Raw genomic sequence first — 270,974 nt, 5'->3', positions numbered from 1 at the left:
CAATGACCTCAAGTAACCCCGATCATGACCTCAAATGACCCCAATGACCTCAAGTAACCCCGATCATGACCTCAAATGACCCCAATGACCTCAAGTAACCCCGGTCAGGGCCTCAAATGACCTAAAGTAACCCCGAGCAGGGTCTCAAATGACCTAAAGTAACCCCTGGAAAATCAAAAAATTCTCAAATGACCTAAAGTAACCCCTGTGACCTCAAATGACCCCTATGACCTAAAGTAACCCCGATCATGACCTCGATTGACCCCTATGACCTAAAGTAACCCCGATCGGGACCTCAAATGACCTCAGACGACCCCAATGACCTCAAGTAACCCCGAGCAGAGCCTCAAATGACCTCAGGTAACCTCATCTCTCAATTTCACCCCATTTGCCCTCATTTCAGCCCTCGATGGCCTCTGTGAGAGGTTTTTCCCCAGTTCAGTTGTGCCCCATGTCCCCAATCTCCCTCCCTGACCTGTCTGGGTTCCCACGTGAGCCCTGGTCCTGAGTGTCCCCCTTTGTCCCCAGCTGCTCTCCCCTGGACCAGTGTGTCCCTGTTTGTTCCATTTCTGGGCCCCTCCTGGCTCTGGGATGTTGGAGTGTGGCAGAACCTGGATTTATTATATCTACTTTATATGTAAAATATTCATCTATTGATAGATATGAATAGATATCAATGAGTATTCAATTAATGGATTCAAATATATATAATTATTTTCCTATCTTTATTAATAATATTCTAATAACTCTATTCTAGAATTGTAATTCATATACATGTAATCTAGAATTGTGTGAGATAATTATTTATTTCTATAATTTCCATGCAATAACTTTAGAAGTCTGCAGAATATTCCCTTGGATTCTCTTCCTGGGTGGTAACTTGGATTCTCTTCCTGGGTGGTAACTTCATGTTCTTCTTGGTCCTGATGGATTGGAGCCTTTATTCATTGATTCTCTCAGAATATCTTTAATTCCTATAATCTTTATATAAATCTTTCCTGGCTTCTATCAGTGTCCAGAATATAAATTTGAATTTAACAGATAATTATAAAATAACTCCAAAGTCAGTCTGCAAAGGATCCAGGAGACTGAAATCCTAAAATTTTCTTTTTCCATCATTTACAGAAGCACCACAACACACACACCATCTGCTACAACAAAGGAAATTTTATTTAAAAATAAAACTTTGTTTTGTTTTCTTTCTTACTGACACAGGTGAATGAAATCCCAAACAAAGAAGCTCTTAGTGGGCAGCATACAAGGATGGAAACAATTAATAAATAACATTAGTATAACCTCTAAACATTAACAATGCATCTGCAAACAAAATGAGGACTTTAAACCAAGTGAACCTTAAAGCTCAGCTACTCTCTGTAAGAATATTTACCTTCTGTTTTTCCTTATTCTTTACAGATCTGAAAGGATTAAATACTGCTATTATAATTTTATATTAATGACACTATTATACTTTTTTTTTTAAAATATCTCGTGAAAATCTCAACATTTTTTAACACTGATATTTTACAAATTGGTATTTGTCATCTGTGAGAAAGAACAACAGTAACAGCAGTTCTTCCTCCACTGGGAATTTCAAACAAAAAAGATTTCTAGGAGGAACTTTAAAACTAAATGTCCTTATTCCCCACTAATCTTTAAAGTGGCGCCTCTGAGAAGGTGCCCTGGGAGTTGCATTTTTTCTTGCTCAACTGAAAAAAAAAAAATAAAACAAACAAAAACCCAACAAACCAACCAATCAAACCACATTTACAGTAAGGAGCCTGCCTCAGGATGAGCTACAGAAATGTCACCAGTCCGGTACAGGAGGCCCCGGGGAGGGCTGGGGCAAGGACATGCACAAAAAAAGGGGAAAAATTGGGATTTCTGCTCAGCTCTGGACACAGGAAATCACCTGGATCCTGCTCAAGGGGGCACCTCCTGCTTCCCACAGCTCCTGCTCCTGCTGGGAGTGTTCCCCCTCCTGCTGGGAGAGTTCCCCACTCCTTTGGGAGTGTTCCCCGCTCCTTTGGGAGTGTTTCCTGCTCCTTTTGGGGACAGCTGCAGGACAACCCCAGCATTTTTTACCCCATCCCACGATCCTGACTCGGCCCCGAGCTCGGCACAGCACCAGTCCAGACACAGAAGCTCCAAGGCTGAAATGCTACAAAACACAGTGTCAGAGTCCAAGTGAGCACTGCCCATCTCTCCTGCTCCTCCTTTTCACCCTTCCCAAAGCAGTTTGGTGCTGCTTGCCCAGCTCTGCTCATTTCCCCAGAGGGGTGGATTCTCACATCCAGCCTGGCCATGCAGCATCCCCTTAAGAAAGGCACTAGACATCTGGGTTGTTTTTCCTTTTTAAAGTAGCATCAGAAAGGTAATTTTCTTAAGAATAAAGAAGAGGGAGGTGAAGGGAAAGAAGAGCAATCAATCTTGGGCTTAGAAAGAACAAGAAAAATCCACTGGGCAGTGCCTGGATTGAGCTGGCAGAACACAGCCACAAGACATGGCCAGGACTCTGCTGCTCTCAGTGGAATCAGCAAATTCTTAACGTGTCTAAGGAAGAAAAGGCAAGACTTAAGTTTCTTAAATCAGTTTGAGACATAAACAAGTGCACAGAAAGGACACATGCAGAGAAATCAGCGATACATGCCACAAAGATTGCTCTCTCTAATCTCTAATACCCAGAACAACACCCACAGGACATCTCTTGGCACATAGACCCCAAAGACAGGCCTGGAACAGCTCTGCCAAGCAGGATTTCATGGAAATTACAGCCAGCCTGCCCTGAGAGGCTTGGAGGGGACAGGGAATCACTGGTGCCACACACGCTGGGCAGGACAAGAGTTAAGGCTTTGGAGCTGGCTGGGTCAGCCTGGCTCGGCCATGGCAGGAGTCTCACTGAGCTCACACAGCAGGACAGACACCAAACGGCTCCAAACCAACACAGAGCCCAGTGGGAGCGTGGAAAAGTGGGAAACAGACCCCTCACTAAAGGGTTTGCACCTGGATCTCCAGGACAAGGGACTGTTTGGCTGCTCAGGCTGCCCAGTGTGATACAACAGCCAGAGCTGTCCCCTGCTCCTGCCTCAGCAGCACCAGCGCTGGCCTTGCTCCTGCAGAGCTCCCACACATCCCACAGGGAGCAGGGCTGGCACCCCTGGCAGCTGCACTGGGGGCACAGGAGGAAGAGAAGCTCCTCCTCCCCTCCTTCCTCCCCCAGGCACTGAGGCCACCTTCCCCAGGGCTGTGCCCGAGCCCTGTGCCCTGCAGAGCCCCCTGCCCACTCCCTGACCTGGCAAGTGCCAGCCCTGAGCCCAGACCAGCCAAGGGAGGGGTCAGGAAGAGGGGCAGGAGATCTCCCCAAGCTGTCTGAGAGTTTTCTCCTCTACAGAGAGGAGAGGAGTAAAGAGAGACACTTCAGTCTGCCTGGAAGCCACTGCAGCAATTCAGAAAGCTGTAGGTCTGGAGAGAATCCTCAGCTTGAATTAAAACCCCACTTTCTGCTCTGCTAACACTCACAAAGGCCTCTCTGCCACTGCAGCCATCTGGCCCAGCCCCTGGATTCCTCAAAAGGCCAGACTCACCCGAGTGCCAGAATCACTCCAGCAATATTCCAAGCTGCAGCCCTTAGCCCAGTGACCTCTGCTGGCCTCAGGGAGATGCAAATAATGCTGGACATGCTCCAAAGGCCAAGAGCCTCTCAGGTTGACAGGCTGTGATCAGTCTGTGCCTCCTGGATCTAAATCCTCTCCAAAGGAACCATCCACTCCTCTAATATGAAGAGAGTTAAGTAGCTGAGTAGGCAAGTCAGGTTTTTCCAATGCAACAGCTGAGTTCTGACCTTTAAAGCCATGTGATCACTTCACAAATACAGAATTTTTTCCCCAGGTCTGTTTTAACACCAGACCTGGCAATACCTTAGAGAAATGGAAATGGAAAGGAGAGCCCCCATGTTGTTTGGACAGCCATGCAGAGAACTGCTGCACTTCTGGGACTGTAAAGCAGGTGAAATTCCAACAAACACATCAGCTGCATCTACCAATTCCACAAAACACCCTGGCACGAGGATGGCTCCTGCAAAAGCTCTCTGGAGGAATGTGTGTGAAGGCCACTAGTCTGCAACAGCCACCATGCAATGAAGATAAATAAAACATCCTATTTACCAGGTGCAACATTCCTAGGGAAGAGTAATGGGAGTGTCCAGTGATGGCTGCTCCAGCCCAGCAGGGCCACAAATCAAATTTGAGCACTGAAGCACAAAATGCTCAAGGCTAAGAGAGGAGAAGCAGCAGCCCCAGTTCTTTGCTCTTGCTCAGATTCTTTGCCCCCTCTCCCACCCCTCAAAAACACGCCAAGCTCCTCCAGCTGCTGGAATCTGGTGCTGCCAGTGCAAGAGCACACACACACATGAGAGAGAAATCCAACTGCCAGGATCAAAATCCCTGACAGAAGCTCATCCTGCTATCTCCAGGCAGCAAGGGAGGACTGGAGTCAGAAGCAATAACTGCTATTATTACAGGCAAGAGGGACACACCACGGCCAGCAGGAAGCAATCAAAGGATTCTTCCAAGGTCTCCTATAAATTCCCAGCAGAAATGACCTCCCAGCTTCTCTAAAAAGCCTGAGCCAGACACACAGCAGCAAACAGATCCAAACCTAGTACCATGAACCACAGGACACACCACACCGACCTCGAGACTTTGTTTCTCTGAGCATCCACTTAAAATTCACAGCACAAAACAACTCCCCCCCAGCCTCCAGGGCATCGGCTCGGGGATCCCTTGTCACAATACCTTTCTCTACCAACACCCTGGAAATAAATCTGTTCTCTCAGACAAGAGGTAGGGGTAAAGGACTCCAAGACATACACTGTATAAAACACCGCTCCGCTCCATCCCACTGCTTTGAAATCTGGAACCACGAAAACCTGATAACTGATTCTCTTAAAGAGGCAGGACTGACCTCAGCACGAAGTCTCTAAAGGAACCCCCTTCCCCTTTGGTGCACAGCTGGGCAGCAGCTGCCCAGGCAGTTGGTCCACAGCAGCTCAGGTGTGGAGGTGCCCGTGTGCTATGTGGCCACGTGCGCCGGGGAGGAGATGGACACGAACTCCCGCAGAATATTCTTGGCCATCTCAATATTGTTATGTGCAATGACCAGAGCTTTCTGAATGTCCTGATATGAGTAGCCTTGGCTCATGAGGTTCTCGATCTCGCTGGAGAGGTGCAGGGAGGAGCTGGCCCCGCTGCTGGCTCCTCCTGCTTGGCAGCTCCCGGCTTTCCGCTCGGAGTTTATCCGCCGGGGCAGCGGCTTTGGCGGCCGCTCGGGGACCTGGGAACCGTCTGAAAAACCTGTGAGGAGAAACAAGTGCATCACTTCAGCAGAAAGATGTGGAAATTTTGTTTGGAACGGAGCTGAGATGACAGTAGGGAGATAAATGGCACTTCAAAAAGCTGTCACTAAGCTCTGCTGCTTTCTCCAGCCCTTTTATCCTCCTTCCCAAGCTGCTCAGCTTCCCCACCTGTGTGCAAAAACAGCTGGGAAGGTTTTTCTTCATTAGCAAGGCTCATCAGGCTCATTTAGTAAGATAAAACCACATAAAAAATGGCATAGGATCTATGTGTGTAAGCAGAGCTCAGATATCAGCCTTAGAATCAGAAAAAATGACACAGTGAATATTCAATGCACCAGACATCCCATTTCCTTCCAGAATCAGACAGAACCCCCAGTTTAACTGTCCAGAGGCTGCTCCCTCATCTCTGTGTGCACAAACTCAGTCCCAACTCAGCCACCACAATTGCTTCAGCAACTGAATTATGCTCTCTGAAGGGTCAGCAACTGAATTATGTTCTCCTCTTCCTCTGCTGAAGCTCTCCCTGCCTAATGGCAGATCAATAAAGCTCAGCCTGTTCTGCTTTTCCCTGAGTCATTCTGATGTGACACTGCCCTGCAGCCACATCATGCACTGCTGGGAAGAGGAAATAGCAGCCAGTAAACCAAACAAGTCACCAAACTCTCCAAGGAAAAAACACATTGTTTAATGTGCTCACCCAGCATCTGATCATTTCTGAGTTTTAGCCTCCTGTATCATTGCAGAAAGCATTTTCTGCCGATCATAGGAAACTTTTCTACACGGATGTTTGACATCACCTTAAAGAAAGATTTATTTGTCTCCCGGAAAAAGTCCTCAGGGCACTCCACAGAGTTTTCTGGCAGCAGAACTGGAGTACAACAGACAAATCACGTCCACACAATCCCTGTCTAAGAGTGAGCACTGCAGCTTGCTCAGAGAAGCAGCATTGTGGGGCCTTTCTGAAAAACTTGCCCCAAAAGCCCTGAGACAGAGAAGGCTCTTCAGGAACCAGATTCCCTCAAGCTTCCTCACCGACCACAGCTCAGTCCAGCTCCCTCATCTTCAGAATTCAAGTTTCTCACACTTAAAAAGCTTTTTGTACATGTGAGAAGAAGGTCTGCCCCCTCCTCTGCCCCAGACTCCCTTCTGGAATAGCTGTTTCAGCTCGAGCTGGATCAAGTTTCAGAGACCATGGGTCAGTCTGAAAGGACAACTGCTAAGACAGTTATTTTGGTAAATCATTAATTAAAACTGCAGGGTCCAGCTCCTGAGAGCATAAATCTGCCAAGATGAATCCCACAGCAGTCAGGCTTGCCTGCACCAGTGCCTTGCTTCCCACAGCAGTAACAATCAGCATTTTCCACATTTTCCATTTTCCTACCCCTAAAGCAGGACAACAGCAGTGTTATTTCAGGGCTGTAGAAACAGAGTGTCAATGATTAAACTCAGTACTTCATCTGGGAGGGGGGGTGGGACTTGCTCTGTTTCTTTTTTATCCCTTTCAGCCAAATTCTACAGACACAAGGACAGATTTAAAAAGTGAAAAAGGGAGCTGGGGCAAAAATAATTAACTTTTCTGCACTAGGAAACTCTTCCCTGTGCTAAAGAAAGCCAGGGAAGTGGAATGGTGAAGCAGGAAAAGAGAAGACTCACTGGGGGAAGGGGCTCTGAGTACAGGAGGTTCTGCTTCCAGAAGGAACAAGAAACTCATTCCTCCTCCTTGGCAAATCACCAGCACATTCAGACTGAAAACCCCCAACAGGAAGAGTTTTAGAGCTTCCTTAAGAGCTGCTGAGCAGGGAGTAAGTCAATCATTATTCAGAAAGGCTCTTGGAGGCTTTAGTTTTTCCCTCAGAGAATGTGCCTTGCAGCCAGAAGGACACCATGTCCTCTATTCCCCAGGGACAAAAAGCTGACCTTGCTGAGCCACTGGTCCCTGCTCAGAGGAGCTCAGAGCATCAGGAGCTGTGTGCAGAACTCTTGTGCCATCTGCAGGCACTGGCAGTGCCACAAACCCTGCCAGGCCAGCCCTGCATCTTCCACTTGGCACAGGGACACAACCCCTGAATGGTCTGGGTTGGAAGGGACCTCAGAGATCCTTCCACCCCCTGCCATGGGCAGGGCCATCTTCCACTATCTCAGGGTGCTTCAGCCCCAAATCCAACCTGGCTTGGGGCACTTCCAGGGACGGGAAATCCTGTTTCACACCCCAGTACACCACGGTACAAAAACAGTCTATGCTCTGTAGGAAACAGTGGTTTAAGGAATATACTTTAAGCTGAAAAAAGCTTGTCCTAACTGAGATTCCAGTGTGATTTGCAAGTTAGGGGATAAAATGACCAAGGCATCACATTCCAAGCTACAAATCAAACAAAAGCTACAATAAATCAAACAAAATACCTAAGAACCAATTCTGCCTGATAAACCTGATTTTACACCATACATCCAAAATCTTCAGTGAGTGACATGAGTTTCAAAGGTGCAGAGCCAGGCAGCAGCACCAAGCAGAGGGAGGAGAGCTGTCTGACCTGTGCCAGGGTCGTTTTCCAAGGACATTCGGCTGAAGGCAGGAGTGGCATTGGAGATATCGGACAGCGTGCGGCGAGCGATGGCCACGGGCAGCGGGGCCTTGGGCACATCGTAGCCATCCTCTTCATTCTCTGACTCCTCAGGGCCATTGCTGGCAGTGGCTGCTGCCAGGTTCCCTTCATCTGCAAGAGGAGGCACGTTCTGAGCTCTGGGGCTGAGCTGTCTCTCAAGGCAGACTCCACCCCCCCATTTTCCAAACACTGACAGGACACAGAACTAAAGTTTTGCTGTCAGAACCTCACAATTAATAGCAGCTCTTTCCAGAAGGGAAAATTAAAGTACTGGAATGCTCTTCCCAGGGAGGTGGTAGAATCACCATCTCTGGATGTGTTTAAAAGAAGACTGGACATGGCACTTGGTGCCACAGTTTAGTTGAGTAGTTAGGGCATAGGTTGGACTTGATGATCTTGGAGGTCTCTTCCAACCTCATCATTCTGTGATTCTGTGATTAGGTTAAAAATACTTGATAGATTCAGTGTGCATGCACAGACTCGTATTTCCACATACATCCCAGCTATTTTAACAACAAACCCAAATGTAATTCCTTTAATTCAGCCTAAAATGCTGTTCCACTGGGAGCAATTCATTGTAGCCCAGTTCCTCAGCTGTTCTTTAGCACACCCACTCACCAGAAGTGCTGACAGCCTCGAAAGCAGAGGATGCTGCTTGGGAGTGAATGTTGTACATTGCTTCATACATGGAGCCCTCAGGCTGCTGGTCACAGTCCAAAACTCTGAGGGAGAGAAGACATTCCCCATCACACAGGTGACAGTGGCCACCACCTCCAGCCTGTCTCTGTGACAGAGTTAGTGCACAGCTTCTTGTTTCAAGGTGAAATCACCACTGCTCTGTGAAATATTTGTTCTAGAAAATGCTCTACTAATGTTTATTGCAGTACAGCAGCTCAGCTTAAAAGAGTTAAAATGATACCACCAAAACTGATACCACTGAAAATTACATTTTAGTAAGAGTTTTGAATTTCAGTTGTTTCTGCTCTCAAAAGGCTCTTGGCAGAGAGAGTGGGAAGGAAGGGGATATCTGAGTCCTTTAATACTGTACAAGGACTCTGCAAAGAGCAGTGGTCACATTTCCTTTATTGCTATTTTAGTCAAGATCTGGTGAATATCACTGGGGGAATTCAGAAATCTGAGCAAGCAAAATTCCCACCCTGATGTCCCAAATGTGCTGCCCCAGAGCTGGGAGGAGGAAGTGCAAAACCAGCCAGAATCTCACCGTAAACTCTGAGTCATTTCCAAAGGCATTTTGAGCTCTGGTTTTTGCACAGCAGGACCTGGAGGCACCACAGGCAGAGAGGATGGTGACATGTATTCAGTGTCCTCATCGCTCTCAGACTGCTCCCCAGGAGGCAGTTTTGGTACAGGCAGTGGTCTGGAGGCAAGAGAAACAAGATATAAAACATTTACACCAAATCTAATTAATACCAAGGTGCCCTTTAAAATCCACAGTCACCTCACAGTAAGTCTGTCTAAAGAAATAAATTGGTTTTCAGTTTGCAGCCCACGAGGTCACACCAGCACAAGGTCATGATGCAAAAGGAAGCGACAATATCATGCACATTTATATCACACAAAGTGAATTTATTGAAGAGCTGATGGCAACTGGAGCCTGATTCCTACTGCCACAGCCCAGGGGAATTCCCACCACTCCCCACAGCTCTTTGATTTCAGCTGCTTTCTCTAAATTGTGCTTTGAATCTCTCGGAGTTTAAAACTAAGACTGGAAGAGTTGTGCCAGTTCTGTTCCTGGCACCAGCACCCTGCAATTCCCACCCTGCAAGGTATAAAACATTCCAACAGACCTGACAGCTAAGGAGTAGATGGCATTGGCAGATGAGGAGGGCTTGATTTTGGGGTGTTCACACTCTGAGGTTGCTGCTGGACCACTGTTGGAGCTCTGGAAGACAAAATTCCAAACCAGAAATCAGAAACAACAAATGGCCCAAGGTAGCTGCAAAGCCATTCCTTCAACAGCCTCTGTGGGAATGAAGTATGCTCATTTCTTCCACAGAATTTACTGACACCTCAGAAATCTAGGAATTCTCTGACAGCCTTTCCTCAGTGGGGACACTGCAGGAAGAACTTCACGTTTTGAGGTTCCAATGGCCTTGGCAAATTCAGCTGAAACAGGCCAAAATGGGAGCCAAGAGGAAAAGGATGCAGACAAGCACACACAACTGGAGACAGGATGAAAACTGTGCACGTGCCATTTTCTTAGAAAATCTGGCTAAAAATGCACTTGTTTCAATTTCAGAAAGCTGGAAGCATTAGAAGGAAAAATTAAGGAAATGGAATCGAGGAAAGCAAAGCTGTCTGCAATTTCTTTTAGAGAACAAAATGTCGGACTAATCAGTGTCCTGCAGGTGAACAGACCCAAATTGAATTCAGATTTTATCCAGTCATACTCCTCACAGCTGATGTGATAGTTTTCTCAGGGCTGAAAAGCCAGCAGAGTAAATCAGAATTTTTCAGAGAACAACAGAAAACATTCTCAGCTTTTCAGCGCTGAAAGGTGAACAATGCTCAGGCAATTGGGATTTCAACTTTGTTCCCAAAAGGAATGAAAGCACCTCCCTTGCCTGGAATACACCAGTTGCTTTCCATCTCTCCCATGACAAAATCCCACTCCTCAGTGTGAGAAGAAGGTGCCTTTTCTCCCAGATCACCTCTCCCAGCTTTGTCGCCCTGATTTTTTAAGATTTTCTAAGCCTCCTGATGTTGACATTTTTGTAATGAACTTTCTCACACACTTTCTGTAAATAACTCACTGTTTTGCATTCTTTTATGGAGGAGGAGAAATTTGGTTTGTCCAGTGTCATTGGAGGGGTGGCAGTACCACCCTCCAATCCACTGTCACTTTTGGAAATCTCTAAATGTTGGAGTCAGAAAATGAAATACCCTTTTCACCTTGAGAACAGCGGTGTCCTAGAGTGACACAGGTTACCTCCAGAGCTACTCACCGCGGTGCTGTCCAGGCTGAGCGTGCTGCCGAGCCGCAGGCTCTCAGCCCTGGACTCCAGCTGCGAGGGCAGCGAGAAGGGCAGCGAGTGCCGGTTGGACAGCTCCCTGCCGGCCCAGGGCTCCGCCGGCGCTTTGGGCATGGGCCTGCCCGGCCACGGCTCGCCCTGGCGGCTGGAGGGCAGCGGGGGGGGCTTGTCCCTGCCGGGACAGTCGCCCGGGGTGCAGGGCAGGGGCCGGCGCTGCGGGCGGCTCTCGGGGCCCAGGGCGTGCGGGCGGTCCGGGGGCGGCGGCGGGGGCAGGTCCCGGAGCGTGGGGGGGATCGGCAGAGGTTTGTCCTTGTGCAGAGCACCTGGAGCGGCCTGCGGGGAGGAGGGAGCAAAATAGTGCTTAGCACAGGCAGCCCAGGCAGAGGAGACAAACGGGAGGGAGAGTTTTGGGGTGGTTTTATTTGTTTTTACAAGGAATTATCTCCGAGAATGTGGAGATATCTCCGCACCTTCTGCACAGGCTTGAGGAGATAACACAGCAACTATGTGCACTCCAGCCAGGCTCTGAACACCCCAGATTCCTCTTCTTGAGGGAAAACATGAGCTTACAGCAGCCTCAGACTGGAATCCAAACAGAGCCTCCCCATTATTTTAAAAAATGATTCAATTGTGGGTCATTTATATGAGTTAACATTCATCGGTCAGTGATGAGTATCCACAGAAATAGGTATTTTCTTCTGCCTGATCTTTCCTAATTTCATTATTTCATCCGAACCAGATGAAGAACTCCTGCTGCATCTCAAGAACCATTAACTTAATGCCACCAAGATCATCCTCCTGCCTTCTGCTGATCAATCAGAAAGCCAGTTCACTTCTCCCTGTCACACACATGGAGTGCCTTCCTTCATTTTCTATGTAAAAAATCCTTGATGTAAAAATGAGTGCAGAAAAGTTGGGGGAGAGAAATATGATACCTTCTGTATCAGCTAGAACAAAATATGAGAAAAATCCAAATGGTGCAGGGAGCAGGGATTGAGGCTGAAAACAGAGAATGTGATTGCAGTAATCATAATTTGGCAGTTCAGGATGCCAGACAGAAAAAGAAGAAAGTACTTGGGGGTGTCAGAGAGAACATGTTGGGGTCCCCAGATTGTTCTGCCCCACTCAAATCTCACTGAAGGGGAAAGGAAGAGGTGTGTCTGACCTTGGAAGTGGTGCTAGGGCTGGAGGCCCCGGGGGGGTTGGCCACTCGCTGCTGCAGCAGGTCCAGGCGGGGCGGCACAGGGGGCAGGGCGGCCTGAGGAGCCACTGAGAAGGGCGAGGGAGGGCGTTCCACCTGAGAGAGGAGAATGGGACATCAGCTCAGGCTCAGCCCACGGCATTCCTGTCCTCTGGAGAGCCTCTCCAGCTACAAACAGCTCTGTGAGCAACAACTGTCCTGCAGGAATGGAGGCAGTGCCCAGCACTGCAGCGCTTGGAGCAATCCAAGCTCAGCTGGGAGACACCACTGAAAGGCACGCTCAGAAACACAACCCGAGGTGGCCTGATGGAGCAACAAAAATGCAACTTAGAAACACAACCAGAGGTGTCCTGATAGAGCAACAAAAATGCAATAGAAACACAACCCGAGGTGGCCTGATAGAGCAACAAAAATGCAACTTAGAAACACAACCCAAGGTGTGCTGATGGAGTAACAAAAATGCAATTTAGAAACATGAAACAAGTTGTCCTGACAGAGGAACAAAATGCAATTTAGAAACACAAACCGAGCTGCACTCATGGAGTAACAAAGCTGCCTCAGTGGGCCCTGAGCAGGGACAAGCTGCTTTTCAACACCAGAGGGCACGATCTGCTGCAAAGCCTCCTGTCCTGTGCAAACTGCTTTCACTACACAGCACTGGTGTGCACCAAACCCTCCATTTTTGTCTCTGGAAAGCTGGTTTTCCACTTAACAAAGCAGCACAGAGCCTGTTATTCTCTTTATTTTCTCTTTTTTTTACAATCAAAGTTAGTGCTGTTGAATTTTGAAAAGCTTCATGTATGTTTGAGCTCACTGAAGCCAACAAAATTCCAACATTGACAGGATCTCAAACCAAGAAAATTGCTCTGCTTCCCCAAAATATGCAAAAAAAGCCCTCCAGGAATAGTGTTTACAGATTAGTACATTATTTCACAGGATGAAAGATAAAGGGAAAAAAGACTCCAGGTAAACCAGAGGTGAAGATTTTTTCTGACTAGGAAATGCAGCTTATTTCAGTTGATTCAGCTATTAAAAATTGGCCACATTCAAACCCAGTTCCCTATGCAGTTAAGAAAAATGCAAGAGCAACAATCAGATTTTGAAATGAGAAATGAAAATGAAATGAAAAAGCCATGCAGGGCTCCACAAAAAATGCCTGTACACAGCTCCTGGAGGGAAGCAGAGTTATCACACCTTTATCTGACAGATTTATCAGCCACCATATAAAAAGATGACAGCCAAATTGAGTTCCTCAGCAGAACAGCCTGCCCTCTACCCTGTTATTTATCAGGACCTTGGGAAGGCTGTATCCATCACTGGGGAAAAATGGATGAATTTCTGCTGATCTGGGTGAATTCTGGCTAGGAAATCAAAATCTAACACACAGAGGAGTGTTCCAAACCCAGACCTTCCATCCCAACAGGTCAGGCCAGCTTTTTCACCCCTCTGGGGATTCCTCCAAGACAACACACAAAAGATCAAAGGCTTCAAAGTGTGATCCCAAAGTGGCAGTGTGAAATGAGCTCACAAAACTGGACCTAAACCTCTGTTTTCCATAGGGAGCAGGATGTTTACTGTTACACAGTCTGACAAACCTCACAGACACAGGAGAAAACTGCTGCAGAAAAGGCACTGCCACATTTATCATTTATCATTTATGACCTTACTTTGGTACCAGCGAGTTCTTTCATCATGAAGAGGGAGTCATCAGCTTTGTCATCATCATCATCATCATAATTGGGAGAGGGGGTTCCTTCTGCCCCTTGCCTGGACAATCCTCCTCCTCCCCTGGGATCAAATGGATCCACCACGATTGGCTCCGTGCCTTTGATCTCACAGCGGCAGAAGGGACAGCCTTGGCCTTCAGATTCCTGCAGGGGACAGAAGAGATCTGTCACAGCAGCCTTGGGGGGGCACAATTATCACCTGCTCCATAAACAATCAGCTTTTAACCTGCCTTTTGGCAGGGAGCTTTTAAATGAGAGGAACACAAGGGCAAACTGGGCTAGAAATGCGGAATATTTTCTACTTGAAGTAGAAAAACAGCACTTTAGGAAGTAGTCAAAGTTTTTCCTTATTCCATATTAAGAGATCAGGTATCTAAACAGCTTCTGATGCTGTGACATAATGAGACAATGTTTCTGCTATATTCTCTCCACACCTGAACAGCTCCACCTCTAAGAAGAGAATATCTGCAAAATACATTCTGTATAAGAGTCTGTAAGATATCTGTAAAAGAAGACAATAGCTGTAAAAGATCAAGCAGCTGCCCTCAGAGGGATAAAGAAGAGGCCAAGGCTCACCTGCCAGGCTGTGAGACAGGAGGTGCACATCAGGTGCCCACAAGGTTCAATCTTCACATCCTTGTCGTTCTCAGCACAGATTTTACACAGCTGGAACGTGGAGCCCATCTCACAGTACAGCTCGTATTGCTCCTGAGGAAAAGACAGCACAAATCACAGCCTAAATGCAAAGATTTCACCATCATTTTACATGCTAGATGCATCTGTCAAGCTCTGAAAAAAGTGGAATTCAAATTATCCAATAATTTTCATTTAAGCATCCCAAGAAAAGCAAGGTTCAAGACATGTTGATGTTGAATGGCACAAAAGCATTGATGTTGGCAGAACATTCTAGAAATAAACCCTTAAAATCTGTCATGGCAATCTCATCTGCCCATCCCTATCACACACAGATTTCTGAATTCCTGTGAAACACTGCAGCACTAAAAACAAGTCTTGGGAATACCAAGTGTGACAGAACTGGGTGAATCACTAAGGAGGGTAGAAATCAGGGAGAAAGGCAGAGAGTTGGATGGAGTGGAATATTTTACTCACCTGTGTAACTTTAATGTGGTCCTGAGGTGTGGGCTCACACAAGCCAGTCAAGTCAGGATTCTGATTCCGGCCATCAGGAAATAAATAACTGGAAGAAGTTGGGAGAAAAAAAATCTCTCTGTATGTGCCTGTGCACACTTGTGCACACACACAGATCTAAGGTTTCCTTTGGAGGTGGGAGGGAAGAAACAATGAAGGTGAGAAGTCAAGGTTTTCTGAATTCTAAAGATTTGGAGGAATTTTATGATTGGACCAAAATTAAACAGGTTATTCCTAAAAGTATTGGTTCAAATTAAGGGTTTAACAAAAAAACTTTAAAAAAAGATTTATAAGAAGGGAAACACTGGTGCACATTTATCATCTGCTCCTGCACAGCTGTGCAGTGCAAAGACAGCTGTCAGTAATTCCTGAGTGCCAAAATAGTTCAGCAATGACTTATTCCACTGACAGCAATGGGGCTATTCAGATCTTAACTGCTTTGCTGTCCTAATTTTTATAAAGTTACTTACAAGCCTTCCCTGAAGCCATCAATCAGTGCTTGGAAAAGAGGTTTGTTGTGGGGAATTGTCTGGAGAATGTTCCCATCTGCAGTGACATAGCCAATGGCCCACTGACCCAGGCGGGTGCAGCTCAGTCGGAAAATGTAACTAAAAACACACAAAGGAAAAGAAACCTCAGCTTGGAACAGACAGAAAAGATTCAATGACAAGTAGGCAGCCTTTGTCTGGCCAGTTCAAGACAGCAAATAAAATTAGTAGGAATAACTTGATGATTTGTAGCAGCTTTCCTCAATTGAGGCCCAGGCAGTTCAAAGGGGGAACTTTGCAATACGATACAAAAAGAGAAAAGAATCCAACTGGCCTCCAGGTGAAATTAAACCCAGAATCCAGAGCAAGAGAAGTTAACATCCTTAAAACCATTTGTTTCAAATCAACTTTGAAAAAGCCAGCAAACAAACAGACTACAGGAGGTTTGCATGTTTAAAAGCAGCCCAGAAGTAAAGGAACACAGATAATCTGTCAGCCCTGCTGCAATCAGTGGGGGCAGCCAGAGCCTCCCTGCTGGCTGAGCTCTCTCTCACCTGCCAGGTTTGTGAATGAATTTCTGCAGTCTGGCCTTCACCTCGTCATAGGTGAGGAATGCCATATACCCAGGGTGAGTCACTGCCAGGCTGTTCCAGTTCCTCAGCAAAGATGACCAGGGCTGGGGAAGCACCAGAGAAACAAATGAACCACACACTTCTGGAAAGGGTTAATATTCCTGAATCAAAGGGTTCTGCAGTTAGAGAAACATGTTTCTGTTCCACCACAAATCCAGTAGAGAAACCAAAATATTCATTCCCATGCAGCATTGGCATTTGAGTTTTTCGCTTGTTGGGGATAAAATTATCACCTAAGACAGACCTTAATCAAAACTCCTTTAATAAATACAAAAGGAGAAGTCACTGAGGTCACACCTTAAGAATAGCCATCAATTGTGCTGCTTCTGCAGAGAGAATGACTCACTCCCCAGACAGGGATAAAGGCAGGAGTTTAATGAGATTATGCAGAGCCCAGGAACCATGACTGCTCTGCTCTCCAACACCGACTTCCTGCATGGCCTGGGGACAGTGACCTCCCCTCTGTGTCTCAGTTTCACTGTCTGTAACTTGTGACTGTTCCTCACCAACCCAACCTCACCGGGTGTGGCAAGGACTGTGGCTAGTCTCAGATCTGAATGAAGAAACCAGCACACACATCTCAAATATTGCTTAAAATGATGCCCCAAAAGTCGTAACAACCATTTGAAATCTCTCAGTCCTGAGAAGGGCTTGGGTGTGTAGATCTCACCTGATTTTTCCAAGTTTTTTAATCATCTACAGGAAGGTATCAACACTCCCTAAGAACTCTGCAACCCCTGGAATTTGCAGCAGTTCTTGACTTGTTCTTTATGTACAACACTTGGAAAAAGTGCTGAATGAGATCAGCTACATTGCAACACCAAACATGGGAATTTTTCATCTAGACATATCTTAATTACAACCCACCCCATCACATGGGAAAAGGCAAGTCAGAGCCAAAGAAGTAAGTGATTGTTCTTGTAAATACCCAATTGTACAATCAGAAGCTGTGTTTTTGAATTTAGCACTATTAAAGACTGTGGGGAAGAATTTTACCTACTGTTAATATCCCTTCAGCGATACAGAGATTTCTCACACACACAGACATGATCACAACATCCTGGCTGGGGCAGTTCAAAAGATAGGAAGCCCAAATTTCCATGCTTGAACTCCATCCTGAACAACCCCCCTCCATGGAAAATAAATCTGACAATAAAGAAAGGGATGAGGGAAGACAGAGTGATGAACTAAGCTTCACATTTCCTGGCTTGCAGAAGCTGTGTCAGAGCTTCAGTCTCAAAGTGACCTTTGAAAGAGAAAACCTGATTCATGGCAGGATGCTGGATGTGCCTGGGAGTTGCAGTGTATATTTAGGGATTCTTTTTATTCTACAGCCAGAAATATCACCACTTTTACTGCAATATGGGGTCTTAAGTATTACTCTTTAAGGGATGGAGGGCAAGACAAACAAATCCCATACAGTACAAATAACGAGTGTAAAATATTGGCCTGGATAAAGAAGAGTAAAACACTGAGACACTTCAAGTGACTCCCATTGCTCAGTTCTCACCTGGAAGAGTCGAGTGAAGATGTCAAACTCAAACACTGAGATGTAGTCATTGCAGGTGAGGTCGATGGTTGACTTGAGGGCCATGGCCTCCAGCCCAGAGCTGATGGGATGCACCTCGTGCAGGGCCTGGCGAAAACTCTTCCAAGGAACAATGGTCCTGGGGAAAGCAGGGAATGGCAAATGGCTGAGCACCACCAGCACCATGCTCACAGCCACACCTTATCTTTGTCAGCATCCCCGTTGAGATAATAGACAGAGGAAAATCAAAACAAGCCACACGAGATTTATCCATGTTACACAAAAAAACAGATTTCTTGGTACTGCAGGAAATCAGCAGCCAAATGAAATTATGGCAATTTTCTCTCCACACGCAAAATTTTGGAATTAGAAGCCCCCCTCTGGTTTCACTTTTCCCTCTCTCTGCAGTCCTACCACAGCATCACTTGATAATAATTTCACAGTGTTGCAGCTGGCAGAGAAGAAGTTAAGTCTAGATGGTTTAAAAAAAACCTGCAACCAACTCTCTAAAGAAGGATTAACTGGAGAAGGAAGATAATCAGAAGCCAAAACACAGGCTCCTGTTTAAAGGAATATTTTCCTTTTTTTAATAAATCAAGTGGCATAGAAACACAGAAAGAAAATGCCTCACTTCAGACAACTGTGCTGTTAATGAGTAAATACATTATGGCCTTTTGTTCTGACAGCTACTAATTAAACTCTTTAGGTGAAGTACCTCAGTTCCCTCAGTTTGAAAGCAGCACCCAATCCATTAACTTTAATCCCCAAACACTGCTGTGAACACCTCCATGGTTCATTTAGTCAGTGTTTCATTAGATACAGAAATTAAACCTGACATTTCAGCAGTCTGCACACAAAGACTGTTGCATTTCCCTTTCCCCTTCACTCTTAGCAAAGCCATTTTGCAAACAGAAATTCAGAGAAGAAGAGAGGTGAGTAAATGATTGGAAAGACTAATTGGAGGGAAGATGAAAAGAATATAATCTTATGGCTTAGCTAAAGAACAACCCATGTTGGGGGCATGGTAACCTTTGGAAGAAGAAAGGATTATTTTGCATAGCTTGTAGAGCTTAAAAGTTAAAGAATTAAATCAAGGAGAGGAAAATTTAAGCTGAATAACCAAGGAAAACACAGTGACAATACAGGAGTCTCCTGGGGAAACTGGGGAAAGATTCATCAGTTGATACATTCAAAACCAGACAGGACAAAAACTGGGAAATTTAATGTAGGAATAATTCTTTACCTCAGCCCAGAGATGGACCAAATCACCAGCAGGTCTCTCCCATCATTTATTTTAAGCTGGCAAAGCCCTTCTTGAAGGGCCAAACAGAATTCTTAAAATCACTGGGTGCAATTTGCTCCCACACCTGTTTTTAAGCACACTTAGAAACTTACTTTTCACCAAAAGCCTTTCTCCAAAACTCTGCAGCATCTGCCTTGGTGATCCGGAACGTGTCCCCCTGGAAGAGGCCACTGGGGAAAATCCCTTTGAGTTCTGCCAGCATGTGGCTGAATATCAGGGACAGTTTGGTCAGGTTCCTCCTGCAAAGGACCACAAAAATCGTTTCTTTTAGGAGAAAAAGGAGTTGAGCATTCCAAGCAAAGCAAAGCCAGCATTTATTGCAATTCAAGAATGATTCCAGCATGCAAAACTCTGATTTGGGGCTCTCTTTCAAGTATTTCCACAGCATTTAGAACATCCAAAACATGAGAACTACCAGCAAGGTCTGTGTTTGTCAAGACATTTTCCACAATGACAAACTCTGTCTAATCTGTTTAAAGTGGGCAGGCAAAAATCCTCCCATATTAAAACACATTCACAGAAAATGTGCAAAACCAATACTCAGACCTCACCTACTGAGTAGTGAAGACAAAAACTCATCAGGTTTCGGTCTGAAAATTCCTTTAGAGAGCACATAAAACTACTCCTGCCCCAGACAATGGGAGCTGAATGTCTTTGCAGGTCTCCAGAGGCTTCCAACACAATAGATTTGCTCAGGGAATCTCTAGCTGATCCTAACAGACCCAAGTTCCCAAGGGAATGCAAAAACACCTGCAGGTTTTTCCTAAAATGGTCACAACTTACACACAAAAGCTCTCAAACACTGTGTTTAATTATCCAATTTGAATTACAGCTGGGACCTCAAGTCCCTTCTCTGCCTGGTGCCACTGAGACATCAGGAGTGCTCTATCCCACAGGAAATGCCCTTTTTTAAACTGGAGAAGAGAATAGATATTTTCTGTTATTCTATTCACCAGAGACACCTCTCTCTCACTCCTTTATCCAAACATTCTCCTCCACTCCATTGCTAGGAAAAGTTCCTGAAAAGAGACAGGGATATTTCTAGGCCAGGAGGGGTTTTTATTCACCCCCACATCATGTGCTTGAAGGTAAAAGAAGGAACTGGCATCGTGTGGGGAAGAACAACTTGTGAGCTGTGCCCAACACACCAGAGCTGCCCAGAAACCTGCATCAACCACCCAGGCATGGCACAGACTCACTTGTGGCACTGATTATTTCAATATTGAACCACAGAGGGAGGGAACATCCCCAGCCACATTGGATTTTTTTTCTTTTCCCATCTCTCTCCCTGAGTTTGCTGCTGTTACAGAAGACTCTTGTGTTTGGCAGCAAACTCCACTGCCCCAGGCTCCAGCCTTTCACCAATTTCTGATGTTCTGGTTGGATTGGTTCCTGTTCACCTTATCTTGGATGTTTTTCAGATACCACTTGCTCCAAACATGATATTGCCACTGGAAGGACTTATCCTGTTAATGGGTCTGATTGCAGAACTGACCTCCAGCCTTCTCACAAAAATTCCCTGGACATTTGGGACATTTCCCACATTTTCACAGGGTCTAGACTCAACTGGAAGTGACCATATTGCTTGACATATATTCTAGTATTTCCTCAGCCCCTCATGAGCCCTTTCTCCATACTCTGACAGTCTGGGTAGATTAGAAGGGCCCAAAACTCTCCATTTTCTCTGACAGCAGTTCTTTCTCACCCTTCTTCATTCAGCTACATTTTCATTTGTGTGCAGCACTGAAATCTGCTCAAAGTGTTTATGGAAAACACCAGCTACACAAAGAATTCTGGTTTTTGTCATTTCAAACGTGTCCAACAACAGCAGGTGCTTGGGATTAACACAAGGAAAAGCCCCCAGCTGGTCCTCCCTGAGCTGTCCCATTCCCCAGCTGTCTCTGGATGTGTCACACACTCAAACTGGGTATTTTGAAACAGTTCTACAGTCTGGGTTTGGCATGTTAAGTAATTCAAAGCTGTGTGTTTCTCTTTGCATTTCCAAGGGGAGGGCTCAGATTCTGAGCTCGTGGTACAGGGAAAATGATTTAACTGTAAATTCCCACACCAGATCCCTCCCATGGAAATTCCCACCACGTCCCTGCAATGCCTTTTTCTGATAAACATTAGAAAAATTGCAAATCAGAGGTGTGGAATTCTGAAAGCACTCACTCTCATAAAAAGGAATAAAAAAAAGAGGAGAGTTTGTTTTAGTGCAAGGAGAAAAAGTCAACACCAGGCTGTTATCAATCATTTAATCTACAACCCAAGCAAAAAATTATGGGCTTTTTATAACTGAATTTATAAAAATAGAGGCTTTAATAAACCTGCTAATGATTTTGTACTCTCCTATTGCTGCCCAGAACAATGTGGGGAAATTTGTGTATGACAGAAAAGCATTTTGATGCATTTCTGACCCTGAACAAGTGCATGGTTTAAACAAAACACTGCAAGAAGCCAGGGAATATTCCTGTGCCCATTGTTTATCTCTTCTGCCTCAGCTGAGCTCCAGGAAGTGCTTGCACTCAGCTGAGCACATCAGTAAATAAGAGAAATAAGAACTTCCTCAGGCTTAAGGATGGATAAACAAATGGTTTTACACACACACGTTGAAGGACTTGGTTTCCAAAACCAGCTGAACATTTTAAATTCTCAAGGCTATCATATTTTTTTATAAATATCCAGCTATATTGTGAGTAAATAACAGGAAAAAACACAGGAAATGAACATAAAGAGCAGCAAATTGCAAAATAGTTTGTGTTACTGGCTTTTACATACAGCAAACAGTTACCAATCCTAAGCTAAAAGGACAAATATTTCTTTTATTTTAACAATTTACATATTTGTAAATTTACACAGACCAAATAAACACTTGCAATTCTAAAGAAGATTTTTATTGGCATGTGAAAGCTTACTGATGATTGTGCTTTATTTTTAGTATCAGAACTGTCCTTATTGCTATTGCTGCAACTAAGCAGATGTGAATGTACTCTCAGAAAAAGGGGCAAATATTCAAACAACATTTATGGCTCTTAGACTGGAGATTCCCAAACAGTTTTGGGACTGTTCCATTTTTCAAAATTTTACCTAAACACAGTACTGCACACAAAACTGCCACCAAGGGCTCCACCAGAGACAAGTTACAAGCTAAAGAACTGAATCTTACAAGTTAAAATTAAATCTTACAAGTTACAATTAAATCTTACAAGAATTAATTAAAATTAAATCCTACAAGTTTAAGAATGAAATGCCAAGCCCAGTTTGGGAAGAGCTGACTGCAGCACCTAAATCCTGCTGCTGGGAGATTTAAACACCTGCCACCCAAGCAGTGCTGAAAACGTTACCCAGGGACCTCAGGCCACATCAGAGCTGTCCCCAGAGTGTGCAGGCAGCTGCAGGAACACCTGGGCCAGCTTCAAAGAGTTCTGTTCTGTGCTCAGAGCCCCAGCTGAGGTGGGATTTCACAGCCCCGAGTGCTTTCACACGTACGTGCAAAGCTTTCAGTTTATTATGGTTGGAAATAACGAATCAACATGTGAAAACGTCAAAAGATAAATATTTTTTCCACTGTGTACAGTAGCCAAGTGTTTCACACATGGTAAGGGACACCTGCAGCTGGAGCATGGAGGGATCAGTGCTTGTGCACAGGGAGTGAGCTGGAATTGGTTCTGGAACCAGCCAGCCCCAGCTCCAGAGCCTGCCCAGCTCAGCCCCTCTGCCAAACCCAGCACCCGCCGGGCTCTGACCTTGGGGAAACCAAAACCAGCATGAAGCAAGAGTGTTCTTCAGTTACCCCATACCCACGGACAGGTTCCCCCTCCTTCCTGCTCTGAGCCCCCTCTGCTGTGGTTCTGCTCTTCCTTCCTGCCCCAGGATGGGTTTGGGTTTGTTCCACGCATTTCTGCGGCGTTCAGGAGGCTGAGCAGAAACTTCCAGGTGCAGCCCCCACTGCCGGCCCCAGCTGGGGGTTCTGGTGGTGTTGTCTCCCTCCACCAGACCCTCAGCAGATTTTTCTTCCCCACTTTCCTGGACAGAAGTTCTTCCACTGCATGGGCTCCATCTTGGAAAGCCATTAAAGGTTTGGTTTAATCAGGGATGTGTCTCTCAGCCACGTTGGCACAATTAGTTAAATTAATGTGCTTTGTCACTAAATGCCTTTTCCCCTCAAGGCAACGTTAATGTGGCACAACCATTTCTGCCACTGCCAGCTAGGATTTTTTTCATTTTCTTCCAGTATTTCTCACCTCCCTCAGAGCCACCCAGCTGACACAATATAATTTAGTTCCTCACACGTAGCAAGGATCAGCTCCACAGGCTGATTTAGTCACAATATTGTGCTCACATGCCAACATTTGACGTGCACACGCTGTCGTGTCTGTAAAGCTCATTCTGCTGAAGGCATGTTACAAACACAGAGGAATTATGAGCTGTAGCACAAGAAACCAACTTCAAAATGCTTCACTTCTCTGTAATTACTGCCCTTATTTCTTATTCTTACACTCTTACCATGAGCTTCTGTTTAGGTGACACAGTTAGCATCCACTGGATAAAAGTGCAAGCTCCACTACTTATGAAAACATCAACCACAAACCCACAGGTTTTTTCCTGTAACTACATCTTAAAATTTTATACTTGAAGAGCTAAAAAAAAAAAAATTTAAAAAAAAACCAAACCCCAACCAGTCTTTTAACGACTCCAACAAGTAAAATGCACCTTTCAGAAACCACAAGGATGTGAGGTTCTCATGTCACAGGGGTTTTCAGATGCACCAGGCATGAGCAGTTTGATTTCAGCAGAGAGTTTGATATGCCTGGCTTCAAAAAGAAGAATTGTCTGATGCTGTTCTCCCACCCCAGCCAGAGTTTTCTGTGTGCTGGTGTTCACAGAAGCAGTGAGTGGAAATGCTCGAGGTGATCCCAAGCTGTCTTTTGTAACCCTGAGGCAGCTCAGGCTCCTCTGATCAGGTTAAAAATAGAAACAGCGGAACTACTTTCAACAAAACTTGCAACACAGGAAGTGAATGAAATTCCACTTAACTATTGCTGGCTCAACAGAAGGCACCTTACAGAGCCAGGCTCTGTAACATTCACAGCATTTCCTCAGAGTAACTAAAAGAATGGATTAACATTACATTTATTGCTTGTTCTATAGAATTTTCCACCATCAGCACCTCCTTTTTCAGTGCTTTAGGTATTACAGGGCAGTTTCCTTATGCTCTGCTGGACCCTGGCACTCTTCAGGTCACATAAATATATTTTAACGCCTTGAGTCCTGTGAGCAGAGCCTGCCCATCACTTCAAAAGGTAACACAAAACACAGAAACCACCCCAAACCATTATATATTCCTATCAGCATGCAAATGGCTGTGACTGATGGGAAGCAGAAAGGATGCCAGGCTACTGTGCTGACCACAAGGACCAAAGCAACTGACCTTTAAAGGCTCTGGAATGATTATTTTTGGCACAAGGGTTGGTGTTACATTATTTTTTCACTGTTAAGAAGCTAAATATCCACTTCTAAAATTTAAATTTTAGAGATTATGCTTTAAAGAGAGGAATACATTTGGTATTATTAATGGCTTTTAAAGAGCTCAACACATATTCAGAGGACTGACAAGGTAAAGGATAAAACTCTACTTAGGTAACAGATCCATTTATTTTACCAGATTCAGGAGATTACACAACAAATACTGCTCAGGACACTTCTCATTATACCTAATTTTGTGCTCTGTGCACTGGAATAAAAATTTGTATTTCAGGAGCTATTTGCAGTAGTTAAAGAGAAAAACAGAGCACAAAAGCCCTGACTCCAAATCAAGGAATATCCCATATTTCATGATTCATCTTCACCATCTCAAAACTGGATACCAAGTGGGATTGACAAGGAGCTGGAGCAGATCCAGAGTAAATATTAAAAAAAAAATTATTCTAAGTAAAAATATTCTCGATTTTAGGGTGGGCAGGCCCTGGCACAGCTGCTATCCCTGGGAGTGCCCAAAGAACAACCTGGGACAGTGGGAGGTGTCCCCACCCATGGCAGGGGGTGGGATGGGCTAAAATCCAACCCCAGAAATCCCAAATGTGGCATCCCAGCCCTGAACACCCCAGCCAAGCACCCAAGAGACACGATACAGTTGCCAAGTAGCAGCAGCAGCAGATTTTTGCCAGCATGGAGAAATCCATCACATTTCCAATGATAATTACTACAAATGAACCAACGTGCTTGTAATTCCACCCACAACAGTGAGTCCACAGCCTCCCATAAAACTCTGCAGTTTTATAGGCTCTGAGAGGAAAGAAGAATGAAAATCTTCCTTCCTTATTATGCAATCATCTGAAATCTTGCATTTGTCCACAAATTGATTTTCAAGACAGTGGTCCAATTTTAGACAGAAAGAAAACGATAATGAATGCAAGCTTAAGCCAATTATGCTAAGTGTTACTTAAGTTCCAAAACTATCACCTAAACTGCAATTTAAAACCAAATTAGAAAGAAATAATTCACATTCCTCCCCTCCAACAACATTTACATGATAATGAATTTCTTCTTGGGTAATAAGCAGTTAGTTAGTGTTCATATGCTGGAGCCTGGCAAGGAAACCTTTCTTGTGGGCAGCTTTGGAGCCTGTTCTTTTCTTTAAGATGTTCTAATTTAAATGCAGATGTAGACTTCACACTAGTGGGTTTTGTTTAAAAAAAAAAAAAAAAGTGCTGCTGTATTAGAAGGAAGTGACAGAAAGAGGACTCACACACACCATTTTGAGTTCCGCATTTTGCACTATCTCGTTTTCCCTGGGCAGGAATGTGTGCAAGAGGTCTCAAAGATGAGATTAGAGCACCAGCCCCCCTCCTCCCAGAGGGTTTTCTGGTTCAGGGTTTAACACAAGTGTTTTCCAACTTTTTCCTCTTTAAATTCCAACATTTTTCTCTTTTTTTTTTTTCCCTCCCAAGTCATTCTTCATGCACTTCCTTCCCTTCAGAGATAGGCATGGTCATTTCCAGGAGACATTAAACACTGGTACCTTTTTCCTGTGTAAATTAGCGAGTCTTAACATTGGAGCTGGAGAAGAATATGAAATCCTGCTGAGCCAGCATCCCCATAGATGTTAGAAGAACAATTAAACATGGACCAGCTTCCCAAAGCTTTTTTTCACCTCCATGCTCTATGGAAAAAGTTTACTTTACTCCCTGCTTAACCCCATTTTCTCTACAGACATCTTTATTTTTTAACTGGCTTTGTTAACAGTTTGTTTCCCACAGCGGAACTAGAAAAATATCTTGTGCCACTCCTTAAACATCCAGTCCACATCCTGAAAAATTATTTTTCCTCACTCACCCTGCAGCTTCCATAACTGTGCTCTAATGTGGAAACATTTGCAGTACTCTGATTTTATTTAGAAAATAACCTCTCTGAATTTTCCCTCCTTATAGACTGGTTTAACATCATTAGTAAATTTGATTCTTTGGTGAAAAATGGACTCTTCAGCCTAATTAATCCTTTCCCAAGGAACAGACAATTCCTCTACCTGTCTCCTGACCAACAAGCTATTTTTCACTTCTGCCATGTCAAGTATAATCTATTTACACAACTGCAAAACCACTGCTGCAAGAAGTAATTTATGTAGTGTGGAAAGCTGACAAATTGCAGCTCTTCTATGCAAGCAAGAGGGCTGAGAAGTAAAAGCTTCCTGCAATGGAAACAGAAAAAAAAAAAATAGTCCAGCAAAACCACTGAGGTTCTAAATGAAACTGAAATTGAGACCTGAGGCAGGTTCAGCGTGTTCAGAGTAAGAATAGCACTGTCAAGCAATGCAACCATCACATTGCAGGGGAAAATACGTTTATTTAGCCTTTTTGTTGTTAAAAAGGAAACTCAAGAAGTTCCCAATAGAGAAGTCACATGTTTACCCCTGGATCTATACAGAAAAGGAAGCAGCACCTCTGGAAATGTGCTCAGCCTCAGGAATTCCTAATTACTGCACACAGCCAACAAATCATTGGATCATTTGCCTTTACCTTGTTACAAGCATACAACAAAATATCCAAAATTATTAACTAGAAACACTACTTGTTTCCAAGGCCACAGAAGTTACTTTTAGCTATCAAAACTCAGAGGAGCAACACAGTATCTCTAATAAAAACCCCCCAAATTACCAAGTTGCATTTGACCTGCTCCCCAAAATTCAGTTTTAAACAGTACCCAGAAGTTACTGCTCCTACCTATCAGTCAGGAAATGCACACAGAGCTTTAAAAGCACCCTCAGCAGCATGAATTTTTAAACAGACATGGAAGTGAGCTAAAGCAGAATTTAAATAGCATCTTGAAAGCTCTCCTAACAAAACAAGTGAGCTCTCCTCACAAAAATCACAGCGTGAGTTTAAGGCAGGAGAGGTACAACCATGGTTAATTTATATATTTATAGTCTGAAGCACTGTACACCAAAACCACAGAGCCACAGAGACCTCCCAAATGTCTGAGAGGAAACACACAAAGAGCAAGTTGGAAATAACAGGGATAGAAGGGTGGTGCTCAAGTGATCAGTTCTGATCCCACTTCAGTCATTTTTCATGACTGGGCTGGAGGAGCACACTACACCTTTCACAGTGCTCATAAAATTGTCAAAATTGTGCCTTTTGCTCTGCAGCAGGAGCCATTTGGGGGAGAAAATAAGGTCATACACAACAGGAAGCAAAATGAATGCAAAGTCTGGGAGAGAGGAGGAGAAAAGCTTCAAGAACAACAGGGACAAAAAGTCAGAAAAATCAAAACAACACATCTATTAAACTTTTGAAGTCCTGTTTTCAAAACACTGTAGACTAATGGCCACAAACCTGCATGAGATCAAGAGCAAACTAGATTATATTTATATTTATATTATATATTTATATTGTATATTTATATTGTATATTTATATTGTATATTGTATATTGTATATTGTATATTTATATTTATATTTATACACACATATACCCACTGCCATGAGTACTTTCCCAGTGAAAACCAGATTCAGGTTCTATTTGTTTGCTTTACAGACTGCTGACCACCTTCCCAAAAGCTTCTCCCACACTTGGAGCACTTGAATTTATTAATGTATTATTATTAATTATTAATAATATATTAATAATAAGTCTAAGGGTTAGGGTTATATTATTAATTATTATTCATAATTTTGAATTTATTAATTCTTACTAAAATATTAGTATTTTTCTTCAGCTTCTAGCAAGGTGAGAAAATTTCGGTTTTTCATCTTAGATTAGAATACATAGTTTATACCTATAGGTGCATTTATAGCAGAAATTAATTTAATTTAATTAACAAATAGCACTGAAGTATTGGGTTCCAAGAGCTCCCATGCAATCTGGCACTGGCAGTGCAGCATTTAACAGAATCCCCAAAACCAAACCCCTCATTCTTTCTGTAGGTATCTCTTGAACTGGTACACAAATCACAAGCACTGGCTGCTCTACCTTGTCCTTTTTTGTGACAAATTAAAGAATTGAGAATGTTCCCAAGCTCAGCACCAGCACGAGGAAAAGGCTCTCTGGGGTTACCCCTTAGGACCAAACAGCCACTGCTGCTTCCTGGGCTGTGCAGGAGCAGAGGAAGATGCCAGGAGAGTGGCCAGGATGTGATGCTGTTTTAATGCTCGTGTTTAACACAAGTCTCCCCACAGTTCCTTCCCTGCTAGAGCTGTTTATTCATAAATGGGACAATTAGCAATTCCCCCAGGACTCCCATGCCTGCTGTGAGAACAGCAGCCTCTGCTGCAGTCCTGACATTCCCATCTATCAATCTGGATTTCCCCTGCTCCCTCTAGTCAATTAGTTGGATTACAAACCAACTAGGATGATTAACCCCCTGCAATTACTTCTCTTTGCTCCTCTCTGAAAAACCAAGGCACTGGAGGTGGGATTTTGGATTCATGACTGACACAGCCACCATTTACTCAGCAGATGTTCCAGATTTATGACAGATCACAATACACACACAGTTAACAGCACTCCAGAAAGAAACTTCCATTTCTTAATCCATTCTTCAACATAGGCAGTAGCAATCCAAGGAGCACCAGCAATGCCTTCTGGAGCCACTGTCACAGCCTTTGGTTGGAGCTCAACAGCATAGAATATGCTACACAGAGCTCAGTATTAAACCAGAAACATGTGCCAACACTTTTTCCCCCTCCAGTAATTCCAAGCTGTTGCCAGGCCGTTAACCACATTCTCCCCAGGGCAATTATGTTCAGCCACTGGGTGGTTTTCACATTTTTTCCACCTTTTTTTTTTTTAAAAATTCAACATCTACTCCAAAAACCTGAAATGAGTTTAGTGTTACAAATGTATATCTCTGCCTACTAGGCCTTGCACAAATGTGTAAGATTCATCTTTCCCAGAGCTTTATTCTACTCTTAATTCACTTTGTCTTTCCTTTTCTTAAAGCTGGGTGAGAAAACACCTTCTCAGGTACACTAAATTCATACCATTTTGCTCAAGAGAGCCTTATATTCAGCAAGTGCAATTTCTACCTCCACCTACCCCTTTTTTAAGTGCTGTTCGCCATGAAGATGCCCCTTGACCTCAGCTATGCCTTTGTACAAAATGAAAGATGAGCTGACAACAGATCTACCTCAAACACAAACCTTCCAACGCATTTAATTCCTCCAATAAACACCTGAAACCGTTTCTCTCCGTTACCTAGGCTGGGAGTTCTCCTCGTACATCCTTTCCTTCCCCTCCTTGAAGAGGCTGATGGTCTGCTTGGTTTTTTTCATCAGGTTCTCCATGAAGACCCGGAAATACTCGTTCTCGCCCAGGGTCTCCATCTTGCCCTCGTAGCGGGACAGGATGGTGCGCAGGTGCTGGTAGGTGTCAGGCAGCAGGTCCAGGATGTAGGGAGGGCTGTTCTTCAGGGCCAGCTTGGGGTTTTGGCACAGACGTACCACCTGTGGGAATGGAGAAAGCAGCCCTGTGAAAACTCCAGGAGAGGAGCACCATCAGGGGTTAAACACAGCTCACTGTCGCAAACACGTTTGCTGCAATAAATCCCACTTGTGGGGCAAGTCCAGATGGAATCCCAGAATCCCTGAGGCTGGAAAAGACCTCTGAGATGGAGTCCAACCTGGTCCCCACCTCACCAATCCAACCAGAGCACCCACATCCAGGCACTCCTTGGATACCACCTCCTTGGGCAGCCCCTTCCAAAGCCTGACCATCCTTTCCATGGAGAAATTCCTCCTGATGCCCCACCTGAACCTTCCCTGGTGCAGCTTGAGGTCCTTTCTTCTTGTCCTGTCACTGCTTGCCTGGGAGCAGAGCCCAACCCCCAGCTCACTATAACTTTCAGGGAGTTTTAGAGTGATCAGGTCTCCCCTGAGCATCCTTTTCTCCAGCTACTGAGCCCAGCCACCATAAAAGAATGCAATTTCTGGGCTGAAGTGCATGTGGACTGATGAAACTCCTGATAATAAATTTATGTGACAGGGGAGGGGAAAGGAAGCCACTTCACCATCCGCCATAGCCAAATGTTTCCCTTATCTAAACTCAGAGAATTAAAGGGAGAGTTGATGGCAAAGCAGCCATTTGAAAAAATTAAGTAGTGAACTTTCAGTTCTAGAAAGAGCTGGAATTAGAGTTGTGAGGTCAGTTTTGTATCAAGTTTACAAGGTAAGAAGCAGCAGTCTAACGCTTCTATATTCTGTGATTTCCAGCAAACCTGAGCACAAAAAGTAGAGACACTTTCCTAAAGTTCTTCCCTATAATGAATATTATCTGGCTGCTTAACACCCAGCATGTAAATGAGGTCTAAACTCATGACACTGAGGGAATTACAGATATCAAACAGTGCAGAATGCAAAACTTAAATAAAGTGGATAAGAAAAAGCAAAAGAACAGTTTAACAGCCTTTTGCAGCACTTCATTTCCACAAAACCTTGTGAAACCTTCAAGAGGAATTGAGCAGTTCCCTACAGTGCAGGCTTAAATACCTACTTCCTTTAAATATAGATGGTAAACAGAGTCATTCCTTCTGAAACACTGCTTCAGCATTTCACTTTACCATTTAGGGTATGTGCAAAAAGCAACCTTGTGAAGTGACACCTCCAATTTTATCTGACTTACAGCAGTGCCTGTACCAAGAGCTGACCTGAGAAAAGTTCAATTTCAGCCAAGAGAAAGGCACACAGTGTATCAGAACTCCAACCAGATAAATCAGACTGCTGGTAAAAAAAATAAACACCTAAAAAAGCCTCTGCAAGAACACATGGGAAAAACAAACTACCAAAACTTTCCCTCCATTTTGAGGAGGCTGCCAAGGCCTTAAGATAAAGAGATGGATGGCCAGACAGCTGATTTAGTCAATTGATGCTGATGCCTCAACTGCTGCTTCCTTGGAGCCTGTGCACATTGTACACTGAACCATATCAACAAATTGAGTCAACACATTTGTCCCCTGAAAAAAAAATAGTTTCACTATGAGCATGAATAGGTTCTAAATATGCTCCCCAGACCCAGCTGAGCTGTGCTCTGGGCAGCAAAACCCTTTCAGCAGAAATTGTTTATTATGCAGTGGGTTTAAAACCCTAACAAACACAGTCAGCTCTGAGGAGGAAGCCACATGAAGCAAGCAGAGCCTGCACTTCCCTCAGCCTGCTGGAAATAGGGAACAATTTGGCTGTTACACTTTGAAAATACCCAGCTATGGGAGCAGCAGACCTGCTGCATTTCAGACTTTGATATCAATTAAAACAATTCCCCCACAGCAGCAGAGAGTTCTGCAAACTCCTCATTCTCAGAGCTCCTGTAAAATGTTTCCCAAGAAGTAGATACCTCAAACAGTTAACAGAAAGGTCAAAACTGCTGGTATTTTATTATCAAATCAGCTTCTTTATTTAACAAGCAGACCAAAATTAGCTAAGATGAGCAGTTAAACAAAACTGCATAACTAAGAACTGCTGTCTCCTGAGCAAACTTGGGGCTTTTATAACACAGCAGCAACAAAAGCAGTGGCATTTTCCTTGTTTCTCTACGTGTGCACTTGCAGCATCATGACAACATCCAAAGGAATGTTCCCAGCCCTGGGAACAGCTGCCCCTCAGCAGCCTTCCACAGGGACCAGCAACGTGGAAGGAAATTGAGCAAAAAGCAGAAAAATATTTTTCTTCTTTAGGTGTGACGGCAACGAACAGAAGAAATCCACGGTTTTAAATTATCATCCAAAAGTTTGCCTGGCTTGTGTTATCTTTTCTGAGGAACAAACCATTTAGGGAGATATTTTTGGGTTTTCAGACACACCAGTAAAGTTCAGCATGAAGAGAGGTGGGCCTGTGAAGAACCTGAAAATTTACTTCACCCATTTCCATTTTCCAAATGCAAGTCAAAATCCAGTTTCTCCAACTGAGTTTTGAGGAAAGAATCTGTTATGTACTCATTCTAGGAAAAATAATCTCATCTACATCTTTGAGGCCTGGAATTAAATCTTGCCCTCAACAATCTGCAGCTTGCCTAATTCTGGGTTTAAGAGTCCCAGACCTGACAAGCATCCAGGGGCTACTCCCAGGTAAGATTTTCTCTCCCAGGGCAGTTCTGAAAACTCAGTTTTTCCTTCCTTTAGCAGCTGAACAGCTAGCTGCACTGAGATCACACCTCATTCCAGTGCAAGCCAACAGCAAAACAAAACCTACTCAAACATCTCTTATCTCTTGCTGGATTTGTGCTTGGCCTTTCTTCTCACAATGAAGGTGACCTGCAGTGGCACTTCTCTCTATCAGTTCTAGGAACTGAATGGTTCAGGAAACCCTTTAGAGAAGCTTTATCTCAAAGCTCCTCTTCCTCCTCCGTGCCTTCCCACATTTATTCCACTCTGCTCCATCCCAAGCAGCTCATGACTAACCCACCTATTCCTCAAATACCACCCACAGCAGTGAACTCCAGGGGGCTGCATTTAATCTCTGTTCTGCAGAGAAATGCATAAATATCACCTCGTTCAGCTGCAGGGGAACATCCAACAGGGATGGAAAGGGCTATTTTATGTCCATGCTCCGTGTGACCACGTGTAGCTGTGGGAGGAATGGTACTGACAAAAAATTAGGGCTTCAAATGAAAGAATCTGAAAGACATAAATATGTCAGGCAGCTTATGGAGAGCATTACAGGGAAAATATTTGGACAAGAATCAACTTGCATAGGAAATTCATCAGTCACATCCCAAAGCAGAGATGCACGAATGCTTTGACAACACCAGCTAATTATGCAGACTAACAAATGAGGTCGTGAGTGTAGTGTACCCACACAGACACAGCACGCAGCTCTGAGAGGCAAAAACATCATCTATTAAACATGCACACAAGCAGGTTTTTTATCTGCACCTGGAATTTCATGTTCTTGGCCCAGAAATCTAATCCATTCTCAACACCTTCCATTCATTTAGCACTTCTCACCATGAGCTTCTCTGGGTTTTTGCTACACCACTAAAAAGAATTTAATTCAGATGTGTTCTCTTGAGTGTGCATAAGTACAGATGAAATCTAACTGAAATCTGAAAGGCTTTTCAGAGACAGATCTCTCCTTTTGTACAAATCAGAGTGAACAAGACTTCAAGCCTGAGAGTTTCTGGATGCTGTCTATGAGTAAACCTGGAGTCAAAAGAGGTTGATGTAACTTGTGACAAATACAGCAGCAGCCCTGGCTTTTCTGTCAGTGGAGAGAGAATACATCCAACCTGCTACAAAGACCTAAAGCTAAATTTCCCCCCAAAAAACATCCTGCCATGACAATCAGGTTTTTTTCAGGCTAGTCTTTTCCTTCGAGCAGAGCAGGTTATGAGCTCAAACACAAGTTGCCATCTATATCTATATATTCTAGAGATGAAAATGTGCATTCTTACAGGTTACACTTATTTAGGGTCCTGTTTCCATGCCCAAGCTGCCTTTCCTACATCAGCACTTGTGCTTGGCCCTCCTCAGAGTCTGTAACAGAGCCAATGGCACCTCTCAAAAGGGTTTTTTCCTCTGCCCCAGTCTCTGTAGGTGATCAAAGCTCATCACAGGCACAGCAAGGCACAACTACAAACCCTGCCTTCTGTTGAGCCAGCCAACACAGAGTGACTTCTTGGCAGGAACAGAATTTAATACACCTTTAAAGAAGTCATTTGCTGTGCCTGCTTTTAGCACTTACTGCAGGAGGTTCAGACACTGCATGGATAAACAATGCAGGGGGAAGAGAAGGAAAATGCATAAGCCTGAGGGGCAATTGGATGAGGGATGCCCAAAATCCCTGCCTGCTCTGCTCCCAGAGGGGAAGGAGGTGGCCAGGTGACAGTCCCCAAGGCCTGGGGGCAACTTGGGTGATGCTCTTACTCTTGCAGGGCCATGAACTCAGTGTCACAAAATGCACTGCACATTTCAGACTGCAACATGCCAAGCCTAGCCTTGATTTCGGGGCTGAGTAGTAATTATCAATGAAAATTCCACAAAAATATTCAATTTTTATTTTGTGCCTATTTCTGTGTGCCTGCTTTCACTCACTTGATCATTCCCTGACAACCCCCCAGGATTTCTGAAAACCCTGGACTGACCAGCACACCTAGCCAGGCCAGTAAATCAAATATCCCATCACACCAACAGGCCAAAAGGTCTGGTGTCCTGCCCCCGGCAAGAGCCATTTCCTGGCATTTGAAAAGGAGGAGGAGGAGGAGTGGAGAGTCTTAATGACCCCAGAGAGCCCCTCCTAAAGGTGTGGGGCTGGAAGAAGGCCTTTCCAGCTCCCACGCCACAAGTTTTTCTTGTTAAACATCACTTTATCTTTCTCTAACTACATGTACTTATTGCAAAAGGGTTTACTCAGGCTTTTACAGTTTTTCCTCAGTTTTAAGAAAAAGGTTTTGTCCTGAATGCAGCAACACATTCCTGTTCATTCCAAAAGGAATAACCTGGCCTGCCACAAAGCTTCACCATCCACTACCCTCACACCAGGCTCTATTTGCTTCCAAGGAGCAAATCCTAGATTTCTCCCTTGTCCTGCTGCTGTCACCACCTGCAGCTCCCCACATCCCCTACCCTCCCCAGCACCAACAGGACTGGCATTTTCTATCCATGTACATGATTAACACAGATATCACAGAATATCCTGGCTTGGAAGGGACCCACGAGGATCATCCAGTGCAACTCCTGGCCTTGCACAACAATCCCACCCTGTGCCCAGTGCTGAGCTCTGGCAGCCTTGGGGCCTGACAACTGCCCTGGGGAAGCATCCCAGATCCTCTCAGGCAGTTCCAAATCCTCCATTCCAAGCTGTCCCCTCTTCCTCCACCTTGTTCTCTGCAGAGCTGCTGATCTCCCTTCACACCTTCCCACCCTGGCATCCCATTCCCATGCTGCCTCTGGCCTCTCCTCCATGGCTCACCTCTCCACCAGGTTCCACATGGAATCACAGGATGGTTGGGGTTGGAAGGACCTCAAAGCCCATCTTGTCCCAGTCCCTGGCAGGGACCCCTTCCACTGTCCCCAGTTGCTCCAAGCCCCGTCCAGCCTGGCCTTGGGCACATCCAAGGTGCTCTGGGCACCCTGTGCCAGGGCCTGCCCACCCTGCCAGGGCACAATTCCTAATTGCCAATATCCCACCTAAGCCTGCCTTCCATCAGCACGAAGCCATCCCCCTTGTCCTGTCACCCCACGCTCACCACATCCTTCCCCCAAAGCTCTGCACCCCATTCTGTGCCCACACAGCTCCGAGCCCCCCGGATATCCCCCCTGGAGCCCCAGAGCCCTCTCCCAGCCCAGCCAGCCCCAGAGCTCCAGGCTCATCCCAGATCCCCCCGATCCCAGAGCCCCCCGGGCCAGCCCTCTGCCACAGCCACCCCGCCCCACCTCAGCCCCCCGCGGCCGCTCCCACCCCAGCCCCTCCCCACCTTATCCATGAGCTTCCAGCACTTCTCCACCATCTTCTTGTCCACGGCGCCGGGCTGGTGCGGCCCGAGGTGGTGGTGGTGCGGCTGGAACGCGTCCTTCATCAGCCCGATGAGCCCGCCGGGGCCCTTCTTCAGCGGCGCCGACATGGGGGCGCCCACACCCGGCCCGTGGGGCCCGTCCGGCACCGGGGCCGCGGCCCTGGAGGGGACCGGGCTGAGGGCGCTCCGGGCCGGGCCGGGCCGGGCAGGGCGGCGGCGGCGGCCGTGGGCGGTGGCGGCGGCGGCGGCGGCGCCCGGTTCCAGCGAGGCCCCGCCCTCCTCGCCGGCGATGATTGGCCGCCCGCCCCCCCGCGCGCCCGGCCACGCCCCCTTCCCCGGGGTGGAGCTCGCGCTGATTGGTTGGAAAGTGACGCGCATGCGCAGTGCGGGGCGTGAGGGCGGAGCGGCGGCCATGCTTGGTGCGGGCGGGGCGGGGCGGGGCGCGGTCGCCATGGGAACGCGGGGGCCGCGCTCGCCCCACCGCCCCCGGGAGGGACCCGCGGCCTTCGCGGCCCTTCCCGCGCCCCGCGCCCGGCTTGCGAAACGGGATCGCTTCCCCTTTCCTGGAGACGCGTTCCCTTTTCTAAGAACGGCCCCGACGCGGGGAAGCGGCGCTGCACGCCCCCTCTCCCGCAGAGGGATGTGCCCGAGGCAGGAGCGGCACCGACATCCCCACGGCAGGGAGGGGATGGGAACGGGAGAGCGTCCGGTGCACCTGGCAGGTACCTGAGACCTCTCCCCGCAAAGGCAGGGGGAGGCAGAGCCCGTGGGGACTGGGTCCCCGTTCCCGGCATCCCGGCTCCAACGGGAGAAGGAGCAGGAGCCGGGCAGTGAGAGCAACAGGGAGAGAAAAGAGGGCCCGGGAGAGGAAAGGGGATGGGCCAGTGAAAAGGAGACCAGGGAGAGAAAAGAGGACTGGGCAGTGAAAAGGGGGCCAGAGAATGAAAAAAGGAACCAAGGAGAGAAAAAGAGATCGGGGAGAGAAGAGAACCAGGGGGTCAAAAGGAGACAAGGGAGAGAAAAGGGAACCAGGGAGTGGAAAGGGACTGGGGAGAGAAGAGGGGAGCAGGGAACCTAAAGAGAACCAAGCAGTGAGTTTGCCAGAGCTGACACCACCAAACTTTTTAAAAAATTACAACATGGGCTTGAAAGTCAGTTGAGTTCTGTTCCTTTGCTGCCTTCAGATCCTCTTTTCATCTCCTCTCCAGGCAGGAGGGACACATCCTTTTGCTAAACCAGCTGTGGCTGGTACCGCAGCAGCTGCGACAGGAAACCAGACAAAGGCAAACTGGGTTTACCCACATGAGTTTGGGGAACATGAGCACCCCAAACTCGGGCCTGGAGGTTGGACAGCACAGCCTCAGCCTCTGGATCCAGCCTCTTCCAGGGAGCTCTGCTTCCCCTGTGGCACCCGCTTGCTGAGGAGCCAAATGGACAGCACAGCAGGAAGCAGCACTTAACACAACAAGGGAGCCCAGCATGGATTGGTTATAAAACTCTCTGCCTTCATTTTATTGCCTTTGGTAAAGCTTGGTAAATATTTCTGGGACAGGCAACTCCTTGTCTGGCTTTAATTACCTGGGCAAATTTTCCTAAGGATTATATTGACCTCAAATATGTCAACGTTTATTGAGGCCGTGTTCCTGAGGCTTTTCCCATTAGGTGCTAATGGATTCTGGCTAATAGTCAAGCTGGATTGACCACCAGCAGGTGCCCTGGCCAGCTCCACACTACCACAAGTACCTGGGGAGAGAACTGGGGAGGGCAACACTGCCTTTGTGAGAGCCAAGTACAAAAATCACCATGGCTCTGATCCAAAGAGATCAGGGAACACGCTTGAGTAATTGCATTCCTGACTATCTGCTTCTCTGGGCATGATTCACCCCAAGCTGGGGCTGTGAGACTTCAAGCAAAGGGTGATTTTGCTTGGGACTGTTGTGACTGTCTCATCTGGGACTCCAGGGAGGGTTTCACTTGGGACTGTTGGGGCAGATGCAGGGACCCCACACCTTGGTGCTGCTTGGGGGCTCCCAGCCAAGCTTTTCCCACCTCTCCCTTGACTGTTCCCCTCCAAACCAGCCTGCAGCTGGTCCCTGCCGAGCTGTCAGCTCCCAAAGTTTCTGGACAAGGACTTCTTGCACCCCAGCTGCCTGCACTGAGCTCAGAGGACACAGAGGCAGGGACTCTGGTGTGGCGTTTCCGTTCACTCTCGAGAAGGGGCCGAGGTAAAACCTCAGCCAGAGGTTTGTGGTTCTTGGCCACATGCAAAACTCTGTGCTCATTTTCACTCTCCCACGCTCGGCAGAGAGGTGAAACTTCCCCACTGGGATCCCCCCCGTCCCCTCCCCCAGCATTGTCACTGCCCTGGCAGGGCAGGAACGGATGTGTCACCTGCAAGGGGAACCCTCAGGATGCTCCTGATGTGTCACCTGCAAGGGGGCACCCTCTGGATGCTCCTGATGTGTCACCTGCAAGGGGAACCCTCTGGATGCTCCTGATGTGTCACCTGCCAGGGGAACCCTCAGGAACAACCCTTGCTGTGGACCACAAGGGATGCCTGCAGGAGTTTGCTCTCAGATTCCTGCAGGTGCAGTGCCCAGGGGCTCTCAGGATGGCTCTCAGCCCCCACCCTCCCAGCAGCACACCTGGAGAGCTTCCTACATCCACTTCCCAACTCCAGGCTTGGGAAGAGAGGATGGATCTGGCCCTGGGATATGCTGCCAAGTTGCAGTGCTGTCCATAACATCGCCCACACAAACAGCAGTGTGGATTTGTCCTTTAATCACCCCAAAAAGGTGGTGCAGGAACAGGGTGGTGCTGGCTGGTGGACACTCACCGCCCACAGGTTCAGGGGGAGGAGGAGAGGAGAAGCACGGGAGAGATGTCCATGCACGTGCAGATCTGAGCCAACCCTCAAGTCCCCTGGGTCATGGTGCAGAGGGCAGCACCTCAGCTCTCCTGGGACCTCCCAGGGCCTGGAGCTGGGCAAGGGCTTGAGTGCAATGTCCTGAGGAATCCCTGGAGGTAGCTGGGCAGGCAAAGACACAGGTCTGCGGTCAGGTTAGGAGGAGCTGCCACTGTGGTTGATAGAAGCTCTGAGCCAGCCTGGGTGAGCAGAGACGAGTCCCTGGGAGTGTCATGCTGTGAGCCAGGCATGGAGACACAGGAGCTGCGTGTGCAGGGTCCATGCTGAGCAGTGCTGAGGCCCGACGGGCTGGACGTGGCCTGGGTGGAGGTGCTGTGTGGGAGAGCCTGTCCAGAGGCTCCTGGGCTGTTAGAATGCCTGGCACAGCTTTGTGTGCTCCTCCTGGCGCTGGCTCTGTGGGGATACAGGTTGGAGGGGTCTTTCTGCCTGGCTCCTGCGGCCAGGGGACCACAAAGCCTCCTCCTGGCAGCACCACAGGTGCCAGGAAATGTTAGGATGGGCAGAATAGGAAGGTGGCAGCACTCAGAGCACTGCCAGGCTGTGAGCACTGCCCTGAGGAGTTACCTGTATGATCTCTATACTGTTGGCAGCAGCCATCAGCCAGGACACAGGTCCCTTGGGTGCCACCTCAACGTCACAGAGTACAGGGGAGCCACTTCGAGAGGGCAGGGAGGGCGTGCAGGAGCCTGAGGCAGGGTCACCATCCTCAAAGAACAGCAGGGGGGACAGCCCAATCTGGAAGAGCAGAAGAGGGATGGACACACAGCCCCTGTGCAGAACACCCATTCCACTGTGCAGCCTCACAGCACCCCAGGGCTCCCCAGCTAGAGCAGGAGCGTGCCCCCAGCACCTACCGAGTGGTAGAACTCGTCCCCAGCGGGGTCGATGACCAGCAGCGTCACCTGATCCTCCCGGGCGCGGATCCTGCGCACGGTCTGCTCGTGGTCCAGCCCCTCGATGCTCTCCCCGTTCACGGCCAGCACACGGTCCCCTTCCCTCATCCCTGCCTGCTCGGCTGGCAGCCCCACATCCACATCCCACAGGAACTGGCCTGCCACAGCACAGGGAGGGGGCAGAGGCTCGCAGAGGGGAACTGGCTCTGCTGACCCCCGTGGGCAGGTGGGGACAGGGTCCCGTTGTAGGCACAGAGCTGTCAGCTCTTACCAACCCTCAGAAATGCCTTGATCAGGTACAAACTGCCCCTCTCAGCCCTCTCACCAACTCCTCCCGAGCTGCAGTCGTCCTCCTTGAGCAGGAACCCATAGCCAGCAGGACCCTTCACCAGGTGCAGCTCCCGGACCTTGAAGGGGAGCCTGGAGGTGTCTGCCAAGGCAGCCGTGACCCGCAGGCCCCGCAGGCGATAGAACTCCTCCACAGCGCTGGATGCCACCAGCAATGTCACCTTGTTGCCGCTCTGCTTAAGCTGGATGGGAAGCACAGGTGCTCAGTGACATTCTCAGCCCCATCTCTCACCCCCCATGCCAGGAGCAGGCACCTTTCTGGTGAGCTGTGTGTGGGAGTAGTTCTTGACGCTCTCTCCGTTCAGCTCCAGCAGCCAGCAGCCTGGTGGCACCCCTGCTCTGTCCGCTGGCCCGTCCTGCAGCACTGACAGCTGGAAGGTGCCCTTAGTGCCTGCAGGAGGAGCAGAAGGGGCACTTTGGGGTGAGTGAGGTGCTGCAACGGGGAGGCTCATGGTGGCAGCATCCTGCTTTACCTTCTGGACACGACACGCTGAAGCCAAAGCCGCTTTTGTCCTTGGTGATGTGGCAGAGGCGCGGGCGGATGTCATCCGGCAGCATCTGGGACAGGTCCCTGCCCAGGGATTTGGCTGCTTCGTAGGAGTCACCATCCAGCACCGCCAGCAGGACCTGGTTCCCACTGGCCTTGATCTTCTGCACCACCTGGAAGGACCCAGGCTGTGAACCCTGGGCAGGCACCCTCTGATGGGGTGGGATCAGGGTCCCTGGGGCCAGCAGGGCTCATGCACCCTCTGTGCCCCTGGCTGGGCAGGATCAGGAATGAGGAATCCCAGGAACCCAGGCATTCCCATGGGATGCTCCCAGCTTACCCTGAGGTGGTCCATGTGGTCCACGAAGTGGCCATTGACCTGGAGCAGGCGGTCCCCGTCCTGCAGCCCCCTGCGCTGGGCCACCCCCCCCAGCTCAATCTGCCGGATGACGTGGCCCTGGCAGCCCAGCTCCTCGTGCAGGCAGAAGCCGAAGGTCTCTGTGCTGTCCTTGGTCAGGAGGTAGAAGCGGGGCTCCCCCAAGCCCTCACCATCTGTGTGGGGGCACAGCCCATGAGCAGAGCTCTGCAGGGATCCTCACAAGTTCTGCACCCCATCCTGGGCTGGGGATCTGCTCATCCCTTCTGTGTGCACCTCCCACAGGTCCCCAGTGTGACAGAGAGCTCAGAACCCCAGTAGTGCCCAGGTGCCACAGCCCCCTGCAGACACAGGGACACCCAGGTGCCACAGCCCTGTGCAGACACACGGACACCCAGGTGCCACAGCCCCCTGCAGACACAGGGACACCCAGGTGCCACAGCCCCCTGCAGACACAAGGACACCCAGGTGCCACAGCTCTGTGCAGACACACAGACACCCAGGTGCCACAGCCCCCTGCAGACACAGGGACACCCAGGTGCCACAGCCCCCTGCAGACACAAGGACACCCTGGGAGATAAGGGTGTGTATTTACCCGTGTCCTCAGTCAGTGTCAAGGCTGGGTTGTCGATCCCAACTTTGGGGTTAAATTCAAATTTTCTGAAATGATAAAGGGCAGGAGAGGCCATGTTAGTGCAGGATGGCCTTGCCCCTGCCTCCCCCAGCCTTGGGGAGCTTGTTCCTCCCAGAAAGGGCCAACTGAGGCCTGTGCCTCCTTTTCCTTGGGAAAAGCCAGAGGGGATTTTCCTCTTGTACCATTCCCCACGTCTCCTGAGCCCCAGAAAGCCCCTGGCCAAGGGGAGATCAGCACTTACATGATGGACATCTTGTCTCCCTCGAGCCCTGCAGAGGGAGAGGAGAGGTCAGCACAGGAGGGGGTGGGCTGGGAGCAGACCCCACACTCTTGAGCACAGGGCTTGTCCACTCTCAGGCTGAGCCTGCCATCTGGGTGAGGGGGTTTGCCAAGCCCACACAGCCCCCAAGCCCCTCTGTCTCTCAGCACAGGTTGTTCCTTGGCCCTGTCACCACTGTCCTCCTGCATCCCAAGAGCAGGACCTGCTGCTCAGGTCCCATGGGCACTCACTGTGGGGGCAAAGCAGAGCCAAGCAGATGGGCTCAGTCCTGGAGGTTTACAGGGCTCTTCAGGGAGGGCTGAGAAGGATCACCAGGATCCCAGAGAGCTGCTGGAGCCAGGAGAACGAAACAGAGACCTTCCCTGGCACACACCCCCCCATAAAACCCCTCCACACCTCTTTGGGCACAAGGAACCCCAAACCCAGGGAGAGGGGATGCATCCCCAGCATCCCCACCAGGAAACATTTTCCTGCTTGCCTCTGGCTCCTTTCACAGGCTGCCTGGGCTCTGACATTGCCTTGCTCCACCTGGCAGCAGGGCCTGTGTGTGTGGGGAAGGGTCTCCAGAGGATTCCCCGGCACATACCTTTTGTTTGCTTCATGGCTGCAGGGATTGCCAGAGGGAGCAAGGTACAGGGTGAAGTGGCAGGGAAGTGTCCCCGCCTCTCCCAAGACGCCCCAGGTTTAATGGTTAAACAGCCCCAAGTCTTGCCTGCCCTCCCAGCCCCTGGCACTGCCAGCCAGAGCTGAGAGCAGGGACCAGCACTCTGGGACACCCAGCTTGGGGACAGCTCCTGGTGGCTTCCAGGGGGACACACAGTGGGGAGAGAATGACTGGTTCAGCACTGGAGCAGAGGTGGGCTGCTCCCTGCCAGTGCTGGGAGATGGGGAAAGGGAGAACCCTCCACTCCAGCTGCTCCACATTCCTCCCCAGGAAGGGCCCGAAGAGGAGATCAAGTCTTGGTACTAGTGTGCTTCAGTGGAAATAGAGAGGTGCACTTTAATGCTCCCAAAGGATTCACAGACAAGCCCCAGTCCTGCTCCCTGCCAGCACTCTGGCTGGGGTGCAGGGGTTGGCTTTCCACAAGCCCAGAAGAACAAGTCCCATTTGCTCCTGGCCTTGTTTCTGTCCCATTCCCACATCTCAGCCTCACCTGCAGATGAGGCTGAGCCCCACACACCCAGCACCTTTGACAGCACCATCCACCCAGCATCTCCAAGTGGGTAAGGGCACAGGGAATGTGCTGCTGGGCACACTCCACTGCCCCACCCTGGCTGGTGGATGGGCAGCAGGTTAGAGGCTCCCATCCTGCAGTTTCCCCAGCATTTTCTTGACCTCGCTCTCGACTCGCAGGAATTTGGCTTTCCTCCAGGGATTGGCAGTCTGGCTGCGGCTGCTCTCCAGGTCCTGCAGGAGGAGGGCGAGGTGCTGCCGGACCCGCTCGCGGTCCCAGAAGGGCAGGTTCCTCTGCACCACGTTCAGGATGTGGGACCAGTAATCGGAGACGTCGGTGCCCGCCGTGAGGAAAACCAGAGCCCTGACGCCGTCGTGGTCCATGCGCAGGCTGTCAAGAGCCCTCTTGCCATCCTCGCTGATGTCGTTGAAGTAGAGACTGGGAAGGCAGCAGGAGACACTGGTGAGGGCTGAGGGGAAGGACAGAGGCACGCGGGGCAGGGATCCCGCGCGGGCAGAAGGGCGGGGGCGCGGCAGAGCGGACTCACTGCACTTTGTCCAGCGTCTCGTGCCTCTTGGCCACCTCCACCACATGCAGGGCCGCCGTGTCCGTCAGGGAGTTGTAGCCCAGGTTGAGCTCCTGCAGGTGCTGGTTCTGGGCCAGGTGCTGGGCGAGGGCCTCGGCGCCGGGGTCCCCCAGCGCGGTGTGCAGCAGGGACAGCCGCTGCAGCGAGCGGTTGCTGGCCAGCGCCTCGGCCAGGTAGCGAGCGCCCTGCTCGCCCACGGGGTTATTGGCCAGCCTGTGGGACACGGGAGCTCAGGGAGTGCCCAGGCACGTGGGGGACAGCAGTGGCAGTGTCATGCAGGGCGGGGGCTGTACTCACCGGAGGCTGCTCACCACACACTTGTCATGCAGGAGCAGGTCACGAATTTCCTTGCAGGCGTCCGAGCCCAGGCTGTTGAGCTGCAGACTGGCGCAGAGCAAGACACGGGGGTGATAGGAACAAAATGGCTGTTACCTGTGAGCCTGGCAGCCCTGCCCGCTCCATTTTGCCCATCACCATCCTCCCTGGGCTCCCCAAACTAGGCCACTCCAGGTTTCCTCTCCCAAAGGGAGCACAGTGACACCGCACCCCAGCATGAGCCAGCAGAGCCAGTGCCAGCAGGAGCAGGGCAAGGGGAAGGGGATGGCGGAGTCTTCAGGAGGTGGGTGAAGGTCAGAGGAGGGATCAGGGCTCCATCAAGCCCTCCTGAGCATCTGGAGGAAGGAAGTGCGGCACAGCCCAGCTGCACAGCCCGATCCATCTGTGCTGAGCACGTCTCGCCACCACCTGGGCAGCAGGAAGACCTGCAGCTCCACAAATGTTCTGGAACGTTTGTGGGAACATCTGCACAGCCCAGACTCCCACCTCTGGGACTGCAAACTCCTCACAGAGCTAACGACACGGGGATGCCGGGTAACTTCCCGTAGGGACTCGGGTCTGCCAGGACAGCTGGCAGCCTGCCCAGCCTGTACCAGCTGCAGGGAAGTTCCCAAAAATTGCGGCGGGAGGGTGAGCTGGGACTGCAAATCCCAGCATGCAGTGCCCTAGAAAGGCTGCTCAAGGAGTGTTGCATGTTGGAAGCTGTAGTTCCCTAGGAATGCACTGAGGATAAACATGCCCTTTCCTAAGTCTTCCATACCTGGGCTCCTAAAGCATCCCTTGATGGGCAGAGGTGAGAAAAAACCCAATTTTTGAGCAGTGCCCAAGGGCAGGAGGAGTTGGTACTCACTGGAGAGCTTTGCATCGCAGCAGGACAGGGAAGAGGGTCCTCAAGCTGCTGCTGTCCAGGTTGCAGGAGGTCAGGTTCAGCTCCTCCACCTCGTGACACGTGGTGCTCATGACAGACGCCAGCACAGAGCACTTGAGAGGGGTCATCTTGACGGAGGAGAGGTTGACAGTGCGGAGGGAGAGGATGGCCTCGGCCGTGAAGCGCTCGTTCTGGAACTCGTGCAGGAAGAACAGGTAGTCCATGAGCTCCGAGGGGGGCAGGCCCCTGCGGCCCTTCCTGATCACCGTCTTCTTCATGGCCTTGGCGATCTCGAAGGCTGCCAGGTTCTTGATGGAGCAGCCCAGCTGCTCCAGGATGGCGCGGTTGCGGCGGGACAGGATGCCGCCCATGAAAATGGGGAAGAGCTCGAAGACCTCATCATCCGGGGCCTCATCGGGGTGGCGCATGGGGCCCTCCACGCCCAGGATGCTGGAGTTGATCTGGTCCAAGACATCGTCGTTGTAGTAGTCCTCCTCTTTGAACAGCTCCTCTGCCATGGTGTGGGCAATGGTGTCCCTGTCCTTGCCACCCACCCGGGAAAAGTAGCGAGGGAAGATCTTGAGCAGGTTGAAGAGCACGGGGAGGAAGCGCAGGGGCAGCACCTTGGAGATGATATTCACAACCACAGCCACGTCTTCGCTCACCTTCCCGAGGACCTCTGATAGCTCCTTCCCCACTCTCTGCACCAGGGTCTTCTTCTCGCCCAGCACCACGTACAGGGCTGCCAGGTACTCTTGCATGGCGGGGATGGTGAAGACAAAGGTGTGCTCCTTGCCCGGCTGCACACATGGGCTGAGGAAGAAGCGGAAGACGTCACTGCGGAAAACCTCCAGGAGGTTGAGCTCGCTTTCAGTCTTCATCTCCACCTCGAAGCACTGCCGCAGGTCTTCCTCTGAGAAGCAGGTCTTGCGGGACATCACCCCCTCGTAGGCCAGCTTGCCCACTGTCTTGGCCACGTACTTCATCATGGAGATGTGGGTGGGGTCGGTGCTGTCCAGCACCTCCCCGCTGAAGTTGAGCCTCAGGAAGCTGGTGTAGATCCCAGTGAGGGTCTGGCTGGGAGGAACCGTCCTGGTGAAGTAGAGGAAGTGCAGGGTGGTGCACACCAGCCAGCAGTAGGACGGCAAGAAGCAGGCAGCCGTTATTTGGTTGTGGCGCTCCAAGTTCCTCGACAGCATCTCCACCAGGTTCTCCTGCTCCGCTGAGCGGCGGTCCTGGCTTTCCTCTCCGGAGCAGCCAGGCTGGCTGAGGCGCATCTGGAAGTAGAGCTTCTGCAGGTTGGTGTCGGAGAAGCCGCAGATCTCGGCGTAGCGCCCCACGTACTTGCCGGGGATGCGGCGCACGGCCGACGGGCGCGTGGTGACGATGATGCTGGCCTGGGGACACGGGGCTGGATGAGTCTGGGGCTGCTAGCAGGGTGTAACCCACCGAGAGGTGCACGAGGATCACCCTGTCCACAGGGTGGGGTTCATAAAGGCACTGGATCAAACCTGGCCCAGGCAGAGGGGACAGAAGGACTTTCCCCATTCCCTCCTAGACATTAAGTCTGGAAGATGACAGCCTTCATTACCTTACCAGACCTCCAAGACATAAATAAAATCTGGAAGATCACAGCCTTCATTACCTTACCCCACAAAGATCCCACCAGGCACATGAGGCCACCTTAGCAAGTCCCTCCAGGAACAGAGGCTGCCTGCTTGCTCCCAGCGAAATAATGATCCCAACGGCCCTGTCACACCCCAGGGCTCACCCCCAACCTTCCCCCAGCACAAAGCAGGGCAACACCGACCTCAGGCAGGAGGTATTTCCGCAGCAGGTTGACCACGATGGCAGAGGGAGACACGGGCTCATTGGGGTCACAGCACAGCTCCGTGCCAGCCAGGCGGAAGTCCAGGCTGAGGCGCTCCAGGCCGTTGAGGATGAAGAGCACGCTGAGGTTGGAAGCTTCCAGCACCGGCACCACGTCCCGGAGGTGCTGGTACTTCTTGGTGATGAGGCGCCGCAGGGACACGTGGGCATGGCTGTGGGACAGGTCCTCGCAGGAGAAGGGGATGACCAGCTGGAAGCGGGGCAGGCGGTCGTGGCACCAGTCCACCACCATCTTCTTGATGAGGGTGCTCTTGCCCGTGCCCACGGTGCCATAGAGCACCACGTTCTTCACCTGCCGCCCGCAGGCGTCCACGTCGAAGAGGTTGTGGAGGCTGATCACCTTTCTAGAGGGCTGCTGGAGCTGATTCTGGATGGTTAAATCAGGGGAGGGCTTCAGAACCTCCTCCAGGGAGCTCTCCCGGATCACTGGGTCCACGTGGACGGCATCCAGAGAGAAGGAAGGGCCGAACTGCCTCTCCTCATTGGGCTGGTGGCTGAACCATGCAGACAGGCTCTTCTGGTGCTTCTTGATGGCACCTGCAAGGAGAAAGGTGCTGGACATGGCAAGGGCTGCTCACTGGCAGGGCACTGGGGAAGTTGCCTGCCCCAAGCCACTGCAGAGAGGGGACAGCACCCAGTTATGGGGAACCCTCACACTGCCTAGGACAGCAGCTGCCCCCACCCTGCTGTGGGGGCAGCTCCCTCCAGACCAGAGCTGCAAACTCACCAGAAAAGGCCACGTTCCTCAACTGAGACTGACCATGGCGAGAGGAGCTGGGCTGGGCAGAGTTCTCCTGGGAGTCTCCCTGGTAGCGAACACAGCCCCTGCAGGAGGAGAGAGAGTGTCACAGGGAGCAGCTCCAAACCCCACCTGGGGCAGGGTGGGCAGATCACCAGCAAAGCTCTGGGAAGTGCTGAGAGGAGCCAGCTCACCCCTTCCTTCCCCCACACCACGGGAGAGTGCAGGGCCAGGGTAGGGGCACGGCTGGGAGGTGAAGGCAGGTCAGCAAGCCATGGGCTGTGCATTCCCAGAAAACCCGTGCAGAGGCAGAGGAGGTGGGCTGGAGTCGGAGCAGGCAGGGAGATGGGTCTGGGCGTTTGTCTAGGTGAAAGTAAAGCAGTATCCCTGGTGCCAAGGCAGACAGCTCTGCCACCTGGGTGCTGTGACAAAGAGCCCCAGCCTTGTGACACTGACTGTACCTGGGGAGGGAGATGCTGCTCGTGCGAAGGATCCTCCTGAGGAAACGCCTGCCTGCACCACCTGGTGGGGAGGAGGAATGCACATGGTCAGGGACGGCCCTCTCCAGCCCAGCAGGGTAACCCCAGCCAGCTTCACACCTCGCCAGGGTGCCCCACACCCCTGCACAGCTGGGGAGGGATGTCCAGGAGGGACAGGCGCTGGGGACAGGGCTGAGTGCCACAGGCACAGAGCCCAGCTCACCTGGCACGGCAGCAGGACACACGGACACGCCGCGGGTCCCCCTTGTCCCTGCCAGGGACCACGGCAGCCGAGCCCAGCTGCCCCAGGGCAGGCAGCTCTGGCACTGCATGGCTCGGGACATCCTCCACCTGAAACACAGGGGTGTGTGAGGCGGGTGAGTGGCTCTGGGGGCTCAGCAGAGCACGGGGGCTGTGGGATGTGGTGCTGCAGAGCCCTGCCCAGCCTTACCTGCCCCAGTGTGGTCCAGCCCGGCAGAACCGGCTGTGCTGGTGCTGACTCAGGCTCACGCCCCAGCAGGGCTCAGCAGGGTGATCCTCCAGGAGCCCGGGCGATGCTCACAGCCCCCAACATCCTGGGAAACTGAGGCACAGGGGAGAAAGACATAAGCAAACCCCAGCCGAGAGGAAGGGACAAGCAGGGTGGCAGAGTGGCAGGGTGGCAGAGTGGCAGGGTGACTGACTGACTGACTGACTGACTGACTGACTGACTGACTGACTACTCACTCACACCTCGTACAACCCACGCTGTTTACAGTCCCTTTTTATGTGATTCAGGTGGAAAAACTGAGGCACAGGGGCGGGGGCAGAGGAGCTGACCTTGAGCACAGGTGTCCCGACCTCGGTGCCTCTGCAGGAAAAAAACCCCACGCTGTCCCATGCCCCGTTCCCAGCCCCTCTGCTGAGCCGAGGGCCCTGAGCTGCCGTCCTGCTGCTGAGCCCTTCCAGGGACCCCCCTCGGGACCCCCGTGTCCTGCTGGCAGACGTGCCCTCGCCCCTGTGCCCTCCCGGCTCCCCGCTCCATGGCGAGGCCGTGGCGGTGCAGGGACCGGAGCCCGGGGCAGGCACCGAGCGAGGCGGCAGCGGCGCCGGGGTTACCTCGTCCTGCAGGATTCCAGCCGGGAACTGCCCGTGCTCGATCTGCCGGGCTCACGGAGCGCAGCCCGGAGCTGCCCATCCGCCTCTGCCGAGCCTGTCCCGGGTACGGCTCCGCTGCGGAGGCGGCTGCTTCGCAGGCAGAACTTCCTGCAACGCCATCCTGCCCCGTCCCGCCCCGCTCCGGCGCTGCCAGCTCCCCGAGCGCGATTGGAGAGCGGCTGGAGCCTGGCAGGAACACCCGCGCCCGGCGCTGCCAGCTCCCCGAGCAGGACGGGAGAGTGGCCGGCAGGAACACCCGCACCCGGCGCTGCCAGCTCCCCGAGCAGGACGGGAGAGCGGCCGGCAGGAACACCCGCAGCCCCCACGGGCTCCCAAACACGCCGAGGACTGCCGGAGCCGCGCTCTTACCAGATGTGCTGCGAGGCGGGGATGTCCTCCGGACACATCTGGCGGGTCTGCGCTCCCAGCTGCTGCCCGGCTGGGCAACCGGAGCCTGCAAGGACGCGTTCTGCCGCGGAGAGGATCCCTCCCCAGCGGGGGAAGGAGCTGGGGGCTGGCTGTGCCCGTTTAACGCACACAAACACGCACACCTGTGCCTGCCCTCTCGCTGCCGGCAGAGCCGCTCTGGCCACCCAGCAAGCGGCAGCTGTGTCGCTGGGGCCACACGCAGTCCCTGGGTGCTGTCCCGGGAAGCGCCAGCCCACCCAGGGGTGCTGGGACCGAGGGGTCACATCTGCATATTTGCACCCCAAATTCAACGCCCCACATCACACGTGTGCCCTCGAGGCTCTCAGGAAAGGGAGACATGCAGGCAGTACACTATAAATATAAGTTTTATTGATGTGTGAAATCCAACAAGTACAGCTGGCATCTCGTAAACACCGACACAAACCAAAGCATCTCCTCCTGCCCAACGGCTCCCGGGACCCTCTGGGCACTGGTGAGCAGCAAGCTGGCACCTGGCACCCCGTCCCTGCGGGGCACTTACCTGCGTGTGCAGCCCAGCCTGGAGAGCCCAGGGCCTCCCCTCCGCCCTGCCTGGTTCCTGCCAGGCTGCAGCTGTGGGCAGCAGCGCCCTGCTCCTGCTTCACAGCCTCCTCCCAGCAAGCAGAAAGACCTGGGCAAATACCCCCGGAGCAGCTGCCACAACAGAGCTGTGCCAGCAGACTCCCTTGGCCTCTGAGCTGGTACCTGCACCTTATTTTGGCAAGCTGTCCCAGGGAGGAAGCAGCTCACACCCGTGGTCGTGTGGAAATGTGAGTTTCAGCACCTGCACTCCTCTGTGTGGTGCCCCCCTGGATCACACGTGCCCCACACTGTCCAGCCTGGTGTCCTGACACTTAAAGGCTGGGAAGGCACAGGGTCCAGCGTGGCAGGGACACACACAGAGAGCCCAGGCAGCCACAGGCAGAGGGACAGGACAAATGGTGTCCACACACAGCGAGAAGGAAACACTGTTTTATTGCCTGATTTGGGAGAGGGGTGAAACCCTGGGAGAAGCCCCATCCCCTCCCTGTTCTAGCCCAGTCTCCCCTCCAGCAAACCCCAGCCAGGTGATGAAGCATTTGCTCTTCTTGTGCGTGTGACAAAGGTGGCCTGGACATGCATGGAGGTGAGTGGCCATGCCCCTGCCTGCCTGCCATCAGAGCAGCCGTGAGAGGCAGAACCTGACACAGCCATGGGCCAAAGGGGCTGAAGCAGTTTTTGGTGGGTTCAGGCTCAGCTGGTGTTCCCAGGGAGCCAGAGCCACAGCTTGAACCCCACCCTCATCCACTCAAAGTGCATCACAAGGGAAGGCAGGGGCAGGAGAGGAGAGGAGGTGTGGGGGAAGAAGCCTGCTCTCCTCCATCACACTCCTCGTGATTATCCAGACGCGTTCCCTTGTGGCATTCCTGCAGCCAGGAGCACCCACAGCTCCGCTTCCCTGCTCTGATAAAGTGCATCCTTGCTGCTTCCCTAAGGGCCCCCTGGAGCAGGATGGCTGCACTCCATCCTTCTGCCATGCCTGGGCAGAGAAAACCCCCCCTTTCCTGCTCCTGCAGGGCAGAGATCACCCAAGCAATAAACCCCAGGGTGCTCAGCCCAGCCCCGCCAGCCTGGGGGCTCAGTGCAAACGTGCTCCTCCTCCTCCTCGCCTTTCCCTGCACCTTCCACCACCTCTGGGGCTGTCCTTGAAGACAGGGAAAGGACAGTGGCACCTTGGCCCAGCTCCTCAGGCAGCACCGAGCGTGCCTTTGCCCTGTGCCGCATCCGTCACTCACCAGCCCCCTTCACACCACACATTCACTTGTGTCCTGCTGCCCCGGGGCCTGCCCCATCACCCCCACTCCCCAGAGCCCTTGCCCAGCTTGGGGACAGCCATCCTGCAGCTCCAGGCTTTGTCCTGGCCCTCTGCCCCGCAGTGGCCACACACCTGCTGAGCTGGGACACTGCAGCTCACAGGCACAGGAGGCACAGGCTGTGCTGAGCCCTCCTGGGCATCCCAGGGTGCTGCCAGCTGCCCCATCCCAGGCAGGCTGGGACCAGCAGTGGGAGCCACCTGCCCTGGCAGTGCTGCCCTGAGCTGCCTGTGCCATGGGGATTCTCTGCAAGCAGCAGAGCCTGGTCAACAAAGCCTTCCCTGTGCACGGGGGACACGGCCAGTGGCAGTCATTGGTGCCTGCTGGCAGCCCCTTTGCTCCACACACTAGTCCATCTTGTCCTGGTCCTCCTGGGAGCAGTGGTGGCCCTGGCTGTGATGGCACAGGGCTGTCCAGGTGTGCTGGGGACAGCAACACCCCCAGGGTGCAGAAGACAGGACCCACCACGAGAGCCCCAAACGCCAGGGGGGAAGCAGGAGCTGTGCAAAGCTGCCCCTCCTGCATCTTGGGATCCATCCAGGGAAAAGCCTCAGCCCAGCAGAGCACGGACTAGTCCCAGCCCAAGAGCAGGACAGGAGCAGGGCATCCCATCAGCTCCAAGGACAAGGAGATGGACAAGGGTGACAGCCCCACATCCCCCAGCTCCCTGCTCATCCGTGCACCTCGAGACAGAGCAGGCACAGGGACTGTGCCCCACTCTTCTGTGCCCCTGTGGCTGGGGTTAGCAGCACTGCAGCCCTCCAGCTGGCACAGCTCCACTGCAGAGCACAGCTCCACTGCAGAGCACAGCACTGCAGGAAGATCCAGGAGCAGAGTGGAATTTTGTGAGGGACGGTGAAAAGTCAGAAACAGCCCCTGGGGAAAACCCCAAGCTCAGTGTGGAAAGGGCAGCAGGGTGGGTCCTGCTTCCAGACCCTCTATGCAGGAGAGCCCCATGGCCAAACATTCCTCGATGCCCTCCAGGCAGGGGAAACTCAGCTTTGCTGAGTGCCAGCATCAGCGTCAGGCCAGCCAGACTCTGCTGTGCAGCCCCAGCCCAAGCCAGCAAAACCGAAGATCAGTCTCCAGGATTCTGCTGGAGTCTGGCATTTGCCCTGCAATCCCCGGCTGCTCAGAGTGCCAGGAGCAGGATCCCCAGGCTGACCTGAACCAGGGCCAGCCTGCCAGGGTGGGGCAGGGCTGCCTCCCCCACGTCCATGCTTGCCAAAACCCTGCAGGTTCCCATGGCTGTGGGTGCCACGTGCAGCCCGGTGCCAGCAGTGCCAGCACACCCACGGAGCCTGTGCTGTGCAGGTGAGCAGGGTGCTGTGTTCCCAGCACAGCAGCATGTGCAGATGCCCCACCAGCTCTGGGCTCAGCTCAGTTCCTCCGGAGAGCCAGCAAGGTGCTGAATTGCCTTCCCTCTGCAAGGTGTGCGAGTTTGGAGCAGCCACCAGAGACACCAAAAGGACCTTCTGGTACCAGTCACTAAGTGCAAAGGCCTTTCCAGTGTCCGTGTCACCCACTGCAAACAAACCAGCTGGGATCTCACCTGGTTTCCAGTTCAGGCACTGCTGGGACCCCCTTCTGCACAGTGTCACCCTGGGGGTTGGCACTGTGACAGCCGGGTGTCCTTGGTGTCCCCTCCCTGCACAGTCGGTGCTGAGCGAGGCTCGTCCGCCCTGTCCTGCTGAGACAGCCCCAGTGGAGCTGGGGGAGAGAGGTTGCAGGGGAAGGGCTCAGGGCCAGCTCTCCTCCTGCAGCAGAGCTTCCAGTGATGACACAGCTGAGCCCAGCCCTGTTTTTCAGCCTCCTGGCATGGGCAGGGTGTGGGAACCCAAATCCTCCTTGCTCCATGCAAGGAACCAGTCACTTCTCTCCGTGTTGAATTGGTTCAGACCCTCCTGTCTCAGACCCCAGGGACAACAGGGACTGAATGTGAGACTCCCTAAGGTCTGAGAACACTGTCCTGCTCCCACAGACCCTGGTTTGAAGATCCCATCTCTGATAATGATGTCCCAGCAGGAGTCTGAGACAGAGCCTCAAGTCCTTCTCTGCCTGTTTGCTCCCTTTGCTGAAGACTGGGATGCAGTGGGGCTTGTGGGGAAAAAAATAAAGAAAAGGAAAAAAAAAGAAGGAGGGTTTGCACAGAAAGGAAAGGGGAATGCAGCAATCTCTGTGGCTACAGCGACAGGAAGCTCTAAAGCCTTGTGCAACTCCACCTATGGCATCTTTGGGCTCTTCTCAGCACTGACTCACTCGCTGCTGGCCAGGACTAGGAACGGGGCCACGGCTGCACTTCCAACTCTGCCGCTCTCTCCTCCCAGCCCAGCCCCAGCAGCTGCTCCCCCTGCACAGAGCAGGCTCTTCCCAGCCGTGCTGGGCACAAACCACCTGGGCTGGGCTGTCCCTGCTGTCCCCAGGGCAGCGCCAGGCAGGGACAACAAGAGGGGACCCAAACTCTGCGGGGCTCATCAGTCCTGGGGGGAGAGTGGCACATGCCAGGGCTGTACAAAACATTTTGCAATGAAGAGTGTGTGGAAAGGTTAAAACAGTTCCGAGATGTCTCAAAACCCTTCTCGACTGAGCCAGGCCTGGCTGGCACCTCCCAGTGCCTCCGCCACGGTCCGGGACCTGCAGGAGCACCGTGTCCATCTGCAGAACATCTCTCACAGCAGGCCAGGCCCGGGAACGGCACCGGGGCCCCACGGCCCCTTTATCTCTCAGATTTCACCTTGTACCTGAGCACCAGGTAAGCCAGGAGCCGCAGGATGACGAAGAAGATGCCCAGGATGAGGAAGTCCAGGTAGAGCTTGGCTTCCTCCACATCCAGCTCCTGCAGGATCTTGATGGGCTTTTGGAAAGGGCAGAAGTCCTCGAGGCACTCCAGGTCCTCGCGCTCCATGGCGTAGATGGTGAGGATGACCCCCTCGAAGCCATACCTAGGGCAGAGCACACCCGAGGGTCACCAGGGGCCGCAGGGGAGCCCAGGACAGGGAGCTCTGGCCAGAGCTGGGGCCCCACCTGACGTAGGAGACGTAGGAGCTCCACTGCAGGTAGGTGGGGATGGTCTTGAAGCTGACGAAGAAGCCCGAGAAGAGCAGCACGGGGATGGCAGTGACGGGTCCCACAAAGGTGGCCACCTGGGGAGCAGAGGCCACCAGGGGTCACGGCCCTGCCCCCCCGTGGGCAGCACTTCACCCCAAACTGTCACAGAGCCCCTTGCAACTCTCCAGGGAAGAGGCAAAGCCCCTGCAGACCTGCAGGGAGGTGGAAGCAGCTCCGATGAGAAGCCCGAGGGACTGGGCAACCAGGGCGGTGGCGGTGGCCAGGGCGGAGAAGAGCAGGAAGCGCGTGGCCTCGGGGGGCTGGCCCGTCATCCAGTACACGATGCTGCAGTAGGCGATGGGGCAGATCACCTGCACGGGGACAGACACAGCCCTGCTGGGCCCCACGGCCATCCCCGCCCCACTGGGCACGGGGTGTGGGACTGGCTGTGCCAGGGGTGGCACGTCAGCGTCGGGGTGGTGGCCAAATGCATGGAGAGCTCACCTGGAAGGGCACGTCTGCCATGGTCTTTGCCAGGTAATAGGCTTTGAGGCTGTACCAGTAGTTCAGGTGCTCCCTCAGGAATACGGTCATCTCCTGGGGGACTGCAGGGAAACAGGGAGTGAGCAGCCAGCAATTCCCTGCTCTGGGGTGCTCCAGCCCCTCTCACACCCACTCTGTAGGTGGGATGCACCAGGTAACCCCCCACCTGCATCGTGAGAGTGTGCTCAAACCTTCATTTGGGGGAAAAAAAATCAGTGGCTGATACAGGGAATTTCCACGTGGAAAAGTCAGCTTGGGTGGGGCTTTTTACAGATTTACACACCTTTTCTCAGATTAAAAAAATACAGCATTAAAACTCCAGCATTCTGCTTTGAGCAAACAAGGGTCAAATAGCCAGATTATAGCCAAATAAAGAGCAAAACTGCAATACAGGCAAACAGAAGGCTTTCCACCATTTAAATTTTTTTCTCTCCTCTCTTATTTTCCCCCTTTTGCCCGACCCCTCTGACTCCCCACACCCTGCCCAGCACACCCACGCTGTCACGCAGCTGGAGCACCCCAGCAGCTGGGAGCAGCGAGGGGATTTGGGGGCAGGGAGCTCCTTACAGGTGAGGATGGTGGGCATGAGGGCAGCGAACATGAGGAAGAGCATGGAGAAGAAGAGGAAGCCGGTGTTGTTGAAGACCTTGCCCGCGTCGTTGCCGATGTGCAGGTAGAGCAGCCCGATGAGCACCCCGATGCAGATGTGGGACATGAAGCGCAGGTGGGTCAGCACCTGCGGGCACAGGGGGGCTCAGCAAGGCAGGGCTGCACCCCAAAAACCTCCCAAGGGAGCAGAAGACAGCCCATAGAGCTCCTTGTCGCTGCCAGCCCCCAAAGAGCCCAACCCCGAGCCCTGGCCCGGCCTCACCGTGTCCCTCAGGATGCAGATGAAGGTTCTTTTGAAGAGGATGCAGAACTGAGTCGAGGTGCTGGTGGCAAATGTGTGGCTCTCAATGTGATCCACATCCTGCAAGAGCACAGGGACGTGGGTCAGCTTCACACCAAGGGGCCCCTGCTGGCCCAGGAGGCTCCTCTGAGCCCCACTCACCGTCCCACACGTTGGGCACGATGAGTCTGCCTTGTCAGGGCTGCTCTTCTTCTCAGCCATGGTGCACATCCCATTCTGGACAGCGCGGAACAGGACGGGGTTGAGGTCCCCGTACTCCCCTGAGGCCACCTCGATGACTGTGGAGGAGGACAGGACCCCTGAGAGGTGCTGAGCCAACCAGCCCCTGGCAGGAAGGGCACAGGCAGCCCCCAGGGCTTGGGCACTGGGTCTGGGGCTCGCCACCCTCTGCCGGGGTGGGGGCACTCACTGAAGTCAGCGGGGTTGTGGTATGTGGGGCAGTGGAGGCCAAGGCCCTTCAGGTAGGGGATGAGGTTGGTCACGACGCCCTTGAAGATGCACTGGCCCTGGCTCAGGATGTAGAGCTGCAAGAGGAATCCAGGGTGTGGCAGGTGCAGGGCAGCCAGGGCACTGTCACCCGCTCTGCCCACCTCCCCGGCCCAGGGTGACACAGACCCCAGCCACACAAGCCCCAGGACAAATGCCTGCAGCCCACCCCTCCCATGGCCTCTCTCCTGGCTCTTGGGGCCAGAGGGACCCCGTCCCAGGCCAAACCTTGTCGAACATCTCGAAGAGCTTGGCGCTGGGCTGGTGGATGGTGCAGATGATGGTGCGCCCACCCTGAGCCAGGGAGCGCATCAGGGACACCACCTGGAAGCAGGAGGCACTGTCCAGCCCGCTGTGGCCACGCAGGAGGGGGTGGAGGAGAGAGAGACAGCAGAGAGAGAAGGGGAGAGTTGAGAGGGGGACAAGAACATCCTAAAGGTGCCTCTCCTTGTGGGCACCCTCCCCTCAGATCCACGCAGAAGAGCATCAGCGCCAGGGGCATGGTCCCACCCCACGCTCAGGTGGGCACCAGAGGGCACTGGCCATGCCAGCAGGGGCAGCCCAGCTGGGCAGGCAGGGCTGGGAGCCCCTCTGGGCTCACCTGGTGGGCTCATCGAAGAACATGACGGGCGGGTTGTTGACCAGCTCCAGGGCGATGGCCAGGCGCTTGCGCTGCCCCCCCGACAGGGAGCTGGTGCGTGTGTAGGAGCACTCCAGCAGCCCCAGGGCCGTCAGGATCTCGTTCACCTGTCACACAGCCAAGGGTTTCCACGGACTTTCATCCCATTCTTTTCACCCTTGCCATCCCCTGCTCCCCTTGTCCCCATCTTGGGGAGAGCTGAGGGGGTCTGGGCCCACCCTCCCCAGCTCTTACCAGCTCCTTCTTCACCTCCTGCTTCTCGCTCAGCTTCAGGTTAGCAGAGACCTGCAGGGAGAGGATGGCCATGGAGACAGGACTGGCAGATGTAGGGAACAGAACTGTCTGCACCACAGCTCCAGCCCTGTCTGCTCAGCATAAAGGGAGCACACGAACAGCAGGATTCTGTCCCCACATCCCAGAGCCCTTGGAAATGCCTGATGCCAGCGTGGGCTCAGTGCCCACAAGGAGACAGCCCAGGGGATGCCCCCAGAGCTCACCATCATGGCCTCGAGCACGGTGAGGTGTGGCAGCAGCATGTCATCCTGCATGATGTAGCAGGACATCTTGCGGAAGGTGCGCAGGTCCCGCGGCCGCCCGTTCACCAGGATCTGCCCCTTCATGCCAGTCTCCCTGCAGGAAGGAGGGGTGGGGGATGCAGCACAGCCCTGCACCCCCAGCCCCTCTGGCTCCCCCCAGGCTCACCTGTAGCCAGCCAGGATGTTCATGAGTGTGGATTTCCCAGCTCCCGAGGGGCCCATGATGCCAATGAGCTCCCGCTGGCAGAACTTCCCTGACAGGCATTTGAGGAGAGTCTTGTACCCTGCAGGGGGAGAGCAGCAGGGGTTTGGCTTCCCAGGGCAGGGGTGCTGCAGGCACTGCCACGCCACCCCAGCTCCTGGGGCACCTCAGGACCTCCGTGTGCCATGCCAAGGGCTAGGTGTGCTCCATCAGCACCCCCAGGGCTATGGCCACAGCAGCTGCCACCTCCAGCACGATCCCTGCCCCTGGTCCTTGGCTGATCCCACTGATTCCCAGCGCTGAAGAAGCTCCTGACCTGGATCACAGCAAAGAGCAGGGAAATCCCCGGGTCAGGTCACAGAGCTGCTAAGGGAGATTACCAGGCTGTGACACCGCTCCTGGGCATGTCTTGAGATGCTGATCCCTAAGGCCAGCGGGGAGGGCCAGCGCGGAGCAGGGCAGCAGGGGGCAGGCAGAATTCCCGATCCGGCCGTTGCCTTCATTGGCATTCACGCTGTGGCACCCGGCAGCAGCCGCTGCTAATCAGACCTGGAATTATCTCTGCTTTAAACGCGGCTGATTAGCATTTTCTGGCAGAAGGAACATGATGTGTCGGGAGTAAGGAACAAGCACAGCCTCAGGCTCTCAGGAGCTGCCCTGAAATGGAGCCCTGGCTGGACAGGAATTGGTTTTGGGGGTGATAACCCCATGGACCGAGCCTGAGCATCCCTCTGATGGAACTGCGTCCCCTCTGTGCCCCACGGGGACCGCCGCTGTGGGGCAAGGGCAACAAACCCAAGCTGGGGCAAGCCCAGGGACAGAGCGCTGACAGTCCCACCTCCCTGGGGAGCCCTGTGGCTTGTCCATCCCCAGGGAAGGTGATCCAGCCTCCCGTTCCTCCTCCGCGCCCCTCGGGGTCAGGACCCCGCAGCAGGAGGGGGTCCCGCGGGCAGAGGGGCGGCCAGGGGAGGGCGGGGGGCTGCGCAGGGTGGCCAGGGGCGAGCAGGGCCAGCAGCCCCCCCCGGCAGCGCGCACGGCTCCGCACCGCGCATGCTGCTCACGTCGGCGCCACTGCAGCTTGCGCAGCGGTTACTCACGTTCATTGACTGCCAGTAACCTCCTGCTCAGCACGGCGGGCCAGCCGGGGCTGGGGGCTGTGGCCAAAGCCACCGCGACCCCCGCCAGCCCTGCCTGAACGGGGGGAGAAAAGCCCCCCTCGCACCGCCATCCCAGGCACCCCGCGACCCCTGGGCTTGCTCGCACCTGGCCCAGCTGCCCCAGCCTTCCCCCCTCCCTCCCTTCCTGCAGGGCACTGGCCCGCTGGCAAGCAGCCGGTTCCCTCCTGGGTGCTACAGCACAATCTGCCCTGGCGAGCCCGCGGCTGTGCCATGGATCCTTCTGGGATGCTTCCTCAGCATCCCGGGTAAACAGGGAGACATCATCCCGGCAGATGTCAGGGCTGCTCCCAGGGTGTTTCAGCGCCTCGGTTTCCCGGGGTGCACAGCCTGGGGACTGGGCAGAGCCCCATCGGGCACTCCTGCCTGGCAGAGCCCCTCACCGAGCCCTGTGACCCCGGTCCCCGCTCGTCCCCGCCTGCCTTCAGCTTCTACAGATCCAGCTCACCCTCCATCTTATCGGGCTGCCTGATTGGCATCCCATTAACTGAGAGCGCTAATTAAAGCAGACTACCACCCACCAGCCGCCATCTGCCTCCCCTCTCCCCTCCCTGAGCTCTCGGCCAGAGTCACACACGGGGAAGGGAGCCACGGCCTGAGCTGCACAGGGAGAGGAAATCCCCCACACACCACACCTTCTCCTTGCCAGGCTCGGAGCTGAGCCACCCCTGCGTGTCCTGCTGCATCCCACACAGCCATCACACCCCAAAAAGCAGTGCTGGGGTAACTCATCCCATCCATCATACCCCGAACAGCAGCGCTGGGGTAACCCACCCCATCCCACCCCATTCCATCCCATCCCACCCCTCCCGGCTGGCCCAGGGTGTTTGCCCAGGCCAGAGGTTTCCCTGGAATGTGCTCTGCCTTCCCCTGGCATTGCCCAGCACAGGCAGGCAGCAGCTGCTGCGGGACACGAGCCTTGCCTCCTCCTCCTCCTCCCACGGGCACCCAGAGCAAACAGCCGGGCACAAAGAGCCCCTGGCACTCGGACAGAGCAGGGTGAGGTCATGGCATGCAGAACGGGAACGGGGTGGGAGAGCCCTCCCCTCCCTGCCCTTCCCCACCCGCCAGCTCCTACCTCTCTTCCTCCACCAGGATCCCTCCCGCACGGAGTAGGACAGGTCGATGAACTCGATGTTGACAGCCGAGCGCTTCGGGAGGTGGGAAAACCTCTGGGCCTCTGTGATGTGGTTCTCCACCTTCTTCAAGTGGGTGGTGAGCAGCGGGGCGTCGGGAGGGCCGGCGTGGCACACCGTGTCCTCCAGGGCGATGGAGACGCAGGCGGGATCCATGCCCTTCTCCGCCATCCTGCCGCTCTGTGGGGAGCGCACGGGGACGGGCTCGCAGCGGGCTCCCTCTCCCAGGCACTGCAGGGACCAGCCCACAGCGAGTCCTGTCCCTGCTGCTCCTGCTGGCTCCGGGCCTGGCTGTCCCCTCCGCCCAGCTGGGGCCAGCACCCACATCTGGCTGCGAGGATGGAGCCGGCCGAGCCTGCGCCGAGGGGCTCAGGGCGAGGAGCAGCAGGATTTTGTTCAGCTCCACGGTCAATAATTCATGCACCTCCTGCAGCTCGGTCCGGCTCTGCTGCTGGAGCTGCTCAGCTCCCCCAGCCCCGGGGGGCCCTGCCCCGGTCCCATCTGTCCCGGTGGGTGCAGGATGGGAGGTGCGAGAGCTGATGTCCTGCCCTGTGCCTGGATGTCCCCAAGGACTCACCAGGAACCAGCCTTGCCCTGGCCTTGGGGAACACAGGTATGAAATCCTGAACAAGCAGATGATTCCAGCTGGTTTCCTGGACAAAGCACGCCGTGCTCCTGGGGCAGAGCAGTCCCGGGTGCATCAGACCCTCAGACAGTGCCTGGGGTCCCCCTGGGCTTGCTGGGGGAGCCTTAACAGAACAGGGAGGGGGCCCTGCTGGTGCCATTCCATCTCTGCCTTGCTCGGCTCGTCATTTCACCTTCCGGGCTCTTCCAGCACAGCCTCAGAGGCCAGGCCAGCACCGAGCTGGGGCCGTGACGCTGGTACACCTGCCCCAGCCCTCCCCGGCCCGCAGTGCTCCACAGCCGGCTGCAGCACGGCCGAGCCCCGCGGCTCTCCGCTCGGCTCGGGGGCTCTGCGGTGCTGGGGGATGCTGAGCGAGCGGGGTGGGGAGCGCGGCTCTCCGAGGCTGCCAGGGGGTCGGGGATCCCCCCGGCAGCCGGAAAAGGAGCTCGGGCTGTGCCGGAGCGGGCTGTGCCCTGCACCCATCTCGCCTCCCAGCCCGGGGTCCCACCGCCTCGCTAACCTACATTCAGCGGGGCTGCGGGCAGCGGCTCGCTGCGGCTGCAGCGCACACGCGCGGCCCCTGCGAGGGGCGCCGGCAGCTGCGGGAGATCCCCCCAGCCCAGCCCAGCCCAGCCCTGCTGCAGGCAGACCCCGCTCAGGGCTGGAAGGAATCCAGCCCAGCCCCGGGGAAGGAGGGGTGGGGGTTCCCAGCCCGCGGGTCCCCTCCCAACATCCGCAGGGTGCAGGAACGGGGGGTTCGGGGGTGCTGGTGGGGGGCAGCGGGCTCGAAGCGCCCTCGGGCTCACCTTGACTCCTCCGGCTGGGCGTTCGCGGAGCTCTAAATCCCGCAAGCGGCTCTCCGCGGCTTAGCCCAGCCCCGAGGCGCGGGGTGGGGACGGGAAGGCTTTGCCCGAGGATGCTCTTCCTTCATCCCCGCTCCCCGCCGGCCCCCTCCATCCCCAGCTCCCCCCACCGCCGGCCTCGGGGAGGCTCCCGGCTCTCCCGCAGGCTCACCTGGCAGGGTGCGGGGCGGCGGCTCCGCTCCCGCAGCGCCCCCGCCTCGCCTCCTCCGCAGACAAAGGGGCGATGCCCGGGGGGCCCGGCCGGGCGGGGGGCGGCTCGGTTCGGCTCGATTCGGCGCGGCTGCGGTGCTCAGCGGCGGGAGCCGGGCTGGGCGCTGCCCCCGCGGGTGCCCGGCCCGGGTCTCCTCCCCATCCCCCGGCGGGGCTGGGTGGGCAGGGCGGGCGGGGGGCGCTCCGGCCCCGGCCCCGCAGTGGCTAGCAGAAGCCCCGCAGTGGCTAGCGGTAGCTCCGCAGTGGCCAGCAGCCCCCCCGGGCCGGGCTGCTCGGGGGCGCCCCTCTCCGTCAGTGCTGCCGGGCGGGGAGCAGGATGGGCGGCAGGATGGATGGATGGGCTGCCCGGGCGGGCAGCGCTGCCAGGCAGCGAAAAATCCTCTTAAAGGGACCGGCCCTATTTCCTCTCGCCGCCTGCCAGCAGGCCCTGAGCATCCCTGAGCACACGCCCGGGGTTTGCCAGCCCCCCTCCGCACCCCCCTGCACCTCAGGGCCGGCTCCCGCCCCCATCTTGGGCACAGCCCCCGCACTGCCCCCTCAGCCCAAACCCCCCTGAGGGAGCCCAACACACCCTAAAGCTGCTCCTGCCCTGCTCAGCCCTGCACAGACCCCTGGGCAGACCCCCCAGCACGGGCACGGTGGGCAGCCAGGGCTGCCATGGCTTGGGACAGCCAGCGGGGTGGCAGCTGGTCACAGAGGGTGGTGGCAGGGGGGTGTCCCTCCAGCGTTTTACCCCCAGCACACCCTCCCTGGTGCAGCTCATCCTGCAGGATCCCCCTGCACCTCCCCAGCACCACGCCTGGCTCCCTCCTCGCTGTTACTCACACCTCTCACCCACCACAGCACTTAAACACCAGAGACATATGGAAATGAGTGGCACCAGCAAGAGTATTAATTAAAAAACCATCTGTTGAGCCAAGGAGAGCTTTCCCCACCCCCTGCCAGCTTAGGGCTGGGACAGAGCTCAGGGCAGGATCCAGGCAGAGGAGACCAGGGGAGGGCACGGGGAGTTATCCATGGAGCCAAGTTCCTATGGAGGTCTTAAGTCATCTTGTCCTGGAGCAAAAGGCATGTGGGACTCGCCCAGTTCTCTCTGCCTCCCAGCCCTGGAGCACTCCCTGTGTGCAGGTGCCAGGCCAGGCCTGCTCTGGGCAGTGCCACAGCCTTTCCTCCCTGCAGGGAATGGCCTGGGAACGAAACCCCTAAACCCCTAAACCCCTAACCCCCTTTCTGCTCAGCTGGGCCCAAGCTGGCGGCCATGAAGCACCCAGCAGCTGCTGGGAGTCATTTCAAGGTGGGAGGAAATGGGGATGGAGCCCATGGGGACATTCACATCCCTCTAATCCCCAGCTGGGACCTTCCTAAAGTGGCCTTGTCCCTAGCTGTGTCCCCACTCAGGGCATGGCAGAGGGAGCCTGTCCTGGTTCTGTCATCTGTGTTCAGGGCTGCAGGGACAGAGCAGGCAGCAGAACCTCTTTGCATGACAGGAAAACCTGTGGGATTCCCTGCAAATATATTTTTAATGACCCGTGGCTGATCCTCCAGCACCCTCAGTAGTGCCATCACTTGGTCTCCAGAACATCCCCTCCTGCCCTGGGGGAATAAAACTGCTGCCATGGCTGCTTCCTAAGGAGCCAGAGATGTCCTCAAGGGGCACGAAGCTGTCCCTGGCTGGAGCCACATCTCCCCCTTTGTAGCCCCAAGCTGCTGGGAGGAGAAGCCCCGGCAGGAAGGGACTCCCAGGGCAGGACCACAGAGCCCTGGAAGGAGCAGGACCAGCAGCCAGCGCATGGAGCAGCCTGTAGGAAAGATTTTCCAGCTGGCAGATGAGACCTTTGCCCACTCTGCTCTCCCAGGAAGGCTGCAGGGCAGTTTGATTCCTCAGCAGGGGGTGCTGCAGCCCTGGCCAGGCTGCTCTGTCCCTGCCATGGGGACAGGAGGCAGATGCCACACTCCTGCTGGCCCCAGCGAGCTCAGGGGGCAGCTCAACCTCCCAGCTCAGGGCCTGGAGTTCCCTGACAGGGAGAAACAACCTGCAGCACTGAAGGACAGGTATTTTGCACCAGGCACAGGCACAGGTGCTGCCTCCCCCCTAACAGGGGCTCTGAGCCTCCTCTGGGAAGCAGCCAGGGGAATGGATGATGACACCCCTGTCCCCAGGAAACACTCCCAGATCCCAGCACCTGCTGCTCCCAGAGCATCCCCTGGCCCTGGAGAGTCTGGGGTGAGCCACCCTGCAAGTGCAGAACATCTCAGATGGCAGCCTCGGGACAGACAGAGCTTTTGGAAGGAGCACAGCCATGGAGACACGGGTGAAGGGAAGCAGGAGCCAGGGCGGAAGCCTCGCTCAGCACGGGGCCAGCGGCCACAGCCCCGAGTGGCCCAGCCCTACCTGGAGGAACCTGCGGAGAGCAGACAGAGGATTTTTACCTGTTTGCAGCTCCCATCTCGCCGTGCCAGCCTTCCCCTCAGGGCAGTGCCCCGCAGTGCCACCCCAGGCTCACCGCAGGGCACGTGGCAGTCGCACTCGCAGATGTCGCAGCGCTGGAACCAGCGGGGCCAGCCCGACAGCTTGGTGACACAGCCCGAGATCTTGATGCAGCCGCGGCTGGGGGAGGCTCCCAGGTGCGCCGGGCTGCCGCAGGACGAGGAGCACCTGCCCGTGAGGTCCCGCTCGCTGATCTCGATGCGGCCCCGCAGGCAGATCCCTGCGGGGGCAGAGCCCATCACGGGGGGCTCACCTGGAGCCCTCCGCGGCAATGAGGGCTTGGGGACGTGTCTGCACCGCCCGGGCTACTCACGGAGGCAGGAGGGCTTGGGGCTCCATCGGCCGTCGGACTGGCAGGCGCTGGCGGGGTCCCCCAGCAGCACGAAGCCGGGCCGGCAGCTGTAGCGCACCACGGAGCCCACCCACCAATCGTTCCCGTGCACCACCGAGTTAAAATCCGCCTCGGGCCGCCCGCAGTTCACTGCGGACAGGGATGCAGCCGGGGCTGGCAGGCTGCTGGCCGCGGGGACAGCCCCAGGGGTCACCAGACAGGGCAGCGCGTGCCCAGGCTGTGTCCCCGCGCGGCCCGGGCTGCGGGAGGCGCTCACGCTTTGTGCGGCACAAAGCCCTGCAGCGTCCCCGGGGATCCCCCGGCCTTCCCCCGCGTTTACCTCTGCAGAAGGACTTGTAGCCCAGCCAGCAGCAGCTGCCGTTCCCACACTGGCTCCTCTTCAGCTCCTTGTGCCTCCCCTTGCAGCCCCCCAGGCAGATGGGAGCCGTGCCAGACCAGTACGTGTCCAGGTCTCCTGGGGTCACCGGGGGCAAGGACACCATTGCCAGCCCTTGTGCAGCCCCAGAGCCCCACAGGGAGGTGCTGGAGCCCACAAAAGCCCATCCCAGCCCTCCCCAGCCCAACCCCTGCTGTGGGGAGGAGCGCAGCCGCTCAGACTCGGCTCCCACATCCCCTGTGCCGAGCCCTGGTCTTGCTCCTTACTGGGCAGGACTGGTGCCAGCACTGGGGCACCCCATAAACCCCTCATCCATCCCCCAAGCCCCCCGTTACCTTCTGGGTCCTGGCAGGAGGCGAGCGTGGCCAGCACGGTGAGGAAGAGGAGGCCCAGCGCCATCATCTGCCTCCTCCCCTCGCCCCTCCAAACCCAGAGCCCTCTCTGCTCGCCCAGGAGAAAGTGAACTTGGTTTGCACACCCCCCCAGGCCCGGGGATACCGCAGGACAGGGGGGAAGGGAGGAGACATTGCCTTTAATGCCAATCCTCTCCCCAGCAGATAATCCCTGGCAGATGACCCTGCCCGAGGCAGTGTTTAAAGGGACACTCCAGCACCCAGCCCCAAACCCAGTAGCAGCAGCAGAGCTCTGCCTGTGGAGCTGCGAACAGGGCCAGGCTGGAAGTGCTGCGAATGCAAACCTGGCACGGGGCCCTGCTCTCGAGGGCAGCTCAGCCCAGCCCTGCCAGGCTGGGCAAGGCAAGAGCCCAGGGCAGGGATGTTCTGCCTGGAGCATCCCCCAGCAGTGTGTGCTCTCAGGGACAGCTCCTGCCTCTCCCCAGAGGGGCTGGCATCAAGGGGCTTCCCCCAACACCCCGGAATTCCAGCAGCTTTTGCTCAGCTGCTTGAGAAAGGAGCAATGGGGAAAAGTCAGTGCCCAGCCAAGAGCAGCACTGTGTCCCCCATGGCACATCACCTCCACACACTGGGCAGGGAGGGCACTCCAAGGACCCCAAATTCACAGTCCTAGTCCAGTCACTCAACAAAGGATGAGCTGGCTCTGCTCACAAGCCCAGGCTACTCCCTGCATTCAAACAAGGCCTGAGTAGGCAGCAGACAGTCCTGGGGGAGGCAGCAAAACTCAGCCCCACCGCAGGAACACAAGCACCAGAGCTAAACCCGGCCTTGCAGTGCCACCTCTGGGGAGCAGCACACTCCAGTGCCAGCTGCACAGCGCCAGGAGAGCCTGGCAGCTCCTCAGCACCCACCTCCCACCCTGCAGGCTGCACCATCCCCCAGCAAAGCACGGCTGGCAGGGGTAGGGCTGAGCAAAAAACACCAGACACTGCTGGGCCTGGCAGCCTGATGTTTATTTGTCTTGCCAAAGTACACTCTGCCCAACCAGGAGCCCAAACCCCAACGTGGGGAGGACACCCAGGGGATGCCAAAAGCAGCAAGAAGCTCCCGATGTCCCAGTGCTGCACTGACCTGCAAGGGACAGCAGCTCCAGCCCTGTCCTGCTAGAGAGCAGCGCTGGTTATGGGGTCAGGGAGGCAAACACCACCAGCAGCAGCAGGTGAGACAGGAAATGTGTGCAGGAGTGCTGATGAAGGCATGATACCCCATGGAGAAGGCATGGATGGGGCAGGACAGGCCTGCCAAGGGCCACACAAGTTCCCAGAGAAGAGGCTTTGGCACCAGAGTGTGCCCCTCACACCATCCTGCCTGGGCAACGGGCTCAGGAGGGCACAGCTGGTGACCACTCCACCCTGCCAGGCCTATGCCAAACCTCCCAGTAGGGTGGGAGAAGTTTGACAGACCCCAGCCCCCAAAAGGAGGAGGCAGGCAGCTCCTTCCAGCTCAGATCACTTGATTCACACCTGGGGGATCTGTCCCTCCCCTCTCCCAATGCTGACCAGAACCAGCTAAAGACAAGCCCAGCCTCTCCCCAAGCACTCCTCCAGCAGCAATCCCCAGGGGGCTGAAGCCCTGCTGCAGAGGGGCAGCCCCTCACAGGATCTGGATGCCCAGCAGCCCCTCACAGGATGTGGATGCCCCGCAGCCCCTCACAGGATCTGGATGCCCAGCAGCCCCTCACAGGATCTGGATGCCCCGCAGCCCCTCACAGGATCTGGATGCCCAGCTCCTCAGCTGTTTTCTGCAGCCTGTCCATGACGTTCTCCTCCAGCTCCAGGGCTGGGGCTGCTGTGCCCTGCTGCTCTGAGGCTGAGCTGGCCAGCACGTAATAGACAGTCTCACTCTGGCCCTGCTCGTTGGTCCTGCTCACCACACGGATGATGGGGCTGCTGCTGCTGCTGGCTCCTTGCTCTGAGGAGGAGGAGGAGGCAGCTCCTGGGAAGAGACCGCGCTGTGCTGGCTCAGGGCTGGGAGCAGAGCACAGGGCTGGGGGCACGGCCAGCTCTGATGTGCTGTTCTCTGCTGGGGCAGGGTCTGCTGGAGGCTCCAGAAGGATGCCCTGCAGGCTGCCCTCGCCCTCAGGCAGCACCACACACTTGCTGGAGCCATCCAGAGCCTCCCCACGCTTCTCCCTGTCCTTGAGCAGCTGCTCTGTGAGCTCCACGCTCTCGAAGCGCACCAGCTGCAGCCTCATGTAGCCGTCCTCGTGCTCCCTGTACCTGGGCACAGACAGGAGGGGTCAGCCAAGCACACTCCCCTTCCCAGGAGATGGGCAATAGCCAGGGAAGGGGCACAACAGCCAAGGTTCAATCCCCGTGCTGCACAGATGGTGTTTCAGCCTCTACCCCCAAAGGCACACCCATGTGGCAGCTTCTGAGCTCTGGGCCAGGCTCAATCCCCTCCCCAGCCCATCTCCTTCCACCACTCTGTTTCACTGGCACCATTTCAAGTCCATCCTCTTCCCCTCCCAGCTTTCAGGCTCTGAAAACCCTCTGGAGTTTCCTCCAAAGAAAGCAGAAGCATCTGTCCCAAGACTGATCTCTCTAGAGAGGGACACCTGGACCTGGCCCAGAAGTGTCTCACCAGAGGCTGCAGTGATGGCACCACTGCCTCGGAGCTGCCAGCCAGCACTGCTCAGATCCCACTGAACATTTACTGCCCAGCGCCTCCCAGCCACTGGGAAAAGGATCTTGAACACATTTACAGACATCAGAGCCCAGGCACTGCCAGCACAACGCAGGATGCACTGGAGAGGAGGCACTGAGGAGCTGAAGGTCAGCAGTACCTGAAGCGAGGATGCCCCGAGGGCCATTTGAAATGGTGCTTCTTCCTGAGGTGGACAGTGAGGTTGTTCCCCCGTGTGAAGCACTTGTCACACACGTGGCACTTGTACCGGGGCTCGAAGTCACCCTAAGGGACACAGAGAGAGACATCAGCACCTCAGCAGGCTGCAGGGAAGGAGACAGAAAGCTCTCTGAGAAGACTGACATGGGGCATTACGAGCAATGCAAGCTCTGCAGCCTTCCCACCTCATGGACCTTCCTGTAGTGCAGTTTGATGGAGCAGAGGGAGCGTGCAGAGAAGGTGCAGGCCTCGAACTCGCAGCGATACGCCGGCTCCTCGCTGTGCGTCTCCAGGTGCTTCTGCAGGTCAATGAGATTCTTGCAGCTGGAAGCACAAGGTGAGGGAACAGAGCTGCAGCACACACATACACACACAGAGGCCTGGGGAGGTCTGGGGAGGGGGCCAGCCCCGGCCCTCACCTGTAGTCACAGTAGTCACACTTGAAGGGGCGCTCCTCGCTGTGCCGGAAGCGGATGTGGTTGCGCAGCGAGGAGGGCAGCGGGCAGGTCATGTCACACAGGGGGCACTTGTAGTGGTTCACTGGGCCAAAAATGGGGGGAAATGTCACCCCAGAGCAGGGCAGAGCACACAGCCCATGGGGCTGAGCTGGGAGCAGGGCCCTTCACTCACTCACTCACTCACTCACTCACTCACTCACTCACTCACTCACTCACTCACTCACTCACTCACTCACTCACCATGGTTCCTCATGTGGTCGCGGAGCAGCCTCTGGGTGGCGAACCTCTTGGAGCAGTGGGAGCACTGAAACCTCTGCTCTGCACCAGGGGGCAGGGAGGGCACAGGGGAGATCAGAACGGCACAGGGAGCAGTGAGGAGAGGTGTTCCAGGAGCTGCAAACCCTGGTGTGCAGCCCTGGGTCCCCACAGGAGGAACAGCCTCCATCCTGCCTCTGCCAGGAGACACTTCCCAGGGGACACGGCCTCGAGCTGGGCCAGGGGAGGTTCAGGGGGGACTTCAGGAGGAATTTCTTCATGGGAAGGGTGAATAGATGCTGGAAGGGGCTGCCCAGGGAGGTGGGAGAGTCCCTACCCCTGGTCAGGACGTGGCTGGCTGACAAAGTGAGGCTCAATCCCAGGCTGGACTCAATCTCAGAGGTCTTTTCCCATCTAAATAATCCCGGGATTCTGTGGCTGCCATCACTCAGCAGCCAAGCCAGGCTGCTCCAAGCACCCCCTGCCCTTGGCTCACAGGGTACAGGCACCTCCAGCCACCCCAGCACCCCAGCCCAGCCCTCCCCAGCCCTCCCCAGCCCCAGGGCTTACGCTCCAGGGCGGTCTGGCGGCGGATGTGGTCGAAGAACTTGGTGTTGTTGGCAAACATCCCCCCGCAGGTGGGACAGGCCACCACCTTCTCCTGCGTGTGGCTGCGCAGGTGCTCCCGCAGCTTGCAGCGGCCCTTGAAGCTGCAGTTGCAGTCTGGGGAGGGACAGCACAGCTGAGAGTCCTCCCAAGGGACACAGCCTCACTGAACTGCAGCTTCCTCGTCCTGTTTTGGCCAGCAAGGCTCCAAAACCCCCACAGAGCAGGGTGAGATCACCAGTGTGGTACTGGTTCTAGTACCACCAGTATGGCCCCCCCAAGCAGTTAAGGCAATTGCACAAACACAGGAGAAATTAATGAAAAATATAAAAATAAAAATAAATCAGCTGCAGCCTTTTCTCCAAGGTACTGACTACACATAAAGAGAAGTTCTGTACTGAGCACTCAGCTGAGGGAACTTCTGCAGGAATATTTCACGGTCAAAACCATGAAATTTGAAAACCTATATTTGAAGGCCAAGGGTTTCTCTGAAATCTGTTCCCATGTTTGGCACCCAGCCCAAAGCTCTCAGGAGAGGCCCTGCAGGCTCCTACAAACCTTTCCAGCCACAGAGCAGCACGTGGTTCTCCTTCCCTGCTGCCTTGTACTCAGAGCAGAAGCTGTGATTCTCCACGTGCCGGTAGAACCACTCGGGGTTGTCAAACGACCTCTGAGGGGACAAGGACACACAGGGCAGGGTGAGAGAGACCAGAAAAAGCCCAGATGCTCCCACAGGGCTCCAGACAGAGCCAGCAGCTGTGCAGCACAGCAGTAGAGATGATATTTTTGCCCCGATGAGGGGAGAGAATGATGCATCTGACTCCACCTTATCAGAAGGCTAATAAATTATTTTATTATACTGTATTATATTACATTATATTACATTACATCTAAACTGAATCTGCCAAGCACTCAACTCTGCACACACTGGACAGAATCTCATGACTGTCCTGACAGTCCTGACACATACACACACACACACACACCAGGCCCTGACAGGGCAGGGAAACAAAACACCATCACTGTGGGTAAACAATCTCCACATTGCATTCCACTGTGGCACAAACACAGGCACAGCAAATGAGATAAGAGCTGTTTTGATCATTCTCTGAACCTCAGGAATATTCTCTGAAAGAATTGTGCCTTGCTTTTCTCTGGGAAGAGAAATGTGGTAACATGCCACAGTCACATTTTCTGAAAAATCCCTTAGCCAGGATTTCGTCTCCTGGGAAGCTGAGAAGCCTCAGAGAAAAAGGAAAACAATAATTATCTGATTGCTTCTGCTGTGTTTGCTGCTTTGGAATGTGGTTGGGACATTGTTTACCAACTGGCCATTGTTTGAGTGGTTTCATGTGAATTGTTTTAACTTAATGGCCAATCACCATCAGCTGTGCTGGACTCTGAGGAGTCCAAATTTTTATTATTCATTCTTGTTAAGCCTTCTGTCTGTATCCTTCTCTTTCTTTGGTATAGTTTTAGTATAGCATTCTAGAATAGAATAGAATAGAATAGAATAGAATAGAATAGAATAGAATAGAATAGAATAGAATAGAATAGAATAGAATAGAATAGAATAATAAATCAGCCTTCTGAGAACTTGGAGTCAGACTCACTCATCTCACAAACCCAACAGTAACCCAGCAGCAGCTCCCCTTCCCGGGGAGCTCTCACCTCGCAGTACTCCCAGAGGCACAGGAAGCTCTCCTGGATCTCAGGGATGATGTTGTGGCTCTGCAAGTGCAGCTGGCAGGGGCTGAGCTCTGCCTGGCTCTGCAGGGCCCTCAGCCCCCACTGCTTCAGCTTGGTGTGGTAGCAGTGGAAGTAGACGTGGCGCACCAGCTCGGCCGGGCTCGCCGGGGAGCAGAAACCACAGTCCTGCCACAGGCACGAGTACTCCTCTGCAACAGACAGACAGACAGCTGCTCTGGGACAGACAGACAGACAGCTGCTCCAGAATAGGACAGACAGCTGCTCTGAACACACACAATTCCGCTGGAACAAAGAGACAGCTGCCCTGGAACACACACAATTCCTCTGGAACACAGACAGTCAGCTGCTCTGGAACAGACAGACAGCTGCTCCAGAACAGGACAGACAGCTGCTCTGGAACACTCACAATTCCTCTGGAACACTCACAATTCCTCTGGAACACAGACAGACAGACAGACAGACAGCTCCCCTGGAACACAGACAGCTGCTCTGCAACACAGACAGACAAGACAGCTCCTCTGCAACTCAAACTGCTGCTCTGGAACACAGACAGACAACTCCTCTGCAACACAGAAAGACAGCTCCCCTGGAACATAGACAATTCCTCTGCAACACAGACAGACAGACAGCTCCTTTGGAGCACAGACAGACTGCTCCTCTGGAAGACAGACTGACAATCGCTCTGGAACAAACCAAACAAACCAACTGCTCCTCTGCAACAAAGGAGAACTGCTCTGGAACAGGGACAGCTCCTCTGCAACTCAGACCTCTCCTCTGCCCCACAGAGCACAGCTCGAAGGTCTCTCCAAGTCCCTTCACTCCCACAGTGCAGCTCAGCTGGTGCAGCTGCACAAACACCACTCGTGTTCTCCTGACACCCAGCCCTGCTCTGCTCAGGGAGAGAAGAACAAAGGCCAGAAGCTTTCTCTGGTCAGAGAATCCTAGAGATGTTTAGGCTGGAGAATCCCTCCCAGCCCCTGGAGTCCCAGCTGTGCCCGATGCCCACCCTGTCCCCAGCCCAGAGCCCTCAGTGCCACCTCCAGCCCTTCCTGGGACACCTCCAGGGATGGGCACTCCAAACCTCCCTGGGCAGCCCCTGCAAGGCCTGACCCCCCTTTCCATGCACAAATTCCCCCTCGTGTCCATCCCCGGGCACGACTCGAGGACGTTTTCCTCGTCCTGTTGTTCCCTGCGAGCACAGCGCGACCCCCGCTCCTGTCGGGGCTTGTGCAGAGCCACAAGGGCCCCCCTGAGCCTCCATTTCCCCCGTGCCTCACCCAGAGGGTCCATCTCGGCGCGCTGCTCGCCAGAGCCAGGCAGGTGCTGCTGCAGGTGCTGCTGCAGGTGCTGCGCCACATGCCCGCAGAACTCCTCCATGCCCGAGGCCACGAAGGAGCACTGCTGCCACTCGCACTGCAGCACCACGGCCGCCTTACCGCCCGCACGGCCGGGCGGCATGGCCGGGCTGCTGCAGGGCCGCCCGGGAGCGGCGCCGAGCCCGGCGGGACCCGCGGGCTCCGGGGAGAGCGGCGCCGCCACCTCCGGCCCGCCGCCCGCCTCGGCCCCGCGGGGGGCCCGGTAACGCGACGCACCGCGAGCCCGCCCGCCAATCACAGCGGCCGCCGCCCGCACGTCCGCCAATCAGCGCGCAGGAATCCCCTGACTGCGCGCGGCGGCCGAAATGCCCCGCCGGGAAGCAGCGCTGTGACACGAAGGTTCCGAGGCTGTTTGGGGCCGGGGGTAATGGCAGCGCGAGAAACGCAAATCTCTTGTTTTGGAAATTCTAAAAGTTTAACGGTAATAAACTGGTTATAAACATAGCAATACAATTAGAGTGATGATAATTTGGACAATTAGGATTAGGACAATAGAAACAAAGAGTTAGGGACAGTCTGGGTGCCTTTTCTGGGTAAAATAAGCCCAAAAAAGGACCCCCGGTTAACAGAGGATGAACCCTTAAAAGCAGCAGCCTGTTGCACATTCACACAGCTCACACATGATGCATCAATTCCATTCACACACAGGATTCTGGCTGGGCAGTGCCAGCTTCTTCCTCTGAGTCCTGACGGAGTCATCCTGCCCGAGCGAGGCAGGAAGAAGTTAATTTCTTCTGATAAGGGAGCAATAAATTCTCTCTCTCCAAAAGATTCAGGTGTTCTGTGGCTGCTAGCTCAGTGTGAGTCCTTTCTTTAAAAAATAAAGTATCTTACATAGCACAGTTTCTATTTTAACATTATGTTATAACCTAAAACTACATTTAACACACTACTCAAGAGAATTAACACAGCATCCCTTTCTAACACAACACATATAATATTCGTTTGAATATTTGCGAAAAGCCAATCATAAATACCCATTTTTTTATTGTTTACATTTAGTTTCTGAGGTTTCCCAGCTTCTCAGGAGAAAAGATCCTAGCAAAAGGATTTTTCATGAAATCTGTCCGTGACCCCCGGAGTGTGTTGTGCCAACACACAGCAGCTCCTGCAATTCCCACCACAGCCCCAGCTCTGCCCTGATGGGGATGGCAAACACGTGCCCAACTCCACCAAACCACCCAGAACCTGTGGGTGGGATGATTTTTGAATAGGAAACACCAGGTAAGAGGTTTTTCATCTCAAAGAAGCCTGGCTGAGCTTTTGTTCTCCCTGTGCTTCCAATGGAATTGAGCTGCAGCCAGCACAGAAAACACCTGCACTGAGCAGCCCCAGGATGGGGGTTTACATTGTGAAAAATGCCAATCACTTGTTTTTAAAGTTTTAAAAAAGTTTAATAGTAATAAAGTGGTTGTAAAAATTTCCTTTCTCCTTTCCTTTCCCCTTCTCCTTTCCTTTCCCCTTCTCCTTTCCTTTCCCCTTCTCCTTTCCTTTCCCCTTCTCCTTTCCTTTCCCCTTCTCCTTTCCTTTCCCCTTCTCCTTTCCTTTCCCCTTCTCCTTTCCTTTCCCCTTCTCCTTTCCTTTCCCCTTCTCCTTTCCTTTCCCCTTCTCCTTTCCTTTCCCCTTCTCCTTTCCTTTCCCCTTCTCCTTTCCTTTCCTTTCCTTTCCTTTCCTTTCCTTTCCTTTCCTTTCCTTTCCTTTCCTTTCCTTTCCTTTCCTTTCCTTTCCTTTCCTTTCCTTTCCTTTCCTTTCCTTTCCTTTCCCTTTTCCTTCTCCTTTCCCCTTCTCCTTTCCCCTTCTCCTTTCCCCTTCTCCTTTCCCCTTCTCCTTTCCCCTTCTCCTTTCCCCTTCTCCTTTCCCCTTCTCCTTTCCCCTTCTCCTTTCCCCTTCTCCTTTCCCCTTCTCCTTTCCCCTTCTCCTTTCCCCTTCTCCTTTCCCCTTCTCCTTTCCCCTTCTCCTTTCCCCTTCTCCTTTCCCCTTCTCCTTTCCCCTTCTCCTTTCCCCTTCTCCTTTCCCCTTCTCCTTTCCATGAAATGCCAGCTCAGGCAGGAAGGAGCTCCTGGGGAAGGACCCTCACTGACCATGCAAAGCAGAGTGAAACACAGATCCAGGGATTTGCATTTAAGCAAATCCCATCAGGGCATGGTGCTGGAGACATCCCTAAATTCTAAAACCCCATTTCCGCCAGGCTCAGCTGGAACCTTCCCAGGGAATTATGAGCACAGGCTTCACTCTGCTCTGGGAAGCTGATGAGGGACAGATCTGCCCAAATTCCTGCAGGATCTGGGAGCTGGGACTCGTCAGCAGCACCAGCCATGGAAACAGGTGAGTTCCAGCAGCTCAGATCTGCCCAGGCTGAGCAATATCAGGGAAGGAACAAACTCTGCTGTCCTTGGGAAAAAAAAAACCCACAAAAATTTGTCTAGAATAGACATGTGACATCTTAAATGTCCCAAGAATTTAACAGAATCAATTAATACTCTGCCTTCTCCAGACTGCATTTATATTCCTTCACAGTGCAATGCTTTATTTTTTATTTTTTTTTCAAAAGGCAGTTAGATCAAAGGGATGTGAAATTGGATTCAATTTGCTTGGAAATGATTTAAACTCGGGCCTGAATTAGCATTTTCTTCCCCAGTGCTGCCTGTGGCAGAGTTATCCGAAGTTTTGACAGCTCAGCATCAGATGCCTCTGGAAAATCCAGGTCCAGTTGTGTGACAACCTCAGCCCAGGGTTAGAGGGCTGGGTGATGCTGAATTAAAACAATTTGGGCAGAGGAATAAGTGAGGATGTGAGAGAAGTGACCTCAACAGCCCAGAACAGCAGAGGGCTGTGGAAGTGATTTTCTAACGCCTCCAGAGCACAGCAAAGCTGCCAGGAAACCTGCAGAGCACCAGGCCTGCTGGAATTCCTCCCCCTGGGAGAGCTGATGTCCATTTCTGGCCACTTTTGTTGCTTTTTATTTTTTTGTACTCTCACCTTCACCTCATTTTTGGCAATCTGTCCCCTGCTCTGTGTTTGCTTCGTGCCTGGCCTTGCCTGAAGCTCTCTGGTCAGCACTCAAACACCAACACAAAATCCCCCTTGCCCAAATTTGCAGCTGCTATGACCCCAAAAATAAATAAATAAAACCCAAACCCATCTGGGGCGAGGCCAAGGCAGCAGAGTGTTGTTCAAACCCTCTGACCTGCCCTGGGGGGTGTGTGTGTGTGCACCTGGGGCCACAGTGCCACCAGAAACGGAGCCAAGGGACACATCCTGAGGGGCAGAAGAGCCAGATGATAAATCCTGGAGATCAAACGCATCAGCTGTGCCCTGGCAGTTTGCTCTCCCTCTGGAGAACGTGCCTGTGTGTTTTCCAAGGGATTAGCTTCAAAGGCAGGGAGGTTTTTTCCGGGATAATTCAAGAGAAGCCCCCAAGGAAGCTCCTCCCTGGCCCCGCAGGTGCCAGCTGGGTTCAGGCAGGATAAAAGAGCTGTCCCTGCATTGTCCCTCGGCTCTCACCTGTGCCACCAGCTCTGTGCAAAGCCCAAAATCCACCCCAGGCTCAGGGGGAGGGCAGATGCCTCGTGCCAAAGGCACCCAGAGCTGCTTTAGGCTGTGCTGAGCTCCAGGATGGAAAACAGGGCCAGACCCTGCAGGTGCCACAGCAGGGACCCTTTGTGCCTTCCCAACATAATATTCTATTAATATCAGCACACTATATTTTATTAATATTAATATTATATATATATTTCTATATTAATACCTAAATATATTTTCTCTATATATATATTTCTATATATGTGAATATATATGATATATATATAAATAATAGAATATAATAATAATAACAGATAATTTATGTACCTAGAAAAAGATCTATTCCTAGATTACAAATACCTCTCTATTTGAAGACCTAAGCATTGCAGGTTTGTGTTTTTCCCTCCCAACCCGATGCACAGAGAGGGTGAATTTGCTCCTCCCGGCTGCTCTGTGCTCTCCCTTGAACTCTGCATTCGCTCAGTCCCTGCAGATTTTGGCAAACGCGTGTACCAAGGGGTGCGAGTGAAGCACACGGTCAAGGATCTCCTGGCTGAAAAGCGATCCCGGCAGAGCAGCGGCTCCCGCTTCAGCGTGAGTCCCGTCCCGTCCCACTCCCCCTTTTTTAACCCCATAAACTCCCTCATCCCACCCTCTGCTTCGAAGAGAGTTTGGGGCACTGCCAATATTAATAGAATTAATAGAATTAATATAACACGTGCCCCAAAACATCGCTGATAGCTCCTTGATTTTCATATCTCTCCACCTTAAATGCCTCAAAGCCCTTTCCCCCCGCTTTTTCAAACATGGCAGCGATGTTAAATTCCCTTTTTTCCTTTCACATCCTACGTGTGACACCTTCCCGAGTCAACTTCCTTTCCCACCAGCTCCACTTGGACAAGTCAGTGCCCTGAAAATATAAAAATATCTGTTCCTCCCCGACTGCTGAGCTCCTTCCAGCTCCTCTCAGGGTGCCAGGGGAGCTGCAGGGATGTGATGGGCTGGAAAGAGGCCAAGCATCAGCTTGGAAGAGATGATTTCCTCTTAAAGTGCTTCTATGGCAACAGGAAAGCCAAGTCCTGCTGCTCTGCGTTGGGTTTCATTTCACAATTGCCAGCCAGAAAGGGAGGCTGTCCCCAGAAGGGGACACAGGGCTGTGATGGCAGGATTGTGATGGCATCCAGGGGCATGAGGAGCCTTTCCCTGGGTGCTCCTGGGACTCACCTGTGCCTGGCTGCAGCTCCTCACCTCCAGCTGGGGCACTGGCAGAGGAGGGGGAGCAGGAGCTGTGTCCTGCAAGGAGGGAGAGGGAGCAGAACCTGGGATCACTGACAGCAGGACACAGAAATTGGGAGTGCTGATGCCTTTTTCCCCAAAAACCATTCACCTCTGGCTTTTCTTTTATGCTGAAGAGGCCTCACAGGGACACACTTGTTGTGACTTTCAGGCCCATTAACTCTGCAACAAAACAGGCAGGGAAAAAATAAAACAAAACAGGATTGGGAATCACCAAACACAGCAAAATCCAGGCCCACATCCACCCCCACGGGCTTCAGCTGCTGCAGGGAGGCAGGAGCCCCCTGAGCCATGGAGAGCCACTGGGCAGGGCACACACCCAGCAGGAAGATGTTTAGGAAGATTTCTTAGGAAGCAGCTGAGAAAACAGCCCCTGTTGGTGCTATCACCAGTGACCCGCTCCAACAGCCGCGGGGAAACGCCCTGGGACTGTAAAATCCTCCTTGCTTTATTGCCCTGGGCTCGGTGCTGCAGAGCCCAGCAGTTGTGTGTGTGTGTCTGCCCGATGCAAAACCAGCCCTGCTGCTGCTTCCCTGCGAGAGACAAAAAGGGATTGTGCCGGGCAAACATCCGTGTTTGCTCGGACCTGCCGTGAAACGAGCAGCTGGAAGTGCAGCTCTGTTTGTCTGCAACTCAGAAAACCAGCCAGAACCAAAGCCAGGGGGGCTGATAACCCAACACCCCTCTGGCTGGGGGTGATGCAGGGTGATTTAGCTGCATCTTTCGTTTGAGGGTGATTTCTGCTCCGGAATTAAAGCAGCCCTGGGCAGCTGTTGGTGCCAGGACTCTGGGGGAGGCTCTGCAGAGCTGGGGAGGGAAGGGCTGAGCAAAGCAGAGATTTGGGATGAGGTGTCAATAATTTCCTGGCAGCCAGGCCCTGCACTCATGGGGTGATGGAAATGAGGAAACCCACCCGAAATCAAGGCTCAGGGCCGGGCTTTAGGGAGGCTCTGGCTTTTCCTTTGCACAGGTGTGAGCCTGCAGGTGTCCTCTGCAGGGGGACAGGATTCCTGTCTCCTCTGAGGTGTGGAAGGGGGTACCTGCACAGGTGAAGTAGTGCAGGAGTTTAAAGAGGATTCATGCTGAGTGCCCAGCAGCACTCCCAGGGCAGGGACACACAGCCAGCACTGCCCTGCCCTGGCTCAGCTTTGCTTTTGTGGGGGATTTTTATTCCTTCAGCTGCTCCACTACAGACTGGGCCCAGAGAGGGGATGCCCTGATGCCAAAGCATTGCCACAGGGCAGGGCCAGGTCAGTATTTGGAGCTGGATCCTTAAATTTAGGCAGATTTGTAGGGGAGTTAGGAGGCAGTGAAGCAGCAGAGCTCTCTGGAGCGATCCCAGGCAGGATCTGTGCCTGGCCATGGGCAGGGCAGGCTGAGCCCAGCTTATCAGCAGCTGGACACGCTCTGGGGCCCAGGGAGGCTGAGCAGAGCTGCAGGAGATCCAAGCTCCCCATTGCCATGGCAGGGAAAGGAAGCACTGCAGGGAGGAAATGAATTAATGGGTCTCAATTAAGGCTGATCAGGAGCGAGGAGGGGAATGAAATGCAGGGCTCTGCTCTGATGAGGATGGGCTGCAGCAGAGGCTCCTGCATTGAATTCAGGCAGGCAAAGCCCTGGTAGCTCCTGGCACCTCTGGGGCTCCTCAGCACAGGTGTGTACACACAGCCAGGCAGTTCCAGGGGCTGTTGAACAGACAGGATCAAAGATTAAATGCTCTGGGAACAGGCAATGATCCCTGCTGGAGGCTGCCAGCCGTGCCCAGCGAGCTGGGCAGAGCATCCCAGCTCCCATCCCTGCAGCCCCTCATCCCCAGGGCAGCATCTGCACTGCCTGAACCTCCTAGCTTGGCTTTTTCCTCTGAAAGTGACCTGGATTTGCATGTGATGGCTTCAGCTGGGGACAGGTGCAAGCCCTGCCCGTGTGACAAGGACACTCCTCCGTGCACAAGCCCAGGGGCTCCTTCCTGACACCTCCTGTCACCTCCTGCCACCTCTGCAGCCCCGTGCAGGCTCCGAGCTCATTTCCATGGGGGAGCAGGGAGCAGCTGCAAACCTTCCCTTGCAGTAGAAGGAAGTCCTCAGAGCTGGCAAATTTAATTCAAATCTAAACCTCTAAATTTGGTTGCCTGCTAAGGCAGGAACCTCCTGTTTGCACTATGCAAACTGGACAGAGGGAGCCACCAGCATGGCCAGGGACAGCAGAGGGACAGCAGTGCAACTGGGGGTCTGGAGCCCCCCAAAGCAGAGCTCAGGGGGGTTCCAGGGGAGCAGAAACCTTTGCCAGGGTGCTTGGTAAGGAATCAGGCACTGGGAACACGAGGGTCACTCCAGGGGTAATTCTCATTTACCAAGAGGAGAGGATGATGATTAAAAATATCATCATCATTATTATTATTATTATCATCATAACCATTGCTGTAGGACCCAAATAAGATTTAGGAACTCTCTTTCCACCCAGCCTGCTTGTGCTGCCAGGAAGGGCCAGGTAAAGCAGCCCTGGGGCAGCAGAGCCAGCCCAGCTGAGCTGGAGCATGGGCTGGAATCTGCCCTTTTTGGCCACTTAGGGGCTCAGATCTCACCTTGCCTGGTTTGTGCCAACACCCAAAGGACTCCTCAGCATTCTGCCTGCCTTGAGGGACCTGTGGGACAGGAGGAAGAAGCCAGTTATCTTGATACTCCGCCTCTTAGCAGCTCTGCACAAGACCTTCACAATCTCTGCTTAGCCTACATCTGTTAATTCCTGAGAGGAAATCATGGAGTTAAACCCTTCACAGCACCCAGGCTCAAATAATGTGTGTGAATTCTGCTCAGAGAGCTCCCTTGCTTTGAAAAGTCATTCTTTCATTCTTTCAAACATTCTCTCTATCTTTTGCAGGGCAGCACCAGCACAGCGCAGTCACCCTTTGGCCAAATGCCAGGTGAGGTTTTCCCTCCACTGCTGAACACCTTCCATGCAGGTGGGAGGGTCGGCACAGCCCTTCTGTTCTCCTCTGAGGATGTGAAACAAGCCCCAGAGCAGGGCCAGGAGGAAAGTAATTAAAAGAATTAAAAAAAAAAAAAAACCAGCAATAATTTGTATAAAATCCTCAAATGGAGTAATTAAAGCAGTTCCCACCTCCTTTAGCAGAGGAGCTGTACAGAATCCCTCCTTTCCCTCCTGCCTTTTCTCATTTTCCCTGGAGCTGGAGAGAGAAAGCACAAAAGCACAAAACCAGGAGCTGACCTGTTTTATCCCTTGGCTCCCGGGCAGGGAAAGCAGAGTGAGGCTGGAACCTCCTCCCCAGGGGCTGTAGCAGAGCAAGGAGGAAGCACAGCCTGGCTGAGCTGACCTCCAGCTCCCTGCCCTCCTATTTAAAGCTTCCCCAACCCTTTTGGTTTGCTGCAGATGGAGTCACCAGCTGGAACCCAAAGCACCTCTGAGCTCACGCACCTGTGTCCAGGCAGGGTGGGTTCCTGGGCGATGCTGGAGAGGAGAGGGCTCTGTTTTACACCCACAGAGGTGTCCATCATTCTGTGGCAGCTGTTAGAATTTACTTTCCCACCTTTTTTCTGTCCCCAGGCTCCCCCCCCACGGCTGGGTACTACGGCGTCCGCAGGTCCTTCCCGGCCGAGCTGGATTTCCACAGCACCAAGCAGTTTGTCAGCGATGCCTACCCCTCCCCTCTGGGCTCCAGGCCCTTCTCCTGCGACTCCTCTGCCCCCCAGGGCCACCCAGCCCTCCTGGAGCCCTATCTCAGCGAGCAGTTCGGGGATCACCGTGCTGCTCCTCCTCTCCCAGCTCCCACCAGCTCCTTCTTCAGCGCCCCGGCCGTGCCCGCTCTGCTGCCATCCTTCCCCGGTGACACAGGGCCCTTCCTGCTCGTGAGTGCCTCCAGGGCAGGGCCACCCCTTTAAATGTGGGGTTCAGTCAGGGGGGCTGCTGGGGGAAGGATGTGGCTGTGACAGGAGCAGCCCTGGCAGGTGGGGCAGGGCTCTGCAGGGAGGGTTTTTCTCTCTGGTTCCATCTAAATGTCCTCTGCTCCTGTTGGAGACATCCCTGGAGGCTCCCACTGTGCTCTGAACGGGACACTGCTCCCAGGCACAGGGGGACACTGCTGGGGTGGCCTCTGCAGGGCCAGGAGCAGGATTTGATGATCCTGGTGGGGCCCTTCCAACTCAGGATAACTCTGTGATTCTATGGTTTTATGAAACTCCCTGAGTTTCCAGAAACAGCCCTTGGTGACTCCAGGCTCCCTGTCCCAGCTCCAATCACAGCCCCACCACAGAGCCCCTGGATCCTGTAGGATCAGGGCTGGCCAGTCCTGCTGGGACCCTGCTCCAGGCCCTGCTGCCAGGATGGGTGCTCCCTTTCACACTAAAAAACCCAAACCCTGCTGCCAGGATGGGTGCTCCCTTTCACACTAAAAAACCCAAACCCTGCTGCCAGGATGGGTGCTCCCTTTCACACTAAAATACCCAAACCCTGCTGCCAGGATGGGTGCTCCTTTTCACACTTAAAAACCCAAACCCTGCTGCCAGGATGGGTGCTCCCTTTCACACTAAAAAACCCAAACCCTGCTGCCAGGATGGGTGCTCCCTTTCACACTTAAAAACCCAAACCCTGCTGCCAGGATGGGTGCTCCCTTTCACACTAAAATACCCAAACCCTGCTGCCAGGATGGGTGCTCCCTCTCACAGTTCAAACACCAAACCCTGCTGCCAGGATGGACGTTCCCTTTCACACTTAAAAACCCAAACCCTGCTGCCAGGATGGACGTTCCCTTTCACACTAAAAAACCCAAACCCTGCTGCCAGGATGGGTGCTCCCTCTCACAGTTCAAACACCAAACACTGCTCCAGAGCCACAGAAACCCTTTGGGCATTCCCAGGGATAGATATTCCATTACCTCCAGGACAGGCTTTTGTTCCTAAGCCTTTTCCTTGCCTTCTCTCCCTGTTTCCCTGCAGAGAGAGCCCTGGGAGCAGCCCTCACCCGAGAGCCTCGGCCAGCCTGACGGTGCCTGCTCGGAGCCCCTGCAGGCGCTCCCTGCCAGCTCCAGCTGCCTCTCCCTGCCCGACCCCGGAGCTGCTTCCCCGTTCCGAGGCTCAGGTTGGACCCCAGCCCTCCCTGGAGCCCAGCCCTACCCTCTGCACCCCCTTGAAGACGCCCACTACTCCCCCAGCTACGCTGGCAGCTCGCCCTACAGCCTGTCCCCGTTCGTGGCCAGCGAGCCCTCCAGGATGAGCCAGCTGTGCCCAGAGCCGCCCTCGGAGCCAGCACACCTTCCCGAGCACTCTGCCTGGGCCAAAGAGGATGGAAGTGCCCTCTGGGGGACTTTTGAAGGCAGGAGAACTTATTGAGAGAGAAGAGCTGGAGGAAAGAGAAATTGACCATTAAAAAGCAAATTTTACGCTCCTTCCTGCGGTGGTGTTCACAGGGGTCCCAGGACGAGGGAAGAGATGAGGATCTTGACTCCATGTTTCAGAAGGCTGATTTATTCTTTTATGAGCTATATTATATTAAAAGAAAATGATATATTAAAACTATACTAAAGGAATAGAAGAAATATTTCATCAGAAAGCTGGAAAAGAGAAGAATAGAATGATAATAAAAGCTTGTGACTGCTCATAGCCTCGACACAGGTGGCTGTCATTGGTCATCAAGTAAAAACAATTTCACATGTTAAGTAAACAATTCTCCAAATCACATTCCAAAGCAGCAAAACATGGAGAAGGTGAAGCTTTCCAGCTTCTCAGAAGAAAGGATTTTTCAGAAAATGTGTCTATAACAGCTTCCTAAAAGTGCTCCTTCGAGTGTGATGCTTTGTGCTCCAGTTAGGAACACCATCACTGGGCACCACACTCAGCTCAGGGTGCTGCCTTCTGGTGCCTCCAGAAGGGGATCCCTCCCAGCCCCACAAGTAAAACACTCAGCCTGAAAAACCTCGGTGCCCTGCAGCTTTTCCCTACCAGCAAGGATCCCTCCTCAGGGGGCTTCTCCAGCCTGCATGGTCTGGGGGCTCTGTAGGGTGTGGGCACTGCCCTGCCTGCTGAGCCGTGCCCGAGGAAGCCACGCCACCCTTGCCACCTGCAGGGCACCAAACACCCCCTCCCCGACACCCCTTTTACCCTGGATGAGCCCACAGCAGATCCACACCCACCTGGTGGGCTGCTCCGGGGGGTGGGCAGTGCCAATGGGAGTGGTACCCAGGTTTGGGGGCACCCAGGTAGGCTGGAAGTGCCAATAGGAGCAGGATCCAGCTTTGGGGGCACCCAGGTGGGCTGGCAATGCCAATGGGAGCAGGATCCAGCTTTGGGGACACCCAGGTGGGCTGGCAGTGCCAATGGGAGCGGTACCCAGCTTTGGGGGCACCCAGGTGGGCTGGCAGTGCCAATGGGAGCGGTACCCAGCTTTGGGGGCATCCAGGTGGGCTGGCAGTGCCAATGGGAGCAGGATCCAGCTTTGGGGACATCCAGGTGGGCTGGCACTGCCAATGGGAGCAGGATCCAGCTTTGGGGGCACCCAGGTGGGCTGGCAGTGCCAATGGGAGCACTACCCACTCCCGGAGGAACCCAGGTGGGCTGGCAGTGCCAATGGCACCGGTTCCCAGCCCCGGGACACCCCGGTGGGCTGGCAGTGCCAGCGGGAGCGGTCGCCAGCCCCGTGGCCACTAGAGGTAGCTCTGCACACGCGAACACCGCCACGGAGCCCTCCCAGAGCAGCGCAGCCTGCTCTGTCCCCGAGGGGTCACCCCCTTTGGCCCAGCTTGTCCCCGAGCCTGGCACCTCCAGCAGCAGCAGCAGGAGGAGGCGGCTCTGGAGCATTCCAGCCCCAGGGAACCTGTGGGGATGAGGCACTCCAATCCCTCCTTGCCTTTCCTCCCCAAATCCCAGCGCATTGGTGCCTTCCCAGCCCCTTCCACTCCCACGAGTGGCAGCTGTGGAGCCTCCAGGGCTGGCCCTGCCTAACCAGAGCTGCCCCCTGCTCCCCTCAGGCGTGTGCAGCTCTCCTGGCCCCACACCAGCCCTGCTGCCCCAAACCTGAGCCCAGCTTGAGCCTTTCCCACCCCACAGCTGACAGCACTGCTGGGCTGAGCCCAGTGACACCTGAGCTGCTCCTTCTGCCAGGTGAGCAGGGCCAGGGTGGTTGTGCTGCCCTCCAGCCCTGGGGAGAGGCAGGGACAGAGGTTGGAGCTGTCTTTAGGGGGTTTCACCCACTCAGGCATTCACTCTAAGCCAGGCAGGGATTTCCTGGGGGTTGGAGCAGCAGGGACAGGGTTTGGAGCTGTCTTTGAGGGGTTTCACCCACTCAGGCATTCACTCCTAAGCCAGGCAGGGATTTCCTGGGGGTTGGAGCAGCAGGGACAGGGTTTGGAGCTGTCTTTGAGGGGTTTCACCCACTCAGGCATTCACTCCTAAGCCAAGCAGGGATTTCCTCAGCCTGGAAACAGGCTGGAACAGCCAGAACTCTGCTGCCTTGTGGTTCCTGAGGGCACCCAGCTCCCCCAGGGCTGGAGCCCCAGCAGGCTCTGCTCTCTGCTTACAGGGGTCAGCAATCATCACCCCAGCTCCCTGCAGCCTGCACCCACCCACAGCAGCTCCAGGAGGGAGCAGCCCCACCAAGGGAAGGGTTTCAGATCCCAAATTCCTCAGTGAGACCCCCCCTCCCCTCCCTGCAGAGCACATTCCTTTGTGCTCGGGGCAGGTGGGCTCCTCTCCTGGTGGGATGTGTGCCTATAAAGCAGTCCCAGGCAAGGCTTGGCCTACCAGGAGCTGCAGGGGCACATTTCAGAGCCAGGAATGGCCTCACTCCCCGCAGAAATCAAGTGTTATTTGTTCAACATAAAGGGGAAAAAAAAATAAAAAGAGATTCGGCCGTGACGACAGCCAGCCTGAGCTGCTGGTAGATGATTAACAGCCTGGCCTGCTCTCTGCCTCACTCCTGCCCGTGGCTCAGGCTGTGGTCCCCAGGGAAAAGCTCGAAGGCAGCCTAAAAACCCAGTTCCAGCAGCGCTGGGGGGAGATGGCCATCCCAAAAGCCTGAGCCACACGCTGAACCCCGCAGCTGCAGCTCCCAGGGCAGGCCAGCACTGAGCCTTGGGAGGAAAAGGCCGATTTGTGCAGCACAGGAAAGCAGCCTGAAGTGGGGAAAGCACAAATAAACTCCAGTGTGAGCCCAGCATCCAGGCAGAGGGAGGGAATGCTGTGGGGAGAAGTGGGGCTCAGCTAACCTCAGCCATCTGGGTGCCCAGAGCAGCCTCTTTGTTAGGCCACGCCTGCCCGCTGCCAGTTTGGCCCCAAAATGTCTGAATTTAGCCCTAAAAAGTGAAAAAATGTGCAAAAAGTAAGTGGGCCCCTTGCAGAGTGCTCAGTGCAGGTAGCAAATGAAATATGAGAGGGCTGGAGCCCAGCCTGTGCATCTGAGGGGAAAACACTGAGCTGCTTTGGAGGCATCTGCTTCATTCAGGGAAAGATGGATAAAACCCTGCAAATGTCCCAAAAGCAAAGGGTGGGGAGGGTGAGCCCACCAAATCCTATTCCCCCAGACCCTCTGCTAGATGGGGATGTGCTCGGTTTCACAAAAAGATAGCCCATTTTGTGGAGCCTTTGAATATTCAAATTGAAAGTATCGCGCAATCATTGATTGTCAAATCATTGGTTTCTAGAGGTTTTAAATACTTGGCATTAGGAGAGAAAAACTCAAACTTATACCCGTAGGGATAAAACAATAATATTGTCGGGATCCACCTGCCATTGCCACCAGGCAGGCAGGTCCCTTCACCCCCAAATTTCAAGCCTGACTCCTCTTGCCCCCTTGGCCAGCTTGTGGGGCCGGGGCCGGGGCCACCTCTGCTGCTGCACCGGGCACCTGGCGAGGCGCTGCCCGCTCCGGCTCGGCATGTCCGGTAAGCCCCGCTCCGTCCCCCCGCCCGGCCCGCTCCCCGCTTTGGGGCTTTTCGGGGTTCGCCGGGGTCACTCCGCCAGCGAGGCGATGCCGCCTGCCAAGGCAGGAGGGAGCGGGGAGGGCGGGGAGGAGGGAGGGAGGAGGCACGGCAGGATCGGCGGCTGCCCGCCGGGTGCCAGCGCGGCCGGCTCGGCACGGGGCTCCGCAGGCACCGAGCGGGGCTTCTGCCGGGCTGGCTGCGCTGCAACGCCCGGCCGGGGGGGCACAGGGGACCCCGCATAGCTCTGTGCCCACCCCGCACATCTGGGTGCCAGCCCCGCACATCTGGGCGCTCTCTGTGCATCTCTGTGCGCCCTGTCTGCATCTGTGCCCACCCCGCACCTCTGTGCCGTCCTCGGATCCCTGTGTGCCCACCCCGCACCTCTGGGTGCCCTCTCTGCATCTGTGCCCACCCCGCATCCCTGTGTGCCCTCCCTGCATCTCTGGGTGCCCTCCCCGCATCCCTTTGTGCCCACCCCGCATCTCTCTGTGCCCTCCCCGCACACTCCGCCCTGCCCCTGAATCCCAGCCCCGCTCCCCGACCCCCACCCCACTCCCTGTCCTTGTCACCCTACTCCCAGCCCAACCCTCGATGCCCAGCACCACCACTGTGCCCCTGGACCCCCAGCCCCATCACCCTGCTCTCTGTGCCCCAGAATCATCACTCTGCCCCTTGACCCCCGATCCACCCCGGCCACCCTCCTCCCTGACCCCCCAGTCCATCACCTTGCCCCTGACTCCCAAATCCATCACCCTGCTCCTGGACCCCACCCCCACCCCAGCCTGTCCTTGTCACCCTGCTCCTGACTGCCCACCCTGTGCCCACCCTGCCCTTGCCCCCAGCCCCATCACTGCTCCCTGCCCCTCCTCACCTTCCCACCCTTGGCCCTGCCCTGGCTGCAGGGAGCTCTGGTTACCGGTGTGTTCTCCTTAAATCCCACCCTTCCCTCCCCTCATTTTCCCCAGCTTTAGCTTGTTGAACAGAAACAAAACACCAAAACACGAGATGAATAATCCCCAGCTGAGCCCAAACCGCCCCGAGGGCAGCCCTGTCACTCTCTGGAGGGCCCCGGGTGCCTGTCCCAGCTTGTCCTCCCCCAGGGCACCCCGGGGGTGCTGGCAGGGCTGGCAGGGGTTCCAGGACAAGAGGACGGTGCCTGCAGTGCAGGATTCCCTGGCTGTGTGGGCAGAACCTGCAAACCCAGCGTGGTTTTTGTGCCAGGATCTGCTGGCACCGTGCAGCTGCCCTGGAGAAGGTGCTCCGTGCCCAGAGGTGGCACTGGAAGGCTGGGTTTAGCTCTGGCACTGCTGCTCTCCCGCTGGGAGTTTATTTTTGGTGCCTCCTTCAGGGCTGTCTGCTCCCTGCTCTGGCATTTTTTGAGAGCAGAGACCAGTCTGGGTGTGTTTCCTTTTATTGTGTGATTTCGATTAAAACACCGGCAGAAAGTTAGGGCAGGAAAAACTGCCAGAGGATCTGAGTGTTTTACCATGAGTGCAACAAGTGAAAGTGGTTTTTCAGAATTCTTTATTGTTTCCTGTCCTAAAAATCCCTCATTAGGTAGTGACTGGGGACTGCTGGCTGATTTTGGCTGGATGAAACACACCCTAAATTCTTGTTTGAAATAAATAGGGGCTGTACATGAGCAGAATAAAGAGATAATCTAGGCTTTGCAAGAAAACAGTCATTTTATTGGTGTTTTGTTGAGTACTCTGAATAACCACCCACATAATTCCATTGTTTTATTCCTGGGCTTCATCTGCCAGATGAAAGACTTCCCACATTTATTTTCAGGTCCTGAGAGAGGCAAATATGTCAGGAATTTAAATGAGTCCAACAGCAGCACCAGATGGAGCTGGGTATTGGGAAAGCTGGAAGGGGGGCAGGGGAAGAAGGAGATAGATACTAAACATGTGGCTTTAAAATATTATCAACAGCAAGATTTTCATGAGTGCCTGCTGGAATAGCAGGTGTTAAAGAGGGCTGTGAGTGTGACTGCAAAGAGAGACTAAAAAAGCAGTCATGTTGAGTCTGAAACTGTTCTCCACGTAGAGCACACCTGAAAACCTGCTGGGTTTGCTGTTTGCTCTGAGATTCTCCCTCCTTGCAAAGTGCTTTCCCACAAATTCTTCCAGGAAAGCCCAAGGTGTACCAAGGTGTGAGGGTGAAGATCACGGTCAAGGAGTTGCTGCAGCAGAGGAGAGCACGGCAAGCAGCCACTGGTTCAGCAGTGAGTAAAAATATTGTGGTGCTGGCTTTGCACCTTCTCTTTTAATGACTTTTTTTTGCCAGGACTGTAATTTCTGGGCCAAAATCTGAGTGTAACAGGCTGGTGAGGATGGGGGAAAGGAACATTCAGTCAGAGTAGCTGCAGCAGTGACCTACAGGAGGGAGAATGTGAGGAATACAGGGAGAAAGCAGAGCTGCTGCTCCAGAAGAGTCACTCCCTCCGGGATGGAAGCACACCTGGGCAGCCCCATCCCTTCTGGAGGAGGGGCTGGAGCTCTGTGTGCACACACACACCTGCACATTCCCTCTCATTCCCTCTTCCAGCCTTTGTAGGATTCCTCCAGCTCCAGCCACTCAGGGGATTTGCATAAAGAGCTTGGCAAGTCATTACTTCTTCCTGGTTCATGACATTGCAGCTCTTGGAGGTTTTCAGATTTCAGCTTCTGCACTTGGTTGCAGCTGATTGCACAAAAATCAGCCTGAGATCCAGAGGCAGAGAGCTCTGGGTGAAGAGAATTGTCAGGTTTTGGAAACGCTGGGTCACTGCCCCCCTGCAGCAGCCTCTTCATCACAGCCAGGTGTCCCAGGGCTGCCTGGAACCAGTTTTCACTTCCCACCAGCACTTCACACAAGCCCTGTGGTGCCCACACAGGAAAAAGTGAAAAGTGGCGGTGGGGGAAGTCACCTCGGTGACCTGCACAAGGTACGGCCCGCCCCAAAAGCCCCGAGGCTTTGGGCAGGATGTGCGCTGAGAAAAGCTCAGCCTGGGGACTCCATCTCTGCCTTGTCACGTCTGCACCAGGGACAAAAGGCACCCTCAGCCCAGAAGAGCCACTGGTTCAGGAATTAAATGCACGGGATGTGCCAGGAAGTTGTTGCCAGGGAAATGAGCTGCTCACTCGAGGGCATCTTGAATAAAGGAAAAGAAGTGGAGGGCTGTAGGAATTAAATCTGAGGGGGAAACCCATCAGTACTTGCAGAGTAAAATCCTGGCCCCCAAGCAGCAAAACTCCCCTTGCTTTTGGGGTGGATTTCTTCCTTCCAGCAGTCAGGTTCCTAGAAGTGGTTGATCTGTCTTGCTTCAGCTTCCAACATTCGTTAAGAAACGAAGCTGTCCCTTTTCAAGGAGCACTGCCAGAGCCGCTTCTCAAACGACATCAATCCAGTCTGAAGGGACACCTGCGGTGCTCTTCGGTTAATTACTCATTCCCAGTAATATCCATCCCTAGGAGCTCCTTGGGATTCCCTCCACGGTGGAATTCACGCTCCTGGAAATTAACACACGTTAGTTTCAGAGGCAGCTCCGTAGAATCGGGAATGCAGCAAAAAGATCCCCTCGGAGCTGATTCAGGGGCTTCACCCCGGGCGGGTGCTGTGCCCAGCAAAAATCCTGTTATGCACATTCATCTAATGTTCTGCCGATGCCAGGGAGGTTTTCCCAGCCACAGCTAGGAGGGAAATAAGGTTTATTTCAAGAGTTTTCTCTGAAATCCAGACTCACCTCGCTCTGTGCCGCAGCTCCTCTCCTTCCCTTCTCCTTGCTCAGGTTCCTTGGGACAGCAGCGGCAGCAGCAGCATCCAGTTCGCAGAGTCTGTGTCTCCGCCTCACCCAGGTTGGTACAAAGCCCATCCACACGGCCCTTCCCGCCCCATTCCCAGTTTTTCCCGCAGCCCCGAGCCTTCCCAGCCCGTGTTTGAGGCCGGCAGCAGCCGCGGTGCGGCCAGTCAGCACCTGCAGGGAGCAGGATGCAGATGAGGAGCTCGGAGCGCACCGCGCTCTCCTTTCCCAGCTTCTCCTTCCCACGGCAGGGAATTCCATCCCTTCGGGATGTTCATCCCGAGGGAATTGCATCGCCTGCCCCAGGCTCTGGGGGCCGCTGAGGTTAGAGTGCCCTGGAGCCCCTGGCTGGGTTCTGTTCTCTCCTCCCTCTCCTGCCAGCATCCACAGGAGTGAGAGAAATACCAGATTTTCAACACCACCACCAAGAGTTTCCTCCTCCTGCCCACGAATATCCAAGGAAAAGGGGGAAGGGGTGAGGGGAGGGGCACTTTGGGCTCGCAGATCCTTCAGTTGTCCCCAGCCAAAGCGCAGAGGAGAGGCTGGGCAGGTGTGAGCGCACACATTGCATGGACAAGGAAATTGTTAAATCATCGATAGCTGGGAATCCATTTGCTTATGTTAATAAAGAAACGTGAGACACGCCAAAGCTGACATGCCAAAGCCTTTTCAGGCTGGAAGGTCTCCATCAGTTTATGTATTTTGGGTGTTTCTCGCTCCCCACAGCCAGCTAAGCGCTGCCACCTTTGACCCTGCAATGTGCATTTCAGACCTGCGCCCTTCACGTGGACAGGGCTTGAACCATGTTTGAGCTTGGTGTGGAAAGATAATAATTCTGAAAAGCCAGATCTGCTGTCAGCTTTCCAGGAACTCACCCTTTGGCCAGCAGCACTGCATGGTCACAATGCCACATCAGCCCTGCCTTGCTCCATTTGTTCTGCTCCTCTCTGGCTGTTTGGAGGATAAAAAAGCAAATTATCTTCCTGTTATCCCCTTTTTCCTGCAGGTGTAGCTACTCCAGGTCTGGAGATGAGGCAGAGGCACATCTGGCAGGAAGCACAAATCACTGCCTGGCACCTGCTGGGGCTGCAAACGGGGCACAAAAGGGAGGCCAGGGGGTCAAGAGTCAGAGGGAGTTTCCAGCTGGATCCCTGTCCAAAATGCCTGGGGCCAGAAGAGCTTCCAGCAGTAAAAGAGCTTTACAGCTGAGGGGACTGGCTTCCCTGAGTTATTCACATGCTTTTGAGCATCTCCCTCGTGGTTTCTGCTTTCCTACAAAACCCACCTTGCCCTTGAGAGGCTCTTTAAATTCACTGAGCCTAGGGGAGCACTGAAACCTGCCCTTTGTGAAGACAGACACCGATTAATTTGCTGCTGTCTGCTTTCCTTTCTCTCCTAGAACCTTTTGAAGCAGAAGCCATCCCTCCTGTGCCCAGCTGCTGCCCACCCTGGCAGTTTTCCAGCTGCCTGTCCTGCGAGGAAAGCCCTGGATACCTGGAGCAGCTGATAGATTCCTGCCTGCAGCCAGATGCACCCTCTGAAGCAGCCTTCAGTGCCTTCCAGCCATCCCCACACTACACCCCAGACACCCTCCAGCCAGTCCAGCTCTGCTTCAACCAGGGCCTGGTGAGCTTGGGGACACTGGGGAGCAGCCACAGGAGTCCCCAAGGGGAGAGGGAGTCACTCCTGGGGCAGAGCAGCAGCAATGTGGGAATCTGGCTGCTTTCAGGAGCCTGGCGTGCTCATGGGCTCTTAATGGGGAGCCCCAGATAAACTGGGAGAGGCTACAGGATGGGCAATGTCCCTTCTAGAGGTGCTGCAGATTTTGTGCAAATAGCAGCACAGCTCCTGCAAGGGGTTGTCCCTGCTGACAGAAACTGCCTTTGGGTTCAGACCTCCAGGATCTCCTTGGGAAGGAATTGTGACAGAAACTGCCTTTGGGTTTAGACCTCCAGGATCTCCCTGGGCAGGAATTGTGACAGAAACTGCCTTTGGGTTTAGACCTCCAGGATCTCCCTGGGCAGGAATTGTCTGTTCTTACTGTCTTTGGATTTATGTCTCCAGGATCTCCCTGGGCAGGAATTGTCTGTCCCTACTGACAGAAACTGCCTTTGGGTTTAGACCTCCAGGATCTCTCTGGGCAGCCAGATGAGAAAGGCAACAGCACAGGAATTCTGGCTGTTGGCCGCACTCCCCTGAAATCTCATTTTTTCCCTTTTTATCCCCTTTTTCTCTCTCTCCATCTCCAGGCTGCCAGCTCTCCCGGCTCAGCCGACCTGCCCAGCCCGTGGAACTCCAGCTGCTCTCCCCCTCAGCTGTCTCCCCTCACCCCAGTGACCCCCAGCCCGCCCTACAGCTGCCCCATGGAGGAGTGGCCCTGCCCCCCGCCGTGTCCCCTGCCCAGCCCTGCGTGCTGCTGCCCAGCCTGTGGCTTGCAGGGCAGGGACAGCAGGGGCCCGCAGTGCTGCCCCTGCCCCGGCACGGACTGCCTGGAGCTGCTGCCACCCCTGGCCGTGCCCGAGGACTTCTTCAGGAGGGACAGGAGCTGCGACATTTGCTACAGCTAATGGGGGCTGTGGTTTCACACATCCACTCTATCCAAATCAGATTAAATTGCCCATGAACTATGCAAAGTCGTGCTGCCTAACACAGCCCAGTTTATTCTTCACTACTCACACATTTTTTACATGATGCTGTCACTACATTGGGGGTTTGTTGGTGGTTTGGTGGGGTTTTTTCCCTGTTTTTGTTTTCATTGTTGCTGTTTTTTAAGATAAATCTGAAGCTGCCTTATCAAACACTTGTTATTAAACCAGCTCTTTTTGATACAAATAAATCATTTGGTGTAAATGCTGAAGCCTGGTCATTTTTCATGCGCTAAAGGTCAACGCTTTTCTCTTCTGCTGCTGACCCTACCCTCTCAGAGGTGAGGATGAGATTTTGAGCAGCCTATTCAGTGACAAAAAAGCTCTCACTCACCCCTTCCAGCAGACAAAAGGTCCATATTTAATCCAGCATCCAGCTTTTCCAAGAGAACCCTGTGCATCACCCAGCTCTGAGCTGGATCTGCAGCTCCTCACCCTCTGCTGCAGCTCAGGCTGCCCTGGTGACGTTTCCCAGTGGTTCTGGCAGGAGAGGAAAGGCTGTTTGACACACCAGGGTTCAGCCCTGGCTCTTCAGAGGTAAAATCCAGAGACAAACTTCTCTGGCTGCTGCTCAGCACCAGCTTCCCTGGGGAGGCAGACTCTCAGGGAGAGGCTGATGTTATTCAGCAGCCCTTGGTCAGGTTTGGGCTGTTGATAAAAGGTTTTCAGCATAATCAACTGAACAGGAGCTAAATGATTTTCTTTTAAAAGGTAGATAATAGGAAAATTGCAATACCTGAGGATTTCCTGCTTCTTGTATAAATGCAGAGCTTCCTAACAGTTTGTCTTGCCTCCTCTTGGTGAGGAAAGGAAGGAAAGGAAGGAGAGAAACATCTCTCCATATTAAATTCTACCAAAAAAGAGAAATAACTCCACCTGTGAAGAGAAATATGAATTCCATCCATCTGTTTGCTCACCTCATCCAGACACTTCCACGCTGCACTGAAAACCTTTCCAGTTCCTTTACCTTATGTAAGGTACCAGGGATTTTTTTTACCAAAACATGCTTTAAAAATATTCAGATAATATCTCCCCTTCTCCCCTGATTAACCTCAGCATTGGCCCAAGTGATAAATTCATGAGGTCACAGCAAAATATATATATTATTATTATTATTATATAAATTATAGAGAGCTGTAACTTTGCAGCAGTTAAAGGTGTGACCACCCCTGTGCAGGGACACTTCACCAAGTGTCATTTGAGTAGTGCTGGCAGCTGCTTCAGCCCCTGAGTGATCTTTTGGGGCACTGAAGGGCTGAAATTCTGCCCCAGAGCTCACCCAGTGCCAGCTACTCCTGCCTGCTGCCTCAGGAGCAGCCACACGTCAGAACCCCTTATCAGCAACAAGAAAAAGCCAGAAAATCAGGCTGAGGCAAGAAACTGGAGGCTTCTAGAGGAAATGGGGTGCCCACATCCTCCCCATGGCTTGGCAAGGTTGGCTTGAGCTTAGCAGAGCCAGGGAGATGTTCTCAGGGAGTGAAAGGGCACCATGAAATGATAAATAAGGGTTCAAGAACGTTCCATGACACATTTTACAGCAGCAGCCTGAGTGTGCACAGCAAGGAGGGCAAGTGCTGGGGTCTGACAAGATGTGCACAGCAAGGAGGGCAGTGCTGGGGTCTGACAAGATGTGCACAGCAAGGAGGGCAGTGCTGGGGTCTGACAAGATGTGCACAGCAAGGAGGGCAAGTGCTGGGGTCTGACAAGATGTCTCTGCCCTCCAGCTGAGGTGGATGTGTCGTTCTGACAGGTTATTGGCAGACTGCACACTTATCAATATCTTGTGGTGTGGATCCTCCCCAGGACTGCTCTGTGAGAGGGCTGTGGCTGTGCCCATCCCTGATCCCACTGCTGTGCACAGCCAGGTACCAACAGCAGCCCTAAAACCACCCTAAATCCCATCCTGATCCTTGCATGATGCCTGATCCAGGCCAAAAAACCCTCCTCAGTGGATGACACCAAGGTATTTCCAGCAAAATGTTCCTACACACCAAAATCTCCAGGCTGTACCAGCTTCCATCACATCAGCAGCAACTTTTCCATCCCCTGCAGCTTCTCCCTCTTTCCCTGCTGCTCCTTCTGCAGGGGTTTTGCAATCCCACCTGCGCCAGACTGGAAACACGTTTGAGATGCTGTCCCCACCTCGCTGTCAACAGCCCCAGGGACACACTCAGGACAAGTAGAAGCTTGCTGGCTGTTGACACAGGGCCTTGTTGACACAAGAAAGGGAAAAAACACAACAGAGGAGCCATTCAAAGGTTGATTGTGCGTTTTCTGGCGGTGAGAAATGTATTATTTCCCTCCTTTATCCCTCCCAAAAGTAAAAAGGAGTTAGAGGAAATACCTAAACCAGAGCTGGCTCTACTGGAAGGCTGGCATTTCATCATCCCTGCCAGGTGAAGCCCTGACTGCCTCTATAAACACAAACCCAGGGATCACCTCGTGCTTACAAAGCCATGAATAACTCCAGAAGTCACCCACAGTTACAGAGAAAAGAAAAGGTTCTTATTTTCAGCTTCTCTGCCCGAGAATTTGATCTAAAAGCTTCCCTTGCCAACCGACTGACAGCTTTTCTATGGTGCCACTTCAGAACGTTTGTTTGGTGATAACGAGCCTTTGTTATTAGCAACTTATCCAAAGCCACAGGTAGGAAGAGATAAACTGTGCAAATAAAGGGATATCACACTGCCAGCAAGGCTGAGCTTTGAGAAGTTACATTTCCCCTGAAAGAGCAATAAAAAATTGAGGGGTGAGCTGTGAACTGCTTAAATCAGTGAGAGAAGTAGAGAAGACACTCAGGTTCGAGATTTAACAGGGATTTTCTTCACAGCCAGGCCAGGAACTGGGAAAGGGAAAATTGTTTTACACACAGGAAGCCCAAAGGAGCAGCTTGTGGATTGTGGCTGCTTTCAGAGCAGGCTGAGCTTTGGGAAGCTGAGCACAGAGAGGAGGAATCCTGGGGCTGCCGTGGGCCCTTCCCACTGCAAACCTCATCCCCCAGCTCCCAGCAGCGCCAGCTGCCAGGGGGATGCTTGGATTCCTCCCCTAAAAGGATATTTTCCCTGATATTCTGGAGATGGGGATGATTCCAGACTCCCATTGCTTTGTATGAAACACCCAAGAGATGACACAATAAAGAGAAGCCACTCGAGGAAAGAAAGCTCCTGTATTATTTCATCCTGCCAAAGGACTTCAGTCACCTCACAGACATTTCAAGGCGGCAAAAAAGCTTTTTACATTTTCACCTGCCACGTGCTGCTCACAGTTTGACAGTTCTGTTGCTGCAGGTTCCAGAATTTGATCTTTTATCCATCATTTTGCTTTGACACACAGTACTGCCTCCCTGGTACCCTTCTCACTCCACTCAGGGCTCGCTGTAACATCCTTCCAAGTGAGACAGCACTGGCTTTTGCTGGCCTGTGCTCAGATACATGAAAATTTATGCAAACACATGCAAATACACGTCTGCTTCTCTGTCAGCAGGATTGTGGGTACGTGTAGCGAGAGGCAATGGCCCAGCAGCAGAGAGGAGGGCTGGAAAATCGAGATCTCTGCATTTCTTAAGAGCTTTTGTTCCTGTCAGTTGTTTAAACACTCCAGGCCTGCCAGTGCCTCAGGAAATCCCACGGAGGCAGCAGCCCGTGGGTGCTCAAGGAAGTGGCTGCAGTGATTTAAGAGCTCTGCCCTTCATCTCTGCGCTCACCCTGCTCCAGAGCAGCACCCGTGCACACCCAGCAAAATCCAAACCCCAAAATCCAGCTGAGAGTGAGCCCTAGCACGGGCCAGCCTCTGCCAAAACACAGCCTGGCAGAGCCACTGATTGCACAGCAATCCACAAATCATTTCACAGAAATGCAAAAAGGAGCCTGCCAAACCCCTCTCGGGTGGGAAAGGGAGCAGGGCAGCACTCCTCGCACACACCCACACGGGTCTGCGCCCTAAAAGCTCTTGGAGACCCGAAGGAATTCTCTGTCTCCCACCCAGGTGAGGTGAGCTCCCACCTGAGGGGCTTCCAGAGCTGTCCTGTGCCACCAGAGCTGGGGACTGGGATGGGATGAGATGGGATTGGATGGGATGGGATGGATGGGATGGGATGGGATTGGATGAAATGGGATGGGATTGGGTGAGATGGGATTGGATGGAATGGAATGGAATGGAATGGAATGGAATGGAATGGAATGGAATGGAATGGAATGGAATGGAATGGAATGGAATGGAATGGGATTGGATGGGATGGGATTGGATGGATGGGATTGGATGGGATTGATGGGATGGGATGGAATTGGATTGGATTGGATGGAATGGGATTGGGTGAGATGGGATTGGATGGAATGGAATGGGATTGGATGGGATGGGATGGGATTGGATGGATGGGATTGGATGGGATTGATGGGATGGGATGGGATTGGATGGAATGGGATGGGATTGGGTGAGATGGAATTGGATGGGATTGGATGGAATGGAATGGGATGGATTGGATGGGATTGATGGGATGGGATTGCACTGCATTGGAAATCTCCCCTCAGCAGCCACACAACCCCACCCCTTGTCCTTGTTCTTACAGCAGCTGTTTCTTCCCTCGGGCTGGCCATGGGGAGCTGCTCCAGAGCCCTCCCAAAGTGCTGGCAATGGGAATTCCAGCTTGCAGGACCCTCCTGTGGGGCTCTTGCCTTTGGATGTCCATCCCCTCAGGTCAAATCCAGCCAGGGCTGACTCAAGTTCTCCATCCAGGCTCTCCCCACCAGGATCCAGCATTCCCAGGGGAGCAGGGTCAGTGGGAGCTGCACAGCCCAGAGGCTGCAGCATTTCCAGCAGTCCCTGTGCACAGGCCCAGCCAGAGACACAGTTTGGGGTGTCTCAGAGCAGCATTTCTCAACCTTTCACAGCCAAACTGTCTCCTTGTGCTCTGCCAGCCCCAAGGGTTTCAAAGCCTGCCTGTGCTTTGAGCTTTCTTGGAATATTTACTTATTTATGTAGCAGCTCCTTGATTTGCTCACCTCCCTGCTGGAGGTTTATCCTCATTTTCTGTTACCAAAATTGAGTTTTCAACCATTTGAAAGTTCATCTTCTGCTGTCTGATGTGCTGCTCGTGGCCACAGGTTGAGAAACACTCCCAGCCCAGCCTGGCTGGAGCCTGCAGGAGCAGGGATGTGCTGCAGAACCACCCTCACAGTTTTTATAGGAGGCACAAGCTGGAGTTGAAGCTGTTCCATAAATTGCAGATAAATCAGGATCTGGCATTTCTGTGGCAGGAGTTGAACACAGGTGTGACTTTCCCTTTCTTCAGCAAATTCCTGACCTGCCAAAAAATGTGGAATTTCAGGAAGCACCATCTGAGCCACCCAAACCACTCACACACGCGATTATTTACACGTACGTGTGCAACAAAATAAATGCCCAAATACATCAGGAATATTTTTATATTCACAAGCACAAAACCCAGCCAGCCCTGGAGCGTGCAGGGGTGTTAGGGGAGAGCAGCAGTGTGGATCCCATACCTGCTCCCCAGCTTTTCCAGCAGGGGCCATGTGGACTGGCTGGTCATTGTCCAAATTCCTGATGCTGGGGTCTGCCCCGTGCTCCAGGAGCAGCTGGATGATTTCCTTCTGGTTCTTGTCCCCAGGCAAAGCAGCTGCCATGTGCAGGGCTGTGTTGCCATGGGCCTAAAGCAGAGGGAAGGGGGGAAAAAAAAAGGAGTAAAAAACCCAGAGAAACTCCCTGGTGAGCTTTGCCATCTCAAAAGGGAGATGTGAAATGAGAGAAGGATCCTCGTGGGGTTTGTCATCAGGAGCTGAGGGAGGATCTCTGCTCTGCTTCTCCCAGGCAGGAGGTTTGTGGATTCAGGTTCTTTTTCTTTGCTAGAGCACCACAAATTGGGGGGCTTTGATGCTTTGGGTGTAGGTAATTAATAGCCCTGAAGCAGGAACATTCCCTGGTTGCTGAAATTCCCCCTAAATCATACCCTGGTTGTTCTGAAATACCCCTTGAAACTGCTCTGAAATCACTCCTAAATCACAGCCTCGTGTATGATTGCACTGAAATTTCCCCTTAAAACTGTTTTGAAATCCTACCAAAATCACAGCCTCATGTATGATTGTACTTAAATCCCCCCTAAGACTGCTCTGAAATCACCCCATAAATCATAGCCTCATGTATGATTGCTCTGAAATTTCCCCCCTAAAACTGCTCTGAAATCACCCCCTCAATGATACCCTCATGGAAACAGAGACCTGGGGAATTACTGGAAAAAGAGAAGGCTGTGACAGGCATGGAACTATTTCACTGGGAAGCATTAAATGATAGCAATATAATATATAACACTGGATTATAGACACCAAACCCATCACACTGCTGCCCACCACACAAAGCTCCACAGCACCAGCCCCATTTGTGCTCCTTTCCCAAAATTTCCAAGCCCCAGGAAGATTCCAGTTCCCAAGGTCAGGCATGGCTTGGCTCCAGTGCCAGGATTGGCACGGGAGGGACAGAGCTGTGAAGCCAGGCATGGATGGAGGGGCTGCAGAAGCTCTGGTGCCACCAGACCATGAAGAAATCTGTGCCCTGTCTGGTCAGGTATGACTGGTAACGGTTGTAAATGAGAAAAAGCTGATAAACAAAAGCACAAGGTGGGGTATTTTTAGTCTGCAAGAGTCTCATTGAGGCAGCTGCTCGGGTTTGTTTTCTCTCAGAAACAATCATGGGTTTGTCATGGCATTGGAATGGTTGGGCACAAATTGCAGCCTGTGTTAATATTCCAGTTGTTCAAATGTGAAATGAAAGATGTGATTTTCAGCTCCTGTTAACCACTGAGACACCAGGGAGAACTGAAGCAGAAAATAAAATTGCAGAATTTTAACAGTTTTTCTCAGACAAGGCATGTTTTACAAGCCCTGAACAAGCAGATCCTTGTCAAGTTTGTTATCCCAGAAAATCAAGGGATGGTTACAAGCTCTTTACAGGATTTCTTGTTAAAATGGAAAGATCTGCATTTGAGAGATTCCAAATCCAGGCATGGGCTAAGATAATGAGGCAATCTGACAGGGCCTGACCTTGGAACCTCAGGCTGACATTAATAGGTCTCATGTGAGACAAAGTGGGCTCCAGGAATCCTCCAGATGGAAAACACCTCCAAGGCTTCAATATTTTTCTCATTGTGAAAATGCCATGGAGACAGATTTGGAGTGAGGCAAGCACAAGCAGTGGGTGAGCCAGGGAAACCTGAACATGGCTGCTTCCTTGGCTTCTTCATGCTCTGAAGAGCTAAAAAATCCAGGATATCTCCCTGCCCCAGACAGCTCAGCAACAAGACTGAAGACTCTGAGTGATCCTATCACAGGAGCAAGCTCTCCCAGGATTTTGATCAAGAGACAACAGAGACTCCCTTGGACAGGCTCTCACCTGCCTGGGGGTCTCTGAAGATACAGGAGGAATGCAGTGAAAAACCCTTCACAGGACAGAAAAACTCCAGCTTGGCGCCATAACCCACAAACACAACCCAAAACAGGTTTTCTCCAGTCCAACAGAAATCTGGAGGGGTCAAAAAAGGGGAGCTGCCCTTTGTCTGCCTCGGTGAGAGATGGATTGACAGAGGAATTCAGTTCCCTCCTGAGGGACACAAACTCTGGGGAGCACAAGAAGGCTGAGGCTGCAGGTGCTGCAATGAAACAGGGACCCCCAGCCTTGTCCCCCTCCTCAAAGGAGAGAGACAGAGGGGGAAGCAGCCAGAATCACCCCTTAGCCCTGCTGAGAGGGGCAGCCTGTCCCAAAATGAAGCAGGGACCCCCAGGTTTGTCTCCCTCCTCAAAGGAGAAGGACAGAGGGGGAAGCAGCCAGAATCACCCCTCAGCCCTGCTAAGGATCAGCCCAAAACTCTGCCTGGTGGGCAGTGGTGGCTCAGCTGAGGCTCCCAGGGATGCCAGGAGTTTTGTTTGGGAGGAGCTGCTGCCTGTGGGAGGTGATCAGTGCTGGGGATCTGCTCCCAGCTGAGCTCTGGGGCAGCACTGGGGAGGTTTCCAGCTTGCTTTACCCAACCTAGGGATGGCTGTGCCAGAAAATCTACAAATGATGTTTAAGGCAGAAAGAATGCTCATGTCCCTCGGCAGAAGCAGGGACTTTGTCCTTCCTGTGGTGCCACATCTGACAGCAGAGATGGATCGATACCTGGCTGCCCTGAAGTGCCACCTCTCAGTGTAATGCTGCTGTCAAACCTTGCATCACTGCAGGGCTGTTTGCTCAATCCTCAACCCAATCTAAAGTTCATGTTCCTCCTCAAGCAACCACTTCCCATGTCCTTCCTCCTCCCTGCTTATCTCCTCCTCATTCTCTCTTCTCCTGCTGGGAGAGGGCCCTGCTTTTCATGACAGAGTTCAAGCCAGGTGCTGTTTTCCTGTGAGATGTCTGTTTACTGGAAAATGCAGTTTGGGGTTGAACAGAAGTTCAAATTAGCAACTTTTGCCCTTTCCCTCTGTAAAAACAAGCCTGTTGTTGATAAAAATTACCTTGTTGTTGACAAAATCCTTGCACTTGAAAGCATTCAGCTCCAGGAAGTACCTGAGCAGGGAGACGTTCCCATCCTGCACTGTGTAATGAAGAACTGTCTTGTTGCTTTTCACATCCTATTTCAAAACAGAGAAAAAGAATATAAAAAACCCAGACCAAATAAGAAATGTTCTGCAGGCCAAGCTGGAGAGATCCCATAAACCCATCAGAGGAAAGCCAGGCCAGCTCTGCAGCTGATGGGGAGCATCTCCCTCCCTCCAGGGACCCTCTGAGTGTCCAGTGTCTGCTTCAGGAACACCAAAAGGCAGCACCTGTTGGATAATATTCATTTTTTTTACTTAGAGATGGGGTAATTGAGAAATGCTTTAAAAACTTTAATTTAATTTTTAGTCTTATGAGAAGGATGAGATAACCCAGATGTTATAATTTATGTTATTACAATTAGACGTTAACTATTTTAATTATAATATTCAGTTATAATAATCACATAACAAGCACCTAACCCTGCCAGCAGTTCCCTTGGAAGGAGAACAGACTTAGTCCTTGTGCCAGCAGCTCATTCCTTCTCCAATCCTGTGTTTTGAGCAGGAGAACTGTGGGGAGAATTCCCAGACAAACCCTAGGATGACCCAGCCCCTCCTCACCCGGCTGTAGATGGAGGCTCCGGTCTGCACCAGGAGCTGGATGCAGGATTCCAGCTCCCTGCTCTGCTGCTGCAGCTCCCTGTGCTGCTCCTCTGACTCTGCCTGCCTGCCCTGCTCCCTCAGCAGGGCGTTGTGGGCCAGGACAGCACAGTGGAGAGGGGTATGGCCTGGAAAAGCAAGATGGGATGGAGGTGAGGACAGCGCCAGGAAAATACTGATGTGCAGAGAGGAGGCAGGGCTGGCACAGAGAGCATTCACCCAGTCATTCATCCCATCATTTATTCAATCATTCATTCAATAATTTGTCCAATAATTTATCCAATCATTCATTCCATCATTAATTCCATCATTCATCCCATCATTTGTTCAATCCATGCAGGTGTTGTAGAGGCACAAGCCCTTCTCAGCTTTCTTCTCTGCCTCTCTGCACACTTTTTGGGGCATTCCAGCATGTTTTTAGCTCCAATTGAATCCCCCCCAGAGCCATCAGCACCTTTGGAGTTTGTGGCATTTGAGTGCACAGACACATCTGTCTCTCCCCCAGGAATTTTCTGAGCCTGCTCTGGTCTCCCAGCACGCCCCCAAAAGCCAACGAGCATCAGGCAATGAAATATCCAATTCAGGTTTTCACACCACTTGTGCAAAGGTTTTTACCTTCAAAATCCTTCATTTCCAGATCCAGAGGGAAACCCAGGGACAGGATAACCTGAAGGCAGCAGGGAAATGCAGAATTTTAGTTCAGCAGAACACCGTGCAAGCCAAAATCAGCCAAAACGAACAAAATGTAAAACCAAACACCATCAGATAATGATCATTTAATTCCAAACCAAACCATTATTTGACACTAGATTCCAGTGCTGTGAATGCTCCCAACAGGGACATTCAAGGTGATCACGTTCCCTAACTCCCACCTAATCATCCTTTCAGGTTTTCTCAGTTCAGGACAGTAAAATTCAGTCTCTGCCCCCAGCTCAGGGGTGCCAGACTCCTCACTTTCACCCTGGATTAGGCAAAGCCACCAGTGACACCAGGACATGTTTGTTCTGAGTGATCCTTGACAAGGAAAATGAAAATCTCTCCTTGACAGGTGTAGCCAAAGTTTATGGCCCAAAAGTTTGCCAGCACTGACAATTCTCAGGCTGGATTTATTTACTTTTTGTTTTCAGTGTGCAGCAGTGTGTGAAGTTAAAGCCTCAGCTCGTGGCAATGAGGCTGCAGAAACGCCAGGAGTTGTGATCTGGAGATGAGAATTTCTTGGATTTAGCAGAGAATCAAAGCTTTAAAGCTCTTTAATATAAGAAAATTATAGATTTAGCATGATGGAGTTAAGTAGCTCCTTGTCTCTATTATTACAGAGAATTTATTTCTTTCTTTTGATTGAATAAAGCAAGCTGTTCACATTAATGGCTGAGAATTTTTGCAGTGACTCATCTTTGTCAAACCAGACAAGGCTCAGGACAGAATCCTCCCACTGAAAGATCACCCAGAACGGTTAGGGCTTGACTTATCATCTTCTAACAAAAATAAAATATGTCCAGATCAAATATTGACACCTCGCTCTGAGGTGCTTATTAGAGATTAGATAGTTAATCCATTAGGAAAAAAAAATACCCAATAAAATAAACAAACAAACCATAAAGCCTTTCATGGCTCTGACCACATCGAGGAACGAGTCTCTGCCCGTTGTCCCTTTTCATGTCAAGGCCAGAAAAACAACAAAAAACCAACAAAGAAACCCACAAAAGAAAAACCAAACAAAGGAACCTTGCAATCCAAACCACCACGAGGCACTCTGAGAGGCTTTGTTGGCATCATCTGGACGAAACCCCTTTTTCCTACTTAAGGAAACACCTGTTTTCCAGAGAACTGGCTGTGTTACACATTAACTGCCCGCCCGGGGCTCAGCCTGGGCACAGCTAACGAATGCTGGACGTGGTGCCAGCGCCACAGGCACCCCCTGGCACCTCAGCCCTGTCCCCTGCCCTCAGCAAAGCCACCAAACTCTGCCTGTGCTCAGCCCTGGCACAGATCAAGGCAGGTTTTTTAAAATTAATTTCATTTTCTGGACACCCTGGCTCCTCTCCCCTGTCCCATGCCCTCAGCAGAGCCACCAAACCCTGCCTGTGCTCAGCCCTGGCACAGATCAAGGCAGGTTTTTAAATGATTTCATTTTCTGGCCAATAGTGAAGCATTTTGGACTCACAGGGGGCTAATCCCTGCTGTGGAATCCCTTCCTGAAATGCCCACAGGGCCTGTTTTAAAGTGTTCATTTGCTTTTCGCACAGAGCTTAGGTGCAGAGAAAGCATCAGGGAAGCAAAGATTTGCTCATGTAAATCAGGCTTTGAAGGAAAATCCAAAAAAAGTGCCTCATTTTGGAGGCTGTGCCTGCCCGCAGGGTCACATCTCATCTCTCTTCTGCTGCCTTGAGTCTGGACACGATTTTTTGTCCCTGTGACCTCCAGGAGGGGTTTCACCCTGCCTTTAGAGCTGCCTCTCCTCACCCCTCCTGGCTGGGGAGCGTGTTCCAGTGCTGCACCACACTGGGCATGCCACCAGCACATGTGGAGCTGTCACCTGCAGAAAGAATTCATTTGTCCCCACAGAGCCGCTGAAGAATTTCCCTCTGTAACAGCAGGCTGCAAGCACAGCCCTAAAAAAGGGATAAAAGCCACCCTGGGAAGTCAATCCCTGACACAGGGAGCCTTTGCTCAGCCTCCATCTCTCACTGAGATTCATTTAAAGACACCAACATCAACACTCTATATTATATATACATTATCTATATATGTATGTATATTATATATACATGTATATATACACATATCTGTATTATATATACATGTCTATTAAATATACATTATCTATATGTATATTATATATGTGTATGCTATATCTCTACAATGTATATGTACAATATACTATATATACACACTAAAATTAAACACCATTATATACATTATATATACACATTTATACACACGTATATGTATTATATATACGTGTATACTAAACATACATTACATATGCATATATTATAGATGTGTATATTGCATATATACAATATATATGTACAATAAATACACACATATATATTACAATATATACAATTATATATTATATATACATGTGTATATACATATATACACACGGATATATGTATTAAATATACATTATATATATGTATATTTTATATATATACAATACAAATGTACAATATACACACATATATATATTAAAATATATACAATTTAAGATATTGTATATACATGTGTATATACATATATATATACACATATATATGCATTATATATACATGTATATTAAATATGCATGATATATATGTATATGTGTATATTATAGATTTGTATATTGTATATATACAATATATATGTACAATATACACACATATATAAATATATACAATTAGAGATATTGTATATACATGTGTATATACATATATATACACACATATATGTATTATAGATACATGTATTTTAAATATACATTATATATATGTATATGTGTATCTTATATATGTGTATATTGTATATATACAATATATATGTACAATATAGACACACATATATATTCAAATATATACAATTATATATTATATATACACGTGTATATACATATATATATGTATTATACATATATATGTATAGATATGTATAATATATATGTATATATTATGCTATATCTGTATTATATATACATGTATCTTAAATATACATTATATATATGTATACGTGTATCTTATATATGTGTATATTGTATATATACAATATATATGTACAATATAGACACACATATTTAAATATATACAATTATATATATTATATACACATGTGTATATACATATATATACACACATATATGTATTATATATACATGTGTCTTAAATATACATGATATATGTGTATATGTGTATATTGTATATATACAATATACATGTACAATATACTACACACACACATATATAAAATATATACAATTATATCTATTATATATCCATTTTATACTGTTCATCAGCAATTCCAACATGCAGTTCCCCCTACCTGGAGGACTTGGCTGTAGCCATACGTGGCAGCCAGGTGTAGCGCTGACTGCCCCTTGTTGTCCACAGCATTGATGTCTGCTCCCGCCCGGATGAGGTCGTGGACGATGGCTGCCTGCCTGGCCGTGACAGCCACCAGCAGGGGAGTCTGCAACAGCAGCACAGACAGCTGTGAGAGCTCACACCAACCCCAGAGCCCAGGGATGCCTTGGAGAGCTGCCTCAAACACAGCCTGGACAAGATTCACACAGTAAAAGGGGGTTTTTATTCAAGCCCTTCAACAGGTACAACTTGGGCAGTCAAAGCCTCCCTGAGGCTACACCCAAGATGGTCGTGAGTTTTTCAGACAATTATAAGTTTGGTCACATCAGGTGTTAATCCTCCAATTACAGCTGTAGGTAATGAAGTAATTTACCCTCAGTTTGCTCCCCCCCCAAACTCACTTTTGTGAGTTTTTGCTCCCCCCCAAACTTCACTTTTTAGGGCTGAGACAGTGAAGTGTCCTTGAGTTCCAGGCCTACAGAAGAACTATTTTGTCTGAATAAAATGTGAGAACAGTAGCTGACAGGCTATGGAGCTTTAGAGTTACACACTAAAGAACTGCAGGATTATAAATATGAAAGATAGAAAAGCTAAAATCCTACGGCATCAGCAGCAGCTGCTGGTGTAAAACAAGGGGGAAAGTGCTGGCTGAAATCCCAAGGACTGTGGTGCCAGCAATGAGCACAGCTCGCAGGATGGCTTGGAATCCCACATGAGATGGGGATTTCCAGCTCTTGCTGGACTCCCTCTGCTGTTCTTCAGCCCTTAATTTGACAGCAACCCAAACCCAACATTTTTTAAATTGCATCAGGTGCGAGTCAGTTGCCTGTAAACCCTTCAGCCTGGGAGGCCGATGCCAGCACACAAACATTTCACTGGGCCGGTGTTTTCTCACATCACTCACGGGCTGGAAAAAGAATGGGCTCATTCTCATCCCACCTGATTTACGACCATGCCACGGAATTTTACAATCCTGCTGCTGAATTTTACAATCCTGCCTCTGAATTTTACAATCCTGCCCCGAGTGAGGCCGTCAGTGCCAAGCCTTCCTGGCAGCAGAGGGGCAGAGCTGGATTTTGAGGGCACCTTGCTGTCTGCCATGCCAAGCCTGTTCCCATCCCATCCCTGCTGTCTGCAGGAGAAAGTGGCCCCTTTTTCCCCTTTTTACCTTTCCTCTGTGCTCCTTGGCATCGAGTCTCCTCAGGGCTCTCATGCGCTCTGCGGCCGCCAGCGTGTGGGCCCGCAGGCCTTTAGCTGCATAAATATGCAGAATTCTAAGACAGCAAATAAATAAAGACACCCATCACTGATGGACCGTGGACCACACTGGGAGCAAACAGTTTTACAGGGTAGCACTGCCACTTTTTGGGGTTTTGCACCCAGGGTTTCACAAATCCCTGCCATGAGCCCCCAAAATTCCCGTTTTTATGGGAAGGGCTTTGCAGCTCCAGCAGCTGCAGAGTCCAAGAGCTCTCGGTGCTCCTGAGCTTTGCCTGCTGCCTCCTTCCCACTCCAGCACCTTCTTGCAGCTGAGATTCACCACTGGGAGGTGTCAAAGCCCTCCTTCACTCCCCTTTGGGGAATTGGATGTATAAATCCCTTTTTGGGGTGATACAGCCCTGGGTGTGCAGGTGAAACCTCACCATCAGGGGTAACAACCTCTCCCTAATTGATGGATTTGTAATCTATCAACCTCTTAAATTCCCTAATTGATGGATTTGTAATCTATCAACCCCTTAAATTCCCTAATTGATGGATTTGTAATCTATCAACCCCTTAAATTCCCTAATTGATGGATTTGTAATCTATCAACCTGTTAAACTCTCTATTGATATATTTGTAATATATCCACCTGTTAAATTCTAATTTCTATTAAAACTCCTGGTGAAAGGAGTTTTATTTATTTGTTTATTTATTTATTATTTACTGTCCTTATATTTTGCACCAAAGAGTTGGCACAGTCCAGGGAGCAGCCAGTGGCCCTTAGTGATGGGGAGAACACTTCTCTGCTTCACTTGGGTCCTCTGGCTCTGGCTGGAGCCACTTCCCTTCCCCCAGCTCCTACTTGAAGGAAATTCCAACCCCCTAAAACAGGAGGAGCCCACCCCACACACAGTCACACCAACCCCTGGCTTCATTCTGCTCCAGACAGAAATATTTGATGCTTTTCAGGCAGAAGGTGGTGGGAAGTTGTTTCTCTCCCTGGGTAGTTTCTCTCCAGAGCCACCCCTCACAATCTCAGGAAGTGGAAATACAATTTTCTGGCTAATCAGATTTTCAGTCAAGCTCAGCATTAGCTGTGGCTGCACACCCACACATCCCCAAGGGTGCCAGGAGAGGATAAAAGTGATTGAAGCTGAACTGCAGGAGCAAGGAGTGCTGCAGGAAATGCCTCCAGGCCACAGCTGGCTCAAGGAATTCCTTCTTAGTCTGCCTAATGTGTAAAATTAGCACAAGGTCTGACAGCTAATCTCTGGTTCTAGCCTGTACATATATTATTGAACTAATTGATTGCTAAACCAATGTTTGTGGATAGGAAATAAAACACTCTAGGCATAGCAAAGTTACTGTAGATCTTTATTGAAAAGAAAAAAAAAAAAGAAAAAAATATTTTGTCTTTTTTTTTCTAACCAGAACAACCCAGAAAGAAATGATGAAACAGTTTCATCTTTATGTTCACACACAGAATTGACATACATTGGAGTGAAAGGAATTGAAAAGCAATCAGAGCAACCACGGGCTTGATTCACAACTGCTTTATCCCAGTTTTACCTGGGGAATATCTCTGAATTTCATAAAACTGGAGGAAGCAGTGGTGAATTAAGCTCCTTTGAATTAATTTCTTTGCTGGGTTTTTCTGCAAATATAAGCCACTAATTTCAATGCAAACCTCAACTGCTGCTCTTTTCCAACAACTTTATGATCACTTACATGATCTAGTGCTCGTGTCTTCCACATTTGTCAATATTCAATACAAAAATACTCTTGGAAAGTCTTTAAGACTTTCAACCTGGGTTTTCAAATCTCACTCAGGCACAAACTCTAAGGCCACTTGAAATATTGCCTGGGTGGCAGCTGGACTCCAGGTAATAAAGAGTACAAGAAATAATTTTGCAGTTAGTCTTGCAAATAATAAAATCATCCAACAATCCTGGGCTTTAGAAAGCAGAAAAACCCAGAGAAATTGTGTTCAGCAGCCAAGAGCCTCTTGTTTGTCAAGAAAGCAATAAACAGGGTTCAAAGGGGATGTATCTCCTGAAATATATCAATGGATTTGCCTGTGCCGTGGCACTCCTGAGCCTCAACCAAAATATTTACACTCACATCAGAGGGAAAAGTGAAGCTACTCATTCTCCAGGAAAGGAAATCAGAAAGCCATAAAGGAATCATGTGCACCTCTGGGCCTGGGGAGCTTTCCAAGGAGAGGTCACTAAAGTTCCCTGGCTCAGCACATCACACTCAAACGCTACAGAAAAGCAAAAATATTGGCAGATGACAGCAATGCCATGGAGACCTGGTTGGGCTGCAGTCCAGGTTCTGGAAGATCCCTGTCTTGTCAATGATCTCCTGATCTAGGGCCAGGAATTCAGTCCTGACTCAGGCAAAACTCCCAGAGACTTCACCGGGGCAGGATCTGTCACTGGCAGCATTTCCTGCCAGCCACTAAATCAGCCCCACACCTCAAATTTGGATATTTCAGAGCCTCAAACCCCTGTGCAGCTGAAAGAACGTGACCCCAACCCTCTGCTCCACACCTGCAGGGCTGGGCTCAGGGGCAGACAAGGGGCAGGGAGCTTCCAGGTACACCTTGGTGTGAATTCCTGCTCTGCAAACAGGGATCTCTGACTGCTCTGGCATTTAGCTCAGCTTTATTTTCACACTGCTGCACCTACCTCCACCAGCAGAACAAAGCTACTCTTTATGTTTTCCTGATTTCCAAAGGAATAGTAAAATTTAGGAGAGAAAAATGTAAATTTAGGCTCACCCCAATGTTTTCTAGTGGTCTAAATCTGGTGAGTTCCTCCCTGGACAGCTCAAAGACGCACAGACAATGCATTTACACAAAAGCAACCCTATTGAATTGGGTTTGCCAATATTTAGAAACTACTGTACCCTCACCAAATGCTACAGCTGGCTGTGGCTACACTGGAATCTGTCATTTTGAGGCCGTGAGGGTGAAAATCACCTTGTGCTGGTGCTGAGCACAAGCGTGCAGCATCCCAACCTGCCTGGGAGAGGCAGCAGGAGCTGCAACAGCAGAGGAACCTTGTGCTGGGCGCCAGGACAAAGCAAATTTCCCTCACCGCACAAAACACAGCGTGCTAAAACCCCCACCCCACCCTGCCTGCTTCAAAACCCGCGGAGCTGCTGGGTGGAGCAGCTGAGGAGCAGGCAGATGTGCAACCTAAAGCCCTTCAACAGAGAGAGCATGGCTCAACACGTACGTATCATTGTCCTCATCTTCCAGCAGCAGCTTCTCCATGGGCAGGGCACCGATGGCTCGCCGGGCATCCTCCAGCTCCTGCGGGGCTGGCTCGGGGATGGAGATGGGCACGGGCACCAGCTGGGGCCCGGGGAAGGAGGAGGAGGCTGCAGGGTACTGCAGGCTGGAGGCTGGCAGGGCAGACAGGGGCTGTGCCCACGGGAAGTAGGGCAGGGGCGGCTGCTGCTCCGTCACCTCCAGCGGTGGCACCACGGCCGGGGTGCTGCTGCGGGGCTGGGGAGGGCACAGAAACACAGCAAGGTGAGACAAGCAGGGTGGTACTCACTGTCAGGGGAGATGAAACAGGGAATTATCAATATGATTGCCTGGCAAAAGGTTTGGGGAATATGGAAACTATGAGGGAGATTGAAATGAAAGCAAGCTTTGAGATCCCCTAGTTACTGAACAACAGGAAAACAATGACATGGCCAGCTGAAGGTGATCCCCTTGTGATGGAACAACACCTTCTGCTTGCAGACAGCTCCAAGGGGCAGAGCAGACCCTGCTGGCTTGGCAGAAGGGGCCCAGAGAGGAGTTTTTGGGGTTTAAAATGCAACACAGGATGGCAACGTAATGATTCCTATAGGCTGTACATAAATGCTTTAGGATTTGTATCTTGGGCTAGATTGGTCAGTGAGAATTAGAATATTCAGCACAGAAGAAGATTTATGGTATTGGAACAGGAACCTCACTCCCTTACCCTCTTTACTCTCTTACCCTCTCATCCTCTCTCTCTCATCCTCTTTACCCCTCTCTTCTCTCAGCCCTGCTCCAGCTGTGGCTGGCAGCTCCAAGCAGGTCCCTGCACTTGGCCCTTTGCAATAACCCACAAGTTCCAAGACCTGGCTTCAGAGATCTCCATCTCTCCTGACCATCCTACCCCTGACACTCCTACAACTCGCGTATTTCTCTGAGCAGAGAGAGACATAATTCTCTCTCCCAGCATTTCTCCAGGGGAAGGCAGTGAGAAAGCTCAGAAAAAGGAGAGAAAACAATTCTTATCTCTATTCACTGCTCCTGTTGTTTGGCACACGTGGAATGGGTTATGGGGATTGCTCACCAAAAAGGGATTTGTTAATTGGACTCTGGTTGTTTTGGATTGATTGGCTAATTAGGTCAAAGCTGTGTTGTCACTGTCTGAAAGGGTCAGAGATTTTTCTTTGGTATAGTTTTAGTATAGTAGAGTATTAGTATAGTATTAGTACAGTATAATATAATATAGTATTAGTACAGTATAATATAATATAGTATTAGTATAGCATAATATAATATAATATAATATAATATAATATAATATAATATAATATAATATAATATAATATAATATAATATAATATAATATAATATAATATAATATAATATAATATAATATAATATAATATAATATAATATAATATAATATAATATAGTATTAGTATTGTAGAGTATTAGTATAGTATTATAATATAATATAGTATTAGTATAGTATTATATAATATAGTATTAGTACAGTATAATATAGTATAGCTTAATAAAGCAATTGTTCAGCCTTCTGAAATCACTGGAGTCACTGCAAGTTATTCCCACATTGGGCTCATTCAGCAGCAAGAAAGCAGCTGCTAGGGCAGGGGGAGGATGCAGCACAGGATGGGGATGCTCATCCCACTTCTGACACCCCCCATCCTCCCTCTCCAGGTGAAGCTCTGCCCTGAGGGTGACTCTTCTCCCGTGCCCAAGTCATGCTCGTCTCAGGCTCCCTCCAGCTTTCTGTCCCCATTCCCACCCTCCCTGTGAGCCTGTCACACCCTGTGCTGGCAGCTGCCCTCTGGACATCCCCAACTTTGCTGCCACCAAGGCTGAAGCCCCTCGTGTGGCCTCTGGAACAGCCCAGGCAGAGCCACATCCCAAAGCCAGCCCAGGCCCTTCCTCAGCACCAGGGGCCACCAGGACACAGAAATGGCCTTGGGGGGTGGCTGGGTCTGCCTGAGCAGCCAAACTGCAGCAGGGGAAGGAAGAGCAGCTCCTGAGGTCCATTGGAACAGAGCTCCCTGTTCCCCTCTAAAGGGAACCACATCATCTTGTGCCAGCCAAGCAGATTTGGTCTGGCCTGAGGCCAAATATTTTGCTATCTTTATGTATTTTGACCTTGCTGTTTTATCCTTTAAATTTATTGCCAAGTCATCCTTCCTGCCTCACCTGATCAATATCTTTCCTGGAATGCCATCGACTTTTTTTAAATTTTATTTTAAACTTGGAAATAAAGAGTGAAAATCCCTGCTCAGTCTGGAAGAGTGAAGAGACCTGGGGAAATGGTTGTGAATTTTGCCTGATTCCACTACAACCACAACCTTTTTCCCTGCTCAAACCATATTCCTGTCCTGTGGCATGGAAGCAGAGTCACACAACACTACAGTAATCAAATAAATTAGCCTAACTCCACCCCACAGCTCTTGCTAGAAGGTGGGAATTAACATCATTTCCAGCTTGGTGCTTTTGACTTACTGCAAAATTGGTGATGAGAGGCTGGGAGGTGTAAGTGAGGACAGAGGAGGGTCCCACCAGGGTGTAGCTGGGGCACACGGGCTGCACGTACATATCTGCCGAGTAGGGACAGCTGCCAGCCTCGTGGGACACGTAGTCAGGGTAAGGGCTCCACTGAGCCAGGGGCTGCAGGGGGCTGCCAGAGGCCTGGGGGATCCATCCAGAGGCCACAGCTCCTTCCTCTGGGCCAGGCAGAGCAGGGGCAGCAGTGTCCATGTCAATGCAAGGCTGGCCTGGAAAACAGGACAGGATTAAAGCCCAGCTCAGCAAAGTCTTCCCTGCAGAGTCCCCGAGAGTCAGGGATACTTTACCCATGGGTGAGTAGGAAGGGACCAGCTGATGGGGCAGAACAACCTGGAAGAGAGAAGAGAAAATAAAAATCAGAGGTGAAGCCCATCAGCATTAAATTCAATCCCCCACAGAAGCACAGAGCAGACCAGGCATTATCAGCTGGTTATCAGTGCCAGGGTCTGAACTCTCCCTCCCCACACAAGGGCCAGAAGAGCTGACCCTGACAGCCAGGACACACCACCCCAAACACCCTCAGCTCAAGGAGACCTTAAGGTGTGTTTAGATTTCACGCAGCAGAGAGAATTCTCCTCCAGAGAGGAGCCAGCCAAGCTGCTGCCTGCTGGGAGGGCAAATCCAGGCTGCAAAGAAGCAGCAAACAGCCAGGCATGGCTGGGGATGGTCTCTTGCTGCCTCCTGAACGAGCTGCCTCCCTCCCAAGCCACTTTCAGTCCCCAGCACTCAGGTCCTGCCAAGTGCAGAGCACTTCCCCTTTCCCCTCAGTGGTGGAAGGCGCTCAGCTCACTGAAAGCAGCCCAGCCAAGGAGATATTGAGACATGAATGGCCTTGCCAGGTAACACCAGGCTGCAGAGCTTTCAGGATGCTCAGAATGCCAAGGTTTCCTTCACTGGCACACTAGTGCTGGGCAGGCACTGAGCTCCTAAGGGAGAGTTTTCCTCCTGTTTGTTTTTCCCCTACCGTTGCAGCTGCAGCTGCACTGGCATTCTGGACATTCCCCCTTTTCCTCTTCAGCAGCTCCTTCACTGGCTCCTTCACTCGGACACCTTGGTAGGGGCGAGGCTGTGGCTGCTGGTCTGGGGCAGAAGCTGAGGGGAAATAAAGAAATTAAAAATTTAGGGAACATTTATTTTCCTCTTGGGGAGCCCGAATCCCCCCAGCAGCCTGGGGGCTGTACCAGAACACATTCATTTTGTTCTTCCTTTCCTTTGTGTCCCTCAGTGGCACCGACCTGCAGAGCAGCTTCACACACTCACAAAAAGAAAATCGGACCAAATATACCCAAAGGTGACACACCAGAATCGTTGGCATAAAAAAGCAGTATTAGATATTTAAAAGAAATAGATTCACTGTTTAGGTGGAAGGTATAAAAAGAACCCAAATCAGGAAAACATCCTCACTTGAAAAAATATTTAAACATCATTAATTGGACTTAAATATCTCAAAATGAGATCAGGCAGGTGCTGAAGTCCCAACTAGACCAGAGTTTTATTCCAGTTCTGAACAAATTTTGCTCATAGCCTGGCCAGGAGGTTGATAAACAGGAGACAACACATCACAGATCTTACACCCAAAACCTCCCAGCTCCCACCCATAAATTCTGCTCCATTTTGAAGAATTAAGTTTACAGGCAGAATTACGTTTTAATTTAATTCAGAATTAATTTGAAAAATTAAGTTTACAACTTAAAAAGGCTCTCCCAGAGCCATGTGAGCAGTGAAAGCAGGGGAAGCACATTTCTGCCAGAGCCAGAATTAACAACTCATATTTTACTGGAGTGTTTGGAGGGAATTGATAGCAGGAGGAAAGCAGGGGATATCAAAGGCTGCTGTTTGTAAAGGCACCGATAGCAGAGGTGGCTGCCTGCCCCTTCCACTGCACTTTGGTGTGTAAATACAGAAATTGATAAGTTTTCCATTTTTAACGATTGGAACTTTTGATTTTGAGCTACAGGTGGGTGTCCAGCTCCAATCTGGATTTCTGGATTTTAAACTATTGTTCCACCCCAGGAGCATTTATTTAGATTCACATCCTAGAAGAATGAATCATTTCACCTCAGGTATCTCTCCCAGCTACATTTAATTCTGAGCACACTGAGATGTTTGTGCTGCACCTTCCAGGGAGGAGAAAAATGGAGTTCTAAAAACAGAGATCATAAATCCACCACAAAAATTACTTAACAGAATAAATGTTTCTGCTCTAATTTCTTTTCAAAAGTACTTTTTCCCTTCAGCTTGGCTCTTCTATTAACTCATTATACATAATTTAATTATGAAATCTTGATTGGCCACTATAAATCCTTTTAGGACCAGACAGAGCTCCATTTATGCACTGAATGTTGCCTTTGTTATGCACATTAAGGAAATATTTTACTTTTAAACAGTAGTTGAAGCAAAGATGATTTTCCAGCCTTCGCCTGATCTACCTTTGCTTTCTGTGGACATCCTTTGTGGCTCTTTTAATCAGGTTTCTTGCATTCCCGTGAATCCTGTGGCTTTCAAAATGAAATTTTAAAAGAGAATAAAGGTTCTTCAAGTCTCCATACAAACATCCACCAGGGCTTTTAATACAATTCAGGTTTCGCTTTTTCAATTTAGCTGGTATTAATTTATTTGAGTGCAAATAATAAAGAGATCTGGTGTTCTTGGTGCTGCATGAAAGCATCAACTCCACAAATCTGAGCTCTGCCAGAGCTGCTGGAGTGGCAGAAATGAACATTTTGGGGAGATTCTCGTCCCCAGCTCATCAAGGGCCTCCCTGAAGAATTAGGGTGGGGAAGGATGGTGGTTTCTGGCTCCAGGTTTGGGGGATGGGAAAGAAGAAATTTACTGTAAAAGCTGACAAATATACCTATTCAGAGTTTCCGGTGTAAGTAAGCAGAGTAACCAAAAAAGAAAAAAAAAATAAAGAGAAAAAAAATTTTAAAAACCAAAGTCTGCAGATCATATTTCGGTTCCCCCAAGCTGACCTCCAGAAATAAAAATAATGTGAGCACAGCTGCTTTTCCACTGCTCAGGGGCCTGTGGGGTCTGAGCATCACAGACAGACCGCAGCAAAAGGGCTTTGGGGCTTCAGGGTGCAATTCCCCATCGAGCCAAAGACACACGGCCAGTTACAAATATCAGCATTTGGAGGAATAATGGCTATTAAAATATCTTTGTAATATAATCTTTGTAAAATAATCTTCCTTTGTAAAGGAAGAACCTGGGTTTAGTCATCCTTATATGAAGGTTTTAACAAACTATGAAGCTGTCTTGGCCTAAGTTTCCATTTTATTTTAATTTTAGTCATGAGACCCCAAGTTCCGTTCAATGAAATGAGATTAAAAAGGGAGAAAAAGGAATGGCAGCAGTGTCCTGGCTTGTCTCCTGCAATTCCAGGGCCACAGAACACTCACATGCTGGAGGCACATTCTGATTTTCACCTGCTCTATGAAGCTGGGGCGGTTTGAGACATCTCCAGTCAAGGAAGAAGAGAAGGAACCCAAACCCAGCCCCTCTGCAATGGTTTCCACATTTCACTGGGGCCCATTTCAAAGCTTTGGCCAGGCTGCCTCCCCAGCCCTGCTGTGTGCTCAGCCCCAGGCTCCCTCCATCAATGTTATCACCTGAGGTATTTGCTAAAAGTCCACAAAAGCCTTGAGGACGTGTGGGCAACCTTTAAAAGCTGCTGCTGAACACCAGAGGTGCTGGAAAGGCACCAAATGGCTCAAAACATCGAGTGAGAGCAGCAGGGAGATGCTGGATTCCAGGCCATGCTGCAGCTCAGCCTGGAAGCATCCAAAAAGGGTTCCAGGGGATCTGTCACCCTCAATTTATGCAGATACAGACTGCATAAATAACTCAAAAATATTGATCTGTATCACCAAAGGGTATCAGGGACAGCCAAAGGTGATACGGAGACTCCATCATCAGAAGGCACAAAAAGCTCTTTATTTAGAAATCTACAGTTTTTATAGAAACCATGGTGGACCTAAAGCCTGAGTGCCCTGTAGGAATCTCCTCTCACACTGTTGGGGAGCTATGAAATGCACCCTCTGGAGAGCCATCTCTATAAACAACAATTACAGAAAGAGAGATCATAATTACTCTGATTCTTTCTCTGAGCTTCCTCACAGCTTCCCATGAAAACCCTGGGAGAACCCACGTGTCTCTATGTTCACAGGAGATGTGATTACCACAGATCTGAGCAAAAGGCCAGGCAGGGAAAGCACGCCAAGAATCCCCAAAAATTCAAGCTCTGTGCTCCCCTACATTTTGGTTTGAACGGGAGGGAGCGGAGGCAGAGCAGCTGCTGGAAGGGTGCGGGCAGCGAAGCGCGGCGAGTTCCAGATCACTGAGCCTCACCCAGCAGCACTGCCACTCACACTCACACTCACACTCAGAGAGGAGCTGCAGCTCGCTCTCAGCCTCCCAGCCAAGGCACTGCAGTTTCCCAGCAGGCAGATTTCACTTTGAAACACCCTGCTGCTGCTGCTGCTGCCCCAGCCCTGCCTGCAGCAGCGTCCCGCTGCGACGCCCGACCTCTGTGCAGAGCTCCGTGAGATCAGAAGGCTAATTAATGACTTTATTAAACTATATTACACTAACAAGAACTATCACTAACTAACTAACTAGAAAACCTGTGACTCCTGCCCCAGAATCCTGATACACACACCTGGATCCAACTTTGGTCCATGATTCCAGAACACCCTCGCCAAATCCACCTCGGGTAAACCATCTCCAGAACTCATTCCCCATGAGTACAAACACAGCAGCAGCAAATGAGACAAGAGTTGGTTTGATCATTCTTTTCTCTGCTTCTCTCACAGCCTTTCTCAGGAGAATCCTGAGAGAACTAAATCTCTGTTCAGAGGGCACGTGAACACCACAGCACTGTTCCCTCTCACAGATTTCTGTGCTCACAACCACACAATAAAATAATCAATTGATCAGTGTTAACACTGCAAATACTTTTCCCTTTTTTTCCCTCCTCTCACCCTCCAGCGTAATAAATAATTGAAAAGAAGCCCAATAGTTCCTCTTGTTTGCAGTAACACTGAAAAGCAATCGCTGACTGCAAATAACGAGAAAAATTTATATTTTAATTAGCAAAGCCCTGAGTTACTGGCTTGGGTATAGGAGACCAAATCACATTTTTTTATCAGACACAATGAAGTTTGGCTAATAAAAAGAAGGAAGAGCCTTCATTTCATAGGCTTGTGTGCTTCGAGTCCAATCAAAACCTTTTTATATCCAAGCCCATTGCAAAGGAATCAGTATTGGTCAAGATCCTGTCCTTATTTCCTGCCTAATTAAAGTTTCTCTCAAAAAAACCCCGGGGTGATCTTTATCTCTGCTTTGTGGCCAGTCATTTCTTCATTTGACAGAGGAATATTTTAGATACTAATGCCCAATATCTTCTTCAGGCACTGGAAGATTTTCAAGGAATCAAACTAGTCTTGGATTCAGGGGAATCCATGCCCCATGCTGGTCCTGAGGAATGCTTTTGATAACTTTAAAAAGTTATCAAAAAGTTAGAACTTGAAAAAGTCCTTTAAAAATTATTTCCTTCCCACCGAAAAGGATCTAAATGAGCGGAGAGAAGTGTGCAGAGTGAACATTGTGCTCCTGCACAAGGAAGGGATTGCAGATGAACAAATACAGAGTGGATTTTAGGTTTTTCCACTTGGATAGAAACCAAAATCGAGGGGAGACACAAAATGCTGGCTAATCCCTGCTGCTCTGATTATTCTAATTAAAAAAACCTAAAAACTTTCAAGTGCCAAATGAGAGTTGGATGCTTTGGCCATGTAGTGGTGGAGGCCACTAAAAATTCTCTGTTTCAGAATAAGAGGAGCCCTGGTGCAAAGGGGAAGCTGAGATAGACAGAAAGTGCCTTTAACCTTAAATCTCACCCTCAGGTCCTAATTCCTCCCAGCCCATAATACTCTTTCCATTTTAGTAATGCAAGCTTTCCATTTAATTGCTGCTGTGGTCATTCGTAGAGTTTGACACCTGCTTTGCAAAGCATGGATGGGCTCAACTTTGGTGCTATCCCTCTCTCCTGGTGGGGTTTTACCAAAATTAGCACTCACAAGGTGCAGAATGTTGCAGTTTCACCTCTCAGTCTCATTAGCTGATACTTTCAGGGTGGCTCTGCGCAGCCCCACATCTGTTGTGGGCAGAAAAGGTTTTTTATTCACTTTAAAAGCGTTTGGGAAGGGATTTGCAGAGGTGTGAATTCACATCTCTCTGCGGTAAAGGGAATCTGAGCAGCTCAATCTCTGCCAGTGACTGCAGCGGGAGCTGAGCACCCAAAAAACTTGGACACAGGCAAAACCAGCACCTAAATAGGAGATTCTGCAGAATTAGAATTGATTAGGCTGGAAAAGACCTTTGAGATCATCAAGACCAAGCTGGTTCCACACTTTACAGAACAGAAATGATTTGTATGGAAGGAACGTTCGGGTCGGTTTAAAAAATTCACTACGGAGGTCACAATAAAAGCAAACCAAGAGGAAAAAGCTGGTGCTGCCCATGAATTCCCCATCCCTGGGGGGCTGCTGGGGCTGCAGAATCCTGGGGAGCCCCAGCCAGTCACTTCTCCTGGGCCGTGGGAGGGGAGGCTTTCGGGCTGAGCCACCCTAGGGTGCGGAGCAGAACCCAGAGCCCCAGTCCTGCAGGGGAGTCACTGTGCTGTGACCTGGGAGCATCCCCAGTCCTGCAGGGGAGTCACTGTGCTGTGACCTGGGAGCATCCCCAGCCTGCAGGGGAGTCACTGTGCTGTGACCTGGGAATATTCCCAGTCCTGCAGGGGAGTCACTGTGCTGTGACCTGGGAGCATCCCCAGTCCTGCAGGGGAGTCACTGTGCTGTGACCTGGGAACATCCCCAGCCTGCAGGGGAGTCACTGTGCTGTGACCTGGGAACACTTCCAGCCTGGCCAGGCTCCCTGCTCAGCAAAAGGGCCAAGCTGGTCTTGTGGTCCTGCAGAAATGACCCTGAAGGAGCAGGAAACCACCCTGAGAATGGCCTCAGGTGAGGTCACCTGCTGCTGGAGGGAGTTCTTGTGTCACCTCTGGGTTTTCAGAGATTCCCAGAATGTTCTCAGCTGGGAAGGACCTTCCAGGACCACCTGTCACAGACATATTTTATGAGAAATCCTTTTGACAGGATCTTTTTTCCTGAGAAGTTGAGAGGCCCCAGAAACTAAATGTAAACAATGATTGTCTGCTGCTGTGGGATGCAGCAGGTGGATCTGGGATTGGTCTCACGTGGTTGTTTTTAATTAATGCCCAATCACAGTCCGGCTGTCTCAGACTCTCTGGTCAGTCACAAGATTTTATTCTCTTTCCTTTCCTTTCCTTGCCAGCCTTCTGATGAAATCCTTCCTTCTATTCTATTAGTAGAGTTTCAGTAGATAATTTTCTTCTAATATAATATATATCATAAAAGAATAAATTAGCCTTCTGAAACCTGGAGTCAGGATTCTCATCCCTTCCCTCGTCCTGGGACCCCTGCAAACACAGCTACATTTGGTGACCCCAAGTGAGGAACATTCCCTCAATCCCCCACTCTGAAGTGAGTGGCCCATACAGGGACTGAGCCCAAACCCTTGGTGTTGTCAGCACCAGACGAGTCAAATCCCAGGGTTTCAGTTTGGGAAGTTCCCAGGTCACCTGAGCTGCCTCTGCCTCGATTTCTGTCCCAGAGCAAGGCCACGGGTGGGGACATCCCTGGGGTCACAGGTGGCCTGAGGAAATGTGAGCTGCCAGCTGGTGACACCGCCAGGAGACAGAGGTGACACCTTCACAGAGCTGCTGGGAACTGCAGCTTCCACGGAGACCCACGGGGTCCGGCACCTGGGCACCTGCCCCGAGCTCGGGGGACACCCAGGGGCGTCCCCTCCTGCCTGCCTGCAAAGCCAGCACGCTGCAGTGCCTTGGAAAAGCAGCAGCATCAACCAGACTTCCAGCAGCTCCATGCTGGAAAAGGGAATTCTGACAAAACTACAAAAGGAGGGAGATTCAAGCAAGATTCCAAGATTGATGCTGCTGCTTTTCCAATCAGATTTCCAACAGCTCCATGCTGGAAAAGGGAATTCTGACAAAACTGCAAAAGGAGGGAGATTCAAGCAAGATTCCAAGGTTGGAAAAGCAGCAGCATCAATCAGATTTCCAACAGCTCCATGTTAGAAAAGGGAATTCTGACAAAACTACAAAAGGAGGGAGATTCAAGCAAGATTCCAAGATTGGAAAAGCAGCAGCATCTATCATATTTCCAATGGTTCCATGCTGGAAAAGGGAATTCCGACAAAACTACAAAAGAAGAGAGATTCAAGCAAGATTCCAAGACTGGAAAAGCAGCAGCATCAACCAGATTTCCAACAGCTCCATGCTGGAAAAGGGAATTCCGACAAAAGGAATTTGTAAGAATTCTCTTTTCTAAGAGAAAAGGAAGGAGATCCAAGGATGAACAAGCTCAGGGGACACTGGCCAGGAGTTGTCTACAAATTATCATCAGGGAATGACTGACACAATTTGACTTGTAATTCCTGCAAGTGTCAAAGGAAAAAAAGCAAAGTAAAACCACCAATTCAGTTCACAATTTCCTCCTACCCAAAGCATTGTTGTTAGCATTGCTTTGTCACTGCAGGAATAAATAAAACCAACCCAAATAAACCATTCAGAGACTTCTGAGATGGAAGATTCAGGATTTGGATGTGATCACCTTGCAGTTTTTTCCCCATGTCATCTCCTGAAAACTGCTCAAGGTGAAGGGGGAAATACAAATAAAACTTCCCAATTACACATTTGAGCTTCCAAAATATTCAGCTGAAAAGAAAGAAGGCAGGAAAAAAAAACAGAGGAAACAGATTTCAAAGCTCACAAAGGCACATGGTTGGTTTACTACACCCAGCAGAACAACCTACAAGCCGAGATAAAAGATGAGCAATGTCAGATAAGTCACTGGCAAGGGTTTGAGAAATTAATTTTTCCACTCAGGTGCGCTGTACCATTCTGTGCTAATGGAACAGCAGGGTGAGAGGCAAAGGGTGGCAGCACAGGTGCCAAAATGAGCATCCCCTGCTGATGACAAGTGAGATATGATGGTGATAAGAGTGAGAATGAAAACCTTGCAAGAAGCAAACACCTACCTGGAGCAGGATCAGTAAACTACTCCAGCAAAGGTGGGCCCAGAGGAGTGAAATTATCTTGAAAACAAGAAAACTGATTTCCTGTAAAGTCATAACTGTATTGCCCTCAACTGCTTTGTTCCTTATCTTTTTTAATTAGCTGAAAGAAGTACATATCAAAAAAAAAAAAAAAAACAGGCACAGAAATAAGATTTCTCACAGGTTTCACTTTTCAAAAGGAAAATATTCTGCAACGTAACCACCGTAACCTTTGATATAATACCTGCATCCTGTTATTGTTTTTATGAATCATAGTCTTCCACTTGATTCATAGTGATGAAAGCCAACACAGCAGCCCTGAGCTCATATCCCTGCTGGAAAATGAGCATCACACCTCAGCCCTGGCCTCCCTGGAGCCATTCCTGAGCATCCCCTCCCCTGCCACTCTGCTGATTTATCCCTCACCACCCTCAGCTGCCACCAGAGGTAGGAGAAGCCAAGCAGAGCTCACTTACATTTTTGCCAGTGCATCCTGTGGTGGGATGGAGCTTTTCCCCCCTTCTTGGCTGAGGGTGACTCGGCTCTGTGAGTGTGTGTGTGGCTCCTGGGTGGGGATGTGACAAGTGAGGGTCAGGATGTTTCTTTCAGCTTTTTAAAAGCTCAGTGTTCCCGCTGAGCCCGGTGACATCATCACCCCTCCAACCACAGCCACTTCTACATTTTCCCTTTGCTCTCTGCTGCTTCTTCTTCTTCTTCTTCTCCTCCTTCCCCACGCTCAGCAGCTCCTCTGAGGAGATGATCTGCATAAAAAAGGTGTCACCAAGATGGGTTTGAACGGCCTAAGGTGGAACCTGCCTCTCCTGGGGTTTTCACCACAAATTTGCACAATCAGGGCAAAAGGCTGGGCAGCACCAAAGGGTCTTTTAGGAAGGTTTTGAACTCTTGTGGCACTAAGGATGATTTTTGCTCACGTTCTGCTGCTCTGGATGGCACAAACTCTTGTTTTCACACAGCCAAAGCAGCCCCCAGGCCGTGCCAGCCTGGCCCTTTAAATGTGCAACCCTTCTAAAACCCAGGGTTGGAGTGTTTGCTCCTGCCTTATGAGAATCTCAACTCCCTAAACTTGAACTTGGGCCACTAAACTTGAACTTGTGAGGAAACACCTGTAAACATTTCAAGCCCCATTAAGCCAGGGCGTCCTTCATTTAAAAAAGAAACCCCTTTTTTCCTGTTTTGTTTTTATCAAAATACAACACTTCCTACCCAGGGAAGGGTTGTATTCCTACCTTCCAAAAGAGCCTGCAAAGCTGGAGGAAGGCCACAGGAGCCTGGAGAACTTCTTGGCATTAATGACACCATGAACACAAATCTCTTTCCCCTAAAAATCAGACCCCTGGGATCAATTTTCAATTAACACTGACTTAGGAGCTTCATTCCCAGAGAAATGTTTGTTGGAGTTGCACAGTGAGGACAGGATCTTGTCATTCCCATGTTGCTGTTCCGTTTTTTTAAATCATTCCCCAAAAATTTGCTCTCCCAAATTTCTCTTCCCGTAAAAAGAGCAAGGCAGGGTTTGATGGGGCTTTTGGCCAGAATTCTGCTAAAGGAATTTTACATTTCCAGGTGTTTCAGGCAGCTCTTGGGAACAGATCCATCCTGTGAACCATCCCACGACTGCATTTAGTGGGGAAACACAGATTAATCAGACGAATACTTAATTGCACTCACTCTACTTCAAAGACTCGTCCAAAACCCAAACAAGAAGCAAACCCCAGAGCAAGTGGAGTGGAAAGAATGAAGGGATGTGCATGTCTGCCCTCCAAGGCAGCCCCGAGCTGCTCTGCTCTCAGGCACGAGGGCATTGTTCAGCCACATTTTGCATATCTGAATTATTGCTGAGTACCAGCCCCTGGCTGGGACATCCTCCCTGCTGCTGAAGTGCTTAGTAACAGCTGATACTGCAAAACCAGGCAGCCAGGCTGGGCCAGGAAAAGCTTGAGATGGGTTTCTCTGGGATTTCAGCCACTCCAGGGCACAGGGGAGCCGTGGGCTCTCCTAGCTGTGAGTTGTGCTTCTCCCTAAGCTGATGAAACTCTGTTTCAGAAAGCTCCTGCATGTGTAGAATGGAGATAATGCAGCAGCACAATCTCTTCCTGACAAATTCAAGCCTGAAGGACAGGGCAGTGCCAGGGAACAGTGGGGGGAACTTCTGGAGTTTGGCTGGAGCAAAATTTAGGGGGTTTGAAGTGCTCTCTGCTGGAATATTCTTGTGGAAAGCCCTGGGTTCTGACAGCACAGAGCAAAGCCCAGGATGGAAGGCTGACCACAGATGCAAGAATATCTTTGTCCCCATTTCCTTTGGCTTTTTGTGTTTCCTAGCAGTACAAGTTTTCAGTGAAATCCTTTGTGAAATCCTTTGCAAATTCAGTGAAATCCCCTGTGCTGCCCTGCCTGGTGTGCTGGAGGGGCTGTGTGGGGAGGAGAATCTCGCTGACAGTGTTTGTCAGAGCTGGAACTCTCGCTGCTGGGCAGCACAACGCCATCAGCAATTCAGGGTCTGACCAAACAGAACTGCTCCCTCTCAGACTGGTGCTTTTATGGCTTTTGCTATTTACCAGATTGCTTTCTGTCCCTCCCAGCTGGCCAGAGCCTGGATCCAAGGGCTCAGGGCAGGACTCTGGGCTGGTTTTTCACCCCCTGTGCACACCTGGGCTCTGCAGAGCAGCAGCAGCACAGGTTTGCACACAGCAGGTCTGAGTGCAGATTGCTCCAGAGCCCAGAGTAAATATGCAGACTCATAGTAAAAGAATCTGTATGTGCTTATCATCCTGCCCTGAGCTGGGCTTTAATTGAGCTTAGAAAAGCTGTGGGTAACATTCAATAACTCAGGAGTAAACCGGTTTTCAGGTCTTTACATCAATACTTTAAAAATACAGAGCCAGGCAGATAAAGTCTTATTGTAATAAACATCTCAAATGAGGAAGTTGCAGAAAAGGGCCATGTTTTCCTCAGATAAAACTGTTTTGGTGGCTGATAATCATCCATTTCCATATTTTACACATGGTTTCTAGATTAACTTTTGAAGTGCTTAACAAAGAATCGCTCTCCGAAAAGTAACTTCAATTGTACATTAAGATATGAAGGGCCACATCACCCCACAGCAAGCAAAGTAAAAATAGGAATTTTTCCTCCTTTAATGCATTTTATAAATGCAATTTAGTTAGGGACCATTTATTTATTAGGTGCAAAGGAAGAGACAAAAGTAGAGAGAAAGATCAAAACCATCACATTTGCCTCTTCCTCAGAAAAGTCTGCAATTCATGATTCAGGTTTATAAATGTGAAGGTGAATGATTATAAACTACCAGCTTTAGGTCCATAAATAAGTCTGGAGCCTCAAAGCTGTTGCAGGCCATCCATCCTTCTCTTTTTTTCATGGCAAACCCTCCCTCCATCCCCCATCCCTCCTGCCACTGCCTCTCCTCAGCACAGCAGTGCAGATGAGGCTGAAGTCATGGAGAAAAAAAAGATTTTTGGTGATCTTGCAGCTAAGCTCTCTGCAAAAAACGTGTTTATTCTCTGAGCTGATGCTGCTCTTAAGGGGAACTAAAACCAAGAGCTGGCCCTGCTCAGTCTGGTCTGGCCTTGCAAGAATTTTGAGTGACAAATAGAAATATCCCAAAGATTTTCTGTCAATCTGAACCTGAGCTTTAATTCACTTCCTCACCTCTCTGATGTTGTCTCACCAGCCCAGCTCCAGGGAATCAGTGATTTTCTCCCCAAGGTGGATTAGAGCTGTCGACAGAAGTGTTGGTTTTTGTTGTTGTTGTGGGGTGTGGGGTTTATTCTCCTTTGTTTTTAAACAAGTCAATATTAGCACTTCAATCCTTATGAGAGGTAGGAGTATCTAAGGAGTAGTTTGATATTTCAGAAAGCTTTGTGGTCTGCAAGCACAAACATTTACCTCTGAGAAGACAAAACCTAAATTAATAAGTGGATCTTGGGATGGGTTGAGAGGACAGCAGGTTCTCATACTCCTGTCCTAATCAAGACAGACAACAGAGGAAATTGAAATCTGAGCCTCATTTGAGGCAACAAAATCTGACATAACACTGGGAAAGATTTGTTATTTCAGATCACAAATTCTACAATCTGTGTCTTTACTTTGTAGCTCGATACTGAAAGGGAAAATCCTGCAGGGAACCACGCGGAGGCAGAGCTCAGAGAGGCTGGAGGTGCTCCAGGCAGCTGATGGAAACCCTGTGCCCTGATTTGGGAACATCACCTGCTGAATTCCCTGAGCAAAACCCAAATCCCACCCCCTCAGCTCTCCTGGCAGGACTCAGAGCAGGACTGAACAACTCTGACACTGATGAGGTGACCAGACAGCAAAATTGCTTTGCTCAAAGTCACCTAAGAAATCTGTACTAGGGCCAGGAGCTGAGGCCAAGTTCTGGGGGAGCCTTGTGAGCGAGGTCCTGCTGATCCTGAGCTTCCCAAGAAGTGCATCACCCTTTTTCTCAGCCCCACAATTCACACTGAAACCAGCGTGGTGCAACAAACTCAATTTTGTTGGGTTTTTTTCTTCTTCTTCTTCTTTCGTTTTTTAATATCGATATCGGCCTCACACCTCCCACTGCACCCTCTGAAACGAGTTCTGATTCATTCCTCAGCTCTGATAAGGAACAAATGATGCAGCCCTGGGGTGTGCTCAGCACTGGAGATGAAATCCTGGGGCAGAATAAACCACCAGGGCCCTCTCAGGCAGCCAGGACCTGATCCTGGCACACTCCACATCCCCTCCAGGGTTATTACATGAATCTTTTCACACAATTAATTATCCCTCACATCAGGAACAGAGGAAATGATATTAATTTTTAAAGGGGAAACCCTTCAGAACTCTGCCTGAGTGAAGATATTTCTAAACAACCTCAGGAAAATTCAGAGTTCTGGAGTAAAAGTTCTGGAGTAAAGAGAGAGAAAAAAAAAATCCAACTCAAACATATTTGTCTGCACTTAGAGAGGTGAGAATTTCCCATCAGCAAGTTCTTGTGGGGTTTTTAACACACACCAAGAACTAGAAGAGCTTTTCCCAGGATTTTTCATCCTTAGGAAATGATCTGGTCCATCCCTGATCTCCAAGATGCCACCAGTTCACCCCTCCAAAAAAAGCCCAGATGGACACAAAACCACCCCAGCACTTCTTAAAGATGAAGACATAGAAATATTCAAAAATATTTAAATATTAACGAGGTGACTTCTTCACCCCCTCCAAAAGAGCCCAGCTGGACACAGAACCACCCCAGCACTTCCTAAAGATTTGAGGACATAGAAATATTCAAAAATATTTAAATATTAACGAGGTGACTGCTTCACCCCCTCCAAAAGAGCCCAGCTGGACACAAAACCACCCCAGCACTTCCTAAAGAGTCAAGAACACACAAATACCTAAGAACACAGAAATATTAAGGAACATAGAGATATTTAAGAAGATAGAAACATTTAAGAAGATTGAAACACTTAAGAATATTGAAATATTTCTGATGCTGTTTTCTGGGATCACCCCCTGCTCTCGCAGCCCAAGCCCAGCACGGCCTCAGGGCTCTGTCAAAATGAATTCTGTGATTCCCTCAGAGGCTCCTAAAGCACCTGGGCTGAAAGGAGAAGGGGCAGCAGCTCCAGCAGCATCCCCCTGGTGCTTTCCTGGCTTCCAGAGCCTTGCTCAGCAGCAGGCACGGGGCAGAGCCCCCATCCCAAAGGATCTGCTGGGAAATCACGGGCACAGAGCCGCCCCCAAACCAAAGAGAAATGACAGAGATCGATCACCAACCACTCACTGAGGGAAAACAGGATTAAAGCTGTCACTGAAACAGCTCTGGGAGCTGCCAGGGGGAGTCCCCAGGTGGGAAATAAACCCAGCACAAAGTTCCACCTTCCCTCTGGGCTCGCAGACTTTGCCCATCCTGCACTGAGTGCACAGGAAATTTTTTTGCCCAAAAAAACTGTGCTCCCTCCTTTGGCTGAGTCTGCCAAAGCCCAGCAGGATTTTGAGGGGTTTTTAATGGCTTCTTTCTCCTCTCAGAGCAGAGCTGAAGGGCAGGGAAGGTGCAACACGAGCTCGGGGCTGCTTCTCACGCCCTACATTCGCCATTCGCAGAAGAGGCTTTCACTCCGAATTCCTGTCACTGCTGACACGAATTCACTTCTGAGAACGGCGCCTTGGACTGGATGCACACCAAGGCAAGGCCTGGGAGGCGTTTCAGAGCTCACCCTCTGTGTGCTCAGCTCACACAAACCCATCTCAAACCCTTCCAGAAAAGCCCTGCTCAGCTGAGCCCTGTGCCCAGCTCAGCACAGCGATCCGGGGGCTCCAGCACCTCCTGCCACACTCAGGTATTGGCCCAGCCTTGCCAAAACTGTCCCAGGCTTGCCAAAATCAGGGCAAAAGCAAAATCAGGGCAAAAGGCTGGGCAGCACCAAAGGGTCTTTCAGGAAGGTTTTGACACTCAGGATGATTTTTGCTCACGTTCTGCTGCTCTGGATGGCACAAACTCCTGTTTTCACACAGCCAAAGCAGCCCCCAGGCCGTGCCAGCCTGGCCCTTTAAACACCCAGCATTTCCTCAAGCCAAAAAGGTGCTTGGTATTTCACTATCAGGTCAGAAAATCAAGCTGCTTCATCTCTCACACGAACCTTGGCTCTGCCACCAAGGCAAAAGTTCAAACCCAAACTGAGTCACGAGCAGAGTCAAATCCCCTTTGTCTGGCACCTTCTGCAGAGCAATCCTGCTGAGGCCACCCTCTGAGCACCAGAGCTCTGAGGGGGGACAGGACCCAGCAGCTTTGGCAGCATCTCCTGCCTGCCTTGCCCCAATCCCTGCAGAGGGTGGGCAGAGAGCTGCAGAGAACAATGGTGAGCTCAGAGTGTACACAGCAGCGTCATTTACTTTTCTGTGGTCTCCTCCAAACCTCTGGGAAAGCCCCCTGAGGGTGCAGCTGCTGCTGAAAGCTCGGGAGGTTTACTTTTCCCAGGACATGAGGAGTGTGAGGGCTTGGGCAGCGCTGGGGCTGACCCCAGAGCTCAGCTCATCTCTGCTGTCAGCTGAATTAATCCTCTGCTCAGTCCAGCAAGGCTCCATTAGGAAATTGGGGGAGAGGGGAAATAGGAAAAGTTTTGAGTGTTTTACTCACTCCACTGTGCTTTACTCACTCCATTGTTTTACTCATTCCACTGTGCTTTACTCACCCCACTGTGCTTTACTCCATTGTGTTTTACTCACCCCACTGTATTTTACTCCATTGTATTTTACTCACTCCACTGTGTTTTACTCACCCCACTGTGCTTTACTCCATTGTATTTTACTCACCCCACTGTGCTTTACTCACTCCACTGTGTGCTTTACTCCATTGTATTTTACTCACCCCACTGTGCTTTCCTCACTCCCCTGTGCTTTACTCCATTGTATTTTACTCACTCCCCTGTGCTTTACTCCACTGTATTTTACTCACTCCACTGTGCTTTACTCCATTGTATTTTACTCACTCCACTGTGCTTTACTCCATTGTATTTTACTCACCCCACTGTGCTTTACTCACTCCACTGTGTGCTTTACTCCATTGTATTTTACTCACCCCACTGTTTTACTCACTCCCCTGCGTGTTCCCTTCCATTTCTGCTGCAGCTGCAGTATTTGATCAAACCTGCAAATTCCTGGCAGCAAAAAGCAGCCCCAGCCCCTTGGGTCACCAGTTCCTCTGCAATGGTCCAAGAGAGGCAAAGGGGTGTTTTGGGGTTTGACACAGCTCCTGCTCCGAGGAGAAAGCTCAGCTCCCTGCCAGGCTCGGTGAAATGTGATCTGCAGCTCTGCAGGGCGAAGCTTTCAGCTCAGAGGGGCCCCGAGCCAGCCCAGCCCTGGTGCAGAGGTGTTCAGCAGCATTTCAAGCACCCCATCGGATTTTCTGCCAGAAATTATCCCTGGGACGCCGAACCCACACCCAGCACTGAGCCCCGAGCATCCCCATGACCCCAGCAAGAGCCTCCTCCTCCTCCTCCTCCTCCCCAAACTCCAGCACAAACAACAAAAACTCCAAATGACAAATAACAAACTCCGAAGCTCAAGCAGAATCCATAATTTAGCTGAAACCAGAAGTTTTGCTGTCGGCATTTATATATTTATCTAGAAATTGATTTATCTCAGCAGAATTGCATTCCTTGGGTGAAGCTGCCACCTGCTGGTCCCCTCCCCGCTGCCACCGTAAAATCAAAGCTCCAAAACAATAAATCAGAAAGAGCCTGGTTCGCCCTCAATCCATCCAGTAAATCAGGTTTTAGAAAAGGAACGTGCAGGAAGGGGAAAGATGCGATGTAAGAGCAGCACCCCGGGGCAAGCAGAGAATTCTGCTCAGGACTCACAGGCAGATTTCTCACACATCCTCTCAAACACCCCAGAAAGCAGAAATCCCACTTGCAGACAGGAATTTTGTCAGCCACCTCTGCCTGCAAACTTTTTCTTTAACCCAAATCATCCTTTTTTTTAAAAATAAAAACGAGATCTAAACCACAGATGTTTAAAAGTTTCATCATCATGGCAGCAGCATCAGCAGCAAAGAATGTATTTGAGAAAAATGCTCCAACCAGACATTCCCACTTAAAATTCTGATTGCTCCCTAATCATCCTTCCTGCAGATTTTTGGATAATCTCCCTCCTCTCCTGCAGTGCAGAGAGAGATAAGGGTGTTTTCTTCTACCCCAGATGCATAAAAATGATAAAAATAAAGGGGGAAAAAATAAAGATTTTCCCTCTGGAGGACTCAGCTGTGAAAATTCCCCACTCTCAGCGTCTGGAGCTCTCACTGGGTGACTTTAATTGTGTTTAATCGAGGTGGAGAAACCAGCTAGAACTGAACTTGGTGATTCTGCTGCAAGAACCAATGAAGGCATTTAATTTTCCATTTAATTCCCCCCTTTGTTCGCCTGTCAACAGCTCTGCACGCTCTGCAGTTATTTATTTTCCACACAATTTCACCTCTGAAGGTGCTTTGAGCCAGGGAAAGACTAATGAGGGAAGTTTACCCTGCCAGGGAGTCTGGCCTCAGGAATCCTCACCTGCAACGTGAGCTGGGGCTGCCAGAATTCATTCAGCTCCTGCTCTCCTTCCTGCAACCCTGGGTGACCCAAATCTCCAAAAAAAATCAGAATAAATTCAATTATAACACCCATCGGGAGGTATAAATGAGAATTTAACTGTGGCTATCAGAGTTAAATGCTCATTTGCACTCTCAGGTGGGATTTTTGTTGGAATTCACAAGTTCTGCAAGGAGAATTTGGGGATTTCCCTTCAGACAAAATGCTGAATAAGTAAAAAACCCAATTAAACAAGACTGGGACAAAATTAAAGCTCAATTAAACAAGACTGGTATAAATGATTTCTTTTTTTTTCCCCCTCACTAGAAACCAAATTGCAGGAATCCCCTCTGCCTTTCCATGCTCTGTCAGATTTACAGGGACACCAGAAAATGAGGGGAAATCACAATTCTCATGGGCAAAAGTGGAAATAAATTCTGCAGGCATTAAAAATGAAGGTTTTTCCTTGTAATTCAGTCCCTGGAATTACCAACACCCAACGAAAATCCCAGATCTCCCCTGGAACCCAAACTCTCTCTGGATGCTGCTTTTCCACCAGCTCTGCTTGTAACTGCAAATGTCACATTTTGGGAGACCCAAACCCGAATATTCAGACATATTTGTGGCTGGTTTTTGGAGCATTTTTCTTTTCCTATCAAACAAGGCCAGGTGACTTCCAAAAAAAAGGATTTGAAGGTGTTTTTCTCTTTAGGGCAGGGTTTTCCTGTGGGGTCAGAGCTCCCTGTGGTTTGGATCACACCTCAAATAACATTAAAATCATTTATAAAGTCATTTATTCCCTCCCAATTGCAGGCTGTGCATCACAAGTGCAGGCAGGTGAATAAATTCAGGGAAAAAAAAAATCAGATTTTTCGGGGAGAATTTGTCAAGAGCACCAATTTTCCACGCCTGCCATCTTCTGGACTCAGCACCTCGTGCTCACCTGCAGAGGCTGGAGCAGAGCAGCCTTTCCTGACATGGAAAAGGGGAAAATCCCCAAAATGCTGACAGAAAGAAGAAACTTTCCCTGTTTCCAGCAAGAATTAATTTACTTGCAGCCTCTGGAAGGTGCAGGGTCAGGGCACTGATATCTGCATTCTGCTGAGGGCTCTCCAAAATTTGCACGGAGTTTTCTGTTCTGATAACATCAGAGGAAAAAAAAAATAAAAAAAGAAACAAAAACCAACACAAAACAAAGCAAACCAAATCAGATTGTGCTGTTTCAGCCATCAGGTAAAGGTGGAATTCCCCTGCTCAACCTCTCAATATTGTAAAAAATATCGTGACTCATTTATTCTGATGTTTCCTCTGGCTTTGCAACTTCTAAATGAAACTTCAGGAGCCAACACACAAACGAGCTGAGGTGCTGAATGTTTTCATCTAAGGAGAAATGTTGTTTTTCAGTTTCCCTTCCAAGCTTTGTCAACACTCGATGGATTTTCTCAGCAGCCGCAGCAAACGGAACATTTCAGATTTTTCAGTCAGGCAGAAAGAGCCAAAGCACAGCAATAAATCCCATCCTGCCATTAAACCATCCAATGCTCAGAAAATGAATCAGCTTTTTGATTTTTCTGTCTGGAAAAAAAACAAAACCAAACAAACAAAACAACAAAAACCAACTCAAATAAAGCAAATAAAGCCAAGCAAACCCAAATTTCAGAGCATCTGGATCAGGGATGAAGGGTCCCTGCTGTTCCCACCTTGGTGAAAATGGATTTTGTAATATTGCTGGATATCTGCACCTTCTCAAAATTCTGTCATAGATTTTAACATCCAAAAATCCCAGGACTCAGGAAGCAAAAATTCTGCTTTTTGTGAAAAGCAAACCCTTATGAGATATCAGAAAATGAAATCATTGACTCACAAAGCAACAATACCCAGTCAAACACCTGAAGGTTTAAAATCAGTTTGCTCCCGTGACAGAGAGGATTCCTTTCCACAGAGACCACAGCCTGAGTTCATTTTTTTGGGAATTTTAACCCAACAAATTCCATCCTGCAACCCTTCAGGGAGAGTCCGTGCTGCTGTGGGTGGTTCTAGGAACAGAGGGACTGAAAGGCACCAAATGCTATTTGAAAAGTACCAAATTCTATTTGAAAGCCACCAAACCCTATTTAAAGGCACCAAATTCTATTTGAAAGGCACCAAATCCTGTTTGAAAGGCACCAAATTCTATTTTAAAAGCACCAAACCCTATTTAAAGGCACCAAATTTTGTTTGAAAGGCATCAAACCCCATTTGAAAGGCACAAAATCCTATTTGAATGGCACCAAACCCTATTTAAAGGCACCAAACCCTATTTAAAGGCACAAAATTCTATTTGAAAGGCACCAAATCCTGTTTGAAAAGCACCAAATCCTGTTTGAAAAGCACCAAATCCTGTTTGAAAAGCACCAAATTCTATTTGAAAGGCACCAAACCCCATTTGAAAGGCACAAAATCTTATTTAAAGGCACAAAATTCTATTTGAAAGGCACCAAATTCTATTTAAAGGCACAAAATTCTATTTGAAAGGCACCAAATTCTATTTGAAAAGCACCAAATCCTGTTTGAAAGGCACCAAACCCTATTTTAAATCACCAAATTCTATTTGAAAAGCACCAAATCCTGTTTGAAAGGCACCAAACCCTATTTTAAATCACCAAATTCTATTTGAAAAGCACCAAATCCTGTTTGAAAGACGCCAAATCCTGTTTGAAAGGCACAAAATTCTATTTTAAAAGCACCAAATCCTATTTGAAAGGCACCAAATCCAGTTTGAAAGGAACCAAATCCTGTTTGAAATCACCAAATCCTGTTTGAAAGGCACCAAACCCTATTTAAAATCACCAAATTCTATTTGAAAAGCACCAAATCCTGTTTGAAATGAACCAAATTCTATTTTAAATCACCAAATTATATTTGAAAGGCCCCAAACCCTATTTAAAATCACCAAATTGTATTTGAAAAGCACCAAATCCTGTTTGAAAGGAACCAAATTCTATTTAAAATCACCAAATTCTTTTTGAAAAGCACCAAATCCTGTTTGAAAAGTGCCAAATCTTATCTGAAAGGCACAAAATTCTAATTGAAAAGCACCAAAGCTGCTCCCCATCCTCTGTGACCAGCAGAGGTTCCTGGTTGATGTCCTGCCTCGGCTACTTTGGGAGGAAATTCAGAAGCAGAATTCTCTAAGATTTGGGAGGAGACAGAGCCAGACAGGGCTGGGCTCTAGGAATTGTTCAGGAGGAAGTTAATTAATTAATTAAACTTCATTTCAAAGCTCGACCTGGGATTCCTCCCCAGCATCAGCTCCCAGATGAGAGGAGGCTGGGGCTCTGCCCTGCGATTTCTGAGTGAACCAAACCTGCAGGGACATTCACACAGCCCCCAGGAAATGCAGAAAACACAGAAAATAACCCAATTTTCGAGATTCACCCAGAGAGGGAGGGAGCTCAGCCTGCCAGGGCTCAGCCAGGCAGGACAGAACCTGTTTTAGGGGCATTTTTCTGTCCATAAATGTTTTATGGGCATTTTCTCCCTGGGCTCTGTTTCATGGGGACCATTCCTTTTCTCCTGACCCCTTGGATGTGGCTCCAGGCAGGAGCAGCTCCTGACTCACCCAAAAATCCACTTGTCCTGCAGGGAAAATAGGATTTGCTCCATCAGGAGCAAATTAACGACTCTCTGAGAGGAGTGGGTGAAAAACTGAAATATTTCTGTGCTACCAGGCCTGAGCTGCCAAGATTTTTCTTTTTATTTTCCTCCTCCCCTGCCCCCCCCCCTCCTTCCAACTGCTCTGGTTTATTTTCAAATTTTTGCCATTTAACATTCATCTTCAAGAAGCAGCACCTGCAATGGAGTGGGTGAGAGTATTTCTGTAATTAATTTATTAAAAAGGCAAATCCAGGGACTTCAGCTGCAGGGAAGGACTTGCAAACATGAGCTCGAGTGTGTTTGAGGTTTAAGAATAGATTACAAATCTGGGAAACACTGAGGTTTATTTAATCCTGCTTTTCTCAAGGCAGGATTAATTAATTTGGTGATTCTCCACTGGACTAGAACAATGAAATGCAAATTATTTATATTAAATATAAGCTATAAATTTAAGTTAATTAAATGAAATCAATTCAATTCAATAATGGTAATATTATAATATAAATATAGGCAATTCAAGGGGATCTGATTGGGGATTTTTAAATATTTCAGATAATTTTATACATTATGGCCTTGTTTTCCATCCCTGCAAGTGGAACCTCCCAGCCCTGCACTAGAAATCCACAGGAAAACTGCTCTGAAATCTCAAATTCAGGTCTGGATCATGAGCAAGGGAACAGCTCAGAGCTCCCTCAGCGAGCTCTGCTGACTTCATCATTTCCTGTCTGCCCAGGGAGAGGAAATGCAAATTCAGGTGGGGTTCCACAGAGCAGCAGCTTCTCTCTAAAGATGATTTCCATGAATGCAGAGTCATGAAAAGCTGTCACCCCCTCAAGGTGACACCTCCCAGCACCGTGATCTGATGGGTTTTTAAATTATTTTAAATTTTTTAAAATTATTTCTACATCAAAATAGGGGATTTAAGGGAAAACAAACCCCAAATATTTGAGGGTTCTTCTCACCTGGTTCTGCCCCTTTCAGGCCTTGTGAATCACCCAGAGATCTGAAAATTCCCTCCAGAAAATTCCATCCAGCACAAAATTTAAAGCATCCACCACTCACTGGAGCTGGTGCTGAACACTGGAAAAAACCTTTAGGTTTTGGTGGTTCTTGGGCATAAATCCCACATAAAACTTGACCTGGGCCAAGCCAAAATTGGGGTGGGAAGGGATGGAAAGGGGCTGGGAAACAATCCCGGTGCTCTCCAGGTGGGCAAATCCCTTCTGGCTTTGTCCCAGGTATTTGCTCCTCCTTCAGCTCTGATTTTTTGTCCTGGAATCACAGGAATGATAACAAAGAACCTGCATATTTAATCTGGCAATTGGCATTTCCCTCACTGGGTAAATATTGAATTCTTTGCCTTTATTTTTTATTTTTTTTTTTAGCCAAGATCCCCCTTGTGTGAGCTGTGTTTTCCATCAGCCTCTTAACCCTGGATAAAGAGGAGCAAATTCCAAGCGACACCTGTATTTTTGCATTTCTCTCATTTCCCTACCCAAACTCACCCTCTGCCAGCTGCACATCCCAGAAAATTGCATCACCCTCCACCTCAGCTGGATGATAAATGTCATTTTTTGGGAACAAGACGCTGCTTCCTGCAGGAATTCAGCACTCAATCCATGTACAGGCTCAGTTAGCAAAGGAATCAGTGATTCCTCAATTTTAACTGCTCAGTCTGTGGCTTGAAGGGAGAGTTAGGAATTGTTTATTATGAGAATGGAATGTTTATTGTATTTTTTATGGGTATTTTCATCCTCTTTTCCCATCCATACTATTTTTTAATGGGCATTTCCATCCTCTGACCAGTATGGCCCTAAAAACCTCAGGTAAAAAAAAAAACCTCTGTGCCTCAGGTAAAAGAATTTTGCTAAAAAAATCTCTGATTTTTAAAGAGTTAAATCTTCCACAGTCAGGAATTTTAGGGATTTAGCAGAAGGAAGTGGTGCTGAATTTCCCCAGCAAGGAAGGAGGAGATGCAGCTTTGTAGCCATGGAGAAATTAGGTCAGGCTCCAGAAGACACAGAATGGTTTATGCTAATGAAATATTAACTGCCAGAGAGGAGGGGAAGCTGCTGGCACCTTCATGGGAACTGAGTGCTCGAGAAGAATAAAAATAATAATAATAATAATAAAAAAAACCAAACACATGGCAAGAAACCAACCCAAACAATGACCAGGTTGGACTGGTTTGGGCAGAGAGGCTGATCCCCCAAAGCTCACAGAGCCATCATTTATTTGTTCATGGTTCAGGCAAATGAAAGCAAGAATAATCCCAAGGAAATCTCTCCTGTGGCAAATCAACACATTTCTGTAAAATAGATCTGTTGAAGGGCAGCAATCTGGCTTGGGTGAGATGTTTCTCCTTAAATTTTATGCCTGAGCTCAATGAAACAAAGGCCTGGCTTTTAAAATTCTGTCCCAACAGAGCTGGGCACACACAGCCCTTGGAGATTCATTGATCCCCCACAAAGGGATTTAATGCCTCTGGATGCATTTCTCAGCCTTGCTGATTAACAGGATGTACTTCCTTATTTTGAGGTAAATATCAGCTGTCACAGTTACCAAAGAAAACCAAAAAGGCAACAAAATACACAGAATTTAACAACTCAAAGAGCTCAGCAGGCTTAGAAGTTTTACAGGGTTGGTTTGCAGGGCTCTGCTCTTATTCAGAGTGATTATGCAAAGATCAAATTTAAGAATTGAGTTCATTTTGGGGATCAATCATTTGAATATTGACCATAAGAGCAGGGATTTTTTTTCTTTGCTGCATCCTCTCAGACTCAGCCAGAATCCAAATAAATTCCACTTCTACAGAAAAATTTTTTGGGGTTTGCTTTGTGTTTCTCTTGAAATCAAAATGATTTATCCATTCCAAGCTACTCTTTGAGGCTGAGGATAAAGAATAACAATATTTTTACTCCTTTTTCAGGCAGAGTGCAATGACAACAATCCTGGCCCTTCCCATCCCTGCAGGAGCAGCTCTGGGGACCCCTCACCTGTTTGCACCCACAATTCTCCAAATCTTCTTTTCTGTGGCTTTTGTCTGTCCCCGTGTCCGACCCCACACAGAATAAGCAGCATTTTTATGCCTCAATAAAACAATTCCTCCCAATTTTTCTGTGAGTGGAGTGACTTCAGTGGGAGCTGTTTCCCTGATGCTGAAGGAATTTGGATGGAGGCCACTGGCATCGAAACAGAATCTGGGTGGATGGGAAAGGGCCCTGAAACCTGAGCCCAGATTAAACCCCATTGTTAGTTGTGACTTTCAGAGGACTCAAATGGATTTAGGGCCTTTATCTTCTTCTCCCCACTTGTGTATGGCTTTAATTATTAACCCCAAATAAGCAAATTTTCATTCTGCCAACCTTTCTAGAGAGCAGGTGCAGTTTGGCCCATCTTAATTCTGGTTTTATTCAGCTGCCCTGGCTGAGGATCAGGCTCCAGAGTCCCAGACATGCAGGGATTTAGGAATGTGGCAGGGATTCAGGAGCACGGCAGGTTTTTAGGAACATTGCAGGGATTTAGGAACGCTGCAGGGATTTAGGAACATTGCACATTTTTAGGAGCACTGCAGGGATTCAGGAACACTGCAGGATTTTAGGAACACTGCAGGATTTTAGGAACACGGCAGGATTTTAGGAACACGGCAGGGATTCAATGGAATATTTGGGAACCATCCAATGGAACATTTGGGAACCATTCAATGGAATATTTGGGAATTATTCAGTGGAATATTTGGGAGCTATTCAGTGGAATATTTGGGAAACATTCTGCGGAATATTTGGGAAACATTCTGCGGAATATTTGAGAATTATTCCATGGAATATTTGGGAGCCATTCCGTGGAATATTTGGGAATTATTCAATGGAATATTTGGGAACCATTCCGTGGAATATTTGGGAGCCATTCCGTGGAATATTTGGGAGCCATTCCGTGGAATATTTGGGAGCCATTCCGTGGAATATTTGGGAGCCATTCCGTGGAATATTTGGGAGCCATTCCGTGGAATATTTGGGAGCCATTCCGTGGAATATTTGGGAGCCATTCCGTGGAATATTTGGGAGCCATTCCGTGGAATATTTGGGAATAATTCCGTGGAATATTTGGGAATAATTCCGTGGAATATTTGGGAGACATTCCGTGGAATATTTGGGAGACATTCCGTGGAATATTTGGGAGACATTCCGTGGAATATTTGGGAGACATTCCGTGGAATATTTGGGAGACATTCCGTGGAATAAAATATTATAATAATAATAATAATAATAATAATAATAATAATAATAATAATAATAATAATAATAATAATAATAATAATAATAATAATAATAATAATAATATGTGAAAATCCTGGGGTTTAGAGCCCAAATTCCCCTTTTGTCCACATGCAAAAACTCAGTTAAAGGAAGAAAAGCTCTTGGAGGGCCTGAAGAGAAGAGCAGCTCCCGAGTGCTGGAGGCTGTCAGGGGCAGGAATTCAGAGGTGAGGGAGACGTTTCTTGTGCAAGAGCTGGAAGGAGCCTGTTTGGGCTGGCTGCAGGCCAGGGCATTGTATTGCAGCAGCAAAGCAGAGAAATGATCCTTCAAAACACCCAGCTGGAAATGGAGAGGCTCAAAAACCCAGACTCCAAAAAATATGTGGTTTTGTGGCTCCAGCTCCCAAGATGTTAACCCTGAGCATCCTAAAGTTGAGTTTAATCTTCTGCTGAGCCAGGAATAGGCCCCAGCTTTGCTGAAACTGGGTTTTGGTGTGGACAGATGGAAATTAAGTGGGATCTAAACCAAACCAGTGAGCGGCAGGGACACCCAAAGGGGACATTTCCTGTGCCACGTGGCCCTGGTGTGCTCTGCAGCTCTCTCATTTAAATCCCAACCTTCTGTGAGTGCTCTGAGCCCTCACCTGAGCTTTGCTAAAACCAGCTCCATTTTCTGCCCTGTCTCCTCCACCCCCTGTTTGTGCCAGCTCCCCGTGGAGCTGTCAGAAACCAACACAGATGTTGGGACATCAGCTTTGCAAGCATTAAAAATGGCATTTCTGCCGTGTTCTGCACATGTTAAAGCACAGGGAAGCCCTCACACACCATCCTCAGGCATCAGATTTGTTCCAACATTAAATTTCCACTCCCCCTCCTCTATTTCCCTTTTTTCTGGCCTTGTTTGCAATCTGATGAGGGATTTTTGCTGCCGAGGGTTTTTTTGGTCTGATTCCCAGCACCATCTAGTGACACAACCCGGGATAGAAAAACATTTTATATTTGTATTTTATCTTCCTCTCAATTTTCTTGACCTGGTTTTTGCTTTTCACTCATCACAAATTAAAATTCAGTTTCGTTTGCACAAAAATATTTCAACAACACGTCTCAAAAACCAAACCTAATTATTGCCATTTTTCCCTGTGCTTTCTGCTCCAATCTCCTTCAACCCAAATAACAGCACAGAAATTCCCAAACCACTTCAGGTAGGCTAAAAAAAAATAAAAAAATCTGCATTTCAGAAGGAACAGAAAGTGCTGAGCTTGGAAATGCTTTCACCCTGGTGCCCTGGAGCTGCAGTTGATGCCAGCACTGCCCAGGGAAGGTTATTTGTTTGAAAGATGAACCATCAGTGCCTTCCAGAGTTTGCAAACATAAATTAACATTCATCTCAGCTCTCCCCAGTGCCCACACAAATGGATGTGGCCAATTCCTCTGCACAAATGTCTGGTTTTCACCTCGAGAGCAAAACCCCAAGAAGCCCCGTGGGTTTAATTCCCATTTTATTCTGTCTGCCTCCATGAGGCAGTCCAGCCTGAGGAGGAGAACCATTGTTCCTGCATCTCCACTCATTCCTGAGCTCAGGGGCTGAGTGCACTTTGCTTCCAGAGGCGTCAGCAGGAAGGGATGAAAAATAATGCCAAGAACAAACATCCCTGAGCCCTGTCCTGGGGAGGTGGAACTCTGAGCATTCCCATTAAAATTTAACAGCAACAAGGCCCCAGGACTCAGCAGAGTGAAACATCTTCAACCACTCAGTTCCCTCCCTTGGTTGCTAAAAATAATCGTGGCTAAGAATAAAAACATTCTGATTTCCAAGGGGCAGTGAGGTAACTGGTGTGGGGAGCCAGACTGTGCCATTTCCAGCCCTGGAGGAAGGGCGCTTTTATCATGGAATTCTCATCCAACCTCTGCAGGAACGAGGGGATCTCCCCCTCTGCAGCCAGGGCGACTCAGCTGGGGAAGGAGGAAGAGCTCAAGAAAAATGAAAGAGGATTGATCACTGCAAACTCATCAGATCCAACCATCCATTCTCCAACCTGAGCCCACAACGCTGTAAATGCAGAGCAATGTCTGTAACTCAGCCCCTCCAGCTCCACAAAATCCAAATTATTCCTCTCAGAGGATTCTTTGATCACTGCAAACCCATCAGATCCAACCAACCATCCACTCTCTGACCTGAGCCCACAATGCTGCAAATGCAGAGCAATGTCTGTAACTCAGCCCCTCCTGCACCACAAAATCCAAATTATTCCTCTCAGAGCTCAGCACAGTCCTCACTGCAGCCACGGGCAGTTTTGGCTTCATCAGCTGCATCCAACAGCAGGGATGAGTTCAGGGATGGATTTTCCCCTGAATTTTCTCTCCATCTCCCATTTTAGGTGCTCTGCAAAGAACCCAGCGCTGATCAGCACTGATCAGCTGAGGGAGCACACACAGGCTGCCTCTGAAACCACAGCAGATGATTCTTAAAGGTTTGCTTGGCAAAGAAATCAGGAGGAGAAAAAAACCATACAAAATAAGGGAAATGTCTGAATTTTTTTTTTGTTGTCTGAATAAAAACTTCCTTAGTGAAAAATGGATTAAATGAGGAGCTCCCAAAGGAAAAGCCATCAAAATGCTCCAGTAATAATGAGATTTATCCCTTTTATCTTTCCATGCCTGCTAGACCTCCAAATTTAAACTTTTATCTGGATGTTTGTACAGTATAGACGACTGACCAGCCCTGTCAGAAAAGTGATGAATAGAAAAGTTGATCCCGAGTTATCTGGAAAGCTGGGAAGTGCTGCATATCCCTTGGGACTGGGGGACCAATTCCAGTTGGGACTGGGGGGTCAATTCCAGTGGGGATTAAGTGACCAATTCCAGTTGGGATTGGGTGACAAACTCCTTTTGGGATTGGGGGACCAATTCCATTGGGGATGAGCTCATCATTCCATTTGGGACTGGGGGATCAATTCCATTGGGATTAGGTGACCAATTCCATTTGGGATAGGAGGATCAACTCCAGTTGGGATTGGGTGACAAACTCCATTTGGGATACAGGGATAATTCCATTTGTTATGGGTGACCAATTCCATTTGGGATGGGTGACCAATTCCATTTGGGGTTAGGTGACCAATTCTATTTGGGATTTGGTGACCAATTCCATTTGGAATTGGGTGATAATTCCATTTGGGGTTGGGTGATAATTCCATTTGGGGTTGGGTGATAATTCCATTTGGGGTTGGGTGATCAGTTCCCTTTGGGATGGGGGGATAATTCCATTTGCTATGGGTGACCAATTCCATTTGGGATTGGGTGATAACTCCATTTGGGATTGGGTGATAACTCCATTTGGGATTGGGTGATAACTCCATTTGGGATTGGGTGACCAATGCCATTTGGGATTAGGTGACCCATTCCATTTGGGATTGGGTGATAATTCCCTTTGGGATTGGGTGATAATTCCGCTCTGGATCTGCGGGGTCAGCGGAGCAGGAGCGCCCGGCGCTGGCAGCTCCTCCTGCCCAGGGGAGGTCACTGTTGCTGCACAAACGCCTCACACGGGGCAGTTTTAGGTTGGACGGCGCAGTTTCGATGTGGAACACCAGCAAACCCCTCCCCACGGCAGCTCAGGGCTCCTTTCCTTCCTCACCTTTCCAGAAATCCACCAAAAATCAAACCCACAACTGCATCATTCCCGGTGATTCTCAGGGCTGCACCAAATCCCATCCCCAGACGCCTCAAGGCATCAAACCCGGGCAGATTAAAATAATTTCTTCACCTTTAATCACCTGCAATTCAAGACCACACAGCTGAGAAGCCATCAACAATTAACTGCATCTGATCACTGCATTAAAATGAGGAAATTATATCCCAGGGGAGAAAAGCTTTGCTTGTCCTGAGGAGGTGAAAACTCTGGAAAACGTCTCAATTCCCCTCGGAGGGGGACAGAGCCAACCCAGCAGCCCCACACGGGAGGAATTTCCTCACGGTGCAACATTTCAGGGAGGGAAAAAGAGGAATTTCCTCACGGTGCAACATTTCAGGGAGGGAAAAAGAGGAATTTCCTCACGGTGCAACATTTCAGGGAGGGAAAAAGAGTCTGAACATGCCCCCCCTGCCATGGCCAGGGAGCCGGGGATCCAAGCAAAACATTTGGAGGTAACCATGGAGGGATGAGTCAGGGGCAGGCAATTCTTGGAAATGAAACAATGGGGATGGCACAGGGGGGGACGGGGCCATTGTCAGCCTCACCTGCGGGGTGAGGGGATGGAGAGCCCCAGGGGAGCTGGGGAGGGGCTCAGCCTGGAGAAAAGGAGGCTCAGGAGGGACCTTGTGGCTCTGCACAGCTCCTGCCAGGAGGGCAGGATTTGGGATTTCATCCCAGGAGGAGAGGGAGCAGCCCCAGATTCCAGCAGGGGACAGTCAGGGTGGACATCAGCAGGAATTTCCCCGTGGAAAAGGTGGCCAGGCACTGGAAGGAGCTGGACAAGGAGGTGTCACCTGTTGAGGTGACAAACAAAGTGTCAGGAGGGATTTTAAAGCTCATCTTTGGAGAGAATTGTGCATCTCCGAAGGTGAAAATAATCTGTGTAAATATACCCCAAGCTAAGGGGATGGGGAGCATTTAAAAGGCTGAATAATGAAGATATATATTTAAAATATAAATATATAGAATAAAATCTAATATATAAAATAATGACAATATTTAAAATTCCTGGAGGTGCCCATGGAAGGGCTGGAGGTGGCACTGAGCACTCTGGGCTGGGGACAGGGTGGGGATGGGTCACAGCTCGGACTTGGTGACCTCAGGGGGTTTTTCCAACCTCAGTGATGCTGGGATTTGTCACAGCTGTGCCCTCCTGCCTTCAGCAGGGATTTTCAGAGGTTTTGCTCACCAAGCTCAGGACACTGCTCCCAGCCACCCCAGGTGACCCCGAGCCAGTCCCGGCGTGGGTAATTAATCAGGTAATTAATCGGGTGGATGTTTACTCCGAAAGCGTGTGACAAACCCCGCAGCGATGTCACAACCCCCCGCCACCGCCAGCACCGGAATTTTCACATCTCGATTGCAGCGCTTGCCATGCAAATGGAGCCTCCGCATCCCCGCTCTGCTTCCCCGGGAGAGGCTGCGAGGGGAAAATCCACCCATACCCCGCTCCAGCCCTGCATTTGAAATATCTCCATTATTCAGCCTTTAAAACGCTCCCCATCCTCTTAGCCTGGGGTATATTTACACAGATTCCGTTCACCTTTGGAGGTGCACAGTTCTCTCTAAAGGTGAGCTTTAAAATCCCTCCTGACATTCTGTTTGTCACCTCACCGGGCTCTGCAAAGCCTCCTCCGGCCTTTCTCCATCCGTGCAAACCAAACCCACCCCCTCCCAAATATGCAAAAGAGGATTTTAATAAAGGAAACCTTTTGCAACAAAGGCTTTTCAGCCCGGTGGGATCAGAGCTGGCATCCAGAGGGAGAGACAGACAAACAGCTACCCCGGCAGAGGCTGTTAAAGTGGGTGTGTGCTCGGGAACATGTAGGAACAAGGGAGGAGGGAAGAGAGAGGATTCACCCTCCATCCAAAGATGGAAAAGGAGCTCTGCCCATGGGCAGCACAGCCTGAACGTGCACGGGGAGAGAGGTTTTGCAGAGCTGCCCATCACAAATCACTTTTTATTTTTCACTAAGAGCTTCAGAGGGTTCTGCTTATTTCTGCTGAAAACACGACAGCAGGAATCTGAATTCCTGCGTCAGGATGTCAGGAATTAATCAGGATGTCAGGAATTAATCAGGATGTCAGGAATGTACAAAGGAGAAAAAAAAAAAATCCCCCCCTCCCCGAACAAAAGTGATGTGATTTTTCCTACAGGTCAAACCTGCCTTTCCTCAAAGCTCAGCTCTGTTTCTGCCCAAACCCAGCCTGACCCTCACCCCTGACACTGAAGACTCTCCCCCCAACCACATCCTCTTTTCTTACACCTTCAACACCTGAAATTTTCTCCCTTTTTTAGAATAGAAGCACAGAGAGTGCTAAAAAAACGCAGAAATCACCAAAACTGTGGAAGACTATGAAAATATTCCACACTCTTGTGTAAAAAACACCTTCCCCAGCCCAGGTTTCACTGGGTAATAAATGAGATAGTTCAGTCCACAGGGAACTTCCTGTGGGAATCAGGAGGCACTGACTGGAACAGGCATCCACAAATCCTAGAAAGTCATTTTTGGGATCTCCCCGTGCTTGCTGTGCAAGCTGGATCCTGCCCTGCCTCGGTGGATAAAAGAGGATTCACTGCAGCATTATTAGAGGGTCCAAATTGAAAATTGCTATTGAGCAGCCAGGGATGGGGCTGGAGGTGGACAGCTCATAGCCAGCAGTGCCTGTTTGCAGAGCAAGGCTCATGAGAGCTGTTTGAAATCAGAGCAACAAAGGATTCTTTTCAAATGTCAGGTACCTGTTGAGGTTGGGAGCAGAACCACAAAATTCCCAGTTAAACAAACACAAAGCCTTGGAGACCTTGTAGTGTCCACATTCCAAGGGGTTTTGTTGGTAGATTTGAAAAACCACTTCTCATGGCTGGAAATTGCATTTTGGGCTTTGCTGTGCCATAGGAAGATCAATTCCTCACTAGATTAGAAAATGCGTTTCTCATGGCCAAAAATTGCATTTTGCCTTTTCTGTGCCATAGAAAGATCAATTCCTCACCAGATTTGAAAATCCACCTCTCTTCTCATGGCCAAAAATTGCATTTTGCCTTTTCTGTGCCATAGGAAGGTCAATTCCCCACTAGATTAGAAAATCCACTTCTCATGGCCGAAAATTGCATTTTGCCTTTGCTGTGCCACAGAAAGGTCAATTCCTCACCAGTGCAGGCCAACACCTGTGCCAAACCCAGGCCAATTCCTGCTTTACTGTGGATGTAATCACAAATTATAAACAAGAAGATAAAACTACCCAACATAAGGGCTGGAGCGTGGAGGAGAAGAGAAAGAGGAGCAACCTCTGATGTGATTTACTGGCCAATAAATGCAGTGAGTCACTGCAGTAATTTCCTGTTTGCAGGAGGCCAAATTCTCCCACCTCTGCAAGCTGGAGGAGCTCCTGAACTGGTGCCTCATCCTAGAGACTTGCACAGGATATTCTCAGGATATTTTCAGGATATTCTCAGGATATTTACACAGGGATTTGTGGCACTGAGGGGCTGGATTCTGGCTCCAGCTTCCCCTGGACTCATGCAATCCATGCAGTAAAGCAGGGGAAATGGAAGGGAAATGTTTCCCCAAAGAGGGCAGGAGGTGTCCTGTCACCCAGATTTTGAAAGTTTTTCTAAGCCTTCTGATGTTGACGTTCTTGGAAGGAATTTTCTCACACACTTTCTGTAAATAACTCATTGCTTTGCATTCTTTTATGGAAGAAGAGAAATTTGATGGGCTGTTGGTTTGTCCAGTGTCACTGGAGAGGTGGCACTGTCACCCTCCAACCCACTGCCACTTTTGGAAATCTATAAATGTTGGAATCAGAAAATAAACTGCCCTTTTTACCTTGAGAACAGCAGCATCTCCACATTGTTCTGTTTCATGTCCTACAGTGGCAGTGCCCTTAGAGGAACCAGACACCTTGTGGCTGTTTGTGTCAGACAAACACAGCCCAAAAGTGAAAGGTTATCTGAGAAATCCCTTCCCCTGGGGCAAACTGAGGAGCAAACTCACTGCTGGCTCCCTGACTGAGGAGCCCTGGGGTCACAGGGAGAGCAGAGGGATTGCTGCCCTTGGAGGGGAAACCTTGTTGGATTTGCAGCAACCCTGACAAGGGGAGAGGTGATGGATCTGAGTCCTTGTTCTTAGAAGGCTCATTTATTATTCTATTCTATTCTATTCTCTATTCTACAATGCCATACTAAAACTACACTAAAGAATATCGAAAGGATGCAGACAGAAGGTTACAAAGAATGGAAATTAAAAACTTGTGACTCCTTCCAGAGTCCCAACACAGCCTGACCATGATTGGTCATTAAGTAAAAACAATTAACATGAAACCACTCAAACAATGGCCAGTTGGTAAACAATGTCCAAACCACATTCCAAAGCAGCCAAACACAGGAGAAGCAAACGAGATAATTATTGTTTTTCTTTTTCTCTGAGGCTTCTCAGCTTCCCAGGAGAAGGATCCTGGGCAAGGAGGATTTTTCAGAAAAGATGATGGTGCCAAAGCCTGGCTCCAGCCATGCCTCTCCCTCACCCATCCCTGTTCCCAGCTCCACTAATTAAAGGCAGCAATAATCTGTGGGGCAGGCAGCCAGGCAAGAGCCACTGCAATGCAGATCAGCTCCTGATTCCCTGCTTGTTCTACAAGCACCAAATCTCCTTTGATCAATACCTGAATAATCCTTTCAACATCCCTGAGCCGGGGTTGCTGCTCCCAGGGCAGAGAGAGCAGAGGTGGGATTGGCCAGGCCAGGGAGAGGAGTCACTGCCCGCTTTGAATCCTTACAAATGTCATGTTGTCCTCTCAGATCTGCCCCAGAAAGTCTGGCTGCTCTCTGCCCAGGCTGATGGCAAAGATGAAAGGATGATATTGCTTGGGATTAAATCTGAAATGCTTTCCAGGACACAGCCAGGGAAGAAGATGCAGCTGATAACATCGTAATCCTTTTTCCAATCTAGGTACTTAAGAGAAATATCTGCTTGTTCAGTTGAAATGGCACAGCCCACAGGGTGAAATACATTTCCCAGGGACATGGGGATGGAGTTTAGATCTGACACTGAGATCTGGTGACAAGGAAATAGATTTCCTATAGGAAGTGTCCCCATTTGTCATGGCTTAACCCCTGTGGCACCACACAGCCCACAGTCCCCAGCTCACCCCTGTCCCTGGCAGGATGGGGACAGAGCTGTGAGCAGGAAAAAAAACCATGGCTGAGATAAGAACAGCTTAATAAATGAAATAATGCAATGAAATGAGACAGGGGGGAGAGAGATAAATAAATAAACTCCAATTAAAACAATAAAGACAGGGCGTCACTCCAGCTGCTGCCCTGAAATTGGTGCCTCAACCCCCCGGTTTAAATCTTGGGCACATCTTCCTGCAGGATGGGGTGGTCAGCTGTCCTGGCCCTGCTCCCTCCTTCTTCACCCCCTGCCTGGGAAAATCCCTTCATTTGGGGGCAGCACAACTGGGCAAGCACTGCAGCATCACTCTGGTATCAAAGGCATTCTCCTGCTAAATCCAAAACCCAGCACCGAGAACAAAACTCACCCTATCCCAGAACAGCACTTTTGGGAATTCCCAAAACATTTAATTAAGGATCTCCTGCCACTTTACTCACTTGCACAACCCTAACTCAGAGGTGGCTTTTCCCTTCCCAGTAAATCAGAATATTTTTTTTTTCTGTTTCACACAGCAGGAAAAAAAAAAAAACAACTTGAAGTTAAGCTTTTTCTTAGGAAAACTCATTTCCTCATCAGCTGCTCAGGGTTGTAAGGAAAGAGGGTGGAGCCTTCCCAGGCTGCCATCCTCCAAACCATACCTGAGTATAAAGAGCAGAGCAGAACTGCAGCCAAGAAACTCTCAAAAGCTGCTTCCAGTGCCTGCTGGGATTCCAAGGCTGGTTTTGTTCTTCCCCTGCTGGAACTTGCTGCTCCAAAGACAAGAGGGAAGCTGGACTCAGCTAATTACATTGGAGGATTAATTACATTGCCACGGTCTCCATGTGATACTGGATTGATTTTTAACTTTTTTTTTTTTTTTAAACACAACTGAACAGGGATTCTTTTCCTCCCCTCTTCTCTTTCATCTCTTTCTGAACACACAGAGAGGAGATGTTGCAAACAGTCTGCGTGAGCCCTGAGCTGCTTGTCAACCAAAACATGAGTGAGAGTGAAATCTGTGGCTACAGCCCAGGCCAGGGATCTCCCCTGCCTGGAGAAACTGCCAGTCCCAAGAGCTGCTTCCAGCAGAGCCCATCTCTGCCAGACTCTGGATTAACTGAGCTGAACGTGGCGAGCCCCAAGATCTACCACCCTCCTCCTGCTCCGTGCAACCCTCCAGGGATGCCTGCTCCTGCTGGTAAGAGAAAAACCTTCATTCCCATTTCCTACTTTGTGCTTCTTGCAGCAGCTGCTGCAGCCCAGGGGCTCTGAGCAGCACCAGAGATGTTCAGCACATTCCCCCACCCAGGCTGGGCTGGATTTTGCTGTGCTGAGGTCAGGAATTGCCCTGGTTTCCAAAGGATGCCCAATATTCCCTCCTTTCTGTCCATCTCCAGCGCCTGGCTGCTCATTTGCATTCTGAGTGGCAGGTTTGGTTCCCAGCTAGCAGCAGGGTCATAGATGTGACCTTCTGAGTTATTAACATTTCAAAGTCACAGCAAAGTGTGGCTGGTGAATCACTGCCTCTGCAGAGTCCTTCAGTTCCTAGGAAATACCTGATCTGTCACTGCAAACCCTTCCCAGGTATCAGCATGTTAGCAATCTTGTTACAAAACTTTACAAAGAAAACTTTTAAACACTCTTCAAACAGTAAATAATTCATTGCCAAAACACCAATCTATGAAAAAAAGATCATTTCTAGAACAGTCTGAGGTACCAGCTCTGCTTTTGGAGAGCTCAGTGTTTTGATTATTCAGGGATAGGTTAAACACTGCCAAGTGCCAGAAATCTCAGCACAAAACAACAGCCCCATCTCCATTCCAAAGGCACCATTTGCTGCTCGGGATTGCTCCCTCCTGCTGCAGGGCTGGGAAACAAAATCACGCAACAAGAAACCACATCTTGTGGGGCTGGTTCCCCTGCCAGGATTGCTGCTCTCAGCCATCCCAGTGCTAGGAAAATTCACCCACAAACACCAGGGGTTGATGTTCCAAAAGGAGGCAGAGGAGTCCTTTGGCTTTATTCCAATCAAGGAGAGGCCATGGGGTGCTCCCCTGGGGTCTCTCAGATTTTTGGAGGACTCAGCCTCCCTTTTTATCCCAATTTCCAGCCACATTTCCCTTCTCTCTTTTCCCATGGCTGAGGGACTTGAGAGGTTCAGACTCCCCAGAACACCTGATCCCAAAGATTCCCCTCTAATGTACAACCCTCCATTTTAATTTTCAATTCTTATGGAATTTAGGAATGGGGAATTTAGGAATTTATGGAATGGGGAATTCCATAAGATTTTAATTCTTATGGAATTCCCCATTTTTTCTTTCATCTCTCAATGTCTAATTTCATTTCTCAGCAAATCTACAGTTTATTTGTAAAAGCAAATATCTTTTTCCATTCATCACTCAGTGGAATCCTTCCCATTGTTCCTTTTCTCTCCCTGAGCTGGTTTTATCTCCCAGCAGACCCACAGCTTGTTTGGAAAGACAAATCCTCTGTTCCTCTCCCCAGGAGCTGCACCATTCCCATCTGCTGAGCTCCCCTGCTTCCCCTCCTGGGCCCAGCCAGATCCCACACGCAGATTTTGCTCAGCAATATTGGCTCAGGCACCTCCTGTTTTATTTACCAGCACCAGGAGCAGCTGGCCCAGTGCACCTCTTCCATCTCAGGCTTTGTTCAATCCTGAATTGTGTTTGATCACTAGAGCTGGTTTCATTCCTCCTGCCACGAGCTGCAGTGGGAGCAGATCCTGCTCTCAGGGTCCCACACTCTGCTTCCCTCGGAGCTGGGGCTCTCTCCACCCTCTATTTCATTGGGAAAACCCTGATCTGATGCATGAAATCTGGGATTTTTTCAGTGGCAATACCTGTTGCTGAATGAATTTTAGATGGAGGCTATCCCAGGCAGGGGGACACAGCAGGCAGGGACGCGAGTGCCAGAGTTACATAAAAGGTATTTCAAAAGCCGATGGATTTAAGCTCCTAATCTGGGCAAGTCTTTCAAGTTTGGGGATGCAGGCACCAGATGCAAGGAGACCTAACACAAACAATCACAGAGCAGCTTGTTTTGACAAAGAGAGAGCCTGTTTGGACAACGAGCTATATTCTCAAATAACTGTTCCATTTCGGTGCAGAAAATCGTTGTTTCGCTTTGAAACGCACAGAAACTCCCAAACACACTGAGAGCCACGGGGGAAAGCCACTGGACAGAGCAGCCCTGTCTTGATTTTGGACAAATCCTGCTCCTTGTTGTTGCACTGATAACAATGTCACAAACCACAGGACAGCAAAGTGCAAAGGCAGATTTACCACAGCACAGGAAAATCAGTGTGAGAGGGGCAGAGACCCAAACCCTGCTGACACATTCCCCAAAAGCAAATCCCCACTCTGTGGCACACAGGAAAACTGAGCAGGGATTCATTAAGGGAATTATTCAGCAGAGCCAAGGGAGAGGTGGAGATTTGCCACAAGTGATGATGAACATGGGAATCAGAGCCCATCCCCCAAGCTGACCTCACCCTCCCACCCTTCCCCAACAGCTCAGACAATTCTGTCACTTTCAGCATCGTGTTGTGACTTTTCCAGACTCTGAACTTAGCTCTGATCCCCCTCAGAAGCGCTACATGGGTGTGAGAGTGAAGATGCCAGTGCGGGAATTGCTGAGGAAAATCCGACTTTCCAAAGGCTTGGACCCAGCTCCGGGCAAGGTGAGAAATCCCCCGGGGCTGGGAAGGTTCCTGCAGCATCCTGGGGCACACAGCCACAGCCCAGTGTGTTCTGGAGGGGTCACACCTGCAACTGCTGCCTCTTCCAGCCATCAGTGCTTTTAAAAGTGGAGGATAAACCAAATTTCCAACAGAATGAGGGCTGGGCTAGGGACAGTTCCAAGGCAGGAACCCATCCATGCCATGGGTGTTGTGCATCATTCAATCAAGGCAAAGATGGCCCAGTAAACAGTAAAAATATTGCTCCAGAACCTGCAGAAACAGCCCAAGGAGCTGACAAACTCCCAGGCTGCTGGGAAGATCCTCATAAAGGGGCCATGAGTTACCCACTCATGGAAATCTGTCCACCTGCAGCCCCTGCTGAGCAGAGCCCACAGCCCAGGAGGCAGTTGCACTCTGTTCATGTCTCAATATTTGCCCCTGTTTCATCTTCTCCTCCCTGTAAGCGCCTCACATTGAAGCTGGGTGGTTTTGTCTCCTCAGGAAGCCTCAGCAGTGAAGATGGTAGCCAAAGGATCCTCAGGAAAAACAGGTTTGGAAACGCCTCACTTGGTAGCAGAGCCTCCTTTTCCAGTAGGATCATCCCTGTGAGGTACCCAAAGAGCCAGAGCACACCTGGGCCATGGGCAGGGTCCCTGCTGGGTCCCTTCCACTCCAGCTGTGCCTCACCGCCCTGCCTGGCTCATCTGGCTCTTACCTGGGGCAGGACTGATGGGGATCTCTGCTCTGCCCGCGCCTCTCCTCAGCTCTGAACCTCTCCTTCCCTTTTCCTTGCAGCAGAGAAGAGGAGATCTCACCCTTATACAGAGAAACAGCTTAGACAGGTATGCAGAACACCTTGAACCCCTCTGTGCCAGGCTCCTGGGGCAGAATTCCTGTTCTATCACCCAGGGAGAACAGGACACTTCATGTCTGCTTCCCTCCCCTTCCCTCCTCCTGCTGCTGTTTCAGAGCAAGCAGAGCACTGGGCAAAGCCCCAAAGGCTTGGAGGACCTCGACATCCTGGTGGAGGTGCTGCAGGAGGATCTGAACCAGAGCCAGCTCGGGGAGGAGCCTCGGCACCCCGTGCCAGACGCGTTTTGGCAGGGATTCTCCCGGGAGCTGCAGAGCTGCCGCTGGCAGGACGAGGAGGCAGCTGGGAGGCACCACGGCCCGCCAGAGCTTCACCCCCAGCCCTGGGGGAGAGATTTCCACCCCATCCTGCGGGGACAGGCACAGCCTTCCTTCCGTGGTGGGCAGGAAAGCACCCGGGGGTCCGGCTGGCCTGGAATGTTCTCCAGGATGGGCGAGGAAGGGAGCGGCTGGTGGGGGCAGGATGGTCCCTTGAGCTCCCTGGAAGGTTTCTCCAGGGGTTCTCCATCCCAGGAAGGTCACCTGGGTAATTCTCCATCCCAGGAGGGATTCTCAAGGAATTCTCCATCCCAGGAATGTTTCTTGAGGAATTCTCCATCCCAGGAGGGTTTCTCAAGGGATTCTCCATGCCAGGAAGGATTCTCAAGGAATTCTCCACCCCAGGAAGGATTCTTGAGGAATTCTCCATCCCTAGAAGGTTTCTCAAGGGATTCTCTATCCCTAGAAGGTCTCTCGAGGAATTCTCCATCCCAGGGATGTTTCCTGAGGAATTCTCCATCCCAGGGATGTTTCTTGAGGAATTCTGCGCCCCAGGAACGTCTCCTGAGGAATTCTCCATCCCACAAAGGTTTGCTGAGGAATTCTGCACCCCAGGAAGGTTTCCTGAGGAATTCTGCACCCCAGGAAGGTTTCCTGAGGAACTCTCCATCCCAGGAAGGTTTCCTGAGGAACTCTCCATCCCAGGAACGTTCATTGAGGAATTCTGCACACCAGGAATGTTTCTTGAGGAATTCTCCATCCCAGGAATGTCTCCTGAGGAATTCTCCATCCCAGGAACGTTTATTGAGGAATTCTCCATCCCAGGAATGTCTCCTGAGGAATTCTCCATCCCAGGAACGTTTATTGAGGAATTCTCCATCCCAGGAATGTCTCCTGAGGAACTCTCCACCCCAGGACACACCTGCCCTGCCCAGCTTGGCAGAGATGCTGCTGGAAGCTCCCAGGGGCTCTCCAGGTGTGGAGGGACATTTGAGGCTGAGCCCAAACTCCTTCACCAGGCAGGACCTCTCTGCCCTCTCCTTCTTCCAGTTCCAGCTGCACAGGGAGGAAAATTTGCTGAGGAACATCCCAGAGGAAAAACTGCTGGCTCCTGATGAAAATGGCAACAGGTCCTTGATTTTTCTGCCTGAATACATTGATTTCTGTCCCCTGGGGCATCACTTTGCTCTGACCTCTGATCTAAAGCTTCTCTGCTCAAGGGGAAGCTCAAACTTGACTCAATACACAGAATTTTAGGCAGATCTTAAAAACAGAAATGCTCCATATTTGCAGGAATGTTCCTGAGCTGCAGCTGATATCAGGATAAATTCAGGGTGCTAAAATGTTTAAGGATGGAGGTATGTGTAGGGATTCACAAGGAAATTAAAATCAAGCACAAAAATTTAAAAAAGATATGCAAAAATCTGCTGCAGACACTCTCAGGGGAGTTATTTGTATTATTAGCTGCTAATAAAAATGGATGGGAGGATTAGCCAAAAACACAAACTGGAGCACAGACTCCCAAAGAACTGGGAGGGGCTGGAAATGAAAACAAAGCTTTTCCTGCTCCCAGTAAAAACCAGTATCGCCCTAGAATGGGGGGCTTGTGGAGAAAAGAGCTATTGATAAGAAAATAATTAATTTATCTATTGAATCTCCCTGCAGTTTAAGTAGATTGGGGTAGCTGGTATTAAATCAGATTGACAGAAAGCATAGCCTGATTCATTAATTGGGGAGAAAGAGTTAAATTCCTGTCCCAAACTGAAAATATTGAGAACCCCACAGAGAGAAAACCAAGCACAGCCCCGGCCTCTTCCCTCAAGTGCCACATTCCCTTCAGAATCATGATTTCCATGCAAGAATAAAATCAAACCTCACTTTTCAGCAGCTCTGTAACTCAGTAAATAACAAATGAGCCACCTACCTACGGATTTCCTGACATTTTTAAAATTAGACACAAAAATTTCTCATGCATGAATGAAATTGATCACAAGAAATTAAGAGATTTCTACACCCACGTTAATTCACGAGCAAAAATTTCCTCACTCCTAAGCTCAGTTTTATAAAGATTCTACACTCAAAAGAACACTCAAATAAATAAAATTATTCTGAGTTCTACTGAGTGGTGAAAAATAGGGTCAAAAATCCATTTTAAAAAACCCCCCAAACCCCAAACCAGACTTAACCAAACAAAAAACCACCCCAAAAAACCCCAAATACAGCAAGAAACATCAGAGTTGTCCAGTCATATTTAAGGATATTTTGCTACAAGAAGAAAAAGAAACAAATAAGTAAAATTTACAACAAATAAATAAGTACAATCAATGCCTGCATTAATTTTTCCTCCCTGAGGAAAGGAAGGCACACCCAAATTCACAAGAAAAAGAAAAAACAACCAAAAAACCCTTTAAAATGCACTCTGCCTGTTCCTTTGGGGCGTTCCAACCCTTCCCTTTGGGGTCTTTTCATTCTTTCTTTGGGGTGTTTCAGCCTCTCCTTTGAGGGGTTTTACCTCCTCCTTTTGGGGGGTTCTAATTCTTCCTTTGGGGTGTTTTTTATCCCCCTCTTTGGGGCGTTTCAGCCTCTCCTTTGGAGATTTTTAATTCTTTCTTTGGGATGTTTTTACCTCCTCCTTTGGGGTGTTTCTACCACTCCATTTGGGGTGTTTTAATTCTTCCTTTAGAATGTTTTTACTTCCTCCTTTTGGGGGGTTTTAATTCTTCCTTTGGGGTGTTTTTTTCTCCCTCTCTTTGGGGTGTTTCAGCCTCTCCTTTGGGGGGGTTTTAATTCTTTCTTTGGGGTGTTTTTTTACCCTTCCCTTTGGGGGGTTTTAATTCTTCCTTTGGGGTGTTTTTTCTCCCTCTCTTTGGGGCATTTCAGCCTCTCTTTTGCGGGTTTTTAATTCTTTCTTTGGGATGTTTTTACCTCCTCCTTTGGGGTGTTTTTACCACTTATTTGTGGTGGTTTTATCCTTCCTTTGGGGTGTTTCAGCCTCTCCTTTGGGGGGTTTTTACCCCTCCCTTTGGGGTGTTTTTATCTCCTCCTTTTGGGGGGTTTTAATTCTTCCTTTGGGACGTTTTTACCTCCTCCCTTTGGGGTGTTTTTACCACTTATTTGTGGTGGTTTTATCCTCCCTTTGGGGGGGTTTTTGCCCCCTCCCTTTCCCTTCTGCTTGTTCCCAGCTGAGTTCTCTTCCAGGCTGCTGCACAAGGCTGTTGCCCAGGGAAGGAGGGCTCTGACTTTTGCCCTGGCCCAGAGATTTGCATCCCTCAACAAGATCGACGAGAAGGATGCAGAGAAAAGGGTAGGAGGCTGATTTGCCATGAAAAAAACAAAAAGTCATTTTTTATCACCTGCAACCCTCTTTCAAACCCCAGCCAAGCACCAAGAATCCTCCTGCTGTCCTGGGAAAGAAGGGAAAATGGGAATGGGGAGGGAATGATGGAGCACAAGTGGGAACAGAACCCCAAAATCCCAACTCCCTGCTTCATTATCTGAAAAATGTTGTTGCCTTTAAACTATTTTTGCCTTTCACTGCAACTCTGTGCCCTTCTTCCCTTCTCAGACTGCTTTACATCTTGCTGCAGAAAAGAACCAGCACCTGATGGTGAGTGACCTGATCTCCCTGGGAGCCAACGTCAACGAGCAGGACGGCTCTGGGAAAACTCCCCTGCACCTGTGCTCAGAGAACGGCTACCTGAGAGTCCTGCAGGTAAATTGGGGGTTTTGTGGGGCCAAAGTGGAGTCAAAGCAGCTCCTGCACCTTCTGGTGTTGGGAATCACCCGGGGTGTGCCACACAGCTCTGACGTGGTTACAGAGGGATTTGGGGGTGAGGCAGAGTTAGAGATTTTCCAGGGTAGAAATCCATTCTGATTTAGGTGAAATGTGCATTTTTGGGTTGTCTGGAGCTTGCTGTCTAGTCTGCCTGCTCTCTCGAGGAGCTTGGAAGGGCTAAGGACTGCTGCAGCTGAAGGACAAGAGATAAGAGAGAAGGGGGGGCAGACAGAGCAGGGCAACCTGACCCAGGAGTTCTTTCTGAAGAATCAGTAGCAAGTGTCACCAAAATCAGTGGAATGAATATGCACAAACCTACTGTGAAATTGCACACACATCTATTTGAGAGGGAGATAAAAAGGGATCTGAAGTTCCCAGAGTACACACGACATTTTAGAGGAACGATTCCCACACACGTCCAGCGCCGTAAAAACAAACCAGCTGTACAACTTCCACAGAAGTTGTGGAGTTCTGTTTATCTCCACAAAACAGGGGGAGGAAAGGGTATTTTTGGCACTGCCAAAGGTCAGGAATCACCTGGATGTTCCTCATTTCAGGTCCTGAAAAGCTGCAAGAACAGCGGGGTGCGTGTGGAAGTGGATCTGCCTGACCACCACGGTGAGAAGGGCGGCTCGAGCGCAGGGCTGGGCTCAGATCCCAAATCCCTGAGCACAGATTTGCTCCAGGCTGGGCTCAGGCACTGGGTCTGACCTTGCCACCGTGTCCCACACAGGTCTGACCCCCCTGCACCGTGCTGCCCTCGCCCACACGGAGCTGGTGGCAGAATCCCAGAGCTGTGCCGGGGACAGCAGCGCCGAGAGGTTCCTGAGGCTGCGGAGAGCCCAGATCCTGGAGGGAATTCTGTGCCTGCTCCAGATGGGAGCAAAGCCCCAGCTGCAGGTGAGGATGGAGCCCAGCAGGTCTCTAGCCTGGCTTAAGTGTTCCTGTCCTTGTGCAACCCCAGGATTTGCTGTCACCTGCAGGTTCTGAACTCCTGTCAAGCCTCCACCCCCTGCCTCAAGCTCGAGGAGAACACAGAGCTCATGTGTTTGCTTCAGAGCCACGAACCCCAGGCACAGGATGTTCCTCAGGAGGTAACTGTGGCTGCTTTGCACAGGCAGTGTCTCATTCCAAGATTAATTTCCAGTATTAAGCAAATATTCAGTGCTTAAAAACAACAACAAAAAAGTTACAGCTCTTTCTGTCCTCTCCCAAGTCTTTTTTTGCCTCAGTCAGATAAATGTTCCCACCAGAGTACATGTAATAAATGTAATAATATAACAAGATTTCCTCTAGAAATACAAACTTAAAGCCCCATTTCAAGTCACTGAGGTTCTCCCAGAACCCAGCAGAGAGAAAAAAAAAGAAAACATTTCAGTCCAGTTCAACTGCAAATTGACTGCTGTGGTCTCTTCACCTGCACAGAGCTGCAGCCCGCTGGATGCTCCCAGAGGAATCCCCACTGCCCCAGCTGCAGATCACTTACCTGGACTTTGCTCCTTGCCATCCTCAGACCTCCTCGATGTCCTCCTCCAAGGTATTTTGTGGTAGGAAGTGGAGTTCAGGTAGCTGGGGGTTTGTGTGGCTCAGCAGCTGGGATGGAGCGGCTCCATCCAGAACCATCCCACAGAATCATTCAGGGTGGAAAAAACCCCAAAACCATCGAGCTCAAACCTCCCCAGCATGGAGCTGCTGGAAGAGGTGCTCAGCACCTCCTCCCAGCCTTTGGATTCACTCATTTTCCTGGCACACCTCCTTCCCCACCCAAAGCCAGCCAGAAAATGAGGGGATTTATCCCTGCCTTAGCAGGAACACCTGGGCTGGGGCTGAGCTGAGATTTGCTGCCTTGTTGCCTTCCAGGGAAATGCTGAGAGCTCTCATCCCCTACACCTGCTGGGCCACCTGCTGCAGAGCACAGACACCAAGACACAGAATATTTTATGTTATATCTTGAACTGACTGCTGGAAAGATCTCACCTGGACCCGGAATTCAAGAGCAAACTGATAAATGAGGGAAAGCCTCAGTGCAGGTTGCACCAGGAATTCAGTGGTAGGCTGCCCAGGAAGAATTGCATCTTCATCTTCTCACAGATTTGTGCTTTTCTGCTCAGGTCTGAGGTCAGTCTGAAGCTCTGATGGTTTTTCATGCAGGTGTTTAGCCCAAGGAAAATATTTTAACCATCCAGGGTCTAGTCTTGGGGGTTTCAGCCTAAAATGAATCTATACACTCCAAATTCAACATTCAGATGGACTGAAAATCTCAGTCATTTTAAACATGAGCTCTGGGAATTCAGAGCATAAATGTTAAAAATATTTAATATTTTCTGCAGTCTGGCTATGAATTTGGCCAAGGCTGGAGTGGTCACACTCTAAGGCAGTCTCACAGTGAAGTCCTTCCAAAAGAAAACAACAAAAACCAAGCTTTTTATTGATGCAATCAGAATTTTGCACCCATAGTGGATTGTAGGTGAAGTCTGGGACAAAATGATTCAAATCAGCTCCTTTCCAAGAGATCTAACAGAGGATTTTACCTTTAGAAAATTGAAATCTAGAACAACAGCTTTTGAAGGATCTTTGTTTTTAAAAAAAAGTTGGGAGCATAACAAGGATCTGAAATGATCCTGCACTGCCAGAAAACCAAGTTATTCAGTAGAATTATTACAAACTCGATCATTTTTATTATTAATTATTTCTTCCCAGACTTACTCTCGTTTAATCTGAACTTCTGGTTGCGAGTTTGCTGGTTTCTATGAAACTTCCCTGTTTGCTACGTAGGGAGCAATTCTACTTTTACAGAACCTAAAACCAAAACCAAAACTGACCCAGCAGCCCCTCACGTGTCTCCTGTAGAGGAAAATGGGAGATTTCCACGTGAAAGCACTGCAGGATCCAGTGTTCAGTACTCAGCATCTTTGGGGAATGTTTGCAATGAACCCTTTGCATTTGTTTCTGGTAACAAAAAAAAATAAGGTTCTTTTTGTGTTATGGGGTTTCCTTAAGTGTTAAGCTCCAAGAGCTACGTTGCACAAGGTGAATTAACTTTGAGAAGTGAATTCCAATGGGATTTGGGCCATATCCTTTGATTCTGGCGCCTTGAACAGCTAAAGAGTTCTCTTTTGTATGTCCTCTAGTGTGAGTGAGACATAATAATTCATAATCTTTCAGTATTTCATTTAAAAAATATATATATTCTATGTTATTCTCATGAGGAGTTGCATAACTCATCCACTTCCTTCCAAAGCTTTCCCTCATGGTTTAATAATCTTTGGTATTTTTCCCTTTTTGTCCCAGGTTTTATGGATCTTTTTCCTCTCTGAGTATTTCTCTCTGTCCCTCCACTACTGCCCATCCTTCTGTCTGTTTGCATTCTGACTCCCATCTGTTCTCACTGAACTTTTTATCCCTTTGGGGACAATTAGGGAAGAACTTCTGGGTTAGCTCAGCTTGCATTTGTGGGATTGAAGGGTCAGACCCAGCTCTTTATTTTCATCTTAAACCAGCCAAGAACTCCCACATCACGAGTGTTGAACAAAGAGAAGAGCAGCCATGAACATCTGCAGGGAATAAAACCCTGAATTTTCTCACAGGATTTCTTTAAAAAGCATAGAAAACTCTCATTTAATAATCCAACATTAATCTTTTAGTCATGGGAAGCATTCAGGTGAAAGGACAGGAGGGTTAAACTATTCCTATAGATATCATTTATTCAATATACTCAGGGCTCCTACAGTATATTCTACCACAGTTATCCATTAATTGCATTGTTAATTGCTTTACATTGTTCCACTGCTCCTTCCTGACAATAAATACATTTATTTCGTGCAGTAACTTGGGTTTTTCTGTACTTTTCTATTCACACTCAACTCACAACAGAAGGGACATCGTGGAAAAGGCAAATTCAGCAGGGTTTGGAAGCTGAGAAGTGTGGGAAGGTTTTGTTGTTGTTTCGGTTTTTAGGATGGCAGAAATCCTCCAGCATCCCCCTCTCCCACCAGTAACTCCAATATTTCCCAATTCCAGTAATTCCTGTCATTCCAAAGGGAAACAGGACCCAAATTCCTGGCAGAAGGTTCTGGAGGGATCCAGCTGCTCCCCACCCCTGGTACCTCACCCACAGTAGAAACCCAACGCCTGTTTGGTTTTCAGCCTCCAAAAAATGTCCTTGAAGCCCTGATTTGCTGCACAGTCACAGTAACTGCACCAAAGACTCTTCCCCAAGGCTGCTGGATTTTCCTCAAAGAAATTTTTGTACCTCCCAGAGCCCAAAATCCCCAGCTGAGGAACACGGGGGCTGCTGCCCACTAAAACAGAACAATGCCAGGATTGTCAGCAAATCACAGCAGGCAAAGAAAATAAATTATATTTAAAAAAACAAACCTAATTCCCTGTGAAAAATGTGCATTTTATGATTGGCTTTTCTCAAATATTCAAATGAATATTATATGTGTTGTGTTAGAAAGTGATGCTGTGTTAATTCCTTAAGTAGTGTGTTAAATACAGTTTTAGGTTATAAGTTAATAAGGTTATAAGGTGTGATTAGGTTCTGAGTTTTAGGTTATATACAGTTTTAGGTTATAATGTTAAAATAGAAACTATGCTGTGTAAGATACTTTTTTTAAAGAGAGGAATGAGGTACTTGCACAGAGCTAGCAGCCACGGGACACCTGAATCTTTCAGAGAAAAAGAATTTATTGCTCCCTAATGAGAAGAAATGAACTTTTCCTGCCTCGCTTGGGCAGATGACGCTGTCAGGACTCCGAGGAAGAAGCTGGCACTGCCCAGCCAGAATCCTGTGTGTGAATGGAATTGATGCACCATGTGTGAGCTGTGTGAATATGCAACAGGCTGCTGCTTTTAAAGGTTCATCCTCTGTTAACCTGGGGCCTTTTTTGGGCTTATTTTGCCCAGAAAGGGGGACCCAGACTGTCCATAACTCTTTGTTTCTATTGTCTCATATTGTCCTCATCCAAATTGTCCAAATTAATATTACTCTCATTATATTGCTATTTTTATAACCATTTCATTATTATTAAACTTTCAAAATTTCCAAAACAAGTGGCTGGCATTTCTCACGCCATTTCAACACAACCACGGCAGGATCCAGGCTCCCTGCTCCTTCCCTGGAGCTTCTGTAGCACCAAAAGTTGGGGTTTTTTGCAGCTCCGCTGAGGCTGTGATGAAATCACCGAAATGATGGATTTTAATGAAGCAAAGCCGCGTGCCGGGGAGGCTCCAGGAGCAGCAGGGAGCAGGGATGACTCCGCGGGGTTCCAGGGTGCCCAGTGTCTGTTCCCCGCGGGGTTTCGGGGTGCCCAGTTTCTGTTCCCCGCGGGGTTCCGGGGTGCCCAGTGTCTGTTCCCCGCGGGGTTTCGGGGTGCCCAGTTTCTGTTCCCCGCGGGGTTTCAGGGTGCCCAGTTTCTGCTCCCCGCGGGGTTTCGGGGTGCCCAGTTTCTGCTCCCCGCGGGGTGTCGGGGTGCCCAGTTTCTGTTCCCCGCGGGGTTCCGGGGTGCCCAGTTTCTGCTCCCCGCCCGGAGAGCTGCCGGGGGCTGTGACCTTTCCGCGGAATCGTGGCTCGCAGCCCGGGGCGGCCCCGGGAGATGCCGGAGCTGATAAAGTTCTGCAGAAGGCGGCGGGCCGGGCGCTCGGGCCGGGCGGTGTTTGCTGAGCGCACCGTGAAATTGAAATTCACCCTGGCACCTTCGGGGCCGTTCCTGCTCTTTCCTCTCTCGCTGTTTATTTCCTCCTGTCTGCTCAAACTCCGACCCTCCGCTGCGTGCCCTCCCTGGATAAATAAACTTTGGGGTTTAGCTCCTACCTTAGAAGCAGAACTGCAGAGATAAAATTGATATTTTATGGCTGAGTCATTTTATGGGGCTGGTAAATGCCCGGCCCTGCCAGGAAACGCCAGGCTGGCAGCAGGGGAGCAGTTCTGGGGAAAAGGGAAGTGCTGAGTGCGCTCATCACAGCCAGGAACCGCGGGGCTGGGAATCCCAGCTTAGCACGAGGCACTTTATATCTAGAGAGATTAAAAAAAAATTAAATATATCTATTTATATATTTAAATTATAGAGAGAAAATAGATAATTATATAGAATATAGAAATATATCTATATTTTATGAATACATTAATATATAATATATAGTATTATATATTTATATATTATATATATTTTATGTATAAATATTTATATTTTATAATATAATAGATATTATATAGATATAATTATATATAATATAAAATATATTATATAAATATACTATATTTTATAGATATAATATCTATATAGATAATTATATTTATATAAAAAGATCTATATAATCTTAATATATATAATATATACTAAATTATTATAGATAAAATTATATAATATATATCCTATAATATATAATTATAATAACATATAAATATGTATTATTGATATATAAAAATATTTATATATACTTATATACTTATTTTATTTATAATAATATAATTTATATATCATATATACTATATTATGGATAAAATTATATAATATATATCCTATAATATATAATTATAATAATATATAAATATATATTATCGAGATATACAAATATATTATTTATATATACTTATATACTTATTTCTAAATATATTTTTATATTTGTATATATTTATATACATTTCTATATTTCTGTATATTTAAAATTCAGATTTTTGTGGCTTTTTTGTGTGTAAAAACCACCTGACCCCTCACTGAAACATCAGAGATTTGTCCAAGGAGCAGCAATTCCTGACCATTTCTGCACATTCCCAATTTAATCACATAAACTTTGCCAATCACAAAAATAACTATTTCTCTGAAAACCCCTCTCTTCTGTTTTTCTCCCAGACTGCCACTCAAAACAAACCAAAATATGCAAACCCCTCATTCACTGTGTCCCTCCAAAGTCCACCCAGCTGCAGGTCCTGGAACAAGCAGTTGTGTGGAGGGATTTCAGAAAAATGTGCATTTATTAGGAGCAGATGGGAAAATTCACCCAGAAGTGCTCTGGATTATTTATTTATAAATTCCTCCAGGAGAAAACAGAAACTTTGCAGGATGTGGGGACATCTCCAGCACGGCAGGGGTTGGATTTCTGCTCTGGATGGCCAGCGGGAGGTCTCAGAAATAAAAAATGTGAATAAAAAAAATCAATTCCCTGTTCCCCATCCTGCAGGGAGCCAGGCTGCCCTCTGCTGTGGGAATAACTTCGAGCTGCAGGAACCCTGCCCACGTTTGGGTTTGTCACCTCCAAACCCCCAGAAATCCTTCCAAACCACGTTCTGGACTTGCACTGCGGGTTTGGAAAACCACAGGGGGCGATCCAGGTGTGGATCATTAATTTTTCATAGCAAATCCCAAAATTACACCGATTTCTCGGCAGATTTTTTGCTTCAGGGCGCAGAGGTCATGATGAGAATAATCCCAAACCCACAGATGATCCCACATGAACTGCTGGTCCCTGGTGGGAAAGGGGGATTTGTGGGGTGGGGAAAATGGTGAATGGGGTAAATAAGGATTTGTGGACTGGGTTAAAAGGAAAATGGGGTAAATGAGGATTTGTGGGGTGGGGTAAATGGGGTAAATGAGGATTTGTGGATTGGGTTAAAAGGAAAATGGGGTAAATGAGGATTTGTGGGGTAAATGGGATAAATGGGGTAAATGGGGATTTGTGGGGTGGGGTAAATGGGATAAATAAGGATTTGAGGACTGGGTTAACAGGGAAGTGGGGTACATGAGGATTTAAGGACTGGGGAAAATGGTAAATGAGGTAAATGGGGTGAATAAGGATTTGTGGATTGGGTTAACAGGGAAATGGGGTAAATGAGGATTTGTAGACTGGGTTAAAAGGTAAGTGGGGTAAATGGGGGATTTGAGGACTGGGGAAAATGGTAAATGAGGTAAATGGGGTAAATAAGGAATTGTGGATTGGGTTAACAGGGAAATGGGGTAAATGAGGATTTGTGGACTGGGGTGAATGGGATAAATGGGGTAAATGAGGATTTGTGGATTGGGGTAAATGGGGTAAATGAGGATTCTCCAAACCCAAGGCTGCTGTAGGGACCCCGAAAGTCCAGCTGGCACAGGAGCAAACTCCATCACCCCAAAGCAGCCCTTCCCTGGCCTTATTGCACAGGAATGTTCCTGGGCCGGGCAGGGAGCAGCTCTGCTCCGTGACCCATGGGGCTCAGATAACTCCCATAAATATTTCACACCAATCTTTTCTCTCTCCCTGCCATGAAATATTCAGCAGGGAAGGAAAGCTCTCCTCACCCACTCTGGCTGCTCAGGGCAGTAAATCCATGGCCCTTTTCCTCTTCTTCCTCTCTCTTTTTCCAGCCTTGCCTGGAGTCAGAGGGGGAGCACAGCATGAAAATGATGGGGAGTGCCCAGGTGGGGCTCCCTGCAAAGGAGGAGAGCAGAGCCTGCCCACCTGCCCCGCAGGTAACTGGGACCGTTTAGATTATTATTTCCTTCTCAGTCATATACTCCGCCATAAAAATGCAGTCAGGTTGAATTTTGCTGCAATAATTCTCAGATAATTGACTGGGCTTGATGAAATTCATGTTGTAACAGGTAAAAAAGCTTGGAGAACAAATAAAATCCAGCAGGGCACTGGATTTTATTGTTGTAAAATATTGTCATTGTCATTCACATTTCAGAAGAGTTCCTTGCTGCACCATGCAGCTAAACATATTGAAATAAAAATAGTTCAATATTTAATATATTGAAATTCAATATCAAACAATTTTTACTTCAATATGTTTAATTATGTTTAATATATTATTATTTCAATATGGAATTGTTTAATATATTTACTTATGTTCGACATATTTTCATTTCAACATTTCAATATTGGATTTATATGAAATACATTCTATATTCAATATATTCAATACAGGAAATATATTCAATATAGATTATATATATTTATATGTGAAATAGATGAAATTTCATGTATGAAAGACATTAAATTATATGGATGAAATTATATATATATAAATTATATGGATGAAATTATATATATTTTAAAATTAATGTATTGTAGATGATATAATTATATATTATGTGATTAATACGTTTTATATATTATACATATGATGTAATTAATATATTTTAAGTATTTTACATATGATATATATTATAGATTTTATATATATTCTATTATCTATGATAGAATATAATGTATTTCTCTATTATTTAGTATATGTTATGTATGATATAATTAATAATATCTATTCTGTAATTCATATTACATATATCAAAAATATACTCACCAGTAAATGATATATTTCAGACATCCAAACTAGGGAATATTTTGGTCGCAGCAGGATGCATTTAACTAATTCATAACAAAACCACCCCCCAAAATCTAAACTTTAGACACATCCATTCCAGCTGCTTTGAGGGATCAACCTGACAGGAATTTTTGCTGTTCCCAGGGTTTTTCTGCCCCGCAGGGAACGGCTCGGTGCCGGTGCCGTGCCCGCCGGGGACGTTCCGGCCAGCGGGGCCAGCCCCGGGCTGCCTGCCCTGCCCCGGGGGCTCCTTCAGCCCCCGGCCCGCCCAGAGCTCCTGCCTGCCCTGCGGCTCCGGGGCCGTGCAGCCTGCGGAGGGACAGAGCACCTGCGTGTGCCGGGGGGCAGCACAGGTGTACCAGGTATGTGTGAGCAGGACAGGTGTACCAGGTATGTGTGAGTGCCAGGGGGCAGGACAGGTGTACCAGGTATGTACGAGCAGGACAGGTATACCAGGTATGTGTGAGTGCCTGGGGCCAGGACAGGTGTACCAGGTATGTGTGAGCAGGACAGATGTACCAGGTATGGCTGGGCAGCTGTGACAGCAGCTCTGAGTTACAGAATCACAGAGTCAGTCTCAGAGTCACAGAGTCACACAATCACAGAATCCCAGAGTCACAGAATTTCAGAATCACAGAGTCTCAGAATCAGAGGCACACAATCACAGAGTCACAGAATCACACAGTCACAGAATTTCAGAATCACAGAGTCACAGAATCAGAGGCACACAATCACAGAGTGACATAATCAGAATTTCAGAATCCCAGAATCTCAGAGTCACAGAATCAGTCACAGAGTCACAGAATTACAAAGTCACAGAATTTCAGAATCACAGAATCACAGTCACACAATCACAGAATTTCAGAATCACAGAATCAGAGGCACACAATCACAGAGTGACATAATCAGAATTTCAGAATCACAGAGTCTCAGAATAAGTCTCAGAATCACAGAATCTCAGAGTCGCAGGATCAATCACAGAGTCACAGAATCACACAGTCACAGAATCTCAGAGCCACACAATCGCAGAATTCCAGAATCACCAGGTTGGCTGAGACCTTCAGGATCACCGAGTCCAGCCCATGGTTGAATTCTAGCTTTCAAATATCGAAGCTAGGGGAGGTATGGAAGGTTTGGGGTGGCGCGTGGACACTGGATTTGCAAATATTCTGAATTACAAATAGTTACAAATTTACAAATAATCTGAATTCCTCAGGGTGACATCAATCCTCCCCTTTCAATACAGATTAATCACATCCAATTTCATATATGTATGTAATATATTTAATTTCATATGTATATGAACTATATTCAAAGTTGAATTCTAGCTTTCAAATATCGAAGCTAGGGGAGGTATGGAAGTTTTGGGGTGGCGCATGGATGCCAGATTTGCAAATATTCTGAACTACAAATAGTTACAAATTTACAAATATTCACAAATATTCTGAATTTCTCGGGGTGATGTTGATGCCCGCCCTCCCCAGGAAGGTTTGGGGTGGTGTGTGGACACCGGATTTGCAAATATTCTGAATTACAAATTGACAAATATTTACAAATATTCCAAATTTCTCGGGGTGGCGTCAATGCCCGCCCTCCCCAGGAAGGTTTGGGGCGGTGTGCGGACACAGACCGCAGTTCTAGCAGAGCTGTGTTGGAATTTCCAGCCCCGGGATGGCCTCTGCACCTGCCCGCCGGGATTCAGGAGCTCCGGGAGGGATGGGAATGCCTGTGCCAGGAAATCCTACCCCGTGTGCCGGGACTCAGCCTCGCGGAACCAGGAGGGGCACTGCCTGACCCCGAGGGGATGGGCTCGCTACTGCTCCCAAAAGGTATTCGGGGTTTTGCATTATTTTCCATTAAATCCCCCAATCCAGGCAGAAAACACCCCAAAAAAGCCAAATTCCCAAGCTCTCCCTTCCCAGAGCACACCCAGTATGGTGCTCCAGGATTATTTGTGTTTTCACAGGAAGTTTTACCTCTTTTCCAGCTTTAGGAACCCAAAAGGTATTAAATTTTTTTTACATTTTTTTAAAAATTAAATCCCCCAAACCAGGCAGAAAACACCCCAAAAAAGCAAAATTCCCAGACAAAGAAGGTATTATGTGTTAAACACCCCAAAAAAGCCAAATCCCCAAGCTCTCCCTTCCCAGGGCACACCCAGCGTGGTTTTCCAGGGTTATTTGCGTTTTCTGAGGGGTTTTTGCCTCTTTCCCATCTTTAGGACATTCTGGTTGTTTTTAGGACATTCTGATTTTTAGTCCCTGCTGTTTTCCCTCTCTCCCCCAGGTCTGTGCCGTCCCCAGGGATTTCCAGGGCTATGACAGAGTCCTGGGGCTCTGCCTTTGTCGCTCGGACAGCCTGGAGAGGGTTTGCAATTCCCAGTGCAGAAAACAACAAAAATCCACCCTGCAGCTCTCCTGCGCAGAGAAAACACCTCAGCTCCTCATCACCCACAGCAACGGGAGCCAGGTGACAAAAATTCCAATTTCCCCCATCCCTCTCCTCCCTCAGGCTCTGCCCCTCGCTCCTTTTTTGCTCAGAAAACCCTAAAATGCAACAGCAGCAACAAAATCCCCAAATGCTCATGTTCTTCTATTACTTTTTAATTCTGCTTCACCCATGGAAAAACAGAAAAAAAAACCCCAAAAAATCGGAATTATTTTTCTTTCAGACTGCTGTTTTCTTAGAAGGTTTGAGGAAAGTTCTACCGAGACCAAATTTCTCTTTGGATGATGTTTGTGCTGCAGGACAGCAAATGCACCCAGCGCACCTCGTGGGGATGAGCGGTGAGGGAAAATAATTATTGGGGTGTTTGATGGGGTTTGCGCACAAAAAAAGGTTTTTTGTGGGGTTTAAAACACAAATAAGGAGAAATCTCCAGGTTTATTCCTGAAAAAATATAATTTTAGCACTCCACACCAAATTTGTCCTGCTTGGTGTCAGAATATTCATTTGAAATTTGTGCATTTCCAATGGTGAAAACCAGAAAAAACTGATTTTTTTTTTTTTGGTACCTCTCCAGGGAAAGGATTTTTAGGGGTTTATAATCCTGACCCTCAATTAATTCAGGACCTCCTGGTGCAGGATGAGCCTTCAGCACTCCGGGAAATGAATCCTCCCTCAGCAGCTGCTCCAGGTGAGTTCTCCTGCAAAGCTCCTCAATTTCTGTATATTTGTGTATAAATATTTTAAAAATATTTATATTATATATAAGATATATAAAATTAAATATTTTCTTATATCTAAAATTAAATTTACATGCATAGGGGTTTTAATGTGTATAGTTTTATATATATTTTAGATATATATTTTAATATAGTTTTAATATATATCGTTTTTAATAGATATAGTTGTATATATTTTTATATCTATAGTTTTATATATAGTATTTAGATATGTAACTATATATAATTTTAATGTATATATAATATTATTCTAAAAAAATTAAATGTATATCTATATCAGGTTTTTAATATATATATGGTTATGTCATTATTCATACATATAGTATTTATTTATGAGTATTTAGAAATATGTGGTTTTAACGTTTATATTTTTTATTTTAATATTTTAAAATTATATATATTTATTCATATTGTGCTTATTTATTTAAACTCTAAATGTACAAATATATTTATGAATATAAAAAGGGATTTCTGTCTCCTAAGGCTGCTCTGTGCCCTCCCAGATCCCCCTGGCCCCGAGGAGTGCAGGGAACAAATCCTGAGCCCCCCGAATTCCACATCCCAGCCCCCGTTTTTGGGCATCCTCAACCCCATCACCTGCATCAGCAGCCCCGTGACCCTGCTCTTCCTCAGCACCCCGGAGCATTTCCCGCTCTATGACGTGTGAGTACAGCCAGAAAACACAGGAATCTCATGTTAGCCACCAGAAATTCTGCACCTTTTCCTTTATCATGTGTCAGTAAAGTCAAAACTATAAAATTCTACACAAAAATCCACACAATTCTACGTCAGCCACCAGAAATTCTGCACTTTTTCCTTTATCATGTGTGAGCACACCCCAAACCATAAAATTCTACACAAAAATCCACACAATTCTACCTCAGCCACCAGAAATTCTGCACCTTTTCCTTCATCATGTGTGAGTACACCCAAAACCTTTAAAGAGCTCAGTTCGTGCAATTTCACATCAGCCGCCAGAAATTCTGCATTTATAAATCTCCGCCCATTTATCAGCCTAGAAAGAAAAATAATTAAAATCAAACAAGTAGCAAGAAATTTTTTTGTATCTTCCCTCCTAGAAACAACCTGTACAACACAAATGCTGAATTTGACTGGGGAGATTTCCGGAGCCTGAGGGAGGAAATCAGGGAAATCCCCAGAAATTCCCAGAAACTCCTCCTGTTCCTTTTCCAGTTCCAGGCCCCCGGCACCTACGTGCTCCAGCTGAGCAGCAACAGGCACAAGAGAATGGTTGGTACCCAGAAAATCTTTTTTTTTAATTTATAATTCCCCAAAATTATAAATTATAATTGTAATTTATAAAATTATAAATGAAATTATAATGCACAGAAAGCATTTTGTGGTCCAGGTGAAAGTTTAGAAGCTGCAAAAGTAACAATGAGCATCTTTTTATAGCACAGAGATAAATGGGAGGGGGAAATAGAGAAATTCCTGTAAATTTGACAGTGTAAGTGCAAAAAATGAATTTAAATAATTATAAATATGGACTTGTGTTTTCATGCAGTACCTCAATGGGGGGACACAAAACCCTAACTGGCTTTCTGGTGTTGTACGCAGAAAATCTCAATTTTTTATTTGTAATTTGCCTCTTGGAAAAGCATTTTGTGCTCCAGGGGAAAGTTTGGAAGTGTGGGAAGCTGCAGAAACAACAGCGAGCATCTTTTATAGGGAAAAACTGGGCAATTCCTGCAAACTGGCCAGTGTAAGTGCAAAAAGTGACTTTAAACCATCATAAATCTGATTTTGTGAGTGATAACAGCGAGCATCTTTTGATAGTGAGGGAGAAACGGGGCAACTCTTGGAAATTGGGCAGTGTAAGTGCAAAAAGTGACTTTAAATCATTATAAATCTGATTTTGTGAGTGATAACAGCGAGCATCTTTTGATAGTGAGGGGAAAGGGGGGCACCTCTTGGAAAGTGGCCAGTGTAAGCGCAAAAAGTGACTTTAAATCATCATAAATCTGATTTTGTGAGTGACAACCGTGAACATCTTTTATAGGGAAAAACTGGGCAATTCCTGCAAACTGGCCAGTGCAAGTGCAAAAAGTGACTTTAAATCATTATAAATCTGATTTTGTGAGTGACAACAGCGAGCATCTTTTGATAGTGAGGGGAAAGGGGGGCACCTCCTGGAAATTGGGCGGTGTAAATGCAAGAAATGAATTAAAACCATTACAAACCCGCTGTCGTGTCGCCGTGCAGTACCTGAGGGTGATGCCAGCAGGGACACGGTGCCAGCAGGACGGGCCCTTCCTGCCCAGCACGCCCAGGGCCGCGGTGCAGGTGGGCATCGCCCCCAGGAAGGAGCCGGAGCTGCGGCTCAGCCCCGACTGGGCAGCGCTGGCCGGGCTGAGCGCGGGGCTGCTGCTGCTGCTGGCGGCCGGGCTGGCGCTGCCGGTGAGTACAACCAACGCCGTCCATCCCTTCATTCCAGCTCTAATTAATCCCATTGTATTATATTAGATATCATATATTATATATCATATATTATATATCATATATTATATATCATATATTATATATCATATATTCTATTATTACACTTTTTATTTTTATTATTACACTACTTATGCTACTTATACTTATTATTATTATGATTATACTGCGTATATTTTTATATTATATTTTTATCATACAATTTTACACAATGAACCCACAATTTGTCCATTCCTAGATTTTTAAAGAACATTATATATATTATATATTATATATATGATATATATTATGTGTATTATCTATATTATACGCTATATCTATTATATCTATTATATTATATATAATAGATATAATATATTATATATATTACAGATATTCTAGATATTCTAGATATTATATATATTATATATGAGCTCTGCACTCCTGCTGCTGCTGGCTGCCTCTCTGGCATGGCCTGTGAGTGCAATAAATTTCATTAATTAATTTTATGTTATTTTTAATTAATCCCAATCTTTATATTATACTGCATTATATTACATTACATTATATTCATTACTTTTTATTTTTATTATTATACTTCTACAACTTACACTTATTAATATTATATTTTTATTATACAATTTTACACAATGAACCCACAATTTGTCCATTCCTACATTTTTAAAGAATATTATATATTTTTTTTCTATATTATATACACTTATATATCATAAATATTGTATATGAGCTCTGCACTCCAGCTGCTGGCTGCCTCCCTGGCACTGCCTGTAACTACAATTAATCCCAATCTTTTAAAGAACTTTTGTGGGTTTTATTGCGAATTCTGCGGATTTTATTTAGAATTTTGCGAATTTTTATTTTGAGTTTTGCGCATTTTAGTTTATTTATTCCTTTAGGGTTTTTTTTTAGTTTATTTCATTTAAGCTGCTTCAATCTGATTCTGAATTTCGCAGCTGCTGTGCCGGGGCCCGGGCTGTGTCCCGAGGGGCAGCCCCAGCCCCGCATTCCGGCGGCGGCAGCTCCGCTACAGCCTGGACGGATTCTGCTCCCCAATTCCAGCCGTGATTTCCCGGAGAAAAACTCACCCGTCCCTGCAGCTCCGGGCTGGGCGCTCCTGCGGCGCTGCTCGCACAGGTCAGGCAGCAAAAAAACCCTAAAAACCAAAAAAAACCTCCAAATACCCAAAACTAAAAAAAATCCTAAAGCCCCAAAAAAGTCTAAAAAACCAAAAATGCCCTAAAACCCCCAAAATCCCCCCTAAAACCCCGAAAAAGCCTAAAAACCCTAAACAACCCCAAAAACCCCCCAAAAAACCAAAATCCCCCCCAAAACCCTAAACCCCCGAAAAAGCCTAAAACCCCTAAAGAACCTTAAACCTAAAAAAACCTAAAAGCCCCTAAACCCCCCCAAAACACCTGAAAACCCTAAAAGCAAAAGAAATAAACCCTAAAAAAAAAACAACCTAAAAACACCCCTGCAAAAACCCTAAAAAGCCCCCCAAAACCCTTAAAAACCCTAGAAAACCCAAAAAAACCCTAAAAACAACAAAAAAATCTTAAAACCCAAAAAAAACCCCTAAAAATTCTTAAAAACCCAACCCCCCCCAAAAAACCCTGAAGACCAAAAAAATCTTAAAATCCAAAAAACCGTAAAAACCCAATAAAATCCAAAAAAACCCCCAAAACTCCCCCAAAAATCCTAAACCCCCTAAAAACCCCAAAACCCTAAAAAGCAAAAACAATCCTAAAAGCCCTAAAAACCTAAACAAACCCTAAAAACAAAAAAAAAAAAAGCCAAATCCAGGCGGGTTCTGCCCAGAATGGAGCCCAAATTCTGAGTTCAGGCTGCTGAGCCCCAGGAATCTGCGCTGAGAACCAGCCTGAAAGTGATAAAACATCAATAAAATTAATAATATAATCACAATTAATTAAATTAATTAATGCAAATTCCTTTTTCCAGCCACTTTCCCGGGCAGAGGGGAGCCCTGGGAGCCTGAGGAACAAATGGACCTGGAAGATTTTAACACAAAAATTTTCTTTGAGCTGCTGCTGAGGCAGTCCCAGTCTGTCACCACCACCCTGGGCCACTTCAAAGAAGAGGTAAAAATTCTTTTTTTCAATTAAAAAATGAAATTTATTCGTAATTAATTAATTTCTTCAACTTTTTATCTGTGAAATGAAAAAAAAATCGGATTTTCTGCACTGCAGAGCTGCAGGTTAAGCTGAGGAGAGATGAATAAATGATTAGATGAGTGGGTTATTTAAATTTTATTGTAAATTTATTAATTTTGCTGCTGAAATCAAGAGGAGAACATTTCACAGCCCAAATTTGGATCCACCTGGGGCACTCTGGGGAACTCCAGGTGAGGTTTTAAAGACAGCAGAGGGAGCTGGATCACAGCAAGCATGTAAGAGAAAAATAATAAATAAATAAAAATGAATTTAATTATAAATAATAAAATAAATAATAAATAATAAATAATATGGAAAAAAAATCATCATTCCCCAGTCTGAGCCAAGCTCTCATTTATTTGTTTGCACCAAAAAATTGTCCCCAGTTTGGGGTTTAGTACAAAAAGGGAAATTTCACCAGCTCCAAATCATCCTTTGCTCCTAAAATCAGCTTTTAATTTTATTTATTTATTACTTTTTATTGATTTTCTATTTTATTTTGTACCTCAGGTGAAAGTTGTGTATCACAGGGTGATGAATGAAATCTCCTTGCTGAAAAAGCTTTGGCTGAAGGCTCTGAGCATCCCAGCAAAGGGGGAGGAAGAGGAAGAGGAGGAGGAAGAGAGCACAGCTGGAAAAGAGCAGGTAGAGCTCAGCTCAGCAGGAGTTTTACACGGAATAAATGAAATTTGTACATGGAATAGCAAATTGAATTTATAGGTGGAACAGCGACTTGAGTTTATACATGGAATAAGAAAAAAAGTTGAATTTATACATGGAATAGCAAATTGAAATTCTACATGGAATGGTGAATTAAATTTATACATAGAAAGGTGAATTGAAATTAATATGTGGAATATATTGAATTTATACGTGGAATAACGAATTGAATTTATACGTGGAATAACGAATTGAATTTATACATGGAAAGGTGAAATGAATTTATACATGGAATAGCAAATTGAATTTATACATGGAATAGCAAATTGAATTTATACATGGAATAACAAATTGAAATTCTACATGGAATGGTGAATTAAATTTATACATGGAAAGGAGAATTGAAATTAATAGGTGGAATAAATTCAATTTATACGTGGAATAACGAATTGAATTTATACATGGAAAGGTGAAATGAATTCATACATGGAAAGGTGAAATGACTTCATACATGGAATAGCAAATTGAATTTATACATGGAATAGCAAATTGAATTTACACTTGGAATGGTGAATTGAATCTATACACAGAATGAAAAATTGAATTCTCTTCTAGAAATTTTAGGCACAGCCATGTAAAACATCACTTTTAGTGCAGCAATATTTAATATTTTACAGGCTGCAAAACAATTTGTCCATAAACAAGAGGTGATGCCCAAAACCTGCAAGGGATCAGAGCAAAATAACAAAAAACTTGCCTGAGAAAGACGTTAAACAGAAGGCAATATCCAAATCAGATTTGCAACATTTCCATGAACCTGGGGGGTGTGGAAAGCTCTGGGAGTTTGGGACAATGATCACTGGAAAAGGCTCTGAAATTGCAGCAGCATTTCATGGGACAATCTGGTATTATTCTGTAATTTAGGGTTTGCAAGAAAAGGCAGGGGGTGCCAGGAGGTTTAATTTGATAAAATTACCTTTGTGATGGAGAAAATCTGTGCTGCTCCAGGCGCCTCCCTCGGGGTCCCCGCAGGGCTTTGGGAGCCCCCAGAGCCCCAGGGCCAATGGCACCAGGGACATCCCACGGGATCCTCGGGATTTCATCCCCCAAAAACTGATCCCAGTGCTCCAGTCCCTGCTCCAGATGCTGCAGGAGAACAGAAAAAACAATTTATCACCTGAGAGCCCAGGTAGGAGAGGAGAGAAAGGCGCTGCCACTCCCCCTGGTTTTATTCTAATATTATTTCAGCTTTAAATCCACAAGATTCTCCTGTAAATCAGATTTTGGTCCCATTTTGGTGAAGATCTCCTTGGGCTTAATAAGCAAATTAATTTTAATACCTGTACAGCAAATATTTATTTAATAAGTATTAATTCAGTAATAAAAATTAATTAGAAAAGTAATATTTATTAGATTTTAATACATGTATTACATAAATGGACTCATTAAAAGTTATTTGATAAATTTATTTCTTAAATAAATAATATATTAAAAATATGGAAATATACATTAGGAATAGTTATATATAATCTATATTATATATTTTATGTATTTATAATATATAAATGTATAAAATATATATAGGTTATATAGGTTATATATAACTATATATATCTATATAACTATAATATATAACTATATATAACATTATAATATATATCTAATTACATTTTATATAATAGGTATATAGCGATAATATTATGTTAACATATATATTAATAATATGTTACATTTTGAAATATAAATGATATAAATTTATTTATACAATAAATAAATGTATTAAGATTTAATTTAATAAATTTTCAACTAAATAAATTCATTAAAAATATGAATGTATATTAATAATGATATATAGTATCTATTTTTATATATTTAACAATAATTATTTGGGCAGCTGCTGGCATCCAGGATCTCCCTGCTGCACCCCCAGCTCACAACTGGCTGATGAAGAAAAACCAGAATTTCCTTCACCCCCTGAGCAGGAGTGGAAGGCACAGCCTTGGACAGAAGGCACAGTGAGCAGAATTTCCAATTATTTACTATTTAATCTTTTTATTTCACTACCTTGTAAAGTGAAATTTGCCCTTCTGGTTTGCTCCTGTGAAGATGAAATTTGAATGCTGGCGTTTCTTCTGTCTCAATTTAAACTTTTCCCTGGTTTTTTAGCCCTGGAGAGGAAACTGTCAGTTCCTTGTCCCCTTCAGAGCTGGAGGATAAAGTGGATGCACTGACTGAGGAGCTGCTGCAGATTGCAGAGGATGAAGAGCAGTTTATAAGCAGCAAAGGCAACGAAGATCTGCTCTCTTATTACCTTGAAATAACCAGCCTGGAGAAGGAGAGTTTGGTCAAACAAATAAATGCTTTAGAAGAGGAAATAGCCCAGGGCAGAAAGTTGTGATGCTCCAAACTCCCTGGTTTGGTTCCTGCTCTGTAAGCGCTGTAGTGAGGGATGGGGGACTCTGGCAGCTCTTCAAAATGCAGGTTATTACAAAATGCAATTTATTGTGTCCAAGAGGTCAGAGCAGTCCAGGGCCGTGGGTGACAGAGCTGTGCCCACAGCTGTCAGCTCCAGCTGCAGGCAGGCCTGGAGACCCTGAGTTTAGGTACAAGTGCATGATAGAGCTTTCTTCTGGTTACAAACACATTCTATACTTTTCTTTGCTGAGCATCTTCATACAGCAGAGCCAATCTATACCTTAACTTTAACCTATAGCCTCTCATAACTGCTCTCATTACCATTTTCATGTTCCTGCTCTCCAATCACTCACAGTCAGTACATCACAGTTTCAGCCAGAAGTTGTTTTTCAGTTTTCTTGCAGTGGAAAATTCTGAGACCTTTTTTCTCCTTGCCATATTTGCTGACTTGTTTGCCTGTACTCTCTTCCTGCTTGGTGAAAGCACCTTCTTGTTTGGGGTGGGTTTATCCTTTGCTCTAAGCCATAAAACCCCTTCTAACTCACACACCCTTTGGCTCCTTGGTTACCCAGTGAGACTGGCTCAGCAATTCTGTTCTTCTCTATCAAAACTTGCTTCCATCTCTATTCCTTCTTCAGATTCTCCCTTCAAGAATCTTCCTGCCAAGCACCTGTGAGACTTTGTCAAACTTCCATCCTTCCCAACACTGCTCCCCTGCACTGGGCATTAGGCTCCAAAGGAAATCTCTATTTCTGCTTCAAATCCAGTGTGTTTCTCCTCTCCATCCCAAAGGCTCATTAAATCAGGAGGGAAAGCAGTGCAGGGATTGAAGTGACAAGACTTTGGCCAGAGGCAATGACATTTCTGGCCACATCCAAGTGCTGAGAAGAAATATTGCTGCAAAAGCCCCAACTCAGAGTTTCCAGGAACAGGAGCAGAAAATAGAACCACTCAATTCCTAGTGTGCAATAAATTATTCTTTCAATTAATGCATCACTCCACGAGGTGCTCTGAGGCCTCAGCAGCTGAGAGCTGCAGTTTTCTGATTTTATGACGCAGCAAGAACTGCAGATACATTTACTTGCATTAATTACAGCTGTTTAATTACACTTAAAGTGCAAGAAATTAATATTTTCCACCATTGAAGCAATTTCTGAAGTCACCTCATCTCAGTTCTGTGCTACCACCCCCCCAGGAATGCACTGTCCAGGACAGTGCTTTTAAACCTGGGGAATGAGCCTGTGCTCCCAAATTCCAGAGCCAAACCCCAAAACATTCAATATTTCCTAACCAGTGAAACATCAGCTCAGCCTCCAGTGTAGATAAAAAGCAAGTGAGGGAAGAGCAAAGTCACTCAAAACCCGTTTTTTACCCCTATGAACACAAAACACGTGGGGGCACTGCAGAATTTAAGTATTTTTGGGAGTCACTGAATACCCCAGATATTTCTGCTGGTGGTATTTAGGTCTTGGCTCCTGACACCTTTGCCAGAAGGAAGCAAAGTGCTTTTCAAAGCAGCTTGGGGGTGTTTTTATCTCCCTTCACCTGCTGGTGTTTCCACCAAAAATCTCATGAACACCCTTCAAGGCACCACCAGCAGCTGGCTTTGATAAAAAAACATCAGCAGATTTATTGATTTATGCATTTCCTTTTTAACTCACAAGCAGAATCTCACATTACATCTTCAATCTTATGTTAACATCAATTAAAAACATTTAAAATCCTGGGGGAGAAAAAAGAAAGAAAATCCCCCTAAACATTCATAAATACAGAGTCAGCGACAGGGATTAGACAGGAAGTGCTGTTTTTATGAGGTTTTGCAGTGCCAGCCTTCAGCCCCTCACAAAACCAGGGCTCCAGAGCCCCCGAGGAGCCCTGGCTCTACCTCTTGGTGTTGATCCAGTGGTACCTGTCCACACGTGGGCCAGCGAAGGTGGCCGTGGGTCTGTAGGTCCGGTAGCCCCTGTGCTGGCCAAGGTGGGAGCCCTCAGCCAGGTGGGGCTTCCTGTGCAGGTATGGCCACCAGGGCTGGGGGGGAGCCTTGCAGAAGTCACCAAACTGAGCAGCAGAAAATGGGGGGGGAAAACAAAGTTAAAGTGTGCTGGGGAAGGAGGGGGGAGCGCTCAGGCCACCCCAATTCCACCAGGCTCCCTTCTGGGCCACCGCTGCTGCCTCCTCCCAAAGCTCATCCCACCCACAGGAAAACATTCCAAGGACAAGCCCAGGTGCCACATTGTAGCCAGGATTTTTCAGGAAATATCATTTCTTTAGGAGTTTTTCTCCTGAGAAGCTAAGAGGCCTCAGAAATGAAATGTAAGCAATGATTGTCTGCTGCTGTGGGATGCAACAGGTGGATCTGGGATTGGTCTCGTGGTTGTTTCTAATTAATGGCCAATCCCAGTCCAGCTGTCCAGACTGTCTTGGTTGGACACAAGCCTTTGTTATCACTCTTTTTCTGTTCTTAACCAGCCTGCTGATGAAATCCTTTCTTTTAGTATAGTTTATTATAATATATATCATAAAATAATAAATCAGCCTTCTGAAACACAGTCAGATCCTCATCTCTTCCCTCATCCTGGGAGCCCCCTGATCACCATCACACCACATCCTTTAAACCCCTCCAGTGACTCCACCAGGGCTGGTCACCACCTCATGGAGAATTCAATCCTTCAAACAGTTCATCCTCTGCTCATCCCACCCACTGCCCCACTGAGGCTGGGAAAAGCCTTCCAGGGACAAGGACAAGCCCAGCTGTGCCCCAGGCTGTGTCCCCAGATGCCACATCCTTTAAACCCCTCCAGGGATGGTGACTCCCTCAGGGCTGCTCAGCACCCCAGGGAAACAATTTAATTCTTCAAACAGCTAACACACTGCTGGCAAAACACACCAAGTGGAATAACGAGAATTAGTCAGCAAGAAACAGGGCCACAACCCCTAAACTCTGCTTCACCAAGCAGGGACAAGTGTGACATTAAAACCAGCTTTTATGGGACAGTGACACCACGTGCCAGGGCTGGAAAACCCTTCCAAGAGAGAAATCAAACCTGAACCTCCCCTGGAACAGCTCAGGGCTGTTTCCTCCCATCCTGTCCCTGGGAGAGGAGCCTGACCCCACCTGCCAGAGCTGGAAAACCCTTCCAGGGCAGAAATCAAACCTGAACATCCCTTGGAAAACCCTTCCAGGGGAGAAATCAAACCTGAACATCCCTTGGAAAAACCTGAACATCCCTTGGAAAAACCTGAACATCCCTTGGAAAAACCTGAACATCCCTTGGTTTGAGGTTGTTTTCTCCCATCCTGTTCCTGGGAGAGGAGCTTGACCCCACCTGCCAGGGCTGGAAAACCCTTCCAGGAGAGAAATCAAACCCAAACATCCCTTGGAAAAACCTGAACATCCCTTGGAAAACCCTTCCAGGGGAGAAATCAAACCTGAACATGCCTTGGTTTGAGGTTGTTTGCTCCCATCCTGCCCCTGGGAGAGGAGCCTGACCCCACCTGCCAGAGCTGGAAAACCCTTCCAGGGCAGAAATCAAACCTGAACATCCCTTGGAAAAACCTTCCAGGGGAGAAATCAAACCTGAACATCCCTTGGTTTGAGGTTGTATCATCCCTCCCTGTCCTGGGAGAGGATCCTGACCCCACCTGCCCGAACCTCTCTGGAGGGATTTTAGGGCGAGGGGCTCCCCCAGAGCTCACCTGGTAGATGCTGTTGGGGTTGCTGACGGTGGGGATGGCTCTGGGCTCCTTGCTGAAGCTCTCCTCGTCCGAGGAGGTGCTGGAGTGGCAGTCCAGGGCTGCCCTGCCCACGGCCAGGCTGATCTGCTGTGGCAGCTCGGGGCTCTGCTCCCCGCCGAAGCGCGCCACGGTGAAGGGCCGGCTCCTCTCCCCGTACCTGCAAGGGCTCCGTGAGCGCTGCCGGCACCGACAGCGGCCCCAAAACACCCCTCGGCCAGGAGAGTGCTCCTGAGCAGCCTCAGAGGAAAAACACTATGATCTGATTGGCTTCTGCTGGGTTCTGCTGCTTTGGAATGTGTTTGGAGGTTGTTTTATTTTTAATGTGAGCTGTTTTAACTCAACAGCCAATCAAGGCCAAGCTGTGTCAGGGCTCTGGAAGAAGTCACTAGTTTTCATCGTCATCTTTTTAGCATTGTGTGAGCATCCTTTCTGTATTCTTTAGTAGAGTTTAGTATTTAATTTAATATATAACAAATACTTTCGTATACTATATAAATATACATTATTTATAATATAAACCATAAATATATATTATAGATACTACATATTTTATATAATATATTATATATAATAGGCATAATAGTCTATAATATATTATATATAACAGGCATAATAGTCTATAATATATTATATACATAATATAATAAACATAAGGTATAATATATAATGTACATAAAGTATATTATATAATATACATAATATGTTATATAAACACATATTATATAATTATACATAATATATAATATAATTATATAAAATACGTAATGTATTACATAATATAATTGTATATAATGCATTTAATATCTACTATATAGTTTAATAATATAGTATACTACATATTTTATAACGTTTATATGAAATATAATAAATGTATAACATAAATATATACTATTGATATATCACAGTAGAGATTATATACTATAGTAAATAATATACTATGATTTAATATCATATAGTACACTACCATACTATGCTATAATACAGTATAATAAAACAATAAACGAGCCTTGTGAGAACACGCAGTCCGACTCCTCCCTCCCCGCCAACCCAGCCCCAAGGCTCCCCCCGGGGCTCACCTGCAGCACACCTGGAAGGGATCCACCCACAGCGTCATCTCCTCGGGCAGCCCCAGCAGCTGGAAGTCCACGTCGCTCTGCGCACACGCCTGCTCCAGCAGCGGCTCCCGAGCCCGCTGCCGGTTGATCCGGATGCACCTGCGAGCGGCACAGAGCCCCGGGCTGGGCGGGCACCGCACCCCGAGCGCTGCTGTGCTCCCCGCGCTCCTGAGCCGGGGATGCTGCTCACTGCAGCCCCCAGCAGCCCTCCGGCCTCAGCAGCTGATCGAGCAGCTCAAACCCACCCGGATTTTAGTGCTCAGCAACAGCTGATGAGCCGAGCCCCTGCTTTAAGTGTTTAAAACAAAACCATCCCCAAAGTCACTGTAGGACCGCTTGAATTCTGCATCCTGGCAGTCAGGGGCTACTTGAAACACGTGCCTTAAGATTTCCACCTCACTGCTCTAATACCACATTTCCAGGTTAAAAAATAAGAATAAAAATCCACCTTGGCTCTCTAATCCCTCATTTCCAGGTAAAAAAGCCATTTCTACCTCAGTTCCCTAATCCCTCATTTCCAGGTAAAAAAAGCCATTTCTACCTCCATTCTCTAATCACACATTTACCGCTTAAAAAAAAAAATATTTAAAAATCCACCTTAATTCTCTAATACTATATTTCCAGGTAAAAAAAATATTTCCATCTCAGTTTTTTAATCCCACATTTCCAGGTAAAAAAAGCCATTTCTACCTCAATTCCCTAATCCCTCATTTCCAGGTAAAAAAGCCATTTCTACCTCAGTTCCCTAATCCCTCATTTCCAGGTAAAAAAGCCATTTCTACCTCAATTCCCAAATCCCTCATTTCCAGGTAAAAATGTCATTTCTACCTCAGTTCTCTAGTCACACATTTACAGCTTAAAAAAAAATTCCACCTCACTTCTCTAATCCCACATTTACAGATTAAAAAAAATTATTTTCACCTCAGTTCTCTAATCCCCCATTTACAGGTTAAAAAAAAAAAAATCCATCTCAGTTTTCCACCTCTATTCACACATTTATGGGTTTTAAAAAAAATTTAATTTTCACCCATTAATAAGTTTTTCTTTCAAGTTTAAGGGGCATCCTGGTGGTTCCCTCTGCATTATTTATTTCACTTTAAGGCCTCCAGGAATTGCCTCTTGCATGCCCAGCTGAGGCTCCACGTCCTCCTCCTGAGCCCCCTCTCACCTGAAGCCCTGGCCCCGGGAGGGGTTGTCCAGGTACCAGTGATTTTTGTACTTTTCAAACAGCAGCGTGGTCAGCTTGGCTGCAAACTTCTCCATTTTGTGCTTGCTCAGCCTGTCTTCCCTCTTCACCAGCTTGGTGATGAAGAAAACCGTGGCAGCAATTTCATCTTTCATCTTCAGCTGGAGCACAGGAGGTGCTGGAGCAGAGAGGGAACAGCACAGCAGAGATTTAATAACATTAAGGCACTGTCAGCTTCCAAAAACTGAGGCTGCAAAATCCACACGAGCTAGGCTGGATGAGCCTGACTGCCAAACAACGTTTTAAATTTAGTTTGGGATATTAAAACCACTCCAATGCATTACTAGAAGGTGCCTGCACAAAGCAAGAGAGACTATAAAAAAAAAAGGAGTTTAAGATATAACAGTTCTTATTTGTCACATACATTACAAGCAGCAGACCTCACTAATAGAGAGATTTTTATGTAAAAAAAGATCAAAAATATCACCCTTTCACAGCAGGGAAAAACTGATGCTGCAAAATCCACACAAGCCAGGATAGAACGAGCCTGGATAAGCCTGACTGCCAAACAACATTTTAAATTTAGTTTGGGATATTAAAACCACTCTAATGCATTACTAGAAGGTGCCTGCACTAAGCAAGCTGAGAATATAAAGAAAAGAGTTTAAGATATAGTTCTTCTTATTTGTCACATATATTACAAGCAGCAGACTTTACAAACAGAGAGCTTTTCATGTAAAAAAAGACCAGAAATATCACCTTTTCACAGTAGAGACAGTAAAAACTTGAGATAAACTTCACAAACAGCTTCAAGAGGCACCAAGAACACAGATAAAACCCCCCAGGGCCCTGGATCAGCCACAGGAGCAACCCCAACAGCCAAAATCTCCCTCCCTCTTTCCCTGGCAAAGCTGGGCCAGGTATTTATGGAGCAGGAGCCCCATGGAGCTGAGGGATGTAAGAATCTTCAGGTGTGCAGGAGCTGCAGGTGTGTGCTGGATTAACTAACAGATTCATTCATTCCAAAAGGTCTCCCCAATTTCCTTGGCTTCATGGCCACCATCAGCTCCTTCTCTGAGCTGGCACAGCTGGTGTCCAGGGAAATGTCAAAGAGCAAGATTTGCCCTTTGGGAAGGATGGGTGATGCACATAATTATAATTTTTAAGCTCTTCTCAAGACATTTCATCCACTCTGGGTCTCCTGGACAGTCCCAGACTCACAGGCTGGGATTCCTCTGGGGATGACTTTGCCTTTCTGGCCAAAGTCTGGATGTTAAGTCTGATTTCTTTGATTTCACACCATTTTCCCTCAATATCAGATGGTAACCTGATAAAAGCCACGACCTCCTCCTCTCAGCTTTGATTTCCTTTCATTCTCGAGCTCCCCAAGCCACAGCAGCAGCAGCCCTGTGGGCAGTGCACAATCCCCTCATCATTCCCAACGTTTCAGCCCCAGGAATTCTCCAGAGACCCTCCTGTCCCAAATGCCAGGGGGGCTGGGGGCCATTGATGTCACAGAAAGCAGAAGAGCAGAGGGTGATTGTGGCACCCATGGCAGTGACAACTGGCTCATTAATTAGGGACATTAATGAGGTTTGAATCCTTCCCAGAGCTGTCAGCTGTCACGGGCTGGAGGAAAACACAGCCCTGGGTGCCCTGTTTGGGTGAGAACTGCTGAGGAAGAAAATGACAGGACCAAAACTGGCCCAGGCATTAAACAGCAGCCAACAAACTGAGCTCCCACTCATCCCCAGCTGCATCCAAACAGGAATTCTTCTCATCCCGGCAGATTTGGCAAAAGCCAGCATGGATGGCCAAGTGTTCTGGCTGAGAGGAGCAGGACATAAACGACGTGATGTCTGTGCCTTTTGGAACATGATGGTGTTTCAATCCGTATTGGGAACGGGGAAAAAAAAATACCCAAACCACTAAAAAGCAGTGCCTGGATATCCATGGGACTGATGCAGAGTTCTCTGAAGGCTGGGAAATGCGTCCAAAGCCTTGAGACGGGCTCCCAGGGTTGATTGGCTGCTCTGCCTAGGGTTAGGGTTAGGGTTACGCCGAGCCTTAGGGTTCTGCAAACTAAAAGGCCCAGAGCTGCGGGCACACTGCAGCTGCAAAGGGCATCCCAGGGGCATCACAAAACTGCCACAACCTGGCCTCCTCGAGGGCTTCCTCCTTGGCACCTGCCCTAACCCTAGGCTGATTGGCTGCCCTGCCTAGGGTTAGGGTTAGGGTTAGGGTTAGGGTTAGGGTTCTGCAAACTAAAAGGCCCAGAGCTGCGGGCACACTGCAGCTGCAAAGGGCATCCCAGGGGCATCACAAAACTGCCACAACCTGGCCTCCTCGAGGGCTTCCTCCTTGGCACCTGCCCTAACCCTAGGCTGATTGGCTGCCCTGCCTAGGGTTAGGGTTAGGGTTAGGGTTAGGGTTAGGGTTAGGGTTCTGCAAACTAAAAGGCCCAGAGCTGCGGGCACACTGCAGCTGCAAAGGGCATCCCAGGGGCATCACAAAACTGCCACAACCTGGCCTCCTCGAGGGCTTCCTCCTTGGCACCTGCCCTAACCCTAGGCTGATTGGCTGCCCTGCCTAGGGTTAGGGTTAGGGTTAGGGTTAGGGTTAGGGTTCTGCAAACTAAAAGGCCCAGAGCTGCGGGCACACTGCAGCTGCAAAGGGCATCCCAGGGGCATCACAAAACTGCCACAACCTGGCCTCCTCGAGGGCTTCCTCCTTGGCACCTGCCCTAACCCTAGGCTGATTGGCTGCCCTGCCTAGGGTTAGGGTTAGGGTTAGGGTTAGGGTTAGGGTTAGGGTTCTGCAAACTAAAAGGCCCAGAGCTGCGGGCACACTGCAGCTGCAAAGGGCATCCCAGGGGCATCACAAAACTGCCACAACCTGGCCTCCTCGAGGGCTTCCTCCTTGGCACCTGCCCTAACCCTAGGCTGATTGGCTGCCCTGCCTAGGGTTAGGGTTAGGGTTAGGGTTAGGGTTAGGGTTAGGGTTAGGGTTAGGGTTCTGCAAACTAAAAGGCCCAGAGCTGCGGGCACACTGCAGCTGCAAAGGGCATCCCAGGGGCATCACAAAACTGCCACAACCTGGCCTCCTCGAGGGCTTCCTCCTTGGCACCTGCCCTAACCCTAGGCTGATTGGCTGCCCTGCCTAGGGTTAGGGTTAGGGTTAGGGTTAGGGTTAGGGTTAGGGTTAGGGTTCTGCAAACTAAAAGGCCCAGAGCTGCGGGCACACTGCAGCTGCAGAGGGCATCCCAGGGGCATCACAAAACTGCCACAACCTGGCCTCCTCGAGGGCTTCCTCCTTGGCACCTGCCCTAACCCTAGGCTGATTGGCTGCCCTGCCTAGGGTTAGGGTTAGGGTTAGGGTTAGGGTTAGGGTTAGGGTTCTGCAAACTAAAAGGCCCAGAGCTGCGGGCACACTGCAGCTGCAAAGGGCATCCCAGGGGCATCACAAAACTGCCACAACCTGGCCTCCTCGAGGGCTTCCTCCTTGGCACCTGCCCTAACCCTAGGCTGATTGGCTGCCCTGCCTAGGGTTAGGGTTAGGGTTAGGGTTAGGGTTCTGCAAACTAAAAGGCCCAGAGCTGCGGGCACACTGCAGCTGCAAAGGGCATCCCAGGGGCATCACAAAACTGCCACAACCTGGCCTCCTCGAGGGCTTCCTCCTTGGCACCTGCCCTAACCCTAGGCTGATTGGCTGCCCTGCCTAGGGTTAGGGTTAGGGTTAGGGTTAGGGTTAGGGTTCTGCAAACTAAAAGGCCCAGAGCTGCGGGCACACTGCAGCTGCAAAGGGCATCCCAGGGGCATCACAAAACTGCCACAACCTGGCCTCCTCAAGGGCTTCCTCCTTGGCACCTGCCCTAACCCTAGGCTGATTGGCTGCCCTGCCTAGGGTTAGGGTTAGGGTTAGGGTTAGGGTTAGGGTTAGGGTTCTGCAAACTAAAAGGCCCAGAGCTGCGGGCACACTGCAGCTGCAAAGGGCATCCCAGGGGCATCACAAAACTGCCACAACCTGGCCTCCTCGAGGGCTTCCTCCTTGGCACCTGCCCTAACCCTAGGCTGATTGGCTGCCCTGCCTAGGGTTAGGGTTAGGGTTAGGGTTAGGGTTAGGGTTAGGGTTCTGCAAACTAAAAGGCCCAGAGCTGCGGGCACACTGCAGCTGCAAAGGGCATCCCAGGGGCATCACAAAACTGCCACAACCTGGCCTCCTCGAGGGCTTCCTCCTTGGCACCTGCCCTAACCCTAGGCTGATTGGCTGCCCTGCCTAGGGTTAGGGTTAGGGTTAGGGTTAGGGTTAGGGTTAGGGTTCTGCAAACTAAAAGGCCCAGAGCTGCGGGCACACTGCAGCTGCAAAGGGCATCCCAGGGGCATCACAAAACTGCCACAACCTGGCCTCCTCGAGGGCTTCCTCCTTGGCACCTGCCCTAACCCTAGGCTGATTGGCTGCCCTGCCTAGGGTTAGGGTTAGGGTTAGGGTTAGGGTTAGGGTTAGGGTTCTGCAAACTAAAAGGCCCAGAGCTGCGGGCACACTGCAGCTGCAAAGGGCATCCCAGGGGCATCACAAAACTGCCACAACCTGGCCTCCTCGAGGGCTTCCTCCTTGGCACCTGCCCTAACCCTAGGCTGATTGGCTGCCCTGCCTAGGGTTAGGGTTAGGGTTAGGGTTAGGGTTAGGGTTAGGGTTCTGCAAACTAAAAGGCCCAGAGCTGCGGGCACACTGCAGCTGCAAAGGGCATCCCAGGGGCATCACAAAACTGCCACAACCTGGCCTCCTCGAGGGCTTCCTCCTTGGCACCTGCCCTAACCCTAGGCTGATTGGCTGCCCTGCCTAGGGTTAGGGTTAGGGTTAGGGTTAGGGTTAGGGTTCTGCAAACTAAAAGGCCCAGAGCTGCGGGCACACTGCAGCTGCAAAGGGCATCCCAGGGGCATCACAAAACTGCCACAACCTGGCCTCCTCGAGGGCTTCCTCCTTGGCACCTGCCCTAACCCTAGGCTGATTGGCTGCCCTGCCTAGGGTTAGGGTTAGGGTTAGGGTTAGGGTTAGGGTTAGGGTTCTGCAAACTAAAAGGCCCAGAGCTGCGGGCACACTGCAGCTGCAAAGGGCATCCCAGGGGCATCACAAAACTGCCACAACCTGGCCTCCTCGAGGGCTTCCTCCTTGGCACCTGCCCTAACCCTAGGCTGATTGGCTGCCCTGCCTAGGGTTAGGGTTAGGGTTAGGGTTAGGGTTAGGGTTCTGCAAACTAAAAGGCCCAGAGCTGCGGGCACACTGCAGCTGCAAAGGGCATCCCAGGGGCATCACAAAACTGCCACAACCTGGCCTCCTCGAGGGCTTCCTCCTTGGCACCTGCCCTAACCCTAGGCTGATTGGCTGCCCTGCCTAGGGTTAGGGTTAGGGTTAGGGTTAGGGTTCTGCAAACTAAAAGGCCCAGAGCTGTGGGCACACTGCAGCTGCAAAGGGCATCCCAGGGGCATCACAAAACTGCCACAACCTGGCCTCCTCGAGGGCTTCCTCCTTGGCACCTGCCCTAACCCTAGGCTGATTGGCTGCCCTGCCTAGGGTTAGGGTTAGGGTTAGGGTTAGGGTTAGGGTTAGGGTTCTGCAAACTAAAAGGCCCAGAGCTGCGGGCACACTGCAGCTGCAAAGGGCATCCCAGGGGCATCACAAAACTGCCACAACCTGGCCTCCTCGAGGGCTTCCTCCTTGGCACCTGCCCTAACCCTAGGCTGATTGGCTGCCCTGCCTAGGGTTAGGGTTAGGGTTAGGGTTAGGGTTCTGCAAACTAAAAGGCCCAGAGCTGCGGGCACACTGCAGCTGCAAAGGGCATCCCAGGGGCATCACAAAACTGCCACAACCTGGCCTCCTCGAGGGCTTCCTCCTTGGCACCTGCCCTAACCCTAGGCTGATTGGCTGCCCTGCCTAGGGTTAGGGTTAGGGTTAGGGTTAGGGTTAGGGTTAGGGTTCTGCAAACTAAAAGGCCCAGAGCTGCGGGCACACTGCAGCTGCAAAGGGCATCCCAGGGGCATCACAAAACTGCCACAACCTGGCCTCCTCGAGGGCTTCCTCCTTGGCACCTGCCCTAACCCTAGGCTGATTGGCTGCCCTGCCTAGGGTTAGGGTTAGGGTTAGGGTTAGGGTTAGGGTTAGGGTTCTGCAAACTAAAAGGCCCAGAGCTGCGGGCACACTGCAGCTGCAAAGGGCATCCCAGGGGCATCACAAAACTGCCACAACCTGGCCTCCTCGAGGGCTTCCTCCTTGGCACCTGCCCTAACCCTAGGCTGATTGGCTGCCCTGCCTAGGGTTAGGGTTAGGGTTAGGGTTAGGGTTCTGCAAACTAAAAGGCCCAGAGCTGCGGGCACACTGCAGCTGCAAAGGGCATCCCAGGGGCATCACAAAACTGCCACAACCTGGCCTCCTCGAGGGCTTCCTCCTTGGCACCTGCCCTAACCCTAGGCTGATTGGCTGCCCTGCCTAGGGTTAGGGTTAGGGTTAGGGTTAGGGTTAGGGTTAGGGTTCTGCAAACTAAAAGGCCCAGAGCTGCGGGCACACTGCAGCTGCAAAGGGCATCCCAGGGGCATCACAAAACTGCCACAACCTGGCCTCCTCGAGGGCTTCCTCCTTGGCACCTGCCCTAACCCTAGGCTGATTGGCTGCCCTGCCTAGGGTTAGGGTTAGGGTTAGGGTTAGGGTTAGGGTTAGGGTTCTGCAAACTAAAAGGCCCAGAGCTGCGGGCACACTGCAGCTGCAAAGGGCATCCCAGGGGCATCACAAAACTGCCACAACCTGGCCTCCTCGAGGGCTTCCTCCTTGGCACCTGCCCTAACCCTAGGCTGATTGGCTGCCCTGCCTAGGGTTAGGGTTAGGGTTAGGGTTAGGGTTAGGGTTAGGGTTCTGCAAACTAAAAGGCCCAGAGCTGCGGGCACACTGCAGCTGCAAAGGGCATCCCAGGGGCATCACAAAACTGCCACAACCTGGCCTCCTCGAGGGCTTCCTCCTTGGCACCTGCCCTAACCCTAGGCTGATTGGCTGCCCTGCCTAGGGTTAGGGTTAGGGTTAGGGTTAGGGTTAGGGTTAGGGTTCTGCAAACTAAAAGGCCCAGAGCTGCGGGCACACTGCAGCTGCAAAGGGCATCCCAGGGGCATCACAAAACTGCCACAACCTGGCCTCCTCGAGGGCTTCCTCCTTGGCACCTGCCCTAACCCTAGGCTGATTGGCTGCCCTGCCTAGGGTTAGGGTTAGGGTTAGGGTTAGGGTTAGGGTTAGGGTTCTGCAAACTAAAAGGCCCAGAGCTGCGGGCACACTGCAGCTGCAAAGGGCATCCCAGGGGCATCACAAAACTGCCACAACCTGGCCTCCTCGAGGGCTTCCTCCTTGGCACCTGCCCTAACCCTAGGCTGATTGGCTGCCCTGCCTAGGGTTAGGGTTAGGGTTAGGGTTAGGGTTAGGGTTAGGGTTCTGCAAACTAAAAGGCCCAGAGCTGCGGGCACACTGCAGCTGCAAAGGGCATCCCAGGGGCATCACAAAACTGCCACAACCTGGCCTCCTCGAGGGCTTCCTCCTTGGCACCTGCCCTAACCCTAGGCTGATTGGCTGCCCTGCCTAGGGTTAGGGTTAGGGTTAGGGTTAGGGTTAGGGTTAGGGTTCTGCAAACTAAAAGGCCCAGAGCTGCGGGCACACTGCAGCTGCAAAGGGCATCCCAGGGGCATCACAAAACTGCCACAACCTGGCCTCCTCGAGGGCTTCCTCCTTGGCACCTGCCCTAACCCTAGGCTGATTGGCTGCCCTGCCTAGGGTTAGGGTTAGGGTTAGGGTTAGGGTTAGGGTTAGGGTTCTGCAAACTAAAAGGCCCAGAGCTGCGGGCACACTGCAGCTGCAAAGGGCATCCCAGGGGCATCACAAAACTGCCACAACCTGGCCTCCTCGAGGGCTTCCTCCTTGGCACCTGCCCTAACCCTAGGCTGATTGGCTGCCCTGCCTAGGGTTAGGGTTAGGGTTAGGGTTAGGGTTAGGGTTAGGGTTCTGCAAACTAAAAGGCCCAGAGCTGCGGCTGCAGCTGCAAAGGGCATCCCAGGGGCATCACAAAACTGCCACAACCTGGCCTCCTCGAGGGCTTCCTCCTTGGCACCTGCCCTAACCCTAGGCTGATTGGCTGCCCTGCCTAGGGTTAGGGTTAGGGTTAGGGTTAGGGTTAGGGTTAGGGTTCTGCAAACTAAAAGGCCCAGAGCTGCGGGCACACTGCAGCTGCAAAGGGCATCCCAGGGGCATCACAAAACTGCCACAACCTGGCCTCCTCGAGGGCTTCCTCCTTGGCACCTGCCCTAACCCTAGGCTGATTGGCTGCCCTGCCTAGGGTTAGGGTTAGGGTTAGGGTTAGGGTTAGGGTTAGGGTTCTGCAAACTAAAAGGCCCAGAGCTGCGGGCACACTGCAGCTGCAAAGGGCATCCCAGGGGCATCACAAAACTGCCACAACCTGGCCTCCTCGAGGGCTTCCTCCTTGGCACCTGCCCTAACCCTAGGCTGATTGGCTGCCCTGCCTAGGGTTAGGGTTAGGGTTAGGGTTAGGGTTAGGGTTAGGGTTCTGCAAACTAAAAGGCCCAGAGCTGCGGGCACACTGCAGCTGCAAAGGGCATCCCAGGGGCATCACAAAACTGCCACAACCTGGCCTCCTCGAGGGCTTCCTCCTTGGCACCTGCCCTAACCCTAGGCTGATTGGCTGCCCTGCCTAGGGTTAGGGTTAGGGTTAGGGTTAGGGTTAGGGTTAGGGTTCTGCAAACTAAAAGGCCCAGAGCTGCGGGCACACTGCAGCTGCAAAGGGCATCCCAGGGGCATCACAAAACTGCCACAACCTGGCCTCCTCGAGGGCTTCCTCCTTGGCACCTGCCCTAACCCTAGGCTGATTGGCTGCCCTGCCTAGGGTTAGGGTTAGGGTTAGGGTTAGGGTTAGGGTTAGGGTTCTGCAAACTAAAAGGCCCAGAGCTGCGGGCACACTGCAGCTGCAAAGGGCATCCCAGGGGCATCACAAAACTGCCACAACCTGGCCTCCTCGAGGGCTTCCTCCTTGGCACCTGCCCTAACCCTAGGCTGATTGGCTGCCCTGCCTAGGGTTAGGGTTAGGGTTAGGGTTAGGGTTAGGGTTAGGGTTCTGCAAACTAAAAGGCCCAGAGCTGCGGGCACACTGCAGCTGCAAAGGGCATCCCAGGGGCATCACAAAACTGCCACAACCTGGCCTCCTCGAGGGCTTCCTCCTTGGCACCTGCCCTAACCCTAGGCTGATTGGCTGCCCTGCCTAGGGTTAGGGTTAGGGTTAGGGTTAGGGTTAGGGTTAGGGTTCTGCAAACTAAAAGGCCCAGAGCTGCGGGCACACTGCAGCTGCAAAGGGCATCCCAGGGGCATCACAAAACTGCCACAACCTGGCCTCCTCGAGGGCTTCCTCCTTGGCACCTGCCCTAACCCTAGGCTGATTGGCTGCCCTGCCTAGGGTTAGGGTTAGGGTTAGGGTTAGGGTTAGGGTTAGGGTTCTGCAAACTAAAAGGCCCAGAGCTGCGGGCACACTGCAGCTGCAAAGGGCATCCCAGGGGCATCACAAAACTGCCACAACCTGGCCTCCTCGAGGGCTTCCTCCTTGGCACCTGCCCTAACCCTAGGCTGATTGGCTGCCCTGCCTAGGGTTAGGGTTAGGGTTAGGGTTAGGGTTAGGGTTAGGGTTCTGCAAACTAAAAGGCCCAGAGCTGCGGGCACACTGCAGCTGCAAAGGGCATCCCAGGGGCATCACAAAACTGCCACAACCTGGCCTCCTCGAGGGCTTCCTCCTTGGCACCTGCCCTAACCCTAGGCTGATTGGCTGCCCTGCCTAGGGTTAGGGTTAGGGTTAGGGTTAGGGTTAGGGTTAGGGTTCTGCAAACTAAAAGGCCCAGAGCTGCGGGCACACTGCAGCTGCAAAGGGCATCCCAGGGGCATCACAAAACTGCCACAACCTGGCCTCCTCGAGGGCTTCCTCCTTGGCACCTGCCCTAACCCTAGGCTGATTGGCTGCCCTGCCTAGGGTTAGGGTTAGGGTTAGGGTTAGGGTTAGGGTTAGGGTTCTGCAAACTAAAAGGCCCAGAGCTGCGGGCACACTGCAGCTGCAAAGGGCATCCCAGGGGCATCACAAAACTGCCACAACCTGGCCTCCTCGAGGGCTTCCTCCTTGGCACCTGCCCTAACCCTAGGCTGATTGGCTGCCCTGCCTAGGGTTAGGGTTAGGGTTAGGGTTAGGGTTAGGGTTAGGGTTCTGCAAACTAAAAGGCCCAGAGCTGCGGGCACACTGCAGCTGCAAAGGGCATCCCAGGGGCATCACAAAACTGCCACAACCTGGCCTCCTCGAGGGCTTCCTCCTTGGCACCTGCCCTAACCCTAGGCTGATTGGCTGCCCTGCCTAGGGTTAGGGTTAGGGTTAGGGTTAGGGTTAGGGTTAGGGTTCTGCAAACTAAAAGGCCCAGAGCTGCGGGCACACTGCAGCTGCAAAGGGCATCCCAGGGGCATCACAAAACTGCCACAACCTGGCCTCCTCGAGGGCTTCCTCCTTGGCACCTGCCCTAACCCTAGGCTGATTGGCTGCCCTGCCTAGGGTTAGGGTTAGGGTTAGGGTTAGGGTTAGGGTTAGGGTTCTGCAAACTAAAAGGCCCAGAGCTGCGGGCACACTGCAGCTGCAAAGGGCATCCCAGGGGCATCACAAAACTGCCACAACCTGGCCTCCTCGAGGGCTTCCTCCTTGGCACCTGCCCTAACCCTAGGCTGATTGGCTGCCCTGCCTAGGGTTAGGGTTAGGGTTAGGGTTAGGGTTAGGGTTAGGGTTCTGCAAACTAAAAGGCCCAGAGCTGCGGGCACACTGCAGCTGCAAAGGGCATCCCAGGGGCATCACAAAACTGCCACAACCTGGCCTCCTCGAGGGCTTCCTCCTTGGCACCTGCCCTAACCCTAGGCTGATTGGCTGCCCTGCCTAGGGTTAGGGTTAGGGTTAGGGTTAGGGTTAGGGTTAGGGTTCTGCAAACTAAAAGGCCCAGAGCTGCGGGCACACTGCAGCTGCAAAGGGCATCCCAGGGGCATCACAAAACTGCCACAACCTGGCCTCCTCGAGGGCTTCCTCCTTGGCACCTGCCCTAACCCTAGGCTGATTGGCTGCCCTGCCTAGGGTTAGGGTTAGGGTTAGGGTTAGGGTTAGGGTTAGGGTTCTGCAAACTAAAAGGCCCAGAGCTGCGGGCACACTGCAGCTGCAAAGGGCATCCCAGGGGCATCACAAAACTGCCACAACCTGGCCTCCTCGAGGGCTTCCTCCTTGGCACCTGCCCTAACCCTAGGCTGATTGGCTGCCCTGCCTAGGGTTAGGGTTAGGGTTAGGGTTAGGGTTAGGGTTAGGGTTCTGCAAACTAAAAGGCCCAGAGCTGCGGGCACACTGCAGCTGCAAAGGGCATCCCAGGGGCATCACAAAACTGCCACAACCTGGCCTCCTCGAGGGCTTCCTCCTTGGCACCTGCCCTAACCCTAGGCTGATTGGCTGCCCTGCCTAGGGTTAGGGTTAGGGTTAGGGTTAGGGTTAGGGTTAGGGTTCTGCAAACTAAAAGGCCCAGAGCTGCGGGCACACTGCAGCTGCAAAGGGCATCCCAGGGGCATCACAAAACTGCCACAACCTGGCCTCCTCGAGGGCTTCCTCCTTGGCACCTGCCCTAACCCTAGGCTGATTGGCTGCCCTGCCTAGGGTTAGGGTTAGGGTTAGGGTTAGGGTTAGGGTTAGGGTTCTGCAAACTAAAAGGCCCAGAGCTGCGGGCACACTGCAGCTGCAAAGGGCATCCCAGGGGCATCACAAAACTGCCACAACCTGGCCTCCTCGAGGGCTTCCTCCTTGGCACCTGCCCTAACCCTAGGCTGATTGGCTGCCCTGCCTAGGGTTAGGGTTAGGGTTAGGGTTAGGGTTAGGGTTAGGGTTCTGCAAACTAAAAGGCCCAGAGCTGCGGGCACACTGCAGCTGCAAAGGGCATCCCAGGGGCATCACAAAACTGCCACAACCTGGCCTCCTCGAGGGCTTCCTCCTTGGCACCTGCCCTAACCCTAGGCTGATTGGCTGCCCTGCCTAGGGTTAGGGTTAGGGTTAGGGTTAGGGTTAGGGTTAGGGTTCTGCAAACTAAAAGGCCCAGAGCTGCGGGCACACTGCAGCTGCAAAGGGCATCCCAGGGGCATCACAAAACTGCCACAACCTGGCCTCCTCGAGGGCTTCCTCCTTGGCACCTGCCCTAACCCTAGGCTGATTGGCTGCCCTGCCTAGGGTTAGGGTTAGGGTTAGGGTTAGGGTTAGGGTTAGGGTTCTGCAAACTAAAAGGCCCAGAGCTGCGGGCACACTGCAGCTGCAAAGGGCATCCCAGGGGCATCACAAAACTGCCACAACCTGGCCTCCTCGAGGGCTTCCTCCTTGGCACCTGCCCTAACCCTAGGCTGATTGGCTGCCCTGCCTAGGGTTAGGGTTAGGGTTAGGGTTAGGGTTAGGGTTAGGGTTCTGCAAACTAAAAGGCCCAGAGCTGCGGGCACACTGCAGCTGCAAAGGGCATCCCAGGGGCATCACAAAACTGCCACAACCTGGCCTCCTCGAGGGCTTCCTCCTTGGCACCTGCCCTAACCCTAGGCTGATTGGCTGCCCTGCCTAGGGTTAGGGTTAGGGTTAGGGTTAGGGTTAGGGTTAGGGTTCTGCAAACTAAAAGGCCCAGAGCTGCGGGCACACTGCAGCTGCAAAGGGCATCCCAGGGGCATCACAAAACTGCCACAACCTGGCCTCCTCGAGGGCTTCCTCCTTGGCACCTGCCCTAACCCTAGGCTGATTGTTAGGGTTAGGGTTAGGGTTAGGGTTCTGCAAACTAAAAGGCCCAGAGCTGCGGGCACACTGCAGCTGCAAAGGGCATCCCAGGGGCATCACAAAACTGCCACAACCTGGCCTCCTCGAGGGCTTCCTCCTTGGCACCTGCCCTAACCCTAGGCTGATTGGCTGCCCTGCCTAGGGTTAGGGTTAGGGTTAGGGTTAGGGTTAGGGTTAGGGTTCTGCAAACTAAAAGGCCCAGAGCTGCGGGCACACTGCAGCTGCAAAGGGAGGGGCATCACAAAACTGCCACAACCTGGCCTCCTCGAGGGCTTCCTCCTTGGCACCTGCCCTAACCCTAGGCTGATTGGCTGTCCTGCCTAGGGTTAGGGTTAGGGTTAGGGTTAGGGTTAGGGTTAGGGTTAGGGTTCTGCAAACTAAAAGGCCCAGAGCTGCGGGCACACTGCAGCTGCAAAGGGCATCCCAGGGGCATCACAAAACTGCCACAACCTGGCCTCCTCGAGGGCTTCCTCCTTGGCACCTGCCCTAACCCTAGGCTGATTGGCTGCCGTGCCTAGGGTTAGGGTTAGGGTTAGGGTTAGGGTTAGGGTTCTGCAAACTAAAAGGCCCAGAGCTGCGGGCACACTGCAGCTGCAAAGGGCATCCCAGGGGCATCACAAAACTGCCACAACCTGGCCTCCTCGAGGGCTTCCTCCTTGGCACCTGCCCTAACCCTAGGCTGATTGGCTGCCCTGCCTAGGGTTAGGGTTAGGGTTAGGGTTAGGGTTAGGGTTAGGGTTCTGCAAACTAAAAGGCCCAGAGCTGCGGGCACACTGCAGCTGCAAAGGGCATCCCAGGGGCATCACAAAACTGCCACAACCTGGCCTCCTCGAGGGCTTCCTCCTTGGCACCTGCCCTAACCCTAGGCTGATTGGCTGCCCTGCCTAGGGTTAGGGTTAGGGTTAGGGTTAGGGTTAGGGTTAGGGTTCTGCAAACTAAAAGGCCCAGAGCTGCGGGCACACTGCAGCTGCAAAGGGCATCCCAGGGGCATCACAAAACTGCCACAACCTGGCCTCCTCGAGGGCTTCCTCCTTGGCACCTGCCCTAACCCTAGGCTGATTGGCTGCCCTGCCTAGGGTTAGGGTTAGGGTTAGGGTTAGGGTTAGGGTTAGGGTTAGGGTTCTGCAAACTAAAAGGCCCAGAGCTGCGGGCACACTGCAGCTGCAAAGGGCATCCCAGGGGCATCACAAAACTGCCACAACCTGGCCTCCTCGAGGGCTTCCTCCTTGGCACCTGCCCTAACCCTAGGCTGATTGGCTGCCCTGCCTAGGGTTAGGGTTAGGGTAGGGTTAGGGTTAGGGTTAGGGTTAGGGTTCTGCAAACTAAAAGGCCCAGAGCTGCGGGCACACTGCAGCTGCAAAGGGCATCCCAGGGGCATCACAAAACTGCCACAACCTGGCCTCCTCGAGGGCTTCCTCCTTGGCACCTGCCCTAACCCTAGGCTGATTGGCTGCCCTGCCTAGGGTTAGGGTTAGGGTTAGGGTTAGGGTTAGGGTTAGGGTTAGGGTTCTGCAAACTAAAAGGCCCAGAGCTGCGGGCACACTGCAGCTGCAAAGGGCATCCCAGGGGCATCACAAAACTGCCACAACCTGGCCTCCTCGAGGGCTTCCTCCTTGGCACCTGCCCTAACCCTAGGCTGATTGGCTGCCCTGCCTAGGGTTAGGGTTAGGGTTAGGGTTAGGGTTAGGGTTAGGGTTCTGCAAACTAAAAGGCCCAGAGCTGCGGGCACACTGCAGCTGCAAAGGGCATCCCAGGGGCATCACAAAACTGCCACAACCTGGCCTCCTCGAGGGCTTCCTCCTTGGCACCTGCCCTAACCCTAGGCTGATTGGCTGCCCTGCCTAGGGTTAGGGTTAGGGTTAGGGTTAGGGTTAGGGTTAGGGTTCTGCAAACTAAAAGGCCCAGAGCTGCGGGCACACTGCAGCTGCAAAGGGCATCCCAGGGGCATCACAAAACTGCCACAACCTGGCCTCCTCGAGGGCTTCCTCCTTGGCACCTGCCCTAACCCTAGGCTGATTGGCTGCCCTGCCTAGGGTTAGGGTTAGGGTTAGGGTTAGGGTTAGGGTTAGGGTTAGGGTTCTGCAAACTAAAAGGCCCAGAGCTGCGGGCACACTGCAGCTGCAAAGGGCATCCCAGGGGCATCACAAAACTGCCACAACCTGGCCTCCTCGAGGGCTTCCTCCTTGGCACCTGCCCTAACCCTAGGCTGATTGGCTGCCCTGCCTAGGGTTAGGGTTAGGGTTAGGGTTAGGGTTAGGGTTAGGGTTAGGGTTCTGCAAACTAAAAGGCCCAGAGCTGCGGGCACACTGCAGCTGCAAAGGGCATCCCAGGGGCATCACAAAACTGCCACAACCTGGCCTCCTCGAGGGCTTCCTCCTTGGCACCTGCCCTAACCCTAGGCTGATTGGCTGCCCTGCCTAGGGTTAGGGTTAGGGTTAGGGTTAGGGTTAGGGTTAGGGTTAGGGTTAGGGTTCTGCAAACTAAAAGGCCCAGAGCTGCGGGCACACTGCAGCTGCAAAGGGCATCCCAGGGGCATCACAAAACTGCCACAACCTGGCCTCCTCGAGGGCTTCCTCCTTGGCACCTGCCCTAACCCTAGGCTGATTGGCTGCCCTGCCTAGGGTTAGGGTTAGGGTTAGGGTTAGGGTTAGGGTTAGGGTTAGGGTTCTGCAAACTAAAAGGCCCAGAGCTGCGGGCACACTGCAGCTGCAAAGGGCATCCCAGGGGCATCACAAAACTGCCACAACCTGGCCTCCTCGAGGGCTTCCTCCTTGGCACCTGCCCTAACCCTAGGCTGATTGGCTGCCCTGCCTAGGGTTAGGGTTAGGGTTAGGGTTAGGGTTAGGGTTCTGCAAACTAAAAGGCCCAGAGCTGCGGGCACACTGCAGCTGCAAAGGGCATCCCAGGGGCATCACAAAACTGCCACAACCTGGCCTCCTCGAGGGCTTCCTCCTTGGCACCTGCCCTAACCCTAGGCTGATTGGCTGCCCTGCCTAGGGTTAGGGTTAGGGTTAGGGTTAGGGTTAGGGTTCTGCAAACTAAAAGGCCCAGAGCTGCGGGCACACTGCAGCTGCAAAGGGCATCCCAGGGGCATCACAAAACTGCCACAACCTGGCCTCCTCGAGGGCTTCCTCCTTGGCACCTGCCCTAACCCTAGGCTGATTGGCTGCCCTGCCTAGGGTTAGGGTTAGGGTTAGGGTTAGGGTTAGGGTTAGGGTTCTGCAAACTAAAAGGCCCAGAGCTGCGGGCACACTGCAGCTGCAAAGGGCATCCCAGGGGCATCACAAAACTGCCACAACCTGGCCTCCTCGAGGGCTTCCTCCTTGGCACCTGCCCTAACCCTAGGCTGATTGGCTGCCCTGCCTAGGGTTAGGGTTAGGGTTAGGGTTAGGGTTAGGGTTAGGGTTCTGCAAACTAAAAGGCCCAGAGCTGCGGGCACACTGCAGCTGCAAAGGGCATCCCAGGGGCATCACAAAACTGCCACAACCTGGCCTCCTCGAGGGCTTCCTCCTTGGCACCTGCCCTAACCCTAGGCTGATTGGCTGCCCTGCCTAGGGTTAGGGTTAGGGTTAGGGTTAGGGTTAGGGTTAGGGTTCTGCAAACTAAAAGGCCCAGAGCTGCGGGCACACTGCAGCTGCAAAGGGCATCCCAGGGGCATCACAAAACTTCCACAACCTGGCCTCCTCGAGGGCTTCCTCCTTGGCACCTGCCCTAACCCTAGGCTGATTGGCTGCCCTGCCTAGGGTTAGGGTTAGGGTTAGGGTTAGGGTTAGGGTTAGGGTTAGGGTTCTGCAAACTAAAAGGCCCAGAGCTGCGGGCACACTGCAGCTGCAAAGGGCATCCCAGGGGCATCACAAAACTGCCACAACCTGGCCTCCTCGAGGGCTTCCTCCTTGGCACCTGCCCTAACCCTAGGCTGATTGGCTGCCCTGCCTAGGGTTAGGGTTAGGGTTAGGGTTAGGGTTCTGCAAACTAAAAGGCCCAGAGCTGCGGGCACACTGCAGCTGCAAAGGGCATCCCAGGGGCATCACAAAACTGCCACAACCTGGCCTCCTCGAGGGCTTCCTCCTTGGCACCTGCCCTAACCCTAGGCTGATTGGCTGCCCTGCCTAGGGTTAGGGTTAGGGTTAGGGTTAGGGTTAGGGTTAGGGTTAGGGTTCTGCAAACTAAAAGGCCCAGAGCTGCGGGCACACTGCAGCTGCAAAGGGCATCCCAGGGGCATCACAAAACTGCCACAACCTGGCCTCCTCGAGGGCTTCCTCCTTGGCACCTGCCCTAACCCTAGGCTGATTGGCTGCCCTGCCTAGGGTTAGGGTTAGGGTTAGGGTTAGGGTTAGGGTTAGGGTTAGGGTTCTGCAAACTAAAAGGCCCAGAGCTGCGGGCACACTGCAGCTGCAAAGGGCATCCCAGGGGCATCACAAAACTGCCACAACCTGGCCTCCTCGAGGGCTTCCTCCTTGGCACCTGCCCTAACCCTAGGCTGATTGGCTGCCCTGCCTAGGGTTAGGGTTAGGGTTAGGGTTAGGGTTAGGGTTAGGGTTAGGGTTCTGCAAACTAAAAGGCCCAGAGCTGCGGGCACACTGCAGCTGCAAAGGGCATCCCAGGGGCATCACAAAACTGCCACAACCTGGCCTCCTCGAGGGCTTCCTCCTTGGCACCTGCCCTAACCCTAGGCTGATTGGCTGCCCTGCCTAGAGTTAGGGTTAGGGTTAGGGTTAGGGTTAGGGTTAGGGTTAGGGTTCTGCAAACTAAAAGGCCCAGAGCTGCGGGCACACTGCAGCTGCAAAGGGCATCCCAGGGGCATCACAAAACTGCCACAACCTGGCCTCCTCGAGGGCTTCCTCCTTGGCACCTGCCCTAACCCTAGGCTGATTGGCTGCCCTGCCTAGGGTTAGGGTTAGGGTTAGGGTTAGGGTTAGGGTTCTGCAAACTAAAAGGCCCAGAGCTGTGGGCACACTGCAGCTGCAAAGGGCATCCCAGGGGCATCACAAAACTGCCACAACCTGGCCTCCTCGAGGGCTTCCTCCTTGGCACCTGCCCTAACCCTAGGCTGATTGGCTGCCCTGCCTAGGGTTAGGGTTAGGGTTAGGGTTAGGGTTAGGGTTAGGGTTCTGCAAACTAAAAGGCCCAGAGCTGCGGGCACACTGCAGCTGCAAAGGGCATCCCAGGGGCATCACAAAACTGCCACAACCTGGCCTCCTCGAGGGCTTCCTCCTTGGCACCTGCCCTAACCCTAGGCTGATTGGCTGCCCTGCCTAGAGTTAGGGTTAGGGTTAGGGTTAGGGTTAGGGTTAGGGTTAGGGTTCTGCAAACTAAAAGGCCCAGAGCTGCGGGCACACTGCAGCTGCAAAGGGCATCCCAGGGGCATCACAAAACTGCCACAACCTGGCCTCCTCGAGGGCTTCCTCCTTGGCACCTGCCCTAACCCTAGGCTGATTGGCTGCCCTGCCTAGGGTTAGGGTTAGGGTTAGGGTTAGGGTTAGGGTTCTGCAAACTAAAAGGCCCAGAGCTGTGGGCACACTGCAGCTGCAAAGGGCATCCCAGGGGCATCACAAAACTGCCACAACCTGGCCTCCTCGAGGGCTTCCTCCTTGGCACCTGCCCTAACCCTAGGCTGATTGGCTGCCCTGCCTAGGGTTAGGGTTAGGGTTAGGGTTAGGGTTAGGGTTAGGGTTAGGGTTCTGCAAACTAAAAGGCCCAGAGCTGTGGGCACACTGCAGCTGCAAAGGGCATCCCAGGGGCATCACAAAACTGCCACAACCTGGCCTCCTCGAGGGCTTCCTCCTTGGCACCTGCCCTAACCCTAGGCTGATTGGCTGCCCTGCCTAGGGTTAGGGTTAGGGTTAGGGTTAGGGTTAGGGTTCTGCAAACTAAAAGGCCCAGAGCTGCGGGCACACTGCAGCTGCAAAGGGCATCCCAGGGGCATCACAAAACTGCCACAACCTGGCCTCCTCGAGGGCTTCCTCCTTGGCACCTGCCCTAACCCTAGGCTGATTGGCTGCCCTGCCTAGGGTTAGGGTTAGGGTTAGGGTTAGGGTTAGGGTTCTGCAAACTAAAAGGCCCAGAGCTGCGGGCACACTGCAGCTGCAAAGGGCATCCCAGGGGCATCACAAAACTGCCACAACCTGGCCTCCTCGAGGGCTTCCTCCTTGGCACCTGCCCTAACCCTAGGCTGATTGGCTGCCCTGCCTAGGGTTAGGGTTAGGGTTAGGGTTAGGGTTAGGGTTAGGGTTAGGGTTCTGCAAACTAAAAGGCCCAGAGCTGCGGGCACACTGCAGCTGCAAAGGGCATCCCAGGGGCATCACAAAACTGCCACAACCTGGCCTCCTCGAGGGCTTCCTCCTTGGCACCTGCCCTAACCCTAGGCTGATTGGCTGCCGTGCCTAGGGTTAGGGTTAGGGTTAGGGTTAGGGTTCTGCAAACTAAAAGGCCCAGAGCTGCGGGCACACTGCAGCTGCAAAGGGCATCCCAGGGGCATCACAAAACTGCCACAACCTGGCCTCCTCGAGGGCTTCCTCCTTGGCACCTGCCCTAACCCTAGGCTGATTGGCTGCCCTGCCTAGGGTTAGGGTTAGGGTTAGGGTTAGGGTTAGGGTTAGGGTTCTGCAAACTAAAAGGCCCAGAGCTGTGGGCACACTGCAGCTGCAAAGGGCATCCCAGGGGCATCACAAAACTGCCACAACCTGGCCTCCTCGAGGGCTTCCTCCTTGGCACCTGCCCTAACCCTAGGCTGATTGGCTGCCCTGCCTAGGGTTAGGGTTAGGGTTAGGGTTAGGGTTAGGGTTAGGGTTCTGCAAACTAAAAGGCCCAGAGCTGCGGGCACACTGCAGCTGCAAAGGGCATCCCAGGGGCATCACAAAACTGCCACAACCTGGCCTCCTCGAGGGCTTCCTCCTTGGCACCTGCCCTAACCCTAGGCTGATTGGCTGCCGTGCCTAGGGTTAGGGTTAGGGTTAGGGTTAGGGTTAGGGTTCTGCAAACTAAAAGGCCCAGAGCTGCGGGCACACTGCAGCTGCCAAGGGCATCCCAGGGGCATCACAAAACTGCCACAACCTGGCCTCCTCGAGGGCTTCCTCCTTGGCACCTGCCCTAACCCTAGGCTGATTGGCTGCCCTGCCTAGGGTTAGGGTTAGGGTTAGGGTTAGGGTTAGGGTTAGGGTTCTGCAAACTAAAAGGCCCAGAGCTGCGGGCACACTGCAGCTGCAAAGGGCATCCCAGGGGCATCACAAAACTGCCACAACCTGGCCTCCTCGAGGGCTTCCTCCTTGGCACCTGCCCTAACCCTAGGCTGATTGGCTGCCCTGCCTAGGGTTAGGGTTAGGGTTAGGGTTAGGGTTAGGGTTCTGCAAACTAAAAGGCCCAGAGCTGCGGGCACACTGCAGCTGCAAAGGGCATCCCAGGGGCATCACAAAACTGCCACAACCTGGCCTCCTCGAGGGCTTCTTCCTTGGCCCGAGCATTCCCAGGCAGATTAAATGAGCTGTCCCTGGGGCAGCAGGCAAGCCCAGGCTTGAGCCGGGCAGGGACATACTCTGGGACCGTTTCTGTAGCAACTGTAGCCCAAAGCTAGAGCAAACACAACTCCCCCAAGCACACTCTGCTTCGAACCACCCCTGCAGGACTTTTGGGTTTTTTTGCAGTTTTCCTGCTTTAAAGGAATAAAATGGAAATAAAGAAGCCAAGTGCAGCTTGCCAGTGGCAATTCCCCCTCTGCAAGGCTTTTGATTTTTGTGGGTGATGGAAGGCAGGCAGCTCCTCCAGGTAAGCAGCTGCAGTTTGTAGATATTGATATAAAATCAGGAAAGCTGAGTGATTTCCATAGGGAAAAGCATCTTTGGTGACAATCTGCTGAGGGAAAAGCAGCTTGCATTTGTTTGGTCACTGTCCTGGTCACATCCAGAAGCACCAATTCCATGGAGAACTAAATCAGAGGGCAGAAGAAACCTCCTACCTGGAGGTTACAAATTTATACAGCTGTACTTAGGCCATGCAGTCTCTGTAAAATGAACTATTGTGGACTGGAGTGAACCAGAAGCTGATTCTGATCACCACCACAAAAATGGGAAGGGCTTGAGTACTCCTTATTGCTAGAATTTAATTTAAGATTTAGTGATTTAAATAATAAAATCAACCTGAAAACCCCAGTGGTGTCGACCCAGGATGTTCTAAAATTAAACAACAAAGGAAGGACTGCAAAGCTCCTGGGTTTGTTTGATGGAGTCTAAGAGGTGCTGCCATAACTCTTTAAATGTTCTGGGTTTGCTTCCTCTGTGTGTGTGCCATGGTTTCCAGGGCTGGACAGATCCAAGAGATCCAGTGGCTGGGCAGACCCCAAAATCCAGGGGAGAGGTGCAGGAGGTGGCACAGCACCCTCTGAGCTCCTCTGGGCATTCCTGCTGGGAATTGCACCAGGCTGGAGCCCCAGGGACACCAGCTGGGGCTGCCACCAGTGCCACCAGGGCTCACCCTCCCCTGGGGCCGCTTGGGTGGAAATTCCAAACTCTGGGTGTGTTTCCCATGTTGGCTTTGCCCATGGAAACCTCTCCTGCAACAAAGCTCCCACGGCTGGGGCCACCTGAGCTGTCCCCGAGTCCCTCCGGCGGGGTGGCCATGGTGACAGGAGTACACAAAGCTCCCAGGCAGGGGCTGCCCTGGGGACACTCGGAGCTGGAGCCCCAGGGGAAAAGGTGGGAACACCCCAGGAGAAAAGGTGGGAACATCCCAGGAGAAAAGGTGGAAACATCCCAGGAGAAAAGATGGGAACATCCTCAGGGAAAAGGTGGAAACATCCCAGGGGAAAAGGTGGGAGCATCCCCAGGGAGAAGATGGGAACATCCCAGGAGAAAAGTTGGGAGAATCCCAGGAGAAAAGGTGGGAGAATCCCAGGAGAAAAGGTGGGAGAATCCCAGGAGAAAAGGTGGGAGCAACCCAAGAGAAAAGATGGGAATATCCCCAGGGAAAAGGATGGGAACATCCCCAGGCAAAAGATGGAAGCATCCCCCGAGGAATTCTGCCAGGAAAAGGCTCCTGGGGAAGGGAACAGGGAGGAATCTAAATACTAAATATAGATATAAATATTATACAGAAATATTTTTAAAGTAAATATTAACATTAATATTAACATTAATATTAATATTAATATTAATATAAATGTATATGTATAGTATATTTATAGTATATTTATAGTATATGTATAGTATATTTATAGTATATTTATATACATCTAAATATGTATATTAGATGTATATTTGCATATAATAGAAATACATATTTAATATATACTTACCTCTAATTTATATTGTGTATATATGTAAATATGTGTATTTACATATAATGGAAATAGATCTCAAATATAAATATGAATATAAATATAAATATAAATATAAATATAAATATAAATATAAATATAAATGAATATAGATATTTGGAATTTAGCAGATTGAGGATGATATGTTCAATATTTTCTATTATTTCCAATTCTTTATTATTTGAAGAGCATTTGAGGAGGTGGAGAATATGAAAATAATTATTGGAAGCTTTTTCTTTCGTTCCAGGTTTGCAATCCACGACTGCAGGAGAAGTCCTTGGTTTGCAGGCAGTGTAGTTAGCTGATTGTCTCCATCACCCACAATCACTAACCTCACTGCCATCAAAACAAGGCACAGCATTCCCTTTTCCCTGCTGCAAAATCATCAACAATGGTATTTATCTGCAGCTTTGTTCCCAGAGTGCTGCCTGCCCACAGCAGCGTGTGCTGCATGTTGGTAATGTCAAGTGAAATCTTGGATTTCTTCAAGTTGGGGCTAAAACCTTCAGGAATTTTCCTGGACCAAGAATCCTGTCTGGTTTTAAATTATTAATTTATTGTATACTTAATTTTTAACACACACAAACTGGGCTATGAATTATTTTATGTTTCATCCTTCAGCTTCTCTGACAGATATCAATAATTTTCTCTTTTTTTTTATGTTTTATTAAGCAAGGTAAGTGAAGGGAGTTTCGAGCAATGATTATACTCAAATGCAGTGTGGTGCTGCATAATAATTTGGATTTTAGTGTTTGGTTGCTTTGCCTTTGCACTCTTGAAATGGTTTTTGTGTTGTCCACTGCAGTTTTTATAAAAACTGCTAAAATGAGGAGTGGATATTAAACTCACTAAAGGTATAATTACCACTTAGCTTAAGTAAGATTTTTAATTGGAAGAAATAATGATTAATGGCAGAACTTGCTATAGGAGGAGATTTTGGAAAGAAAAAGTAGGGGTGAAAACTATATTTTAGCCCTTCAAAAAGGAAAGAAGTGTTGAGCAATGATTATACTCAAATGCAGTGTGGTGCTGCATAATAATTTGTATTTCACTGTTTAATTGCTTTGCCTTTGCACTCTTGAAATGGTTTTTGTGTTGTGTCCACTGCAGTTTTTATAAGTAAAAACTCCTAAAATGAGGAGTGGATATTAAATTCACTGTAGGTATAATTACCACTTAGCTTAAGTAAGATTTTTAATTGGAGGAAATAATGATTAATGGCAGAACTTGCCATAGGAGGAGCTTTTGGAAAGAAAAAGTAGGGGTGAAATTATTGTTTTTGTGAGGTGTTTCACCAGGAGCAAGAACATTTGGCACTTGTTTTTCTCTTTGTTATTTTGCCTTTTATTAAACCCTTTTGTGTCTAACACTGCAACAGAAGCCATCCTGCTGATTTTTGTGCCTCCAGGGGTAGCTGAGCCCTCTGGGGTGTGTTATATCGGTTATAATGTGCTGTATCTGTATATAGGTGTTATAGACCTGGAGAGCTCCAACCACAGAAGTGGCTCTGCCCTCAGCCTGGCTGCCAGGCAGTGTGGTTAGCTGATTGCCCAGAGCCACAATCACTAGCCACACAGCCAGGTGAACAGGTCTGGAACGCTGGCAACGGGAATTCGGCAGCAGGAATCCGAGCCCCAGCCAGGCTGGAAGCACGAGAGAGCAGCAGTGAAATAAAACAAGAGCTGCCCCCCTGCCAAGACAATATTCCCAGTGATCCACCTCATTCACAGCTCATTTCCATTAAAAACCATCAGGATAAAATGGATTTTTCATTTTTTTTTCTCCTCCAAATTTGCAGGTTTTGACTTGCATTCTGCTGGGCTCGTCTCAGCCTCACCGAGGCCTCTGTTCTCACACGTCCCTCCATTTATTCTTGTGAATAAATGAAATTAAAGCCTGTGATGGCAGCTGTCCCCATCCTTGGAGAAGCTGGGCTGGAGTGGAAATGGCCTGAAAAAGATGGAAACTTCTGCTGAGCCCCAATTACTCACCTGGTTAATTAGGGTGCCCCCACCATCAACAGGACACAAATAAAGCAAACTCGGATTTTCAGCCTGACTCTGCAATTGTCCTTTCTTTATTCCTAATTTTAGTACAGCACTCCCCAGTTTCAGTGGAAAGCTGGGTTTGGGAACTGGAAGTGGACTGGAAGTGGCGTGGAAATGGCCTGAAAAAGATGGAAAGTTCTGCTGAGCCACAATTACTGACCTGATTAATTAGTGTGCCCCCACCATCAACAGGACACAAATAAAGCAATCTCAGGCAAACCATTAAAGACAGAAATTGCATTTTCAGCCTGACTCTGCAGTTATGACTTTTTTTCTCCTAATTTTAGCCCAGCACTGCCCATTTTCAGGGGAGAGCTGGGTTTGGGAGCCAGGCCAGGCCGAGCAATCTGCAGGAGGTGCTGAGCTCTGCAAACCTTTCCTGCAAGTCAGCAATCCCCCTTTGGCCATCAATAATCCCAAAAGGAATCCCATCCATCACCATCCATTAGTCTGCTCTCAATTCTGCCTGCAGCCAGCAACAGTTCACTCAGGCTCCCCTTCTTTTTATTTATTTTAATTTTCATTTTTTTTTTAATTCCTTGGAAGGTTGGACTTGATGGGTTTGGAGGGGTTTTCCAAGCAGGGATGAAAGCCAGGATTTGCAGCTTTGGGCAGCCATAAAGATTCATTTTAAGCAGTAAATGGCTTTACACAAATATAGGACACTCTAAAAGCATCCCATAAGTCTAAGAAAATTCAAATTAATGCAATGGATAAAATAAGAATAATGGTCAGGTTATTATCAGTCACGGATATTGCTTAGTGTTCAAATCCAGATTTCCGATTTGATTCAGATGTGAACAAATCCAAAGGAAGAAACCCTGGAAATTGTATAAATCTGGGAGGAGAATGTGGGTTCATCCAACAAATTCCTTAAGCAAGGAGGATCCTGCAGGCTGGGGAACTCTGAAATTCCAGGCCAGGCACAGGAGGTAAATGAAGTTTAAGAGAGCTAAAAAAAGTTATTAGGGACAATTTTCTACATCAAAACCACAAGAAATAAGGCAGTGAGTCCAAATTCCTCAGTTTAGTATGAAAGGAATCTTGACAGCCTGGCCATTGTTATTTTGCTATTTTTTATTTTTTATTTTTTCCATTGCTGTCTCCAAGTTTTCCTCTCTGAAACACAAACCCTCAGTTTATAACCAAATTACCAAACTGGCCACTCCACTCCCTAAAAAGCTCTCAGAAACTGGACTTGAGCAATAAAGCAAGAATTCCACTTGGGGATTTTTATCATTATCAGCAGTGAAATATAGATTTACTGATTTATAATGGTTTGGCCTGGCCTGGCCGGATGTTTATCAGCAGAATAAAATCCAGGAGTGAGAGGTCTGGATTCTATTAAGGCTTTTCTTTCCTCTGCTGTAATTCCCAGGACACAAAGCAGAGACAAATGAGCTGAAGGTTAAGAAGCAAATATCTGAATTAACACAATTTAATTCCTCGGTTGTCCAGAGTAGCACTGAGATATTAAAGCTGATAAGAGCAGATATTGGAGAAATAAGCTGGAAAACAAGATTTCAAAAGGTACTTTGAGGAATGACGTCTTCATTTTGGACATAAAAGCCTCCTTTTTTCCTTCCTCCTTATTTAAGCTTTTCAGTTGGTTCCTATCAAGCACTTCCTCTTCTCAAAGTTTATTAAAATGCTGAACTAAGTCTGCCTGCTTGGCCCAAATTCTGGCTTTTATTTCCCTTGGTCTAAATACTCAGATTGTATTTAGGGGAAAAAGATGTCTGGATATTATTATCATTATCATTATCATTATTATTATCATTATCATTATCATTATTATTATCATTATTACTGCTACAATAACTACTCTGGTTTATCCTGTACTAATCCATATTTTTACAAGATTTAGGAATTAAAAAGCTGCTGCTGTTTCTCTATACTCTTCTCCTTTATTTTCTGTACATTTCCCATTTATTTCTCAAGAGTGGCCAAGAGAAGGAAATGGAAGCTTCACCATTTTTTAATTTTGCTTTAATTCCGGCTGGGGTTCAGAAAGGCAGGGAACAGAGTGGTTGTGGATGTATTTTTATTTTTCTGGAATAGCCAGGAAACATCAGAGCCTGCTCCTGTTTCCCAGGTGTGACACACCCTCAAAGCCAGCAGCTCTCCAACTCTTCCCTCTGGAATTCCTGACTCCTGCTGGCCAGGAGTGAGCTGCTTTCATGGCATTTTAAAGGATTTTTCTCCCTTTAAAAATACCAATTTCAGAATCAGCTTCCCCCCCCCGACCTCCCAAGAGCAGCTCAAACTTTTAAATCTTCTATAAAACCAATCAATCTCCTATTTTAAAGCGTCAATCCCATTTTTCTCTGCCTGAACAGATTCACTCTGCTGCTTTTCCACCACCTGGGAAAAATGTCAGCATCTCTAGCGTTTTTTCGTATTTATCATTGTGCATTCCAGAGCTTTTCCTATTTTATTTTGCTCTCTTGGGCATTATGATGCAGTGAAGTGGTGAGTGAGCCATCCCTGGAAGAGCTGCCTTCCCTTTGCAGGTGTTGAGAGGTTAATGGCAGTTTCTGGTTTTATAAATCAGATTTATGCTTAGCTGTTGCACAGGTTTATTTATTTTCCTGATTTAAAATCTCAGCTTTTCCTTTTCCTCCTCCTGTGTTGACCTCTACAGGTTGGTTTGGCAAGGAATTTGCTGCTTGTTTCACTGTTTGGTTCTGTTTTTTTGTCTGTTGCTCTGCTTAACCAAAACAATGCGTGTCTGAGTCTCACACGCAGCAATACCTGGAGCAATTTTGCAATCAAAATCCGTGACAGTCTGAGCCATATCCAGGGCTGGATGGAGAGCCCGGGCTGCAGGAGTCAGGTGCGGAGCAGCTTCCCAGGAATCCATGCAGGAATCGCAATTCCCGTGCTGGGTTTTCCCTTCCCAGGGCTAAAAACGCCGAGATTTTGGAGCCAATCCCGGGATTTTGCACTTAAAGTGATCCTTGCAGTCATCCCTTCCTACTGAGAGCAGCCAGAATATTTACAAGAGTTAGATTCTAGGATATAGAATAGAGATTCTATAGTTAGATTTAGAATAGCTAGATTTCGAAAATAGTTAGATTTAGAAAACTGGGATTGGGATGGATAAAATAATTTAGTGGTTGGCTGGAGCGGCAGGAAACCATAAAGCTCATCCCGTGTTCCCGCGGCAAATCCACGGCTGGGAAAGAGAAGGAAAAACCTTAAAAAACCTTTAAAAACCTTTAAAAAAAAATCCGAATATTTATATTTAGAAAACTAGAATTGGGATGGATAAAATAAGTCAGTGGTTGGCTGGAGCGGCAGGAAACCATAAAGCTCATCCCGCGTCCCCGCGGCAAATGCACAGCTGGGAAAGGGAAGGAAAAACCTTTAAAAAAATAAAATAAAAAAAAAAAAAACCAATCCGAAATGCCCAGCTCTGGGCTGGATCCGCCCGTGGGTGGCTCCTGGTGGGCGGGGGGTGGGATGGGGACATAAAGCGGCCCCGGGGGACGCGGGCAGAGCGATGCGGGGCTCGGAGCGCGGCGCAGCGAGCGGCGGCCGGAGGAGAGCGCTCAGCGCCGGGGCAGCGCGGGGCCGGGGCTGAGCCGAGCGGGAGGAAGAGGAGGGAGGGAGGCAGGGAAGGAAGGAAGGAAGGAGGAGCTGTGGCTGTCCCGTCCCCGGCGGAGCGATGCTGGCGGCAGCGGCGCTGTGCGCGGCCGCGCTGGGCTGCGCGGCGGGGGCGCGGCTGCTCAGCGGTAAGAGGGGCTCGGCATGGCCGGGCATGGCCGGGCATCGCTGGGCATCGCCGGGCATCGCTGGGGATCGCTGGGCATCGCTGGGGATCCTCTCTAACCCCAAAAGATCCCCCCGGCCCCGCCTCTGTGGCTGGGAGGGTCGGGATGCGCGGGCTGCTGTCGCGACATGGGCAGGGATGCTGTCGCTCCGCGGTGGTGCAGGGGGAGGTTGGGTTTGGTCGTTCTGGAGGTCTTCTCCAACTTTTCCGGCTGATCTTCCCCGCCGCCCTGGCCTGGGGAGCTGGCTGGAGTCAGCGGGCAGATCCCGAGTGCGGAGATAAAGGGGAAGGAACACAAGGAATCCTTTCAGCCTCGCTCAGAGCTGCACATTCCGGGTCCTAAACCCAGCAGGGAAATCCAGCCAGGAATCAGCTCCAAGTAATTTCCTCTGCTGAAAGCAATGGCAAGCTTGGCTGATAAGGCACAGACTTTCTTCCTCTTTTTTTTTTTTTTTCCTTTTTTTAAAGAGGAAAGATGTGTTTGTGTATCAGAGAGGAGCTGAGTGCAGTTTTTGTGGCACTGTTTCTAGAGGGTTGCAGATGTTTAATGACACTCTGCTGTCTGTGTTTTCCTTTTGCCTCTCCCAGCAGCAGTGGACATTTCCCTCAGAAGAGGTAAGGGGCTTTGCCTTTTTCTCAGAGTGTCAAATTGCCAAGAGAAGCACAGGCTATGCTAGAAATGTGGTTTTTAATAGTGCTGTCGTAGTAAAAATCCTGCTCCTATTGTAATCCCTGTGCAAAATACTAGCAAGCTCCATTTCTGGCTATTTAACTGCCGAAAAATTCCAGTCTGGAAGGTGTTTAAACTCCCACTCCTCCAGCGACCAAAAGGATAAAGTAAAGCCAGCAATGATCCCATGGCAGGGTTTATAATGACCTGACCTTGTATTATCCATTTATTCCAAGCACACCACAAGTGTTGCTGAATGTTTTCCTTCTGTAAAAACAAGTAGGTTAGCAGATTGTGCCTGCAAAGAAATATTTACTGAGCAAAACAAAACTGTTTGTTTCCACAGTCTAAATATTGGGACTGCTCTGCTGAAAAAAAACAGCCGAGTGCATCATTTTGGATGATGTGTCTTTTCACTTTGATCTTCCCCAGGAACCAAAATAAGCTCTGCTGCTTCTGCATGAGACAGTCCTTGGCTTGTGACAGCCTGAAAACAGACATTGTTTACTCCCTGGGCAGGCAGAAACGTTGCAGAGCTGGAAACTGGGCTGTGGGAGCTCATCTTGTGATCCCCAGCACAGACATGGGAAAGGAAAGAGTTTGAGGTTGGGTGTAAATCAGAAATTCTGCCCTGTGAGGGCGGAGAGGCCCTGCTTGGCCAGAGGAGCTGGGGATGTCCCATCCCTGGGAGTGCCCGAGGCCAGGCTGGACTGGGCTTGGAGCAGCCTGGGGTGGTGGCAGGTGTCCCCAGGAGACGGTTTTAGGGTCCTTTCCAACCCCAAACATTCTGGGATTCTATGGTACTGCAATATCCATTGAACTATTGCATATAGATATATCTATATTGCATATCTGTATTATATCTATATTGAATATAGATATATCTATATTGCATATCTATATTCTCTCTATATTGCATATAGATATAGCTATATTGCATATCTATATTCTCTCTATATTGCATATAGATACAATATATTACATATATTGCATATAGATATATTATATCTATATTGCATATAGATATATTATATCTATATTGCATATCTATATTCTCTCTATATTGCATATGGATATATCTATATTGCATATCTATATTATATCTATATTGAATATAGATATATCTATATTGCATATCTATATTGCCTATAGATATATGATCTCTATATTGCATATCCATATTATATCTATATTGCATATAGATTTAATATATATTATATCTATATTATATTTATATCACACATAGATACATTATATATTATTGCCTATAGATATGTCTTGCATAAAAGATAAATTCTTGCTGTCTCTGCTTGTACCAGGAAATCTCTAATTTTGACCATTTAACTCCTTAAAAATGATCATCATTTTTAAAAGCCTCTTTGAACCCTTGCAGGGGAGCTTTGCTTTTTAAGAGATTATGCCAGAGCAAACTGATAGATGCAGCGTTTCTTTGGGAGCTGGGCACTCCCAGGATCTGCAAATCCCAGAAAAATTGTGAGGGATGTGAGCAGGACATGAAAGGACCTAAACTTTGAGATTCAATAAAAACTTGGAGGTGCCATTCTCCAGCTGTAAAACAGGAGCTTTTACCTGTGCTGTACTTTCCATATCAGCACAAAACTCACCCAAACCGATGTTTTACCCTGATTTTGGTGCCGTTCCCGTGACAGTTTTCTCTCCCTCCCCGCAGGGCAGACGGTTTGCAGGCGTGGCACGCAGAAGCCCTGCTACAAGATCGTTTATTTCCACGACGCCTCCCGCAGGAGCAGCTACGAGGAAGCTCACCTGGCCTGCAGAGCGGACGGGGGACACCTGGTCAGCATCGAGAGCCCAGCGGAGCAGAGGCTGATCGAGTCCTTGATCAGGAGCCTCCTGGCCTCAGATGGAGACTTCTGGATAGGGCTGAGGAGGAGGAAGGAGGAGGGGGACAACAGCACGGACTGTCACAGCTTCTACTCCTGGTCAGATGGGAGCTCGTCTAAATTTCGGTGGGTAGCTGGGAGTGGCACTGTGGGACTCAGGAATTCAGGATACCACGAAGTTTATGGCTGCTGTCCTGAAAAAGGGAAAATTTTATTCCCTGCTGAAGATTCCTGTGCTGCAGATCCCATAAAGTTCATGCCTGATGTCCTGAATAATGAAAAATGTGATTCCTTTACTGAGGGAATAACATTTTTTTTCCTGTGAGACAGCAAAATATTAGAGCTGCAGCATTTATTGCAGGCATGGAAAACTAAAGTTTTCACAGCACTTTTTAGATTTCTGCCTCCTTGTTTTAAGGAACCACAGGATTTTTTATCATTAAATTATAAAAGCAGCAACACTGACACCAATTTGTGTCCTTGTATCAGACATGTAAAACCCCCTTGAAATTTTGACCTTTTTGCTCTGAGAGCAGCCCACAAGGCCTTTCAGTCACTCAGAAATGCACAAATAAAAGCAGGTTTTAGCATTATTTGAGACCTTGAAGTCTCTCCTGTGGCTCAGACATTGGGGGTGGATGATGGGAGCCTGGAACCAGAATCTGCTGCTGAGAAATAGGCACAGCTTTCCTGCTTTCCACTGGGGAGACACCCTTCTTTCTGCTGAATTACAGAGCCAAGGAGAGCACCAGGGGAGGAATAAAGCATTGGAATGGTTGGAAAAACACCACTTCAAATGGGTGTTCTCCCACCTCAGGATATCTGGAATTATTGACGCCCTATGGATCAGCTCGCAGCAGATTCTTGGCAGGCAGAGCATCGCTCCAGAATCAGTGGGGATTGAACAATTGGCACAATCAGAGCAGTTTTAGAGGCGTTTTCTGAGCTGCATAAAAGATCTCCCCACCAGCAGGGGTTTTACAGTGCTGCCTCCTTCCTGTGCACTCCTGGGAAAGCAGCAGGGATGGCTGGTGGTGAGGTTTATTCTTAAAAAACAAAAATAGTAAGAAATTACCTGCAAGAGCGTGGTGGTGTGTTTCTGACAGGGGAAGCCAGGTTCTGCTTCAGATTTTTCATTTTCTTCATGAAATTGGTGCCAAAATTTTGCAGGCGCTGAGAGCGAGAGAGCAAAAATGATGATTTAAATTAAATTTAAGCGTTAAAATTGAGTTCCTCTGCAAGGCTCAGTGAACTCAGGAGAACTTGGACTTTCCCTGCACAATTGCAGCACATTTTGAGCTACTTTAACGTTCAAGAAAGGATCTTGTCTACAAGAAAATAGTGAATTCTAAACCCACATCCTTAAAGATGTACCTGGGGACCAGAACTGAATCCTCGTTCCTGGTTTATTCCATGGTCTCCATGTTCATTGCCACTACATTGAAGAAATAAATTCGTTTAAAAATAATTATAAAACTTTGTTAATTGCACTAGCTGAGACCTTTTGGTAATGCTGGCTGGGGCAGGAAAGAGGGAAGGGAAATTGTGAGGAGCTCAGCCCTTTGCTCGCTGATATTTGTTGAACACCTCGCTTGCAGGGTTTGAAAAATCTGAATTAAAATACAAATAACGTCATTTCATCACTCCCATTTTCCATTTTCAGTGGAGGGACATTTCCCTTCAGAGGGAAGGGAAATCGTGAGGAGCTCAGCCCTTTGCTCGCTGCTATTTGTCGAACTTGCTGGCGGAGTTGGAAAAATCTGAATTAAACGAACGAATACCTGCACTTCATCACTCCCATTTCCCCAGCAGAGGTGCAGGGTGTGCCACAACCCCTCCAACTCTGCTTTCCTCCCCCTCCCAGCTGCTGGCAGGTGCCCTGAGGTGTTTTTTGCGTGTCTCCCCAGGAACTGGTACCTGGACGAGCCGTCGTGCGGGGGCGAGGTGTGCGTGGTGCTCTACCACCAACCCTCAGCGCCCCCCGGCCTGGGGGGGCCCTACATGTTCCAGTGGAATGATGACAGATGCACCATGAGGAACAACTTCATCTGCAAATATCCCCTGGGTGAGGAGGCTCTGGGGGGCTGCAGAGCCCCAGGAGGAGGAGTGAGGAGGGCGGTGGCTGGTTGGGAAAATCTGGATTGAGAGCTGGCCTGCGAGACAAGCTGAGTGGATAGAATAAATAACAAATGAGGATTGAATAACAGTTGGTGATTTCTGAGTGTATCCATAGCAAGGCTGGGAACAGATCAGCAAAGAGACATGAAAATGTTTGTAAGCTGGACTATGCATAGGTAAATACGTATATGTGCCTTATTGAATTTCTGCAAAACTCGCAGAAATTTCTGTAAGTTTCACAGGAATTCTGTAAAACAGAATTTCTGTTTCGCAGGATTCACAAAATAAACTCTGTAAGCTTGCAGAATTTTCTGTAGAACTTACTAATTATATTGATGCTAATTGCTTTGCACCAATGAATAAAATGAGTTATTGTGGTGCAGTTAATGATTTAAGATCAGGCTTTGTTAAGAGAATATAAACTGGAGAATAAAGACAGAATAAAAATTTCTTCTCCTTAGATACTGATCACGTGTGTGTGTGAATCACATCCAACCTAACAGGGACAGGAACTCCCCCCCTCAGTTTTTAATTCATGCAGCAAATGAGGAAAAAAATCCCAGTGTCTGTAGCTGCTTGTGGTTTGCAATAAATAAATAAATAATAAATAAATTCCCTGAGGGTTTTTGTGAGGAGTGTGAGGTCTCAGACTGGGGGAGAGCACAGAGGAGCAGTGCTCAGGTGGGAAATGGTGCATTCCACTCATGGGGCAATTCTGCATTTCTCTTTTCTTCCAGAGAGGCCAACAAGAGCTCCGATAGACAACTCCCGAAGAGGTGAGTTGGACATATTTGTTTGGGAATTTAAAAATAAATTATTAAAATAAATATTTTAATTATTTAATAATTAAAAAAAAATATTTCCACTGCTGGCTGGCAGTGGAAATACTCTGCCATTCATTGTCAAGGCCACCCAAAAAGAAGCTCCCCTGCAGTTTGCACTTCCCCTGTGCTGTTCACTGCCCCATCCTGCAGGGAAAATCCTGCAGGGATTGAAGTGCAAGAATCCCAGTGCAGCTCACACGTATTTGCAGCTCTCAGCCTCTTCAACCTCCTCTCAGCCTCACTTTTTTATTATTTAAAAAAAAAAAAAAAATCTGCAGTATTAATGAAGCTGCTTCTTTCCAGCTGTGGCAACAGAGCCCTGGAAGCCGAAATTCCCAGAGGAACACTGGAGGAAAGGTGCCAATGGAACAGCTGGGAGGGCCAAAGGTAAATCCTGCTCTCAAAACCTCATTTCAAGGGTTTGGCTCAAAATGAGGAAGGCTGGATATAGAAAACAGCCTCTGAAAAAAAAACTTCCATTAATATTTCCCAGGACAGAATAAGGAGGTTGAAATGTTCAAAATCCAAAGCTCTGCCAAGTGTTGTGGGTGTGAAAAAGCCACTTTTATTATTGAATTATTTCTTGTGAATGTTATCTAATGAATATTATATTATTATTGTGAATTATACTATTATTATTATATTATATTATATTATATTATATTATATTATATTATATTATATTATATTATACTAATATATTTATTGTGGGTGTTATATAATGCATATTATATTATTATTGTGAATTATGTTATTATATTTCTTGTGGGTGTTATATAATGAATATTATATTATCCCTGTGAATTTTATTATTATATTTCTTGTGAGAAATATATAATATTATATATTATAAATATATAATATTTATTATTATATTTTTTGTTCATACACCTGTGATTAACCATGAAAATCTTGCCATTTCTTCTCATGACCCTGCTTCATTTTTACCCCCAGAACCTGTTCAGGGCCTTGCCTTCATCCTCATTTCCAGCATTCCTGTGCTGCTTCTCCTGCTGGCCATCACGGGCATCTCCTGCTTTTGGCTGCTCATGAAGAGGTGAGTGGCACTTTTGTGTTCTGAGTCAGCAGTGACACCTTGTCCTGAGCACAGCTGATTTCACCATCCTGTAAAAAGCTCTGCACAGCAGCATTTGCAGCCAAAGAAATGCTGCAAAAGTGGTGGTGATGCTCCAGGCTGGGTTAATTGGGAAGTAAAATTCTAAGTAAATCACATTATAGTCTTTTCTTGCATTCACAGACATAGCAGGCAGGAACAAATACCACCAAGACTCCCAATTTGATGTGTTAACCCTTCTACTTTCCTTATTCAAGCTTTGAATTATCAGGAGTTCCCCTTCAAAAGCAAAAAATGCAGCAATGGAAACAAAACTGGAACAACTTGGAGCAGAGAATGTTTAGCAATGTCCTCTCCTTGCTTTCCCTGTGTGCACAGCAGCTCAGGGAGGAATGCTGCCTGGGGTTTTGGGGCTGTCAGGAGGAGTTTTGCTGCCCCAGCCTCTGAGCTCAGCAGGTCCTGGAATTTTCCAGGAGATCAGCCTGGAATAAGGAATGTCCTGAGCCCAGCTGGGCTCTAAGCCCATCACCAAATCAGAGCTCTGCTGTTGGTTTGTGCTTCCCTCTGTGCTGTTTCATGGCTTTTCCCTTTTCCCTGCCCTCCTAAGGAGATGGGAGCTGCTGGATGTGTCCCTCAGCAGGTCCTGCCAGGGGATTTTCCAGGAAAGCATATAAGAATAAGGAATAAGGAATGTCCTGAGCCCAGCTGGGCACTAAGCCCATCACCAAATCAGAGCTCTGCTGTTGGTTTGTGCTTTCCTCTGTGCTATTTCATGGCTTTTCCCTTTTCCCTGCCCTCCTAAGGAGACGAGAGCTGCTGGATGTGGCCCCGAAGGGTGACAGGACCTGGCTGCCCCAGCCCGGCAGGGACAGCCCCAGGCTGGACATCTCCAGGGTGATCCACAAGCAGTCCGAGGCTGACCTGGCTGGGGCCAGGCCTGGCACAAAGAATTCCTCCTTCCGTGCCCACGAGGGGCTGCAGAGCCCCTGCAGGGACCCCCAGGACCCCTCCAGCAGGGGCTGGGTGACACTGGCCAGCACGGAGAGTGGCTTTGTCACCAACGACATCTACGAGCTCTGCGGGGACCGAGTGGGCAGGAGCAAGGAGTCCAGCTGGGTGGACAATGAGATTTATGGATATTGAGGAGATGGACCCCAAAAATCTCCCTGGAGGTTGGATTTTGGGAGTCCAGCTGGGTGGACAATGAGATTTATGGATATTGAGGAGATGGAGCCCAAAAATCTCACTGGAGGTTGGATTTTGGGGGTTTTCTTGCCCTCTGTATGCACTTGTTCAATAATGGAGTGTGTTGTGGTGTTGTGAGGTTCCCCAGGATGAGGTGAGAGGTGAGAATCTGACTCCGTGTCCTCAGAAAGCTGATTTGTTATTTTATGATAGGATATTATATTATATTAAAATAAATTATGTAGTAAAACTATACTAAAGAAAGAGAAAGGAGACATCAGAAGGCTGGCAAGGAACGAAAAATAAAAACCTGTGACAGTCTCAGAGTCTGACACAGCTGGCTGGGATTGGCCATTAATTAAAAACATTTCACATGCCAGGTAAACAATTCTCCAAATCACATTCCAAAGTAGCAAAACGGGGAGAGGCTGAAGTTTCCCAGCTTCTCAGGAGAAAAAATCCTGGTGAAGGGATTTTTCATAAAATATCATGGTGACAGTGCTGTTTGTCCTGGTTTTGCATTGTGCCCTTATTCTTCTATTTTCTGCAAGAATAGGGGTTTTTAAAGATCCAAACTGAAAGGAATGTACAGATTTTACCTTGCACCAAGCCCCCAGGAATGGCTCGTGAGCAGCCTCCATCCCTTTTTGTACCAAAGATATGCCTTGATCCTGAAGGACAATCCAAAATCCTTATTTATTTATAGACCTCCTCCTCCTCAAAGGTGCTAAAAGTTCCCTGTCATGTGTGGAGGAGCCCTGCTTTCCTGGAGGTGCTGAACATGGCAGGGGGGAAGGAATCCCTTGGTTTGCTTTGCTTGTGTGTGTGACTTTCACTGTGCCTATTAAATTTCTTTATCTCAACCCATGAGTTTGCTCATTTTTATTCCTCCAATTCCCTCCCTCATTCTGCTGGAAGGGGAATGACCAAGCAACCAAAGAGTGCCAGGCAGGAACACAAATATTTCACACCTTTTGTTCTGCAGGTGATTTTCTGGCTCCAGGAGAGCCACACTGCTGCAGGACAAAGCAATGAGGCACCTGAAATGGGTTTTGGTTGCCTAAAAGTCTGCTGTTCTCCATGGCAATGTTCTCCATGTCAATAAGCAAACAGGAAAATGAAAATAAAATAAATCAATTCATAAGCTGGGAGGAAACAAAGGTTTGGCAAAAAGTTGTTTTAAATGTGGCTGAAACAACAGCAGAACTGGGTGCAGGCACAGCCATGAAGCTCTTCTGCCAAAATAGGCAGGAAGAAGTTTTCAGATCTCTGAGCTGTTGCTGACTGCTGCAAACACTGAAATGTTTCAGTTGTCACAGCTGCTTCTCACTTCCTAAATGTCCCAGGTGCTGTGGCTGCAGCGTCACAGGGGCCGCTCCTCCAGCAGGACATGGGGCAAAAACAGCCCTGAAAGGAGAAATCCCTTTAAAAAATAAATAATCTTCTCATTGTTTTGCAAGCAGTATCGAGTGGGCAACAACTTCTCCTGAAAAGCAAAATCCTGGTACAGGAGAGTGATCAGGGCTGGGCTCTCACAATATCTGGAGTTTCTAATGCAGTAATTAATGCAAATTAAGCAAAAGTCTGTCCACTTTTAATCTGGTATTCTTGGCCTCCTTATTTTTTTCTTTTTGGCAGCTATTAAGCATCACTTAGGCACTGAAAACCAGGAAAATGAGGGGGAGAACTTGTCACATGCTGGAGTAAAGCCAAATTTTGGCAGCCAGGTGTGCGATCCGACCTCTCGAGCCGCCCTTGGGTTCGGGCAGTGATTCTGAGCGTGCTGCGCGTTCTCAAGGCGAGGAAATTGGATAAATCCCGCGGTTGGAGCCCTCCTTTGGGGCATCCCAGCCGCGGGAGGATGTGCGGGAGCGGCGGCCACACGAGGGCATGTGCGCTCCACGATCGTGTCCTGGAAAATCCGCTCAGCCCGGTTTGGGAGGGGTTTGAATCCCTTTCCTCGGAGCAGAGCAAAATCCATCAGCGGACGCTGAAAGTTGCCCTGCAGAGGATGTTTTTTCGTGGGTGAAGTTCCTCTCGCTGCGTTTTTAAGCCCTGTTTTTGTGACCTGAACTGAGTTTTGTGGTGAGGTTTCTGCAGGAGTTTTCTCTTCCAAGCATCAAAATCTGGCTAAATCATTCATTTTCATTAATCTGGCTTAATCATTCAAATCTGACTTAATCAATCAATCATTCACCCTCCCCAGGATGAGGCTTGAAAGTGGGCAGGAAGCAAATAAATGTTTGCAGGCTAAAAAACTTCATTTAGGGTGACGTGACTGAGAAGGAGTGTTAGGTAACATTCGGTAGGAAAAAAAGTAACTTTTGACACGCCGAGTTTGGATGCGAAGAAAAGGTGAAAGAGGAGGGAAATTTGGCAAGTGGCAGCTCGGGATGACACCATTTGCTATTCAAAGAGGATTCTGGAAGGCTCTCTCACGTACCCATCAATCACTGAAAGGGTGGATGGCTGACTAACCCGAGCCATCAGTTACTCACTGCCAGAACTTCTGCAGGGGATAAATAGAGCAGCAGCAGCTCCCTGATTCTCCATGGCAGCCCGAGCCAGCAGCGTCATCCCCAAATGTCACTCCTTGGAGGAATCTCATCAGCAGTGAAGGACAAGCATTAATTTCTGCACAGAGACCTTCAGTTCCCTCTGAGAAACAGTCATCACTGCTTGACACAGAACAAAAGTAACTTTTCACAAAGATGAGGCAGCTTTACGTGTAAAACCTGCCTAAAAAGGGAAAGAACGACACAACTTTGTTCCTTGCGTTCTTCCACTCTTTCCCTTTTTTTCTTTTTCTCTGTGTCCACTCTGTGTGTTCATAAAACTCTGTGGGTGATTCAACAGGCACGAGTTGTGCCATCAGCTTTGGGATGGGCCTGGTTTAGTCAGGGCAGCTGAAAGATTCCAGGGGTGATTCCTGGTTCCCAAATGTCTGCAAGGTACCAGTCCTCCAGCCTGGGATGGAGCAGGGGACAGGGAGGGACAGGCATGAACTCAGAGAGCAAAGATTGTGGGAGTTTAAAATGTAAGTGCACGCCTAAAGCAGAATCAGTGGACTCAGCACTGAAAAGGAAATTCAGCAGAAAGGGCCTTAAATTTCTTCACACATTCTCAGCTCTGATGGTCCTCAGACCATTTCAGGTCAAAGGGACCAACAGAGCTCCCAAATCTGTCTTTCCAAACGTGCAGGGAATAAAACAGAAGAATAATTCCCTGAGAAAGGACCTGCAAAAATCACCCTGTGCATCTGCCTGGCCACTTCAGGACATCACAAAATCATTTAAGGGCTTTATTCAAACACCCCTCGGACACTGCCAGGCCTGGGCCACTGACCAGCTCCCTGGGAAGCTTTGAGCCCTCTCTTGGTACAGAAATGCTCCATGACCTCCAGCCTGGACCTCTCCTGACACAGCTCTGAGCCATCCCCATCTGTCCTGTCACTGGAGAAGGGCTCAGCACCCCGTCTTCACATCCCCTCCTCAGGAAGCTGCAGAGAGCCTGAGGTTGTTCCTCAGCCTCCTTTTCTCCGAGCTGGATGGGTCCAGCCCCTCCCAGGACAGCTCTGCTATATGTTCTTCATGTCCTATATGTTCCTATATGTTCTTCATGTCCTATATGTTCCTATATGTTCTTCATGTCCTATATGTTCTGTTCCCCTCTCTGGATGCCTCCAGCAGCACTCACACCCTCCTGAAACGCTGGGGCCCGGAGCTGCACCGGCACTCTGAGGTGCTGGGCAGGATTTTGGGGGGCTGAGAGACCCAGAAAAGGAATTGTTGTGATCTGGAGGAACTCGGCCAGCTGGAAACACTGCTCAGTGCCAGGGAGGGGGGATTTCCACCAGGAACCTGCAGCTGGGACATGTGGGGGCTGAGCCAGGTGTGCATGGGCTGGACAGACACCTGGGCTGGACAGACACCCGGGCTGGACAGACACCTGGGGCTGCCTCATTCCTCTGAATCCAAAACCGAGCTGGGCATGTCTGGCTCACAGAAGGCTGTGGGGATGTCACCAAGGTGTACAAACATCTCCAAAGGGTGTCAGAGGATGGGGACAGGCTCTGTTCGGTGTGACAGGATGAGGAGCAACGGCCAGAAATTTAAAAAAGCCCCAAGTTCCACCCCAAACGGGTCAGAAGTTCCCATGGAGGGTGACAGCGCTGCCCAGGGGTTGGAGACACCCTTCCCTCTGCGAGAGCTGGGAGAGGCCAGCGCGGAGGGGCCGCTCCGGGGGCTTCCGAGCCCTGGGGACACAGCGCGGCTGCCGCGGCTGCCACTGCCGGGGCTGGTGGCACTGGCGGTGTCACAGCGCGGGTCCTGCGGGTGTCCCCCGGGCGGTGGCAGCGGTGGCGTGGTAGCAATGGCACTGGCACTGTCCCAGCGCGGGTGTCCCGGGGTTGGTGGCACTGGCACTGTCCCAGTGCGGTGCCCTGGGGTTGGGGGCCCTGTCCCTGTCCCCGCTCGGTATCCCGGTGTCCCGGTGCCGGGGGCTCTGTCCCTATCCCGGCTCGGTATCCCGGTGTCCCGGTGCCGGTGGCCCTGTCTCTGTCCCTGTCCCCACTCGGTGTCCCGGTGTCCCGGTGTCCCTGTCCCCGTCCCGCGCGGTGTCCGGTGTCCCGGTGTCCCTGTCCCCGCTCGGTGTCCCGGTGTCCCTGTCCCCGTCCCCGCGCGGTGTCCGGTGTCCCGGTGTCCCTGTCCCCGCTCGGTGTCCCGGTGTCCCTGTCCCCGTCCCCGCGCGGTGTCCGGTGTCCCGGTGTCCCTGTCCCTGCTCGGTGTCCCGGTGTCCCTGTCCCCGCTCTGTGTCCCGGTGTCCCGGTGTCCCTGTCCCCGTCCCCGCTCTGTGTCCCGGTGTCCCGGTGTCCCTGTCCCCGCTCGGTGTCCCCGTCCCTGTCCCCGCGCGGTGTCCGGTGTCCCGGTGTCCCGGTGTCCCCGTCCCCGTCCCCGCGCGGTGTCCGGTGTCCCGGTGCCGGGGCGGGCCGTGCCAGCGCGGTTGCCATGGCGAGGCCCCGCCCGCGGTGACGCGCGCGGTGACGCTGGTCGCTCGGTGGCGGAGGGGGCGGCGCGGCCCCGGGGGCGCCGCGCGGAGCCGGAGCCGGAGCCGCCGCCGCCGCCCCCCGAGCCCAGCATGGTGATGGCCGAGCCCCGGCGGCCCCCGGCGCTGCTGCCCCGCGGGCTCGGGCCCGTCCGCGTCGGCTTCTACGACATCGAGGGCACGCTGGGCAAGGGCAACTTCGCGGTGGTGAAGCTGGCGCGGCACCGCATCACCCGCAGCGAGGTGGGCACGGCGCGGGGGGCGCGGCGGGGCCGCGCGGGGCCGGGGCCGCCGAGGCCGGGGCCGCCGCTTTTGTCCCTTCCGGCACCTCCCGCGGGGACGCGGAGCCCCGGCCGCCGGGGTGGGGGGGGGTGTTCTCCCGCTCGCATCCTCCGGGGAAGGGCAGGAGAACGCCTCCGAGGCCGCGGGGGGATGGCACCCGCGGGATGTCACCCCCGCTGCCCGGGATGTCACCCCGAAGATGCCACCCCCCCCAGCGTGTCACCCCCGGGATGGTGGCATCGCTGCCGGGGTGGCAGCCCCAGGGTGGTGGCATCGGTGGCAGGGTGGCACCCCAAGGATGCTCCGGTGCTGCTGGAGCAGCACTTTCTGCTCCCTGGGGAGGGTCAGACCTTGTGCTGTGCCCGCCGTCGTGCCCTGGATATTTTGGGGTTTCCTGACCCGGGCGATGCTGGGTTATCTGTTTCAGCAGAGGAACTTGTGTGTGTGTGTGTGTGTGTGTGTGTGCGCTGAATTCTTCAGCACGGCATCCTCCAACTTCGCCAAATCCAACCATTTTTAGCCCCTTTGTTTCACCGCCCCCGTGTATTACCCGGTGATTATTGTTAATACCTGGTGCTTTACCTAAAACAAAAATGATTGTCAGTCTGCCTGGCTAAAAATGCAGTCGTGTTCACTTTAAAAAAAAAAAAAAAAAAGGAAAGGAAAAAAAAAGGAGGTATTTGATGAGAGTAATGACTCTGGAGGATCAGCTTCCTCTTCTGCGTTGTTTTAGGTAGTTTTAGTTGCTACACCTAGAGGTGAGCTTTTTGTACGGCTCTCTTCTGGTCGATTTCATTGTTGACTGAAGAAGAGGTGCCTGCGCTGCTCTGTTCTTGCCCAAAGTCACTGAAACCCCGTCCCAGGCACGGACTGGAAGGGCTGCGGGCATTCATCACCGTGAGCTTGTGGGGGAAAACCATCCCTGAAGGACCGGGAGCGTTCCTGAAATCTGGAGCTGAGCTGAGCGCAGCAGAGCCCTGGTGCTGGCGGGGCTGTGATGGATGAGCTCCGCAGCGCAGGGACTGGAAGAAAAGTTCTCCTCTCGCCTCATTTCTCAAGTTCATCATCAACTCGGCTCTTTCCGAGCCCTTCCTCGCTCCTGCAGAAGAGCCAAGCGGTGCCAGCGCTCCCTTTCCAAGTTTGGTGCCATGTGCCAGGATTGCAAATGCTCCACTTGAAGATGCTCGGTTGTCGTTGCTCTTCAGCCCTCGTTTCTTTGGCAGGCTTTGTGATGGAGATGAAAACTTTAATCTTCGTTTTTATTGCCGTTTTAGAAAGCCTGTTTGTTTGGCGTTGTTGGAAATAACAGAAAACACAGAGCTTAAAAAGCTCCCCGATTCCTGGATGATTCTTTCATCTGAGTCCCAAGGAACTGCTGAATTATCTTGATTTTTTTTTTTAACCAACTTTTCTGTCCAGCCTGCAGCCTTTTTATCTTCCGTGGGATTTTTACAGCAAATTTGCCTGTGCTGGAGGATTTTTTGTCAAGATCTTCGATTTTTTTGAGTCAGCTCTGACTGCTGCAGTGAGAGATGCACGAGTGTTTTTCTGGAACTGAATTGCTGACTCGGTTGCTGGGAGTATTTACACAATCTTTGAGGAAGGGGAACCCTGTTAAGATCACTTCTGGTGATGTCAGAGGAAATTAATTCCAGCCAAATACTCTTTGGAATAAGCACTTTCAGTTTGGAGCTCCTCACCTGATTGTTGGACCCCTGGGCACACCGAGTGGAAATCCTGCTTGGTGATGACTCCAGCCTGAGGGTTTTCACATTTCAGGCTTCTTCTAAACTTCCTGAAGTTCCAGTGGAAGAATATTCAGTTTTTAGGTCCTGTGCTGGTGCACCCTCAGGTCTGTGATGCTGCTGAGATTTGCTCCAAAATCCTGTTTTAAAAGGAGTCCTTGTCAAAGTTGTTCCTGAATCTCCTGGTTTGAACCCTTTAGATGCAGAACCTGTTTGTTGTTGGGATTTTCTAGCACTGGCATTTTATATGATTTTGACCTTTAAAATATTTGCTTTTTTTTTTTTTTAAACACAACTCTGCCTAGCCAATAACCATCAAATTAAAAAAGATGGGCTCTTATTACCTTGAACACAGCACTTATGGATTGTGTACAATCCATCCTTTCTATGGAAAGACTGCAGGTGAGAAAATAAAATTGTTGCCATGAATTGTGAGCAGAGGTGGAAATTAAATGGAAACGAACATGAAGCAGGAGAACAGCACAGGGTGTGTGCAAACAAAATCAGAAATAACTTGAATTAATTCAACTTCTTAACAGCCATACAGAAGTGTGAAAGCTGGGAATAATGGGGGGAATTAATAAAGATAATAAGTGAAATAGATATCAGGAATAAATAAATTCATTAAAGATATTAGGACTAGAGGTTCTGCCTGACCCTTTTTACTGCCAGTCCACCCAGGGAGGGAATTAATAAACATATTAGGTGATAAAGATATTAGGAATATATAAACTAAAGGAAGATATGTAGGAATAGAGGTGCCTGACCCTTTTTAGTGCCAGTCCACTCGGGGGGGGGAATAATAAAGATATTGAGTGATAAAGCTATCAGGAATAAATGAATTAATTAAATATATCAGGAATAAATAAATTAATTAAGGAAATTAGGACTAGAGGTGCTGCCTGACCCTTTTTAGTGCCAGTCCTCCCAGGGGGGGCTGGACCCGACCTTTGCTTGGCTTGTTTGGGTGTTTGGTGCCATTTGAGTGGAGGCCACGTGGCTTTTTCCTGCCACGCTCCTTTCTTGATCCTGCTGCCCAGAAATCCTGTGATCCCAGGGCAGCTCCTGCTAATGAGGCGTGGAAATGAGCCGAGATTTACCCGGGGAGGAGGAGAGCAGGGAAGAGGAATAATGATGGGGAAGTGGGGAGGAGATGGGGAGGTTTGCTCCCAGTGAAGTAGGATGGGGATGGAATAGGGAAAAGGTTTGGAGTGTGGGGAATAGGGAAAGGTTTGGAGTGTGGGGAATAGGGAAAAGGTTTGGAGTGTAGGGAATAGGGAAAAGGTTTGGAATGTGGGGAATAGGGAAAAGGTTTGGAATGTGTGGAATAGGGAAAAGGTTTGGAGTGTGTGGAATAGGGAAAAGGTTTGGAGTGTGGGGAATAGGGAAAAAGTTTGGAGTGTGTGGAATAGGGAAAAGGTTTGGAATGTAGGGAATAGGGGAAAGGTTTGGAGTGTGTGGAATAGGGAAAAGGTTTGGAGTGTGGGGAATAGGGAAAAGGTTTGGAATGTAGGGAATAGGGAAAAGGTTTGGAGTGTAGGGAATAGAGAAAGGTTTGGAGTGTAGGGAATAGAGAAAAGTTTGGAGTGTAGGGAATAGAGAAAGGTTTGGAGTGTGGGGAATAGAGAAAGGTTTGGAATATGTGGAATAGGGAAAAGGTTTGGAATAGGTGGAATAGGGAAAAGGTTTGGAGTGTAGGGGATAGGTTTGGAGTAGTGAAGGTGCTGCTTGGACAAAGCAGGGAATTTGGGACCCTACCCCTAAAATCCTTATTTATAATTAACCCTCCCCAAAGGATTAATCCCCTGCGGAGGAGCTCTGCTCGCTGCTCCCCGGGGGAACATCAAACCTGGCTCCCCCTGTGGCTCCCAGGTGTGCTTTCACCTGGCTGCTGCTGCAGGGAATTTGTGTTTTCCTCTGGAAAAATGCATGAAGGATAAGCCTGCAGCCCCTGGTGTGATCTGTGGCACCCGTTCAGGTGTGCTCAGGTATTTGCAAAGTGAATAACTCCAGCAGAGACAGCAACAAAATGTGGAGTTTTTCCAGACTGCAGGAAGTTGTGTTAGTTAATTTTAATGCATTTTATCTATTCTGAGAATGTCCTGGGTTAACAAATCTGAATTTTTGTAACCTGCAGGGACAGAGCTCTGTTTGAATGTGAATTTGTAACAGGAGGTTGTGTTGTGGTTTTGTTCTTTTTTATGGTTTGGGTGTTTGCTTTTTGCCTTTGTTTTTCCTTTCAAGAATTGAATGAATAAAACCAAAACAATGAAAAGTGACAGTTGGAGCAGCTGAGGAGCAGAAGAACTTTCATCTTTTCTCGACAAGCATTTCATCCTCACTCCTTGGCAGCTGCAATTCCCAGGTGTCAGGGGAGGATTGAGCAAACTCCCATTCCCTGGGCCTTCAGTGGAAGAGGGAAGGAAATAAGAAATAAGTGCAGTTCTTTGGCTTTGTAAATGAGAAGAAACCATGAAAACTGCAAAGATGCCTTGGAATGTGACTCCCTAAGCAACAAAAGCTGCTGACAGGGGGAGATCAGGGATTCCCATTTGGTTTTCCTTGTCAGGTGGAGCATGTCCTGACGTTATACATTGAAATTTGGTTTGGTTTTTTTGTTGTTGTTGTTGTTTGTTTCGAGCTGTTGCCAGTAGTTTTTGGCAAGCTGCGTGTTTAGGAACAAAACACATTTTTCACATAGGAAACTGCTCTGTGCCTTGAAGGAGCTTCTCCACCTCTAAGAATTACATCCCTTTTCCTGTCATCAAGACACAGCTGAGCTCCAAAAGGAGCTGCTGAGTTCCCTGCTCCTCCTCGCATCCTTGGGAAGACTTTGCTGGATTTTAAGTATTTTCAAGTGGTTCTTGTGTACAATCCCCCCCTGGTCCTGCCAAGATGAAGATGCAGAATGAGCTGAGGTGTTTAATCTGCATTTGAGTGGAGGAGCTGCTGCTCTCCTGTGGTATATCCATTTTATGGAGAAATTTCCTGCACACCTGAAGTTGTACATTTCCCTGGGAGTTGAGGAAAGACTCAACTTTTAAAGAAGGAAAATTAGAGTGAGCTGAGGTCGATAAATAGGGAATTGTGATCTCAGGTGGGTCCACAATCAACATTAGCAGATATATCCATGTTAGCAGGTTTATCCATTTTATGGACAAATTTCCTGCACACTTGAAGTTTTACATTTCCCTGGGAGTTGAGGAAAGACTCAACTTTTAAAGAAGGAGAATCAGAGTGAGCTGAGGCCAGTAAATAGGGAATTGTGAACTCAGGTGGGTCCACAATCAGCATTAGCAGATATATCCATTTTATGGAAAAATGTCCTACACACTTGAAATTTTACATTTCCCTGGGAGTTGAGGAAAGACTCAACTTTTAAAGAAGGAAAATCAGAGTGAGCTGATGCCAATAAATAGTGAATTGTGATCTCAGGTGGGCCCACACTCAGTGTCAGCAGATAATGAGGCTCCCCTCCCGTGGGTTCTGTCTCCAGCAGCTCTCCCCTGTTCAGTAGTTTGTGAAATTCTGTTTAATTGGAAGCATTAGTGGGACTTGCATTGTTTGCTCCTGCTTCAGCATTAATAAAGTGGCATTCAGGCTGAATAAACACCATTTCTGTGTTCAGCACTCTAGCATTTTTACCCTTTGCACTTTCTTGTTGGTTTCCACTTTAAATGTCTCCTGTTGGAGCTTTTTAATCCCTTCAACATCTAAAGTTATCTTCCTTTTGCATTTATTGGCTAAAACCAAGGTCAGCAGGGCCAGGATGTGTTCTGTGAACTGACTGAGATGTGTTTCCAAGGTTTGGCTGCTGAATCCATCTGCAGAGTTTTTCCTCTGGAGGGATGAGCTGCAGATCCCCTTTTATAACAGCATTTGAATTAATTAAACATGTCACAACTGCAACTGCATGGAGGTTTGGGTTGTTTGTGTGGAGCCAACAGGTTTTCTCTTAAAATATAATTTTGTGGGACTCAGATTTGTCACCTTGACTCCAGAAACGGACACCATTGAGCTTTTTAACAAGGTTTTGGTCACTGCAAATTGTTGATTTAAGAGCACCTGGAGCACTGGCCTCTCTCACCTGTTCTGTGCCTTCCATTCCATGGAAAACCTGTTTTTTTTCATGGAAAATCTGCTTTTTCTCATAGAAAACATGTTTTTTCTCATTGAAAATCTGCTTTTTCTCACAGAAAATGTGGATTTTCTCACTGCAAACCTGCTTTTCCTCACATGCTGCTGTGGCTGAGAGCCCTGCAGCCCCTTGGAGGGACCCCAGACCCTTCCAGTGCTGCATTTTTCAGCCTGGGATTTGCATTTCAGAACTCCTCAGAAAGCCTCCAGTTACCTGGGGCTGCATTTTTCCCTTTCTAACGAGGGTGAACTCACAGGGAGCACGTTGGGGGGAGTTTTTAAACCTCATTTTTGCTCTTGGTCTGCAGGTAGCAATAAAAATCATTGACAAATCTCAGCTGGATGCTGTGAACCTGGAGAAGATCTACAGGGAGGTGCAGATCATGAAGATGCTCGACCACCCACACATCATCAAACTCTACCAGGTGGGCTTAGAGGGGCTTTTCCCCTTTTTTTCCCCCTTTTCCCCCTCTCTTAGTTCTGCTAAACAAAAATGAAGATCCCACTTCAGACCAGTTCCAGCTTGAAGTTAATTTTATGCAAAAGAAACTGGCCTTTGAAATATTTCAAAAAGAAACAGTCTATTAAAAAAAATAAAAATGGTCTTGAAAATATTGATGTGCCAGGTAGAGATATGGAGCTTAAGGAGTTAAATTTGAAATTTATAAATTTGCACTTTATTGTTTGATAATGCCTCCCCTCAGTTCCTTTCTGAATGAACGACACCACTCAAAAGTGGCAGAGAAGATTTAAAATATTCTTTAAAATATTGAAAAGTGGTTGAGAATATTTAACTGGAGTCTGAAGATCATCAGGATCCCTTGGAGGGAGTGTGGTGCTCACTCCTTCAGTGCCTGGTTAAAAATACATTTGATAAATGAGTTTATTTTTTTAAACAGCCTTCAAATTGTCTCCCTGGTTTGCTTTTATTTGTGAGCAGTCTCTTGGGGCTTTCAGGCCAGTTCATAAATAAAATGCAAAATCAAATTCACAGAGCTCCTGCCCAGGGACGAGTTCAGCTGATGCTGAAATGTTTCTCTGAGGTTGTTGAAATGAACCCAAAACACCTCGAAATTGTCCTGAAATCTGAAATGACTTTTTGAGGTGGGGGATTTTTCACTCTCAGTGAAGCTTTTGATTATTCTGTTTGCACACATTGGAAGATTTTGACAATTCCAGCTGTGAGGAAGAACTTTCACAGCTTTGGAGAAAACCATAAAAATCGAGATTCTTTTGGGTGGTTTTTGGCTTTTTTTGCTTTTCCCTCATGTGTGACTTCTGCATCCCCAGGTGATGGAGACCAAAAGCATGCTGTACCTCGTGACAGAATTTGCCAAAAATGGGGAGATTTTTGGTAAGCAGGAGAATTTTTCCATGTTCAGCTTTTCAGTGCCCTCCTGGTGTCAGTGAGGATCCTCTGGGGCTGTTCTTAATTTCACATTTCTGTGCACCTGCAGAGTTAAAAATATTTTAGTGTTAAATCTGATTTCCTTTCAGTTGGTTTCTGCTGCCTCTTGTCCTTTTGCTGGGCTTTGTCTTGGGACAAAAATCCTGAATCTAAAATCACTTCTGGCTTCTATTTCATAATAATATAATAAAAAATGTATAAAATTATATATATGTGTCCTGCTGGTTTGGCTGTGAATCTAAAATAACTTCTGGCATCTATTTTATTATAACATAATAAAAAATTAGATGCAATTATAGATACACATTGTATGTATTATATTTATTATTGTATACATTAAACATGTATTATATAGTACATATATATTGTATATATGCAATATAATATAAGACAATATGCATTATATTATATATTACATTATATATAATATTGTATATAGTATTATAACACATATATTATAATATAGAATGCAATGTACATTCTATGTGTTATATAGTACATATACAATACATAAATGTAATATCATTATAATATGATTATAAATAAATATATAATTAATAAAATTATACTGAGATTAAAATGAATTCTTATTAAGAATAAAAAAATGTTAAATTTTCAAAATTCTATTAAATTTTAAAATTTATTATTATACAATAAAAGCATACGTAATTTTATCTTTATTTTATGTATTAAATAGAATTATAATACGATTAATTTTTATTATTATACAATGGAAATAATATATATCATTTTATATCTATATTAAATAGAATTATAATAAAATGAAATGCTTTATTATTATACAATATATATATAATTTTATATAGTTACGAATTATATATAGTATATTGTTTATATACTATATATAGTGTATATCGTTTATATACTATATATAGTATATAGTTTTTATATATAGTATATTGTTTACATAGTTATCAATTTTATTTTATATATATTTATTTTTATATATATTTATATATTATTTATTATATTTATATATATTTATTTTTATATATTTATATTTTAATATATTTTTAATTCTATATATTTATTTTTTATATATATATATATATATATATATATATATATATATATTTTTTTTTTTTTTTTTTTTTTTAATGTATTGTTGAAATATAATTCTAATAGCATTTAAAAAAAACCCTGCTGTGGAAAGGTGCAGCCAGAGGGTGACAGCAGGCCCAGGTCAGTGTGGAAGATGAGGAGCGTTCCTGGCAGGGGAGGCTCTGCAGTCCCGGCTGTCCTGCTGTCCCCAGCAGGGTCCTGGCAGTGCCAGGCTGGCACGGTGCCCCCAGCCCTGTTTGCTCTCTGGTTAATGCACAATCCTGGGCTGCAGCAGGGACAGGGCTGATCCCAGAGTCACGGACCTGCTCTGGGTTTGGGAGCTCTCCATAAATCCTGGCAGAGCCAGAGGAGCCAAGGGCAGCTTGGCTTCATGAGTGTTGGGGGAGATGAAACAGGAAAGCCTTAAAAATGTGATTGCCTGGCAAAAGGTTTGGAGAATATGGAAACTGTAAGGGAGATTGAAATGAAAGCAGCTTTGAGATCCCTCAGTTACTGAACAGCTGGAAAACAATGGCATGGCCAGCTGAAGGTGATCCCCTTTGGATGGAACAACACCCTCTGCTTGCAGACAGCTCCAAGGGGCAGAGCAGACCCTGCTGGCTTGGCAGAAGGGGCCCAGAGAGGAGTTTTTGGAGTTTAAAATGGAACACAGGATGGCAACGTAATGATTCCTATAGGCTGTACATAAATGCTTTAGGATTTGTATCTTGGGCTGGATTGGTCAGTGAGAATTGGAATATTCAGCACAGGAGATGATTTATGGTATTGGAATGGGAACCTCGCCCTCTTACCCTATTGCTCTCTCATCCTCTCTACCCCTCTCTTCTCTCAGCCCTGCTCCAGCTGTGCCTGGCAGCTCCCAGCAGGTCCCTTTGCAATGAACCCCAAATTCCAGGACCAGAAGAAGATTTATTGTATTGTAACGGGAACCTCGCCCTCTGATCTTTCCCACTCCCTTTCCCTCTCTCTCCCTCTCTCAGTCCTGCTCTGAGCTGTGCCTGGCAGCTCCCAGCAGGTCCCTTTGCAATGAACCCCAAATTCCAAGCCCTGCCTTCAGAGATCTCTCCTCTCCATCCATCCCACCATCCCACCCCGACACTCCCGCAGTGAACTCGTTCTGCACGGCCAACTAACGATGGATTAACAGCTCAGGGCTAATTGAGTTTGTGCCTCTGATATCTGACTTCACCTTGCTGTCATATGATTTGTCAGTCACTCTGTGCCTGGCTGATATTTAGCTTGCAAATATTATGATCTCCCCTTACTGCCAGGCTTTTGTTTGTTCTTGTGCTTTGCCAAGTGAAACCAGCTGAGAGTCTGTGAGCTGGGGTGGGAGCTCTGAGCTGAGTTTTCAGAGATGCAGCTCCCACAGACCAGCTCTGACCACAGGGAAAAGTTGAAATGAAAATATTGCCAAAGTTACAAAGCCCCTAAATGATATTTGAGTTAAAAATCCTATAAAACACAGGCTAACACAGCCCCCTAAATGATATCTGAATTAAAAATCCTATAAAACACATGGTAACACAGCCCCCTAAATGATATCTGAATTAAACTCCTATAAAACACAGGCTAACACAGCCCCCTAAGTGATATTTGAATTAAAATCCTGTAAAACACAGTCTAACAGAGCCCCCTAAATGATACCTGAATTAAAAATCCTATAAAACACAGGCTAACACAGCCCCCTAAATGATATCTGAATTAAAAATCCTATAAAACACAGGCTGACACAGCCCCCTAAGTGATATTTGAATTAAAATCCTGTAAAACACAGTCTAACAGAGCCCCCTAAATGATACCTGAATTAAAAATCCTATAAAACACAGGCTAACACAGCCCCCTAAATGATATCTGAATTAAAAATCCTATAAAACACATGCTAACACAGCCCCCTAAATGATATCTGAATTAAAAATCCTATAAAATACTGGCTAACAAAGACCCCTAAATGATACTTGAAGTAACAGTCCCCTAAAACACAGGCTAATACAGCCCCCTAAATGATATTTGAATTAAAAATCCTATAAAACACAGGCTAACAGAGCTCCCTTAATGACACTTAATTCAAGTCCTCTAAAACACAGGCTAACACGGCCCCCTAAATGATATTTGAATTAAAAATCCTATAAAATACAGGCTAACAAAAACCCCTAAACGATATTTGAATTAAAAATCCTATAAAATACAGGCTAACAGAGCCTCCTAAATGATATTTGAATTAAAAATCCTATAAAATACAGGCTAACAGAGCCTCCTAAATGATATCTGAATTAAAAATCCTATAAAACACAGACTAATACAGCCCCCTAAATGACATTTGAATTTAAAATCTTATAAAACTCAAGGGAAAAATCCCATATCCAAGGCAGGTTTGGAGCTGTGCTGGGCAAGGTGCTGCTGCTGCTGGGATCTGATGTTACACAAGTGCAGCAGAAGATAAAATTAATCATATAAAATTAACCCTATAAAGTGAATCACTCTCCAATCTCTGCCCTGCTCCTTGGCCATTAGCTGCATTCCTTGGGGTTTGTTCTGAGCCCATCCCAGCCCTGATTCTCTGATTTTTCAGGATTTTTAAAGCTGCTGCTGCTGCTGCTCCCCTTGTTTTTGTTGCTGAGGATAAGTGGAGTTTTTGGTTTCAGGGCTGACATTGGTTCTTACAATGTAATCAAATATGAAAACAAAATGTTCTCTCTGCCCGTGACGCAGCGGAGAGGAGAGAGAAGTCAGCATGGGCACCTTTGGGGTGCTGGTTTTATTCCCAGAAATTTAAAAAAAATCACATTTATATCCAGCACACAGCCTCTGCTGAGGCTCCAGAGGGTGAAGTGTGATGGGAATTCACATTTAATTCCTTCAGAGGAATTAAAGCTCGAAATGTCCAGGATGGGGAAGTGAATTATTGAATTATTCCAAATATTCCCCATGAATTGTGGTGTGGAAATATTGACCAGGGAGCTGTGGAAGGAGGAGCAATGAAGAGTTTCCTCTTTTTTTTTTTCCTTTTTTTTAATGGAGGGTTGAGTGGGAGAGCAACAAGTTGGAAGCTGGTTTGAGTTCCCTCTTGCTAATTATTTGGGAGAAATTAAATGTCAGTGTTGTTGCTTGCTGCCCAGTCCATTTAAACCTGAATTGTTTGATTTATGATGACTTGCACTCCAGGCTGTGAAAATAGGAGCAGAGAGAAATTTCCTTTTTTTCCTCCATTTTTTGGAAGGGTTGAGTGGGAGAACAACAAACTGAGGACTGGTTTGAAGTTCCTTGGTGCTGATTATTGGGAAGAAATCATTGAGTTTCAAACTTGTTGCCTAAATCCATTTAATCCTGATTTACTTGATTTCTGCTGCTTTTATTTCTCAGATTACCATAAGTTCTATTGTGAAAATATTGTAAAAATACTGAGCAGGAAAAGAGAAAAAATTCCTTTTTTTTCCCCCAATTTTTCAGAGATTTGGCTGGGAGAACAAAAAGCTGGAAGCTGATTTCTTTGTGCTAATTATTGGGGAGAAATCACTGAATTTCATGTTTGTTACTCGCTGTCCAGCCTGATTTATACCTGATTTATTGGAGTCCTGCTGCTTTTATTTCCCAGATGACCAAGAAAATATTAGGAAAAAATATGAAATATTATGCAAATGAAAATATATGAAAATATTGTGCAAATATTGCCCAGGTAGCTATAAAAGAAAAGAAAAATTTTCCTTATTTTTTCCATTTTTTCGGCGGGTCAGCTGCCAGGTTAAGAGTCTGGAAACCAGTTTGATTTTCCCTGTGCTAATTTTTGGGGTGAAACCATTCAAAAGCAGCGTTGCTGCCTGCTGTGCAGGCTGATGGAAGCAGACTTGTTTGATTTTGGGTGGTTTTATTTCAGATTACCTGGCCAGCCACGGGCGCCTGAGCGAGCCCGAGGCGCGGCGCAAGTTCTGGCAGATCCTGTCGGCTGTGGAATATTGCCACGGCAGGAAAATCGTGCACAGGGACCTCAAAGCTGAGAACCTCCTGCTGGACAACAACATGAACATCAAAATAGCAGGTATTCCACTTGATTTTTGTCTATTTTTATTTATTTTTTTATTAAAAAACCCCCTTCGGTGCTGCCTGAGATTCCGTCATGTTTTTCCATGGTGGGTCTCAAAAGTCCTTCCAAATTTCCAATATTAACTTCCAGGGGAAAAAAATTAAATAAAAAAAATTAATTCATTATAGACATTTTATAATAGTTATATTATAATATATATTATATGTCTACATAATGTTTTATATGTCTATATAATATATAGACATATACTACATATAGACATTATAATAGTTACAGACATTTTTTTGTGGGTGTCTTTAAAGCTGCCAGATGTTCAGGTTAAAACAGAGTTATCAAATAACTTCTTTCAACATTAAAAAAAAAAAAAACCACTCTCAAAATGGAAGCTTATTGATTTTTTTTTTTCCTTTTTGCATGCATGATTTCACTTTAATTATAAATTTAGACACAGCAGATGTTGCTAGCAATAGAAATCATTTTCATTACAATTCCACAGATCCTTCCATGCTGACTTTAGCCCAGAGAGGCTGGAAATGGGTAAAATAGAGAATATCTAGGTTTGGGAGACTGTTGAACTTCAAGAACAGGGGAGCAGGAAGGGAAGGAGTGAAGGAAGGAAAAGGAATTTCCCTTTCTCAGGCTAAGAAAGGTGAAATGATGAAACATTTCTGCTCATTCCTGGGATATTTTACCTTTTCATTTCCCTGCTGGCATTTCTGGCGTGGTGGAGGGGTCGTGGAGCCTTCCCCAGGTGGGCTCATCAGTGCTGCCATTTCTGGGGTGCTTTTCCTGTGCTCATTTCTGATTTCACACTCGAACCCACCTCCAGCAGCACCTGGACAATTGTGGCTGAGAGATAATACTGAATCATCCCAAATTCAGTTTATACTGAATAAATCCTAAATCCAGTCTGAGGGCTGCCAGTCACCCCCTTGCTCTGAGGAATTGAGCTGAAAAAAGGGAATTTCTGTGCTGGTGCTCACCTGTGCTTTCTTTCCTGCCTTCACTGCCACGTTTTTGCCCTCTGATCCCTCTCCACCTCGTGATGTTCGACCTGGCAGAGTTTTCCAGAGCTCCTCAGGGGTCTCAACTCCTGCATCCAGAGGTTTTCCTGCTCTGGGTGTCCTGAGCACTGCAGGGATGCAAATCCCCTGGGAGAATCTCCCTCCAGAGCATCTCAGGAGAGCCGGGAGCAGTTCTGGCCCTGGGAATTCATATTGAAGTGATAATTTGGGGTATTTCAGCTCTTCCCTAGGAAAGGCTCTGGACCTAAAGTGCTCTCCCAGGCTGCTCCCAAGTGAGCCAGGGGCAAGGGTCCCTTTCAGAAGTTCCCTGCAGGCTCAGCTGATTTTCCATGATGGACTGGACTCCTGCCTTGTGGAATTTGCAGGCAGCCCCGACATGGGAAGGGATGAGAATCCTGACTCCAGGTTTCAGAGGATGATTTATTCTTTTATGATATATATTATATTAAAGGAAAATGATTTACTAAGACTATACTGAAAGAATAGAAGGAAGGATTTCATCAGGAGGCTGGGAAGGGAAGGAATGGAATGAGAATAAAATCTTGTGACTGACCAGAGAGTCTGAGACAGCCGGACTGGGATTGGGCATTAATTAAAAACAGCCACATGAGACCAATCCCAGCTCCACCTGTTGCATCCCACAGCAGCAGAAAATCACTGTTTACATTTCATTTCTGAGGCCTCTCAGCTTCTCAGGAGAAAAATCCTGGCAAAAGGATTTCTCATCAAATGTGTCCGTGACCCTGCCTACCACGAGCTCCATGACCCAGATTTCCAGAGTGACCTCTGGTTCTTCACCTCTCAGCTCCTGCCTCCAGAGGTTCTCCTGCCCTGGCTGTCCTGAGCACTGCAGGGATGCAGATCCCCTGGGAGAATCTCCCTCCAGAGCATCTCAGGAGAGCCAGGAGCTGTTCTGGCCCTGGGAATTCCAGGGCTGGAAATGGGATGAGGAGATTCCATCGGCTCTGCCCTGCCCCAGCTGCTCTGCTGCTCCACTTCCCCAGTGCACAGAGTTAATTACAGGTGGGCTGCATGCAAATGAGCCCATGAACTGGTTCCTCCGTGGATCTCAGTCCTTATCAGGTTGATAAGAGCTCCCTGTGTCCAGCCTGGCTGCTGAAGGAGCCGGAGGAAAGTTCAGGCTGCTGGAAACTTTGTAGTGATTTGTGCCGAGTCAGTTGTTGGATTTTTCGCTGCAGAGGAGAAGGATGACGAGCTGCCCGGGGTTTATCTGGGATTTTTGGAGTTATCTGGTGCTGTGCAGATCCCTGGGAACAGCCTCTTCCAGTTGTTCATCTTGCTCATGGCTCGTTTATCAGGCTGGGGAAGGACAGAGGGCAGCCAGGATCCCTTGGGGTTTTCTTCTGGTCTCAGGTCATGTAGGAATTGAAAAAACCAGCACAATAACTGATGAGTGATTTTGATAAAGCTCTTCTTAGCTTCCCGTGCACCTCTCTTTGTTCTGCTGCTTCCATGACTTTTACTGAAGCTTTTTGCTCCTCAAGGATACAACAGCTTTTAGTCAAACCAAAACAAACTGAAGCGTGCACAAAGTCACCTCTGTATTTCAGCCACCAGGAGAATAAACTAACATTCAAAAGTGTTCCAAGACCTGTGGGTTCAGGAGATTGCCACCTTTGATGCCTGAGGCTGGACTGAAATCCAGTTTTGTCTTAATATTGCTCTAGAAGGACTGGGACAGGCAGAATTTAAAGGATCTTTTCTCTCTAACTGGACAACAAACAGAGGATGAGTAAGAATTGGAGGTGAGAGCTTTGATAGGTTTATTTTGTAGAAATAGGAGGTGGTTGGGAGCAGAGCCCTCCAACTTTAGTGTAAGGAGCAAAACTGAAGGGATCAATGAGACCAAATGTCCGTGGAAAAGGGGGAAGGTGAGGAGTGAGGAATTCCCTGGGGGTTTAGGGTGGAATTTGTGCTCAGTGCTGGCAAGGCAGCCCTGCCTGGCCCTTCCCAGAGCTCAGCAGCTGCCCTGGGGATGTGTCCTTTGCATCTGCTGCTCTTTGAGGGCACCTGAGGCATTTCAGCTGCCCGGGCTCTCTCTGAGCTCCACCTCTGCTGTGCAGCCAGAGATCCACCAGCAGAACCCAGACCCAGCTGGGATGGGGACCCAGCTCCTGCTCCTGTCCTTCTGTCAGCGTCCAGGAACAGAAAATCACAGAATGATTCTATGCAGGTGCTTTTAGTGAAGAGCTCTGGGTGTCAGGGGTACAAACCCAAATCTGACTCTGACCATTCAGTCAAGATGAACATGTTTTATATTCTATCATTGTAGAACTGTCATGTTGATCATTAAACTTATATTGTTCTATTGTATACATAGATTTCAGCTAAGCAAAGCCCCCCCCTTAAATTTCCAACATCGTTCCTCATGATTCTTCTTATGGTTATATAATAATTCTATTTAATCACTGAACAACCATCACACCTAACAATCATATCATTTATCACACTGCTCACTCAGGTGCAGTTGATCTGGGAAAACACAAATCCTAACATTTTCAGCTTCTCCCTTTACCATTTTCCATGGGCTCCACTATCACTTCCAGCCCCAGGCTGGGGTGCCTGCAGGAAACCCTGACCCCTGCTCCCTGCAGCAGCCCAGGTAGGCACAGACTGATATTTTGAAGGAGGCTGGAGCTGCTGCTGGACAGGGAAACGTGCACTGACGTCAGGAGAGGCTGCTCAGCCCTCGGCCCCTGAAGTGGGTCAGGTTTGCTGCCGCTCCTACCTTGCCTTTATCGGCACCTCCGCGCCCATTATCTCCCAGGCTCGCGTTTCCCCTCCAACAAAAGCTCCCTGTGGCTCTCTGCGAGGCAGGCAGATTGAGTTCTGCTCCTGGTTTCGGGAGAAAGGATTAATTATAGCTCTGGAGCTGCTTTGGGAGGGTTCTGGAGGCACCAGTGAGAGGCTCTGCCATGCTGCTGGAGGCTCACACAAGCTGCAGTGGCTCTGGCAGGGAGCTGCCGTTTCTCAGGCTGAAATCTTCAGGCTGTTTTTCCAGTTTTTTTTTTAAGGGGAAAAACCAGATTCCACTGGCGTGATGCGTGCTCCAAAAATGATACCTCCGAAATTCAAGATGGTCCCGAAAGGGGGTAGAATGAGATTGAGAAACCAAATGCCACAAGTGTGCAGAGCCAATATTTGCAGATTGCACAAACACAGAGTTTATTCAGCTGAACGCAGTGCTGCAAGTGATGGCCTTTTTTGGGGGTTTTTTTTGTTGTTTTTTATTTTATTTTAACGTGCAGATTCAGGGAAATGTTAAGAAGATCACTCCATTATATAATCTCAGTCCTCTGGTAATGAGCCCAATTTCAGTCCTTTTAGAATTCTGTCCCTGGCATATGTTGGTTTGGTTTGGTTTGGTTTTTTTGAGGGCTGGCACATTTTTTCCCTCGAATATCAGCGATGTTTCCTCTGGAATGAGACATTTTTGGGGTTAAAAATGACCACTTTGGATCCAGAATGGCTGTGACAGATCTGCAGTGGCAGAAGAGGAACAAGGTGGAAGGGGGAGAAGGAGAGACTGGTGGGTTTTTTGTGTTTAACTGAATCCTGGCCACTCCAAAAAATGGGGCAACTCAACTGACAGTGCAGTAATTAAAAATTGAGGAAGCCCCATGGAGCAAGCATCCAGGATCCTGACTAAATCCTGATTTTTTTTTTTTCTTTGAAAGGGTTTTCATGGATGTTATCCATGCTGGAGTGCTTACAAATTGTTTCCCAGCCATTTGTGTGGGGAGAATAAAGGAGACAAAAGGGGTGAGCACAAGAAGTTGTGTCCCCTAACAAATAATGCTGATCTCCCCCACCCAGGGAATTATTTTGTGCAACAAGAGAGCAGAATTGGATTTTTTTTAAAGCAAAGAGCCAGCTGCTGACATCCAGAGCACTGGTTTTAATTCCTGTATTCCATGAAAGAGCCCAGTGCCAGTCAGGAGGTGTCTGGCAGTGCTTTGTGCCTGCTGAAATTCAGATCTGAAGGATTCTGGTGTTCCACTGGTCACGAAAAGGGAAGAAATTGAAGCTTTGGAAGCGCAGGGCTGAGGCAGAGCAGGGAAATCCTGGTCCAGGTGTAGGAGGCAGCCCTGCAGGCACAGGGGGTGGTCAGGAGTTCCCTCTGGCTGCTCCTTCTGGTGGCAATTCACAGCCTGTCATTCACGGATTCTCCAGCAAACTCAGTGGTCTGTGCTGTCACAGGACCAGCAGAGCCAGCCAAGAGCTGCTCCTCCAGCTGAGCCCTGCAAAGTCTGCTCTGAGCAGCTCCAGGATGTCCTTTTGGTGACCAGGAATAAAACCTTTGTGTGCCACAAAATTCATCACCTAAAGATAATAATGGCACAAACCTGAGGCTTCTCTTATATTGGCTCGGATTTCTTCACCTTTCTTTTTGGTGGTTTCTTCCAAGAGGTGACTTTAAATCCCAGCCTGGAAAGGCAAAAAATATCCCTTTTTTTAGGATTTCAAATCCTTGTGCTCCCAAGCAGGTCATGCTTTCTTTAGCTGTGCTTACAAATAAATGTTCTTGTACTTGTGAATCTGATAGGAAGATTTATGAGGGTGGCACCCGAGGGAGAGCTGCAGCTCTGAGATAAAAACCTGATGTTTATCTGCACTACGAGGATGTTGAAAACCTGACAAATCCCAGATAAGTGAGGGGAGAAATCAGATTTAAGGACACCTACACGGGGTGGCAGAATGCTCCTGTGGAGAGCAGGAACGGCTCCGTGCCTCCCGAGGCATTGTCACTGCAGCCAGGCCAATTCAGTGGGAAGAAAAAGGGAATAATGATTAAAGAAAAATCACAACAGCAGTCTGGCTGTGATGGGGGAAAGGGGAGAAAAGGGAAAAGGGGGGGAAAGAAAAGGAAAGAGGGGAAAAAAGAGAAATGGAGCAAAAAGGGAAGAGGGGACAAGGTGAGGCTGTGCTGGAGGGATGGGGGGATTTGGGGTGGGTCCTGCTGTCCCCCCCGTGTTGTCACAGCTGGAGGCATTGCAGAGCTGCAGGAGGATGAGGAGGGAGGGCAGCAGGTTAGTGCTGTCCTGTCCCAGCCCTGGTTCCTGCAGAAGTTTGGGATCCCAGCCGGCCTTGGGCTGGGTGACGTCGCTGGCGGCGGTGGCGTCACCGTCGCTGCCGGTCGGGGCTCTGTGTGACAGCCTGACCTTCAGAGCAGCCCTGGCAGCCAGCCTGGCTGGCACAGCCTCTGGTGGTGCCCAGGTGCCAGAGGTCACCCTGCAGGCTGTCCTGTCCCCTCGGGTGCTGCAGGGGTTTGGGGTGCTGCAGGTGTTCAGTGCCAGCTCCAAAACCCAAAACTGCTCCCAAACCGCTTCGTGTTTGAGTGCTCCTGCAGGTGGGGATCCACGAGGGGCTGCTGGAGCTCCTGCAGCCCCCACTCCTTCCCCCAGAGCTCTGTGTCCAGCCCCAGCTCTGCTCTGCTGCCCCAAACCAACTCCAGGGGGATTTTTTCTCATTTTTTATTAAATCTCTCTCTGCTTCTCTCACTCTGGGGGTTCTGCCGTGGTTTTCTGGCCCCTCTGAGCAGCACAGGCAGCACAGACGGGGTGGATGGGATGGTTCAGCAGAGCCTGTGCTAACCACAGCCTTTATCAGCTCTGCTATCTGCTGGTCAGCATTCCAGCACCCTGGGAGCATTCCCAGCTGGATCAACAGCCTGATGTCAGCCTGTTTGTCACCTCCCTGTGTCCTGTTTGTCACCTCCCAGCATCCCTGGGAGCATTCAGAGCTGGATCAACAGCTTGATGTCAGCCTGTCTGTCACCTCCAGGAGCATTCAGAGCTGCACCAACAGCCTGAGTCCTGTTTGTCACCTCCCTGTACCCTGGTTGTCACCTCCCAGTGTCCTGCTTGTCACCTCCCAGGAGCATTTAGATCTGCACCAACAGCCTGATGTCACCCTGTTTGTCACCTCCCAGCATCTCTGGGATCATTCAGAGCTGCACCAACAGCCTGAGCCCTGTTTGTCACCTCCCTGTGCCCTGTTTGTCACCTCCCAGCATCCCTGATTGTCACTTTAGAGTATTCAGAGCTGCACCAACAGCCCAATCCTTATTTGTCACCTCCCCGTGCCCTGTTTGTCACCTCCCTGTGCCCTGTTTGTCACCTCCCAGGAGCATTCAGAGCTGCATCCACAGCCTGAGCCCTGATTGTCACCTCAGAGCATTCAGAGCTGAACCAGCAGCTTGATGTCACCCTCTTTGTCACCTGAGTGCATTCAGAGCTGCACCAACAGCCTGAGCCCTGTTTGTCACCTCCCAGCATCCCTGATTGTCACCTCAGAGCATCCCTGGCAGCACTCAGAGCTGCATCCCCAGCCTGATGTCACCCAGTTTGTCACCTCAGAGCACTCAGAGCTGCATCCCCAGCCTGATGTCACCCTGATTGTCACCTCAGAGCACTCAGAGCTGCATCCCCAGCCTGATGTCACCCACTTTGTCACCACTGTCACAGCAGCACCAGCTCAAGGGGAGAAGCCCCAGCCTCTGTCTCTGAGCTCCTTTTGCCTCTCACCCCTAAATTATAAAAATTCTGATCAGTGTCAGACCCCAGCTGGTGCTGCACGAGGCCATAAAAAGCAACATTTAAAAGAATGTTTTATTTGTGGGCTGGTGACTCCAGGGGCTGCAGACAGCAGCTGAAGTCTGTCTGTCCTTCCCAGTGCTTCCCATGCCTGTTGCTCAGCTCCTTCCTCCCAGCTCCACAGCTTGTCAGGATTTGTTGTGTGTTCGAGGCTAGGAAGCACCTCAGGAAAGCCCAGGGAATCTCAGATCATCTCTTGGCAAGTCAATAATCTCATTTATCCGTGGGACTGTCGCTTTGGTGAATTCTAACCATGGCTGTACTCAAAGCTCCTCCAGGTTGGGGAGGTTTTGCAGCTTTTCAACAATTCCACAACACAAAAGCAGCAAAAAAACCAGAGAACATCCAGCAGCCCGATGTGGGATTGGGCTTTGGGGTGGAATTGGAATTATTCTGGAATTATTCTTCCTGCTGCACTGGAAGCTTGCAGTGACTTTTCCCTTGGTTTTTCCCCACAGATTTCGGCTTTGGGAATTTCTACAAGAGCGGGGAGCCTCTGACCACGTGGTGTGGGAGCCCCCCCTACGCAGCCCCAGAGGTCTTTGAAGGGCAGCAGTACGAGGGACCCCAGCTGGACATCTGGGTACCAAAAATCCTGATATTAACTGCATTCCCCTCCACTTCTGGGAAGCTGCAACCAATATTTGCTTTTTCTGAAGCTGCAGATCTGGAATATTTGATTTTCCTCACCTGCAGATCTGGAGTATTTGATTTTTCTGAAGCTGCAGATCTGGAATATTTGATTTTTTTAACCTGCAGATCTGGAATATTTGATATTTCTTAACCTGCAGATTTGGAATATTTAATTTTCTTACCTGCAGATCTGGAATATTTGATTTTTTTTAACCTGCAGATCTGCAATCCTTGATTTTTCTAAAGCTGCACATCTGGAATATTTGATTTTTTTTTTTTTTTAACCTGCAGATCTGGAATATTTGATATTTCTTAACCAGCAGATTTGGAATATTTGATTTATCTTAACCTGCAGATTTGGAATATTTAATTTTTCTTACCTGCAGATCTGGAGTATTTGTTTTTTCTTAACCTGCAGATTTGGAATATTCAATTTTTCTGGAGCTGCAGGTCTGGAGTATTTGATTTTTCTTACCTGTAGATCTGGAGTATTTGATTTTTCTCAACCTGAGAAGGTGTTGGTATTTAAAATAAAATCACCTTCACTTCTGAGTTAAGGATTCTCAGCTTGCAGCAATCCCCAGTTCAGTTTTGGACAGGGTTTTCTTTTTAAAAAAAATCTGTATTTAATTGTAAAATCTCAGCGTTTTTACCAAGCTTTGAGGTCAGCACCTGCTTTTCCCCCTTGACACACCCAGTGCTGTGCCAGCCTGGTCTGCTTCTCTCACTGGGATTTTTATTTTTGGCAGGAACTGGGATTTTTTTGGCAGTGCCAATTCATTGAATCCTTCCAGGAACAAGCAATTGCAGCAGAGCTCTTGCCCATAATTTCCCCTTTTGCTCACATGGAATAATCCCCTAAAGTGATTGCTCATAAAAACTCCTCCCCACAGGCTTTAAATGGAAAATATTCCAGTTTTTCACTCGGAGTGGCTGCTGTGCCAGGGTTGCTTTTGTTTGGGCAAGGCTGAGATGAATAAATAAATAAATAAATAAATAAAGTAATAAATAAAGTAATAAATAACGTAATAAATAATGAAATAATAATGATAGTGACAATAATAATGATGATAATAATAATAATAATAATAATAATAATAATAATAATAATAATAGTAATAATAAATATCCCAAATTCTCAGCTGAAGCTGGGGTTCAATTCTCATTCACCCGTGCGCAGCTCCCCCCCCTTTTTCTTTTTCTGCAGGAAAAATTTCCTTTTTCTGCAGGAAATAATTATTTCTGTGGTAGGGCTTGGCTTGCCCCCTCAGAGACCCTGCTGGGAGGTTGGAACTAAGCTGAAAATTCCCTTTTTTCCCCCCACAGAGCATGGGGGTGGTGCTCTACGTGCTGGTGTGCGGAGCCCTGCCCTTTGATGGACCCACCCTGCCCATCCTGAGGCAGAGAGTGCTGGAGGGGAGGTTCAGGATCCCTTATTTCATGTCAGAAGGTAACAGTGCCATGGTTTTACTCTTTTTGCTGTGCTTTGAATAAATTCTGGGGTATCCATGAGGTGGGCATGAAGAATTTGAGGTTTTTTTCCACTTTTTAGTCTTGTTTTGAGAGGTTTTTAGCAGCAGTGATGCATCTCTGGGCTGGTAGGTCACTAAGTTGGAAATTCTTATTTTTTTTTCCTCTTTTCCAACAGAGTGTGAGCACCTGATCAGGAGGATGTTGGTGCTGGACCCCTCCAAACGTCTGAGCATTGCTCAGATCAAGGAGCACAAGTGGATGCTGGTGGAAGTCCCTGCCCAGAGGCCGATGCTGTACCCAGCAGGGGAGGAGAACCAGCCCGCCCTGGGCGAGTACAACGAGCAGGTGCTGAGGCTGATGCACAGCCTGGGCATAGACCAGCAGAAAACTGTGGAGGTACAGCTCACACCGGGGGAACACGCTGGAAGGGGGGGAAAACATTGGAATGGGGGGGGAAACACACTGGAATGGGGTGAGACACATTGAAATGGGAGGGAAAAACATTGAAATGGGGTGAAACACAGTGAATGGGAGTGAAATACATTGAAATGGGGTGAAACGGGCTGGAAGGGGGTGAAAAACATTGGAATGGGGTGAAACAGGCTGGAATGGGGTGAAACACAATGAAATGGGGTGAAAAACATTGAAATGGGGTGAAACACAATGAAATGGGGTGAAACACACTGAAATGGGGTGAAACACATTGAAATGGGGGGGGAAACACATTGAAATGGGGTGAGACACGCTGGAATGGGGTGAAAAACATTGAAATGGGGGGGGAAACACACTGAAATGGGGTGAAACACACTGGAATGGGGTGAAACACACTGAAATGGGGTGAAACAGTGAAACGGGAGTGAAAAACATTGAAATGGGGTGAAACACAATGAAATGGGGGGAAACACAATGAAATGGGGGGAAACACACTGGAATGGGGTGAAAAACATTGAAATGGGGTGAAACACAGTGAAATGGGGTGAAAAACATTGAAATGGGGTGAAACACACTGAAATGGGGTGAAAAACATTGAAATGGGGTGAAACACGCTGGAATGGGGTGAAACGCTGGAATGGGGGTAAAACACCTCAAATGGAGGTGAAACACTGAAATGGGGGTGAAACACACTGGAATGGGGTGAAACAGGCTGGAAGGGAGTGAAACACATTGAAATGGGGGTGAAACACATTGAAATGGGGTGAAACATATTGAAATTGGGGTGAAACACATTGAAATGGGGTGAAACATGCTGAAATGGGGTGAAAAACATTGAAATGGGGGTAGAACATTGAAATGGGGTGAAACATTGCAATGAGGGTGAAACACATTGAAATGGGGGTGAAACACACTGAAAACACACTGAAATGGGGGTGAAACATTGCAATGGGAGTCAAACACACTGAAAAGGGTGTGAAACATTGCAATGGGAGTCAAACACATTGAAATGGGGGTGAAACATGCTGAAATTGAGGTGAAACACCTGCAAGAGGTTCTCACTCCTGCTCAAACACCCCACAAAAGGGATGCTTTCCTTTGCTCTCTTCCTTTTGTAGTGAATTACCTAGGCTGGACCTCTTGGTCTCTGTCTGTTGGGCAGTGCTAGGTTTGAGGTGAAGTCCCAAAGGTCCTGTGAGGTGTTTCTGTACCAATTTGGGAACAGCTGGGTACAGTTTGGACCTCTTGGCCTCTGTCCAATGGGTAGCCCCAGGTCTAGGGTGAAGTCCTAAAGGTTGTATGAGGTATCTTTATATCAAATTGGGTACAGCTGGGTACAATTTTGGACCTCTTGGCCTCTGTCCTCAGCCCCAGGTGTGAGGTGAAGCCACTGAGGTGTCTTCGGTTGAGAAACTTTTGGGGCTTTTTTGCCTTTTTAAGCAGACAGAGAATAATTTGGTCGCTCCATCAACATGGGGCACGTCCCTACACTGTGCTTTTTTTTAAATGTTCTTTTTGCAGTCCCTGCAGAACAAGAGCTACAACCACTTTGCTGCCATCTATTACCTGCTGGTGGAGAGGCTGAAGTCGCACAGGAGCAGCTTCCCCGTGGAGCAGCGCGTGGACGCGCGCCAGCGCCGGCCCAGCACCATCGCCGAGCAGACCATGGCCAAGGTCAGCCCCCTCCTCAGCCCTGGGCTGCTCTGCCTCATTCCCTTCCAAAATCCCTCCCTTCCCAACAGGGATCCCTCTCTGCTTGGTGTAGTTGCATCCTGGAGGTTAAAATGATTAAAATGCCAGCCTGGCATCATCGCCGAGCAGACTGTGGCCAAGGTCAGCTCCCTTCTCATCCCTGGGCTGCTCTGCCACTCCTTCCTCAGCCCTGAGCTCCTCTGCCTCATTCCCATCCAAAATCCCTCCCTTCCCAACAGGGATCCCTCTCTGCTTGGTGGTGTTTTATCCTGGAGCTTAAAATGCTTAAAATGCCAGCCTGGCACCATCGCCGAGTAGACCGTGGCCAAGGTCAGCTCCCTCCTCAAACTGGGCTGCTCTGCCACTCCTTCCTCAGCCCTGGGGTCCTTTGCCTCTCCTTCCTCATCCTTAGGCTCCTCTGCCTCATTCCCCTCCAAAATCCCTCCCTTCCCACCTGCAATCCCTCTCTCCTTGGTGGGGTTTCATCCTGAAGCCTAAAATGCCAGCTTGGCACCATCACCAAGCAGACCATGGCCAAGGTCAGCTCCCTTCTCATCCCTGTGCTGCTCTGCCTCTCCTTCCTCATCCCTGAGCTCCTCTGCCTCATTCCCATCCAAAATCCCTCTCTTCCCACCTGGATCTCTCTCTGCTTGGTGTAGTTTCATCCTGAAGCCTAAAATGCAAATTTGGGGTTTGGTTTTAGCGAGGATCCCGTTGCTCATCTCCTGGCGATGCCTTGGCCAAGATTCCCTTTGGGATGTTTGGGTTGTGCTGAGGTGAAGCTCAGCTCCAGTTATGAAAACACAGGTCCAGGAGCAGCGTGGCAAAGATTAAAGCCAGGTTTAAGCTTGGTTCTTGTGATGGAAAGTCACAGTGTCGCAAAGAAAATGATCAATTTTAAGATTTATTGAAAGCAGGATGAGCAAGGAGGAATAAAACACCTCTGGCAGGGGGTTCCTTGTGCTGAATTCCTGCATTTTGGAGCCTTTTTTCTTCAGCTCCAGCCTCTCATTGTCCCAAGGATAATTTGTTTTCACACATGGTGGCACCACAGCTCCTGGCTGAGGGTGATTGTTTCCTCTTGGCCAGTGGTGTGGATACTGCACTCCAGGAAATAAAGGCTCCAAACCAGGGGAAATATCCCTGTTCTCCTAACTTTTAGGAAATTTCCAATGAAAAGTCATTGAAACCATTCCTGAGGCTCCTGGTAGCAGTCAGGGGGTTGTACTCAATATAAAAAGGGAATTTTAGAGCACCAGGGAGCCCCAAACTCTTCCTGTGCTGCTGGGAATAAGTCAGGTTCAGTAAGTCCTGAGCTCAGTGCCAGTTGGGCTTGGCTGGCTGTTTTGGGAGCAGTAATTTTGCTTTTTCCCAAGTTTAAAGGCTAAGAATGTTCTTCACCCCGAACCAAGAACTAAATCCTGCGCTCCTGCTCTGGCTGCACACCGTTCCCCCGTGGCTCTGGACGTCTCTCCCCACCTCAGGCCCTTCCAGTGTTGAGTTTTTCCCTTCTGTTTTTCAGGCACAAGCCGTGGTGAACCTGCACTCCCCAAACCCGAGGCTGCTGCAGTCTCCAGGGCTCCCCTCAGCCTCAGGAGCAGAAACCTTTTCCTTCCCTCCCTCCAGCTGCCAGGGAGAGGCAGCTTTTATGGAGGAGGAAAGGGTTGAGACACCAAAGGTACAGAAATCACCCTATTATTTTTTTTTTTTTCCAGAAATCATTCCAGCTAAAAAATATCGTTGTCTTTTAACAGCACAGCAGTGCTTCCTGAAATTTAAGTATTTAAGCATCAGGAGCTGTAGGTATTCCAAATTCTCCTTCCCTGGGACTCCCCACAGCTGTGTCTTTTTTCATCATTCTTCTCCCTCCCTGTTCTTTGCTTTCGTTCCATTCTCACCACACTGCTTTTGGAAAGGGAAAAAAAAAACCAAAAAAAGTGGGTTTTTGTTCCCTTGTTCTTCTAAAATGTATTTTCAAGAGCTCTGAAAACTCCTTCTTACACAGAGGGCTCCTGGATGCAGCTGAAGTGTCCAAAAGGAGCTCCAGCCTGCTTTGGAGTCAGCAATTAGAAAGGGGAAATAGCTTAAAATAATTACATTTATGAAGTATGTGACTCTCATAAAACTTGTGCTGCTTTCTCTCATGTTGCACCACGTTATAACTTGAATTTCAGCATATTTCTCCTGCCTGGTGCCAGCTGGGGTTTGATTTCCTGCCTGCCAGTTGGAAGGGTTTATTGCTCCCCGGTTTGTTCCCAGCACCAGGAGTGTGGCCCTGGTTCTCAGCTCTGGCTCCTTGTGTGGTCTGTGGCAGCTGGAAAGCACAAACCAGTTCAAAGGCGCTTCAAAATTAACATTTCCAGCTGGATTTTGCACCCCCTTTTTTCAAAATTAACATTTCCAGCTTGATTTTGCACCCCTCTTTTTCAAAATTACCATTCCCAGCTTGATTTTGCACCCCACTTTTTCAAAATTATCATCTCCAGCTTGATTTTGCGTCCCCATTTTTCAAAATTAACATTTCCAGCTGGATTTTGCATCCCCCTTTTTCAAAATTAACATTTCCAGCTTGATTTTGCATCCCCCTTTTTCAAAATTAACATTTCCAGCTGGATTTTGTGTCCCCATTTTTCAAAATTAACATTTCCACCTTGATTTTGCACCCCCCTTTTGCTTTGTAGCTGCGCTTTGGCCAGGGCAGGTCAGCAGCAGGTGACAGCAGTGAGGTGTCAGGGCTGAACTCACTTGGGAATATTCTTAATTCTTGTAGGACTTGAGCATTGAAGATTTCCAGGCTCTGATCCCTGGAAAACCTGCAGGGAGCCAGCGTGGGGTGGGTTCTGCTCCTCCTTTCTGCCCAAGCAGTGCCAGGATTTGAGTGGGGAAGCCCCAAAAAGGGGAAGGAAGGTGTTCAAAAAATGAAATTTAGAGGTGAAATCCCCTCAGTCAGAACAGAGGCAGCAGAGGCAGAGTTTTCCCGTGCAGGAATCATCATTTTCCTGCTGTTTAAATTATTTATAGCTGTTTCTGGATGTTTTCCTGCCATGTAGTTCTGCCTCAAGACTGTTTGTTAGGAGCTGCTGTCGATGCAGGGAAAGCTCTTTTCCAAACACTTCTCCTTTGCAAAAGACCAAAGAACTTGGAGGAAAATTCAGGAATGGCTCACAAAAAATGGCTTTCCATAAAATCAGCTGCAGCATTGCCAGGTTTTGTGGTTAAGGATTGTGGTTTTTCCATCCATGTTTTACCCAGTTTGTGCAGTAATTACAGGACAGAGCCTCCAAAAGCTGCAGGATGTGGAAATAGTTATAAATAAATATCTATTAAAATAATATTAATATAACAATGGAATGTTTAAAATATATAAATCATAAATGATGAAGTAAAATAAAAATAATAGATAAAAATTTTGGTTTTGCCTAAAACCCATATAATTGAAAATGGCAAAGAATTAGTTAAGGTACAGGAGGATCCACGGCAAACTGGAGAATAAAACCAGAATTCAAATCCCAGGAGCAGTTTAGGATGGGGAGGTGCCTCTAAAGGTCAGACTCAAAGCTGTGGGAGGCTGCTCAGGGCTTTATCAGGCTGGGTAAATCCAAGGAGGGAGATTCCACAGCTTCTCCAGGCAACCTGTGTTTGCAGGGGAACAACATTAATCAAGTTAAGCTGTGCTGGGAAAAGGTGCATTTATGGAGTTATTCCTGAGCACTGCCCTGCAAGGATGAAATGCAAGGCTGGGGTTTTTTTCCTGGAGTTTATCTGAGCCTGATAAATGAGCACAGCAGGTATGGGAAGGGGGGAACAGCAGTATTGCACATTCCAGAAATATTTTATATTGTGACTAAGCTGGCAAAGTTTTTAATAACTCAAAAAAAAAAAAAAAAAAGACCAAAAAAAAACCCAGAAAACCAGTCCTGGAAAGCACAGAACTGTGGGAATGAGAATATTCAGTTGTAGGGAATTGAGTGGTAAGGGAAGGTAAGCAGGAAATGAAGAATTGTACATGGCAAGCTTGGCTTAACTCAACTCAGCAGAGTTAGAGACACCAAGTGCCTTCAGGCCAGGGAGCTCCTGCTCCTGGGGGGGTTCTGTGGGCATCAAACAGAGCTGGGCACAAAGAAAGGTGGGCAGAAAACAAAGGTGAGCACAAAGATACAAAGATAGGTGGGCAGAAAACAGAGCTGGGCACAAAGAAAGGTGAGCACAAAGAAAGGTGGGCACAAAGTGGGCACAAAACTAAGCTGGGCATAAAGAAAGGTGAGCACAAACAAAGGTGGGCACAAAGAAAGCTGGGCACAAAATAGGTGGGCACAAGCCAAAGCTGGGCCCAAACAAAGCTGGGCACAAAGGTGGGTACAAACAGAGCTGGGCTCAAACAAAGCTGGGCGTAAACAAAGCTGTGCACAAAGCTGGGCATAAACAAAGCTGGGCACAAACAAAGATGGGCACAAAGAAAAGTGGGCAAAAAGGTGGGCACAAAGAAAGGTGAGCACAAAACAGAGCTGGGCATAAACAGAGCTTTGCACAAAGGTGAGCACAACCAGAGCTGGGCACAACCAGAGCTGGGCACAAGCCAAAGCTGGGCATAAACAAAGCTGGGCACAAAGAAAGGTGGGCAAAAAGGTGGGCACAAAGAACGGTGAGCACAAAACAGAGCTGGGCATAAACAGAGCTTTGCACAAAGGTGGGCACAAGCCAAACAAAGCTGGGCACAAAGAAAGGTGGGCACAAGCAGAGCTGGGCACAAAGCTGAGCACAAGCAGAGCTGGGCCCAACCAAGCTGTCGCTGTGCCCCCAGGTGAACGGCTGCCTGCTGGACCCCGTGCCCGCCGTGGTGATGAGGAAGGGATGCCAGTCCCTGCCCTCCAGCATGATGGAGACCTGCATTGATGAAGGAATCGAGACAGAAGGAGAGGCAGAGGAGGACCCGGCCCAGGCCTTTGCTGCCCTGCAGGCAGCTCGAGGGGGCAAGAGGAGGCACACCCTGGCTGAGGTCACCAACCAGCTGGTGATGGTGCCAGGCACAGGTACAGAGCTCGGCTCAGAGCTCATCCTCTCCCTCAGCACTCGGGCTGAGCAGCTGGGGATCTGGGTTTATCAGGGATGAGTACAAGACAGTTTGTATACCCCAAAATCTGCTGTTGAGACGGTATAAAATCAGAGCAGCAAATTTACAGGTGATTTAACTCATGCAAAACCCCAAAAGCTACTGGGAAATGTGGCAAAATTGGCTGCTTCCTCAACTGAAGGTCCCCAAATCATTCATCCCCTGAAGATGAGCTGGCAGGGAGCAGTGGGGAAATGAAACCCTCTGGACTCCAGCACCAGTGAGGTGACCAAGCTTTCCAGGCTACAGTTTTGTCAGGATTAAAAAAACCTAAACACTTTCCAGTGAACATCTGCAGAGTGTCTGGCTGCTGCAAGAAACTGCAAAAACCCAGTAGGAAATCCCCATTATTGCACCGCCAGTTTCACTTGACAATTCCTTTGTCAAAATTGATTTCTTTGGCTGTTCCCTCTAAGGTAGCCACTGTTGGCAGGAGCAGCTCACGTCAGTGGTGCTGATTCTCACTTTTATCCTGTTTTTTGGGTTTTTTCTGTCCCAGGGAAAGTCTATTCCTTGGATGAGAACTCCTCCCTGGGCAGCATCGACTCGGAGTACAACATGGGCTCCGTGCAGAGGGATCTCAAATTCCTGGGCGAGACCCCTTCCCTGAAGGAGATGGTGCTGAGCAGCCAGCAGCCCCCACGGGTGCCCTCCCCGTTCCTGGGGCTCAGGCCTGCCAACCCAGCCATGCAGGCCCTGAGCTGCCAGAAACGGGAGGCTCACAACCGCTCCCCCGTCAGCTTCCGCGAGGGCCGCCGCGCCTCCGACACCTCCCTGACCCAGGGTAAGTCCTGTGCAGGGGAGCTCTGTGCAGCACCAAGCTGCTGTGTTAGGGCTCTGCTTCGGTGGCAGCGACACCCAGGCACTGCAGGAAATCAGGAAACGCCCTCTGTGCTCGGTTATCACTCAGTTTATCTCCTGTGCTAGCCAGAAAAGCAGATTATTCTGACAAGGGGTTTTTGCTCCTCTCTCTCCTCTCTCCTCTCCCTCTCCTCTCCAGGAATTGTAGCATTTAGGCAGCACCTCCAGAACCTGGCACGAACCAAAGGAATCCTGGAGCTGAACAAAGTCCAGCTGCTGTATGAACAGATGGGATCGGAGGAAGAGCCTTCCCTGACATCAGCTGCCACCCAGCTGCAGGAGCTCATGAGCAGCCCTGCACAGGTACTCCCAGCAGAAATCGAGCTCCATCTCAGTGCCGTGGGACAGACCAGAGAGGATGAGGTGCTGTGGAGATCTGGGAAGGGCTGATTGACAGATTCAGTGTCCTGTTCTCCTTTCTGCCTTCCCCAGACTGCAGAATGTGGAGCCTTTGCCCACCCTGGTGGTGTCAGTGAGGGGCTCTGCCAGCTCTCCAAACCCAGCAGTCACTGCTTTCAGTCTGAAGGGTGTTTGGGATTTAGCAAAGGCCAGTGCCACCTTTTCTTGCTGCCAGGAGCAGATTGCAGTTCCACACAGATTGGTTTGCAGAGGGAACGTTCAAGAGCTCCCAGTAGGGTTTTCAGCTGAACAGGAGCACAGCAAGCAGGGAACCTCAGGCAGGGAAAACCCTCAAAGCAAGGGTTAAGGGAGCCTTGTCAGGCCTGCAGCTCGCTCCTCTTCCCCCTGCAGGAGGAAGGCTCCCAGCAGCAGCAGCAGCAGCAGGAGGCTCCGGCCGCTTTCCCCAGCGGCGCACAGCCCCCGCTGCTGTCGCGGAGGCAGAGCCTGGAGACTCAGTACCTGAAACACCGGCTGCAGGTACCCCTGCCCCGCCCTGGGAGCCCCACCCTGCCCCGCCCTGGGAGCCCCGCCCTGCCCTGTGAATGCCACACTGCCCTGCCCCACCCTGGGAACCCCACCCTGCCCCGCCCTGTGAGCCCCACCCTGCCCCACCCTGTGAGCCCCACCCTGCCCCGCCCTGGAAACCCCACCCTGCCCTGTGAACCCCACCCTGCCCCACCCTGGGAGCCCCGCCCTGCCCTGTGAATGCCACACTGCCCTGCCCCACCCTGTGAACGCCATCCTGCCCCACCCTGTGAATCCCACCCTGCCCCACCCTGGGAACACCACCCTGCCCCGCCCTGTGAACCCCACCCTGCCCAGCCCTGTGAATCCCACACTGCCCCACCCTGGGAACCCCACCCTGCCCCACCCTGGGAACCCCACACTGCCCCACCCTGGGAACGCCACCCTGCCCTGTGAATGCCACCCTGTCCTGCCCTGTGAATGCCATCCTGCCCTGCCCCACCCTGTGAATCCCACCCTGCCCAGCCCAGGCTACACTGCCCCACCCTGCTGTGCCCTGCCCTGTGAATCCCACACTGCCCCGCCCTGCCCCGCCCTGGGAACGCCACAGTGCCCTGTGAATGCCACCCTCCCCTGCCCTGTGAATGCCACCCTGCCATGTGAACCCCATCCTGCCCCGCCCTGTGAATGCCACACCGTCCTGTGAACCCCACCCTGCCCCGCCCTGCCCTGCCCCACCCCGTCCTGCCCTGCCCCACCCTGCCCCACCCCACCCCATCCCACCCCGCCCTGCCCCGCCCTGTCCCTACACATCACAAAATACCATGCTGCGCACACGCTGCTGTTTTTAAGGTGGAAAAGGGCAGTTTATCTTCTGATTCCAGCATTTATAGATTTCCAAAAGCGGCAGTGGGTTGTAGGGTGACAGTGCCACCTCTCCAACGACACTGGGCAATCCAACAGCCCATCAAATCTCTCTTCCTCCGTAAAAGAATGCAAAACAATGAGTTACTTACAGAAAGTGTGGGAGAAAGTTCCTTACAAGAATGTAAACATCAAAACGCTTTAAAAAATCTTAAAAAATCGAGGTAACACTGCCCCTCCCTGCCCTGCCCTCAGCAGCTCTGGGCTCCTGCTGCCCAGGGAGAGCTCTCAGAGAACAGCTGAAGTGGGAATTGCCCCCTGGTTTTGTGGGGTCAGGCACTGACCCTCATTATGCCAAAAGTGCATTCTTGCTGTTTTCCTGGCAGTGTTTAATAGCTGCTGCTGAATGCAGATTATTGCTGTAACATCCCAGAAAGGCTCTGCATCAGCACCTGAGGAGCCACTTCTTAACCCCTGGGCCTTCCTCTTCCCCCCTTTATTTCAAACCCATTTTCATATGCCTTTAGTTCATAAAAAAAATGGGTTTTTTCCCCAGTTTTCCAGCTTGCAGCATCTTCCACTTGGGAAGAAGCTTTCCATAGATTTTTAGGGCATAATCTCTCCTGCAAAAATATTGCCCAAGGGTTAGAAGCCAATGGGCAGCATTCTGGGTTTAGAGAGTGGCTCTGTGGACAGCTGGGCAGTTAGAGGGGTAGAAAATCTTTCTTGTGCTTTCTGGACTCATTCATTAAATCCAAAGGCATTTAAAGCAGCTCTGCTTTCCCTGCAGAAGCCCACTCTGCTCTCCAAAGCTCCCAACACCTGCCAGCTCTACTGCAAAGAACTGCCCCGGAGTCTGGAACAGCAGCTCCAGGAGCACAGGTGAGATTCCCCCAAATTATGCAGAAAAATTACTCTCAAGAGTAATAAAAGAACTGGAACTCTCTTTGTCCATTTAGAAATGATCTGAAAAAGGAAAGTTTCACTTCAAAACTTCATTTACAAGCAAGGAAAAATCCTGCCATGTGTTTACAAATTTCTCTGCCTGATCTTCAGCTCCCAGATTCCCCAGAGCAGTGAGCAGCAGGCTTTAAAACACAAACACAGAGCATCTCATTCCTAACAAAGTGAATTAAACTATGCATGGGGTTAGCTTAAAAAATGGATAGAGTTATCAGAGGAGATGTGTGACAGTGATTGCAGGGTCCCAGGATGGGGGAAGAGATGAGAGTCTGACTCCATGTTTCAGAAGGCTTGGTTTATTATTTTATTATATATATTATATTAAAAGCTATACTAAAAGAACAGAAGGAAGGATTTCATCAGAAGGCTGGCTGAGAATAGAAAAGGAATGAATAACAAAGGTTCAGACTGAGACAGTCTGGACAGCTGGACTGGGATTGGCCATTAATGAGAAACAACCACATGAGCCCAATCCCAGATCCACCTGCTGCATCCCACAGCAGCAGACAATCATTGTTTGCATTTTGCTCCTGAGGCCTCTCAGCTTCTCAGGAGGACAAATCCTAAGGAAAGGGTTTTTCAGAAAATATCCTGGCTACAGAGATGTGTGATAAGGTTATCAGAGGAGATGTTTGATAACACTGATGTTGGTAACTTTGATGTGCTGCAGAACTCAATTGCCCGGGGATTTGGAGCTGTGAGAGCGGCCCAAATGGCCAAAATAACCTTTTTTCTGTCCTGGCTGCAGGCTGCACCAGAAGAGGCTGTTCCTGCAGAAGCAGTCCCAGCTGCAGGCCTACTTTAACCAGATGCAGATCGCAGAGAGCTCGTACCCCCGGGCCAGCCCTCTGCCCCTGCCCTGCCCGGAGGAGCTGCAGCCCCAGCAGCAGCAGCAGCAGCAGCAGCAGCCCCAGCAGCAGCAGCAGCAGCAGCAGCCAGCCCAGTTCAGCCTGCAGCAGCCCCTGAGCCCCGTGCTGGAGCCCTCCCCGGGGCAGCTGCCCTTCGAGCCCTTCCTCAGGCAGTTCCCCAAGGTGCAGCTGGAGCCGCCCAGCCCGTCCCGGCTGTCGCCGCCGGGGCAGGGCCAGCCCGCACAGCCCCTGCCCTTCCCCTTCCAGACTTGTGAGCTGCCTGCTGTCCCCTCTGCCGAGCAGTGCCACCTGCCCCAGGGCACTGGGGCGCTGCCTGAGAGCCAGAGCAGCTCTGCAGAGGCACAGCCCAGCTACGACTCCCTGCCCCTGCCAGAACTGCCCGGACTCTTCGATTGTGAGATGATGGAGGCTGTGGATCCCCAGCACGGTGGCTATGTCCTGGTCAATTAGCACCCAGGGCACACTGGAAGGACAAAAGGAGAAGCATGTGAATTTTTGGTTGGTTTTTTGGTTTTTTCCCCCCCCCAACCCGTTCCTACCCCCCTGTCAAAGTTTTTCGGCCCTTGGATTGACAGGGGAACTGAAAATCCACCTGGCTGGAAGGAAAAAAAAACAAAAAAAAAGCAGGAGGTGTTTGGCCCCAGTGGCATGGGCTGGAGAACAGGGAGTTCAACAGCAGCTTCATCCCACAAAGCCTGCGTAGAAGGAGGCAAAAAAGGTGAATTTCAGAGGAAGGAAATAGCCCCTTCCGAAAAAATCTGGGGAGTTTGTCAGCATTCATCCACCATCCACTCGGAGAGAGGAGAGGGAGTGCACGCTCCTCGTACCTCTTGGCAATAAAAGCAATAGTTTTCACTGAAATTCAGGGTGGATTTGGGTCTGCGCTGATGGCAGCTGAAATCCTCTGGAGAACAGGAGCACGAGGTGGAATTCAGGGGAAGTTGGGCTTGGGTTGAGCTCCTGGTCTGGAATTACTCTGTGGCCAGCCCTGAGCATCTCAGGCAGCCTCCACTTCCTCCTGCTGGCGCCCAGACAGGATCTGCCAAGCCTGCCAAGGAGCTCTTCACTGTCTGCTGAAGGAATCTGGACCCTGACTTTGTCAAAAGAAACCTGGGACTGTGTGGAGGGACCTCTGGGTGGGGATTGGAATTCTGCGGGATCCAGGATGAGCCAACAGACACAGAAGGTAAGAGAGCCATGAAGGAGAACAAGAGCTGCAGGAAATTGCATTAACAAAAATAAAACTCACCTGGGTGGCTTTTTAAATCACCCCCTTTTTCAGGAGGGCTCTGTCCTGGAGAAATTCTGCTCACTGGAAAGGATCCACCTGTCCCTGGGTTGCATTTTAAAAACAAAACAAGCAAACAAAACTGTGTTTTGAATTTGCAGTATGTGTTGCTGGTGGTTTCTTGAGCTTTGTATATTTGGACAATTATTTAGGGTTTTAGAACTTTAAGGATAAAAAAAAAACAAAACAATGAGCTTTTAAAAAGTAAAAAAAAAAAAAACCACCCCTGTGAAGTGATAGTGCTGTGCCTTTTTCAGTTCTTTATCAGCCTCCATGCTTTTTTCTGAAGAGAGTAGACAATACCCCACTCACATCCCTGCTGTGGCCAAAGTCCCTCCGGAGCGCACGTCCCACCGTGTGGGGCCTGTTTAACTCCTCAGTGCTTGAATGGCTCGTGTATATAGGACACTGAAAGTATCACAGCAATATTTCAGCATCAAACTCTGGCTGGATCGACCGTTTCCAGGGATGCTCCAGCTCCGCCAGGAGCTGTGTCTCCAGAACTTTCCGCAGTCCGGGTCGCAGGAGGGGGTGGCTCAGGGAGCTGCAGGAAGCTGAGATCTCCAGTTTGAGGTTTGGCTCACCCAGGCCAGGCCAGTGGCCAGCTGGCCAGGCCAGCCCTTTCCTGAGCAAACATTAAGCACAATTGCAGCTTCATCAAAGCACAAAGAGAGAGAGGAACTGTGCTGATCACACCAGAGTTTGCTGGAAGGTTTGGTCTTTGATACTGCAAATCCCCAGGGCGGAGGGAGGTGAAAAATCAGCGTTTACAGCAATAAAACGTGGAACAGGAGGGGTTTAGGCAGCCTGTGTGAAGGGAAGGAGGGTTTGACAGGTGACAGAAGGCACCTGGTCCCTGTGTGGGCAGGCAGAGACAGCTCCTGTTCTCTGGAGCCCAAAAGTGCTCAGCTTCTACCTCTGCCAGCACAGGGATCCATCCCCAAGGCAGCAGCAGGAGAGTTGGAGGAGCAGGGACCACGAGATGAAGGTGGGCAGAAAGGTCTGCTTTAAAGAGAAGGAGGTTTTGTTGTGTGGTTTCCCTTCAGAAGGAGATGTGTGTGACACCGTGGAACGCACAGACCCAGCAACCCCTGAAGGGAAAGAGCCTGACAAAATCTAAACCTGCAGCAGAACAGAGCAGGAGCAGAGAGGAGACAGAGCCCTGTCCCTTCCCTGCCCCACAGCACCAGCCACACCTCCTGCAGTGTGGAATCTGCCCAGACACCGGGGCTGGGCAGTGGAAGCTGCTCCCAGGACTGCCAGAACAATAACCACTTCCTTCCCCATCCAGCTCCAGGATCATCCTGCACGTTTCAGGACTCAGAAGATAAAAATAATTCCGTTCTGGAGTTGTGCAGTTCATTAATCAGGATGTGCCAAGCAGTGGGAGCTCCTTGGAGCTTTGCAGGGCTGGGCAGGGGGAAGCTGCAGTATTTTTTAATGTAGTTTAGACCGACTCTTTCCCCCCAGCCAAAAGCATATTTAACATTTCATGTAATTTCCTTTAAGCCAATTAGGACTAAAAGGCTTCTGAAGCCTTCTCATACAGAGAGGATCCATTGGGCACCACTTCCCACTCCTTTGAAGTGGCTTTTTTGTTCCAATCTCTTCTGTTCTAACATTAGAGAACTGTGTACACTACTGTTAGAGTAATTATTAGCTTTATTATCTTGTACTACAGCCTCCTTTGAAGAGACTTTGGTGTGATGTATATGGGGTACAAATTTCATACGGAGAAAAGTGCAATATGTGTGTGTGTGGTATGTTCTTTAATGTATTTTTTTAAGGATTTAGAGGGTTTAGTCTCTGCTTTGGGATAAATGCACTAGTTTTGTGAGCTCCAGTTTGGCAAGTTCATCTGTAGTATTTACAAGCAACTGATCTGCTGGACTCTGTAAAGCAGTTACAGTGTATTAATACAAAATAAAGAAGATGTGCATTTCATTTTTTAAATTTCTAGTGAGCTGAAGCAGCGCCTGCCACTCTTGTCTTCATTAGGGTCAAGTTATTTTCTCTCTGAGGCACCAAAACAATTGATGTCTGCTGCAAACACTGGATTTTCTAGGCTGAGGTTTGCTCCCCGTGGGGGTTGTTGGTACCGCTGACTTTTGCCAAATATGAATTTGGAAAGACTGGAAAACTTGGTGCCACGGGGTTGGCACAGCACTTTGCACTCTCATTAATAGAAGGCTCGTTCAGAATTAATTAAAAATGACATCAAAAACCAGTGGAAAGATCCTCAGGAGCTCTTGTTTTAACATCACTAGTGACATTCCTGTGACCCTGGGACTGAACTCAGTGCATGCAGCCCTGCTGCTGAGCTGGTCTGGAAAATCCAAGGAAGACCTTAAAATCGTGCCTGAATTCAGTGCACAGAGCCCTGCTGCTGAGCAGGCTTGGGAAATCCAAAAAGAGCCTTAAAATTGTGTCTGAATTCAGTGCACACAGCCCTGCTGCTGAGCTGGTCTGGAAAATCCAAGAGGAACCTCAAAACTGTGTCTCATTTCAGTGCACACAGCCCTGCTGCTGAGCAGGCTTGGGAAATCCAGAAGCAGCCTTAAAATTGTGTCTGAATTCAGCACATGCAGCTCTGCTGCTGAGCTGGTTTGAAAAATCAAAGGAAAGCCTTAAAACCATGTCTGAACTCAGTGTACACAGCTCTGCTGCTGAGCAGGCTTGGAAAATCCAAGGAAAGCTTTAAAATCATGCCTGAATTCATTGCACACAAGCTCAGTGCACACAGGCTTGGAAAATCCAGAAGCAGCCTTAAAATTGTGCCTGAATTCAGTGTACACAGCTCTGCTGCTGAGCTGGTTCGGACAATCCTGAAATTGAGGACTATGTCAGACTGATTATGAAATTACAGCAGGAATTGATTCTCCTCTCCTCCCTTTCTCCCTCCACTGCTGGCCAAAGTGCAGGACTGGAAAATGAGGCATAAATTCTGCAGCCCTGCCCCTGATGGGAACGTGGCCAAGCAGGTCAGTGTGGGGAAAGAGCTGCAAGTTCAGCCAGCAGAGGGTTTTGCTGATTCAGGTGATTTTCTGATGGGAATATTGCATTGGAGGGGAGGTCAGATGGCAGAGAGCTCAGCTGAAATGTGATGAAAAGAAACTTCTAATTGAGTGACTCCCACAGGGCATCAGCTGGGAATTTGAGGCAAACCCTGAAAGGGTTAAGAATTGGGAAATGAAGGGAGAAATAAGGGAAATGTTTCTGCCCCCAGTGCTTTGAGGATTCCATTGAGAATAACTCAGTGCCACTGGTTTGCAAGGCTAAAGGAGTAGGCTCTGTGTGGGCTACACCTGATATTCATCTGATTTTGGACAGGTTTTCCTGATTCTCAGTGGTTAAAAATCAGCAGAACAAAAAGTGAATTGTGGAAGAGCCCGGACATGCAGGCAAACCAAGAAATTTGAGGTTAATTTGAGTGTAAAACCACAAGATTGAGTGGAAACTGAAACTGAGGAAGGAGCATCCTCTAATTTAATAAAAATGGCCCCTGATGAAAAATCATACCTGCAGCTCCAGCAGCAGAGAATTCCATCCAGATAATTTAATAAGTACAGAAAACCTGTGCCTGCTGCTAGGAACCCCACAAATCTTACAAAGGACAAGAGTTAACCCTGGGGGTGAAATCAGCAGTGGGTGGGGGGTAAGGACTGAGAAACTGGAACATGCAAAGCCCACCCTGAGCATGGGGACACCAGCAGGGATGCCCTAGGGAATCATCCCAGCACAGGAAATCCCAAAAGGAATGTGGGCACGAGGCTACAGCAGGTTTTATCCTCCTTTTATCTTATTTTAAAAGTTCTCTCTGCCCGTTTTCCCAAGGTTTCCAATCCACCCTCCCTCCCAGGAAAACTCCATTTTCCCCAGAGCTGTCACTCAGGGGTTTTCAGGAGAGATCTCTCTGCTCAAAAAGCTCCCTAAAGGCGGTGGTTTCCTGCCAGGGAAATGCCAAAATGTGGTTTTCTGTACCAGCCCCTGCTGGGGTGACTTATCAGCACATAAAGGCGACAGGGATTTGATAAGGATCCGTGCGGGGCTGCTTGGCAGAGCAGCAGCAAAACCTCTCAGCCACGGGGAGCTAATGGAAGGTTTGTTCCCAAAATATCCCAAAATACCCCAAAACACCCCCAAATGGACACGCAGCGAGCCCAGGCTCATTCTGGGAGCTCAGGAGTCGCTGCTGGAGAGCGGAGCAGCGCTGACGTCAGGAGGGGAATTAAAGCAGGGGCTGAATCACCTGGGTCTGCCTCCCCTGAGCGGAGCCTGGCAGGCACGGGGGGCTGTTTCCATGGAAAACGCTTCGGCACAGCCAGGCACTGTTCTCCAGGACCACCAGCCCCCGCCAAAACAGTGCAGAATGGGTATTGCTACAGAAATTAATTCCTTCAGCTTCTCCGGCTCTTTGGAAGCTCAGCTCAGGTGCTGTCACACACAGATTGCACAGAGCAAAACCTCTCAGAAGGGGGGAAAACATCATTTTCCTGTTCCTTCCCCTGTTCCAGGGTAGGCTGTTCTGTAAATTAATAATGCACATCTTGGTCACTTGGAGAAGCTCCTGGTCTGGGGAATCAGGAGCTTCAGCTTCACCAAAAATCTCCTTTCCATGGCAAAGGAGCCTGCAGGAGCCGAGTGCTGTCCTTCAGCAAACCAGAACACCCAGAAAAGGCCGGTGAGGAACTCTGAGCACCTGTGAAGGCACAGTCCTCCTCTCAGAAAACTCCTGGAGCTGGGAGATGAGCCCAGCATCCCCCAGGCACCAGTTCCCAGCTTCCCCACCAAACTGGGCGTGCAGCTCCCAGAGGCTGAACCCAGGGGCAGAGCTCAGCAATTCCCTCTCCCCGGAATCCCAGCCCTGAAAAGAAGAACGAACCCGCAGGAAAAGTGGCTTGAACTCCCCCTGCCCTGCGAGCCAAGGCGGGAGAACATCATCATCATTAGGGCAGCAAATTAACAGCGAGCCTCGTTAGCCCTGCTGGCGTCACCGCCGCTGCACGGAGGGGCTGGTGCAGGGATAATTAATTATTCCCGCTAATCAGGGCCTGCCAGCGGGAGCTGGGGCAGGGGCAGGGCAGGGCTGCGCTCCCCCTTCCCTGCAGCGTTTCCTTGGAGCCGTTGCCATGGCAACACATCTGTCTGGGCCATCCCAAGTTTCAGGTAATTCAGCTCAGAAAGGTTCTGAAGGGCTTTAACCCTTCCCCTTCCCCTCGGCTTTGGTCACAGAACTCTCACAGGTGCTGGTGGAAAAGGAAACTGGGGCCTGATTTCCCCTGCCAAGGGATCCACCAGCTCTGGATGCAGCAAGGTCAAAAAAAAACACCACAAAAACACCACAAAAACACCACAAAAACACCACAAAAACACCCAGAAAACCCTGAAAAGCCAGCAGCTCTGGTCCAGCAGGATCTGCCCAAAGCCTGAGTTGCAAAGCAGCCACTGAGAGGGGCACATCCTGCTCTGAACCCCACGAGAAGGGACCCCAGAGCTCCCCCCTCACTGCCCCCCACCACAATTCCCATTTCCAGCCCCAAATCACCCTTGGCCAACAGACACAGATCCCAGCTGGGCCAAGCTCCCGTTAAAAATAAGCAAAACCTTGACCTCCTTTGGGAGCACGTGCCTTCAACCCTTCCCCTTCCCAGCTGGAACCTCAACCTCTGCCTCCAAAGACACTCCTGCCCTCCAAACACTTCACCTTTCCTTCATGTTTATTGGAAATAATCACATTTTTGGAGAGAGGCCGCAGCTTCGTGAAGATCAGCTGTTCCTCAGTTCCCTGACCAAATTTATCCTAAATATTGACAATAATGACAGCAAGTGGTGCATTTCATATTCCACAGGGCAAGATGGACTTGAAAAGCAAATACTCTGGGTGCCATTCACTTCATCCCAGCAGTTACAACACCAGGGATTTTGGGGGAAGGCTCAGGAAAGTCACTCTGCTCCCTGAGCTCTAAGAAGCCCCAATAATTCCAGCCTGACCTGCAGAATTGAATCAAGATAAACCCAGAGCAGCAGCAGCAGAACAAGGATTCAGAAGCAGCTCATCCCAGTCTCACCCCTGACTCAGAACTGGAGGCTGGGGAAGAAGAGCAAAGTGGAAGCAGAACCCTCCATTTCTGGTTTATTTTGAACACGTTGCCTGGAACCCTGGCACGACACAGAGACATTTTTCCCTTTCCCTGGGGGATTTGTCCCAGAATACCAGCCTTTAAAAGGGCTGATTTTTAATTTTTTTTTTTTTTTAATCAACAGTTCTTAGAAGCCACAATGGCACTTCTAATTATTTGGGGGTTTTGGGGGTTGTTGTTTTTTTTTTTCCTCCAAAAGAATTAATTGTAAACTGCCTAAAAATAAGCCTGGAGAGACTCAGAGGGGAAGGCAACCTCAGCTGCTGCACTGTTCACTGGGGGATGCAAGAAACCTTTCCAGACCCAGAGACCTCCTGAAGAGGCTCAAAAAGAGAAATAAAAGGAAAAAAATGGGAACAGCCACACATTTGAGGTGGTAACCAAAAGGAGCTGTGATTAGGAGCAGCCCTCCCCTCTGAAATCAAGATTTAAATACCACCCTCGCAGGGAAGGATTTAACCTGAAACCTCTCAGGTTAAAGCCCAGATTGGACTGAGTCAGAACATGATGAGGACCTTTCTAACTGCAAGAGGAGAAGTTCAGGTTGGACACTGGGGAGAAATCCACAGCTGGAGCTGGGCCAGGGGAGGTTGCAGCTGGGGATCAGGGCAGTGTTCTTCCCATTAGGGATATTTTTTTTGGCTTCAGCTCCGAGGGCACAGAGATGGATTTCACTTGGCCAAGCTGCAGAAAGCAATTAAGGAGCAGGCTGCCTTCCCCTACCAGAGGAGGAGAAAAGTTTCCTGCTGCAGCCAAACAACTTTAACAAATCCAACAGTTTGCCAGGGAAGATCTTTGCCAGGGAGGATCTTCAAGCCTCTTGTTAGAGAAGCAGAAAGGCAACGCTCAGCTGAAAGGCAGGGCAGCAAATGCCAGCTCCTCCCTGGAAAAAAAATTCTTGGGGATCACAGGAATTGCAGTTATAGGGAAATGAAGTTTCAGTAATTGAAAATGAAGAGACCAAGGAGTTGCAGTGAGAAAGCTGCAGGTGATGCCACACACAAGTGGGGCACATCCCAAAAATCCCTTTGGACAGGGCTCTGGCAAAGTTTCTTTATCAGGACTCCTAAAAAACTGCTGGAAACCATCCTTGTTCCCTTCCCTCCTGGATTTTTGTGGAAGCAGGATTTCACCTTGGGGTTGAATAAATGATCCCGTGCCTTCCCCTGCCCAAACTCCAGCCTTCCTTGAGGCAGATGGGCTGGAACAGATGTGTCACCATGGCAACACATCTGTCTGGGCCACCCCAAGTTTCAGGTAATTCAGCTCAGAAAGGTTCTGAAGGGCTTTAACCCTTCCCCTTCCCCTCGGCTTTGGGCACAGAACTCTCACAGGTGCTGATGGAAAAGGAAATTGGGGCCTGATTTCCCCTGCCAAGGGATCCACCAGCTCTGGATGAAGCAAGGTCAAAAAAACACCACAAAAACACCACAAAAACATCACAAAAACACCACAAAAACACCCAGAAAACCCTGAAAACCCAGCAGCTCTGGTCCAGCAGGATCTGCCCAAAGCCTGAGTTGCAAAGCAGCCACTGAGAGGGGCATGTCCTGCTCTGAGCCCCACGAGAAGGGGCCCCAGAGCTCCCCCTCATTTTCCCCAGTGCCAGAGGATGCAAACAGGACCTGGCAGGCCCTGGAAGGCTCCCCCAGCCCTGTCTTTAGGAACACCCACGTGCCACTGCTGCACAAACAAAAGCTGCCAGTGTGGGAGACTCTGGGGCAAGATTCCAGCGAGGCAGGAGGAACAAACACCAAAACCAAGAGAGCAGCAGCATTTTAACAGCTTGCCTGGGAGAGTAAATATTGACTGGTGAAGGGGGAAAAGCCAGCTCATCCTCCTTTTTGGTGGCACAGAGGAGGAGCCCTCCCCAGCCACAGGAACACAAAACACAAGGAAATCCCTCGGCAAATATTTCTGGAAGGTGGTGCTGGCTGATTGATCTGCACAATGGCTCTGGTCAGGGGCAGAGGAACCCCAGAGGCTGCCTGCAGTCCCCAGAGAGGAGCTGAAAACACCCAGGGAATTCCCATGGAAATGGGTTCTCCACAGCCCTGGAGCCAGAGTGGAGCACCAGGAGCCCTGAGTGCTCAGCAGAGCAGGAAACCAAGCCCAGCTGGACCCTCCCTGCCCTGTTTCACCAAGGATCCTCTCCAGAGGCTGCAGGGATCAGCTTTTGCCTGCACCAGTTTCCCTGGGCAGGATTTGCTGTCCAAGCAGCATCAGCACTTCAGTCAGCTGAGCAGAACTGGCCAGAGCTATTTAGGGCGTGAAGAACGGAGCACAAAAACACATCAACAGCTCTCATCACCCCTCTGGGAGGTGCAGAGTCCACAGAAACACATCTGTGACCTCACCAGCAAAAACAACAGATCATGGAATAGCCTGGATGGAAGGGACCCACAGGGGGTGTGGAGTGCAGCTCCTGGCCCTGCACAGACCCCCAAAATCCCACCCTGGGCATCCCTGAGGGCAGGGTCCCAACGCTCCTGGAGCTCTGGCAGCCTGGGGAGGGTGACCATGCCCTGGGACCAGCACCCTCTGGGGAAGAACACTGCCCTGGTACCCAACTGCAACCTCCCTGGCACAGCTCCCTGTACCCAACTGCAACCTCCCTGGCACAGCTCCAGCTGTGATTTCTCCCCAGTGTCCAACCCAAACTTCTCCTCTCTCAGTTAGAAAGGTCCTCATCATGTTCTAACTCAGTCCAATCTGGGCTTTAACCTGAGAGGTTTAGGGAGACTAAACCTGCTCCTACTCCCACTGGAGGGGCAAATCCACAACCTGGCTTTGGGGATTTGTTCCCCTCCCTCCCCTGAAGGGTTCCAATAGCGACTGAAAAGGTTCCACAGTTCCCCCACAGATTCCAGGATTCTTGTCAAGGCTTCCCAGCATTTCGTCTGGTCACACAGAGCTGCAAAAAATTGCCCAAATTCGCCCCCCTTCCCATGCACAGCCCTTTGCTGGTGTAACAGGAGGGCCCTGCATGGGGACAGCTGAGGGGAAATGCAGATTTTGGGGGCTGGAACACAGCTCTGGATCATCTGCCAGGCCCAGCTCAGAGCTGCTGTTCCTGTAAATCATTCATGCAGCCCAGGTGACATTTCAGAGGCAGCCCTGCTAACCCTGGCACTGTTTGTGAGCTCCCTGAAATCTTCTCTTTCCCTGTTGTTTCAACATTTAAAATACCTCCCTGCCTGAAAACACACTGCAGCCAAAATCCCAGCGAGTTTTTATGATGGAAAAAAAGGAAAATAAAAAGGTCCTGTGGTTTGTTCTGCCTCGCTCTCCTGATTTTCACAAAATGGACAAGTCAGACCACCCATTTATCTCATAAATTACTGCTCCCTCTCACCTTTTTGGGCCCAAAAATTGAGTAAGGATTGCACCTAATCCTTCTCAAGGACTCCCCTCTGTCATTGCTGGGAAGGACAAGCACAGCCCTGGATTCCCAAGCAGCTCCCACAAGTTTTTCTTTTGGGCTGCCAGGGATTTCCAATGTTTGTTAGCAAACTCTGCGAGCCAGAGCCCAGGAAGCCCAGCTGAGAGGAAGCAATTAATCCTGAGTTTTCCATAGAGGATGGATTATCTGTCAATAAGTGTCAGCCCTCTGGAGCAAATGAGCTCCACAAATAATCCCAATTAGGCAGGGATCATCCATTGCAGCCCAGGGACAGAAAGGGAGGGAGCATTCCCCTCTCCAGCCATGGAAACCACCTGAAAAACGCCTTGAACACCTGCAGAACCACCTGGAAGCCCTGAGGCTGAACCAGGGCTGTCCCAGCAGCAGGGACAGGTCACTGTGGCTGCGAGAGGCAGAACAGCTCAGCAGCAGCTCCTTCGGGGCGGCTGCACCTTCCCTCCCGAAATGCCACATTTGACCGGCAGAGGAGCCCCGGTTCCCCGGCCATGCCCGGGGGTGTCACCCCTCGGGGCCCGGCTGGTCCCGGTTCTCCGGAGCACGGTGCCCTCTCCCGGGAGCCCGAGGAAGAGCTGGAGCCTTTCCCGGCCAGGAGGGGGTCGGTCTCAGGTGTTCCAGGTGGTTCTGCAGGTGTTCAAGGCGTTTTTCAGGCGTTCCTGGTGGTTTCCATGGCTGGAGAGGGGGAACCTCCCTGCCTTTCTGTCCCTGGTCCCCAAGGTCCCCAGCAGGGACCCTCCTCAGGCTGGCAAGGAGGGACACAGGTCAAAAAGTGCAGCCAGCACCGAGCCCAGCCTGCAGAGGAGAGCTGAAGGATCACAGAAACAGCCGGGATCTGGGATTGCCACCCTGCTGACACTGGGGTGCATGTCTCACCCCCCAGCTGGAATTTGGGGGGCTGGAAGGAGCTCAGGTGGGGAGAAGCTCCCACAGCAGTTCAGGCAGGCTCTGGCCAAGCAGAGATCTCTTTTCCTTGCCAGCTTTGGAGAGCCAGAGAGAAAATCGTGGGTATTTATAAGCAAAGCTGTCTCTAAGGCAGCAGTTTCAGAGTCTAATAATAGGGTTTGGGTTAGGTGTGATTCAGGCAGAGCTGCACTGAGCTCCTGTCCTGAGAGCAGATTCCCAGGAAGCTGTGAAGGAGCCAAACCTGGGAATTGCTCTCCTTGCTCCGACCCTGTGGATTCTCACACCTGAGCAGCCCTGGCACAGGGCTCAGGGAGGGGCTGCACCTGCTGCAGAGGGTGCCAGGGATGTGGGACAGCCACCTGTCCCCAAAGGCAAGGTGAGAGCACAGCCCTGCCGTGCCCTGACCACCGGGCAGGTCCCAGCCCAGGGCTGGCAGTGTGAATCACACCAAGCCCACAGCCAGAGCCCTGGAGCTGCTTCTTGCTGACTCAAAGTGTTGGAGCTGCCCCAGCAGCTCCCAGGGGAGGATGAAAAACAGGAAAGGTCAAAATAGCCTCGACTCTGTGCAAGGGAGAGAACAGGGCTGGGCTGGGCAGCACCTGGACAGGCTGTTCTGAGGCTGGGTCATTTCAGGGAGCAGCTCCCCACCCTGCTCCTCACCCTGAGCCTGCCCAAGCCGCTCATTTCCCCACACTATTCCTCTGTATCCCTCAGGCTGGACAGGGTTACATCCATGCCACGAGGAGGAGCCCGGAGCAGCCGGCTGGGACACGGAGGAGCTTCACCCTGGCTGTGAGAAGGAGTTTGCAGCCTGTGTGACCTGTCATGCCAACACTCACCCAGCCATTCACCTCCCCTGCAGAACTCGGGGGTGTGCAGCACAGCAGGGACAGCACTGCCCCTGGTCACTCCCAGGGACAAACACCCGCTGTGCTCCTTGGAAAACACTGATAGCTCCTAATTATGGCCCAGCTCTCAGTCCCAGACCAGGATCCCAGTGGAAAGAAAGGTGGAGCAGCCACAGTGGCTTCCAGGGGGTTTTGCTGCACTGTGCCCACACCAGCCACGGGCTGAGGGCTGGGCCAGGGGCGGTGACAGCAGCAGCACCCCAGAGCCGCTGCACTCGCTGCTGGGGTGATTCCAGGTCAGGGTGCCAAGGGAAGAGGACACGAGCAGGGCAAGTTCTGCTTTGGATTTAGGAGCACCACAGAGCCCTGTTGAACTCTGCTGAGGGCAGAGCTGGGAGAGGGGAGATGATAAACACAGACACAGACCCTGGTGTCAGCTCTGCCCTCCCCAGCCACCACGGCATGAAACCCCAGAGCTCCACAGCAGCCACTAGGAAGGTGAGACCTGCATTTCCCCAAGGCTGGCACCACTTACACACCCCCTAAATCTGAATTTAGAGCCTCAGCTCCCAGCTGCTGCCCCAGGGAGTGGGGCACAGTGAAATTCTCC

The 270,974-nt window shown here is 49.4% G+C and overlaps 13 protein-coding genes across 14 annotated transcripts; 5 read left to right on the top strand and 8 right to left on the bottom strand.

The window, feature by feature from the left end:
• Nucleotides 1-1,202: 1,202 nt before the first annotated feature.
• On the bottom strand, nucleotides 1,203-36,137 carry CBL (Cbl proto-oncogene). Its single transcript, XM_084221468.1, has 16 exons — nucleotides 35,870-36,137; nucleotides 29,663-29,910; nucleotides 19,064-19,210; nucleotides 17,651-17,807; nucleotides 16,063-16,184; nucleotides 15,491-15,628; nucleotides 14,982-15,069; nucleotides 14,448-14,579; nucleotides 13,812-14,015; nucleotides 12,109-12,240; nucleotides 10,917-11,276; nucleotides 9,759-9,853; nucleotides 9,173-9,328; nucleotides 8,569-8,672; nucleotides 7,879-8,061; nucleotides 1,203-5,348 (listed from the first exon to the last, which is right to left on the bottom strand). Exons 1-16 carry the CDS (start codon nucleotides 36,014-36,016, stop codon nucleotides 5,068-5,070), a joined length of 2,694 nt encoding a protein of 897 aa, XP_084077594.1. The 5' UTR covers nucleotides 36,017-36,137; the 3' UTR covers nucleotides 1,203-5,067.
• A 3,324-nt stretch (nucleotides 36,138-39,461) lies between these two features.
• NHERF4 (NHERF family PDZ scaffold protein 4) lies at nucleotides 39,462-42,454 on the bottom strand (the record flags this gene model as incomplete). The annotated part of the gene is made up of 8 exons (XM_084221426.1): nucleotides 39,462-39,885; nucleotides 40,053-40,257; nucleotides 40,330-40,466; nucleotides 40,549-40,735; nucleotides 40,903-41,114; nucleotides 41,534-41,598; nucleotides 41,814-41,841; nucleotides 42,439-42,454. The coding sequence occupies 8 exons, from the start codon at nucleotides 42,452-42,454 to the stop codon at nucleotides 39,659-39,661; spliced, it is 1,077 nt and encodes a 358-aa protein (XP_084077552.1). The 3' UTR covers nucleotides 39,462-39,658.
• A 379-nt stretch (nucleotides 42,455-42,833) lies between these two features.
• NLRX1 (NLR family member X1) lies at nucleotides 42,834-49,182 on the bottom strand. Its single transcript, XM_084221367.1, has 10 exons — nucleotides 49,024-49,182; nucleotides 48,377-48,508; nucleotides 48,149-48,276; nucleotides 47,908-47,968; nucleotides 47,435-47,532; nucleotides 46,628-47,244; nucleotides 44,800-46,214; nucleotides 43,911-43,997; nucleotides 43,575-43,826; nucleotides 42,834-43,465 (listed from the first exon to the last, which is right to left on the bottom strand). Exons 3-10 carry the CDS (start codon nucleotides 48,267-48,269, stop codon nucleotides 43,147-43,149), a joined length of 2,970 nt encoding a protein of 989 aa, XP_084077493.1. The 5' UTR covers nucleotides 48,270-48,276; nucleotides 48,377-48,508; nucleotides 49,024-49,182; the 3' UTR covers nucleotides 42,834-43,146.
• A 4,896-nt stretch (nucleotides 49,183-54,078) lies between these two features.
• ABCG4 (ATP binding cassette subfamily G member 4) lies at nucleotides 54,079-60,365 on the bottom strand (the record flags this gene model as incomplete). Its single annotated transcript, XM_084221440.1, has 14 exons — nucleotides 54,079-54,304; nucleotides 54,387-54,505; nucleotides 54,623-54,781; nucleotides 54,915-55,015; nucleotides 55,521-55,689; nucleotides 55,825-55,923; nucleotides 56,005-56,141; nucleotides 56,273-56,387; nucleotides 56,578-56,701; nucleotides 56,951-57,096; nucleotides 57,224-57,274; nucleotides 57,487-57,619; nucleotides 57,692-57,809; nucleotides 59,981-60,365. 14 exons carry the CDS (start codon nucleotides 60,363-60,365, stop codon nucleotides 54,079-54,081), a joined length of 2,082 nt encoding a protein of 693 aa, XP_084077566.1.
• Nucleotides 60,366-66,305: 5,940 nt separating this feature from the next.
• On the bottom strand, nucleotides 66,306-72,802 carry HINFP (histone H4 transcription factor). Of its 2 annotated transcripts, XM_084221453.1 has the most exons (10): nucleotides 72,516-72,802; nucleotides 71,200-71,426; nucleotides 70,087-70,198; nucleotides 69,493-69,645; nucleotides 68,908-68,985; nucleotides 68,629-68,749; nucleotides 68,395-68,533; nucleotides 68,151-68,275; nucleotides 67,052-67,584; nucleotides 66,306-66,995 (listed from the first exon to the last, which is right to left on the bottom strand). In XM_084221453.1, exons 1-9 carry the CDS (start codon nucleotides 72,694-72,696, stop codon nucleotides 67,071-67,073), a joined length of 1,650 nt encoding a protein of 549 aa, XP_084077579.1. In that variant the 5' UTR covers nucleotides 72,697-72,802; the 3' UTR covers nucleotides 66,306-66,995; nucleotides 67,052-67,070. The 2 variants fall into 2 exon arrangements, with proteins under 2 accessions (XP_084077579.1, XP_084077578.1); XM_084221452.1 differs by having other exon boundaries at nucleotides 66,306-67,584.
• POU2AF2 (POU class 2 homeobox associating factor 2) lies at nucleotides 72,695-82,774 on the top strand (the record flags this gene model as incomplete). Its single annotated transcript, XM_084221425.1, has 6 exons — nucleotides 72,695-72,816; nucleotides 72,884-72,978; nucleotides 76,621-76,730; nucleotides 80,310-80,352; nucleotides 80,994-81,295; nucleotides 82,382-82,774. The coding sequence occupies 6 exons, from the start codon at nucleotides 72,695-72,697 to the stop codon at nucleotides 82,772-82,774; spliced, it is 1,065 nt and encodes a 354-aa protein (XP_084077551.1).
• A 3,538-nt stretch (nucleotides 82,775-86,312) lies between these two features.
• On the top strand, nucleotides 86,313-92,709 carry POU2AF3 (POU class 2 homeobox associating factor 3; the record flags this gene model as incomplete). The annotated part of the gene is made up of 5 exons (XM_084221424.1): nucleotides 86,313-86,526; nucleotides 88,491-88,585; nucleotides 90,131-90,197; nucleotides 91,542-91,768; nucleotides 92,392-92,709. The coding sequence occupies 5 exons, from the start codon at nucleotides 86,313-86,315 to the stop codon at nucleotides 92,707-92,709; spliced, it is 921 nt and encodes a 306-aa protein (XP_084077550.1).
• Nucleotides 92,710-93,318: 609 nt separating this feature from the next.
• LOC311162843 (NF-kappa-B inhibitor delta-like) lies at nucleotides 93,319-109,888 on the bottom strand (the record flags this gene model as incomplete). Its single annotated transcript, XM_084221423.1, has 9 exons — nucleotides 93,319-93,435; nucleotides 98,286-98,450; nucleotides 101,286-101,402; nucleotides 101,931-102,097; nucleotides 102,585-102,636; nucleotides 105,990-106,136; nucleotides 107,199-107,316; nucleotides 109,545-109,602; nucleotides 109,786-109,888. 9 exons carry the CDS (start codon nucleotides 109,886-109,888, stop codon nucleotides 93,319-93,321), a joined length of 1,044 nt encoding a protein of 347 aa, XP_084077549.1.
• A 547-nt stretch (nucleotides 109,889-110,435) lies between these two features.
• On the bottom strand, nucleotides 110,436-144,276 carry POU2AF1 (POU class 2 homeobox associating factor 1; the record flags this gene model as incomplete). Its single annotated transcript, XM_084221422.1, has 5 exons — nucleotides 110,436-110,747; nucleotides 112,995-113,261; nucleotides 113,340-113,387; nucleotides 114,022-114,149; nucleotides 144,165-144,276. The coding sequence occupies 5 exons, from the start codon at nucleotides 144,274-144,276 to the stop codon at nucleotides 110,436-110,438; spliced, it is 867 nt and encodes a 288-aa protein (XP_084077548.1).
• A 4,709-nt stretch (nucleotides 144,277-148,985) lies between these two features.
• LOC311162841 (uncharacterized protein) lies at nucleotides 148,986-159,777 on the top strand (the record flags this gene model as incomplete). Its single annotated transcript, XM_084221421.1, has 12 exons — nucleotides 148,986-149,232; nucleotides 151,613-151,734; nucleotides 152,236-152,284; nucleotides 152,533-152,576; nucleotides 152,704-153,056; nucleotides 153,798-153,992; nucleotides 156,061-156,166; nucleotides 156,428-156,574; nucleotides 157,195-157,255; nucleotides 157,371-157,537; nucleotides 157,621-157,731; nucleotides 159,769-159,777. 12 exons carry the CDS (start codon nucleotides 148,986-148,988, stop codon nucleotides 159,775-159,777), a joined length of 1,611 nt encoding a protein of 536 aa, XP_084077547.1.
• An 18,933-nt stretch (nucleotides 159,778-178,710) lies between these two features.
• BTG4 (BTG anti-proliferation factor 4) lies at nucleotides 178,711-183,020 on the bottom strand (the record flags this gene model as incomplete). Its single annotated transcript, XM_084221376.1, has 4 exons — nucleotides 178,711-178,887; nucleotides 180,526-180,721; nucleotides 181,641-181,778; nucleotides 182,848-183,020. 4 exons carry the CDS (start codon nucleotides 183,018-183,020, stop codon nucleotides 178,711-178,713), a joined length of 684 nt encoding a protein of 227 aa, XP_084077502.1.
• Nucleotides 183,021-210,773: 27,753 nt separating this feature from the next.
• On the top strand, nucleotides 210,774-219,300 carry LAYN (layilin). Its single transcript, XM_084221647.1, has 7 exons — nucleotides 210,774-210,849; nucleotides 213,248-213,545; nucleotides 215,327-215,484; nucleotides 216,275-216,313; nucleotides 216,665-216,748; nucleotides 217,316-217,418; nucleotides 218,240-219,300. Exons 1-7 carry the CDS (start codon nucleotides 210,783-210,785, stop codon nucleotides 218,577-218,579), a joined length of 1,089 nt encoding a protein of 362 aa, XP_084077773.1. The 5' UTR covers nucleotides 210,774-210,782; the 3' UTR covers nucleotides 218,580-219,300.
• Nucleotides 219,301-223,690: 4,390 nt separating this feature from the next.
• On the top strand, nucleotides 223,691-261,109 carry SIK2 (salt inducible kinase 2). Its single transcript, XM_084221588.1, has 15 exons — nucleotides 223,691-223,907; nucleotides 230,137-230,253; nucleotides 231,119-231,182; nucleotides 236,194-236,355; nucleotides 244,462-244,586; nucleotides 245,963-246,086; nucleotides 246,285-246,505; nucleotides 248,063-248,215; nucleotides 249,756-249,911; nucleotides 253,035-253,263; nucleotides 253,843-254,127; nucleotides 254,344-254,507; nucleotides 254,955-255,080; nucleotides 256,723-256,814; nucleotides 257,644-261,109. Exons 1-15 carry the CDS (start codon nucleotides 223,758-223,760, stop codon nucleotides 258,212-258,214), a joined length of 2,739 nt encoding a protein of 912 aa, XP_084077714.1. The 5' UTR covers nucleotides 223,691-223,757; the 3' UTR covers nucleotides 258,215-261,109.
• The last annotated feature ends 9,865 nt before the right edge of the window (nucleotides 261,110-270,974 follow it).

The sequence above is a fragment of the Fringilla coelebs genome, assembly GCF_963513975.1.
Source record: "Fringilla coelebs genome assembly, chromosome: 25".
Taxonomy (NCBI): Eukaryota; Metazoa; Chordata; class Aves; order Passeriformes; family Fringillidae; genus Fringilla; species Fringilla coelebs.
The sequence above is the reverse complement of the archived record's forward strand: the minus strand, read 5'-3'. Positions and strand labels throughout refer to the sequence as shown.

What these genes read in the sequence shown, in the direction of transcription:
- CBL (XM_084221468.1), bottom strand. Translation starts at nt 36,016, where the DNA reads ATGTCGGCGCCGCTGAAGAAGGGCCCCGGCGGGCTCATCGGGCTGATG. An exon ending in GCTGGAAGCTCATGGATAAG is followed by an intron (nt 29,911 to 35,869) that starts GTGGGGAGGGGC and finishes CCATTCCCACAG; the next exon opens with GTGGTACGTCTGTGCCAAAA. An exon ending in ACCACATTAAAGTTACACAG is followed by an intron (nt 14,580 to 14,981) that starts GTGAGTAAAATA and finishes TCTTTTCCTCAG; the next exon opens with GAGCAATACGAGCTGTACTG.
- NLRX1 (XM_084221367.1), bottom strand. Translation starts at nt 48,269, where the DNA reads ATGTCCCGAGCCATGCAGTGCCAGAGCTGCCTGCCCTGGGGCAGCTGG. An exon ending in AGCAGCATCTCCCTCCCCAG is followed by an intron (nt 47,533 to 47,907) that starts GTACAGTCAGTG and finishes CTCCTCCTGCAG; the next exon opens with GGGCTGTGTTCGCTACCAGG. An exon ending in TGTGTGGTGAGCAGCCTCCG is followed by an intron (nt 43,827 to 43,910) that starts GTGAGTACAGCC and finishes CGTGTCCCACAG; the next exon opens with GCTGGCCAATAACCCCGTGG.
- HINFP (XM_084221452.1), bottom strand. Translation starts at nt 72,696, where the DNA reads ATGCCGCCCGGCCGTGCGGGCGGTAAGGCGGCCGTGGTGCTGCAGTGC. An exon ending in CGCCGAGATGGACCCTCTGG is followed by an intron (nt 71,427 to 72,515) that starts GTGAGGCACGGG and finishes TGTCTGTTGCAG; the next exon opens with AGGAGTACTCGTGCCTGTGG. An exon ending in CCGCCAGACCGCCCTGGAGC is followed by an intron (nt 68,986 to 69,492) that starts GTAAGCCCTGGG and finishes CCCCTGGTGCAG; the next exon opens with AGCAGAGGTTTCAGTGCTCC.
- LAYN (XM_084221647.1), top strand. Translation starts at nt 210,783, where the DNA reads ATGCTGGCGGCAGCGGCGCTGTGCGCGGCCGCGCTGGGCTGCGCGGCG. An exon ending in GGGGGCGCGGCTGCTCAGCG is followed by an intron (nt 210,850 to 213,247) that starts GTAAGAGGGGCT and finishes CCCTCCCCGCAG; the next exon opens with GGCAGACGGTTTGCAGGCGT. An exon ending in CATCTGCAAATATCCCCTGG is followed by an intron (nt 215,485 to 216,274) that starts GTGAGGAGGCTC and finishes CTTTTCTTCCAG; the next exon opens with AGAGGCCAACAAGAGCTCCG.
- SIK2 (XM_084221588.1), top strand. Translation starts at nt 223,758, where the DNA reads ATGGTGATGGCCGAGCCCCGGCGGCCCCCGGCGCTGCTGCCCCGCGGG. An exon ending in ACATCATCAAACTCTACCAG is followed by an intron (nt 230,254 to 231,118) that starts GTGGGCTTAGAG and finishes CTGCATCCCCAG; the next exon opens with GTGATGGAGACCAAAAGCAT. An exon ending in CATGAACATCAAAATAGCAG is followed by an intron (nt 236,356 to 244,461) that starts GTATTCCACTTG and finishes TTTTCCCCACAG; the next exon opens with ATTTCGGCTTTGGGAATTTC.